Here is a 288,358-nt window from a genome sequence, read left to right on the forward strand (position 1 = left end):
AGAAGTGCCTATTTAACAATTTAAAAAAAGTAAAACACTGGGTAGATGTTCCAACATGGTTACTCATGAACACATATCAATTCCCACATTTTGTCTATATAAACCCAAGTTAGGGCCAACTCTGGGAGGAGTAGGCTCTATGGTGTTGTCGACTCGAGTTTCGAGCAACCAGAACGGTATGTACACTTTCCGTCTGGTGCACCTCATCAGGACATAAACATTACAAACAGAAGACAGTTTAAAAGAGAATTCAAGTTGGTGTGCAATTGATAGTTGTCCAATTTTCAAAGACTCGTTTCTTTCGCTTTCATCAGGTGTGAAATTGCAGTAAACCAAGTCTGTTTCCCGAAAAGCCACTTCTACCGATGGAGGAGGGCAAAGGGGAGAAAAAACCAAAGGGAGAAAGGAAAAACAGAGCTTACTATCCTTCTCTATGGTTTCATTCATATTTTCTTTTGCATTCGTATTAACTATTGTAAATCTTAACCTGCTGCCCTATCATGGCATACCCATAGTTACTCTAGGCATGTCTTAATATTGGGTTAATCTACCCGTGTTTTTATCAGGTGAGGCAGAGAGTGCTCTCCCTGAGATTTCTGGAAGGGAAATGGCATTAACTCCCATGGACATCATGCAAAGCCCCCAGCCCTCTCCCATGAGCGAAATACAGCAAGCACACTTCAATAAAAATCAAGAAAAATTGAAAATAAGATAAAAAGGTAAAACAGCAAAGTCACACAAAAAAAAAATTCAATCTGAAGAGATCAAAGAAATCCAAAAACACACAACCACCCCTCACACTCTTGACCCGACCCATTAGTGGCTCCGGAGACCAAGAGTAGTGGGTGAAGTGACCACTTTCCAATTTGACAGTTTTGAGCTACAAAACGTCACGCCATATTGAATAACCAAAAGATTGTGTTCTCTCACCCAAAAGTGCAGTGGCTTCGAATCTAATCTCCTTGTGCAGTATCAGCAGAACCGAGCTAAAAGACGGGGTTCCTTCTTGATTGCGATGTTATTGTATCTGCAAATACAGATATATATGCATCCAATCAGGGCATTGTTGTATACGTTTTTATGAAAAGTCATGGTTATAATCCCGGCAGTTATGCCTTGATACAACCATGTGTCACGGAGCCCACATTCTAAGTACACTTGCGTCATGGTTTACCTTGTGGTTGCCTCTCGTTTTTCACCAAGGTGTTATTTTTTCTTTTTCCGCCAAATGTGCTACAGTTAGTTCAGGGGATGTGGGGCCATTGACACGTGATCCCTATATTCTCCACCAACAAGACACTGGGTGTAGTCAGTGTTTTACACTCAAGGTGTCTGCAAAGACTGTGAATTGAAGAAGAGACCAAAGAGGGGAAGCCAAACAATTCAAAGAAATCGGATATTGCCAAATTCTGCTAAGTCACATAAAAAGAGCAGAAAAGCAGAGGCACACACATGTCAGTCTGTTAGGAAATGTTTAACCGTGTGGGTCCCAGCCCACTGTGAGGGAACTAACCACTGAAACATTTTTGGAACGCACCCGCCGGCCATGAGTGCCCACCGCGGGGCGCGAGGCCCCCAGGGAGACAGCAAACCGGTTGCTGTCCCCCGGGGGGACCCGTCCCCGCAACGGCCTTGGCACACAGTCTGGGCCATGCAACAAAAAAACACAGATTTACACTTCCGGGCTGCACAAAACATGGCATGTTTGCCAGTAGTGTTAACCCCGAAGCAAACAGGGACAATTCCCAAAACGAATCTACAATTTTTCAAACACAGTTGGAGACAAGGGGACCCGCCCGTCAAATCAGGGCTAGACCCATCACACATTGGAAAAAACAGCCTCGCCGGCCACGTGTGCCACCGCAAAGCACGAGGACCCCAGGGACACAGCAAAGCCGATTGCTGCCCCCCAGGGGGCTCCGCACCAAGGCGGCGGCCGCGGCACACAGCCGAGGCTGTACAAGGAAAATGTTTGTGCTCGTGGATACAGTCCACCGTCACACTCGCCAACCGTGTGGACCCCATCTGCATGCAACCCCTTGGTTGGTAGAATGACAATATCAACCCACTCTTACCTCGTACGCTTCCTTAAAAGTTTAGCAAGCCGTATGGAATTCAAAATCCTCTATGTTTCACCACTGAAAGATGCCGCGTTTGGCGTCCGGCCGCCATTTACGTATATTCGTATTGGAAGCCACGCCTCCAGACGTGATGATGTGCTGATAACACCCCCTGGGGGCGGGAAATCTTATCTAGTCACAATGTAAACAGGCGTCGCCAATACAGAGCGGACATGGTTACTCCTTCTATAGTCCATTTTATAATATGAACAGGGGGCAAACATATCGATCCACAGGAATGGAATCCAAAGACACAGAATATCGGTAAGAGAGACGCGGTGCAAATGCCCTTGTCTTAAACAAAGCTCTCAGTCCGAATGAGTAGAGACATAAAGAAATGTACCTATTTGGTTGTTAATCACCGTGTATGTAGATTGCAAACAATTGCATCTCCAACAAAACTGCTTTAAGAGCACATGGGGGCACCCCGAAGCTGCAGAAGTGGAAAGATCTAATAATGAGCGGCTAATGTGCGTATTACTGTGTGCCACCTATTACTTAAAGTAACCAAGTGGACTAAAAATGTTTAGGGAAGACTCCCATATATTTCAATGGTCAATAACTCTCGCAAAACCCAAAGGGGTACAAAAAATACTGATCCCAACCAAAGACATATAACCTTCTGCATGGAATCTGCCAACCGGCATGTCGATCTGGTTAGGTCAACAATGCAATTCAAAAAACAGCAAACAACAAACAACAACATCTAAAGCTATGAATAGCCCGGATGTTCAGTGATTGTGGGTCCCTCATGGGTGCTGAGGCACATTGCTATTAACGTTGCAGCAAAAAAAGACCATTGGATGTCATCATTGAGGCCGGTCTTGTGGGTCCTCAATCTATAAATCCAGTTTTGCTCCAGCTTGGTTAACCTATATTGCATAGAGTATTGGCTGTTGTCTGGTGCCAGCTGATCTATTATGATCCAATGTATATCGTCCTCCGTATGATTTTCTGCAATGTAGTGTTGAACCATTGGTGCAGTGCTGCATTTAGTCCGAATACGTGATCTGTGTTCACCTATTCGAATAGATGCCTTCCTTGTCGTCATTCCTACATAAAGTAATTTACATGGACATCATATAGCATAGATGACATTGCTGGATGAACAATTGGTAAATTGTCGGAGTTGCCAATTGAAGTGACCATGTTGGAACTTAGTAGTTTTTGAGGTTAGATGGCACACATTACACTTCCCACAGGGGTAGTGACCCATGATGTGTTCTTTACTGTGGCTCCAGGCAGCTCTGAGGCTGTTCTGTGTAAAGTTGGTCCCAATCGTTTGCAATCTGGATTTTACAAGATGGTCCTGAAGGTTCTTAGATCGTTTTAATGCAAATAAAGGTAAACCACTCATGCATCCCGTGCTCGTAACCAAGTTCCAATGCTTCTTGATTAACTTTTTTATCTGCACTGTTTGCGGTGAAAAGGTGATTACACATACTAACCGATCTGTATCCATTTTCTTCTCCCTGGGCCTCAAAAGATGTTCTCTCTGGGTCCAACGAGCTTGTTTGGCTGATCGCTTAATTAATCTGCGTGGGTAGCCTCTCTCCAAAAGTCTTATTCCCAAAAGGTTGGCATGTTGTTCATAGTCTGCTAGTTTAGTACAATTCCGTCGAAGATGGAGAAATTGGACGTATGGTAAATTATCCTTTTGAGAGTGGGGCTGTTGACTAGAGTATTCAAGTAAGGTATTCCGATCAGTGTCCTTTCTGTATAGTGATGTGAAAATACAGCCTTGCTTTTGGGCAATGATCAGGTCCAGAAATGGTAGTTCTGTTGGATCCCAATGACCTGTAAAGGTAAGATTGGGTTTACACTCGTTCAACCACAGTAAGAAAGCCTTTAGTTGTTCTTCAACACCTGTCCAAATGAAGAATATATCGTCGATACATCGCTTCCAATGGGAGACATACTGCCCAAATGGATTGTTGTTATGTATGAACAGATCTTCAAACAGTGCCATATATATATATTGGCCAAGCTCGGGGAAAATGCTGCCCCCATGGCGGTGCCATGTTTCTGGATGTAAATGGCATCTAGAAATTGAAAAAAGTTGTTACATAAGGCAATTTCTAGTAGATTCAAATGTGTTGGAATCCCATGGGGTGTCGGTCGTACCTGCATCCTCTTTTCAATGCTTGCCAATGCTTCATCCTAAGGGATGTTCAAAGGTGACCAATTGGTTGTGGTCCCCAACCAAAATAAGTCCTTCATAGTGATTGATCGTGGCCATGGTGTCCTTTAAAAAGGAAGGTGAGTCTTCAGCCAATGCATGGATAGCCTTTTCAATATATTTCCCTATTGGCTCCAAGATGGAGCCACACAGTGAGACAATTGGTCTTCCTGGAGGGTTGAAACTATCTTTATGCACCTTAGGCAATGCATATATAGTCGATATATGGCATTCCCTCGGGGTTAGAAAACACGCCTCCTCAGATGTAAGAAAGAGTCCTGTCGGGTGCCTGGTAATAACTTTACAAGCTATCACTGTGCGATATCTAGGCGGCATCAGAGAGCAAAACGCAATTGGCCACTAATTGCAGTGGGAACAAGGGGGAAAAATCACATTGGGACACAAAGGGAGAAAACTCTTGCAGGAGCAAAACTACAGTGGTTAATATCCGAGCAAATCCCAGCAGGTGGTATCTCAGTGGGGAACCTTAGAGTGGTATAGTATGAGGTAGAAAGTAGAATGGTGGGCAGGTTAGCGAGGGACACAAACAATAAAGTAAAATATTGCAAAGCATAACCTGGCATACCAAGGCATGATAAGACTCACTCCTGACCTTCTTCACACTCCCTCCTCCTACATTTTCACTCTGCCTACTCTACCATCATCCTCAGCCTCTATCTCCCACTTTAGTCACACTAACACTGACAAAGTCCTATCTCTTTTGGTAAAGTCTAACCCCTCTTGTGCCCCATCAGACCCTCTTGCTCCTTAGCAAGTCAAGCCTATTGCCCCGTTAGTGCCCTCTCACCACACTGAACTCTGCAGCCTGCCCTTTGATTCTCCTTGCTTTCCCTCTGTTTTCAAAACAGCCATGGTCATCCCTCACCTAAAACAGCAAGGGGCTGACCCGAAGCTACCACCTAACTTCGCCCTGTGTCTGTCCGTCCATACTACAGCGAAGAAGGAAGGTGAAGACTGGAAAAAAGGGCCCAGAAAAAGGGTTGGGAGGGGAGGAGTGAGATGGAGGACCAGATGGAGGTGGTAAATAGAAACAGCAGAAGGGAGATGTGGAAGCAGTAAATGCTTGGGGAAGCGATGAGGTGGAGAATACTGGAGAGGTGGCAGGAGGAAGAGCCTGAAAATGAAGGGAGTAGATATCAAGAGGTACAAGCAGAAACATCTTAAGCAGGTGGTTGGAGAAAACATCTGGGAAAAGGAGGTGGGTAGCATTGAGGTAAATGGAACCCAGAAGGAGGCGGAAGATAAAACAGGTTTGACGAGGGGATGCAGGAAAAAAAGGAGAAAGAGCAAAGTGGATTTTGTAGACATTGAGAAAATGGAACAGGCACACTATAAGCCTTAGCGGCTAGAGTTATGGAGGGGAGGAGGCACAAACAAATGGTGAGGTGTCTTGGAGGCACATGAGGCAGTAAAAGAGAAAGACAAGAGACTAGAGCACCAGAGTTAGAGAAGCTATAACTAACTAATTCCCCAAGTCACTGGTTCCATTGAAACAGTCTAATCTGAATAACATCCATTGTATCACACACAGTACATCTGAAAATACAATTGAAACTCCTGGGTTTCAATTGGGCATTGACTCACCCCATGTTTTACTGCTGGCCAAAAACACATAACGAAACCCCTCTGTCAAGCTCCCATGTATTCAGGAGAATACATCTGCCGCCTGCAATACTTATCAGACCATAATCCCCATTGCTGTCTCCTTCAGCTAAGCTGACCTTGAAGTTTGAATTTACTTATTTACCCACCATCTGGCCTTTAAAACACTGGTGGATTAGTTTCTCAAAAGTCAAAGTTCACTTTGCAAAACAGCCCTGACTGCCGTGGTTTGTGGTTTAATTCATTTGTAAAAATTCCACTGCATTTAGATTCACAAATTCTCTATGTATTTGTATTAGTGTGCATGCATGTTTAATAACTGTCATATTTTCTTCACAGTGGGTTCTCTATGGCCAGACCTTTTCCTTGCATGCACATTAAATACCTTCCCCGGCTCTCAGTTTACATGTACTTCAGAGCAACCCATGTGTGAATTGTGTTCATGTTTTATTTGGTGGTTTTAACATTGTATCTTTCTGTGCATGTGTAAGCTAATATGTATCAGTTTTAAACAAAAAGTAAAACTACAGTAACATATCTCATCCATAATTAACTACACTGTATACTTGTGAAGTTGCAACATCGCGCTCAATATGGCGCCTGTGACATGAACCCCCCCTTGCTCGTGGGAACTTTCCTGACCACCCAACACTCCCCCGTTTAGTTAATACTTTAACTAACAAATCATAATCATCTTCTTGGGGAACAACCTTACAACCATCTCTCACACCGGTCCCAACATGGGCATGCTCCTCCACAAAAAAAATGTGCCCCCCCCCCGCCCAGATCCACATTTTACACACTGCTCCACATATCACCCTGACTTGGTGGAGGACACAAAACAGCTTCAGTCTGAGTACCCATATGGGATGAAATAGTAGTTATTCAAGCCTTGGACAGGGTCACAACCATCATTGCAGCTGCTTTCGGTACCTGGACAGAACAAGAGCATATGACAGGAACAAAAAAGAATAAGAAAAAAGACAAAAATAGGTAACAATTGATTTTGATTAAAGTATGCATGGGGCACAGGGGAGAAAGGTGGCACAAATGTAACTTCGGGCATTGGACAGGCCAAAACTAGATGTTCCTCGGGGATAACAAGAACTGGCACATGAAGGGTAGAGAAACTGCACACACCTCACCAGGCTGGAGGCAACTGCCTGTCTGCATTTGGTCCACAGGTCCAGACGTTATCTAGAAGGGCAGCCGTACCTCCAGCCAGATCAGTGATGTGAAGCATGCGGCTGAGTTCTCATTTGTGCCAATGGGCAATGTGCCATCGCCCTTAACACACAAAGAAAAATCTGTAAGTGTCTGTATCTTAACAGGTTTATCTGCCTCCTCGAGCCACATCAGATGCTGCAAGTAATTTCTCCATACCTGTGGTCTTCAAACCTTTTTATGCTGTGGCCCCCCCCTTGAGTAAGAATATTGTTTCTGGGCCCCCCCACAAGCTATAAATGCTTATATTTTCTATAAATGCTTATACTTTCTATTAAATATAGTCACCGCAACCTAGGGGTGCACAACATACGGCCTGCTGGCCAAGTGCGGCCTGCCATGCAGCTGGATGCGGCCCAGCAGGGTTGAAGACTTTCCTAATGGAAGGCAGCCCGCAAGCAGCAATGGTCACCCTCCATTAAGAAAGTCTTTCTTTCCCTTGCCGGGCCGGGAAAAAGACTGCCCCTCATTGGCTGAGTGCACACATACTACGTGAGTCACCTAGTGCGTGTGTGTGCTGCACCAATGGGGGGCCAGCAGTGCAGCTGACGTTGCCAATAAGGCTTGATGCCGGAAGGCATTTCAGCCTTGCCAAGCCAGCCGCATTAGCAGTCATTGCCCTGCCCTGCCAGCTTGTCTGCCTCTTGTCCGTCTTCCTGCCTGCACGTCTTCCCTCTGCCCTGTGGCTCGCCCGCCCGGTAAATTCATTAAAAAAAAAAAAAAGTGTTTGTGGCCAACAGCCGGGTGGGTGGGTAGCAACATGGCAGTTGCTCCCACCCCATGATTCTTCCTGCGCTGGTCAATGGGCCGGGTCCGAGGTTCGGGATGAGATGTCTGGCTGGATCTCAGGATCCGGCTTGCCTCAGCCCTGACCAGGCTTTACCAAGCCTCCAGCTTCCCTCAGGGATCGGTGACCTAATCCGCGATGGGCTCTTTGCTCCTTTCCCCAGCATTAGTCGCATGTTTCCTGGATATATGTGCTCAGCCCGTTTTCATTCATCTGTCCTGAAGGGGCGGTGGGGACATCACTGCTGAAAGCAGGCATTCTACAATGCTGGGCACATGAATGCTGTTTGCATTGACTAGTTTTCTTTGCGTGCTCATTTCTTTGTGTTTTATCTCAGGTTATAAAGATGTTATTTGCTTATCAAACAGCTTAATCACAAATAAATGCTTCTGTTGTGCTGACAGCTCCCACATTCCCTGTCCTGCTCGACTCCCAGTGACTTCACTCCCTGCTGAAACGCCCAATCTTTGTCTGCGGATCATAGCGGCTGTGCCCCTCTCCCATTGTTATTTGATTTGAAAACCACTATGAATGTCATCTCCAGTGGTTAGAATTAGCAAGGACTTGCTAAATGTCAGTTATCCGGACCTTTCCTGTGCAAGTGTTCCCTTGAATAGGTTTGCACTGACAGGGATAGGATGTCTGCCACTGAGTATGCAAGAGCTTTTGAACATGCCATCAGGAGTGGGTGTGCGTTACTGTAAGTGTGTCAATGCAACTGGGTGTTTGGCAGAGTTTTAAGAGGGTATGGATTGCTTGAAATATGTTGGTAGGGTAAGTGTGTATGTGTATCTGGAACTTTGTCCTCGTGAGTGGGAGAGGGTTATTGGTAGTGAAGACATAACTGCAACAATGACTGCCACATAACTGCAACAATGACTGCCACAGACAGTACTGATAACTTCATGTGTGGATATATGGAAACAGAGAACCCGAAGGCTGCCCTTCAGATTAGCCACACAACGCCTACACCGTTGTCTAAATTAACCACCAATCCACCAATTCCATAGAAACCTGCTGACTGGCCTCAAAGTGTCGCAGAACGCTCCATTCACAGCCTGCTGATAGAAGTCGAACGCAGCAAGGGATTGTTGGCTTATGCAACCAGTGCAGGGAAGTGTAAAAACTTTACAGGCGGATTAACAGAAGTGACTCCCAAATGGGAGTCACTTCATTTCTGTAAGGGGATTGGCACTGAAACTGAACTTCAAACTAATAAGACTGATTAAATTGCTATTCGATGGGAAATTCCACTCCCCCAACGAGGCCCATCAATAAATAGGAAGCTTGCTTCACTGATGGCACATTTTCTTTCCTCCTGCAGGAAGTGGTCTGCATACCCCTGGCGGGGGCAGAGTACAGTGCGCCACTCCACCAGCAAGCCTAGGCCACGACGGTGGTGAGTTAATGCAGTACAAAAGGATTTAAACATAATCTATTCACACCAATCCTTCAGGCAAGACAGCATGTATGAGCACTGAGAGTAATACAAGTCAGTCGGTGAAACACGTGCATTCGGCATAAGTACACAAAATACATGTAGTTACAAACACAGAGGCAAATAACCTGCGACGCGCCAGCATCCTGTGTGTTTTTGGGTCTGTTTTTACATGTAATGCATTCATCCTTCCTCAGCCCTGACCAGGCTTTACCTAGTCCCCCGCTTCTGCGAGGGTAGCTGGGGGGTCGGGACCTAATCTGCGCTCGGCTCCTTTCCCCAGCCATCGGTCGCCTGTTTCCTGGCTATATGTGCTCGGCCCGTTTTCCTTCTTCTGTCCTGGAAGGGACACCACTGGAGTCAATTGGCCATAAATATCACTGGGGCAGGAGGCCATCGACGCCGAAAGCGGGCATTTTAGAATGCTGGGCACACTAATGTTTCCAAACTCACGAATGCTGTTTGAATGCACTAGTTCTCTTTGCATGCCCATTGCTTTGTGTTTTATCTCAGGTTATATTTATAAAGATGTTATATGCTTATGAAACTGCTTAATCACATCACAAATAAACTCTTCTGTTGTGCTTACAGCTGTTATTAGGAAATGTAATTGTGGGTTCATGGGTGCCAACGTTTGATTTTCACTACAGCGGCAGAGATACACCCCTACTCTGCCTGAATATAAGCAAGCAGCCAGCCCAAACCGTCCCTTGGCCAAACAAATTTTATAGCCCTTTCTATTCATAAGGAATTGCAAAAAGTCAGACGTTTAACAAGAACTTTTGAATATATAACATCTTAGCAACGGTCTGTCAACCTTCTGAGCAACCCTGATAGCCTTCTACTTTTGAGCAGGTCTATGTATCCCTTAATGTACTAAAAATCACTGTATTACCAACCTTACTATTATTTTGAACCTTTGCTCTGAGCAGAGCCATCTGCCAGCTCTGCCTCCTCAGAACTTCACACTCCACTCCCTCCCCGGGCCTTGTAGGATCCCCCTTTACATTTTTTCCATCTCCACCACTGGATTCTACTGGATCTTGTTGGTGGTTTATAGGTTTTTGGACATCTATTGAACAGCCATGGAGAGTGTTGTAGTTGATTTCCTTTGCGCCTTGCAGCTTGTTAAAGGTGTCTAATTATTTCTTACTGCTTTATTCTAGTATTTTAAATTTGTACAAATTCCCCTTTGGGTATAGTCCAATTTCGAATGAACAATACAATGTTTAATTTAGCCTGCCATGGCGTCTTCCTCCTCCTTCTGGCCACTGTAATAAAAGGGGTTATTTTTGCCACCGTAATGTTACTCAATTTATTGACCATGGAAGGATGAAAGGCTGAGTTGGCTAGAGCTGGGGGAACTTGTGATCCCTTGGCTAGGGCCAAGCCAGGGGCTCTGGCCTTGCAGTTAGAATCAAACGCGAGCCAAGCAAGAAAATGAACGTGCGGTACAGGAGGTCTCCATGTCAGGGGCTGGGTGGCATAGAAAAGAAGCTAAGGTTGAAGCAAAGGGATATTGATAGGGCATCAAGGGCAATACAGGAAATGGAGACCACCAGTGACTGAGTAATCAGTGTCCCTCGAGGTGTGCTTTGAAGAGCAGGGTCCACATTTCTTTCTGTATGGTTACCCAATGCAGGACGTGCAGTGATGTGGTTGAAAGCTTTGACCACTCAGTTTTCATGGGTTCCGCTTCAGGCAGGCGTTAGTCATCCAGCTTTGGATGACAGCAAGGTATGATCTCAAACAATTCCTGTCACTGACATATTTCACTTTCAGGCAGAGCTCTGTGCTATATGCATATTTGTGAATATGACAATATTCTCCATAATCCATTTCTGTGGACGCAACAACCATTGTTTTCCTCGGGTGTTGGACAGTTCACTCTCGTTCCGTCCAGCTGAAGAATACATTCCATCCTGCAAACTCCAAGCAGCAACCAGATCTCTGAAGTAGACGCTCACACTGTCTGGATAAGTTTGCATCATTAACCGGGAAGGTTGGAACTAGTGCTGCTCCACACTGTCCCCGCTAATACCCTCCCACATTGAGCACTTACTTTCCAGGGCATGTGCATCAGTTGTAATTTTGCAAAAGTGACTTTTCTCCAAAGTAGGGGCTTTCTACAATGCAGAGGAACAGGTTTCTACATTTTGTGTTCTGGGACAATGTTTGTTTCAAAGGGGACATTTGTACGGCGCAGCTCTGCCGCTGCGAAATTGCAAATGGCTACTGTAGTAGAGCCAGGCACTGCCATCATTTACAAACCTATTCTCTTACATAGCAGTTTGATATGCTATGCAGCCCACTATTGTTGAAGCAAGTATCCATCAATAAGTGCATGAAAAGGTATGACTGAGAGGCTATGTTCTTAATCTGATCTTGTCTTTTGTTGCTTCTAGGCTTGTCTAAAAAGTATATGATTTGTATGTACTCTAGACTTGGACCGCCGTAGTGGGAGCATAACAGTGCATTTCGTATCTTCCCCGAAGTACCATTGAACCTGTCCTTTACCGTTGGTACTCCATCTCAGTACACAGGCCCCAGTGCGCATTGCATCACTGTTTGTGCTCCAAAGATGTCCCTGCCAATGTCCGCTGCAGTTAAAAAAAAGGAAGATTGACCAGGAGCACCGTCAGTTTAAGGTTGAGTGGACTGAGAAGTTTTTTTTCATTGAGTCAAAACCTAATGTGTAGTGTACTCATGCCTTATTTGCCTCGAGAGAATTGCAGTCCCCAAGGAATATATCCGCTGGCATTGTGAAATGAAACATTCACAATATAAGGATTTGCAGGGAGACGCGAGAATGAAGACAGTGCAGGAGCTAAAATCACAACTGAGTAAGCAACAAGGTGTTTTTGAGCAGAAAAGAATCTGAATGTGCCACCATAGCTAGTTAAAAGGTGGCACAGCTTATTGCAAGGTCAGCACAGACTTTCACAGATGGGGATTTTGTAAAAGACTGCCTTATGGAGATTTGCGAGCCAATGTGTAAGGAAAAGGGCTTTTACAAATGTTCCCCTTTCAAGGATGAGCATTCAGTGGCGTATTGTAGATATGGCTGACAATTGTTACAGCCAACTGAAAATGGAATGTAAGGACATAACATTCTTTTCAGTGGTCCTTGATGAGAGCACAGATGCGAGTGACACAGCCCAGCTCTTAATTTTCATTAGTGGGGTCAATAACAAATTCAAAGTATTTCAAGAACTTGCTTCCCTGGTATCTTTGCATGGCAGAACTGCCGATGTTGAAATTTGTAATGCCTTTCAAAAAGTCATTGGTGATTTAAATTTGCCCTGGGATACTCTGTTAGGCATGACCGCTTATCGGGCGCCAACGTGGTTGGGGAGCAAAATGGTTTTATTGGCTGCTTGAAAAGACACTTGGGTGAGAAGGCTGTGCATTTAAAAAAATTATCACTGCATCATACATCAGGAGGCATTATGTGCAAAACATTTGAAATTCACAGAAGTCATGCACTTCATTGTGAAAACAGTTAATTTTATCCGTGCACGCGCTTTAAATCACAGATTGTTTGAGGCGTTTTTAGAAGAGGCAAAGGCGGAATATGCTGATGTCCTATATCATACTGATGTTCGATGGTTTAGTCATGGCAATGTTCTGAGGCGATTCTTTGCTTTATGACAGGAAATCAAAGCATTCCTTCATGAAAAGGCAATGGACACTTCTGTCATGCAAGATATTGACTGGGTAGCTGACTTTGCTTTCTGACTGACCTGACAGGCTATTTGAATGATTCAAATTTAAAGTTGAAAGGGAACCAAAATCTAATATCTGATCAGTTCGAGGCAGTTTGTGCCTTTGAAATAAAGTTGCACTTCTCACAGCCCAACGCGAGAAAGGGATGTTGGTACACTTCCCCGCATGTGCAGAGGTTTTCCCCCTTGACAAGTATGTAGGATGGCATCGGCATGTGAAGGTCCTGAATGAACTGCAAAATGGTTTTGAGAATCGCTTCACACAATTCAAATCACAGCGAGCCTCTTTTATTTTGCAGACTCTTTCGCTGCTGATGTTGACAATATGCAACCTGAACTTCAATTGGAAGTGATTGCACTTCAGTTCTGAAGTGTCCTAAAAAATAAGCACAGAGAGATGCCTTTGGTAGCCTTTTATCAGTCTCTGAATACTGCTCAATTCCCCCAATCTGTCACGGGAAGCATTAAAGATGATATCTATGTTTGTGAGCACGTTTTTCTGCAAAGGAAACTACATAAATCCAGTCTGTGGACAATACTCAATGACCAACATCTCCATGCTACCCTGAGAGTAGGATCAGTATCACTGGAGCCCGAGATCCAGAAACTGAAAGATGAAAAACGCTGCAATGTTACTCACTGATCAAGTATATCTGGTTCACTGTTCAGCTCACAAATACTCATGGGTCATTGCTCACGTAGAGCCGTGCCAGATGCTGTGCAAAATGGCAGAGCTTGTGCCTTGCAAATCTAAAGCAACATAACTTGTGAAATGTTTGAGCGCAGTCTTTTCATCCTGTATGATTTGCATATTTATTCTAGTGGCAATATGTCCTTTTCAAAGAGTGAAATGATAAAAGTGCAATGGAAAATGGGCCTCATTATGAATATGCCGGTTCGGTAGCACCGTTGTTACCGGACCGGCATACTCCGAGTTCTGCGTGCGGGTGCCTTCCCGCCCGCCAGGTCTGACCTGGTGGGTGGAATGGCACCCGCTCGCAGACCTTCACGGTAGCACCGGCACCATTGTCAATGGTGCCGGTGCTACCATCCTCCCCATTCCTATTGAGTCCAATGGGAGTTGAGTGGGAATGGGGAGTCATTTTTTCCGGTGCCCGGCAATGGGGAATTACCGGGTCCGCGGGGGCTTTAATGCCCTGTTAAGTCCCCATTGCCGGGCAGCAGAAAAAAAATTACTCCGGTGGCAGCCGTGCCGTTTTTAACGGTCATAATGAGGCCCAATATGTCCTACAAAATTTAAGTTTGAAATGCAAATAAAGACCGGTACACCTCCAAAAAGGTATTCTTTTTCCATATATTTAATAAAAGGTGGGGGTTGAAAAATCTCCCGCCCCTCCCACATTTACTTTTTTTCGGCCCACTATAGGCAGCATGCAAGGTACATCCGATCCTCTGGCAAAATCAGTTGTGCACCCCTGCCATAACCCCATTTTAAAGAGCTGTGCACCCCCCCATGGCACCATTTGGTCCCCACTAAGGGGGCCAGCACAACAGTTTGAAGACCATTGCTCCACACAGTCCCCACACTCTTGATTTATTCATGCCACCCTTTCTTTAGAGAATCCTCTCATTCCTCCAGCTCTGCAACTCTTCACCCCTTGCTCCCATCGATTGTTAGAAACAATAGCCCTTTCTAGACACAGTTGGACTCTCATGGTATGTTTTTCTGCACTTTGCAATCGACAACTGAACAGTCTTCATTGATAGTTATGATTGATGCCATAATTGACTGCCCTTTAAACTGTCCTTGGAACCTGCACAAGGCTAGGTGCACAAGATATAGCACATCTGCTACCTCTACCTCACTCAGGATAAACACCCTACGGATGCCAGAAGTATGGGGAATGAGAGCAGATGTAGCATTATCCTACGGATATCTCTTCCCACCTTCCTCATATGGCTATACCATATGTTATCTGCAGCGAAACCATGTGCATTTGTTGTGGGATCTGGTTCATCACTCCTATTATCCAAGAAATCACTATTAAAATGTATTTATTCTCTTCCCATTATCCCTTTGAATTCCCCAAAACTAGACTCATTTAAACTTTCTGTATTTACACTAGTTGCCATCTTCAGACATGATGACACAAAGACCATACAAACCATAAAGACATTCATTTTCACACAATTTACAAGTTTAGACATTTCCTTCCTAATGTAAGGAACTCATGGTGGCAACAGTAAAGAAAGACACAAGTGATCACAGTTCAAGGGTGTTTATTAAACTGTTTAATGGGTGAGAAAAACACCTAATCTAAACCTAAATCTAAGATGTCAGCAGGCTATGACCATCAAATAATAATAAGGCAGTCCTAGTGGCATTGTGTCAAATAAAAAGGGCCTATACTAAAATAAAAGCTATTGGCAATCCTTACAACTAAGTTACAAAATACTGTGTGGTAATCTTCACCAGAAAAGAAAGAAGTGTTCACAAAATGATAAGTCGGGATGGTTTGGCTGGGGACTCCCTTCCCCATGTTTTTAGCACAGGACAAGGCAGGACTTCTGAGCACAGTAAAGTCCTGGGCCTCGCCAGCATGAGGTTCACTATTACATTCAGCGATACCAAGCTCTTCAGAAGTCAAGTCTATTTTCTTCAAAGTCTCTTGCCTTAGAAGGCCTGCTGAACCAAAACAACAAGCAAGCAAAAGTGCCTTCTGTGATCTTGCACTTTGATCAACTGGTCACCGCACCTTGGATCTCCCTTCGCCGGGCTCGGTTCCTTCTTACAACTTGTGCCTCCCTCTGTCAGGTTCACTACGGCCTTTCAACATACAGGCCTGTAATATTAATGTATTTTTAAACAATCGTTTTACTGTGGACAACCCTCAGCCAGGTTCAGTCTTTTCGACACAATGTTCACGGGTGTATTACACTTCACCCCAACTCACAGGCATCCCTCAGCTGGGTACACGGTTGCCAAATACACAGTTTACTTTGCTTTATTATAATGCAGGATTCACACTCATTAGCTTTCCTTTTGGCATCCCTCCATCGGATTCACATAGGCATCTTTAACACAGTTCTTAATCTCGTTGGAAAGCAGGGTTTCCCTTCCCCTTGCTTTCTTTCAACATCCCTCTGTCGGGTTCACACTTGCCTTATTCCAAAATATTCACTACCTTATCAGAAAGCGGAGTTCCCTCCCGCTAGCTTTCTCTCGGCATTCCTCTGTTGGGATCAGACCTACCACAGTTCACAGAACATTCTTTTCAGAAATCGGGGATTCTCTTCCCCAAGCTTTTTCTTGGCAATGGGTCAGAGTATTTGGAGTGTACAAGGGATTTGACGTGACCCTTGTAGGACCCCTCTGATGTCTCATGCTGCCCTCTCCTAGAGTCTTCTGGTACTTGTAGTTTCAATACCAACCAAAAGTGGCCAGCCAGAGTCCTTCAAATGAGCATTCTGAGGTGCCTGACCACTCTGCAGCTGGACCTTAACTGGGCTTTCAAAAATTTCAAAAACACACACATTTTTTGTTCACAAGTTCCTTGCGTTCACATAAAGTTGCCAATTGCAACCTTGGGCTCAATACAGTTCGGTTTTCTATCAGCTTTCTCTGACTCACCGGCTGTGCTGAACCCATTGACTTGTCTTGTCTCTGGAGTCAAGGACGGTACCACGGTAGCCAACATGCTTCCCCGCCTGTGTTATCAATGCGTGAGGCCCCCGTGAACCGTTGACACTTGTCACACCACATGCCAGCTGTACTCCCTGGTCTTGTGATTCCCTTTTGAGAGGCTTTGTGGGTCTGAGTTGAAAAGGGCCAGGGCAATTCCCTCCTCGTCGTCCTTTCAGGTCTCTCTGCCTTTCTCCTCCACTTAAACTGCCAGTGCGGAATTGCTGCTTTCCAGTGCTTTCGGCATTGCTCTAGGTGTGCTCTCATGCTCTGCCTTTTAATCCTGTGGAGAAGGGAAAGAGTAGTCAGGTGTGTGTAATTATTGGTAATTGCCTGACTCTGTCTTACCCTTGGGACATGTCCGGTAAACGTTTTTGGTATTAGTCCATTGTTTGTCACAGTGTAAGAAAGTGTTTGTGTTGGAAAAGGAGGGGTTTCAAGTTTCTAGACATCCTAAGGGGTGGGATGGGTAAAAGGTGTCATAAGGAAGGGAGTTGTTGCACAACTCAGAAAGGCGAGATTAGTAGAGTTTGTGAAATGAATAGGGGGGATTGTGGGAATGGTAGTTTTTTGCCAAAGTATATCATGAGTTCGGGAAAGAATAATCAGAGGGACGTGGAGAAGAATGACTGGGAGTATCATGATAGGAAACCGGGATTCTGGGAGATGTAGTTTTTGAGTGCAACAGGGTTTGGATTCCTAGAGGATTTGTCATATACGGAGGGGTTGTTGGATCTGGGCAAGAGAGATTCGTTGAGAGGAAGGGAGGCAGATGTGGTACAGCCTACAAAGGTCTCAGGGATCTCGTCCTCCTCTCCTTCTTCCCCAGTGTAAAACTGCATCCCACCTGGGGTATTTCCCCGAGCACAACCCTGAGCTCCCCTACCCAGGTGATCCTCCCTCGCTCGTCCACCCCAGGGTTTGGATCTGAGAGAGCCAGCCCTTCCCTGGCCACCTGAATAAGGGATTCTTGAGGTCTGCTTGGGAGAATACCCTCAGGTTTCTCACGCTAAACAAAAAGATTCAAATTTCAGATCTTTGTTCACACCCCCCTTTGCACTGGAATGAACGGTGAGTACTTAAGGCATACTTAACTTTATGCCTGCTCCTGCTCATGTGCCAGAGGAGGGGTGCTGGTATCTCTTCGGGTATTACTGAGATGAATCAAATTCTTGTTGCACTCCACCTTCACAGCCATCAGAGTTGAGTAGATAACTCGGTGAGGCCCATGGGAAAGCTGTTTGTTTCTAATGACGCACAAAGGTATAAACAAAGATGGAATCTCCCAGGAGCAGCCGTGTCTTGTGTTGATCGTCAGTAGCCTCACTGTTTTTGCCTGTTGTCTGTTGGTGAGAAGACACAAGCTGTGAAGATATAATCTTAACACTTTTCGTTAAAGCCCTAAGGTACTCCATGAACTCCTCTCCTAGAACCTCTACAGTCTTTTGTGCATCTGATGCCATCCGTGCAGGTGAGAGAGGTGTGTGTAGCTTATGCCCTGTCATGATTCCGTGAAGGCTTAGGTGATTGTATTTTCCCGGCTGGTTTCTCAAGTAAAACAAGGCAAGTGGAAGGCAGTGGTGCCAGGATTTTTTCATTTCATTACACAATTTGTCTAAACTGGCCTTAAGGACTCCATTGAGCCCCTCAACAATTCCGTTGGCCTGCAGGTGGTAAGCTGAGCACAACCTGTGCTTGATTCCTAAAAGTGAAGCAATTTCTGCAAACAACTTATTAAAGAAGTGGGTTTTGCTGTCAGATTTGAGGACCTCACAAATTCCCCACCACGGAAACACCTATCTCACCAGAAATCTTGCTGCAGTTTTAGCATCAGGATGTATGCAGGGACCAACCTCAAGCTAAGGGGAGAATGGACCAGTCACCACACTCCCAATATCTGAAGTTACTGACCCTCGTTATCATGTTGACAAAGTCAATGTGGAGCTCCTTCAATGGGGGCAAGACCCCCTTACCGACCTCATGGTATTTCTGGGATTAAATTCCTTGCATACACAATTCCCTACTAATCTACTTACCTGTTCTTGTAGGTTAGGGATACACCATTCCTCCTACAGCTCTGCTGCGATTTGTCACCAAGGAGTATGCAATGCATAGTGTAGTTGCTCTAGAGCCAAAAGAAGCAGCCCTATGAGCATTACTACCTTCCCTGTTACCTCCTGTCTCCAGAGCAAATCCATGGGAGAGAGAGAGCACATCCTCTCTTCTTCCAGAGCTCCTGTTCTTTCTAGGGGCTTTCGCTTGTATTTCTATGATCCGAAGCTCCGGAACTGCAGTGTATGGGGCTGGTAACAGTACCTGCTGGGGCAGCATAGTTTACGTTTTCTGGGAATCTGTAAAGGGTAAATACACTGCTTTCTTCGCTGCATCATTCCCAACAGCTATTGGATTAGTGTAACGCTTACCTGTGAACTCTGCGGGGACGCCCTTGAAAACACTCTGGAACCTCTGACAAGAAGCAATTTCTGTAGCAATGACAAGAGAACAAATTCCCTTCTTAACTACTGCTCTATCTCTGAAAACCTCACACCATTTGGTGACTGAAGTAACAATAACGATAAAAGCTCACCTTTAGCTGATTGAGCCTTAACAGAACGTAAATACTGTAGATTTCGGTGGTCAGTGAGAATGGTAATGGTGTGTTGAGCTCCTAGTAGGTAATGTCTTCATTCCTTTAAGGCACACTTGATGGCCAATAACTCCTTGTCCGTGATAGTGTAGTTGCGTTCAGCTGGCGAGAGTTTCTTGGACCAGAATGCCACCGGGTGTAAGATCTGAGTTTCGAGATTGCGTCGAGACAAAACAGCACCCATAGCGACATTAGAGGCATCAGTTTCCACAATGAATGGTAGGTCAGGTTGAGGATGTTGTAACAACGGAGCCTCAGTGAACTTGGCCTCTCATTTTTTAAAAGCCGCACCAGCCTCTTCGGACCATTCAAACTCTTATTCTTCTTCAGCAAGGACGTGATGGGGTGTACCAGTTGCGAAATTATTTCCACAAAGCGGCGATAGAAAGTAGCAAACCCCAAAAAACTTTGGACTTCTTTTACAGACGTTGGGGCTGGCCAGGTAAGTATGGCATCCACCTTCCGCATGTCCATCTTGACTCCGTGAGAGGATAGCACAAAACCTAAAAATTCGACCTCGGGAACATGAAATGAACACTTTTCCAGCTTTACAAAAAGAGAATTTTCTCGCAGCTTCTGAAGAACTGCTGTAACATGCCTCACATGTTCAAGGGAATTCTTGGAAAAAATCAAAATGCCGTCAATATAGACTACCACGCAAACATCCAGTAGATCTCTTAACACATCATTCATAAAACATTGAAATGCTGCCGGAGCATTGCACAGTCCAAAGGGCATCACTTGATACTCAAAAAGGCCATATTTGGTACGAAAAGCGGTCTTCCATTCGTCGCCCGCCTTTATTCGAATGAGATGATATGCGCCTCTGAGATCTAATTTGGTAAAAATCTGGGCAACCTTGATTTGATCCAACAAATTAGAGATGAGAGGAATGGGATATCGGTTCTTGACAGTAATTTGATTTAGGGCACGATAATCTATACAGGTCCGGAGATCTCCTTCTTTCTTCGGTACAAAGAAGAGTGGGGAGGCAGAGGGGGATTTAGAAGGCCTAATGACTACATTAGCTAAATACTGGTCTAGATACTTCTTCAGGTACGCGTCCTCCTTTTCAGTTAATGAATATATCCGATTGCAAGTAAGTTGTCCTCCTGGAAGTAGATCGATCTGACAATCGTAAGGTCGATGGGGAGGTAAGACCTTAGCCAATTTTTCTTCAAAAACCTCCTGGAATTCTTTATACTCAGGGGGCAAACTTCCAATTAATCAAAGAGTGGAGTTAGAAACTACTCTGTTTGGGCCAGGTTTCTTCAGGTTACTTATTAAATTACAAGAATCTTCACATTCTGTGGCAAAGGTCAGAGATCTAGATCGCCAATCAATAATAGGGTTGTGTTTCTCGAGCCATGGCATACCCAAAATGATCTTGAATTGTGGAGCACTTATAAGGTCGAATGTAATCCTCTCTCTGTGTTTTTCCTGGCAAAGCATCCGTGCGTTGTGTGACTGGGCCAGAAACTAAAGGAGTACCGTCGACTGCAGATACATTTTCAGCTTCAAACTTGTCTACGAGGGGAAAATCCAACTTGTATGCCAGTTTTGAATCCATGTAGTTACCGACTGCATCACATTCAATGTAGGCTTGTAAAGCATTCATCTAAGTGGGCCGCTCTTGACTAAATAAGATAATATGAAAAACAAAGTGTGAGATCACAACTCCCTGCTTCATGCTCGACAAGCTGACCTCTACACTTGCCGGGCACTGTAGTTTTCCATAATCTGGTCTTTCTTTTCCTGGTTGACACTTCCAATGGGTTTTCGTGAAGGTTTTACAGGACAATCCTTGAGGAAATGTCCAGGTTTACCACAATAAAGACACAATTGTTGTTGCCCCTCTTGTCCCTCTCTGCCTGCGAAATGGGACCTCTGACAACCCCTAACTGCATTGGTTCCGTGTGAGTATCTGGACCAGTTCTTAATTGATTTTCTTTAGGGCGTACATAATAGGACCTATTTTCGGAACGGGAACGGTCTACTCTTCGGTCTTGCAGGCGCTGGTCTAATTGGATAGTTAGGTCAATAAAGTCGGCAATACCATCAGGAGGATTAACAACCTGAGCCAATACATCCTTTAATTCACTGCGCAACCTTTGATGGAATAATGTTGTCCTTTTTTCGTCGGGCCAATTGGACTCTGCCACTAATCTATTGAAGGTTGCAACATAAGCCAACAACTCTTGGTTTCCCTGCCGGAGTGAGAGCAACTCATTATCCAGGGCCTGACCTTGGGTATGGCGCGCAAATAATTTTTCCATTTCCTTCTGGAACTCCTGAAGATTCCTCAGAATTGGGGCATCCTATTGACTAAGGGAATGGACCAATCTGCAGCATAACAACCCCCCCCCCCCCAAGTACGATAGAATAAAGGCCACTTTAGCCTGATCTGTGGGGAAAAACTCCTGGACGACAGAGGAATGTAGCCTACACTGATTCATAAAAACCACAAACTTCTTAGGATCCCCCAAAAAACGTTCAGGAGGCGCTAAAGGAATATTTCCAGGAATTATCACTTGGACTGGAGTAGGGGGTGGGACAGGAGGAGGGACTGATGGATTAGCTGCGGGTAAAGGGACTTGTCCAGCCTGTGTCTGCAAGAGTTGGCGTGCTAACTCTTCTGTACGGTCCCTATTAACGACAAGCTCCCTACGCAGTGCACTGGTCTCTGAGCGAGCGGCATGAACCTCCGCTCTTAATTCCCCCAATAACTGGGCCAACTGGTCCACCTCAGGGGTCTCCATGGCGCCCGGGCAGAGTAATTTTCAAAAAGGCGGCTTCGCGTTCTGTAACGCTTACCTGTGAACTCTGTGGGGACGCCCTTGAAAACTCTCTGGAACTTCTGACAAGAAGCAATTTCTGTAGCAATGACAAGAGAACAAATTCCCTTCTTAACTACTGCTCTATCTCTGCAAACCTCACACCATTTGGTGACTGAAGTAACAATAATGATAAAAGCTCACCTTAATGTTTAATTGTGTGAGCTCTCCATCCTGCGTCACGCAGGGGCGCATGTCCTGAAGAGTGGAGACGAAGGAGAGAACAAACAATAGGGCACTCTATAATAATATGACTGCTGTGGAACCTAGCTGAAGGGGAAATATAACAAAATAACCAAATTGTGCCTAATATACGGAGCGGCTGGTAGCAAAGGTAATTTCTAACATGTATTAGCGATTGGAATGGAGAGTAAGGCTCTAATAATCACTATCTCACTAAATACCTAACTAAATATAGAAAAGAAAAAAGGGTTATGAAATAACTGAACAATGTGTGACAAGACCTAAGCAGAAGGAAACATTATTCAAGGCGTGCGCGAAGCAACGATAATGCGCGCACTACGGGCAATGCAAATGAAAATGTAATTATTGAATAACCAACAACCTCTGTGACAAATAGATACTACCTCACACGAGTGCCACCCAAAATCATCTAAAAACACTCAAAACAGTACTTGCATGAGGAACAGCAATTTTCAGTCAGGACCTCTGAGGAGGGACAAGGGGCGAGTGACAGGAAAAATAAAGTAACCGTAAATGGGACAGGGTGCTATACATGGGAGGGAAGAATAATAACAGATAAGGGCAAGACTTCGGAGACTGAGGAAAAGGCAAGGGACTAAAACAGCAGGGGCTAAATGCTGTGACTGGAATTCTGTGACGACCATGGTATGCGTCCGTACTGCAGGGCAGTCAGCAACGCGAAGCGCGAGTCCCCTCAGGCAACGGCTACTTATAACAGAGATCGGTCAAAGACTAGACTAGTAATGTTAGCTTTCTCAATGGCACAACCTGGCAGCCATTGAGGGAAATGAACATCCATTACTTTCAGTATAAATCTGACTTAACGGTAGGACCTATTAATACCCTTAACAAGGTTAAACCTAAGGACCCATAGACTTAATTTGGAAACTGGCTGATGATCATGACAATTAGTACGGTTAATATGCGCAGCACATTTAACTAACCCTAACTCTACAGACAAAGTTAATGTTTCAATTAGTCTGGAGAGCAATGCAGCATGCAGGACAGGAGACCTGTCAGACCACCTAACCCCTCTTCTCTGCCATCTTGATAACCCAGAATGTACAGTTGAGGTAACATATGCGGAGTAAGAATAAATAGTGACTGCTTTCGCCTTATTCATTTCTAGTGCCACTATGCGCCACTATTTCCACCGCTTGCAGGGAGTAATGTTAAGGCAATCATCTCTACAGTCTGACCTGGTGCTTCCCATCCACAAGGCCCACGACAGCTGCACCCATATGCCTTTCACCAGTGTCCTGATTCATGTTCGTTTAACTTGATTTTCGGCCCAAAGCCATAAATGTTTTGACATCACAAATGATAATCATTTCAAACACAGCCAATACGAACATCGTCACAAAACAGTATTAAAGAAAAAAGGTGTCCAAGGAACCAGGGCTGTGCTAAGCTAATACACAGATGTCTCCTTCAGGTATAGTCATGAAACCCGTTAGCAGCCAATGGTCAGGAGAAACCCACATGTCTCACCCCCAGTGGAGCAGCATTTGCCCCCATCAGGACCATTGCTATGGGCAGATTTTCACAGAGAATGTGGCCCATAACAATGGCAGTGGTTTTCAGAGGATTACGTGGCCATCCAGAGCTCAATATGTCCCTGGCCATTTTTGGAGTTCTTAGAGTTATCCTGACAGAGTCAAGAGTCATTCTCCCCAATCTTGGGTATCCTGGGGCAGTCTAGAATATGGTCCATGGTTAAGAAAAGACATCCCCTCACCGAGGGCAGCCAGTGCAGGCATTTATTTCTAAGTGCTTCCCTTGGTTGTTTTCGTTTAGAGGCCGTTTCCGGTACTCCTTGCAGGAATATTGAGCTGGAGCAATCATCATGGTGGGTTTACTTGAAGAATTAGTTGACTCTTTAGCTGACCCCCTGGCTGAGTTCGCTGTTATCTTAATTTCCCCAGGGAGTTTATCAACCTGCAGTCCTTGATTTGGCCCCTTATTGTTTCCAGCATTTACGTTTTTTGGAAATGCTCTATTTCCATCGTGACTCCCATTAGGACTCTTGTTTATCTCAGGTGGAACGAAACAGAGACCATAAACGGGCATTCCTACTTGTTTCGGTACACTGGGCCTGATACAAGTCCCATTCTCATCCCATGGTGGGGCCGGTACAGTAGCTACTTCTGCTTTCTTTCCGACCATTACCATGGGGGACACAAGCAGATTTTTCAATAGCGAGAGCTCTTCCAGCACGCGCTACACCCTGCATCACTGGGTCGAGAAGTCCACTGAAGTATGCTAAAGGTTTGTGGCTTAGCAATGTTTGCTGGGTCAGGACCACTGTCATCACCTGCCCATTTGATTGTGAAAACAAAATGGTTTCTTATAACTCGTGATCGCCAAGACTGGAGCGTTGCTGATTGCAGCCTTGAGTTCCCAATAGCAAGTCCCCATTTCCTCAGACCACTGCATCGGACCTTTCACCTACTGCACTTCTTTAAGCCCCTGCAGTAAGGGCCACACTTAACTAGAGTGATCTACAGTAGTTACAGAAACCCCAAAACTTCAGCATCTGTTTTACTGTGACTGGCTGAGGCATATTTTGAACTGCAGTGGCTCTCTCTGACATTACCTTCGTTCCCACAGGTGATATTACTTACCCCAAATATGCTACCTCTCTGTCTGGCAGTACTGCACTTTTCCTTTGCCCCCTTTTGTACCCCTTCTCCATGAGCAAGGTGAGGAGCATTATTGAATCTTCGCAACACTGCTCCTCTTAAGTACTAGAAAAGAACAGATTGTCCACGTACTGAATTACAGTACTGGACATATGTACATTCTCCAGATTCATTTGAACCACCCTGTTAAAGATACTCAGAGATTTGCAGTACCCCTCGGGCAACCTTGTGTGCTCGAAACTCTGACTATGATATGTAAACGCTGTGAGGTTACTGAGAATAGGGGTGAGAGAAAAATGCATTTTTATAAATCAATCACTGTGAAGTGGGTCGATCCAGTAGGCATATCACAGAGAATGGTGGCAGAATTCTGTACCAATGGAAATTCCACATCAACAATATTATTGAGGAGGTGCAAATCCTGGACAATCCTCCAACTGGACCCTTTCACTTTCTTCACAGTGTAGATGGCTGTGTTACATGGGGACACAGAGGATTGTATTATGCCCTGCTTCAACAATGCCACAATGGTCTCATAAATCTCTTTGTCTGCCTCTGTAGACAAGGGGTACTGCTTAACCCACGGTAATATTGCACTAGTTTTCCATTATAGTCACACTGCTCCAACACTCTTTAGCAGCCCCACATCATGAGGATTGCTGCTCCATAAATGGTTTGGCACCTTCCCCAAATCCTCCTTCTAATGTGGCAATGCATTTTTAGCATGAGCATGTTCTGTGTTACTTCCCTTTACTCTATCACTATCTTGCAAGGCACCCAAATCTAAAAGACGATCTCTCCCGTGTCTTTTGTGTCTTTGAACAATTGTTTGTTGGACACATTCCTTAGCGATAAGGTCGGATTGATGCACAGCACTGTGCGCTTCTCTCTGCCTTCCTCATCTGTGCCTGAGACAACCACCATGTTTACCTTGATCACAACTGCCTCTAAGAGAATCATAACAATGGTGCCTGGTGTTCCTTCCTGCGGCGTATCGGGCCAAAATAAAAACTCAATTAATTGCTACCCACCAAGTCTGATTTCTGTTTCCCGGGACCCAACTCAACAAAACCATCACCCAATAAAGAAACAATGCTGAATGTACAGGAACCCCTCTAATCACGATGTTGCTACAATAAGCATGCAAACGCACTCCTTACTGGATACACACCTGGGGTTGAGCATACTATACCTTCCTCGTGAAAGCAATTGACATCTGTAGCTTGCTCAGGAGGTCTCTTCCCAAAAGATTTGATGGGGTGTCTGTACAATACAATAAAGGGGGAAGTTGTCTACTAAATCCAGTGACATTAGGAAAGTAAAGGCAGGGTGTGGGGTCCTCAGTGTGGAGAAAGTCTTTAATTGTTAACATAGCGAGGACCTACAATTTACAATCTCGTCCGGGAGCCTGCTGTGCTCGGCGCTCATCTGACCCCACCTGAGTTGCACATAATCACCGGGCGAGCACAAAGTCGTGTGCTAAGGCCAGTGCAGTTCTGCAGTTTGTGGATCTCGATCTTGGTCTCAGTATGGACCTCACCAGTAGCAACTTCTGACCTTTATTGGAAGCTTCGCCCTAGACATCGGTGTGGTAGGTGATATTGTGACATTGTGGGCAGTGTGTTTTAGCAAAACTGTTTGCTACCTCTACATTCTTTTACACAGTGTTCACTTAACTACCTTTTTTTGGAATATCGAGAGCTGGTTCTCTTTCTTGTGCTGGTGTTAACGTTCATATTATATTGTTTGCACATGTACTTGCGAAGTGGTAATAAGATGGAACCATTCACGCAAAGAAAAAATGGTGCCAATAACAGACCAGGAAATGTTATTGGCTGTTAATCTCCCTTTGCCTTTATGTTATATTATTTTGCCTTTATGTTATGTTATTTTGCATTTATATAGCGCCTTATGTATGATCTCAAGGCACTGGTAGGTTGAACACCCTCAGGAACCGCAGTTCAAGTCAGTTCAGAGAGAGAGAGTCAGTCGTAAAGTGCATGTGCGCACCAGGTATGTGTGCAGCTGGAGTGGTCGTTGCATGGTAGCTGCTTCTTAGCAGTAAATGTGTTGCTGAGGAGATCAGTTGAATGTGTTCAGTCTGGGGGGTAGACAGACTGAGTTCTGGCGGCGTTAGGCCTGAGGAGATGCCTAAACTAGCCGGTATGTGCTAGCTAGCAGTGTTTTATTAGGATGATGGGTAGTTTGATGAGTCGTGTTAGTATGAGAACAGCTTTACCGAATGTGTCATAGTACTGCTGTGTTCTAGTTGAATGGTGGTGTATAGGAGAGAGTAAGCGTAATAGTGTGATATTGTGGTAATCAGTGAACAACACCAAAGGTCCTCTAATGATTCTAGTCTTGTGCCTATTATTGAGCCTACAGTTTCGAATATGGCTAATGTGATCTGTGATCTGTAGCCCTGTGCACAATTCTTTCAATGATTCTGGCAATATGGACACACTGCCCGATCTATTTCCAACTGTACCACTGAATATGGATTCAACAATCTCATATAAATCTACACCTGCCTGCGGAGGTGCCTCGAGGGTGAATTTCTATAATGCTACAGCACCTCCTCGTCCCCCTGCATTAACTACAACATAGAGAGTTCATTTGACTATGCCTATGACCATGGGGACTGTAATTCAGGATGATTCATCCTCAATAGATGATCCTGGGATAGCAGCAACGGAAGAGGTAGCAATTGATATCATTGCTAATAAAGGAGAGTTGTGTCTGGGTTGAAAGTTGACAAAAACCTGGAAAAGAAGGGGAGATAAACAGATTTGTAAAACTAAACATATGTCTATAAACCCTTTGAATAAACAGGCGACGCGAAAATGTGTTAACTCATTTTTGAAGAGACCATTAGTTAAAGTAGTATTGGGGTCTTTGGCGGTGAAGTCCCATAGTCCATCTGATGAAATTATTAATACTTGGGACTACAATCTGAAAGGGGTCAACCCCAATATTGTAAATTTGATTCCTAATCCTACTCCGTAACTAAATAGGCTGTGTCCCCATTGTCGACAGACTTGCAACCCCTTACTTTTGCAGCTGGTTTTGGGCAAGTACCACTCTCACAGTTGGCACCTATAAGAGACAATGGAACTCCTACCACCATTACGAGTATTAATCCTTTTTCTGTACTCTTCAAGTTTACCAAAGTTCCTCCAGAAGATGAGAGTTTAGTTCCTCTGGTCTTTTAAGATAATTGTCTGCAAAGCAATTGTAGATCGGATAGTAACAGATTAGGGCTGATCGGTCCAAATTGGAATGATTGGAATCAAACATACAGTATATTGAAGGGTTCAGAGGGCAGAGAGTTTTAAAATAAAACTCCTGAAAATCGTTTACTGGTAGGTCCCTTTTTGATAATAGCAAAGGGTCTTAATGATTGAAATCGGTCGATGAATGATCACGGCAGTGAAAGTGCATTCAAGATGTTATTGGAAAGTGTTCTGATGGAAAATAAACATGTGGTGTTAATCCGCACTTAGGTATTGTGGCTTCTGAATGCAATCCCAAATCTTAAAGCTATCGCTTCTTGTGATATTCACCGAATTGTTTTTATTGACCATTTTTGAACTGATTGTGTTGTCATTTACTTTCAGACTAAACTGCTATTTGACATTGTAATGAGTGAATTGTACACCGTTTATGCACTCAGCTTTGATTTGACACCCTATCCGGTTAGGGATTATAATCGGTGGAGAGGGGACTGCGGTGATAAAGAATTACTCATGCCGAATGAAATTGTGGTTGTCTGGACCCAGATGGGGGTCATGATCGCTCAACCCAGACATCAAAGATTGACTTAACTGTGGCAGATAAACAAAGTGACTGGTGCAGGATGGCTGGTGCCTTATGTGTTAGGAAGCAAGGGCCGACCACTCAATTACCCCAATGATGTATATCGACCTTTCTCATATTTGTCTAGTAACACACAAGGTCATACTCATTTACTCACTAATTTCACCGTAGGCAACATTTTGAAAATGCATCCCATAATATCTTAACAAGAAACTTGGCTAATGGAAGCACCAGTATTGGATGGCCATGCCTCCAATTTTCAGGCAGCTGAAAAGGGTGATTATGGTTTACCCTTTGGAGGCCTACTAACATTTGTGAAATCTTGTGAAGCTGTTTGTATTGTTCATTGTACAAATGTGTCCACCAGTGATTTGGCAACTCATATTAGGCTCTCTGTTGAGTGTGACATAGATGTTTTGATTCTTAATATCGAGTGCAAATAATTGGCTGGACAAGTACATGGGTGGTCAAATTCCCCTTTCCAGTGATTTAAATGCTAGTTGTACGATGGTAGAGACTACGAGCGATCTGTCTCAAAAACTGAATGGTAATGAACTCTATGGGTCAATGAGGCTAACTAGTCTGGGTGGTATGGGCCTTACAATCTTAAACGGTTTAATAGCTGCAACATCCCAAGCAATTTCACTTGGACAAACGGAATTGCTCATTCCACAGTGGGTTGCATCTTTGCAATTTAGGGACTTTTTGGTAAATTTAAATCTGTGTTTATATGTGTGTTTCAAACTTGGGCATTATTTTTGGGACAAGCACAAAATACTTTGGGAGGCAATTAACTTCTGTCTCCAAATTGTAGTGTCAGCTCTTGTTCATTAGGAAGTAAAACCAGTTTCCTTGCATCAGCTAGTCTAGAAGGTTCTCTTTTAAGGTGCAGCCATATTGTCCCTTCTAACATGGCATCATTTCCCTCACCTATGGCTAATCTTAAAATCATTGCTGTGGTTGCCGCTTGGGTGTTCATTATTACCCCATGATATTGTTAAATATTGTGATTGATGGAGTGCCTATTAACTCTAATTATCACTAACTAAAAACCTGGGAAAATCTGCACTAGCTGGACTGCATCCTATTGGCATAATCATGGCTAGTAATCTATATTTTTGTTATGGAACTTTGCTGGGCTTGACACCAGTAAAGATTTGAGGGTACGGAATGAAGGTACCCGTTCATCAATAGCTGAAACATTACCTGGTGCTGGTGCAGCTCCTAGAGCCGATATGTCCACAGCACATGCTCTGAATGTGTCACTGGCCCTCATTACAACTTTGCCGGTCTGAAAACAACGGTGTCGGTAAACTTACCGGCACTGTTGTTTTTGGACCGGCAAAGTACAAGTCTGCGGGTGGGTTGACTTTCCGCCCGCCAGGTCTGCCCTGGTGGGCAAAGCAGCACCCACAAGCAGACTTTCAGTGAAGCACCGGGACCATTAAACCGCATTCCCCCCAAAAATAAACCTTGGGAAGTAAAAGTATCATTTTATTAGAGGTTCTAGATTATTAAACGCCAAGATATTTATTCCAGGTAATGGGTGCCAATTGTCATGGCTACTGTGAGGGGTCAGAAATGTGAGGCAGATACTTTTAGATGATTTCTCAAATTGTGACATTTTATTAAATTATACGTTTCAACAAATGCCTCACTTTCCCTACCCTGGTGAGGTTTTCCCTGCCTATCCAAAACTAAAAGAAACACTCTAACAAGGGACATCTGGCACTCACACAGAAAATATACACTAAAAATATATGGCATTTCACAACAATGTCAGCAATTGTACTTCCACTATATTCACACTCTCTCTTAGTAACCTGGGCGAGATCCTCTTCCCCAGGTTTCAAATTAGTTTTAGTTATAGTTTTGAAGCTCCTTCAATGACGTGTTAAAATAAAATTCTGTAAACCAATGTTCAACTAATAGAAATGTTTCTCCTCTTCCTTGAACAATGATTTTCCACTTCGGTAAATAGCATCAGGAATGTTCCAGGTCAAGATGCTTTGCCACAATTTATAAATGTCAAAGAACAACTACAGTTTTTGAATTGTCAGATTTAATGAAACAGAATTTCTGGTAAAGGCAAAAGAACCACAGCTGTTGGCAGCACTTCCTAAGCTTCTTTATAATTGTATAAGTCACAATTTATATCTTTGTCAGGATGACTTCACAGCACTTCTGCTTTTACCTGAATAACTCTCATATCAGGTTAACCTCTGTAAAATTTACCATGTCAGTATACTCACCTGCTCAATAGTGTTCCACATTCAACCATGCTTCTGAAGTTTTTAATCTACTGACAAGGAACAAGTTACTTACCTGTAACTGTTGTTCTCCAGCATGGGTCTGGCATGGATTCACATGCTCATGAATATTCCCCGTCGTCAGGCTGGGAATCCTCGGTAAAGAAAAAAATCAGTATCAGTTTCGTTTCTGATCTGTCTTTCTTAGTAGTAACCAATCACTGATCTCTGGGTCATACTGCCCCCAGCCAATGTCTGGCCTCTCCCTAAGCCCTGCCCCTGGCAGCCATCCTCAGATTTGGTAGCACGCCAAGTGGCAGTATGACCAAGTGAAGAGCCGCAGAGGGGTAGGTGGGAGGGTTCGCATGTGCATCCATGCCAGACCCATGCTGGAGAACAACAGTTACAGGTAAGTAACTTGTTCCTTCTCCAGCATGAGGTCTGGCATGGATTTACATGCTCATGAATAAAAGAATACATAGCAGTATACACATGCACAACCACGGGAGGTGGCAACAAGCTCAACATTAAGCATCTCTTACCTCCTCACCAGGCTCACCTTAAGCGAACAGGTTGCGCAGCACTGCTTGGCCGACCCTGGACTCCTCCCTTGAGTCCCGATCGACGCAGTAGAATCTTGTGAAGGTGTGAGCTGGCCTGCATGTAGCAGCCCTGCCGATGTCCAGCAGGGGCACACCAGACAGGAACGCCGTGGTAGCAGCGATCGCTCTGGTCGAATGGGCTCTCGGACGGCCGGGCAGCAGTCGGTTTGCCAACCGGTGACAATGCATGATGCAGCCGGAGAGCCATCTGGAAATGGAAGTCTTCGAGAGAGCCTTCCCTTGATTCACATACCCAAAGTTCACAAACAGTTGTGACGTCTTCCGAAAACTCTTCGTGCGGTCCACGTAGAACTTCAGCACTCTAGATACATCCAGCGAGTGCAAAGTCCTCTCGGCCGGCGTCGAAGGCGAAGGAAAGAAAACTGGTAACACCAAGGACTCGTTGAGGTGGAAGTCCGACGGCACCTTGGGCATGAAGGAGGGGTGCATCCTCAGCACCACCCTCGTGTCATGAAAAGTCAAGTATGGAGGCTTGCAAGATAGGGCCTGAATCTCTCCCACTCGTCGTGCAGAGGTGATGGCCACGAGGAACGCTGTCTTCCATGACAGGAACTTCAAAGGTGCCGAATGCATAGGCTCGAATGGGGCCCCCATGAGCCTGGTCAGCACCACATTAAGCTCCCACGCCAGTGCAGGAGCCTTCACCCGCGGGAATGATCGGAATAGTCCCTTCATAAATTCCTTCACCAGGCGATGAGACCACAAGGACGCCCGACCCTTCGTCCTGGTATATCGGGAGATGGCAGCCAGATGTATTTTTATAGAGGCGTGAGCCAGTCCAGCCTTGGCCAGCGACAGCAGGTACGGCAGCACTTGAGGGGCCGTAATTCGCAGAGGGTTAATCTTCTGTGCACGGCACCAGACAGAGAACCTCTTCCATTTATGACAGTAACACTGGAGAGTTGAGGACGCCCTGGCCTTTGCAAGAACCTCTCTGCAATCAGCCGGGATATCGTACCCTCCAAACTCTAGTGCTGCATGAGCCAGGCCTGCAAGTTCAGCGACTTTTGAGTCATGGTGGAGAATGGCGCCTCCTTCTCTGGAGAGAAGATCCGTGTCCGCCGGCAGCCTGACTGCCAGGGTCGTTGACAAGTCCAGAAGGTCCAGAAACCAGACCTGCCTCGGCCACGCCGGTGCGACGAGGATCATCCTGCACCTGGACTTCTTGAGCTGGTTGATGAGGCGGAGCAGCAACAGCAATGGAGGGAACGCGTATAGAAACAGGCCATCCCAAGGGAACGAGAAAGCATTGCCCATGCTCCTCGGCTGTGGGAACCTGCTGGCGAACCTCTGGCACTTGGAGTTTGTCGCCGTCGCGAACAGGTCGATCTGGGGTTTGCCCCATCGTTGGAAGAGTCGATCCACTTGATCCTGGCGCAGTTCCCACTCCTGGCACAAGCACAGCTCCCTGCTGAGTGAGTCGGCGATGGTGTTTTTTATTCCTGCCAGGTGGAACGGAACCAGAAACATCCCCTGGGCGACGGCCCAGTGCCACAGATCCTGGGCCTCCTTGGATAGGGCTGGGGATCTGGTGCCTCCCTGCTTCCGTATGTAGAACATTGTGGTGGTGCTGTTGGTGAAGATCCTCACCACTTTGTCATTGAGGGACAGGTGAACGACTTGAGCGCCCAGAACACTGCTCGGAACTCCAAGATGTTGATGTGAAGAGACCTCTCCTCCGGGAGCCAAAGGCCTCTTGCGTGGAGATCTCTGGTGTGGGCCCCCCAACCCTCCAGAGAGGCATCCGTGGTCACTGTCTCCTGAAACACCGGGGTCTGAAAGTCCATGCCCGTCGTGAGGTGAGCCCGGGTACCCCACCATAGGATCGCCCGATGGAACTCCTCGTCGAGGGGGATCCTGTCCTCGAAGCAGCCCATCGCCTGAAACCAGCGGGCGTCGAGGAACCTCTGTAGCGGACGCATCCGAAGTCTGCAAAGGGGCACAAGGTAGATGCATGAGGACATCATCTCGAGAAGGGTCTTGATGGACCTCACCCTTGCCACGTCCATGGCTAACAAGCGCTGCACCTTGCCCAGGAGGGTCTTGGTCCTCTCCTCTGAAGGGGCGACCAATTGCTCCACTGTATCGAGCTTCGCCCCCAAAAACAGTGCTACTTGCGATGGAACCAGGTGGGATTTGGGGTAGTTGATGGCGAACCCCAGCTCTGTGAGCAACCGGACGGTCCTCGCCGTATGATCGACAGCGAGTTCCCTTGACATTGCCCGGATTAGCCAGTCTTCCAGGTAGGGGTAGACGTGGATCCACTGGTGCCAGGCACTTGGTGAAAACCCTGGGTGCCGACTTTAATCCGAACAGTAGGGCTCTGAATTGGTAGTGGTGTCCCTGAACCATGAACCTGAGGAACTTCCTGGGCCTTTTTAGAATGGGGATGTGGAAGTAAGCATCCTCCAGGTCCAACGACGATAGGAAGTCGCCTTCCTCCAGCTGTCCCAGCACATGCTGGAGGGTGACCATCCTGAATTTCTGCGCCTTGATGTATTTGTTTAACCGACGCAGGTCCAGGATGGGGCTCCAACCGCCTGTCTTCGTTCTGACGAGGAAGTACCTTGAGTACACTCTGGAGCCCCAGAGCCTCCTGGGGACGAGCTCGATGGCACCTTTCTTGAGCATCGCCTTTACTTCCAACAGCAGTTGAGGGACGTGATTCTCCTTCCTGGCCACGGGAGGAATGCAAGGGCACTTCTTTAGGAATTCCGGCGAGTGCCTGTTGGCCAGGGTGTCCAACACCCAACGATCGGTGGAGATGGACTCCCACACTCTGACGAACTTCGTCAGCCTGCCTCCCACTGAGGTGCTTCGGTGGGGGCCCGACAACCCGGCCGGGTCAGTCTTGCTTGGAAGCGGCCTTGCCGCCTTGGCCTCCTTGGCGACGACGGCGGGAACCCCCTTGCTTGCCGCGACCTCTGTAGGCCTCAAGGGAAGAGGAGCGGGCCGCCTGGCGGTAAGTGGAGGAGCCACCGCTGGATCCTTTGGAGTCACCCTGTCTTCCTCCGGGGCTCCGAAAGGGCCGTCGCTGCTGAAGCACCCCAAGGACCCTGGCCGTCTCCGAGTCGGTCTTGATGGCCTGTAGAGACTCATTCAACGCCTTACCAAAGAGGTTGTTGCCCTCGAACGGCATGTCCAACACTCTGGTCTGGACGTCCTGGCGAAAGTCTGTCGCCTTGAGCCATCCTCGTCGTCGGAGGCAAACTCTGTTGCCCAGTTGGCGAAATCCGGTATCAGCAATGTCCGTCGCCACCGTTATGGCGTGATCCGATGCCACCTCGCCCTCCTGCAGAATTTCTAGGGCCTCTGCCCTTTTGTCATCAGGCAGGAAATCTAGTAGAGGAGCCATCTTGAAGTAGAGCTCCCTGTTGTAGCGGGCCAAGATCGCTAAGGCATTGGCCGCCTTAATCGTCGTCGCCGCCGACGAGATGACTCGTCGTCCCATAGAGTCCTCGCTGTCCGGCGGGGAAGTGGAAGTTGAAGCCGCCGCGCCCGCTGCCTTCTTCTTAGCCACTGCCGAGACGACCGAATCCGGCATAGGCTGGGCCCTGAGGCACAAGGGGACGGCATCGGGGACGCAGTACTTCTTCTCGTACCTGTCCCTCTTGGCGGGTGCTGTGGCAGGGTTCTTGTGGACAGCGAACCCCTCGTCCCAGATGTCGTCGAGTAAAGGCACTGCGAGGACAGTCTTCCTCTTAGCCTCTTGTTGTTGGTACAGAAGCCCCTCCTTTTTCTGTTCTTCAGGGCAGAGCTGAAAGAGCTCGGATGCCCTGGTTATCATGGCGTGGAAAGAGCCAACCTCGTCGGCTGGGGACGCCCGCGGGGGGGGTGACGACCGGATGTCTGCTGTGTCATCGCCGCCATCATCGTCCCTCCCCGTCGCCATATCTGTCGCCGTATCCTCTCCCAGCGAGGGGGATGAGGGGTCCACCGGTCTAGCAGGCACGAAGGGCGGAGCGGGGTGGACTGTCCTCCGCTTGCTCGGAGAGCTTCCCGACTGGCCTAGTTCTGGCTCCTACATTGGGGTGCGTGGTAATCTCGTCCTTATCTCGGTACAAAAGGATTGGATTGCCAACAAAATGGCCGCCGAGCTATCCTGGGGCTCGAGCAATGGCTGCGATGGACGGGATGGCCGCTCCACTGGGCCCTGTTCGTCGTCGTCATCTTCGATCATGTCAGCAGGGACTGTCCCCTGGGATTGAACCTTCTCGAACCTCTCGTTGAGGTTTATGAACCTCTCGTTGAGGCCTATGGACCTTTCGTTGAGGCCCTTCTCGGTCTCCACCAGTTCCTCCTCAGAGGCCGATTCCGAGTCTGTAATGGCCACCGGCCCCCCACCTCTTTTTCAGCGGGGGCTTCACGGGGGTCTTAGCGATGGGCTGGAAAGAGGGTTCCCTCTGCGGCGGCAGGGATATTCTGGGCCCAGAGGCCGTTTCCATTGGTGTAGTCTCAGCTGGCTCTGCCAGGGTCGCAGCGACCACTTCGGTAGAGGCCTTAGCCGGGTGGATCAAAGCCCTCACCACCTTAGGTGCGTCCTGGGCCTTCGCATTGGGGGGGAGGGTCAGCGCCTCGCTCCCCCTTCGAGATCGACCGGGCCCGCTCCAGCGGCCTACCCGGGTTCTCGGACTTCTTCTTCCCAGAACCAAAGCGCTGGCTCGTGGTCGAACGTGCCGGGGAAGTAGCGCCCTGCTTGGCAACCGAAGAGCCCGACCTTTCGGTGCTCCCGGAGCCCGGTGCTTGGCCTTCTGTTGGGCCTCCGTCGCCGGGGCACCCTCAAAGGACTTAGAAGCCTGCTCAGACTTCTTCTTCGCCTTCTCACTTGCTGTGCCCTTCTCCAGCCAGGTGGCGAGGCGGGAACGACGATCTTGCTTGGTCCGTTCCGAAAGGTTCTTGCAGAACGCACAGTCTTTCTCCACGTGTGTCTTGTCCCCATGGAGGCAGTAGAGACATCGCGAAAGCTCGTCCTCCTTGAAAACGTTATATAATCCGCATCCAGGGCAGTTCCTGAACAGCTTGGATCCGGGCGTCAAGCTCCCCTTGTCCTGGGCCATGTCCGTTAAGGTAGGCCGCAGATCTTCCGGAATCCTCCAGGAAGTGTAAACTCGACAAAAACCTCACCCTTGAGGGGCGTAGAAGAATTCCAAAACGGGTCCCTGTTATCGGGCGTAGAAACGGTGGAGCTTGAGGCTCGATTAAACCGTAAAAATGAGAAATTCTCCTGAAAAAGCGTGAAAACGCAGTAACAAAAACTCGAGAGCTAAACACGAGGACTGCCAACAATTGAGCGTGCGGTAAAAATCTGAGGATGGCTGCCAGGGGCGTGCTTAGGGAGAGGGCAGTCATTGGTTGGGGGCAGTATGACCCAGAGATCAGTGATTGGTTACTACTAAGAAAGAGATCAGAAACGAAACCGATAATGATTTTTTCTTTACCCAGTATTCCCAGCCTGACGACGGGGAATATTCATGAGCATGTGAATCCATGCCAGACCCCATGCTGGAGAACACAATGTATTACCACAACATCAACAACTCGTATCTTTGTGACTTTGAACAACTTTTCAGAAAAGACAAAATTCCCTTAAGTCTACCTCAACACCTTCAAGTAAAGAAGGCACTCTTCTTCTGGCCATTCACTTCCCAGAAGGGCAGCCTCTTTGCCACTCTTGTCTTTCTGCAACAACAACAACCAAAATGCCCTTAAGCATGTAATTCTACCTTCCCTCTTCTTGGTTTTGGGAATGTGAGCTATAACAACGTTCAGAGAACAGTCCCAATCCACAAGCTTGCCTTTTCCCAATCTTGCATTAGTGTCTTTACTGCCTGCCAACTAGAGTAGTTTAACTATAGACCTTGGCCCCTAGGAGAGTAAAGGGTATTTATCATCATATCCGCACTTCCGTATGTAAAGTGGTACACCTGAAACCGTATAGGTTATCTTAGGCTAGAAAAGCGATCATCATTCAGGAAGTTAAAAACATGCTAGAAGCTAACATCATTGAACCTTCTAATCGCCCTTGGTCCTCCCCCATCAAGTTGGTGGCAAAACCCGATGGAAGCTGGAGATTCTGTATAGGTTTTCATAAAGTGAATGCCATCTCTGCCTTTGATGCATACCCAATGCCCCATATCGGTGATCTAATAGATCGGCTGGGTAATGCGGTCTACCTTTCACCGCTCAATCTCACAAAAGGGTATTGGCAAGTTCCTTTTCATGGGCCTGATAAAGAAAAACTGCTTTTGCCACTCACATGGGGTTGTTTCATTTTAAAGTCCTGCAGCAATCCAGTGACTTATGGATACAATCTTACAACCATTCTCAGAATTTTGCAGAGCCTTTATAGATGACATTGTGATACACAGCCGGACATGGGAAGATCATTTGCACAACCTCTACACAATCATGACAGTATTAAGAAAAGCAGGGCTGACCGCTAATCCTAAAAAGTGGGCAGTGATTCATCTAAAGTGATCTCTCATGTCATAGGTTTTGCCTAATAACAGACCACTGTCCTCTAGTTTGGATAAGTTAGAGGAAATAAATCCAACCCTTGGGTAATGCAGTGGTTCATGGACCTACAGCCATAGTGCTTCACAGTGGAACACCGGAAAGGCAGAGAGCAAGGTAACGTGGACTTCCTCAACCGGCTTACCTGTGAAGCACCCAGGTCCAACTCGCATTGGGGAAGGGTATGTGTTAAGATGGATTTCTAAACTCTGACCTGGTGGACAGAAGTTTAGGAAGTCACCCTAGTTTAGTGGAACAGGGGAACCTTCTGGACAAGCCAGACCAATCAAGGCAGCTTGGCAGTGGTCAAGACTCTCAGAAGGGGTGAGAGTGATTGGAAGCCCACAATGAGCACACACAGTACCTAGCCATAGATTACTCTTAGACAGGAGTATATCAAAAATACATATACATCTATTACAGGCCTTATAATGAAACATGAATAACCACAGAAATAAGAACCAATTACCACACAAGTGTATCACTAAGTTACATATATACAATTGCTTTTATCCTAATGAAAGATTGGGGAAAACACATTCACAATCTGTAAGAGAAGGGGGGTTAACACAAGTACTGCATTGGGCGATCTTCAGAATCCAAACCCTAACTTAACTAGTCCAACCCTACGAAGTGGGGAGCCTTGCACTCAAAAGTACAGTAGTGCATTTACAACGCACGGTCATGATCAAGAGAAAAAACTGTACCTCTTCAGGGGGCTGTAGCAGTCAGGAAAGGGCTTGAGGTGATGAAGAATAAGGTCCCTTTATTCGAGGAGGGTCTACCCTTGCAGGTTGAGTGAATTTCGACATTCAGGAAAAGCTAGGGAGTGCAGGCTAGCCCTGCCAAGTGAGGATCTTTTAAGGGATTCTTGTGCATAGAAATGTAGTGGCTGTTCCAGGGGCCACCGATAAGTTAAGCAAGTACTCACCACTCCTTGGCACAGGTCAGTCCAAACTATGTCAGTTTAGTGGAGGTTGCTTGTAGGTTCGAGCTCTGCAGGTTCGAGCTCTGCTGTTTCTTGGCGATCCGGCTATCAGCGGCTGCGGGACAGAACGATTGTCCTTGACGGGACAGTAGCCTTTTCTCAGTTCATGAAGAAGAGAGGAAGAAATTCCAAAGCAGCAGGCTTCATGACACAGGAGTACAGATAGGCAAAGCACCTACAGTGACCGCCACCACAACGTAGTGATATGGGAATCATCTCTTTGTTTGTGACCCAGAGGGGCTATGACTATGAAATTGGGCGGCAGAGGGCTGAGGACCACAGGTCAACGATTCCCCAAGTCTCAAGTGTCAAATCGGGATGGCAGCGCTCCTATGCAAAACCCAGGGATACAGCCGGTAAGTTCACTAGATGGCCCAGGAACACTTCAGAGAAGGCTCTTTTGTCGGGTAATCCGGAGGTGCCGAGAGTAGTTGTTCCCACTACTCGTAAGGGTCGAAGCGCCCTTGCAGGCCTTCAGGATCGATGACAAAAGCAGGGGTCTGGCAGGACAGCAGCGGACTGAGAGTGCCAAACCTTCCAGTGCATCTATGGCGGTTCCACGGTTCTGCTTCAGCATTTCAGGATACTTGGCTCCTTCTGTAGTTCAGAGTGAACTTCAGTTGATCGACCTAGAAGGGATGCAGAGCCCCTTCTCTTATCCAAGATTAGTTTCGCTCTCAAATCTGGGATAACCAATGGAAAATCTGCGGTCTTGCATGCACACCAGGCATGTGCCAATCATGGTCTACGGTGGTCTCAGTCATTCAGGCACACCAGACATCCTGGCACCAGTAATGTCGATTGGCACCAGACAGTCCCAGTCCTCTTCCTAGGCACTAGCACACGTGACATGCAGGAGCCTGCAAAAGATGCTGTTTTCATGGGAGACTACATGCACAAATAAGGACGTCCCAGATCAGCTCGACCCGGGTGAAGGGTACGTACAGGATGTCCAAAGGACAGAACAAAACACTTCATGGCATGGCCATTTTCGGCAAACGCGATGAACACGGTATGGTATAATAACAAGAAGTAAAAATACCAGTAAAGTAAACTGCTGCCACCAGTTCATCCAAGGCACACTTGTATAACCACCAAAAATCCTTAGAGGCTGCCCAATGGCAAAAAAATGAAAACAACCCTGTGCGCAATACAGTAAGGTACTTGTCGCACAGATAAAAAGTTACCAAGAAATGGCAACATAGTCAAAGACTAAGGGAAACATAGTTTACCAGGACTGACAGTCTCAAAGACGTGTCAATTTTGCCATAACAAATGAGCAAAAGCCCAGGGGAGTACAGCTGAAGGTGTGGCTCAATTGGAAAAGTCACATTAGGTCGTTCAAACAAAAGCACAATGTTTGAGGGTCCATAGTATGGACGGAAAATTGCACTTAAGGAAATCTTTCCTAACATTAGGTGAGAAACCAGAGGGTAACCTCACACCAAGACCCCCGGGATCCTCTTCACAGGTGGCCAGGGGCTTCCATATAATTTTAACGACACCCATTTTTACGACAGGTGTTTTGCAACAGGAGATTTTCCGAAAAACATCATCATTTTTTTTTTCTTTTGGGTGGTTCCCCCCTCCCCGAGAGACCCTTCATTTAACTATTTTTTTATTTCCCTCCCCCAACCCTTTATTTGCCATTTCCTATCCCCCCCAAATGTTGATGGAGTTTTTCAGAAAAACTCTAGCTGCAAAACACCCATCGTAAAAATGGATGTCGGTAAAAAGATGCTATATCCGGCAGGGAAAGGCCATCGCTCTTAGATCCTGACCCTGGGGTGGAGAAGCGAGGGAGGATCACCTGGGTGGAGGGTCCTCTGAGATTGAGAGTGGGGTGCCCACAGGAGAGACATCATATACCCTTTCCCTATTGATGACCAACCTAACCCTACCCCGACCTTTGTGGGATACTGCAAGACCTCTCCCCTCCTTACCCCACATTTAACATTTGAAAGTACTGGGACGAGGAAGAGTGGGCTGAGAGTAATGAACACTACACCTTCATTTTACCACCCTGGTACTGGGATGAGGAAGATTCCTACAGAGTATGATGAGAGTCAGGCATGTCCCCTTAATTCATAGTCAGGCAAACCTAAGTAAGGATCCCCACCTGCAACCTGTTAAGTGGTTGCAGGTGTATAAAATGAAAGCCAGAGAACAGTACAGAGAGCAACAACAAGGGAGACCTGTGTGGCAGAGACCAGCAGCGGACCCTTTTTATGTGGAGGCAGCCGTGGTGGGATCAGAGAAGGAGCCAGGATGCCAGCAGATATCCAAGAGGACTTGTGGGTCCCGAGACAAATGGACCATGCCATTGCCATGGCTGTGGAAGCCTCCACAACAGAGAGCAAGAGGCAGGAGCTGTGGGCAAACCAGGAAAAGAAAGGATGCCGTCCACGTCTGGAGAGAAGCACTTGGAATTGCTGGCATGCAGAAGAAAATACCCAACATGCAAGCAGGGCCCACAAAGGATGACCTGCCGGCTTCGCACGCAGAATGGAAGCAACAGGAGCCATCGGAAGGAGGCGCAGAGAGCCGGTGTCAGTGAGAGCACTTGGGCACCGGGGTGCTCCAAGCAGACTGCAGATAAGTAACGGTCCTTGAAAGTAAACAACAAATGCATATTGAATTCCAAACTGAAACTTGAAATTTCGCATAACGAACACATCTTAAATACCAAACTGAATGGAAACTTGAAATTAAGCATAACAAATGCATCTAAAATACCAAATTGAAGGGAAATGTGAAATTAAACATAACAGATGCATATTGAATGCCAAACTGAATGGAAACTTGAAGTCAGACATTTTAAATACTGAATGGAATAAAACTTTATAGGCATAGCAAATATCAAAGAACAGCCTAAGTGGCCATGTGAAAGCAAACTACAGGAAAAGATGCGAGTCTGAAAGAGTGCCATAGAAAGATGAGGTATGAAATAATCCCCCCGTCCCCGCGACCCCCACAAAGTGAACTTTTATGAGTGAATGCAGTGTGGCAAAGCCAAAGACTGGCAAGAGATGTGTGACATGTGATGGCAGAACCAAGAGGCTAACAGGGAGAAGCCAGAGAAGTGTAAAACTGCACATAAAGCCAAGAGGCCGACAAAGAGGAATTAAGTGAAAGAAACTTGGTAGACAGGGGCAAGTGCTGAAGAACCTGTGTGGGCTGGTGAGCATAGGGATCCAGGTTGCGTGACCTGTGAAGTATGTGTTTAAATCAAACCTTAAATCTTTCACCTAGCATAGAAACAAGGGGTCTGCGCCTGGCTCCTGAGTCCTGACACCCAAATGTACTAGGCAACTCTGTGTGTGGTCAGTGTGAGAAATCAGAATGTGCCTCGCACACTAGTTCCCAAGGATCTGTCATCCAGGTGGCCCGGACACGGCCGTCCCTTTTGTATTCAGTTCCCAGGGGTGGACCAGTGAAGGAGGATCTCCTGGGTGAGGGGTCTTCAGGGAGTGGGATATTGTATTATGAGACACAGTATCCCCTTCCCTAAAACACCTTTAACCCATCCTACCAGGTAGGATATTTAGGAACTCTACCCCCTCCCTTTACAACACAAAAGCTTTCACACGGACAGCCCCGCTATGGGAGAAAACAGACTAACATCTGAGCAATATACCTGGCGTGACTCAATAGAATGGACAGGTGAGGTCAGGCGAGGTCAGGCAATTAGTGACCGTCACACACACCTGACTTCCATTAAGCTTCCCCACACAATAAAAGGCAGAGCATGAGAGCACACCCTCAGCGAGGCAAAGCACACAAGGAAACAATAGTTTCAAGACGGCAGTTGAACGAGAGAAGAAAGGTGGCACAACAGAAGGGGATCACAAGGATGGAAATTCCCATGACCTTTTCGACAATGAACTGCTACTTTCCAGAACCCTTGAGAATAGACGGCGTAAGACCAGGAAACCAGGCTGAAGAATCCTTCATTGTGTATCAGATACCCGGGGCCCTCCTGCGTCAATAATCAAGGCGGGGAGAAGCAGCAGCTGCCGTGGTACCGTCCTTGGCTCCAAAAACAAAGCAGCATCAGTGAAATCAACACAGCTGGTGTGTTGGGGAGACCGATATGAGACCAGTCTGTGTTGAAGCCAAGCAAACCCTGGAATTAATATTGTTAAAACGCGGGTGATAAGAGATGCAAATAAAGTAGAACTACTTAACTACTAGGTTAAAATGATGCGTTATGTAGCACACTTTCTGTGGAAAACTGGTTAAACAGTCAGACAATTTTCAATTTGTTTTAATCCAAAAATCCAACAGATGCAATTCACCAACAGTGCACAGCAGCATTTCCATAATGCCTTTGCACACAATATTTGTCAGTATTAAAACATGTTCACGCTGGATGCGCCCATACATGTCTACTTTGGCAGCACCTATGTATATGCCAGTATTCCCTTATAAGAAAATAACTCATTTTTGCTTTGCACATATTGCTAATAATGATACTATAAGAAAATATATCCAGGCAGGCTCAGCCAATATATGCCAGTATACCAACAGAAGACATACTCCTGTTGGCTTCTCCATTCAAAATGCAACGCCATAATAAGAAAACTGTCTGCATAAAAATGCCAATCTACTCACGTAATAAGACTTATCAGTTAATAACCTATCATGATTGCTTAATCATGGATGGCTCTCCAATAAAAAAGTTATGCCACCATAAGAAATGGCTAGACGGCCTGCACCCAAATGCCAGTCTAGCCAGGTATTAACATATCATGCTTGAAGCTTGCTTTATCATGGATGAATGCGACAAAAATGCACAAACCCCTCGCAACCCACCAACACCTGCCCACCCGTCACCAAATCACGCCCCTCAGCCCACACCCTCCAAATTCAGCTCCTCAACGGCCGTCCCAGCAAAATCTCACTCACAGGTGCAGGGAATGGATTAGGCCAAAAGAAGATGAAGCTGTGAGTCGGTAAAAATGGTCTTATCGGAGCGCCATTCAGTGTAGACCCGAAGCTCAAACCCCCCTACTTTGAGGAAGCTCTCTGCCCCTGACTGCTGCGAGTATCCAGAACGCTGTGCATTTTGAGTCTCAATACGCGCAGCAATATCACCTTGCAAACTGCATCTGCAAGCCGTCCTTTGCTCACCAGGACAGCCCAAACTCAAACATTGAAACAGTACAAAGCTGCATATATACGTCTCATGTTTTGTGCACACTTTACTGTCATGATGACTATTCTGACAGATGAAATGAGCATCTGCAGGCCATTAAGGAGCTTAGGTTGCAAACACATTTCTTTTTTCACTGGCAGAGCCTTTCATATGCATGATGGACATTTCCAACTGAAAAACCCCGCAAAGCACCACTTACCTTGCACATCTATGATAGTTAAAGTGTGCAACACACAGCGCCCATTTAAAGATTTGTCTTGACATGCACAAAATAAAGTTGCTTTAAGCCACTAATCAAATGTTTTCAACATCATAAATAAACAATGTGACAAAATATCTGCATACCTATCTTTGTTTATCACACAACATTATTACTGTAGACCTTGAAATCCAATTATTTGAGCCTAAGCTGTGATCCTGGTCACCCCCGACCCTCCCCGTCCATTTGGGTGCCCATCCCACTACCTCCCTTTTGGATGGAACCCGAGTACTAGTTCCTTTTTTCCACTTCCATTACTGCAAGTTACACGCACGCCCAGAGCCAGCATACGCTCACTCAATCACATACATTGCATAGTTCACACATACATATATACAAAATCCATCACACACATGAAAACACCCTTGCTTCGCATACGAACAGGAACATATATTTAAAAAAAAAAAGGGTTTTCCTCTCTCAGGCAGGCATCACCACGCTGACAGGTACAAGGAAGCAGGGAAAGCCCCCTGCTTACTGGTTCCTGACAGGCGCAGAGGGGCCACCTCCATTACAATGAAGCGTTCCGGTTGGGCAGCGGAATAGTCCTTCATCCTGTGATGCAACCGGAGAGTTTCTTTCTGAAAGAAAGAATTTCTTTCAGAAGTCAAACTACGACTTCTGAAAGAAACAATTTCTTTTAGGCGATTCAGGAGGCTGGACCCTCCAGGACATGGCATGCCCCCCCCCCCCTGCTACGTCTGTGTCCTGGACACAGACTTTTAGGTTGAACTCCTTAACTCAGACTTTCCTTAGTTTTTTTCAGGTAGGTAAATCCCACCTTAGCATAGGGCAAGTTCGGACTTCTACCATCCTGACATTTGATTTAATCAAGTATCTTTTGTTTGAACATTAAGTCTGTTGTCTGTGTCTTGCTTCATGCTGCCTTCACAGGTAATATTATTGAAGCAAGCGTTAAATAAATCAGAGCCTGAAAAAATTGCCAAATGCCAATTCTAGGCTCATTGGGAGAAGCTTTCTTTTACCCAGGCGGTTATGCCTTGTGTTACACCTCTGCTTTGCTGTGCATCTTGGTCTTTGCATACAGCTTAGGCCTGCCAGTCTTCTTTCCTGCTGTCCCTGGATATTTCACCTGTTTTCATGTCTCCTGCTCCATTTTGATTCTGTGCAGTTGTTTTGCCATTTATCTTTTACCTTCAAACTCGGTCCCGCTCCCCACCCTTTGCACCTCACCCCTGTAGCATTTCCAGGGCAAGAGGTATCAGACAGGAAGGGAATCCCGTACTTTTGAGACGGGCCTCCTAAGGAAATTCCACAACCACACCCTGCAATTGACAGGTTGAGGCATCAAAGGCAGCTTGTACCAGAAATGGCACAGATCCAGGAATTGTTAGGGGCCTCACAGACCCTAATGACCGAAGTAGTGACACTAAAAGAATAGAACGCCAACCAGGGTCAAGCCCTCCCTTAGCCGAAAGCTCATGCTATGGAAAGTCAAAGAAGCAGAACAAGTGGGCTTAAATTCGATGGGGATCAAGAGAAGGTTAAGGAACGTATAGGCCTGTTTGGTTACCTTCACTGTTCGGCCATACCAGGCTACAACACGCCCGTTCTAAGGTAGGCTGTGCTATGACCATCTAACAGTTAATGCCCTAGCATGGACTACTTCTTGGGTCACCTTGGCAGATCCCGCCCTTGAAAACTATAAGGACTTTATGGCCTCCTTTAGTGAAAAGTACCAGCTGCATCTGTAATTGTGTTCTCTTCTGTCTTAAGCACGTGGCATAAGCCCACCCCTACATGCTCATCTGGACCACCCTTTATTTCTTGCTAGTCTATCCTTACTATTCGGTGCCATTCATTTATCAGATGTTTCAATCAGCTGGACCTAAAAGCGAGTCATGTTTCCTGTTTGAATATCAATGTATTTGAAAAATGTTTACATTCGAAACTGTCCTCCATCAAGTAAACACCTCCCAAGAACAATTCCTTCTCATTTTTCACTGTTATCAGCTGTCCTTGATCAGCTGGACCTAAACACAAGGTATGTGGTGTATTGTGAAGAAAGGCAAATGAACGTGTCCATCATTGCTTCGGTCCTCCCCCTGTTTCGACAGTATAAACACAAACGGTGCACTTCGCGCATAGCATCTACCCCCATTATACCGCTGATGCGAGAGGCGCTATTCCCTGAGACAACCGTACAGACCCCACCCAGATGTCGTCACTGAAGCAATAGCCCTGCAGGAAATGCAGCCACTGGATGAGCTGTAATTATGAAAGAGACAAATGACGTCACGGCGAAAGCCACCACATGTAGGCGCATTAGACATAAAGCACATACATCCAAGCACGAAGATACACGAACACTAGGTCAAACCGCACTTAAACACGAAGAACACGCTTACAAACACTAGGATAGAAAACATATATTCTCTCTCTCCCTCCTATGCTGAAAGGCAAGTCGCACAAGAACACACAAACGCTTGCTTAGCGCCGAACGCAACTGAAATGGGTAGCCATGTAAACCAAGATGGAGCACACAGTCATGTTAGGGGAATGGGAAATATTTAGACGCCATAGCACAGCAGACAGACTTTGTTTGCGGATTTGGCAGAAGGACGAAGACTGAACAGTGCAGCTGGCAAGCGCATAAGATTGCCAAGGTTAGCGGAGAAAGACAGGTTCGAGCCAGTGTTGGAAAAATACAGACGCAAGGCAGATCCCAGACAGCGGACATAACTATCTAAATCAACAAGAAAACAAATGTTGTAGTAAGGTCAGGTTCTCATCAGCCCACACTGGACACCTAGGAGAAAGGGGCTTGAACAAGTCTCGAGGGGCCAAGAAAGTAATAACACCCATAGTAGAACCAGATCAAATGTGTATACTTTACTGAACAAGATAATTCCAAAAACGGCCTTGAGGCACGTTACTTGCAGCTGGCACAAAAGACCTATTCATTAGAGTCAGAAAAGAGCAGACAGAAACCTTTGTTCCCATCCATCTCTTTTGGACGAAAGATACAATATAGTACTAAGTTGATAGCCCAATGTCCTGGCTCAAGGCCTAGGTAATCAGGGAATGGTAACTTTGGTGGGCCATGCAGAACCGTGGGACCATTCTCATCACCTTCAATTGTTGCTCATGTGCTGGTAACTGTCCAACCTGTCAATGCTGAGAAGCCATCCATAAGACTTGGCACTTTAATAAATACTAACCTAATGAGAGTCACCCTAGAACCAAGTAACCAGCTGCCCAGATTGTAACCAAGTAAAATTTAAGAATGTAAAGTATTTCTGTAACATGTAAGAATGTAAATATCCTTGTAACATGTAAGAATGTAAATATCCTTGTAACCTATGCCGTGATACCCCAGGGTTTTGGGCGTATAACCAAATACAATAAATAAATCCATGACCAATTGCTGTCCACCTTCCACGTTCACCAATCAGTGTTGCAGCAGCCACTCATAATTTGCCCTAGTGACATGTTCCCCATGTATCCTTTTCATAGGTGGTCCTAGGCAGAGTTACTCAGTATCGCCGGACAAATTAGAATACTAATCCCATATAGAAAATATACACTACCATACTACTCACCCAATCATATGCACACTAGGTTTGATCAATGTATCATTTATTTGTGACATCATAGTAAGGTAAAGCTCTGTGGCAAGCCTGTGTCCCAACGAGAAAGAATTGGAGATTTCCTGATGTCCATGACTATCCCTGTTTTATTTGGGTATTATTCATAAAACAGTATCTTTGCCACATTACTAGACTCTTCCATTTCTTTGGTGTGGGACGCTCCCTACTTGTCCGCTGCATACCCAAGAGGGGGGCATCATCTTCCCCAACCTCGACAATTGGATTAACTTTGAATTTGCAATTTATTTTCATTTCGAATTCAGATTAGAATGTCTACACGCCTTCATTGTATTTGCAGCTAATTACCATCTACTTAGTATTACGGACACTGCATGAATAAGCATTGTTCCCTTTCATGCCGTTACATTTTCAGGATTGCAAATTTTCCACATGGATTATAGAAAGGTGAGACAGGAAGGGAATCCCTTACCTTCGAGACGGGGCTCCTAAGGTAATTCCACAGTCATACCCTGTACTTGACAGGTTGAGGCATCAAAAGCAGCTTGGACCAGAAATGGCACAGATCAAGGAATTGTTAGGGGCAGTGGAGACCCTAATGGCCGAAGTAGAGTCACTAAAAGAATAGAACGCCAATCAGGGTCAAGCCCTCTCTTAGCCGGAAGCTCATGCTATGGAAAGTCACAGAAGCAGAACAAGTGGGCTTAAATTCAATGGGGATCAAGAGAAGGTTAAGGAATGTATAGGCGCCTGTCTGGTTACCTTCGCTTTTCGGCCATACCAGGCTACAACACCCCCGTTCTAAGGTAGGCTGTGCTATTGGCCATCTAGCCCTAGCATGTACTACTTCTTGGGGCACCTTGGCAGATCCCGTCCTTGAAAACTAGAAGGACTTCATGTGCTCCTTTAGGGCAATGTACCAGCTGCTTCTGTAATCTGTGTTCTCTTCTGTCTTAAACAGGTGGCATAAACCCACCCCTACATGCTCATCTGGACCACCCTTGATTTCTTGCTAGTCAATCCTTACTATTCGGTGCCATTTATTTATCAGATGTTTCAATCAGCTGGACCTAAACCTGAGGCCTGTTTCCTGTATGAATAACAATGTATTCGAAACATTTTTACATTTTAAACTGTGCTTCATCAAGGAAACACCTCCCAAGAACAATTCCTTCTCATTTTTCACTGCTATCAGATGTCCATGATCAGCTGAACCTAAACCCAAGGTGTGTGGTGCATTGTGAAGAAAGCCAAATAAACGTGTCCATCATTGCTTTGGCCCTCCCCCCATTTTGATGGTATAAACACGAGCCGTGCACTTTGTGCATAGCATCTACCCCCTCACCACCATTATAACGCCGATGTGAGAGGCACTATTCCCTTAGACAACTGTACATACCCCAGCCAGATGACGTCACTGAAGCAATAGCCCTGTAGGCCATGTAGCCCCTGGATGAGCTGTAATTTTGAAAGAGACAAATGACATCACGGCAGAGGCCACCACGCGAAGGCACATTAGACACGAAGCACATGCATCCAAGCATGAAGATACACGAACAGTAGGTCAAACTGCACTTGGACATGAAGAACACGCGTACTAACATTAGGATAGAAAACATCTACTCTCTCTCTCCCTCCTATGCTGAAAGGCAAGTCGCACAAGAACACATATAAATGCTTGCTTAGCGCCGAACGCAACTGAAATGGGTAACCATGTAAACCAAGATGGAGGACACAGTCATGTTAGGTGAATGGGAAATATTTAGATGCCATAGCACAGCAGAGAGACTTTGTTTGCAGAGTCAGCAGAAGGACGAAGCCCGAACAACGCAGCTAGCAAGCGCATAAGATTGCCAAGTTTAGCAGAGAAAGACAGGTTCGAGCCAGCATTGGAAAAATACAGACACAAGACAGATTCCAGACAGCGGACACAACTATCTAAATCAACAAGGAAACAAATGTTGTAGGAAGGTCAGGTTCTTATTAGCCCACACCTGACACTGAGGAGAAAGGGGCTCAAACAAGTCTCCAGAGGCCAAGAAAGTAATAACACCCATAGAAGAACCAGAAAATGTGTATACATTACTGAACAGGATAATTCCAAAAACGGCCTCCATGCACGTTACTTGCAGCTGGCAGAGAAGACCTATTCATTCATTAGAGTCTGACAAGAGCAGAGACCTTCGTTCCCATCCATCTCTTTGGACGAAAGATACAATATAGTTCTAAGTTGAAAGCCAAATGTCCTGGATTTGCAATTTATTTTCATTTAGAACTTCAGATTAGAATGTTTACACTCTACTTAGTATGATTGACACAGCATGAATAAGCATTTTTCCCTTTCATGCCGTTACATTTTCAGCACAGCAGATTTTCCACATGGATTATAGAAAGGTGAGAATTATTTATCTGTTAATATTTACAAAGATGTGTCTTGCAATAGAATGTAAATACACTTGTTTGCAGTGTTCAATGAATCTCTTCAACATAACAAATAGTCTTGCTATGTTTTACATCCATACGCTCTCCATTTCATAATAAAATGAGGAAAGCTTATACCCTTATGTTCTGCGCACAAGCATTTTGGCATTGAGCACAAATCAATGTTTTCACACAATGATGTGCAAGAAATACAAGATAGAAATTAACAGTTTGCATAGAAAACAATGTACTTTAAAGGTAGCAGAGCTGTCCTGGCTATATCGGCTCTTCAATGTCACTTGCGATGGACGTGGTTTTACTTCAATCAGTGCCAAATGTAATTGTAAAGGGTTTAATAATGGTTTAGTGCATGTCATGTGTGTTTGCTAGAAAAAGACGTCAAGACCAATAGGCATGAGCTCACATATGTGAATATGCACCTCTCCATGTTTTTGCTAAATCTTGTCAAAGCCTATAGGCACGATTGAACTGGGGATCCAGGCATGTGTAGCTTAACTTGGTTTGTAAGCTGCAGTTCAATTTACAGGTATATTTATGCAATATATACCTGGTGCCGACGATGGATCCCATCGATAGCTTGCCAAGTGTGGCTAATGGAATTATAAAGGCATCTTCTAATAATTGACTTCATTAGTCAAACTGGCAAGATTGTAATATTCAGGGGCAGGGTCACAGTATTACTCAGGTTTCCCAACTCAATTCACCCAACTCAATTCACAAACCTGTCTATAGCTATAGACAGGGTAGTCTGAGTCGAGCTGATCAAGAGGGGAAAAACAGATATCCAGAACTTAAGGTGGATGTTCTCTTCTCAGCTATTCGAAGGTATTGGAAAAAGGGGGCAACCCTGCCTAAACGAAGTGCTTGCCAACTGGAACACAGGGCATTACTGAGCTGTGTCCTCACACAGAAATCAAGTGAGCACACATATAGGAGTATATAGTTGTTTAGTTACATTCCAAATCACTTTCTCTGATGAGCAAGGGCAAAGAAAAAATATGTGGTACCAATATTTTTTCACATTTGGGAAGCATGGTGTACTAGAACACCATATAGAGAATATAATGAATATGTTTACTTAACTGTGTTGCTAGAAATAATTGTGTATTCAGCATTATATGTGTGTATATATATGTATATTATAGTGCAGAGGTTGCAGCTTAATAGCTGAATATCAAGTTCGATAGGAAACCCGAAAATGTAATAGCTAAGAACTTTTGACTCGCATGACGGATTTGTGGGGTAATTCATAGAATTTTGCGCACAAGTGGCGCACGCGGCAGTCGCACAGTGTGCGCGTGCGAATGTCTGCGCCAGCCGCGTGCGCTAAAATCAATTTCTGCGCACAGCGTATTCATGGATTTTAGCCTCCAAAACCAGCCGTGGCGCAGCGACCCTGCAGCAGCGCCGGTTACGCCCCCAAGAATGCCCTTGCGCAAGGAAAAGCCATCAAAATCCCCAATCCAGCACAAAGGGCTGCGCTAACCCTGGACCAGTTTACAGGGCTGCCAAACAGCAAACGCCAAGCGGGGAACGTGTATTACTGGGGTTCGCGTGAAGTTTCACACGCGAAAGGGCCTGTGCGAGTGGGGTACGTGTATAATTGGGGTTTGCGTGAAGTTTCACATGCGATTGGAGCAGGGTACGTGTATTACGGGGTTCGCAGGAAGTTTCACACGCGAAAGGGCCTGTGCGAGTGGGGTACGTGTATAACTGGGGTTCGCGGGAAGTTTCACACGCGATTGGGGCAGGCACGTGTATTACGGGGGTTCGCGGGAAGTCTCACATGCGATTGGAGCAGGGTACGTGTATTACGGGGGTTCGCGGGAAGTTTCACACGCGAAAGGGCCTGTGCGAGTGGGGCATGTGTATAACTGGGGTTCGCTGGAAATTTCACACGCGATAGGCCCTGTGCGAGCGGGGTACGTGTATAACTGGGGTTTGCGGGAAGTTTCACATGCGATTGGAGCAGGGTACGTGTATTACAGGGTTCGCAGGAAGTTTCACACGCAAAAGGGCCTGTGCGAGCGGGGTACGTGTATAACTGGGGTTTGCGGGAAGTTTCACATGCAATTGGAGCAGGGTACGAGTATTACGGGGTTCGCGGGAAGTTTCACAAGCGAAAGGGCCTGTGCGTGTGGGGTACGTGTATAACTGGGGTTCGCAGGAAGTCTCACATGAGATTTCAGCAGGGTACGTGTATTACGGGGGTGCGCAGGAAGTTTCACACGCGAAAGGGCATGTGCGAGTGGGGTACGTGTATTCCTGGGGTTCGCATGAAGTTTTACATGCGATTGGGGCAGGCACGTGTATTACGGGGGTTCGCAGGAAGTCTCACATGCGATTGGAGCAGGGTACGTGTATTACGGGGGTTCGCGGGAAGTTTCACACACGAAAGGGCCCTGTGCGAGTGGGGTACGTGTATTCCTGGGGTTCGCGTGAAGTTTTACACGCGAAAGGGCAATGCCCGTGCGCGATACGTCACAGACGCGCTTACGCGCTAAGGGCCTTTGGTCCAATGAAATCGCGTATGTGTGCTGACCGGCATACACGCTAAGGGCCTTTCCTTGAATTACACGCTGACGTGCAATTTTTTCACGTGCCAAATCACTCCGTATCAAGCTGGCCACGCTTCCACACACGGAAGACCACGCTCCTGCCCTGAAGGCCATTTTCCTGCCCCCCCAGAGCTCTGAGCACGCTCCCACCTGCCATCTGCTGCTGCCTGTCTGCTGCCCACATGCCCTGCTATTTGTTGCCTGCACATCAGCCATCTGCAGGGGTCCAGTTGCTGTGTCCACCCCTGATCAAACAGAATACTCCCGACTGGGATACCATCGCTCCACAGCCCAGCCCCAGGACCCAGTTGCCCACCCACTCCTGTCTCTGGGGTTGCCATGTCAGGCACATCTCCATCTGGCACCACTGGCAACCCCCAGCCAGAGAGGCAGAGGGCCACCAGCTTCACTGCCACCGAAGTTGGTGTCCTGGTGGAGCATGTCCTGAGGCATTATGATGCCCTCTTCGGAACATCACGCGCCAACAAGGAAGGACGGGAGAGGATCTGGGACGACGTAGTGGTTGCCATCAACACGCAGGGGGTGGCAACCTGTGACATCAAGCACGTCAAGAAGCGCTGGGAGGACTTCAGGTCCAGGACCCTCCACAAGGCCCGGCGCCTTGCGGAGGGGGGCCAGGCATGCATGAGTAACATCCAGATGAGGGTCCTGGAACGCGTAGGCCCAGCGCTCCACGCCCAGATCCTTCGGAGGCAGACCCGTCTGGATTTCAGCGGTAAGTGGCCAAGCATTGCTGTGTGAGATAGGGCATGTTGCAGTATGCTGGTAGTCTGATGCTTGCCTGTATGTGTGACATAGCCCTTGTATGGATGTGTGTGTGCAGGGATATCATGGTCATGCATGCGAGACCAGTTATGTGTGAACCACATGGTTGGTGCATGTGTTTTAATGCAAAATGGGGAGCTCTATGCGGAATGCACAAATGAAAGCATGGCTGTCTCTGTTCCTGGACATGAAGGGGGGATGAGGAATGGGTGCTGATGTCATGTACATGTATGGTGCACATGTGTGTGTGTGTGCCTGAGAAGTGTGTGTGTGTGACTTTGAAACGCCATGGATGCATGTGACTTTGAAGGCAACATCTTGGTTTACAGGGGCCCTTCTACATGGATGTATATGTTGATTGCAGGCGCCAGGACTGTTTCTGCATGTGTGTTGTGTGCATTCACCCATGTGTTGTGGAATGACAGGATGGAAGTGACATTTGACAGTGCCACTCATGTGTTATTGCTTCCTGTCTAAGGTATTTTGTACTGTACCCTGATGCTTGTGTTCTATGTCTCCCTCTACGCAGTGTCAAGTGAAGAAGAGGGCAGAGACGGTGCTGTGGAGCCAAGCGGCGGGGATGCTTCCACTGGGCGGGGACGCAAGGCCCAGCAACCCTCCCACGAATTACCATAATCCGGGAGCGAGGGGGCTGGTGCTGCGTCTGCCACAACGGCTGTGGCTGAAGGGCCGGGTGAGTCCCCACAGGGGCTTCCAATGGCGGAAGATGGTGTGGAGACATCCAGGTTGGTGGTCTCCACAGAGGAGGAGCCCGCTACTGAGCCGCACATGGGGCCTGGTGGGGGTAGTACCACTGGTGCAAGTGGTGCAGTCCAGGGCCAGGGTCAGGAGGCAGCACAGGTCACCGCGGAGGGGCCTGTGCATGTCGCTGTCCCTGTGACTGCACCACCATACACCAGCAGGGAGACCCCGTCCCAGGCCCGTCCGCAGGTAGGGGAGAGTGCCATGTCATCTGCCTCTCCACTACTTGCGGACGAGGGTTCCCACAAACGTATGGGCTCCGTCCTGTCGCGTTGCGCACGTGTGTCATTCGTGATGATGTGCGTTCTTCCTGGACGGAGAATGCACGCCATCACGGAGAGCAGCGTCGTGACATAGCACTGCTGGGAGGGGCCCTGGTTGGTGGGTTCCTACATGTGTCGCGCACTCTGGCGGACCTCTCCTCCTCTGTGGAGACTATGTGCCAGTTGTTCTCCACACCGTCTTCCGGCCCAGATTCCACCAGGGCCCCCTGTGGACCTGGCCCAACCAACACAGCCAGCTTGGTGGAGCTCACATCCCTGCCACAGTCGGGAGTCGGCGGCCCAGCCGGGGTGGACACCACAACTGTAGACCAGCTAATGGAGGATGTGCAGGCACAATCAGACACGGCACATGGACAGCAGCAGCAGGAGCAGGCTCTAGGTGGGAGCAATGATGGCTCAGGGCCATCAACATCAGAGGGGCAGGCATCGGCCAGAGGGCAGGAGGACCCAGGACTGGAAGTGTCTTCCGTGTGGCGGCGGTTAGGCCATGCTATAGATAAGGAGCGGCAGCGGGCAGAAGAGGCACGGCTCACAATGGTCAGGGCGGAGAACTCCACGCGGAGGGCCCTGAGGCAGGCTGAGTGCCTCGAGGCAATTCGCAGGGAGTTGGAGGAGAACATGTCGTCGTCCCTGCGAACCCTCAGGGCCATGGAAGAGGACCGCCTCCAGGACATTTAGCAGGAGTTCGATGATGCCCTGGCCCGGGACATCCAAAAGTGAGCCGTAGGACTAGCCCGCTACCCTTGTAAATAGTTTTTAGAGTTAGGTTTCCTTTTCGTTTTCCTTTTATTTGTGGTCAATGGACAATGCCACACAAATTTGTATATAGTTATATTTTTAGGTAGTTTGTTAGGTAGGTTTCATTTGTTTGCTTGGGATCATGGACCCTTTACATCCTTGGACAATGGATTGTATATAGTTCCATCATGTATTCATTTTTTTTTTTGCATTATTGACATGGAGCAATGGATTTATTTTTTCCGTACACACACCCCACTATAGCACTTGTCCGCTGAAATGATACAGTGGCCAAGAAGTGCAGTACATTGAGGACCTTCTCCAGGGGGCTGAGTGCTTGGGAGCACAGGGTGGGTGATGTGAGGTCATCCTCCCACTCACCCACCAAGTCGAGTATTATGTGAGGTGGAAACCTGTACCTCCCATACACCTGGTCATCAGGCAACCCAAAAAGGCTTGTTCTGGGTGTGAAAATTCTGGGCCTGACTATCCTCCTCCTCCTCCTGCGGTATCCAACGACCAAAGCTGCTAGGAACGGTATATTCATCCTGGCGTCTGAGCTCGTTTGTTGTTTGCGCGCACTTTTATGCTGCGCAGGTCCAGGTACGCCCGCTTCCTGCTGGCGTACGTGTTTCAGGATTAGCGCGTCTTTTTTGGCGCACGCGTTAGCCCCGTTCGAATCCATGAATACGTGTTTTGAACGTGCGTGTGGGCGTTCCGCGCATTTGCCTCCTGTACTTACCCCGTGACGCCCACATTTTCACGCGTTGTTCCCCATTCCGCATGTCATGCCCTCTGTTCCTCCTACTTTTGTCGTGTGCGCTGCGCTATGTGCGATTTCGCTGTGCACGTAGCGTATGCTGTTTGGGAGACGCGTGCGCCACACAGAATTGTGGCGCACATCCTGGGATTTACATGCGCACGGTCTTCCATGAATCGCTGTGCGCGGGTTTCGCTGCGATTTTCGCACCGGCACTGCGATTCGCACGCTTTTGCACGCTTGCGCTGAAAATTTCAGCGCACATTAATTCCATGAATCGACCTGTTGGTATTTTGCAACAAAAAGTTTGTCACAGGTACCTGAAGCATCAAACAACCACCCCACAACCATAACCTTCCAACCTCCACTCTCTTCCAGACTGGAAATTTCCGGAAAGATTTGTTAAAAATGGAAAGGTTATTAAGAACGCAAAAAACACTGGTTTTGGTCTACTCCCATTCATTTCCCCATAGAGAAAAAGTCAACATTTCTGTGGACGGAATTGGACCAGGTATGAAACAACTTTGACTCGATTTCAGGGAGGGGTCTGGGGTTTCTCCATCGAGCAGTTGTTCAAATATTTGACAGGGAAGGGTGCGTCACTTTCTCCTCAATTTATAGCTATAGATCACATGGTGCTGTGTAGCAGAGGGGCTTTTCAGAAATGAAAAAGCCACCTTTTTTTCTTTCAAAAGAGAGAGATAACTAAAAAGTGGAAAAAATGCCATTGGAGGAGTAAAAAGGATGAAATGGCACCAGGCTAGAAGTGGGGAGTGAGAAAGAGGACACCATATGAAATTGGGGAGATGGGGACCAATTCCAGAGCTCAAACGTTTTCTCATAAACAAGGTTATTGTCACATAAACTGGGTTATAGTAGAAAATGGAATCGGGAATAAAAGTGTGTCACATGAATAACTAGGGATATTTTACGACTAACCAGGGTTATTTGTAGTGCATTACTATTATCAGGGTTATATCAACCGCAGGTATGGGAACAATTATTTTCTTAAAAAGAGAGTTAAATAAATGTGATTAATACCAGAAAGTGGAATTTTTCAGCTACAGTGAGAGGGGGGCTAAAGGGTGTGGCTGAGGCTATGGCTAATGGGTTACTTTAAGGAACCGAATGGTACAATATGAAAAGTGAACACAGTGAAAGGCCATGGCTATTGGGCCTAAAAGAAACCTAGCAGTGTGACCATGGCCAAAGACCATGGCTAGTGGGCCCATTTAGGAAACATATTAGAATTAAGGCGCAATATAAATAAGAAATAAATACAAATACCAATATGTAGAGATAGCTATTGGGGCAAAATATACAATTTTCAAAGGAACCAGACCAAGGAGCGGACGTTCCTCCCCTCTTGGCGCAGTGCCTTTGAAATTGACGATAAAATCTCACCTGTTGCCCATAAGATCTGCATCCCTAAAGGAGAATATACAGAAGAGAAATGGGTTCATATCAATCAGTTGAAGAGCTGTCACCCCAGACAGGCGATACGACTAATTGAAGAGCCCAGTGAGGGTATAGACCAGGAACCATCTGAAGAATGAAAGGAAAGAATGGAAACCCAGATGGGGAATATTATAGATACAGGGAGCAAAGTAATTCATACTTAAGAAAGTATAAAAATCAGGATGAGAAAAATAATGTTTGGTGAAACGTTCATGTAAGGGAAATAAATGTCAATGTGTTATGTGATGTTGTGTTTTTCGAATTGTATGTCTATAATACCGAAGAAAGAAGTACTGTATAATATTCTTAACCTCTCTTTTACTCTCTGCAGACCCTATAACTTCTTACCTTCAGAGCCTGGGGGAAGGAGATTCCAAAAGGGAGGGGTTTCAGGACCAAAGCATAAATGAAGCATAGACCAGAGCGCCACTCCCTCAGGATGGGGAAAAGAGTGGACGTGCTCCAATGAGGAAATTCATGGAAATAATAAGCAAAAAGAAAACAAAAAACCCACTCTCTGTTGCTCTGTTCTATGGGTCACCCAAGTCAAAGACCCGGGGGGGGGCATGTCGGCTGAAAATACAGCCCCAGAGTGATCGCGATTGAGAGGCCATGCAAGGTCCCATTGTAATAATGAAGCTGGCTGATGTGGATACCCATTGGAATATGCAGTCCAGTCCAAAACACTCCAGCATGAGGCCTAGTGAATAAACAAAATGGGCCTCCCGCAACTGTGTCAAAATGGAAAGGCCTTCAGCTGAAGGAGAGTGTGCCTCAGAGCTATAATATTGCTAACTGTGTTCAATGGAGTGTTCATCACGCGCGCATGCGCGATAAATAAAAACACGCACTAGGTAAATGAAATTATTTTCCATATACCGTTGTTCCCCTAAGAATAAGCAGAGAGCTACACACACACTAGGATACCTATTAAGTAAGCTAGTCTATTGTGAGCTACGGAAATAAAAGTAGTTCGAGTCATCGAGAAAGACATTGCACGCATGCGCGAAAGTGATCAGTGCATAAGAACGCTAACACATACGGCGGCAGCTCCTTTCAGGCAGCCGGCACGTCTCTACAGCAGAAGCCTGTGTCAGGTAAGAATGACACCAAGAGAGACAATACGATGGGTATCTTAAGGAAAGAGATTAGACAATAAGGATAGTTGAACATAGATATTGGATATTGAACAAGAGCTGCTTAGAAGTGCTGCCTAGAAGTTTATACAGCAGAGGTGAAGATATTCTCTGGGAGTTAGAAGAACAGCAGGTCCACAAATGTATGACTAAAACGTTTACAACAGCAAATAGTGCATAACAACAATGTTCTATAATGAATCTTTATTTTTTGTATTTTTGCTTTCTTGGTATTTAGTTTTGGATTACAACTACAATCTGGTATGTGTGATTTATGTTTTAATATTTACGAATTCACTTAATGGTGGACAATTGGGAATGAATTATAATGGTGGGATTGTCACTAATTAATTAATAGTAGTGTTAACAGCCCTGATGATGGACGGAGGCCCGAAATGCATTGGCTATAATTTTGTGACACTGACTGGTCATGAATAAATAAGGAGACTTGAAAAACCACACAAGGAAATGTGGATTGATGATTTAGAAAATAGCTACATAAGAAAGAACTAATTACTCTTTATATTGATTGGAACTCGAAAAGGGGAGTGTGAGTGAGCTCATCCAGGGATGGAAGTTGTCCATTCCTTCTTTGTGGATGTTGTGGTAACCTGGTGCCTAGGCTAAAGGGTGAGCTCCCATATATAATTGTGAGATAATGAGTGATATTGTGGAATCATTATAAGGACAGAGCAGTGCCCACCCTACCTCCTAATTATGATTCTGGTTAATTGCCTGACTCTTGTGTCTGGATATGTCAGGTAAACAGCTTTCACATTAGCCCATTGTCTATCAATGTGCAAGTACATTTTTGTGTTAGAAAAAAAGGGTGGGAGGATTTTTGAGTATCCTATGGGGTAGGATGGTGAAAAGGTGTTGTATGGGATTAAAGTCCTCGCGCTAGGGGTTTGGGTAAGTTCAGAAGGGTGAGATTGGTAGGGGTTGTGGAATGAACGAAGATGACCAGAATTTCTATCATGACCTGGACAGGGGGGGCTGTGGGAATGGTAGTGTGTTGTTAATGCAGTATACTGGGGATTCGGAAGAGAACAATCAGAGGGGCGTGATAAAGAATGACCAGGAGTGTTCTGGGAGGTAACAGAAAAACACGGATTCTGGGAGAGGTGCTTTTTGAGTGTAGCAGGATTTGGATTTTATTAAGGGAGCTTCTTTGGTTGGAAGGAAGGTGGATGTAGAATAACCAAAAAAAGCTTCAGGGACTTTGTCCCTGCCAGAATCCAGCATCTCACCAGGGGTATTCCTCCTAGCACAACCCCTGGCTACCCTACCCAGGTGATCCTCCCTCGCTGGTCCAGCCTCAGGGTTGGGATCTCAGAGCACCAGCCCCCCCTCACCCTCCCTCGCCACTTGAATAAGTGATTCCAGAGGCTTACTTGGGAGAATACCCTCAGGTTTCTCACAGTATGTGTATTTAGAACTTAACGTCTGCAAAATAAGTGCTCATATGCTCCTCCTGGCTCCCTGGTTTATGACATTGTTAGGGGATATACCACACGGCCACATCTGCTTGCAGAATGCCCACTTGATTATATCTTTGACCTACAACATGCTGAAGGAGTTTGTATACCTGAGAATTTTAACAATATTAGCTATGTGCAGTGTAAAAGCTTAACAGGAAAAACTATCAAGCTTTTTGACCTCAAGCATAATATGGTGCACTTGGCGTGTAAATCCACTTGCATAGATCTGGCATTCTTTTCAGATGTCCTAACCGGTCCAGCATATATTAATGCCTTTCTTGAAAATGTCTTGTGGAAATAACTAAAAATTAGATTTGACATGGTTAGCACTTATGAGAAAGTTGGTGCATGGTTGAGAATTCTTTGAACGTAGCTGCAGAATTTGTGGCGTGAGGGGTCAGTAATCTGAGGTGTACAACTGCTTTGAATTTTATCCATATATAGCATTTTATTAAAAGTTAATATTTTCAAATAAAGCCTTGCTTGCCCTACTCTACCAAGGAATTCCATACCTAGTCTAAAGGCTAAGGGAACAATCGCCAGCATGGGTAAACTGGCCATCACTCTAAACAACAAAACATACAAGAAAATTAAACAGCAACATAAGATAATAAACAATATCTAAATGGTCTTCACCTGTCCTGGGTAAGATGCCTTCTCCAGGTCTCAAAGTCAACTTCAAAGAGTTCAAAGGAAAAGAAAAGTCTTGAACCAGTTCTTGTCAGGGACAGACAAATATTTAACATAAAAGTGAAATTGGAGAAAAAAGAAAAAAGCAAACAAGTAGGCATACATCGTTATAAATCATAAAGGTAGAGGTAGAGATGGCCAAAAGGGGGCCGAGAGAGGAAGAGGGAGAGGAAGAGGAGATGGAGGACAGGATGTCCTGAGTTTTAGCGTAGAAGTGAGATGGCAGAGCCATACAGAGGGCCTGAGAGGGAAGCGGAGATGTAAAGACCTCAACAGGATTGACCAGTTCTTTTCAGATTTTAAAGAGTTTGGCCGTGTTGTTAGAGGCCACAGAGACACAGGCTTGAATGTGTGTTCTATTCTTGATGAGTGTTATTGCTTCGACTGCCATTTTGGTACAACCAGTCTAGATATGTCTAAATGTGGCCTGGCAAGCTTTACTATATTGATATTGCATGTCGACACTGGTCTACCTTGTGCAGCCAGTTGGACATGTTTTCATTGTGGCATGGCATTTATAATAGCAAAGCTTTAATGTTCCTGTGCTCTGTTGGTGACTTGCATCTATTGGATTGGTGTTACCCTACAAAACAATTGCAAACACTCTGGCTTTTTGGCTAATTTTTCTCAGACAGTGTGCTGTATGTTATATTAAAACACATATGTATATCTTTCTCCTAGTGCAGTGTGCGGCATATCCGTTCAGCAGCACATTTGTGCGTATTGCGCAAGTGTGATAATCTAGGGTGGCCCAGAGTGTGGCGCGACCCTTGATTTGTTGCTGATGGGGGCCCTCTCAGCATGGCCCGCAGGGGGGCCCCCACATCTTGTGTTACGCCACTGTACCTCACGTGTGGGTTTAACTGATCTGGGCACAAAGGGAAAAGGCTAAACCACTGGTGCACCAAAGGGCCTGGGAACACCACACTTTTACTGAATTTGGTCTTCTGGACAACCCACAGATTTGGGACTGGGGTGTCGCAGCCACCATGGAAAAGAGGGAACCTCATGCATTTCTGAAAAGAAGACACCCCTGGGAATCCGAAGAGGTCTGACTTGCACAAATCATCCTAGAATGATTACCCACAAGGCCTGGCAAAGTTAAAAATTGCCCGGCTGTCTCCCATCTGGGTTGACCGTCCGCAAGCCCAGCAGCGGTCCCAGGGAGCCCCGGCAGGGTCCCCATCCCTCACTAGAGTGAAAAGCTGTAACGCAGCCCGGTCAGAGGTCCAGGACAGCCAGCGGTGCTGCCACTGGCCTTGGTCGCCAGTCTCCCATGTGGGTCAACTGTCCCCAAGTCCAGCAGCAGTCTCACGGAGCCCCAGCAGGGTCACCATCTCTCCCGGGAGGGGAAAGCTGTAACGCAGCACAGCCAGAGCTCCAGGATGGTCAGGTGTAATGTCCCTGCCTTTGGGTGCCTGTCTCCCATGTGGGTCGACCATCCCCAAGTCCAGCGGCTACCCAGGGAGCACCCCGGCAGGGGCCCCATCCCTCCTTTGGGGGAACTGCAACACAGCCAAGCCAGCGCTCCAGGACAGCTGGGGGTGCTGCCCCCCAGCCTTTTGCACCTGTCTCCAATGTGGGTCGAGCGTCTCCACGTCCAGCAGCAGTCCCTGGGAGCCCGAGCAGGGTCCCCATCCCTCCCCAGAGGGAAAAGCTGTAAAGCAGCCCAGCCAGAACTCTAGGACAGCCGGGTTGCTGGCCGGGCCTTGCGTGCCTGCCTTGCATGTGGGTAAACCAGGGTCCCCATCCCTCACCGCAGGAAAAAGCTGAAACGCGGCATGACCAGAGCTCCAGGACAGCCGAGGTTACTGCCCCTGGCCTTGAGCACCTGTCTCCCATGTGGGTCACCTGCCCCCAGGCCCAGTGGCATTCTAAGGGAGCCCCAGCAGGTTCTCCCTCCCTCCCCAGAGGGATAAACTGTAACGCAGCCCAGTCATAACTCTAGGATGGCCGCGGGTGCTGCCCACGGACTTGGGCATCTGTCTCGCATGTGGATCGACCACTACCCAGCCAAGCAGCGGTCATGGGACGTCCCGGCAATCAGTAGCCAGTCAGATAGCACAGCGAGTAGAGCGCTCGCTTTGACATCTGTACAGAGCCTGCTGATGAAGGTTCGAATCCTGGCAGGGCCAAACTCAGCCTTTCATCCTTCCGAGGTCGATAAATGGGCACCATAAACCCTGGGTAATAATAAGCAGCGCTCAGGTACCTGAGGGTTTGTAGCGCTATATAAATGCTAAATTATTATTATTATTAAAAGCTCTAGCATGGCCTGGCCAGCGACGGGAAATGGGCGAAACAGCCCCCGGTCTTGGGCACCTGTCTCCCATGTGGGTTGAACATCCCAAAGCCCAGCGGTGTTCCCAGGGAGCCCCAGCTCCAGCCCCAGCCCCAAAAGCTCTAACATGGCACGGTCAGAGTTCCAGGACGGCCAGGAGTACTGCGATGGGCAACAGGCGAAATAGCCCCCCCAACCCCAAAATCTTTTCCCTGGTGGCTAAGTGCCCCTTATTGCTTCCTATGCTTGGCAATATAGGACCAGACCCTTAATGTAACCCCCCAGGGAAGCAGTCTATTGGAGGATTCCTGAGGGGCTTTCCCTACAGGCATAGGGCCAGCCCCCTGATGACCTCGTGTGCCTCTGGCAAAATTGCACTATTGTTTTGCCTTTCTTGGGGGCAAATGGGTGCAAAACAGCACTAATTTGCCCCCAAAGAAGGCAAAACAACATTATGCCATCTTGTTGGCATTTTCTGGGGGTGAGGGTGGGGGCGGATTGGCCTGGGGGAACACCAGAGAGCCCCCTCCCAAGATCATGTCGCTGGTGGCCTAGTGGTCCTTGCTGCTTACCAGTGGTGGCAAAATGGGGCCAGAAACCCCAAATATGCCCCCCAGGGAAGCAGCAAGGGTCTGCCCATCCTTGGGGGGAATCCTAAGGGGGCTGGCCGCCCACAGGCACAGGGCCAGACCCCTGACACCTGCAAGCTTTCCACTATACGTGGAGTGTAATGTTGTTTAGCCTTCCTTGGGAAAAATCTGTACAAAACTGCACCAATTTCACCCAAAGAAAGCAAAACAACATTCTGCCATCTGCATGGCATTTTCTGGGGGTTAGGGGGCTGATTCGCCTGGGATCCCCCCACCCCAAAATGGCCTAGTGGTCCTTGCTGCTTCCCTGGGGTGGCAAAATGGGGTCAGACTCTCAATTCTGCCCCCCAGGGAAACAGCAAGAATCTGCCCCTCTCTGAGGTGGTTTCTGGGGGTAGGGTGGTTTCCCACAGACGCAGGGCCAGCCCCCTAATGCCCCCAAGTGTGCCTTTACAAAAAAAATGTTTTGCCTTCCTTGGGGGCAAATGGGTGCAAAACAACACCCATCTGCCCCCAAAGAAGGCAAAACATAGTGCCCCATTTTATTTGTGGTGGGGGACTGTTTGGCGGGCTGTTTGGCTTGTGGGGTGGTGGTCCAGTGGTTATTGCTGGTTGAGGATCTCCTTGGGTGAGGGCTCATTGGAAAGGGGAGAGCCTCCCCATTCCAACGAGCCCTCATTCTAGTACATCAAGCTAGAAATGCCCGAGCAGCACACAAAAGCGTGGCTGCTATATTTACATGCTGAAGCCTTTTGGCTTCAGCATGTAAATATCCCTTCCTGATGATTTCAGTGCACGTAGCATGCACCAACGTCTTCACGGCCACCCCATGACCCTCAGACATGGAAAGGGAAGTCCTCTTCTTCATTGCCTGGGGGTCTTGAGGATTGCTGGAGCAACAGGTGTGGGCGACCTGCCCCACCAAAGTAAGCACTCCTGAGGATGAGTTATTTCATCCTCAGGACTGCAAACATAAGGCATTAAGGTATATTTTCAAGTTTAAAGTTGTACATAGAATTGTATTCCTGTGTAATGTTGAAGGATGCAACTCTGACTTCGGGAAATAAAACTGGGTACACGCGACCTTCCTTTGATGTAGATTTCACTTAGTTACTTGTAACTTGTAAAATGTCAATGTTCGGTAATGTTCTGACAAGTGTTCCTCCTTCTTGAATAAGGACTCATGACCACTCAGACTGCAACACATTTCACAAGTTTAATGGGTATAAACACTTTTGTTTCTCACGCGAGTGTTAAGGCTTTCACTACGACCACGAGTGTTACAATTCCATTGTTAACCAAACTTCAAGTATATCGAACAGCTTTAGCTCGCTTTAAACATTACACAAGTCCATTAGGAGCTGGCCACAGTTACCGGCAACCCTAGTGCATCTGGATTCCGTGGTTCACTCACTGGCTTCAGCAACACTGCTTTTGCTGGTTACTCGGCTTCCCCGCCTTCCTCCAACATTGTGACTACTTCTGGCTCACTTGTGACCCACACCCTTCTCCGACACAAGAGTCTCCGGGCAGGCCACTTCAATTTGGAGTTTCCTTTTCTCCCCAGATCCATGGCTTGCCTTCTGCTGCTGACCTTGGGCTACAACACGGTCATGGCTCTGCAAACACAGCAACTCTGTGCTCATGGGGAAAACTCTGCTTTCAGCACGTCTTCCACTGCCAAGCCTCTGCAATTAGGTTTTGGGGGAACATGACCCTCTCAGAACTTGCAGGTGAAGTCTGTCATCTCCATGTTCCAGCATCCCTTCTGTACTCCCAATTCCTTGTGACTTGCCAGCCTTGTGCTTCTTCTCTGCTATTACTACTGCCAGCCTTGCAACTTCGGTTCTAGCACCTTCTACTGCTGCTTTCCTGCTGGGGTCTTTTATGCTTCACAATTTTGTCAATAGGCTTCAGCTGCATGCTCTTAGCCTTAATTGCCTGACTACTACATCTGGATACCTCTTCAGCGCTCTTCCTCGTCTCAGTATCCCTAGGATTCTGGGAAATGTAGTTCTTTTCAACCAAGTTAAGTATTTCAATTTCTATAGTTTGGCAAAAAGCCATCAAAAGAGTGGGATTACGGGGAAAGTTCAATAGGGGGTTATCCCAGTCAACCTGGTCTGTTTCCCCCCTCCCTCATGTGATCCTCCCGTATTACGCCACCCCCACAGTTGGTATCAGGAAGTGTCTGCCTTCCGCTGGCCACCTGGGAGGAGACTTTAAGCAAGGCTTCAGTGAGGGATTTGCAGGATTCTTCACAGTGGTGAGCAGGTTTGGAAAGCACAGAGCATTTACTGATTTACTAAGAAAGTTTGAGGGATGCACGCCTTATAAGGTATAGGGCTGATGACAAGCTAGAAATGAATAATTTGTACACTGGCAGCGTTTGGGACTGTTTTATGGCAGGTAATGATTTTAATATGATATATCAAATCAAATTGTGGATATATGTATGTGATGCTCTTAATGCACTAACTGATTTAAACGCCATTTATTTAATGAATTGTTGCATCTGTTATCTGTTATTGCGGATAGTATTGATTGTTACTATCTTTGGGGCTTTTATTATTGATAAGAAAAGTACTTATTTGACTATAATATCTGAAAAAATAAAAATAAGGGAACATTAGAAATTCTATAAAGATGACCAACAAGTTACTCTCTTACCTGCTAACGTTCTTTCGATGGGATGGTCCGACGACGTATTCCATATCAATGACAGTAATCACCACAGCTGTGCTGCTTCGGAAAATCTTTCGGCGTCTGCGTCTTGCGTCAATGATATCGATATGCTGTCCTCGAAGGCCTCCGTCAAACCGACGTCACCGGATGTTATAAGTAGGACGCACGACACCCGTAGCCTCAGTTGTAGTTTTTTCCCCAGAACAAGTGGCACCAATCTTCTGCCAGTATGACCACAGAAAACCTTGCAGAAATGTAAGCTGCAATCGCATAAGAAATTCTGTAGCGGGGCAGGTAGGGAGGGAGCGATAGGGAATACGTCGTCGGACCATCCCATCGAAAGAACGTTACCAGGTAAGAGAGTAACTTGTTCTTCGAGGGGATTGGGTCCTCCGACTTATTCCATATCAATGACAGACTCCCAAAGCAGTACCAACGTATGGAGGAGGGAAAAAGAATTTAGAAGATAGAAATTTAGAATGCCCAATCAAATTGCAGAGTAAAGGACCACCTTGCCAAAGGCCAGATCCTGCCCATGGATAGAATCGAGGGAGTAGTGTCGTACAAAAGTATGGACTGAAGCCCAAGTGGCTGCTTCACAGATGTTACGAATAGGAACACCCCTCTGCAGGGCAGTAGAGGCAGCCATACCCCTAGTGGAATGGGCCCGTAAACCAACCGGAGGGTCCTTAACCGCCAAGCGGTAACATTCAGCAATTGCCAAGATAATCCATCTAGACAAAGTCTGCTTATTAACAGCTTGTCCCAAACGCCTACCAGCGTAACCAATAAAGAGCTGATCGTCCAATCTGACCCGGTACATGCGAGAAATTTAGAAACTTAAAGCTCTCCTAGGATGTGGAGGAGGATAAAATGCCGGAAGAACAACCTTCTGGCTTAAATGAAATTCTGATACCATCTTCGGAAGAAAGGAAGGACGAACTCTAAGGACAACCCTGTCCTTATGAAACACAGTGAAGGGTGGCTTAACTGAAAGTGCCTGTAACTCACTCACTCTGCGAGTGGAAGTGACCGCAACTAAAAACACAGTTTTAAGGGTTAACAGCCTCAAAGGACAAGAATGTAAAGGCTCAAATGGAGCACCCATTAGGAATTTTAGAACAAGGTTCAAATCCCAACCAGGCAGCTGGAAAGGTGACGGCGGGAACACGTTAGTGAGCCCTTTGAGAAACTGAGAAATTAAAGGAATTTTGAAGTAAGAGCACTCCTCAGACGAGCGCTTAAAAATGGACAGCGCTGCCAGGTAACCTTTAACGGTACCCACTTGCAAGCCCTTGTGGGCTAACGAAAGCAAAAAAGACAGAACCACAGGAATGTCACATGAAAAGGGATCCGCATTCTTAACCCTGCACCAGTCGCAGAACTTTCTCCAACGGCAACGGTAGAGGGACTTTGTTGCCGGCCGTCTAGCCAAAAGCAACACCTCCATCACGTCTTCAGGGAGGTCCCAATCCTTATACCTCAACCTTTCAGAAGCCAAGCGTGAAGGTTGAGGGATCTGACCTCTGGATGGAGAACCTGAACCCCCTCCAGTGAGAGCAGATCGTCTCGGTAGGGAAGACGACGTGGAGGGCAGATGGACAAGTCTAGAAGGTACCACGTCCTCAGGGCCCATGTCGGAGCAATGAGGATCATCCGGGAACCGAACCTCCGCAGTACTTCCGGGATGACGGGGACTGGAGGAAACGCGTACAGCAGTGGGAAGGACCACTCCACCACAAACGCGTCTCCTAAGGCTCCTCTTGGAGGAAATTCCCGCGAGCAGAACCTTTCGCACTTCCGGTTGACACTGGAGGCGAAAAGGTCCACCTAAGGGGTCCCCCAAAGGGCGAAGATCTCCAGGAGAATCTCCCGAGCCAGCTCCCACTCATGAGAGATCGCGCTCTGCCTGCTCAGAGCGTCCGCTGTCTCATTTTCGTCTCCGGCCAGATGAACAGCCGAGATCGAAACTTCCTGCTTGATGGCTCAGAACCAGAGCTGCATCGCCTCCCTGGACAGAGGAAGTGACCCTGCCCCCCACTTTTGTTTAGGTAATGCATGGCCACTGTATTGTCCGTCAGAAACGGGACATTCTTTCCTCGCACAGTTGGCAGAAAAGCCTTCAGGGCAAGCCTGACGGCCCTCAGCTCTAACAGATTGATATGGAGTCTGGACTCCGACGGAGACCAATGACTGCTGACTGTCAACTCGTTTGCATGCGTTCCCCATCCCGTGAGGGATGCATCCGTCACGATCGTCACCTACGGCCAGGGTAGCCAAAATGGAGCTCCCCTCATCAGATTGCCTTTGACGGCCCACCACAGAAGGTCCTGGGCGACCGAGGGCGGCACCTGAACAGGGTCCGACATCCTCCCGCAGACTATGACCACTGCATCTTGAGAGCCCATTGCAGAGATCTCATCCGCAACCTGGCCTCTGGCACCAGAAGAATGCAGGATGCCATGCAACCTCAAGAATTCGAACGCCGGGAGAGTCTGGGCATGTTGAAACTTGTGCACCATCTGCTGAATGTGAAGAGCCCTCACCTGGGGAGGAAAACACTGCCCCAGGGACATGTCGAGCACTGCTCCGATGTACTGGAGCCGCCGAGTTGGCATCAAGTGGGACTTCTTTAAGTTGAGGGAGAAGCCCAGCTTGTGAAGGGAGTGGCAGGTGACGGACAGATGATCCAGGACTTGCTCGGGAGAGCGCGCCTTGATCAACCAATCGTCCAGGTAGGGGTAGACGTGAATCCCCCCTTTCCAGAGATACGCTGCCACCACCACAAGGGTGAAGACCCTCGGGGCAGAGGTCAATCCGAACGGCAGGAACCGAAACTGAAAGTGAGAGTCGCCAACCGTGAACCTCAGGTATTTCTTGTGCTTGGGATGGATCGACACATGAAAATAGACACCAACCAGTCCTGAAGTTGAAGGGTCTGGAGGACTTGAGAAAGAGTAACCATCTTGAACTTGCCCTTCCTGAGGAGCTTGTTCAAACCGCGCAAGTCCATGATAGGTCTCAATCCCCCGTCTTTCTTCGAAATCAAAATATAAGGGGAATACCATCCCTTGTTCCTCTCCGCTACAGGCACCAGTTCTATGGCGCCTTTCTCCAGCAGGGATTGAATTTCCTGCGCAAGGAGCGGATCCGGACTCTTCAAAGAGAGATTCCCTGGTGGATTGTCGGGACGCCTCTGCCGGAAAGGAAGACAGTAGCCGTGGGCTATGATCTCCAGAACCCACACATCTGAAGTAATGGCACGCCACTCTTACAAGATGCTGCGCCAGCCTTCCCCCAACCGGCGAACCATGGGATGTGGCCTCATGACTGAGCTGAATCGGCTACGGCAGTGCCTGAGGGCAAAGAGGCAACTGCCCGAGCGGCCTTGGCACCTCGAGTACCCTGTTTTCCACCTCTGGCACTCCTACGGTGGTCCCTTTGACTTGCAGCTCCTCTCGATTTACTAAAGGATGAGTAATATCGAAAGGAACCTCCCCTCCATTGCTGTCCCCTAGGACGAAAAGGCGGAGGTTGGCGAACTGCAGCGCTCAATGACTTTGCTGCAGCTTTGGAGGTCTGCAACCTCTCAAGGCTCTCGTCAGCCTTGCTGCCAAAAAGATGTTCCCCATCAAAGGGCATGTTGAGAAGTCGGGCCTGCACATCAGGTGCAAACCCCGACTTCCGCAACCACGCAAACCTGCGCATTACGGTTCTCGCCGCCATGGACCGGCTGACGCAATCTACCATGTCCAGACCCGACCGAATGGACTAACACATGGCATCCTTGCCATCCTGCACGATAGCAAGAAAACCAACCCGTTCCTCCCCTTCGGGAATATGTTCAGCCGCTAAGGAAATACAGTTCCACAGAGTGTGCGTGAAACGTGACAAGGCACATACAGAGTTGGCTGCCTGAAGAGCCATACCCCCGGAAGAAAACACCTTCTTTGCCCAGCTGTCAAAACGTATCAGGAGGGATGGTAGGGTACGACACCTGCTTTGCGGGGGCCGTAGCCGCCTGCACCACCAAACTCTCCGTAGTAGGGTGCGTGCTCAAGTAGCAGGGGTCGCCACTGGCTGGGCGATATTTCTTCGGCAAGGACTTGCTCACTGCCGGGAGACTCTCTGGAGAACTCCATGCCGCAGCCACCCTTCTCTGCAAGGCCATATGAAATGGCAGCACCGGGTCAGTTGGTGGACCTTGGTCGAGAATATCAGTCAGGTCATCCTGCTGAAAATCCCCAGGGGGGGGCAGACCACCCCAGGTAATCCGTGACCCTTGACATCAGGCGCCGGTATAAGGCCTCGGCATGTGTGCCAGGCACAGGCCTACTAAACTCCACCTCCGGAGAGGTGTCTAGAGCACTGGCATCGTGCAACGACTGACGCAGGTCCTCAAGTTGGCTATGACCAGAAAGGAGATCATCAGGAACCTCTCCTTCCTCAGACCCCTCATCCACCTCATTAATATAATCCAGAGGCCGGAAGGAGGGTACAGAAAAAGGAACAAAGACATGTTTAGCCTTGGCCACAGCCTTTCTGGGGGGTTCCACCATGCCATGGGGAACCTCTGACAAAGCCGCCTCGAAAGGCGTCGACGTCGAGCGCGGTGCCGACAGCTTCGACAGCGTCGACACAGGCCTCAAGGGCGGAGCCCCGAGCGTGTCTCTAGACAGTCTGGACGCCAATGGCGTCGACGACTTCCTCGGAGGCAGCGCCTCATGAGAGTCTGTCGACAACCTCGATGTCTTCTTCGAAGACTTCACTGGTTCTCGCGGTCTCAAGGGTGTCGAGGACCGGGACCTGGAACGGGCATGTCTAGAGCGACCATCCTTGTCCGACCGGGACCTCGAAGGCGCACGGTGGTCGCGATGACCGCTCAAGCCCAAAGGCGTACGAGTATCGTCTCTAGAACGGTCACGGCGGCATCTTTCAACGGCACGGACGGACCAGATCCCTGCGGTTGGAAAATTGCCAACATCTCCTTTCGGAAGGAATCCCATTCCTCAGGAGTGGAATGCTTGTTGGGACAAGCAACCCGCCGACGGGCGGAGTCCTCGGACGAGGAAAGCAACCTGTGACAACCTTCCTGGAGTGCCTCGAAGAGGCAGAGGAATGGCGGGACCGACTCCCAGATCGAGAACCCCCAGACTCACGACGACGATGCAGAAAGTCACCCCTCGAATCCTCTGTCGAAAGACCAGTGGAACGCGACTTCCGGGGCTTGGCCACCTTACCGACCGACAGCTTCTTCTTACTCTCCCGCAAGGCCTTCGATGTGAGAGATTGGTAGTCGACACAGTCATCCGTATCATGGTCCTCCCCGAGGCACCAGAGGCAAGTGTCTCTGCGTGTCCATCAGCAACATCTTGGACCCTCACACCCGACACTTCTTAAAACCGGACCGCAAGGTGGAAGAAGCCGAAGACATCATAAGAAACAGGTTCGAAGAATTGAAAGAACAGTATTCAGTAGAACCGAGGCACGCCGAGATCTCTGAAGCTAACACATTCGCGGAAAAAACGGAACTGAGGCTACGGGTGTCGTGCGTCCTACTTATAACATCCGGTGACGTCGGCTCGACGGAGGCCCTCGAGGACAGCGTATTGACGTCATCGACGCAGGACGCAGAAAGATTTTCCGAAGCAGCGCAGCTGTGGTGATTACTGTCATTGATATGGAATACGTCGGAGGACCCAATCCCCTCGAAGTAAACTTATGCTGTCCACAACAAGAAACTAAGACTATCCCTTTCAAGCAGTCCCTCCAATGGACTGTTGAGGATGCTGACAAAGGATGAAATGACAAGAGGGAGTGGGAGAAGGCGAGAGAGGGCGAGAAGCCGGAAAGCAGAGAGAACCAGGGGAAGCCCGCTGTGTATAGCAGAGCTGAAGGAGGCAGAGCTCTTGCTGAATACATAGCAGTGTAAGTCAGTTGAGATCTGACACAGGGCCAAAGACGCTGGAAGACCGGCATATGAGAGCGGAAGAAAACACAATGCTATGAAGAGTTTGGTGATGGCAGAACAGCGTTGATACCACTTATGGTAGAAAACCACACCTGACCCAAGATACAGAGCAAGTTTGATTGGGAAGACAAAAACAAAACACACTTGTAACAGACAGTGCGACAAGTGAGCCAAGAAGAAGCAGAAAAAGAGTGCTAGACCTTATTGGTACTGGTGACTGTACCCCTCAGAACAGAAGGTAATACGGGGAACGGGATGAACGACCAGTTACGAGGGACTCATTATAACTCAAATAAACTCGTCCCAATGCTAATGAAAAAAGTATTACAAATAAGCAGAGGAATGAGAAACATGTTCATGAAGGACAGAGCTACATGAAATACACAAAGTGGAAGAGGAGTAGAGTTGAAATCCAGTTGCCTTGGGAAAAGGGAAAAGTCAATCCACATCCCAAAGATGAGAAAGAGAATATAATAAAGACATTTGGGAAACACACACCCAGGAGAGAAGGAAGTCAAAGCTCATACATGAAACCACACTCTGGGAAGAGATGCTAGAATCCGACAAGAAAGAGAAAATAACGTATACAAAAGTTTGACATAAAAAAAGGGGAGAGGAAAACGGTCACTCCCCAACAAGAGTTCCAGAACTTAATCCAGAAGATAACAAGAGACTATTTGCTTATGGTCTATTGAGTGGAATGAAAAAACATTGAAACTCCTGTGATAAAACACAGCAACCAGGAGAAGGGAGCCACTCTCCTGTCCTTAGTAAGTTACATCAGTGGTAGGGTCAGATAGTTTAGATTTGGACAGTGGACGGACTTGTTTTTGGACATTCACCCTGATTGACGAGCACCTTAGTTGGTATAATAGGCAGGGAACACTGGATAGATATAGGGAGAGTTAGGCCTTATTTTACTTTAGAATTAAAATCATGCTTAAAATGTTTTCACAGTCTGCGTGTCTTACTGATCCTCCTCACCTTCCCCCAGTAACACTCCACTCACTCTGACAGACACCTTCCTCAATAAATCTCACTTTCACACCAACTCTCTTACTTAGTCTCACTCACTCACCTTACATGCACTCACACACAAATACTAATTTCTCTCACTCACCAATACCTCACCTTCCACACACTCTCTTTATTCCTCTCCCACACTCAGCTACCCCACCCTTCCTCTGCCTGGTCCCTCAGTCTGCCTTCTCCTCTCTTGACTTCACACTGACCCATTTGTTCTGTCCTGTTTTATCCACATCCTCCCTCTTCTATTGGCTCTCGACCTAAGCTGGTTCCCTGGGCCAATTCCTGTCTTTCACTCGCCAAGGGGCTGGGTTACCATAAATCGCCAGTTAAACCCTACCCCCTTTTTTCAAACATAGGTGCGCCTGTGTACTGCAAAGGAAGCTCGCTACAATCAAAGTCTGTTTTAAAGTTGGTATTCCCCGTGGGATGAGAATCTGGATTGCCAGTCTTCAGAGAGTTGTGTACGGCAGGCTTGAGGTTCGCTGTTGCCTCTCTCGCTGGAGGGCTGTATGTCAGGTCCTCTGCTGCAAAGAATTTGTGTCTCAGCGGTCCTGAAAGGCAAGAGAGAAAACACGGCCAGCATGTTGTATGGCAGGTACTGAGTGTTCAAAAGTGGTACTCTACAATTGTAGCCAGGCACACGAAGAGGGGACGAACACTGTGGACCCTCTGAACTGCCACAACTAGCCTCTGGGGCAGGACTGGCCGTAGCCAACTCTTTAGTAGGACTCCTGCCCGGGTTGAGAGTGGTCCCCAGCTCCCTTGACAGAATCAGGTCCCTGGCCCTATCACAATATGTGGTAGATATGTGTCAATATGAATGTTTTGGACTCAGACAGCCATAAATGTAGTTGTATAGATGGGAAATGAAAAGGCAACAAAAAACAACTCATTTTATTAGCATGTACAGCATACACCACGTGACATGGTCAGGGACCTATCCATGCCAGGAGGCCCACCAGAGTACTTGTCAGAGCCAGCCCTGCCCCAGAGGCAGGGTGAGGGAGTTGGGCCGTCCCCAGTCTCTGTCCCTTCTACATGTGCCTGCTTGCATGTACCAAGTATCATTTCTGCTTGCCCCATGCCTGCTGTGCAACACACTGTCCAGTAGGACTGCAGCTACCAGAAGCTGTTGTGGCCGAGACCCGACTCCACAGCTCACTGGAGAGGGAAGTGACGGCGTGCAGGGATGCAGCGTGGCGCCATCAAACGGACAATCCAGGCGCTCCATTCAACATATACACGAACTTTGAAATTGACTATAATTGTAGCAGGACACCATTGTCTAGAGCAGATGGACTTGTGTACAAAAATGGAGCGAGGTTTGAGGCCTATTTTATGTTCCCTGATGCCTGTAACCTGGCCCATTTGGGAAAATGAAGGCAGCAATTGGCCGGGGAACCGGATGACTCAGAGAATCAATCAAGGGGGAGGGAGAAGGATACAAGAGGGAAGGAAGAACATGTCAGTGGGTCGGATGAGGTCAAGGAAGGGGAAGGTGGACCAAGAGACCAGGCAGAGAGCGTGGCGAGTAGTGAGAGGAGAGAGTATAAAGTGGTGGAGTGGAGAGTAGTGATGAGGAAGTAGTGAAGTAGGAGTAGGAGTGGGGAGTAGTGAGAGGAGGTAGCAGTAGTAAGTAGGAGTAGAGGAGATAGAAACATTGGCGGGACAGAGGAGATAGAGAGGAGAAATATGGTGGGAGTTAGAGTAGGGAGGACATTGGGAGAAAGGGAAAAGCTGATAGCCCAATTTTTGTGTTTGAAGAGCTTAATCCCAGAGACTGAAGAAATTAAAGATCTGGATGACACTGAGCAAGCTGAAGCCGGGTTTGGGGAAAGAGACAGGGAGAAGATTAGAGTGAAGAGTATAAGAGAATGAGAGGAAGGTCCAAGTGGAACTTAACCTGGGCAGTTGGAAGGCACCTATCCCAGTTGTTGAGACCCTTCCTATTTGTGTTGGACCCTAGATAGGACCCACCTGGAAGACCACAGAGGTAGTCCACTAGATAAGGTTTTTTCCTTTAGGCCATCACAAACTAGCAAGTCAGCTAGGGGTTACTGATCTCTAGGGACCAGATGGATTTAGGGAACTCTGTGCTAGGGAGGGAAACCCCCACGGTAGACGAGAGAGAGGCGGTCGGCCCTTAATGGGGCCCTTCTCCATTATTTCAATAAAAACCCTTGAACAGCGTTCGAGAGTTGTTGTATTCTTGAGGCAATCTATGACAAGTGGTGTCATCGTGGCATCATTCAACCCCAATATAGAGGTCAACCACAGCCAAAAGAAATGTTGAGCAGAGTGCAATTGACAAAGCCTGTCCGAGTTCCCACCAGAGCAACACCCAGAACCGCAAAATGTGACCTGGGTGGAAATGAGAAGGTGATTGTTCCACCCTGTGGTGAGGCCCAATTCAAAACTGATCTGAAGGTCAAAGTACCAGAAGGGATATATGGGCAGGTGGTCCCAAAAATTAGGATTGGCCTATAAAGATAACCAACCTAAATTGGAGTAATCGAGGGGGACCAACAAGGGGACGTGAAGGTAGTCCTCTTTAACCTGGGAAATCTTGCATATGTTATAAAACCTAGTAGGATTTGGTGGTTGTTAGGCTGTGCTTGCCAGCACCTCCATATATTTGTACTTTGTCTGTTTCTTTTGTGTCCTACGGATTGGTATCGAGTGCTACTTATCACTGGGGAAGGCTAAAAACCTGGGCCTTATAGTAAAGAGTTTTTGAGACAATTCCTCCATTATCAGCACAACTCATAAATAATCAAATTCTGTTTCATTACATAATAAATTGCTGTGGGTTAGTAACTTTGTGACTTAAACATCCTGACATGTTGGTTTAGTGTGCCCCCAAATCTAATGTCCAAAACGTTTCACTCATTGGGTTTTTTCAAGGCAGTTTGTAAATAATACATCTTCTAGTCCTTCATTAGTTAGATCTAGTGTATTCTTGACGTTTCCATCCTTGTTGTCTTAAGTCTAATTAAAGTTTCCCGGCCTTGTATACTTCAGGATTTGCATGTTCTTTTAGTCTTATGTGTATCAATGTTAATATTCTGCCGCTTTGCTTCAATTCTAGATGTGTCTTAATGTCGAGGGTTAAATTCTCCGCCCCGATCTGTGCTCCGTTCTGGAAGCCGCTCCGTGTCGGTTATAAAACCCAGCCAGCCTCTAGTCTAATTTGTGTATGAGAAGATGTTAATCGCAAAGACTGAAGAAGTGAACGATCTGGACGACAATGAGTGAGCCGAAGCTTGGTTTGTGGAAATGGCAAAGGCCCAGACAGAAGATGCCCACTGCTTAGGGAGCCATGGCCCTGCATGAGTTAAGTTTGCAGAAACCTAGAGTACTGATCCTCTTCTGAAACATGCTGGTAAGACCTTAGTCTCTGAAGCTGAAAGCCAAGCTCTGAAGACCCCTCATTTCATCAACGGAAATGGGCTCCTGTACCGAGTGAATGTGAATACTAAAGGGGAAGGTATCAATTATTACCAGCACTTGGTCCCTAAGCAATTCTGGAAGGCAGTGCTACAGTTAGCTCACTCCAATCTGACAACTGGAAATTTGGGCCTAGAAAAGACTTGGAAAACATACTTAGCAGATTCTACTGGGTTGACGTGTATGCCAATGTCAAACAATTATGTGTAGCCTGCCCAATTATGTGTAGCATGCCCAGCATGCCAGAAAGCCAAATGGCTTATCTAGGGGTCCCTCCAACGCATGCATATCATTCAAATTTCATTCTACCAGAAAGGCATGGTTATCATGGGGCCCTTGAAACCATCCCAGGCAGAGAACAAATACATTCCCATAATCCTAGATCAGGATACCAGATGCCCACAGTTTTTTCCTTGTGCAGTAACTATACAAAGGCTATTCTCAAAGTGCCCACTCCATTCTGGGCTGGCTTGCAGATGGAAATACTTATTGATGAGGACAGTTTTTCTAAAGTCCAACTATGGGCTTCTTAAAACCATATCTGAGCAGTAGCAAAAACTCCACTCTTCGTATAAGGCTGTACCACCTGAGAATGTTGGTAGCATGGACAGCGCAGTCAGACTTATTTTAGGAGGGAGAGAGGGATGTAGGTCAGTACAAAGACATTGTAGTATACATATGGTTCAAAGAAACAATGATACACTAAGTATTGTAAAAATAATGATGCATTTTAAATACAGTAGGCCAAGATAAATCTTGGGGAAATAAGTACTATTCACATAAGTTATAAACATAATTATATAAACCAGCATAATATGTATGGTTTACAAACCAAGGTATAACTCTATTAAGAAAAGCATTCAGCAGTTCAAGGTGAGTCAAACCTATAGTTATACATTCAGAAAGGTAATATGCTATTAGTGGAGAATAGGACCAGGTTAGTTACGTTTAGATTACAATAAGTAAGTCAAGGGTAGTAGACCCTATTGGTCAGAATATACAGTGTTATTCAGTTGTAGATACACTTAATTAGACCAACACTTATATTAATCTCTTGCAACATATGTAACTTTCTTCTATCAAGAATGGATACAGTTATAGCTTATATATACACACAACACTCAGGTATGTTTCTGTACTCAGCTGATGCAATTTATCAGTGTTAGGTTGCCATCTGCTGTCCAAATGGCAAAGTGCACCCACTTCAACAACAGCTACCATTTCAAAAAACAGAAAGATCACAGTTCTATGGGGTCACCTTCCACTATCACAAACATTTGGAAGTTACGTCTTTCCATCCCCACTTCTTTTCACACAGGGCACAGTGATTCCAGTGTCAATGAACAGTTAATTACCGGCTCAATGTTTCAGTCTCTAAAGAGCGAAATGCTGTAGGACGAATGCCTCCTCAAGCTAAATCTGAAAGTAGGCGCTGTAATTATGTTACTATGCAATCTTATGCCATCACAGGGACACTGCAGTGGAACAAGGTTGACAATTATGCGTCTACAAAGATACATCATAGAGGCCCGTCTGACCAATGGAACTTCGATACTGTTGTTATACAGCGCATTAGGAACAAGTTACTTACCTGTAACTGTTGTTCTCCAGCATGGGTCTGGCATGGATTCACATGCTCATGAATATTCCCCGTCGTCAGGCTGGGAATCCTCGGTAAAGAAAAAATCAGTATCAGTTTCGTTTCTGATCTGTCTTTCTTAGTAGTAACCAATCACTGATCTCTGGGTCATACTGCCCCCAGCCAATGACTGCCCTCTCCCTAAGCCCTGCCTCCGGCAGCCATCCTCAGATTTGGTAGCACGCCAAGTGGCAGTATGACCAAGTGAAGAGCCGCAGAGGGGTAGGAGGGAGGGTTCGCATGTGAATCCATGCCAGACCCATGCTGGAGAACAACAGTTACAGGTAAGTAACTTGTTCCTTCTCCAGCATGGGGTCTGGCATGGATTCACATGCCCATGAATAAAAGAATACATAGCAGTATACACATGCACAACCACGGGAGGTGGCAACAGGCTCAACATTAAGCAATACAACAACTCAACATTAAGCATCTCTTACCTCCTCACCAGGCTCACCTTAAGCGAACAGGTTGCGCAGCACTGCTTGGCCGACCCTGGACTCCTCCCTGGAGTCCCGATCGACGCAGTAGAATCTTGTGAAGGTGTGCGTCGACTTCCACATAGCAGCCCTGCAGATGTCCAGCAGGGGCACACCAGACAGGAACGCTGTGGTAGCAGCGATCGCTCTGGTCGAATGGGCTCTCGGACGGCCGGGCAGCGGTTGGTTTGCCAACCGGTGACAATGCATGATGCAGCCGGAGAGCCATCTGGAAATGGAAGTCTTCGAGAGAGCCTTCCCTTGATTCACAGACCGAAAGTTCACGAATAGCTGTGACGTCTTCTGAAAACTCTTTGTGCGGTCCACGTAGAACTTCAGCGCTCTAGCTACATCCAGCGAGTGCAAAGTCCTCTCGGCCGGCGTCGAAGGCGACGGGAAGAAAACTGGTAGCACCAAGGGCTCGTTGAGGTGGAAGTCCGATGGCACCTTGGGCATGAAAGAGGGGTGCGTCCAAAGCACTACCCTTGTGTCATGAAAAGTCAAGTATGGAGGCTTGCAAGATAGGGCCTGAATCTCTCCCAATCGTCGTGCAGAGGTGATGGCCACGAGGAACGCTGTCTTCCATGACAGGAACTTCAAAGTAGCCGAATGCATAGGCTCGAATGGGGCTCCCATGAGCCTGGTCAGCACCACATTCAGTTCCCACGCCGGGGCGGGGGCCTTTACCGGCGGGAATGATTGGAATAGTCCCTTCATAAATTCCTTTACCAGGCGATGAGACCACAAGGACGCCCGTCCCGTAGTCCTGGTATATCGGGAGATGGCAGCCAGATGTATTTTTATGGAGGCGTGAGCCAGTCCAGCTTTGGCCAGCGACAGTAAGTACGGCAGCACTTGAGGGGCCGTAATTCGCAGAGGGTTAATCTTCTGTGCACGGCACCAGACAGAGAACCTCTTCCACTTATGACCATAACACTGGAGAGTTGAGGACGCCCTTGCCTTTGCAAGAACCTCTCTGCACTCAGTCGGGATATCGTACCCTCCAAACTCTAATGCTGCAGGAGCCAGGCCTGCAAGTTCAGTGACTGTGGGTCATGGTGTAGAATGGCGCCTCCTTCTCTGGAGAGAAGATCCGCGTCCGCTGGCAGCCTGACTCGCGGGGACGTTGACAAGTCCAGAAGGTCTGGGAACCAGACCTGCCTCGGCCACGCCGGTGCGACGAGGATCATCCTGCACCTGGACTTCTTGAGCTGGCTGATGAGGCGGAGCAGCAACAGCAATGGAGAGAATGCGAATAGAAACAGGCCGTCCCAAGGGAACGAGAAAGCATCGCCCATGCTCCTCGGCTGTGGGAACCTACTGGCGAACCTCTGGCACTTGGAGTTTGTCGCCGTCGCAAACAGGTCGATCTGGGGTTTGCCCCATCGTTGGAAGAGTCGATCCACTTGATCCTGGCGCAGTTCCCACTCGTGGCACGAGCGCAGCTCCCTGCTGAGTGAGTCGGCGATGGTGTTTTCACTTCCAGGTGGAAGGGAACCAGAAACATCCCCTGGGCGACGGCCCAGTGCCACAGATCCTGGGCCTCCTTGGATAGGGCTGGGGATCTGGTGCCCCCCTGCTTCCGTATGTAGAACATCGTGGTGGTGTTGTCGGTGAAGATCCTCACCACTTTGTCCTTGAGGGACGGGAGGAACGACTTGAGCGCCCAGAACACTGCACGGAGCTCCAAGATGTTGATGTGAAGAGACCTCTCCTCCGGGAGCCAAAGGCCTCTTGCGTGGAGATCTCCGGTGTGGGCCCCCCCCAACCCTCCAGAGAGGCGTCCGTAGTCACCGTCTCCTGAAACGCTGAGGTTTGAAAGTCTGTGCCCGTCGTGAGGTGAGCCCGGGTGCCCCACCATAGGATGGCCCAACGGAACTCCTCGTCGAGAGGGATCCTGTCCTCGAAGCAGCCCCCCACCTGAAACCAGTGGGCATCGAGGAACTCCTGTAGCGGACGCATCCGAAGTCTGCAAAGGGGTACGAGGTAGATGCATGAAGACATCATCCCGAGAAGGGACTTGATGGACCTCACCCTGGCCACGTCTGTGGCTAACAGTCGCCGTACCTTGCCCAGGATGGTTTTGGTCCTCTCCTCTGAAGGGGAGGCCAATTGCTCCACTGTATCGAGCTTCGCCCCCAAAAACAGTGCTACTTGCGACGGAACCAGGTGGGATTTGGGGTAGTTGATGGAGAACCCCAGCTCTGTGAGCAACCGGACGGTCCTCGCCGTGTGATTGACGGCGAGTTCCCTTGACCTTGCCCGGATTAGCCAGTCGTCCAGGTAGGGGTAGACGTGGACCCTCTGCAGGCGCAGCCGCGCCGCCACTGGTGCCAGGCACTTGGTGAAAACCCTGGGTGCCGGCTTTAATCCGAACGGTAGGGCTCTGAATTGGTAGTGGCGTCCTTGAGCCACGAACCTGAGGAACTTCCTGTGCCTTTTTAGAATGGGGATGTGGAAGTAAGCATCCTCCAGGTCCAGCGACGATAGGAAATCGCCTTCCTCCAGCTGTCCCAGTACGTGCTGGAGGGTGACCATCCTGAACTTCTGCGCCTTGATGCATTTGTTTAACCGACGCAGGTCTAGGATGGGGCACCAACCGCCTGTCTTCTTTCTGACGAGGAAGTACCTTGAGTATACTCTGGAGCCCCGGAGCCTCCTGGGGACGAGCTCGATGGCACCTTTCTTGAGCATCGCCTTTACCTCCATCAGCAGTTGAGGGACGTGATTCTCCTTCCTGGCCACGGGAGGAATGCAAGGGCACTTCTTTAGGAATTCCAGCGAGTGCCCGTTGGCCAGGGTGTCCAACACCCAACGATCGGTGGAGATGGACTCCCACACCCTGACGAACTTCGTCAGTCGGCCTCCCATTGGGGTGCTTCAGTGGGGGCCCGACCACCCGGCCGGGTCAGTCTTGCTTGGAAGCGGTCTTGCCGCCTTGGCCTCCTTGGCGACGACGGCGGGAACCACCTTACTTGCCGCGACCTCTGTAGGCCTCCTGGGAAGAGGAGTGGGCCGCCTGGCGGTAGGTGGAGGAGTCACCGCTGGATCCTTTGGAGGCACCCTGTCTGCCTGCAGAGCTCCGAAAGGGCCGTCGCTGCTGAAGCACCCCAAGGGCCCAGGCCGTCTCCAAGTCGGTCTTGATGGCCTGTAGAGCCTCATCCACCGCCTTACCAAAGAGGTTGTTGCCGTCGAACGGCATGTCCAACACTCTGGTCTGGACGTCCTGGCGAAAGTCTGTCGCCTTGAGCCATCCTCGTCGTCGGAGGCAAATTCCGTTGGCCAGTTGGCGAAATCCGGTATCGGCAATGTCCGTTGCCACCGTAATGGCGTGATCCGATGCCACCTCGCTCTCCTGCAGAATTTCTAGGGCCTCTGCCCTTTTGTCATCAGGCAGGAAATCTAGCAGGGGAGCTATCTTGAACCAGAGCTCCCTGTCGTAGCGGGCCACGATCGCTAAGGCATTGGCCGTCTTAATCGCCATCGCCGCCGACGAGATGACTCGCCGTCCCATAGAGTCCAACTTCTTACCCTCGCTGTTCGGCGGGGAAGTGGAAGCCGCCGCGCCCGCTGCCTTCTTTTTAGCCGCTGCTGAGACGACCGAGTCCGGCGTGGGCTTGGACCTGAGGCACAAGGGGGCGGCATCAGGGACTTCTTCTCGTACCTGTCCCTCTTGGCGGGTGTCGTGGCAGGGTTCTTGAGGACAGCAATCCCCTCATCCCAGATGTCGTCGAGTAAAGGCACCGCGAGGACCGTCTTCCTCTTAGCCTCTTGTCGTTGGTACAGAAACCCCTCCTTTTTCTGTTCTTCAGGGCAGAGCTGGAAGAGCTCAGATGCCCTGGTTATCATGGCGTGGAAAGAGCCAACCTCGTCGGCTGGGGACGCCCGCCGGGGGGTGACGACGGGATGTCTGCTGTGTCATCGCCGCCGTCATCGCCCGGCGAGGGGGATGAGGGGTCCACCGGTCTCCCAGGCACGAAGGGCGGAGCGGGGTGGACTCTCCTCTGCTTGTTCGGAGGGCTTCCCGACGGGCCTGGTTCTGGCTCCGCCGTCGGGGTTCGTGGTAATCTCGTCCTTATCTCGGTACATAAGGATTGGATTGCCAACAAAATGGCCGCCGAGCTATCCTGGGGCTCGGGCAATGGCTGCGACGGACGGGATGGCTGCTCCAGATCTGACGTGATCGCTATCTTCGATCACGTCAGCAGGGACCGTCCTCTGGGATCAAACTTTCTCAAACCTCTTGTTGAGGTTTATGAACCTCTTGTTGAGGCCTATGGACCTTTTGTTGAGGCCCTTCTCGGTCTCCACCAGTTCCTGCTCAGAGGCTGATTCCGAGTCTGTAACGGCCACCACCCCCCCCCCTCTTTTTCAGCCAGGGGCTTCAGGGGGGTCTTAGCGATGGGCTGGAAAGAGGATTCCCTCTGCCGTGGCAGGGATACTCTGGGCCCAGAGGCCGTTTCCATTGGCGTAGTCTCAGCCGGCTCCACCAGGGTCGCAGAGACCACTTCGGTAGAGGCTTTAGCCGGGTGGATCAAGGCCCTCACCACCTTAGGTGCGTCCTGGGCCTTCGCCTTGGGGGGAGGGTCAATGCCTCGCTCCCCCTTCGAGATCAACCGGGTCCGCTCCAGCGGCCTACCCGGGTTCTCGGACTTCCTCTTCCTCGACCCAGAGCGCTGGCTCGTGGTCGAACGTGCCGGGGAAGTAGCGCCCTGCTTGGCAACCGAAGAGGCCGACCTTTCGGCGCTCCCAGAGCCCGCGGACTCGTGGTGCTTGGCCTTCTGTTGGGCCCCCGTCGCCGGGGCGCCCTCAAAGGACTTAGAAGCCCGCTCAGACTTCTTCTTTGCCTTCTCACTTGCTGTGCCCTTCTCCAGCCAGGTGGCGAGGCGGGAACGACGATCTTGTTTGGTTCGTTCCGAAAGGTTCTTGCAGAACGCACAGTCCTTCTCCATGTGCGTCTTGTCCCCATGGAGGCAGTAGAGACATCGCAAATGCTCGTCCTCCTTGAAAACGTTATATAATCCGCATCCAGGGCAGTTCCTGAACAGCTTGGATCCGGGCGTCGAGCTCCCTTTGTCCTGGGCCATGTCCATAAGGTAGGCCGCATATCTTCCGGAATCCTCCAAGAAGTGTAAACTCAACGAAAACTTCACCCTGGAGGTGCGTAGAAGAATTCCGAAACGGGTCCTCGTTATCGGAAGTAGAAATGGTGGAGCTTGTGGCTCGATTAAACCGAAAAATTGAGAAATTCTCCTGAAAAAACGTGAAACCGCAGTAAAAAAAACTCGGGAGCTAAACACGAGGACTCCCAACACTTGGGCGTGCGGTAAAAATCTGAGGATGGCTGCCGGAGGCAGGGCTTAGGGAGAGGGCAGTCATTGGCTGGGGGCAGTATGACCCAGAGATCAGTGATTGGTTACTACTAAGAAAGACAGATCAGAAACGAAACTGATACTGATTTTTTCTTTACAGAGGATTCCCCTCCTGACGACGTGGAATATTCATAAGCATGTGAATCCATGCCAGACCCCATACTGGAGAACGCTCATTCCATCTGATACGTTTCAATGACCATTAATAAATCACAGGGACCTACACACCTTTCCTGAAAGCAATCAGTGATAATTCTGATATTTAAGAAGGAGGGACAGAAGTGACACTATGAATTACTGACCGATAGTGACCTTGAGGATATTTTAAAACGGCATATGTTACGCCGTTACCAGTATTACTTTTGAGAACATAGTTCAGAGCTAGTTAAGTATCTCATATACTTTCTGGACGGGCTACAAGCAACTGAAAGCCAAGTATTAACTCAGTAAACTATTTCATAAGTGCACTAAGCAATTCAGGGAAACCAAAACCCGATTAAAGTTTAAGAAGAGCAACAGCTTCTCCAGGTCAGTATAACCTATTGTTATGTGAACTATCTGCTACCTAATAGCTAGTTATACCAAGAATACTTTTCAGAAGTGTCATATATAGTTATAAGGTAAGTAGGAACTTTATGACTATTTTAGAAGTGCTCTTAAGCTGTTCAGGGAAAGCATAACCCAATTATACACTTCAAGAACGGCAAAGCTATTCAAGGCAAGTAACAAGCCCATTATACTTTCAATATTGGCATTCAGCAATTCATAGGTAAGTAAGAGTTCGTATAATTTTAAGAGGGGCTACAAGCAACTCAAAGACAAGTAATAATAATTTTAATAATGTGTTTTTTTATATAGCACTTTAATCTAAAGGACATATTTACATACATTACTATTATTACACAATCAAAATGGGTAGTATCAGCTCCAAGACTGTTTTGGAAATGCACTAAAGCAGATAAGGGAAAGCAAAACCCAGTAACACACATTTAGAAAGACACAATGGGGCTCATAATGGGGTTGCGGGTAAAACCCGCCGGTAGGCGGCGGGTTACTGGCAACCTCGTAGCACTATTACCTCTACCTGATATCCCGGTGCCACTGATATCACAAGCGGCGTCAGTAACAGTAAATCCGCATTTCCATGGAGTCCTATATGACTCCATGGAAATGGAGTCACTGAAGCACCGGCACCATTGCCAGTGCTTCAGTATCAACCATGCCAGTAGGGGCCTGAAAACCCGGCAGGTCACCATTAATTTCCAGACTGCCACACTTATGATGAGGGCCAATGCATTTCAAGGTGGATAAATCCTATTGGTAAGCTTTTACACTCATTCACTTTAGAAAGGATGAAACACTAACAACACAATTACTTTTTAGAAGAGTGAAACACATTTGAAGCTAGTAAAATAATCTATATACGTTTTAAATGAGCAACAAGCAACTTAAAGGTAAGTATCATCTTAAGGACACTTTGTAACCCATTCTTTACAAGAACCAAAGTTACTCAACAACTCATTTACAAGTAGGTACTTTCAACACTTGTTATAGATTTCAAGACAGGAGTCTTATCATCAAAGTCGTTCCCCAATTCTAGAGCATTCGTTTTCGGCAGAAGAGGGACCCTAGTAGTCTAGGAGCCAGCTGTAGGCAGGTTAGGATAGGGTTCAATTGCAGGAAAGTCAGTGTTCCAGAGGATATCTCTTAAAACAAGTAAGTACCAGCTTTAGAGTTAGTGAAAAGTGTTCAGGGACTTCATTGAAGGCTCCCTATGTTCGTTCCAGCATTAAGCCTGGGCGATTGGTATGGGCAAACTCCCAACCACACGAATCACCCCCTCAGCCTCAGAGGATTCACTCAAGACTTAAGGTAAGTATTACCGAAGCCAACACAGTACCTCAGAAGAAAGGAAGAGCTTCTGGGTGGATGCCTTCAGGATGTAGAAGCACAGGACCTGGCCCTTGGGTTCTTGATCTGAAGAAATGGACACTGAAGGGAAGCTGGCAGCAGTCATCAACAGGGGAGGCTTCCAGCAAAGGATTCTTCTCAGCTTCTTGCGGCATTGTGGATCTGGCGCCCTTTTACAGGTACCTGATAAAGAATGAACATCGCTGGTCGGATTCTCTTAACTCTCTCAGTCCTGCACTCCGATGAGGGGACTTCGGGGATTCAAATTGTGTCTCTGGAGGTCCAGCAGGAGTACACCAAAGTTTCTGACGATATCAGACTTCGGAAGACCATGCACCGTTCTCAGGCTTGAGGTGCCCTGGTATTGGTGTCTTGCAGCCCAGAAAAGTCACAGCACGTTGGGGGATTGCTTGTTTTGCAGGTCTTCTCACAACTAGTGGATCTCACCAGCCAGTGGGTAGGAATCTTCGTATTTGGGACCCCCAGATCGTTTGGAAGGAAGGGTTACATCAGGCTCCGGTCACACAGCAGGCTTTCCAGTTTCTGAAAAATGGTTAACAGACATAATTTCTTCGGATTTGGTTTGAGTGGTCGACATGTCAGCAGCTTCCAGGATCAGAGTACTTGTATCAGGAACTACAGCACAACTTCTGCAAACTCTCCCTGCAGTTTACAGAAAGGGGCAGTCTGGCTGTCCAATCTGGACAGCCAGCTCCCCAGTAGAAACTGGTTCCTTTCAGAAAAGGTGAAAGACAAAGGGCTGCAAAGTTTTGAACTCCTCTCTCGCTTCCTGCCTTCACAGACAAACTGGAGGGAATACAAAGGATTCCCGCCAAAGACAAAACTTTAACCAATATCTTTCCCGCCTAGGGCGGCAGAAGAGGACCTCCAAAACAACAAGCAAACGAGAAATGGCAGAAAAAGAAGGAGCCAACCATTTTAGCATAATGGTGACCATCCTGTGCATTACCGTGGCTGATTTGTCTGCCTGCGAGTAATAATTACTAAAAGTCATAAAAGTAGTTTCACTGCCACCAGCCATTCACATAAGGTGGGGTGTGCTGGCTCACTATATAAAATATAGAGGGGATGCAAATTCCACTTTACCCGTTGGGAACAGTAGTTTACCCAAGTACAGTAAAGAGAATTTAAAAAGGGAAGCCCACAGGCAACCCAGCACCACTGCATTTATATGATGTGTGCTGCCATAGTGCATTACGGTCAGCCCAAAAGTTATAGAAAACCCCAACTCCAATCACACACTATAGAGAGACATAAAAAGGTCACCCATAAAAAGAGTAAAAGACTAGGTTAGAGGGGAAAAAGATTCCCACTAACCTAGGGACAAGAAAACATAATCCCCAAGTCCAAGAAAAACATTATGGGGTTGACACAGGTCAGGAAGAGTTATCATAAATATGAACATCTTACCTAATAAAGCTTATAGCAAGATCAATACCTTGAGAAAGTCAGTGTGCCATCTTAAGACCAACAATCTGGTGGAGAGGTTTAACCACACTCTGAAGCGCATCCTGAGAAGGTTGGTTTCCGAAGATGGGAAGAAATGGAATGAGGTAATTCCATTGTCTCTTTTTGCTGTGAGAAGGATGCCCCAATCATCCACAGGTTTCTCTCTTTTTGAGTTGATGAATGGCCGGAACCCAAGAGATGTGCTGGATATCATGATAGAAGAGTGGGAAGGGCCCTGTAGTTGACAAACCAGTGATCACCTCTTGGTAAAAAACACCTGGGGGTACAAAGAAAAGGTATGAAGCATGGTACACGTGGATCTTCAAACAGCCTAGGCCTGCCAGGAAAAAGCATACAATCGAGAAGCAAGCAGAAGACAAAGTCATGGCATTACTCCACACCACTCAGAACAAGATATTGGCCAGGTGGCATGAGCCATACGTCACCACACGGGTCATTTCTCACATCAAATATAAAGTCTTGCCGGCCGAAAGAGAAACCCATCTCAGATCTATCATGTCAATAAGCCGAAAGCCTGATGAGAAAACAGCAACCCACAGCTCCTGGCTCTCTACGAGGACAATACCCGGGAGACTCCCTTACCAACCTGATGTTCCCCATATCCAGCCAAAAAGAACTGGTAGAATTGCTAGGAAGACATCTGCATGTGTTCTCTCTGAAACAAGGAAGGTTGCGAGGAGTGGTACACAGGATCAAAACACCACCTGGAAGAGTGATCAAATGGAAGCCACACCGGCTACCTGACGCCAGGAAAAAAACTGACAAGGAAGAGCAGAGGAAAATGCTGGACCTAGGCATAATTGAAAGATCTTATAGCGAGTGGTCCCCTCTGATCATTATGATACCGAAGCCTAATCGTAGCTGGGGATTTGCATTGACTTTTCAAAGATTAAATGAAATATTCAACTTTGATGCATACCACACACCCTGGATAGATTAACTGGTGAAAACCCTAGGAGATGCGAAGTTCATTGCAACGCTGAAACCTTACTAAGGGATATTGGCAAGTGCCCTTGATAAATATGCCAAACAAAAGACAGCCTTTTTGACACCTGAAGGGCTCTTTCAATTCACGGTCCTACCCTCGGGCCTACATCGGGCACCTGCTACATTCCAATAGCTGATGGATCGCATCTTGAACCCCTGTTGGACCTTTGCAGGGACATATCTGAACGACTTTGCCATATATAGCAGAACTTGAGAGGATCACCTGAGACACCAGAGAGCAATCTGCAAACAATTGAAAAAGGCCAATCCAGCAAAGTGTCACCTGGCCAAATCATATGTAAAATACCTTGGATTCCAGGTGTGTAATGTATTGGTGTTGCCCAAACACAGGAAGGTGGGGGTTTTCAGAGTGTTCCATAGCCCCTAACCAAGAAGCACATATGAGCTACTCTGTGGGGCTGGTGAAATTCTACCAAAGATTCATTCCCATATTTTCAAATCTACCAGACTCCTCAACCAAGACCCATACAAGCCTTGTACACTGTGATTGAGAGGCCTAAACAGTTTTAGAAACACTAGAAAACACCCTTTGTAAGAGTCCAGCATTGGCCATGCCGGACCTCTCTAGAGGTTTCTTGCTAAAGACCAATGCGTCTTGAGTGGGTCTGAGGGCAAACTTGTTGCAGGTCCAAGACGGGGTAAGAGAAGCCCATCTTATATTTCAGCTACAAGCTTTTCCACATGGACAAAACTGTCTGAAGGTGGAGCTGTAACGTCTGCTGGTAAAGTACGACATTCATAGGTGTTGCTGTTATCTGACGGGGCACAGATTCAAATTAAGCAACCATGCCCCCTTAGCATCGATTGTCTGAAACCCTCGGATCTTAAAATGGTTCTTGACCCTCCAGCCACACTTGTTAACTGTAGAAGAAAGGGCCGCCTCCAAGAAGTCCAACATAGATGTGATTGGGTCTGGTACCTGATGTTGTTAAGCGGGGAAGGGAACCCCTCCCAACCTGGGACAGGAGGCATAACAGGTACTTGCCAGAGCAAGTCCTACCCCAGAGGTGGGGTGAGGGAGTTCGGAGGGCTCTAGTCTCTGTTCCTATACATGTTCTTGCTTGCATGTTCTGCTGTGACACATGATGGCCTCTATCTCTTTTTGTCCGGTAGGGCTGCACATATCAAAAGGTCTTGCGGAAGAGACCATACTCCAAAGCTCAACAGAGAGAGAGGCGGCGGCAAGCAGGAATGCAGCAGAGCCCTGAAGCTCCATTGAAGTTGACTATAATTGTAGCGGCCTGCCATTGCCTAAAACCAGCAGACCAGCATAGGGAAAGGGGGTGAGGCTTAAGGCCCATTTTATGTTCTCTGCGGCCTGTAACCCGGCCCATAGGGAAACAGAAGGCAGCAATTGGCCCATGGAATCACATGGCATGGAAGATCAATCAAGGGGGAAGAGAGGAGTATACAAAGAGGCCAGAAAAAACATGGCAGTGTGGGTTGATTGGCTGAGGACAATGGAGGAGAAAGCAGACTAAGAGACCAGGGGGAGAAAAGACGGTGCAGTGGAGCATGGAGGAGAAATATAGAAGGCGTGGTCAAGGTGAGGTATTGGTTGATGAGAGAAGTGTGAGAATGCATGTAAGGGGAGTGTGTAAGTCGAAGGGAGAGTGTAGGATGTGTGAGAGAAAGTAGATGGGCAAGGTGACAGAGTGAAAGGAGGGTGATTGTGGGAGGAGTGGAAGGAGACTATAGTGTATTGGGAGGAGAGTGTAGTGCAGTGAGGAGAGGGTACTGTATTGGAAGGAGTGTAGTGTGTTGGGAGGGAGCTGAGAATAGTGAGAGGAGAGTAGTGAAGTGGAGGAGTGGGGAGTAGTGAAGAAAAGTAGTGGAGTAGTAGGAGTGGGGAGCAGTGGGAGGAGGGAGTAGTGGAAGGTTGGTGAGAGAGTGGAAGGAGGGGAATGTAGTGAAAGGTGGTAGTAGTAAGCAGGAGTAAAGGAGAGAGAGAAACATCAGAGAGACAGGAAAGAGAGAGAGAGAAGGGCATTGGGAGGATGAGCCGGTAGGACAGTAAGCAGAAGGGAAGAGAAACGGAGAGATCAGGGTGAGGAAGTGGAACCGGGACAATTGGACGGCACATATTCCAGTTGTTGTGCCCATTGCTATTGTTGCGGGACCCCTGAATAGGACCCACTTAGAAGACTTCAGAGAGAGTAAGCTAGATAAGGTGTTAGGCGTTAGGCCAGCTCAGGATTTAGGGACACCTAGGCTATGGTGGAAAAAGCCCATGTGAGACGAGAGGGAGGGACAGTCCTTAATGAGCCCTTTCTCCATTATTGCAATAAAAACCCTTGAAACATCTTCGAGAGTTGTATTATTGAGGCCATCTGTGAGAACTGTAAGTGAATTGATTCACTTTGAAAGTTTGCTTTTATTCATTTCTAAATCAGGGGATAGGGTAGAGGCTTTAAGACCTTTCCTGCCCTCAGTTACCCCATATCCCTGCACAAACACCTGCAAAAATGTTAACATTTCTGGGTCCACATGTTTTGTGGACAGATTATTTGAATGTCGACATTGTCATAGAATACCAAAAAGGTTTTTCACTCTTTACAGTGCAGCTAATATGCAGGTTCTTTACATAGGTTTGCATGGCTGGTACACATTATCCTTACCTCGATGAATCAGGTAAAGTTGTCCCATCCCTGCTCCTATGAGCGGTCTCCTTTCATATCGTCTTAGGTTTTAAAATCCACTTGGACAAGAGGGAATCACACTACTTAAATCTTCGATCCTCCTGTTACCATCTCACTTGTAATGACACTGCATTTTGCTAGGAAATGGAAATCGTTAGCAGCTATGTGAGCATCCCTGTAGAGTAACCCTTCAACGCACATATCAGAAAAAATACAACCCACTAGAGAAAAAGGCCCAGCACACCTCTTGCATAGAGAACAAGGTTCAATCTCACAAAAGTAAAAATATGTGCCAGTAAGGAACTCTGCTGCCATGGAGCGCTCTGACAAAAACAGCATACACAGTGGGTTTTAAAGATACACATCGTCACAACGGACGTACATTACATTGGTTACAAATCCGGGTAGCTGGATGGTGCGACCCTATACACATATAGTCTGCTTCATACGGGATTCCGGGCGATTGGTCACAGCATCTTCTGACCATCTTCTTTCACATGGGGATCCTCCTCCGTCTTCGGGTACACAGACTAATTGGCAATTTAGTTACACAAATCATTATGTCATATCTTTACAGTGCACCTGGTACCAAGGACATGGGCAAGGCGGATACTTTCGAGGTAATGAAAGCTTCTCAACTACGTGAACCCCTGCTCCTATCCCAGAGATGCCGGCGCCTCCACAACTTTCCCACCCGCAGTTTAAATTTGTTATCTTCTTCCCTGGCACCTCACAGCACAAATCACATGAACCGATGGTGGGGGCGACCCGTCACCACTCTCTGATCTTCCTGATTGATTAGTCAACTTATAGGTTTATGGCCAGGGGTCTTGGGCTGGTCTGTGCACTCAAATGCCTGGGACCTTGTCACAGGGGGTCCCTGACCCCTATAACTTCAAGATCTGGACTGGCAAAGGCCTAAAACCCTCGCCCCCCTTTCGTGGGATAGCTCTCCAAAGATCAATTCTGGCCTTCCCTTGGCCTTGCATGGCACATTTCTTCTGGGTTACATGCACTAATGATAAGTGTGAGAAACCTGACAGTGTCACAACCGCTAGTCCCCTGAGATCTGTTGTCCAGGTGACCAGGACACGGCCATCGCCATTGGATCCAGTTCCTGGGGGTGGACCAGTGGGCGAGGATCACCTGGGTGAGGGGTCTTCGGGGAGTGGAAGTGGGACACTGAGGGTTGAGACGCGGTATCCCCTTCCAGGCAACAGCTCAACCCTCATGCTACCCTGTAGGATACTTAGAAGCCCAACAGCCCCACCCCCCTTTTCCCACATGAACACTTTCTTACACGATAACAGACAACGGACTAACACCAGAGCCGTTTACCTGACATGTCCCAACACACAGGTCAGGCAGAGTCAGGCAATTATCAATAACCACGCACACCCAACTGCCCTTTACCTTCCCCACAGGGATAAAAGGCGGAGCACGACAGCACACTTCGAGCAAGGCCGAATGCACGAGGAGACAGCTACACCAAACCGGCAGTTCAAACAGAGGACAAAGGCATAGAGACCTGGAAGCAAAATGAAGGGGGAATTACCCTTGCCCTTTGCAACTCAGACCCGCCAAGTCTCCGAAGGGGAAATCATAAGACCGGGAGTTACAGCTGGTGTGCGGAGAAGCAGATGTCAACAGTAAACGGGGCCTCCCGCATTGATAACGCAGGCGGAGAGGCAAGCTGGCTACCGTGGTACTATCCTTGACTCCAGAGATCAGAAAAGCCAACGGGTTCAGACAACCAGTGAGTCGGAGGAAGCTGGTAGAAAACCAAACTGTGTTGAGCCCAAGGTTGCAAGTAGCAACATTCTGAACGCAAGGAATTTGAAATAGAAAGAATTTGGGTGTGTGTTTGAACTTTAAAGAAAGCCCAGTTGAGGTCCAGGGGCAGAGGGCTCCGGCGCCAAGTAGGCGCTCATTTGAAAGACTCTGACCGGAACCAGTTTTAGAACTACAAGAACCAGAACGCCCTAGGAGGGGTTGGCGTAGGCGCGAGAGTGGTCCTACAAGGGTCACATCAAATCCTTTGTACAATCGAAAGTCTATGACGACTTGCCAGAGGAAAGCTAGGGGAAGGGAACCCCGCTTTCCGATAAGATTATGAACTGTAGAATAAGGCAAGTGTGAACCCAACAGAGAGATGCCGAAAGAAAGCTAGGAGAAGGAAAACCCTGCTTTCTGATAAGAATGAGCAACACATGAACGGTGATAGAAATACATGAACTGTGTTAAAGAAAGGCCACCGTGAATCCGACAGAGGGAGGCCCAAACTGCAAGGAGGATCCGAGCCCGGCGGAGGGAGACCCTGGGGGTGAAGAGCAATTGCCCATGCTGCAAGATCACCAAGAGAACTTGTTTGTTGTTGTGAATCAGCAGGCTTTCTAAAGGCAAGAGACTTTTGCTGGAAAGAGACTTAGCCACTAAAGGTCTATGATATCATTGAACTTGAACGGTGAACCTTGTGCTGACAAGGCCAAGGAGTTTGCTATGCTCAGAAATCCCATCTTGCCCTGTGTTTAAAATGCGGGCAAGGGAGACCCAGCCATACAATTCTGACTTTTCATTTTGTTAACACTTCTTTCTTTTCTGGTCAACATTATCCCACACTCATTTTGTAATTTAGCAGTAAGGATTGGCAATAGGTTTTTTAGTATAGGCCATTTTTATTTGACAAGATGCCACTAGGACTGCCTTATTATTATTTAGTGGTCGAAGCTGGCTCCCATCTTAGATTTAGGTTAAGATTAGGCGTTTATATCACCCATTATTAAGTTCAATAAACACCCTTGAACTGTGATCACTTGTGTCTGTCTTTACTGTTGCCACCATGAGTTCCTTACATAAGACACACTGGAGAACTGTGTGCTTTCAGTGAATTAATCTTCGGCAGGCTGCCAGGGCTGTGAGCAGAAGACACACACGCACTCTTCTAACCCTGGGGACAGGATTAGGTGTACTGGCACAGCTGTGGCAATAGCCCTCAATTTCAAGATGGAGTCTAACTTCTAAAATGGAAACTCATTACGCATGTGATATTACTAACAGGATTCACTACATTTCCACTATAATCCAGCTACTATGGGTGACTCCTCCCTGCTTCAGGCTCCCAGTTCCCCCTACAACATCTCCTTCTACAATCGCCTCATTCTAAATCGCTGAGGGGTCTGGGACTTCTGCCCCCGCACTCCTCAACACCTTTCACTTCGAAATATTCTGTTCTCTACCTTGTTAATTATCCGTGGCTGTTCAGCTCCATTAAAGCTGATTTCCAGTCCTGGAAAAGTCAAACCATTTTGTGGTTTGGAAGAAATGCCTTCATTAAAATTAATATTCTGCATCGTCAGGTATATTTTTTTAGTGTTGAGAACAGTTACTAAGCATCTGCATCAAGATATGTTGTCCTTTCTTATGAAAGTCTAGGTCATAGACCCTCCAATGCCATGTTACATAGAGCTAGTGATAGGGGTGCCCTAGCATTTCCTTATCTTTTGAAATACTAGCAAGACACTAAAGTGCAAATATAAAATGACTGGGTGGAACCTCAGTCGCCTAGATATTGGAAGTTGATCGAAGACAATGTAGTTGACAAGACCCTATAACACATGATCCGATTCTCTAAAAACGATAGATCTATGGCAATGTACGAGCTTCCTCCACTGACGTCAGTAGCTCAGATTTGGGGTGGCATCTCCATTACTCTAGGATTAACATAATTTCTGGGTCCAGTTTCCCCTAAACATTACAATCCAGAGTATCCTTCAGCACGTAGGAGTGGCAGAATGGATTTTTGCAGACTTCTATCACATCTTTTCCAGGATGGGAAGATTAGGACCAACTGAAATAAAACTCTTGGAGTGATAGAACGAGAGCAATTGTGCTACTTTCAATGTGGGAATTGGACAATACATAAACCATTAAAGGAGGGAATCACACAAGCTCTGACAGACTTTGAAAAGCTTATTTTTCCAGTGTCATCTATAAAAGGTTCGAAGTATCCATTAGTGCTCAAAATGCGGGGCAAGCTTTTCACATGGTATTGAGATGGTACTTAACCCACCCCTCCAAACCCCCGCCACCTCCTGCATACTAAACACATTTTTAGAAATGAATTGGGGTTCTGTTGGTGTTTCTATGGGGGCCGGTGTTGTGGAGGACCAGGCACTTACACCCATATCTGGTAGACGTGCCCTAAACTGAAAACATACCAGAGTGACATGTTAAATATAGTTTGAGCTATTTCAGGAGTAGCGTGAGACTTACCTTCCATCATATAGAATGCTCATATTTCCTCTACGAACCATTGAGAAAGCAAACTGATAGGTAAAGCCCTTCTTATGGCAAAGAGCACGATTCCTTCTCACCGAAAAATCTTATATCCCCATGATGGATGATTAGCTTGGGAAAATTGGTAATCGCTCAATATATTTGAAAATGCCATACTTCACATGATGTTTCCACATTTCTTTTTTTTGTTCTACCAATTTCATTTTTTTTAATAATCCCTGGAAACATTTTGAAATACATCAAGTCTTCAAATAGGAACTACTATGCTTTGAGCTTCAGCCTTGATGCATTTTGGTTTGCACTTGTAACGTTCCTTTTTCAATTGACATGCTAGAGAATTTCGAAATTGTTTAAATGTGGCCATTTATATGTGAGTGACAAAAGCCTGAGCGTAATTTTCTAGTATGGGTTGAAACTGCAGAATGGGGTAAGAGGAAAGGGTAAGAATTGTTCTTTCCACGCAGTTTTTCTGACTGCATATTTGTTCTTTGTATACTAACATTTTAATTTAAGAAACATTTTGATTTAGAACACCAAAGTTAGTCACTACTAGGAGCATTTTGCAGTCTGTCATGACTTAGTGGCTGGATTATTTTAGCAATCCTCATCAGACATTGCTGTGGTTATCCTTAGTTGCCAGGATCGCAAGGTGTGACCTCAGTTTTTAGTGTCATTTAGTTTTACCAAAACGGCTGGCTTATCATTTTGTCAATGTTTGGAGCTTAGCCTTTTCTGGTTCAAGTTTACAAAACCACACAACATAAATAATAAAACCCAAATTCATAACAAACATATATATTTTATTATCAAGGCACTTATAAAATAGGAAGACACCAATCTGGTATATAGGCCACACCCATTACACACATATAAGAAAGGCATTTAATCAGATGGAAGAAGATCAGGAATGTATCTGCCACTTTGCCTGTTACCCCTAACATTCTATCCTGGGGTATCAGCAAGGTGAGGGGCAACTGGACGGAGATGATCTTTTACAATCTCAAGTTAGTATTTCACTAGTTTGGCCATAGACATCTAGGTAACAACATTGTGGAAAATGATAGGCCTGGAAACAAGATCTATGAATGATGGAAGAAGCAGCTCATTGCAGCTCGGATGCTCTTAAAACTAGGAGAGAGTGCACCAATGGTAGTATAGGCACATAGTGTCAAGGCCTGCTGCCTGCCAAAAGAGAACTGCTAGTAGACATATATGGGGTTATGTTGATGCAGATCTCTTGAAATAGGCCTTCTTACACATTTCTGTGCGTTATGTTAACCACATCCTGATGAGACAGGGGCAACTTTTATAAATGGCCTAGCTTAAAAATGTCCATCCTTCCAATGCTGGTCCAAAGGTCTGTATAAATCTGCTTCTCCCCCATATTGATGGAATTGTAGTGATGTTCTGTCAATCGTCGCAGAAAAACATTATCAATGGATCTGTGTGGTTTCATCCCCACAATTTTTAAAGTAGAATGTTTGGTCATGGCAACTTCAACATCGCCACCTAATTGTTTTCTTTTTCCTTAGGTTGGGCAATCCGATGCATATCCCACCTTCTCAACCAACCCCTTATTCACATTGTCTCATCTTTACATACCACTCCAATCTATATTATCTTGTGGCAAACAAATTGCAACAACCCACAGGATCACAATGAAAATTGTGGAGTGTAACCACAGCAGACCCCTCTGAAGCACATAGACGTGAGTAAGTGTGTCAGTAACTGACACTAGACTAAGCTCGGCCCACTGAAAGCATAGTTCCCCATCCATTGACATGGATGGCACCCGTGCCCTGTGAGCAGCCAACAAACTATACACGGAATCGCTATTGAGAGCTCTAATGTGCTTCCAATGAGCAGATGATTTTTTGGATGCTTGACCGATGCATGAACAATTAAATGCTAAGTGCCGATTCCTGCACATGGATGTGCACAATGACCCATGCTTGCAAAGGCATGTGTGCAAGTATCGACACCAGTACCAACGTCTCCTCCTGATGGATGGACACATGCATTAAGGTCTGCAATTACATTTCCACATACACCAATCCCTCCTAATAGATGTGCATATATGGGCCAATGCCTATGAGTGAACGCCTACCAGCATTAATGCCGGAATTTAAATATATGCTATTACCAATGCATATGAAACGAATTTGCGCAAGTACCGATGCATTAAAAGGATGCGCCCACCTCCTCGTTAACATTAATGGCACAGGTCGCCTGCAGAGCTTGTAGGCAGCCCCTACAGTAACCTAATACACAAACATAGAGCAGCAAGTGATGCAAGAAACTCCAAACAGACCGTGAGAGCACAGTTAGACATGTCTCAGTCCAAGGCGGACTTTGCCCATGGTTACCAAACGCTGCTGTCAGAAAGCCTACCCAGATGCGCATGCTGGCACATGCTACCTCCTACTGTTGACTGTGGCCACGTGTTGATATAATTGTGGCAGATGCAGGTCTGTTCCTTTGCTTCTGGGATTCAATGGCACACTTGCCAATCCGGATTTAAAGATGCAGAGGGTCAGCAGACATCCCTGGCCCTGCGTGGTGTACTTCCCGTACAGGGGGCTGCTGTTTGTATAGCTTGCTGCAGGAGTTCCCTGGCTTCCTCCCCTGTTTCCTGGCTTTGGCTCAGAAACGTGGTCCTCAGCAGAAACATCCACGCTGTCTCCCTTTCCTCTCCGACCAAAACAGCAACAACGCCCACCCACACTGTCAGCAGCTGGGTTGGTGTGCCAGACTGGAACAGCCTTTCCCAGGTGGGGGCATCTCAATCTCCAGGGAGAGACCTGGCTAAGCATACATCCCTTGTGGGAAAATAGAGCACAGAATCTGCCTGCTTCACATGTGAGAAGGTGGTTTTCCCCCCAAGTCTGCAATGATGTCAGAGTGCTCTACGTTTTCCCAGTGCCAGACTGAACCGTTTTTTCAGTGTAATCGCTCACCAAATGTACCCTCCTGCTGGCGCGCACCTATATCCAAGCCAAGCCATCCTCATTTGAGCACCCTCTTTGGCAGGTGATTTGCCAACGTTCTCGAGCACATGGGAGGGAGCTGTTGCCAGAGAAAGCGGGAGAAAGACATTTCCCCATAGAATTGCATTTGAGATTTTCTTATTTTAGGCAGGATTACGTATAAAAATATATATTTTAATCAAAAAATTCGGGTCTCCCCCCCTATACCCCTAAATCGGGAGGGTTGGCATGTATGGATGATAGCCCCCAAAATGTTTCCTGCAGGCATTGTGCATGTTCCTGCACCACTGCACAATTGGTACTCACCACTTGGTCGAACTTAAATTGGTTGAATTTCTTTCAACCACATTCTTTACCCTGAATCGGTAGATTGCCGGCTTGCATTAGGTATACAGAAGGGGTGGGCGGAGAGCAGAGTTGAAGGGGGCTGCAGGGTAGTCTCCCCACACATTCTGAGCTAAAACATTCACTACAATTGTTTTTTCCATTTTACTTTCGAGAAAAGCAATTCGGTGTTCCAACAAAGAACAGTAAAAGTAGCTGCACGGACACCTTGTAGCATTCTTCGTGCCCTCTCTTCTCCGATCGCCAACAGTCCTTTTAACAGTGAGCTACAGCAGCTCATAGAGGAGTGTGGAGAGGTCCCCGACCACATGGTACCTCAGAAAGGTTGTTAGGTACATGGCACAATCAGTTCAATGGTCTTCCTCCGATTTCTTTTGTAGGCAGGATTGCTTCTTGCAAAGTGTTCCCCTCTCTCTAGGTTCCCTCCATATTAAGCGATCACTCATGCCCACCTATCAATTTCACATTAAAACTGGAATGAAAAAGGAATGTCCACTCGGCTCTGCTAAGGGCCTGCGTATGGATGGTCTGGCAACTAAGCAAGGCATGGCTTTAGATATGTAAAATGCTTTTACTCTGTTCAGAGGCAAAAAAGGATCCATTCAACCGGCACACTCAACTGCCCATATGTACAAAATCTTCTTTGGTGGTGTCTGCTTATGTGAGCGAAATATCAAGGTCAAGGAGAAGGCAGCAGGATAAGTGACCAGTGAAACACTATTGAGCATTTGGTGGCAGGAAGAAGTGATCCTGGAGTCATGGGGAAAGCTGGACACGCTCCGTTTACCAATAACGGACATATATGAAGAGTGGATAGGCCTGGATGGACGTATCCTCGATGAAAATATTGGTTTACATTTGCAGTGGTTTTGAAAGGAGTAAGACTTTAAGAAACCCGCGATTTGGCACAGGTTGTGGTACTGAACAAAATCACCCAATTTCGATCGCAATTTATGGAGGGAGACAAAACATTTAGGCACATTTGAACACTACATACAGTGACCTATTTCACTTTCCTCCAGCTACAGGGCATAGAAAGTGTCCCCACAGGCAACCATCGGGGAGTCCTTTGGGAAACTGGGCAGTTTCTGAGCAGACTACTGTCCTGGAGTAGTATTGATGACTGTGGTCAGTCGTCGTATGTACAACTGCCTGGCATGTGCCGACACAAACAGGGTCTAAAAGAGACTTTTAGAGGTTCAGAGCTGTCAGTGCATTTCCCGCTTTCCAGTCAACATCCGAGCACTTGTACTCGTCCAATCGTCCAATCATCACATTTCAGATGCCCCAGGCCTACTGCCCTTAGAGAAAGGACGGCTTTGCCCTATGTCAAACTGACAGACCTTCCAACCGGACCACCACCTAATTCTTCTAATAAGCCACTACTATTTGGAGAGATTTAGCAGTGCAAACCGTGGCTCTCAGGATATGTGCCAGTGAGAACAAAGCACACAGAAGTCTCACTGCACAAACAGAAGCACTATACAACGCACTGCCAAAGAGTAAACCTGCACCTGCCTTTTTTGTCCTTTATCTTTGGTATTATGAACTCAGTGGCATTAAGAGGGCAATGGCAGACCACCACCAACTTTGCTACTTCCAATACCAGGCTGCTGCTATTCACAACCCGTACTATTTCTCAGAGCAGCAATGAAAAGGTGGATGCTAGAGGCCCGGTTACGCTGCTGGTGGTCTCTTAGGCCTGCACCTGCCTGTACGAGTAGACATCCTTTTCCGGGGGGTACTGCCAGAACAGCCAGAACCGTAGGACACTCGTCAATATTCCTGGGACGTTTGGGACCTGCAAGGAAAAGAAATACAGTCAGTGTTAGGCCAAAGCGTGAGGATATATGTCTTTGACCCTGTCAAATTGTAAGGAGACACAGGCATGTATTATACCGCACATGTGATACATTTGGGGTAAACAAATATGGTACTGTTTTGTAGTCCTAGTTTCTATGGATGGCATATTAACTGGAAAAGGCCGATTGCCTTTGGGAATGAGTGTCAAAGAAGCATCACACTAGGAAAGGCATCCAATATCTAGCGTGCGTGCGTACATGCATATAATGATCTTTACCAAGCACTAGCCTACTTCGTTCCTTTGCTTCTGACCAGAAAAAGTGTGTTCGACGACCAGAAATCACCGAAAATTATAACGATTAGTAAGTAACTGAAAAATCAGGGACATTAATCCAATTAATGCCAACATTACCAAGATATATCATATGTATAAGGGGGCACTGGCCAATATATGCATCTGAGCAATAAATACAATGTCCGACCTATCAGTGGACACAGGTTCAACTGTGTGAAATATTAGAGGGCTCAGTACAACACTTGCCCAAACTATCAGGTGTGACAATTTCATATATGTCTGTCCCATCAGTAAACAGATCTAGCAGAGATTGCAGGTAATATAGGTGTGAACAATCCCTAAATATCAGACCCATCAGGTACTGTTGCTCAATAAATATCTGAATAATCAAGTTATTTGTGATCTCAGGTGCTTAAATGTCTGCACTATTCCAGTCTTCAAATGTTATGGACTCTCACCTGTTCCAGGGTGACGGTCTGTCATGATGGACTGCCTAATATCTGGCCCCAGACTAAACTACCTAAGTGGCCTGGGCTTAGTCAGCTGAGAGCTTCTCAATAGAATCTTGCTAAGTTTGGGATTGTGTTGAGACCAGTAATGGCTGTTCTTTTTCTTGTTCCCTTTCTCAGGTCAATCCACTCATTCCCACTATCAGATTTTGCTCAAATGTAACAATACCTTGAGATCTTCGATCGCCAGCCACTTGGTCCATGCTCACATTGTTGAACACCTCTGCACCCTTTCCTTTCCTTTAAGGGTGGAAATGCCCTGTCCGTCTCCGCCATGCACACATCATTTTACAAAATGTTTTCTCCGTTTTTCTACTTAAAATAAGAAGCAATGTGCTGTCTTTTGCTTTACGACCTCTCTGCAGTGCATGATGAGCTGTATGTTTCCATTCTGGTTAACAAAATAGAGGGCCAAAGCATCAGAATGCGATATGGGAAAGTGCACCTCTTTCCTAATTGCCTTGTGCTCACAAGAACCAGGCCTGTCTCACACGGGCACTGTGGCTTCGGTGGCAACACATAGGTCATGTCTGGCTCCTCTATTATTCAATTTGTTCAACCAACCTGTCAGGGTGCATATTTCCCCAGCTATATCACGGAACAAGGGGATATTCCCGAGCTGACTGAGTACTTCATATATTTCGCAATTTATGCATCAGGCTAACATCAGGACTCAACCAATTGAGCATTCTCAATTGAATGCGTCAGAATGATCGTAAGATTACACGTTTGTTTTTTGCCCTGCAAAAGGGTTCAGAAAGCAAGTAAACAATATCCACCCTTTAAAATTATTCATCATTACATTCCTGTTTAATCGAAAAAGTGAAAACAATTGGGGTCAAATTCAAATCTCGTGCTTCCTTTGAGTCTCCCTTAAATTAAATCATTCTATTGTACTAGCATTCTCCAAGTCTCGTAAGAAGGATCAGTCCTCTTATATTTGTCATCATATGGTAACTATGAGCATTCCACTATTGATAATAAAATGATGTGTTCAGACTAATATGTAAATGGTTATTTCTCTGCTGGTTTGGCACACTAAACTAAAACGTGATTGTACACCCTCCCAAGTGGGCACTAAACCATAGAACAACTTATTTTTCCCAGGATCATTCTCAGTAAAGGGACTCTCACAATGTTGCCAAATGTTGAATTGCTTGGGGTTTCATCCTAAATTAGTATCTGTAATCTAGGTGTGAACCACTTGCTCTCTGTACCTAGAGAGACACTGCACCTCAGTTGCATCAATCTTATGAGGCCCAACCAGGCTGAAACACATGTCTGGGGTTGGTGTTGGTACTCTTGTTCAGAGCTGAATTACCTGGATTTTGAACCTGTACTGTCCCTGGGGGTTATCCAGACTGATTTTCAAATGGATATTACTCTCTGGTATGTGTGGTGGTAAGCAATGAGGAGTCTGACCAAACAGTGGCATAATGGTTCTTAGAATAAAGAAACCTATCTATCCCTACCTAGAGGTGGTTTCCCTACCTCAGACAAACTAAAACTCGGGCAGTCATGAAGTCTGTGTAGTCCAAATTATAAAATCACTGTCCTAGTCCAAACACTCTACCACTGATCTAAGAAAAATAGTTATTTCTAATACCCAGGAGACGGACTCCATTCTCCAGGGTTTGAGCCTCTCAAGGTGCAGCTTTTTCAAGCTTGGGAATTGTTCCAAAGTTCACATACAAAGGAGAGGTTCCAAAGTTTACGACAAAAAGAAAGTTCCACGATTTCCAGGTGGGGCTAAGAGAATGACTCCCTTCTCCTAGTATTCGCCCAAGTTCTTTGTAGGCCTTTTCTATGCTATCTTATCTTCAATTTCTTTAACAAATCTTGTGGTTCCCTCTAAGGGCTTCTTCCGCTCTCTACTTTCTTTAACTTGCCCCCACCGGGATGATGAAGAGGCTTCTCGAGTCCTCTTTGACAGTGTATGGTCCCGATTTGAGTGATTGGTTAATATAGGTGGGACACAGGATTAAGTGGTTTGGGGAAGATGATGAATGAGGAGGTTTGGATGGGCAATTCACCACCAGGACCCCTTTCTTTAATCAGCAGTCATCCCGCCACCCACTCCTGCACCATGCCCACCTACCACTCGCAGAAAGAGTGCCAAGAAGCTAGGGTGATCGGTGTGCAATGTGGAGTATGATAGCTTCTGATTTCAGAGATCGGTGTGCAACTTCCAGTCACAGGTTTGAATCCTTGCAGAGTTGACTTATCCCACCAGCCTTCTGTGGTAATTAAATTAAGAACCATTAGATTGGGTTATAATTGCACTGGCAAGTGGGGGGGATTACTGATGCAGACCAATGGACTCAGAAGGGCCCATGGTCAGATTGTGTAAATCTCCCACAGATATATAGTCAACAGGAGCACTGCTGCAAATCCACAAACACATTAATCACGTGTGGTCCACCTTTCCCTCCTTGTACTCTTCTTACTTTTTAACAGTGATCAGAATATTCTGATTGCCAGCTTTTGATACTGAAGATTTTAATATCGTAAGGTCCAGACTGTTATCAGTGGCCCGAGTATCTGATGAGGCACTAATTTGATTTACTGCCTTTCTGACCGACCGTGTTGAACAGGTCAAAGTCAGTTCATATCTGTCTGACCCCCTACCTGCCACTTGTGGAGTTCCCCAGGGTTCTTCTCCGTCGCCGCTGTTATTTAATTTGTAAGTTCGTCCATTGCTTGACATCTTCTCTCAATTTCATCTCTGTTGTCACTCCTATGCTGACGACACCGAGATCTACATCAGGCTAAAACATCCTCTGGAGGTGCTGGATTGAATCATGTCTTGTGCTGACAAAATCAAAAAGTGGATGTTGGAGAATAAACTCCAACTAAATCCGCTAAAAACAGAGATCATTGTTTTTGGTTCAAAAACTAAAGTGGCAAAGTTTTAAAAACTATTCCCTGCCCCTCCTTATTTGGAACTCCAACTAAATACACTCAGAAAGTCAAAAACCTAGGCTGCATTTGGCAGTTCAGTCTGAGTTGCAATTTGCAGGTTAATCAAAGTCAGTTTACTTTCAGCTTAAACTATTAAAAACACTATTGCATCTTATTTTGAAGAAAGATCGTCGGATAGTGGTGGGAACATTAGTCAATGCCAGGATAGATTACTGCAATGCCCCCTGGGCTGGCATTCCCAAATACCAACTTCAGAGACTGCAAGTAGCCCAAAATTCCGCAATCCGATTGATTTTCAATCTACCCAGAAGAACCACCATCTCTCCCTTTTGAAGGAACCTTCATTGGCTCCCGATACAACAAAGGATTGTGTTTAAGATCCTATGCATGGTCTTTAGAAGTCTTCATGATTTGGCCCCAGCTTATCTATCATCCAAGATTACTACCAATTGCCCCAACCGCTTGCTACGATCTGTTGGACAAAGTTTATTGGCGGTTCCCTCTTCTAGAACCTCTACATGGGTGACAGGCGTTTTTCCGTTATTGGCTGCTGAACATTGAACTCACTTCCAGATAGGTTACGACAAATTCAGTCATTGAGCATGTTCAGAAAATAATTGAAGACCTACTTGTTCCTGTAACCTATTCTTTAGCAAGTTCTTCCATTTTTGTATGACTTGTGCTTAACGATCATCTGTGTCCAGATGCAGGCATCTGCCGGGTCCCCACAGGGTATGCGCCTTATAAATGTACAAATCAAATCATTCAATCCTTCCAATTGTATACATAGTAATGCACCATATTATTCTATCACGTTGTTGTACATTCTTCTGTTGCTTTACAGCTAGGTTCTGACTACAAAAAAGGCAGCATGTACTATAATAATTATTACAGAGCAGGATTATTGCATTATAATACACAATGTGTTTAAAATAAACATTTCTCATTCACTCTTTGTAACACATTGTGACCTGCACACTCACTGCAGCTGTACATGCTGTATATAGAAACACTGAATCAGCTCCTCCGAATCAATGACAATTAATTTGCCCTGAAAACCCATTGACAAACACACTATGCAAGCCGACAAAATGTCACTCTACGATGAGGAGTCCATCGGCTTAGCAATTCAGATCCATCACCAAGCACAGGTATTCTAAGCACCACAAAAACCAATGAAAATACAAACTGTGTCCCTTTGATTTGTGTGCACATGCTGGTGCCCCAGAGTGAGACAAAGTTGTAAACTGAGATGTAGCATGTAGCGTTCTAGTACATTTTTGGTTTTTTACTTTGTTGAATAATTCTATGTTGTGCTCTTTGGGCTCTGATCCTCAGAGCCAGACAGTGACAATTCATGAGGTGCACACCCAGAAGCCATCAGCGTCTCTAGGCTCAGGGTTTACATTATCCATCCTTTATTCCCCAGGCGAATTTGGCCCCCTCGCAGGGTATAAGAGAGTACATGTTGTATTTGAATTTGTTTAGCCGGGCCATTTCCACAAGAATCACAGAGAATCGAACAGTAAAGAGAATATTCCCTAAACTGTCTGCTATTTAATAGCTTCAATGTTGTTTTCTAAAAGTAAATTACAATGTGGTAATTCACTTCGACAACATTACTTCAATTGACCTTAATTCTTTTTCGATTTGTTCTGCCGCTACCGCGCCTCATACCCTGTACCATTAAAATAATATATATATATATATATATACATATATATATATATATATGGATACATTACTCACTGTAATCATATTTCTGATGCTTGTATCTGCTTAGATTCACATGCTATGCATAGGCAGACAGAGTATTACATTATTTGTTTCTTAAAACTCTAAAAGGGAAGTTGACAGGGCGTGTCAGTAATACTAACCCTAGCGTGACGTCCACTGTACCCATGGTCCTTCACGCGTCGAGGTCCCTCAGATTGTTTTGTTTCTGACATGAGGTAGCATAAAGTGTAGCATGAGTACAGATGTAATAAAGCAGATAAGAAGCGATAAAGCCAGAAAAAACATCTATGCACCTTCAAATCCAAGAGGGGAGGAAGAGTGGGCGCATGTGAATCTAGGCAGATGCAAGCATCAGAAATATGATTACGGTGAGTAATGTATCCCTCCGGAGACTTGTGGATCTGTTGAGAGCACATGCTATGCATTGACGAGCAAGCAGTATATGGAGAAGGAGGTGGGTTGTGAGAAGGTACGGCAGCAAATAGATGTTTTAGCACCGCTTGTCCCACCTGTGAATCTGCTTTAGAATGTGTGTCAATGCAGTAATGCTTAGTAAAGGTATGTATTGAACTCCATGTAGCTGCTTTGTAAATGGCATTTAGAGGGACTTTGCAATAAAAACCAAAATAGCTCCTGTACCTCTGGAAGAATGAGCTCTTGGTGTGAAAGGCAGGGTTTTCTTAGATAGGGAGTAGCAGAGCTGTATGCATTTCACTATCCATCTGGAGATGGTGCTCTTTGAAATGTGATCACCCTCCCTGCCAGGTGCTATGGAAACAAACAGTTGATCTATTCTTCTTAGCTGTTTTGTTTTGTTAAACAGTACAAAACTGCCCTCCTTACATCGACTGTATGGAGGTTTTTCTCAGCTGAGTTTGATGGATTTTGAAAGAAAGCGGGTAGTTCAATGGATTGTTTAACATGGAACTTGGATATGTATTTAGGTGAAAACCTAGGGTGTGTCACTTTCTCCTTGTGGATAACAAAGAAAGGGTCTTACACTGACAATCCTTGTAGGTCACTAACCGGTCTTATTGAGGTGATGGCTACAAGGAAAGCGGTCTTGTATGTTAGGTGTTTGATGCTGGATTGGTGCATAGGCTCGAAGGGTGGACCCATGAGCTTCGAGAGTACAACATTAAGATCCCAACCTGGAGGCGGGTTGGAATTGAAGGGGGTTAAAGTCTCTTTACTTCCTCCATGCAAGCCTTAACAGGGACTTTCCACCAGTATACCTTGTTCTGTGAAGTGGTACACGTAGACAGAGCCGCTACATGAACCTTGATGGAGTTATATACTTGGCCAGAGTCTAGCTAGTGGAGCATGTAGTAAAGAATGTGTGATGGGGTACATTCAATAGGATTCAAATCTTTTGATCAGCATCATATTACAAATATGTTCCATGTATTGAAGTAGCAGTGCCTGGTGTTAGGTTTGCATGTCTCCTTGAGGATATCCATATACCTGAGGTAATTTTAAGTGTCAAAACTCTAGGACTTCAGGAGCCAGGCTGCCAAGTTCATAGATTGGTGATGTGGGTGGAGTCTTGTCCCCCCGTGCTGGGATAGCATGTTGTAGGGGAGGTTGATCGGTTTGCACATCGCCAGTCTGAGCAGATGTGTAAACCAAGGTTGTCTCGCCCACATAGGAGCAACCAGGATTAGAGTAGCTTGTTCCTTGTGAATCTAGTGCACTATCCTGCTTAGGAGTGGCATTGGTAAAAAAGCGTAAGCACATTTTCCTGACCAGCTCATCCATAGGGGGTTCCCCTTGGATCTGGGTTGCGGAAGCCTGGATGCAAAGTCTGGGCATTGTGTGTTTAGGTTTGTGGCGAACAAGTCTAAAGGAGGATATAACCTCACAGGGAGAAGACTTTGTCTAGAATTCCTCTGTTCAGTTGCCACTCGTGTTCCTCGGGTAGAGAATTTCTGCTTAGAGTGTCTGCCAGAGGATTGAGTTCCCCTGGAACATGTTGAGACACTAGGAATATGGGATGTGCCCATTTCCAAATCTTTTGGCATAGCCTGGACAGATTTGGAGAGTGTGTTCGTCCCTGCTTATTTATGTAAAACATGGCAGTGGTGCTGTCTGTGAGGACTTGCACCGTTTGACACGTAAAATGCAGCTGAAAAGCTTGTAGTTCCAAAAGGTTGACGTGGTTCTGGGCTGTGATCTGTGTCCACAGGCCATGCGCTGTGTGGTGTAGGTAATGGGCTCCCCATCTGAAGAGTGAGGCATCTGTTGTAAGAATCGCTTGGACTAGAGAATTGTGAAAGGATTTTCCTTTGACCACCAGTGAAGTGCTTGTACTAGGGTCAGCTAAACAACCACTAGATCATCCCACTGACCGCTTGCCTGAGACCATTGTTTCGCTATCCACTCCTGCATTGGGCACATGCGCACCGGGCGTGTGGAACTAGGTAAATGCATGACACCATCATCCCGAGCAGGCGCATTGCTTTGTGTACAGTTATTTGGTGACCGGCAAGATAATTAAGTATTTGCATCAGTATGGTTTGAACTCTTTTATTTGAGGGGAAGAATAGCCCCTCTCTCCTCTTTATGATAGCTCCCAAGAACTGCTTGGTTTGGCTTGGGACGAGGCTTGATTTTTTTCTCATTGATTGAAAACCCCAGTTGGAACAGAAGGTTGATTGTTCTTTGGGTATTCTGCTTGCAAATTTGAGGCAATTCCTGTTATCAGCCAGTCGTCCAGATAAGTGTACACTGGGATTGATTCTGTGCTTAAGTGCGCTGCCACTATCGGGAATACCTTGGTGAATACCATTGGAGCTGAGGCTATGCCGAAGTGTAGCACCTTGAACTGGTAGCGTTGATTTGCTATTTTGAAGCACAGGAATGTTCTGTGCGCTCAGAACATTGAAATATCAAAGTATGCATCTTTTATATCCAATGTTGCCATGTAGTCCCCTCGTTTTAGCAGTGTGATTACTTCTTGTTGCGTTGTCATACAGAACTTTTGTGGCTTGACATATGTGTTTGCAGGATGCAGGTCTAGGACAGGGCGCATTGTAAGGTCTGTCTTTGGCACAAGGAAGTACAATGAATAGATACCCTTGTTTACCTGGTTTGCCGGGACGATTTCTATATTCCAGGAGTGCTTTGACCTCTTCTAGCAGAATGCGTTATTCTTCCTGCGTTGTTTGTCTCTGTCTTGGCGGGTGGTTGGATGGTCTCTGTATGGGTTCTATACAATAGCCCTCCTCCACAGTGGATAGTACCCACTTGTCTGATGTGATCCGCTCCTATGCATGAGTAAATTGACAAATGCGATCTTGTACTGGAGCGGCATGGAAGAGGCCTGGAGCGGGTCGTCATTGCTTTGGGGGGGTGGAGACTCTGCCTCTACTCCTAGACCTTCTGTGTTCCCTTTGAAAATGTTGCTGGGAGGACTGTCCCTTTGAGGAACCCGAAGATGACGTTTGTCCACCTTGACTACAGTTAGAGGAGCAGTAAGAATTCTGTCCTCGAAATCGGCGCACAAAGAGTTTGTTAGTTAGCTGTCCCAGTGTCATACTCTTCTTAAGCACTTTTCAGGGCGTCCTCGACTGCTTTCCCAAATAAGGCATTTGGTTCAATTGGCATATTGAATAGGGTGGCTTGAGTTTCCAGCTTAAAGCCGGATTGCCTTAAGCATGCATGGCACTTAATAAGAGTACCCTTTGCTACTATATGGCCACATTTTCCGCTGCGCCCAGATTATTTTTCAGGATGCAGTTGGCCGCCTGCTTACCCTATGCCACTGTGTTCAGGAGCTGTGATTTAAAAGGCTATGGGACGGACTTTATTTGTTGTAGCATCTTGTCCCATTTATGTCAGTTGTAACTCGCCAAGATAGTGGTGTTATTAGCTATTCTTACTTCGTATGCAGTAGAGAAAGCTACTTTCCTACCAAGTGTATATATCTTTTTGCTCTCCTTATCTGGAAGGGCTTCAGCAGAGGCTTAGGGAGGGCCCGCCCCGCCCTTTTTCATGTGGTAGTTCTGACAAGAAAGCCATCCTTTAATTGACCCCCGATGTATAAGAGGATGGAGGGGGCTGACCTGAAAATGTTTTCAATATATATGAATGCGCCTATGGATAGACTGCAGGAGTGGTATAAACTGCGCTGCAGAATTTTTATCCCCAAGGATGTCTCCTACAAAGTCTTTGTCCACTTGTGCCTCTTGTGCATCGATCCTGAAATGCTCAGCAGCCTTTAGTAGGAGCTCATTATACTGCAGCTGATTATCCACAGGGGAGTCAGCCACGGGTTGGTCATGGTAGTCCGGAGATTGTATGATGTAGACGTCATCGTCGTCAACATAATACTGGTCCGTGTCATATAGGTCGCCTTGGTCTCCTATTGACCCAGGATCTTGAGGGCCTGAAGTGTCAATGTAATAGAGATTTTGGGAAGTGACCTGGGAAGTGCTTGGCTGGGCGGTGTCTAGTTGTGGTCTTTTGGCAGCAGGTTGGTCTTTAGCTGCCTCCCCTTGTGAGGGCCCTTGGAGGTTGCACAGTTGATCAGGGTGACGATCAAAGAAGTCTACAAAGCATGACATTCTTCGTATTGTTTTGTCAAGTTTTTCAGAGGTCTTTTGGGCGGGCTTGGAAAACCTGTGGGAACAGGGGTAGAGATACTCTCTGATGTAGAGGGTTGTTTATGCTGCATGGCCCCTGAAAGGGTGTCTCTAGAGAGAGGTCTCCTTAGATTTTAAAATAGGGGATTTAGAGAGTAGGGGCGTCAAAGATTTTGAATTTTTCGATGCTTTGGACTTAAGGAGATTATCTGGGACATGTTTTTTAATAAGCTCCCTCATTTTCAAGCTATTGGAAAGGGATGTTAATGTTAATGGACATTTGTACCGCGCACTATCACCACCGGAGTGGTCCCCTGGTGCTCTGGCAGCTCTGAAAGAGGAGGGGAGGTTGAGTTAGCGGAAGGAAGCAGGAAAAGTACAAGAGAGCAGTGATGTGCTATTGGCGGCCTCAGATCGGTGGGTCCGTTGGCTGGGCCTGGGGCGTTTGTGGCCGGTAGTAGTCGTGTACTGTTTTGCGAGTCTATGTTTGTTTTTTGTTTTGTTGTTGCAATGTAGTGAAGTTTGTGCGGTTTGTTGTGCTGTAGCTTTTGGTTGTGTTTGGTTTGGAGTTTGAGGGGTGTATGCAGAAGGGGAAATTGTTAGTAGGGTTGGTTAGTTTACGTCTCTATCCTGAATTGAGGCGCTCGGCTTGCGTAGTCTCCCCTGATGCGGCTCTGTCCTGATCGGGTCCGACTGGCATACAAGGTTCCTTACTCCTATGGTCCCACCTCTAACATGCTCCTCATAGCCCCCCTTATCCTCCCTTCATACTCCTGTGGCCAGTGCACCTGCCAATGTCAACATCTTAGTTAGTGAGGTGATTGCCAATATCTCGACAATTCCACAACACTGTGGTACCTGGCGGCAACTAAGCCTTTCGACGCACGCTCGCCGGTACCCAAGGGTTTGTCAGGTTTATTCGCGGTGTCGGGAACAGACTTCGACGTCTGTTTTGGGGACCTGTCATTTGGCAAACGCGATGGCCCAGAGGACATGGATTTTTTGGATATTTCCCTCGACACCGTGTGTGGCTTAATGGTCGACGAAGTGGTCCACTGTCGGCCGTGGGGGGTGTGCTTTGTGTGGCGTGCACTGTGGGTCCCTGAGCCACTGTGTGTCGGGTCCGTAGCAGAACTGCCGGCCTGCCTGACAGTGTTGGGGGCTCACACGAAGGAAACCGTCAGGTCCTGATCGCCCTCAGCATCACTTAGGGCGCCGACGCTGCCATCGCTCGACGCTCCCGCCACGTCCATAGCGGGTTCGGCCTGCATGGCGTGATAGGCTCAGCGCTTAGTCTTACGGCCCTTTAGTGTATTGGGCTGAAAAAGTTTGCAAAACTTGCAATGTTTTTTGGGGTGGTACCTGGGGAGACAGAGCACACCTTGTATGAGTCCTTCCAGGAAAATGTACTGTTACAGGAAGGGCAACATTTAAAGGGTGTGTTTACCATAATACGGAAAGGTGGCAACCGGGCCATGGAAAAGGAAGAATAGGGAAATAGGCATTCTCTAAAAGAAAGAAATTTAAGAGCTCCCCCCACTCTCCCTACTGGGAAGGGTTCAGGCCCAAGTATGCCGCAGTCAAAATTCGTTGAGACGGTCCAAGTAGTCGTCGCCGACAATGAATCTTATGGTGGTAAGGCCGTCGAAAGAATAGAAAGAAATCTAACTTTTAAAACTTGTATAATTAAAGACATTACCCAGAAAGAAGGAACTCCGCAACTTGCGTCCGATGTCCGAAAAAAAAAACAATCTGAGGGACCTCGACGCGTGAAGGACCATGGGTACAGTGTACGTCACACTAGGGATACTATTACTGACATGCCCTGTCAACGTCCCTTAATGTGATACTCTGCGACTATCACTAGATGTCGGCCTATGCATAGCATGTGATCTAAGCAGATCCACAAGCCTCAGAAATGTATATATATATATATATATATATATATACATATATATATATATCCCAATCAAAGTAATTTTGTCAAAGTAAATTATATAGTACCATATAATAGAGGTATTATTGCAGTGGGCAGGAGCCAGAGGTGTTGGATGAAGCAAGAACATATACCATGAACAGTGACTGACCATGCAGTGGACAAAGAGGAATATTTACAGTGAGTGCAAGGCTGAGTTGGGGGATGTGTTGGGATAGGACGAGTGCCCCTTCCAGGTGTAGGAGATATGTTTTGAAGGCTGCCTTCAATGCATGAATGCTGGTAAAACCTATGATAACAAGGGTAGCAAGATCAAGTGGCGGCAAGTGTTGTGAAGTGGTTTGCCACAATGAAAAGGTAAGTTCATAACTCTTTCCTTTATTCATCGAGAATATACTCAATAGCATGGGGCTTGGTGTGTTTGCCATTTCTTTTCTTTTTTCCCCAACTTCGCCCCCTTTATTCTCCTTAAAGGCTTCATATCATGAAACCATCCACACAGACGACGGTTGACCGGCCAGGTATATCCTCAGGGGCTGTCTTTTGCTTCTGTAGGCATCCTGTGTTGTCTAGCAGCCAAGACAGCGCACTCACCGGTGGCTACTGGATACTATCACTGAGTCCTGTGTTGGCAAGCACCAGCTGTTTCTCCTGGCTGGCTCGCCCCCTCATTCCGGGGTGCCTTCCTCAAACGTTTTTTTCACTCTGTCCACAATGCAGCCTCTGGACAGCTGCTTGATGCTGCTGTGGCCCATGTTGCCAGGCAACCACTGTGTCTCTAGCGGCTTGCAACCACATTTCAAGGTGCTTTCCTCGAGTGTCCCTGTGAGGAATTCGACCATCCGTATGGTGGGCATGTGCTCGCCTGGGCTTTTTGAAATGTTTAATTAAAATTGAATGATGGTAGACCAACCTCAGGAAAACGTGTGGGGCTAATCCACACACATTTTCCGATGTTCACACCATGACAAACACATAGAGATGTGTACTCTGCGTAGACAGCCTACAGGCACAATTTGCCCCGTCATATTTAGTTGGAATGTGACAGCCAGGAGTACACAATGTCATCTACAGGAAAGGGAGGGCCAGTATTCCCCATGCAATTGCCTGCTTGATTAACTAACAAAGGCCCCATGGATCCGCCCTGCTCTTTTGTTATGCCCTGCATCTGGGGGCAGCAATTAACATACCAATAGAGGGTACTTGGGGCCTGGCTGCAGAGGTTAACAAAGGCAGCAGGAAACCTAACAACCTTTCATGTGTAACTGTGTTAACCTGAAGCCAGCTCCCGCCCTTAGTATCAAGAGCAGTGAACGGTCATGTCTGGGCCTGTTTACAGTAAGCCACCCCGCTAGGGGCACCCCATTCATAAGGTACGAGAATGTGGTTCGCAGGAGCCCGAGAGTCTGGTCTCACCATAGCTTCAAGGGAGAAGTGCCACTCGAATCAGGAACCAGAGAGAGATCCATTAACCAGAGAGACCCTTTGATCAAAAACAGATAGGAAGATGGGTGGGACTTAGTATCACAAGGGAGTGTGCCCAGAGCTCTTTCTGACGAAAGAAGTATTCCACCATTTTATTTCTGGGGCACACCTTGTTTCCTGTTTTCACCCCTTTACCTTTCCTGTTGCAAAGCACTATGACCTCACACATACAGGAGATTGTTGGTAGGGACCCCAGGATTGGTTCACCAATCATTGTGGCCCACTTGGCTCTAAAAGAGGGCAGAGCCCCTCTTTTGGCAGATCATCTGAAGACTTCACTTGAAGTAACAAAGAAGAACTCAACCTTGTACCATGGCTGAAGATACAGGCTGCTCAAAATGCAGGTGTTCAACTCGCTTGCAAATTACCCAGAGTCTCCCAAATCTCCCTCGCTAGACATAGCCTTCAATGGCTTCTTATACAAAATGTTGTGTCTGGTATATAAGTGTGTCCACGGACTGGCCCATCCTACCTTATTCTTAGAATTCAACCATATCAACCCACACAACCCCTTTTCTTTTTTTATATTCACTGATTGATTGTTCCAACGAGTCGCTGCTCAACTAGAGGTGACAGATGCTTCTCAGCGAAAGACCCAAAGATGTGCAACAACATTCCTCTCTCCCTCTACACCTTGGTCTCACTAGACATTTTCCGGAAATATCCAAAACCTTTCCTCTTTTCTAACCTGTGACTATTGAGCATTGAAAATAGTACAGAATACTGACTGGAGCTTGTAAAAGCATGTTTTGTTTATCATGTTTCATCTGTGCTGGTATGTTTAACTTATGCTCATTACAAATCATGAATTCAAATTCAAAACGGCGACTGTCCACAGGAGTGAAGTCTACCTGCTACTCCTCTAAAAATACAGGCACACCATGTCAGATATTTTTTCCCACAATGGACATCTTAAGAAAAAATACTATGCGTCATTGTTAGGCTTTCTTGATGGAATCCACATATCTGTGCAAGCCAAGAAACCCTGTAGGAGAAAGGCAGTATAGTTTGATTGATTATGTCTGGCTTTGGTTGGCCAGTACCCTATGTTTTTGAATGACTCTGATTAGGGCCGGAAAGGCCCATCTCAACCCCTTTCCACTTAAGTTCTGAAGATTGTGCAATAGTCCTCTGAAGAAGTCCTGGAATCAAGCTGCCAAGTACGCAAATTACTGCAGAAGAAGTTACACAGGAACTCGACACAGAAGCTCATTACGAGTTTGCCGGTATCGTTTCCGCCGCCTGATAGATATTACAAGCGACGGAAAGGGCGGTAAATCCCCATTCCATGGATTGCCAGAATTACTGGTAATACCGGTATTTATTTGCTGGTGGGGGCCCGATTTACTGGAAGGTCAGGCTTGGTGGTAAGTCAGTGCCCCAACCAGCAAATGTGTGTTTCCTCAGTCCAAATAAATGCTGGTGCTGGAATTACTGCCAATTTTTCTGCAATTTTTTCGGGACCGGGGAACATGTAATGCCCTTAAAGACTGTGTTGCCCTCTCCTCCTTCGTTCAAGGAAAATCATTTTGAATGCTTGAACTGACCAGGATCCATCGAAAGGTTCCATGTCATAATAACAAATTAAATGATAATGAAAACCTTTTAAACTAATTATAAATAACGAAAAAATATTGATTTGTTTTCTCTTATTAAATTGGGGGGTCTCCCACCAAACTGCCCATTTCCCTAGCTTTATTACCCCACACCAGCCCCCCCACACGTTTTAATCCCTTACCCCACCCCCATATATACTTTTAACAAAACATTAAATATTTATTAATTATTTATTATTCGTTATAAAAAGGTTTTTCTTTTTATAACATATTGCGTTTTCGATAGTTTAACACATACTTTTGTACTACGCAGGTGCACATTTTATATGGATCATTCACTGCTTAAACAATCTGCCAATTCCCTAACATGTACCCCTCTTCCTGCCTAACCGAACATATAACTAGTTACTTGCGCAGTCTATTATAACTTCCCAGGTCTTGCATATGGACCACTTCTTATGTGCTCGCAGTTCTATTATTGTGTGTGGACTTATTTTGTGCCTTTCATCCTAGGCACAGCTTGCTTCTATTTGGATTCAGTTGAGAAGGGAATAGTTTCTTAACTGTAACTCCATTTCTCCAGCAGTGGTATCTTTCATGGATTCACATGCTTGGAATATTCCCCGTCGTCAGGCTGGGAATCCTCTGTAAGTTATATAGACATTTTCCATAGGAAAACTTCAGACACTTTTGTGTCCTATCTACGTCGTTTTGGGCCGCGTACGGCAGCGCCACTGGGACGTAGAGGTATAAATAGCCCCAGCCCCGCGGCTCCATCAGATTTCGGCCCCCAAAGTAGTATGGGGGGATCTCTGGTTTGCATGCATAGGGGAGGCTGGTGGGCGCATGTGAATCCATGAAATATACCAATGCTGGAGAAATGGAGTTACAGGTAAGAAACTATTCCCTTCTCCAGCATTTCATCTTTCATGGATTCACATGCTTAGAATAGATTGTTTAGCAATATCCCCCAACGTTGGAGGTGTGTATGCAAACCAATATCACAATAACCATAATGCATATTTATCATGACAAAACATCACATTATAGTATGTGAACAGTGAAAACACCACACTTAAAAGTACATTAGCCGAAGGATGTGACCCCTTAATTGGGGCTTACCTTATTGAATAGGTGCCGTAGGACTGCACGACCCATCTGTGTATCCTCAGCATGTTGCTGTTCGAGGCAATAATGCCGGGTAAACGTGTGTGGTACCGACCAGGAAGCCACCTGACAGATATCTCCCAGCGGAATTCCGGACCACAATGCCGTCGACGAAGAAGTGGATCTCGTCGAATGGGCCCTTGGACGCTTCTCCAGCGGTTTTCCGGCTTTTGAGTGACAAAAGGAAATAGTAGACGACACCCATCGGGCTAGTCCTTGTTTTGAGATCAGTTTACCTTTAGCCGAAGGGCCATAAGCCACAAATAGTTGTCTCGTGTCTCTGAAGCTTTGAGTGCGATGGAGGTAAAATTTTAAAGCTCTTTTCACGTCCAATGTATGGAGAGTCTTCTCCGCAACCGACGAAGGTGTTGGAAAAAACGTCGGCAGCACTATAGAAGAGTGCTTATGGAACATGGTAGGCACTTTAGGAATGAAATGAGGATTAGTAGCCAACACGACTTTATTATTGAAAAACCTCAAGTACAGTGGATCGATCACTAAAGCTTGTATTTCTGACAGTCGTCGAGCCGAAGTAATAGCCACCAAAAAAGCCAATTTCCACGACAAAAATTTCAATGATGACATCTGCTCAAAAGGGGCCTTCATCAGCGCTGCCAGAACCAGGTTAAGACTCCAGATTGGAGGAAACGTTTTTGTGGGAGGAAAGGTTCGGAACAATCCTTTAAGGAAATGTTTAATCAGCCGGTCACTAAATAACGGAGTTGAATGTCTCTTCCGAGTAAATCTCAAAATGGCAGCCAGATGCACTTTTATGGATGAAATAGACAAGCCTTTTTGAGCTAGGAGTAGCAAGTATGGTAGAAGCTGTTCCGGTGTGATATTAAGCGGGACCAAACCTGGTTGACCTGCGCACCATATGCAGAATCTCTTCCATTTGTATGAATGTGAAGCGTTCGTGGACGGCGCCCTCGCCGCCTGCAAAATGCGACGACAGTCCACTGGAATCTCTAACGTACCAAACTCGGAGAAATCAGGAGCCAGGCTGTCAGACTGAGGCTGTCCGGTCGTGATGCCAAACAACCCCTTTCTCTTGAGACAGAAGGTTCGGGATTTTCTGGAACCTTATTGGTTCTGCCGCTGAAAGATGGAGTAGATCGGAGAACCACACTTGTCTGGCCCAGTACGGGGCCACCAGGATCACCCGACATGGATATCTGTGGATCCATTACAGCGTCCGACGTATGAGTGGAAACGGGGGAAAGGCATACAGAAACTTGTCCGTCCACGGGAAAGAGAACGCTTCTCCTAGTGAGCCTTGCTGTGGCTACCTGCTCGCGTATTGTGGGCATTTCCTGTTGTCTCTCGTTGCAAAGAGATCGAGGGCCGGACAGCCCCATTTCTCGAAGACACGGTGTAGTTGTTGGTCGTTCAGTTCCCATTCGTGTAGTCGATTCATCTCCCTGCTGAGAGTCTGCTTGCACGTTTCTGACTCCTGGCAAGTGGAACGCCAATAGATCTATGTTCTGCTGAAGGGCCCAATGCCAGATCTCCTGGGCTTTGGTCGACAGAGTCCTGGAGCGAGTTCCTCCCTGTTTTCTTAGATAAAACATTGTTGTTGTGTTGTCTGTTATAATCCGTACAAGTGATCCCTTTATCCGTGGAAGAAAGGATTTCATTGCCCAACGCACCGCGTTTAACTCCAGCACATTGACATGAAGGCCGGACTCCTCCGATGACCAATGACCCTGAACCTGTAGGGAATCCAGATGAGCTCCCTATCCAGTTAGAGAAGCATCCGTCACCACTGTCCTCTGGAACACCGGTTCCAGCAAGGGCATTCCCTTTGTCAGATTTATGGAAACTCTCCACCATTGAAGCGCCTGCACGAGCTTGCTGTTGATGGTCAATTTGTCCGACCAGCTCCCTTGACTCTGTGCCCATCGATCCGCCAAGAATTCCTGAATCGGCCTCATGAAGAGACGACAATTGTTGATTAAGGGTATGCAGGACGACATGGTCCCCAGTAGGGACATGTACCTTCGCACTGACACTCTGGTGTCGACTTTCCAATCCGATGCTTTTTGCTGTAGTTTCAGAACCCTTTCGACGGATGGCTTTACCAGTCCTGACTGCGTCTGGAACTCCGCCCCCAGAAAGACCAAGGTCCTTGATGGCAATAAGGAGGACTTTTCGAAGTTTATTGCGAAGCCCAAACGTTGTAGGAGGCACATGGTGGCATTCAGACTTTCCTGTGTCCTTTCCGGAGACAATCCCCTCACTAGCCAATCGTCCAGATAAGGGTACACATGATGACCTTCTTTCCTTAACCAGGCTGCTACTGGAGCCAGACATTTCGTGAACGTCCTGGGGGACGATTTCAGTCCGAACGGGAGGACCTTGAACTGATAGTGGGTTAGTCCGATGACGAACCGTAGAAACCTTTTGTGTCGTTGACGCATCGGGATATGGAAGTATGCGTCCTGAAGGTCTAGCGATGACAAATAATCTCCCGGTTGTATCGAACGGATCACCTCTTGGAGTGTAAGCATCTTGAATTTTAGATTCTTGAGCAGTTTATTGAGAGCTCGTAGATCTAGAATGGGATGCCATTTTCCATTGGGTTTCTTGACGACAAAGTAACGGGAGTACACTCCCTGTCCTCTTTCTGCCACCGGGACCAATTCTATAGCCCCTTTCTGCAGCATAAGCGCCACCTCTTGCATTAGTATTTGAAGGTGGGGCTGCGTCGAGAACACCAGTGGAATGCGTGGTGGCTTGCCCTTGAACTGTAGAGAATGGCCCAGATGTATCGTGTCCAAAACCCATTGGTCTGTTATGCGCGCCCACTCGTCGACGTGACGAGACACTCTGCCCCCCAGGACGTCCTGTAAATTGTCATTGCTGGCTTTTGGTCTGTTTATCCTACGTCGACGAGAAGTAGGCACCTCGTCGTCTGGAGGTTTGGTAATCTCTGCCTTTACGAGTAGCTTGGGCTGCACGTCTGTAGCCTTGGGAAGAGTAGGAGGGTCTGCTGAAACCTCGGTCTCTAGATGATCCAAACCGGGAGTTACCTGATGCTCCTCTGAAAGGAAGAAAGGGACGAAAATTCCTACCACTCTGGAGGGCTCCAAGGGAACGAGCCGTGTCAGAATCTTCTTTCATGCCCTTCATCCACTTTCTCCCCAAACAGGTGTTCTCCTTCGCACGGCATATCCATTACCTTATATTGTACCTCTGGTCTGAACGTCGTGCACTTAAGCCAGGCTTGCCTTTGTAACACTACGCCATTGTTGATTTGCTTAAAGCCTGATTCCGCCAGGTCGACAGCAATGTTAATGGAATGATTGGAAGCCTCTTCTCCCTCACCTACGAGCAGCATGGCAGATTTCCTGTGTTCTTCCGGCAGATGGTCCAAGATAGGAGCCAGACAATGCCACATCTCCCTATCATATCTGGCCATAATAGCCAGGGAGTTGGCTGCTTTAACTGTAGTCGTTCCAACCGATAGCACTTTCTTCCCAAAAGCATCTCGTCTCCTGGCTTCGTTGTCTGGCGGGGTCGTGCATTTGTGTTGCGACCTTGCCTTTCTGGCCGCCGCGGTGGATACCACTGATTCCGGCGAAGGTTGAGACGTCAAGCACTTGGGAGTCGATTCCGGAGCCTTGAATTTCTTTTCCAATCGACCTTTTAATGCCGGCTCCGAAAAAGGATGACGCATGGTTTTCAGTCCCTCCTGCCAGACATGGTCTAAAATGGGGATAGCAAATATCGACTTTCTTCTCTTGCCCATATGATCGAAAAGAAAACAATATTTTTTCTCTTCTTCTGGGACTAGGCCAAACTCTGCACATGCCTTACCCATCATGGCATGGAAAGCACCCACGTCATCAGGTGGTGATGGCTGCGCCGGACTCTTTGGAGTTTCCATCTCCGCTTCAGAGTCCCATGTAGGGTCCCTTGAGGGGGATAACGAGATGTCTGAACCCGAACCTTCACGTTCCGACTCTGACAGTTCTCCTTCTTCCTGTGGACGAGAACGATCTTCCTCAACCGGGTAAGCGGTAGGAATTCTGGATGGAGGGCAAGGAGCCGGGCCTGGCTCGTCGACGACTGGCGAAGCCAGTAACACTGTCGGGACACTAAGCCGAGGTAACCGTGTGTCCAACCGCTCCAACAGCTTCTGTAATGTGTTCAACACCTCCAGGGACAGAACTGTCTGGGGATTCAGTAAGGAAGAGGTAACTGGAATGGCACTTCCACTCGAGAGCGACACCGAACCAGTTGGTTGTAATCCCAGATCGGTTGGATGTGCGACCGGACCACGGTCATCTTCCGCCGACGAGATGGAGAAAGCCGCTTCTGGTTGCAGCAAGGCCTCAGGCAGGATCGGATAAAAAACCTCCGGTTGCCATCCCATCGACGGGGCCACCGTCGACGATGACATCTTTTCCATAGGCGCCGTTAGACCTGACGAAATAGCCGTAGGAAGAGCCGTCGCCGAAGACAAACCATGCGTCGACGATTGGACCGTCGTCGGTGAAGTCTGTGGCACAGGGCCTTGAGGCGTTCCCCCATTTTTTAACTCGACTTGTGGGACGAGGACTCTCGACTCGAGGTAGACTTATGACGGTCTCCTGAGGAGGATTTCGATGAGTCTTTTCTCTCCTTTTTAGATGAGGAGGAAGAAGACAAAGCCTTATATGAAGAGGAGGACCTCGCAGGATGTTTCTCCAAGGGGCGTTTTTCAGATGAACGCGATTTCTTCGCCGGAGGCTCCGCCGACACTCAGTGACAAGGGGGCACAGGAGACTTAGATCTCGAGGCTGTAGAGCCTACCTCCGATGCCGGGTACACACCCACTCCGTCATTGAGCCAAGTAACCAGGCGTCTGTTGCTGTCTTTTAGGGTCTTTTGTGAGAAGCCCCGACAGATCTCACATGTGTCCGCCGTATGATGAGGGTGAAGACAGTAAATAAAGTCCATATGCCCGTCCCCTTCATACACTTACTTAAGACCGCATGTAGCACACGGACAAAATAATGCCTTTCCAGACATTCTTCGAAAAGAAACAGTCGAAGAAGAAGAAGAACAAGAATGCACAACCTAATAAAATAGTAGATACTCGAGGTAATCCCACTACTTTGGAAGACGGTTGAAATCTGAGGGAGCCGCGAGGGCGGGACTATTTATACCTCTACGTCCTAGTGGCGCTGCCGTACGCGGCCCAAAACGACGTAGATAGGACACAAAAGTGTCGGAAGTTTTCCTATGGAAAATGTCTATATAACTTACCGAGGATTCCCAGCCTGACGACGGGGAATATTCTAAGCATGTGAATCCATGAAAGATCCAATGCTGGAGAACACTGCTTGTATTAAAGCTTTCCAAAGCTCCAGGTTAGTCCCATTGTCTGGTTGTGTTCTATTGACCGCTTTCTGCCAGAGTTTTACGCCATTGACCATTTGTATAGGTCTGCCCACCAGGGTTCCACCGTCAATTTTTTCTGGGATTTCCATCCCATAGATATCCTTCTTTTTGCTAGGACATATGTCAGACCTTTCAATTTGTATATGTGTGTTGTAGTTTTTTACCTCGTGAATTTTCCCAATAAACAGGCTGCTGGGGATTGGACGTTGAGTTTTATGTCTGCTTGCAATAATGTAGCAGCTATTCGTTCCCAGTAATGTCGGATCCTGGGGCAGGACAAGAACATGCGTAGCATATCAACATTTTCTCCCATAAATTTGGGGCAGTGTTGCGTGGGTGCGCTTTTAAATGTCCATATTGTCTGGGGTGTTAGATACGCTCTGTGGGTGATAAACAGTTGTAACTGTTGCAGCCTAGCATTTCTGGATACCTGCTTGTGGTATGCTAATATCCTTGACCAGCTTGCGTCCTCACAGTCTGACTCCCACATCTTTCTTATGTGTAGCTCTTTGCCTGTGGATATGGAGCTGAGCAGGTCATATAATCTAGAGATGCTATGTACTCCTTCTGAAATCTCATATAGGGTACCTATTACACTGTTGGAGTCTATGTGGTTGTTCAGGTCATGCCACTTCTTCTTAATTGCATTCACTGGTGTATTGCACTTTACATGTTGCCCTTTGTGTATCCCTGTTTGAATTACTAAGGTAGTTAGGGCATCATCTGTGAATAGGTTGCCGACTGTTGCTATTCCCCTGGGCTCCCAGAATTTGCGTATACTCCGTCTTATTTGTTGGTTATTAGCCGCTAAAGTTACCAGTGGGATTTGGGAGGAGAATGGATTCTTTATTTTCAGCAGTCTGCAGGTTCTTCCCACATGTGACTGTCTAGCGTCAACAAATGGAGTGGAGGGTGTTCAAGGTGGTTATCTTGTAGCCACAGCACTTCCTTAAGGTAAAAGGGCTTACTGCTCTCTTGCAGCAATGTATGATCCAATGTTGGTTCGTCTGAGAGCCATCCCACTAAGAATTGTAATTGGCTGGCTAAGTACTACAGTTCGAAGTTGGGCGCTCCGATTCCTCTACTTTCGTATGGGCGGCTATGTGTAGATGGGGCCAATCTTCCGTTGTGCAACAAGAATTTCCTGCAAGTCGAGTCTAGGTCAGCAAAGAACTTTTTGGGTATATTGTAAGGGACGTTAGTGAAAAAGTGCAGCATTCTTGGGAGAACCACCATCTTTAGTAAAGCTGCCCTACCCATAGGTGACAGTGGTTGCCGTGCCCAAAAGTCCATCTACTTTTCAACTCCAAGTAGCGCTTGGTGTGTGTTTTGTGTTCCCTTGGAGGATGATGGTAGATGTCTATACCTACGTATTTAAACGTTTCCTTACACCAGTGTATCTGTAACAATGGGAAGTTAGATTCTGCTATATCTCTCAGTCCTGCTAAGGGGAACAGGCATGACTTACTTTGGCTAATCGCGATACCAGACAGTTCTGCAAATCTGACTAGGATCTCTAATATATATTACAGGTTTGTTTCTGGATTTTGTATGAAGAGGAGCCGGTCATCAGCGTACATGGAAATCAAGTGGCGTGTGCCCTGTATTGTGATGTCACCTTCTTTAAATTCCTGCCTCAGGTATGCTGCTATCGATTATAGGGCTAGGATGAAAAGCATAGGAGACAAAGGGCATCCTTGTATTGTAACTTTTTCTATTTCCCACCACTCTGAAATCTGACAGCCCATTTTTAATCTGGCCATTTGCTTGTTGTGTACTAGCATTACCCATTTCATAAAGCCTGTTCCAATACCGAATTTCTGCAATGAAGCCTCAAGCCATGACCATTTGATACAATCAAATGCTTTTACTGCGTCCAGTGTTTCTACTGCGTAGTGTTCCTTTCGGTTATTTGTACTGTGTATGATGTGGTGCAATCTGCGCAGGTTCCAGGTAGTATTTCTACCAGGTACGTCCCCTGTTTGGTCTGGGTGAATAGGATTTGCTATTACTTTCTTTAGTCGGTTAGCCAACAGAGTGGTCAGTATCTTACTTTCTTGGTTTAGGAGCAAATGCGGTCGATATGAACTGCACTCTGTGGGGGGTTTATTTGGCTCCGGGAGAGGTATTATTATGGATTCTCTGAGTGAGTTTGGTAGGGAGCCCACTTCATATGCCTCCTTAAACACGTTGAGGATCGGTGTTGCTAGTCCTGCTGCAAATTCTTTATAAAATTTGCCTGGAAGTCCATCAGCTCCCAGGGTTTTACCTGAAGGTAATTCTCTTATTGTGGACACCAGCTCCTCTCTGGTAATGGGGACTCCTAACTGTTCAAGTTGAGGCGTCAAGCCTTGGAAGGTTTATTGATGCTAGGGCTTCGGATTGTTCGGATTGCAAATCGTCAGGGGTATCCGTACAGGGGTGTACAACTCCTTATAGTACTCCAGGAAGCTGTTGTTTATATTTGTTTGTGTGGTGCATATTTCACCCACCCCATTAGTTATTGTGTATATCATTCCTTTTCTAGTATCACTTTTGTACAACCTGGCCAACAGCCGGCCCGGTTTATCTCCTTCCGCATATTGTCTCTCTATGTGTCTGGCATAGTTTAATTTGCCTAATCTGTCCCAGTGTACTATGCATTCCTGTCTCAACCTGGTTGTATTCGGGGAGCGTCTGTCTGAGTTAGTTTCCTCTTTTTCCATATTTTCCAGATTCTTCTCTGCCTCCATTAGGTCTTTAGTGATTACCGCCTGCATACCCCTCGATTTGGAGATGGCATTCCCTCTAATCACTACTTTGAAGGCTTCCCATACAGTATTCTCAGATTTTATGCTGCCCGTGTTTTGTACGAAGTAAGTTTGGATGGTCTCACGTATATGTTCTCTAAACATCTCATTGTGCAGTCTCCACATTGGAATCCTTTGCCTGGGGGGGCAACACGCCATGTTATCAGGAGGGGGGCATGGTCAGACAGCACCTGTGCTTTGTATTCAACCTTTAAGAACTTGCTACTGCTTTCGGTGTCTGCAAAAAATTAGTCGATCCTGGGGTGTATATTATGCAGAGCTGAATAGTGCGAGTAATGCCTTGAGTGTGGGTGGAGTGTTCTCCATATGTCTAGCAGTTCAAATGATTTCAGCAGGTTGGACAGTGCTTTGGCGGGGGTGGGGATTGGGGTGCGTATATTTGTTGCCTGACCTGTCTAGGAGTGGATCTAGTGTAGAGTTGAAGTCTCCTCCCCAGATAATCGCGCAGCTCCTGTATGAGCCTATCCTTTCGTACAATGATCTAAAGAAGTTTGAGGAATTGTGATTGGGGGCATAAGTGTTATAATGCATGCTTCTTTTTTCTCTAAAAACCCATGTATCATGATCATCCTGCCTTCGTCATCTGTTGTCGTTTTTAATATATGGAGTGGTACTGTTGGGGCAATCCACACTAATACACCCCTGACATATGTAGAGTATGTTGATCCTATCGTCTTTCCTGTCCATTTTGTGCAATTTTGTTTTGTTTATCTTTAGTGAGGTGCATTTCCTGGAGTAGCGCTATGTCTACTTTCTGTCTCCGTAGGTATGTCATAACCCTGTTTCTCTTGTTATAGTTATTTAATCCCCAGATATTCCAGGTTATTAATCTAAGGCATGGGTGCACAACATACGGCCCGCGGGCCAGTTGCGGCCCGCCATGCTGTTTTGTCGGCCCGCGAGGCACAAAGACTTTCCTAATGGAGGGCGGCCCGCAAGCAGCATCGGCCGCCCTCCATTAGGAAAGTCTTTGTTGTCTTTCGGGCCGGACAAAACACTGGCCCTCATTGGTTCACTGCACACGAACCACGCAGCTCCTATGAGCCACGTAGTGCGTGTGTGCTGCACCAATGGAGTGCCAGCACTACGGCTGGCGTGGCCAGTAAGGCTTGATGCCGGAAGGCATTTCAGCCTTGCTTGCCACGCCAGCCGTAGTGCCAGAAGCCTCGCCAGCATTCCAGCATGTCTTGGTAAGTACATGGTGGGGGTGGGGGGATGTATGTTTGTGTGTGTGTGTCTGTCTCGGGTCCGTCCTGACTGTGTTTTTTGTTTTTGTATGTATGTTGAGATGCGGAGGTGGGGGTGTGTGTCGGGTGTGTTTGTATTTGTATGTCTGCATTGTATGTTGAGATGCGGGGGTGGAGGTGTGTCGGGTCTGCTTGAATGTGTTTGTGTGCAAGTGCAGTGTGTGTTGAGATGCGGAGGGTGTGTGGGGGTCGGGTCTGCCTGAATGTGTTTGTGTGCAAGTTCAGTGTATGTTGAGATGTGGGGGTGGGGTGTGTGTCGGGTCTGCCTGAATGTGTTTGTGTGCAAGTGGATTGTGTGTTGAGATGTGGAGGGGGGTCGGGTCTGCCTGAATGTGTTTGTGTGCAAGTTCAGTGTATGTTGAGATGCGGGCGTGGGGTGTGTGTCGGGTCTGCTTGAATGTGTTGGTGTGCAAGTGAAGTGTATGTTTAGATGCTGGGGTGGGGTGTGTGTCGGGTCTGCCTGAATGCGTTTGTGTGCAAGTGGATTGTGTGTTGAGATGCAGAGGGGGGGGGATGTCTGCCTGAATGTGTTTGTGTGCAAGTTCAGTGTATGTTGAGATGCGTGGTGGGGTGTGTGTCGGGTCTGCTTGAATGTGTTTGTGCGCAAGTGCAGTGTGTGTTGAGATGCGGAGGGCGTGTGGGGGTCGGGTCTGCCTGAATGTGTTTGTGTGCAAGTTCAGTGTATGTTGAGATGCTGGGGTGGGGTGTGTGTCGGGTCTGCCTGAATGTGTTTGTGTGCAAGTGGATTGTGTGTTGAGATGCGGAGGGTGGTGGGGGGTCTGCCTGAATGTGTTTGTGTGCAAGTTCAGTGTATGTTGAGATGCGGGGGTGGGGTGTGTGTCGGGTCTGCTTGAATGTGTTTGTGTGCAAGTGCAGTGTGTGTTGAGATGCGGGGTGGGGTATGTGTCGGGTCTGCCTGAATGTGTTTGTGTGCAAGTGAAGTGTATGTTGAGATGCTGGGAGGGGGGGTGGTTGGAGGGGTCGTGTCTGCCTGAATGTTTGTTGTTGTTATGTGCACGTTCAGTGTATGTTGAGATGTGGGGGTGGGGGGTCCGGGTCTGTATGCGTGCATGCTTGTGAGTTTGTTTGGTGAGTTGGGGGGTGGGGGGTACAGGTCTGTATGGATGCATGGTGTATGCATGCGAGTTTGTATGGTGAGTTGGGGGTGGGGTCTGTATGGGTGCATGGTGTATGCTTGTGAGTTTGTGTGCTGGGGTGGGGGGTTTGGGTCTGTATGGGTGCACAGTATATGCTTGTGGGTTTGTGTGCTGAGTTGGGGTGGGGGTTCGGGTCTGTATGGGTACATGGTGTATGCTTGTGGGTTTGTGTGCTGAGTTGGGGTGGGGGTTTGGGTCTGTATGGGTGCATGGTGTATACTTATGAGTTTGTATGGTGAGTTGGGGGTGGGGGGTTCGGGTCTGTATGGGTGCATGGTGTATGCTTGTGGGTTTGTGTGCTGAGTTGGGGGTGGGGGTTTGGGTCTGTATGGGTGCATGGTGTATGCTTGTGGGTTTGTGTGCTGAGTTGGGGGTGGGGGGTTCGGGTCTGTATGGGTGCATGGTGTATGCTTGTGGGTTTGTGTGCTGAGTTGGGGGTGGGGGTTCGGGTCTGTATGGGTGCATGGTGTATGCTTGTTAGTTTGTATGCAGGGGTGGGGGCGTTGGGGTCTGTATGAGTATGTATGCATGGTGCATGCTTGGTGGCATGAGGCATAGTGTTTGCTTGAGGGGTGGGTGTCTTAGGGCATAGTGTTTGCATGAGGGGTGGGTGTCATGGGGCATAGTGTTTGCATGAGGGGTGGGTTTCTTGGGGCATAGTGTTTGCATGAGGGGTGGGTGTCATGGGGCATAGTGTTTGGTCGGGGAGTGGGGGCTATGGGGCATAGTGTTTGCTTGAGGGGTGGGTGTCTTGGGGCATAGTGTTTGCATGAGGGGTGGGTGTCATGGGGCATATTGTTTGGTTGGGGAGTGGGGGCCATGGGACATGGTGTTTGCATGAGGGGTGGGTGTCATGGGGCATAGTGTTTGCATGAGAGGTGGATGTCATGGGGCATAGTGTTTGCATGAGGGGTGGGTGTCTTGGCGCATAGTGTTTGCATGAGGGGTGGGTGTCATGGGGCATAGTGTTTGGTTGGGGAGTGGGGGCCATGGGGCATAGTGTTTGCTTGAGGGGTGGGGGCCTTGGGGCATGGTGTTTGCATGAGGGGTGGGAGCCATGGGGCATAGTGTTTAATAAAAATTATGGGTTGAAAAAGCCTCCTGCCACGCCACGCCAACCGCCCCACCCACATTTACCTTTCGGCCCACTATAGCCATCATGTAGGGTACTTTCGGCCGTCTGTCAAAATCAGTTGTGCACCCCTGATCTAAGGCCTTCCATTCATGCTATAACGAGGAGTGTGTTCCTCGTGGTCCGATCTCTGGGATTGCGTGCCAGGAATCACATGTCTCCAGTGCGTTTCATGAACCAACAACATGGTGGTTCTATTGTTCCTGGGTGAATACTATGGCTGTTCAAGTGAACCCCTGTAATAGCTTTCCATCCATAACCCTCCCCCAAATCCCAATAATTTCCCAGCTATACTTAGCATGCTCAGGCGAACCTTCTTTACACTCTGGTGCTGCCTCAACAATGTCTGCAGTGGCCGGAGTGCGCCGGTGTATGCACAACTGCTGGTACCCTAACAAGGTGTAGCTACCTTGGGGCACGGGCTACTCTACACTTCTGCTAGCAGGATTTCGTTGCTTTTTTCCTGCTTTTTTTTTTACCTTATATCGTATTAAAGAAAAAGACACTAGACAAGGTAGCTGATGCTTATTCCAGTCAGTGTTAATGTAATATGTCTTTTGGTTATTGATAGTACCGTGGAGCACGTTCCTAGTCTATTCTCTGTACATTTCAAATGGAGCTTTTGTACAAGGTGTAAAGTCAACACTCCTGACCTGGAGTCAGTTTCTCATTATCTAACCAGCTGTGAGTACTTTCCGGGGACTCAAAGAAAAGGGTGCAGTTCTTGTATATGACTTTTAATCTGGCTGGGTACATCAACATGTATTTAAGGTTGGCTTTGCGTAGCCTCTCCTTGGCCGAGCCAAACTGCATTTCACGCTTTTGCACTTGTATGGTGTAGTCTGGGTACGCCGTCATTGATGTTGACGCCCTTCTTATGCTGCCTCCGGTTCTGAAGAAAGACAATATTTCTATAATTCATAATTTTGGCAATTATCGGTCGGGGAGCGGCGCCTGGTGGAGGTCTTCTGCTTAATGCTCTATGTGCTTGTTCCACCGTGAAGCCTTGTGTCAAGTTGCCTGGGCCTATTTCTTGTAACAGCATATTTTCAACGTTAAGTTGTTGCATCTGTACCTGCCTCCCCCTCAATCAAACCTATTATCCTGACATTATTTTTTATGGTTCTGCCTTCTGCTTCATCCGTTCTGCTCTCTAAGTTTGCGACTTGTTGTTGTAGAGTCTTTACGTCGCTGAGTGTGGTCTTAATTGTGTCGTGTTTTCTGTGGCTTGTTTCTGCAGTGTTCCTGTCCTATCCGACAATTCTCTGACGTCCTGTTGCAGGAGACCCATGTCTATAATTATGGAGTCCACCTTGGATTCGAGGGAGGTTTTTAGGGCAGCAATGGCCTGTAGGATTTTCTGCTATTTGATTTGTCGTTGTGCTATTTGGCTGCAGGTCCATTGCTGGTCCTTGTGTCGGAAGTAAAGTTGTAGTATATGCCTTGAGTGTATTTTGTTTAGCTTTGCTTTTCCCGGCTTTGGACGGCCTATGGGGGTCGCTATCGGACAGGGGGCATATTGCGTTTCATTTAGGCTACTGCTTTTTCAGGGGCAGGTCTGCCCGTCCAGCCCACAGATTTGTTTAGGGTATGGACTTCTGTGTTTGCCTCTGGTCACTCTGGTCTTCAGGAGTGTGTTATGGCACAGTTTGAGCTGTATCTCGACTCTGCTAGTTAATACCTTGTGAGTCTGATGGAACAGCACTGAACAATTTTCTGTGTTTTACCCTTTATATTACTTGGGTAATTTGCTGTTGTTATCAGCGTTAATCTGTTTTGTTTCTGGCATTGGATCAGCTTTCTTATTGTATGTCCATAGAATGCTTAAACTGGCTCTTCTTACTGTGGGTTGAGAGCCCAACACTCACTTTTGGAGCGCAGGCAGAGATAGCCTGGTACTGCTTCTTTATTGCTCAATGTGTGTGTTTTTGCTGCGTCTCTGGGGCGCGGAGCGTAGCTTGTCTGGGTTGTCCCTAGCACTTTGTGTGCTTTCATTCGCTATATAGCAGTCTCCGGACGGTCTTTTGCGGCCCTGTTTTTGTGGTCCTCCTCCTGAAGGTGGACAGGGATGCCAGTGGAGTGCTCTTCCGCAGGGGTAGGCAATCTAATTTGTCACTTCTTCAGTTTCCCTGTGGCGTGTGTTGTCCCTCCCCCAGTGAGACTTTTATTGTTTCATTCGGTGTGTGTTGATGGGGAAGGATGCACACCTACTGGCTTTATGGTCTCAGCAGCCTCACGCTATGCTTCTTCCTCTATGTGTACCCAGCTGGCAGTTATTTCAGGCTTTCTTTGGACTTTACATGACGCACCGGTCCTGTCTTTTCCTACGTTGTTATGTCCGGGCTGCCATCTTGGGAACGCTGGCTTTTACGGAGTCCGTTAGTGAGATTTGGCGCCTAGCCTGATCACCTCTCTCACAGATTTCACACAAATCCTGCTGCTCCACAAGTGCAGTGGGTATTCGCATAATGATAATTACTGTTGGATTGTACGTGTGTGTTCTTGTTCTGTTGCGGCTCTGCACGGATAGAGCAGGAGCTTTCAGCCTTGTGCGTTTACAGCATGGTGGTAAACTACGACCCTCCTTCGTTATAGAAATTATTTGTTATTTTCATTTAGTTATAATCACTATATAACCCATCAAAACCATCCAGTTCTGGTGCCATGTTCCCATCTTTGCTGTCTAAATGTGAATGCACAAATGTGTTGGAAGAGGAGTACCATATGTGAAGGGAGTTGCTAGAGGGAGGGTTGGGTTGACTGTGCTGGCCAACAAATCAATTTCTACGAATAAGACGTAACTGCTCTACACTAGACCAATACGTTTCAAAAAGTAAAGAACTAGCCACCCGCCTGAAGGAAAGAGGCTATGCCAAACACATAGTCCGTCAAGCCAGAAAGAGTGTTAAACACACAAACCGTGAGTCCTGCCTCACACCAACAAAAAGAGAACAACTGAGTAGCAAGATGACCTGCGTCACTACCTTCACTCCATTAAGCAATTCCATCAAAAAAGTGGTCCTCAAACATTGGGACAAACTCCAGACTGATTCCTTCAAACCAGAGAAACCAAGATTTGCATTTAAACGCAGCCGCAATCTCAAAGACCACCTTGTACATACGTATACCGAAGTGGACGCACCAAGCAACCAACAAACCACACTATGGCACTTTCCGCCAGTTAAAGGTCACTTCAAATGCGGCAACTGCTCTGTCTGCACTTTAACAACTAATCTAAAAACTATCAATTTAAAAGGAAACCTTTGGACAATGAATTCCTTAACATACTCCAAAACCAAATGGTCTGTATACATAATCAAATGTCCCTGTGACCTTAACTATGTAGGTAAATCCAAAAGGGAAATAAGGCAACGCATTTGCGAACACCGTGCTTTTGTGCGCAACCAAGTTGAGGACAAACCCCTGGTGGCATATTTTAAAGCCAAAGATCATACCAACAATGATATCTTCTGGGCAATAATACAAACAGTGGGCAATCCCTTTCGCGGAGCCAATAGAGACCTTGCCCTGCGCAAACTCGAGCAGAAATTGATTTATCGTTTAGACTCTGTCAAACAGGGCCTTAACATTTCAATTGAATGGAATCTCTTTTTCAACAAATAGAGCAGCTACTGCAGCATTGTGTCAACCTGTGTTGTCTCCAGTACTTGTAACTACATCAGAATAGGTATGAGGACAAAATATGCCAACATTGAATTACTGATGATATTTGCTACATTGCTACAAAACCTTACTTTGCCTTGGTTTGTGATCACCACAACATGCACGTGCTAGATGTAAAAATGTTAAAATCAATGGACCGCTGTTTACTCATGCCACCTTGTTAACAACACAGCTAACCCCTTGTACTGTGATAATCAGCAATATGTACCATAGTTTATAAGCATGTCTGCTCATCACACTTGTGTTATCTAAACTATTCTCGACTTTTTCATTTTATCACAATTGTCCATGACATATATCCTCTGACTAATGCCTCTATGCGAGATATATGACAGAGACAACTCCTCCTTGACATTGTGATCGTACTCGTTCGGTTTCCTCCGATGAGTCAATCCACAGAGACACTACACTCCTGACACATGCGCAGTGCTGCCCGGTCGCTTTCTTAACACATAAAGCGCCCCGTAGACACGCACGCACACAACCGGCTCCCAGTTTCCAGCAGTGGCACAGCTCCTTTCGAATCCAGCAGTGGCACAGCTCCTTTCGAACCAGGTAAGGTGTTCTGCCGCCGCACAGCTCCTCACTTCCTTTCATCATCGAACAGGTTATACTCTCACGTACATTCTGTACTTGTGAATGCCGTCTCGGGCATTCTTCTACCACAGCAACAAAACCCTTCCGTGATAACTTGCCCTTCCACAAGTTCGAGGCTTTTAATTACTCTCTCAGCCACCACACGCACCAATAGTTGTCTTGGTGTACATGACGATATAATAAATGCGTTTTTTAACCGTTGCATTGTTTTGATCGCTGCCACCTTAAATAGCGCATAACCAGCTCTGACACACCTTATGTTAATAGGCATTTAGATACCTATGCCCTGTTTAAAATAAGCATGGCCATTTTGCACTATCAATCACTTAATGCACCCCAGTGGTTGACACGACCTCCTTATTTATCTCAGTCTCATAATTGTTTTACATAGCTCCTGGCATCTGACTTAGGCAGATTGCTCCCCAGCCGCATTTAGCAACTGGTAAATCAAGACCTCAGCCAAGGCGTCTACTTACCTGAACATGGTAGGTTCCCTCTTTTGCAGCTTCCTCTCTCCATTCTCTGGAATCACCTCTCTACTCTTAACACAGTCCCCTTTCAAACTTTAGGTGGGCGCCCATCCAATCTAACATCATCCCGACCATGACTAACTGTCCTGAGGACAGTTTGGTACAACCTAGCAGCGCTGCTCTACTCTATACAGCCACTGCCTTTGCCATCAATATATACCGAACCAGAAACACCAGCCTGTGTGTCGACAATGTTAACGTATTGTCATCTTAAGCAATACATTAAATAAATTGTCACTCTGCCTACTAACCCACGAATGTGCAGATTACAATGTGCTCAATAATGCATATCCCTAGTGCTACGGCACTTTCTGTAAATATGTCCTTTTTGTTAGTGTAAATAAAACCTGTTTCTTGACATTCCTATATCTCAAGGTGTTTTGTTTTTGAGCTAGCAGCCACCTAGCTCTGCTGCATTGTCTGGGTGTCCCCATGTCACGCCTATGTCTAGGGTAGCCTTTGACTCTATCTCTCTTTCTCATCAGACCATCAACACTACAATAAAAGGATTCAACACAATTAAAGAACTAAGAGCAATTCGATTAATGACCCTCCAGAACAGATATGTACTGGACATGATCACAGCAATGGATGGAGGTGTTTGTGCAAAAATCGCAGAATCATGTGGCACATTTATACCTTCCCATGATGAAGAAAACGGAACCTTGACAGAGGCCATAGAGATGTTAACAAAGTTACAGAACCAGATCGATGAAACCGACGAAGTTGATGATGACAGCTGGTTTGGAACACTTTTCTCATGGGTCCCACAATGGATGGCAGACATATTCAAGTTCCTGGGAGCCTTACTATTGATGATACTACTAAGGTTTTGTGTTATCAAGATAATCATCACACAATGCCAGAAAAGTGCGAAGAAAGCCATTGGGATGAAGATCATGATCAATGTCAAACCAGGATGGAAGCCCAGAGACCCGACTGATGAAGAAATAAGAAACTTCGTGAAGGCCAGCAAATTTGCGCCAGAAGAATTTGTGTATCCCAGGAAACAAAGGAAGTATGAAGGAAAATGGATCTATTGTAGCCCGAATGGACAATGTCAGTTTATGAACTGGAACAAAGACGAACATGAAAAAACAGCAGGAAGCCTGAAAGGAGTGATAAAAATATGGACTCCAAGGAAACACGTTCACACCATCATGTTCAAACCCAGAAGACAAAGAATTGGATGCAGAAGAACCAAGTAAGAATAATCCAAAGGAGGAAGCAGAAGTGGTCGATAAACCGACCAGACGGGGGTGTGTAGAGGAGGTCCCAGATATGGCCTGCACTCCAGCCACCCAGTTTGAAATACCAGGAACAAACGCGCCAAGATATGTGACGTAAGATGAGCAAATAAACCAGCAGAGCGCCGCGCTAGGACTCTGCCCAGTGCCCATCAGAAGAGCAATACCTGTTGAAGTGCATATAACCAGACAACCATGGGCAGCAAGGTACCCATTGAGACAGCCATATCAACAGCTGACACGAAATGAAGAGTACCTACAAACTGTCCCTGAAGTGATCCAAAGGGCCTTAATGGAAGGTGAATGGTGACGTCACGAGGGCCCGGACAGACGTACAGATGAACTAACAACCAAAAGCTAACACTCTAAAACGAAAAAACTATGGATAAAGTTATCACAGACATAGAAGAAGACACAATGTGAAAATATAAAGAAACAAAACCATAGAGCAAGATGAAAACATGCAACCAGTTAACGCCTGTGAATAGGCTTGTAACGCAAGAAGCTAAGAAAACAGTACGGCTTGCAATGCTTAGTAGAAGAATAGAGCAGCAAGCGCCAACTATATACACATAGGTCTACCTCAAGAAGCACATTATACAAGTGCAACTCCATTTTACGAAAGCAGAATTAGCCCAGGATGGTAGGGCCAAACAGGCCAGGATTCATGTACCAGCACAAAGCCAGACGAAAGAGCGGAATCGAAACTTAGCAAGAAGAAGCTCATGCCTAGGAAGGGAGGAGAGAGGCATCGTCGAAAAATTGAAACTTAAGAGCATAGAAGCCTGCCCCGTGAAGGCCGAGATAAGGAGGCCCAGGCAGGTGGCGAGGTCGAACAAAGAATCAAATACGCAAATAGATGGAAAATGAAGCAGCTTTTCAGTGTATTGACACGTGACCAGCCAAGCGCGAATAGGCACCAACGTCTGATGTCACCCAAAACCGGAGGATGCCATAACTTTCCCTGATAAGACGCTACAGCTTCGAGGCCATCCTCAGCCAACTAATTGACACATAGCCCTCAGGTACCGATTCATGGAAGGGAGGCAGGGTGAATCTTGGGGCATGCCGCATCTGGGTGTCCATTCTGCATGCTGCTAATTAAAGTGGAGATTTATGTCTAGGGGTGTAACCTACCCAATCACAATGGAACAAATAATCTAGGGTCCTACAGCTAGTAGAACCAATGAGACGTCGTACTTGTAGTGACGTCTATCACAAGGATGTAGAGGGATGGGCATAGACACCCACCCGAAAAGAGTTATCCAATCCCCACACTCTTGTTACCATATGCAGATATAGTACCTATACTTAAGTTACCTTTCCCGACCAATAGAATTGCATGTCAAACTTATAGGTTTTACACGTCAATGATGACGAGAATTTGCTATAAAAGTTATTGTGTGCATGAAGAATTTGGAAGTTGAAGCGAGAAAGGCGATCGCAGCTCTGATGATTTCCATTTGTTTCCCTGTTTTTTGTACTTGTCATTAAACGGACTTCCCTTTGCCAAACCATTGACTTGTCCTTATTGATTGGTGTTGGAGTAAGACAATCCTGCACCCCATCCTCCTCAAGGTGCAGCTATCTCGACTTAAGGTGCCGGAGGGCGAGCTCTGAATCTCATGGGCCCGTTCAGAGGTCACTCCGCCCTCCAGCGCAGAGGGGCACTCTAAGTCAGGAGAGGGATGCCTTAGGCCAGGAAGTCAGCCAATTGAAACTAAGTTAGAGGAAAGAAAGCTGGTCCTCCAGGAGCTTAGTGAATTTAAAAGCAAATATGAGAAGCTACTAGAGCACACCAGGCTGCTCTGGAAAAGAACACCCAGAACAATAATGACAAAACTCAGGAGGCGAGTCTCCTGCAGCAAAAATTGGCCCAGTATTTACAAACCAGGCAGGAAGCATAGAGAGACAATGAGGCTCTCTGTGAAAAGAATGATAGGCTCCATAAACAGATAGCCATGAAAGAGCAAATCATTGAGACCAGTAAGGCCTTATTAGGGGAGCAAAAGAGTCAGATTGCATGTCACCAGGGAATAGGAGCTGAAAGAGAAGAGGTAGGAAGGGACAGAGAAACCCCTGAGCATAACATCCGGACCCCTGCAATCAGAGACTCTAACCCCTTCAGTACCATGGACTCTGCCGCCTTCCTGACCAGTGGCTCATATGAACCAACGGCCACAGGGATGGTAGACTTCAGCAGAATTGGCAACATGGGACTGACAGACCAGCGCCTCCGAGAAATGGATGGGCGGGCATCTCTGTACAGATTCCCAAATGTTAGGGCTAGCCTCTCTGATCAGGAAGACTCCTGTGAGGGGAGAATCAGTGAATTGGATCACTCCAGGAAAGCAGGCCCACAAAGAGTATCTTAAAGACCTCTTCCCATCGAGGGCAGTGGGTGGGGGGGGGGGTACTCGGCCAATCCTGGGAGCAGGGGAGAGTGAGAAGACTCTTCTGAGCGCCACAGGCATCAAAAAACTATTCCCCCACATTCCCCCACATTCTGCCAGCCATTCTCAAGCTCGCAGAATCAGGGAGAGCCTAGAGGATCAGATAGTCACCTCTTGTAGTAGTGCCTCTGAGTCAGAGGATGAGTGGACTCGGGTGAATAAGACTAAAAAGGCCAACAAAATTAAGAGGGCTCTACTACAAGATCCCCTGAAACAGATCAAGGCCATTAGGAGTGTCATAACTCCCTATCACAAAAATGCCAAGTATTCAGTCTGGGAGCACCTTGAGTTATACGAGCAAATGATGGATACTTTCCATCTGAAAGATAGCCAGAGTTGCATCCAATATGTCAAATGGACATTTTCCCCAGAGTACTCCAGCTTCTTTGCGGGGATGGAGGATCATAACCACTCAAGATGGTCCACCTACAGGGCGGATATCTTAAAACATTTTTCTGTACATAGGAACCCCCAAGAGGCCCGCAGGGCGGCCTACAATCTGCGGTGTGGGGAAGACCAAGCCCCACAAGAATTTGTGCAAGAACTAAAATGTTCCTTTGCGCAGACCACCAGGAGGGTGCGCACAGACAGTAGGGAGTTCATTAATACCTTCTTTCATGCACTCCCTAAATACATCATGACCCAGCTGGTGAGGGACTTTCACGAGAAGAGATTGCTAGACTGGGTCATTGAACAGGTGACCCATATTTATGAAGTGCAGAAACCGGTAGAGAACAGAAATACAAATAAAAACCCCAAACCAACCAACACCCCTGCTGCTGCTAAGGTGGCAGAGGTGAAGGTTGCCCCCATTTTAGATCTGGAGATGGGAGGGGGCCTAAAAATATTCCTGTACAGAATCCATCTTCGAACCAAAGAACCAGAAGGCCCTCGGCCAATCCCAAACAAGTAAACCCACAAATGGGACCCCTAAATCCCCTGATTATATTAGCCCCTGTTACAAGGGCAACAAACCCATCCTGGGGTATGTGCGGACTCCCCCAGCTTAAGGGGGGGGCATCCAGCCAGGTAGATATCAACCCAGGAAATTTCCCTCCTAACTTTCCCCAGGAGGGCAGTAATCCCCCAAATGCCAGGTTGAGCTTCTTTCCCCGGTACCCGCCAACCTTCAACCCACAAAACAACCCTCCTTTCTTCCCCCACTTTCCTGAGCCCAGACAGCCCAATCCGGAAGAGGGGAGGCCAAGGGTGGAGGGTTACCAGAACTATCCCAACCAAGGATATTATGGGAGAAGGAACAGTTACTCTTCCCATGATCCACCTAGGATGGACCAGAGACCCCCGTACCAGCCAGAGCGGGTGTCCCAACTGGAGCGCCAGGTCCAGAACTTGTCACAGGATCTGGGTCACATGTTGAGGGCTCAGCAGAACCCTCAGATGAGCATGCCGGCTCAGAAATCCACAAATCAAGGGTCTGGTACTCCAGAGCAATGACGGGGAGAGAACCCCAATAACCCATCGGTTCGAAGGGAGGAGGCACGGGAGAAATGGCGGCGCAAAGCCTTAGAGGAAGCTTCCTTCCCCACTTGTGAAAAGCCCCTGGAAACCCAGGAACCGGAACCAAAATCTCCTGCCCCTGAAAGTCTGCAACCCAAGGAACAGAGGACGGGTAGGAGAAATAAAGGGCCTAAAAAGACCCATTTTGTGGAGGAGGTTAGCGTCTTCCGATTTGAAGGAGAGGGGTCCTCAGAGGACTCTGGGAAAAGGATCTTCTCCTTCAGGGATGGGGGAACTCCTCCCAAAGAAAAATGGATCCCGAGAGATCCTAATCCAGACTGGGTAGATGTGGGGACTGAGTTAAAACCGCCCATCATTGAACCCCAGAATGATCAGCCAGAAAGCCACCTGGCCCAAACATATTCTGGGGACTGCCTCCAAAAAGGGGAGGCAGTCCAGAGTCAGAACCAGGGGAGCCCAGAACTCCCCCAATATCCAACTGCCACATTTTTTTTTACAGATCCCCCAGCTCCCACACCGAATCCTGCCCAAAGTACCCCTGTGTCAGAATCAAGAGTAAAGAAATTAGCCCACCAATTGGCCCAAAATCCGGTCCAACTACAAGGGCAATGTACATTTTTGGCACTAGCGGACACTGGATCCCAAGCCACCCTTCTGTCAAAGAGGGCCTTTGATCAGCCGAATTCAGGAAGGGGGGAGAGATACCAGATCCCGGTCACCCCCTCTTCCTTGCCAACTTCAGAACTTGATGGGAATTAAATTCCTGTCGAGGGTACTGCAGATTTAGAAAGTAAAATTGGGCAACACAAGGTGAAACACCCGGTCATAGTTGTGACTCCAGAGGGCACACGATGTTTACTAGGGAATGATATCCTGCATTGTCTCCCCTAATAGATTGTGTAAACAAGGTCCTCTGGACCCAGATTAACCGACCAATAAAATTAAAACATAGCGTCACCCATGTTAGTTTAAATGGCACATGCCACATGGTTGAACAAAAACAGGATCACATTGAATTCCATTTTCAGAACAACAAAATCCCTGATGTGACAGTAACTGCAGTGGAACAACAAACTGATGATGGGAAGTCCTCTCCATTTCTGAAAATCAACCTTCCTTCCAGTCTCAAGCGGTATTCCACACAGGAAGGAAATACTCTGAAATTCTATACCAATTCACAATCAGAAAATCCCACTTCCATAGTCCAAAAGGATGAGAAACCAGCTCAAAGCTTGGCTGACATTCAGAAGACTGGAGAAGAGTTGTTCATCACTATCAGTTAAATGAGGGGAAGGACTCCAGAGTGTGCGTGAACAACAGTAAGAGCTTCATCAGCGAAGCCATGTTCCAAAATCTCCCAAAAGATCCAGCCATTCCCACATTTAAATTGATAGACAAATGGGAAATGGACCTGGAAACACCCAATTCAAAACATCTCCTGTCTAGCAGGTGTATGTTCAGAATTTCCAGAGGCAACAAGAGCATAGTCCATAATTGTTGGGTCGTGCGAGACGTCCCTGACGCATTTTATTTAGGCAGTGACATTCTCAATCGCTTTGCCATTAGTTTGGACCTAATACACTTCAAAGCATGGTCCCGATTAGCGGATAATCCCATGGACTTTGATGATACACAGAAAGCATTTCGTTGAGATCAACTGCTGCCATATGCAGTTGAAGTTCAGATTGGAGAGGAAGTCACCATCCTAGAACGGACCTGACAATTCCCACTTGAAGTAAAAATTAAAAGAGGACAGGAACTGCTTAATCCTGATGCATATGTTCACCTCAATGCCCATCTCCAACAGCAAGGGTTGGGGTTAAACCCAACACATCTAGTCAATACAGAAGACGACACCATTCCAATAGTGGTGGATAACAGCGACCTTAGGAGTATCACTCTGGGCGCCGGCAACATTATTGGAATGGCGGTTGATGACCGACATCTTTCCATAGATTTAGGTAATTAACTGATCGGACCCATCCCCAATAACTGTTTTAGACAGAGATAGCGACAATGACAACACCAGACAAGATCTTCACCCGGCATGGAGGGAATTTCCTGGTGTACTCTTCCTGCCCTTATGGTAAAGAAGAGGTGACCTGTGACTTCAGGGGGGATGAGGTGATCTTTAAAGTCCACCAGGACTGCCTTCCCCACCTGAAGCCATCAGTCAAAGTTAGTACTTTAACCAGGGACTCCTCCACCCAGCTGGAGGAGGCCGCTGAGATAGCCAAACCAGAAGTCTTTCTGGACTTCAGGCAAATGGTTGAAGAGAGAGCCAACCTAGCTGATGCCTGTGAGATTCTGGACCAAAAGCAAAAATTGAAACAAGTTTTCTTAGATTTTCAGGATCTCTTTGCAGTGGGCTCACATGACTGTGAAATCCATACAACCACTATTCCCACTGACCCTGGTATGACTTCAGTGTTTGTGAAGCAATACCGCTTGCCTCTCGCATCCATGGACTCCCTCACAGAAATAATTAAAAACCTCGAGTCCTGTGGGATAATTCGTCCAGTCCACAGCACCTTCAATAATCCAGTGCTGGGGATTTTGAAAGCAAATGGCCAGTGGAGACTCTGTGCTGACTAAACAAAGCAGGTCACACTTCCCGATGGCCTCTTCCCTATATTGACCAAGGGCTGGCCCAGATCGAGGGGTCGAAGGTATACATTGCTATTGACCTGACCAATGGGTACTGGACCGTACCTGTCAGTAGGGAGGACCAATACAAGCTGGCCTTTACCTTCGGGGGCAGCAGTACACTTGGACCCGGACTCCCTTTCGATACATCAACTCTGGCAATGAATTCAATATCTTCTTGCATAAGGCCATGCCCGATTTAGGTGAAAGGGGTAACATGGCCTATGTAGATGATGTTCTGATCAAAAGCTCAACTGTGGAGGAACACATAGCGGAGATCTGTTATGTTCTGACTCAGTTGAGGGCTGCCGGAGCAAAGCTATCTTTCCAAAAGGCACAGTGGTACAGGACCTGTGTCAATTTCTTGGGGCATGAGATAACTCCAGAGGGTCTCTGTCCCCAGGAAAAGAAAGTGAAAGCACTTTAGAAACTAAAAGAACCCACAACACTGCGTGAGCTAAGGAGCCTCCTTGTTTGGGAAGTTGCAGTCCTTGTCGGCTTTGTGTTCCTATTCAGGCGATATCTTTTGTGCCTGTATGATAATGGTTGTTTCCAGGGTCTGCTACCTCGGTGCTTATATTGTGACTGTTACAATATTTAGTTCAAAATTTGTTTTAGAAAAGGCACTTATGTGGTTGCACTCCTGAAATCGCAGTTTGCTCACATATTAATATGTTTTTCAAGATATTCAACATTTCATACACATTCTCAGCTCTAAATTTCCAAATAGACAATTTTCACTTGCAAGGTTTTTTTTCAAACAGTTTTCATACCATATATTCGAGTACTTCTCTTGGTTAAGTTGCATTAATAATCATGCAATTTTGCGGTAAATTTTTCCCTTATAAGAAATTGTTTCTCTCAAGGGGTCCAGAGAGTGATTACAGTATAATCACCCCCTGGACCAATTACTGTCCAGGGTTGCACTTTGTTCAGTTGTAGGTTTGTGCCTGTGCCCTTGTGTGGAAATTTTACCTCGATATTTCAGGAGGTTGATACTTACCTGTATTCCCTTGTATGTAATTCACATCTGTCCCTTGTCACTTTCGTTCTTATCGAATATTTTGTAAATAATTGAGAAATCATCTGTGAAAAAATTGGTTTGCAATAAAATTGTATGTTCAAAACCACGCAGCTGTATTTGGGATCTCCCATCCTGATTCTTTGATGTTAATACTTATCTTCTTTGCGAGCAAGACTTTATCCTCTGTGGAGGAAAAATTCAACGATTGTGAGAAGGCACTCCTGGCAACAGTGTGGGCATCGAAGAATTCCCGACCGTTTATCCAGGGGGAACAAATCATAGTGGAGACTCCACACCAGCCTCTGCAATATCTTCAAAGTGACAGAATCCGGGCCGGAAATGTGAGTAATTCCTGAATTGCTTCCTGGATTCGGTCAATGAAAGGCTTTCCCGTGGAGGTCAGTTATGGCCAAAATAAGAAGAGTCCCCTCGCACAAGGTCTGGCTGACTTGCATGATTGTGCCAGAGAAAACTGTCTCGAGGACGAAAGTCTTAAAATCAAGGACAACATCGAAGCGTACCTCAATTCCCCACAGAAAGTCTATGAAGAAGACAAGTGTGAGGGAATGCCCACTGTCTATGTGGATGGGTGCTTCTACCATGTTGACAACAATGGGGAATAGGAACTGGTGGCCGGTGTGGGGGAATGCCTGGGTGAATGATGCCCCAGAACCCTCTGCTGGGTACAAAATCGGTCCCCGAAGTAGACAAGTGGCAGAGCTGATGGCTATGCATCAAGCCATCCTCACTGCTGTCCAACACCAACTCCACAAACTGGTCATAATCACGGATTCAGATTATGTCCGGAACGGGTTTGTAGAGCACCTGATTAATTGGAAAACCAGAGGCATGCTATGTGCTAACAATAAACCACTAAATCATGGAAAATTAAAACAAAATATTGATGATCTGGTCACCTTTAGTGGGATGACCATCTACTAGAAAAAGATCAAGGGCCATTCCAAAGTAGAGGGACCAGACAAAACTGGAAATAACTTAGCTGATCAGCTGGCCAAAACCGGAGCCATCCAAGGGGATCTACTTGAGATAGAGTCTGTGTTGGGGGAAATCCAGGTCACTGCTATCACTAGGTCCCAGACAAATGCTCACAATGAATTCTCAACTGCCCAGTGGCGTAAGGAGACCCCAGATGCCGATTTAATCATGGGTCAAAAAGAGGATCCAATAATTGGTAAGTTTTATCAACACATTGAGGACCCTGAGAACTTTCCCCTGATGGATACCCATTGCATTGGGAAAGAGGACCTCAGAGTGTTGATGAATGTCCAAAAATGTTCCAAATCGGTTTGTTGGTGAGGAGATCCATATCTGGCTGTGACCAATGGGTGGTCCCTACCTGATGCTAAGTCACGCCCCTGATGACAGACCTTGATAAATGCCTCCACAACTCACGAGTATGTTGGGAATCTGAGAAAACACCTTCAACATGCTTTTGCGTATTCTCAACGGAATCTGGAAAGAGCTGCAGACAGTATGAAGACCCACTATGACCTTAAGACAACTAAAAAGGTATATCAAGTAGGAGACCAGGTCTACTTGTACAATTTCCAAAGGAACCAAGCCAAAGAGCGCAAATTTCTCCCAAGTTGGCGGGGTCCTTTTGAAATTGTGAACATAATCTCACCAGTCGCCTACAGAATCCGCATCACCAAGGGAAATTTGACAGAAGGGAAAGACAAGTGGGTCCACATAGACCAGATAAAGAGTTGCCATCCCAGGCATACTTCGCGGCAAATAGAAGAGTTTACCGGAAACCCAGAGGGGGAAAATCCGGACATATAGAAAAATTATTAAATGTTCATTGATTACATGCGAGGAAATTGGTAAATTATCATTGACTATATGCAGCGAATATTGTCAATTGTTTTTAAATGCATGCATCTGTCCCACTGCTGAAATCCCCTGGGGAAAAGTAGCGGGAAACATTTCATAACCGTGCTATGTTCTGTTTTGTAGTACTGGAACTAAAGCCACCTAATCACCTTGAAGGACCCCCTCGGGTACCGGGAGGAAAAACCCAAGAGATACGGAGTGTCGCTCCACACAGAACCAGCAAGGATAGCCTGTCGCATCAATCGCTGACGAGAGAAGCAACTGGATTTCTTCACAAAGAAGAAATCCCATGTGCCCGACTTCCCCACGACTGGAAGTCAGGCCGGAGTCAGGGGGAGGGGGAGTTTGTGGGATATTTGTACCCATGCCAATGCAGTCCACTACACCCCTGTGCCCATGGGGGAAGAATCAGCCAAAAATGAATACGCTAACCCCTGTGCGCGCCAAATCTGCAAAACTGTGCATGGTTCATAAATCACGAAAGGCTGCACACCCCTGCCACACACAAAAAAACCACAACCGGCAGGCAACTTCAGGTAGTGGGTAAAGGTCACATGGTCCTCTGTGTCGAAGTCAGGCCCATCCCAGGGCATCAAGGGGATATAGCAACCTGGAAAAGCTCACCTATCAAGGTCTACAATTCAGAATTACTTGATACCCAGAAGGGATCAGTGTGGGAGTTCCAGAGTCTGAGTCGATGCCCCATATAATCAGAAGGTCAGAGAGATTTAGAAAAACACAACCATAGATCTAGAACACGTGGTAGCCCTCAATCCTTCTTCCTCAGTTCAGTGGCCATGCAGCACATGAGGGTGGTGACAGGAACCGTTTGTAGCCAACAGTGAGGAACGAGACTAGCCCTCTGGGGCAGCACAACGCAAGGATAACATATGAGGAGAGCACCACATATTGATCCCTATTTAGGCCACTGCATACAAGCAGGGATCAGGGTTCGAAAATTGAGGGACACTGGGAGCTATTTAGCTACTGCCAATAGCCTAGAAGAGCCTGGTTAGCTAAAACAGTTACCAGGAGCTACTTGTTGCTCCCCAGGACAACCGATGCCAAGCAAACACAACTATGTGAATTTAACTCTGTTCATTTGGGACAATCTATAAATAAACATTAGGACACATCTGTATGATGTTTAAAACTTAAGCGTTTGCATTTTATGTGGAAGGACTTGCATAACGCTATGTACTGGCTCCTCGTTCCCCAGTGGTAGCCCCTGGTTACCCAGCAACTGCTTGTAGTTCCGGCTTTTCAAATCCAACTTTGGAGTCATGAGGGACTTTGACGAATCCAGCAATATCGTCACCGATTATCTGGAAGTTTCTCTCACATGGCCGGGGAAAGGAAGAAGCTACAAGACTCTGATCCTGGGAGTGAATATCTGCGGGAGGACCACGTGAGGGAAGACAAACTCCAGAAAGCAGACAACCACTGGATCAAAATACTCTTGCAGTCACAATTCTGAATGACACTCATGAGCCCCTGCAACATGGCTTATTGTGATGTAGTAAAAGAATTCCCAGGCTTTCTCAGCCAACCACCTTATGTATCCCCCACTCCCTCTTTTAGTATTGAGACGAGGAAGAGGGATAGAGCATTGAAGATGACCAGAAGCGGGAAGCCAATGCTGCATTCTAGTCTTTGGAAAATGTTAAGCAATGCAGAGAAGCTGACCAGAATGAGAGAGAGAGGCAGAGACTGAAACTGCTGGTAACTTGTTTTGATGCCGGTGAACAGACTGTGAAAAGCAGTTTGGAGGCTGACACAAATGGCTTGCAAGTAGACCGAACCGAAGGAAGCTCACCCTTGATGGCCTTAAGCAGCTGAAACTGCACGGAACAGAAGAAGGCAAAGCGAGGGCTAACTGGTTAACAGCACGCATGCTGAGTCAGGAGATCAAAACATAAGTATAAGGAAAGATGCGAGAAACACAAAAGCCGCCCGGTAAGCCTAGAGAAAGCAAATGGGTTACCGGAGCACTTGAAGGTGAATGCTGTGTCGCACTAACAGTGCGAGAGAGTTAAAGTGATACAATTAATGAAACTTATACAGATGCGAGCAATATTCAAAAGGGGTCAGCTACCCAATACTTGAGAAGAGGAATTATTGTAAATGCAAACTTTGCTGAGAAATGGCCGGTGACCCAAAATTGGAAAAGCATTATTATGTGAACGAGAGAGTCATTGGAGAACGGAAAAGTCCTGGCAAATTACTGAACCAGGCAAACAGTGAGTCTGGGACTTGCACACAAACAGGTAGATAAAGCTGTGAAACTGTATTGTGACATCGTGACAGGAGAGTAAACAAGGAGTGGAAGGAGAAGTGTACTTGAATTTGTGAAACAGTAGTATGATATCCTGGCGGGACAGTAAGCCACCAGTGGAAGGAGACTTGAACTTGAATTTGTGAAACATGAATTTGTGAAACAATAACGTGACATCCTTGCAGGAGAGTAAACCATGAGTGAGAAGGGAAGTAAACCTTAACTTGTGAAACAGAGACAAACGAATATATAAAAGGGAAGAATCATCCCCCTTTTAAGGATCAGTGAGAAAGTCGCAATTACCCTGGCAGGAGAGTACACCAGGGAGATAAAAAGGTTAATGGAAGTACAAAGTGTGAGAAACTGAACATTTAAGAGAATTGTGTATTTAAAAGGAAGCTCAAGGGAAGATTCAACCCCCCTGGACAAACTTGAACTGTGAGAAAGTGTCTTAAATTACGAGATGAAATCTAGGGGAAGAGAGACCCCTTTCCTGGTAAAACTTTATTCTTTCTTTTCTGCACCTTAAAACTTTATAGTTTGGAGCACTGAAAGAGAAGCTATAAGTTCATAGCTTACAGAAATCCCCTTGTACACATTATATTGAGTTTAGAGCGTAAGAGTCAGTTTAGGGTTTTTGGACAGAGAACTGAGGACGCTCTTTTGTTTAACATCCTGACACAGACAATCCTTTGTTTTGTTGAGGCAAGGAAACCCCTCTTAGGATTAGGGATAGATAGGATTTCCCCCTATCCTCCTATTATTTTGATAACTAAAAGTCTATAGCAAGCACCTAACATGCCACTGTGTCAGAGTCTTACTCTTGATCCCTTATAGGACCCTTGCAAATGTCTCACTGAACCCAACCTGCTTGGGGCATATTATATGTGACCAGCTCCAATGGGCTGCAGGTCTTGTATGCCAGAGGATTGTGTTCCTCCCCCGGAGACAGAAGCTGTAATCCAGCCCTCAATGTGTGGTCATATATGGCAGCTGGGCCCTGTTTTTAGAGAGTCCAGACCAAGGGGGAGTTCATAGCAGAGAAATCCATGTGAGTGTGTGACATAGCCTAGCAATCAACCACCGCGACGCAGCACAGAAAGAGACAGAGAAAAAGAGAAAAGCGGGAGAGAGAGAGAGAGAGAGAGAGAGGGATAGGGGAGAGAGAGAGGGAGAGAAAAAGAGAGAGAGAGAGAGAGAGAGAGAGAGAGAGAGAGAGGGATGGGGAGAGGGAGAGAGAGAGAGAGAGAGAACTTTGATCTACTATCCGAATGGGAAGCAGAATTTGTGAAGCCTCAGGATAAGCCTCACAGGAGTAGGGAAAGAGATTGAGCCAATGAGGAGGACTAAACATATTGAAAGGTATAACTTGATACACCAATAGCAGCACAGTGAAGAGAAACAAGGAGAGGCGGAGGCCTAGAAAACGTTTCATGGAAACAGCTATGGGGCAGCGTATACGTATGACAGTTAGCTTAATAAAATAGCTTTTGCCATATTATGCATGCTGAATAACATAGCCTTTACTGAAATATATATGTAGACTCATAAATACTACATAACATGTGTTATGTTCATTGGCATTTGCGCGATGCACACTTGACATTGATATGGACTTGTAGCACTGTAGGTTTGTGCGGGGAAGGCTCTTCAGTGTGCATTTCATCCTGGCTTGAGTGGAAACCACATTGGTGGGTTAAGAAATGAGGTGACAGCGAAAGGCTCACCATGATGTAGAGATCATTCATCTGCATTCCATACAGGACCCAGGAGGTGGAGGTCAGGAACGTGGCTACCGTCAGGGAAAAGGACAGGCACTTGGTTGACTTGGTCTTGATGATCTTTGCCTGCACAGAAGAAAATACAAGCTTTAGTCTGAGCTCTCCAGCACCAATGGGCTGGTGTGGACAACTCTCCCCGAAGATAGTCTGCTCTTTGAGTAATGCTTAGTAAGGACCACATATCGGAAAACATAGTCATTCCATCGACAGCCAAGGCATCTAATGCCATACTATCTTTAAAAAAAGCATTAAAAAAAGCATCTAATGCCATATATAGACTTAATACCAGCACTACAGGAGCTCAGAGATCTGAAAATGGCCATCAAATTAAAAATACCATAAGTATAGGGCCTCGTTTGTGTGAAAGGTAACAGGCCCTCCCAATAGAAGCACTATGGAAACAGTACGACACCTCGCTCGTCATTGCAATACGTGAAATAGCTGAATATTATCATCTTAATTCCAGAACACTAACGTTATTCTGTTTTGTATAGAATAACGCTAAGCCGAGGTTGCCTACAAGCACTGTGTGTATCTACATTTTGTTTTAATATAGGGTTTCTATAATAAAAGTAATTACTAAGGGTGTGGTGCAGAGATGCAATCATTTTCACAGTAAGCAAATACATAAACAAGTTTGCAGTGCGGCTAGGCATACCTAATTGGTATGTTCGATTTAGGGTATAAGCCTGCGTAACTCGCTATTTACTACGTATGGCCTTTGGTACACGCATTCCACTATACCTTCGGACTGGTGCTTTACGAAAGATTTACACTCGATTTAACGAAGAGGTAGGGTCAGTGGCCAAACGAGAGATAGCAGTTAGTGGAGGTGCAGGAGTCTGAATAGGAGACTATGGTTGGGCACAATTCTGTGAGGAAGGAGAAGTGAGTGGGGGGCAGGATTTATTTATCTTAAGTTATACATCAAACAGCGGTAAAGTTATGGTGGGTTTAAAAGGGCTTGGAAAAACCCCTTTCACCTCAAATGTGAAAGTACATTATTCCATTTGAGTCAGACATGCCACAATGCCACCTAGAAACCATAGCTGGAAGTTCACCTCCAGCTCAGAGCCGCAGCAGCAAGGCATTGTGAGTATGCAAATTAGCTCAAATGCAAACCTTTTGCTCCAGAAAATTGTGCAGTGGTGGGGTTATTCTGTAGAGAAATTGAATTGCAAAGTCCAGAACTTTGTTAGGGGGAAAAAGAATGAGTGGTGGACAGGAGTCAGTGGTGTGGAAGAAGTCCGCAGGGAGACATGGTCTGTGAGAGGGCAGTGGTTAGTTAAGGACAGTAGGAAGGAGTCAGAGGGGGCAGGGGTTAGAAGTTCATGAGGGGATTCAGAAAGTGGAGGGGCATGTGTCAGTCAGCAGTGGTCAGAAGGCAGAAGTTAGTGAGGGACAAGGGTCACTGAGGGCAGCAGCCTTGGAGAGAGCAAGAGCAAGTGGGCCAAGTACCAGGGGGAGAAAGAACCACTACTGAGAAAGAGGGCATAATTTAGTGGGGGGCAGGAGTAAGCAATCCTGGTCAGAGTAGGACATCTACTGTGGCCCTGGGGTGGAATAAGCTCAGAATGGGAGCAAGAGGGTAGAATATTTGCAACTGTATTTATAGTCCAAGTTCATGGTGGAGTCTTCAGCAGCAGCAAAATAACTGCTGCCACCGCTGTACTAGGTATAGGCTTGGGGTCGTAGGCAAGAGTAGTTCCCTTATCCCGCCCTGACACATCCTACAGCAGGGCGCTGCTGCAAGATTTCAGGGGAGTTCAGTGTAAAACCGCTGGAGGGAACCGAGAGAACCGTTTTTTTTCCTTAAAGGAGTGAGGCGGTAAAGTCCCCCTGCTGCTCGATCCATTCCTTTGCCCCAGAGACGGGGCAACATTTGTCAGATCTCCCTCCTTTAAGTCTGGAGGTGCCAAGGTCAGAAAATAAATGAAGTGAAAGGTTGAACAGAATACTCAGCCTCCCACCTAAAAAATGATGGCAGCACCAGCACATGTCCCCAATGTCAAAATCCAGCAACTTCTCCATTGTCCTGTAGTGTCTGGCAGGTGATAGGACACGGGTAACAAAAGGGGTCTCTCTTTTAGGGGCTCAGTTCAAACAATCCCAGGGCCCACTAATAATACATAACTTTGCTGTCTGTCCATTGGCTCGAATGTGACACTAGAAATTAAATCTAAAAACGTCACATAGATATTATTTGGATAGGGCTATAGAATTTAAAGTTACAAGATGGCTCCTACTGTTTTAGAGACCTGGAAATACGGGACAGGTGGTTCCTAAACAAGCCATTTCTTTTTGTATTATTTTATTTTAGATTTTACATTTTTAACAACAAGAACAATTATTAACAGTTCACATTACAATAACGATAAAAACATAAATATTTCATTTTTATTTAGCATATCCCAGATAGTTAACAGAATAAGATTTTTTTTTTTAAAAAAAGCTATTTCTCAAAGAATTGTTTCCACTACGCCAGCAGAAAGCTAATGGAGACAAAGAGGCTATCCCAAAGCTCATTCTGCACGAGCTACTGTAGCCTTAGAACGCGTTTTGACTCATATGCCTTTGGAAGAGCTATGTAAGGAAGCCATTTAACAGACGGCCCTCCCCCTATAGCTTTCCCAGGCACTTCTGCTGGGAAAAGCAACATGCAAACCTCACATGTCTCTTTCCATGATGTCCTCCACTTTCCTCTGGTAGGGGCATTGTTTTCGCGTTTATAAATCTGGGAAAGGTCCCGTGCTGGTGAAGTAAAGGTACCTCTCTGTTGCATTACTTCTCCAGCGTGGGTAACCTCCCCAGATTCAAAAGCAACCTTGGCTGCGCATTCAGAAGTGTGGGTTGCATATATAAACTGGAAAGCAAACTAAAACGACTTCCATCATGCGGTGCTTTCTTGGATTGCAGGCCATTTGCCCAAGCGGCAGAGACCTATTTTCTACGGATGTCAACATGTAAATGTTCCCTTATTAAGAAAGAAAAATGTTTTCACTTTTTTTTTAACGATAAATGAATAGGCTCCAATTTGTCGGAAAGGATCTATTCAAAGCTTAGTAGTGGAGGATACCCTCGCTGGAGGGTACTGCCACAGGCCTGTACCCACTACTTAGAGGGAAGCACAAGTGATTCTATTTAGTTTATATATAAGGTTTTCCTTTTTCGCACATGTCATTGCCGTTCAGCCACATTGTTTCTCACTGCTCCGATGTATCTAGTAAAGGCTGCCATCATGTGACATACAGTAGAAATCTACATGCCATGAACTGTTGTTCATCATTGCAATATTTCGCCTTGGTGCATGTGTTTCCAGCACAGGTGGATGCGTGTACACCAGAGTAGACAGCAGTGGTGATCCTGGTACACTCTTTTACATGGACTTTGAACATTCCAACCAAAGTACATTAATTTGGGACGAACATAATACATCCTCCCCCCATAAAGGACTGTTTGATGGAGAAACTGGATTAATAGCGGACAGGGTTCGATATTGCAAAATGGCACGTGCCCTATAGGGCTATGGCGATATGTCTGCGTGAGCTTGCCGTACATGTGAACGAATGTTTCTTAGCCATTGTGGGCTTTCAGAAGCAGACGAGCCAGTCCCATTTTTTGTGGGGGGGACAGGCTTTCTTGCTAATTAACTATTTCCGTGGAGGCCAGTTTGCCACTGAAATTCTCGCTAAATTTGCTGCTCAGCCAAAATCCAAGTTGTGCTACCTTTTATAGGACAAACTGGAAATATTATAGAAAGATGGTACAATGCATTAGCATTCGAAGACCTGCAAGTACCTCCTACTGTTTCACTCTGTGACTGGCGTCTGATAAAAAAGATTTATGGGCCTTCGAAACCCAATACATAATTCCATCTCGGCATAATATTTTCAATTTAATCCAACAAAAGGAAACACATCTTGGATTACATGTTATTTTGAACCTGGACGAACATGGTTTCCACCCTTTCGTTGCACATACGTTTGCTGAAAAACACTTTATAACTGAGGAACTGAACTACAGGGAGACATTTGTGTACCCGAAATTACGCAGCATGTTCTGCAGGAAACTTTAACTCTTATTCCCAAATAAGGAATCCCACCGACGTATGTTAATTATAAGGACAGCACGTACCACAGAATTGACTGTGCAGAATCTATATCGAGACTACTGCATCAAAATGCAAGCGCTCAGAATATGAGGGCCTGGAAATTTAAGAGTAAAATCACAGCATTGGACAACAAGGCTTATTTTTTCTCAACCGAAGACTACAACTGGAGAGCTGGGGAGACATAGGTGTTTGGGTTCAGGCTGACCCTTACACAAGAAGATTGGGCTGCTTGCACGCAAGGAAGAGGAGAACACCGTTTGGCACATGCAGGTGCCTGGGCACGAGGCCTACCTACTCCTATATTAAAGAGCCCAAAAGACAGGTCAAACCAGAAACAGTTTACTGTGCATAAGGTCACCCACGACCGCCAAAAGCTCCCCGCGTCATCCTGACCATGGTTAACTGAAAACTGACAATTTTCAGCCCCTACAAAGGTGACATTTCTCAAATTCCACAACCTACAGGTTGGTCTTTGGATGTGTAAACAGTCCTCTCCCATTACTGTCTTGGACAATGCGAGCATGCTAGGTGTTTATTTTGTTGCATACCAAGAAAAGCAGGTGACGTGGCCGGCAGTGGAGGACAGCCGAGCCATTAGACCAGCATGTCAGTCAATCTGTGACTTACCAGGTCGGTTAGTGGGGACATGTACATTCCGATGGTGAAGATACTGAAGAACAACCCCAGCCGGTCCAAGCGCTTGGCCACGTCGGGGATCTGCAGGTAGAAATAACAATAACCCACAACCAGTACCGCCAGAGACGCCAGGCATTTCAGCAGAACCGGGCCCTGGAAAACAGCAGAAATAGAACAACAAAAAAATCAATCAAAAGGAGCTCTAATGAGCACAGAGAGAATAAAAAAAAAAAAATCACAAAACCATTGCAAGATACAGTTGCATGCATGTAGATGTTGGGTGAAATGGGTGTGAGGAATTCAACTATCTGCATGGTGGTTGTGCGCTCGCCTGGGCTTTTTTGAAATGTTAAATTAAATTGAATGATGGTGGAGCAATCTCTGGAAAATGTGTGGGGCTAATCTGCACACATTTTCCTATGCTCAATGCACGACATACACATAGACCTATGTACTCTGGGCAGACACAGCACACAGATGCAGTTCGCCCTGTCGTATTAAGTTGGGACCTGACAGGTGGAGTACACAATGCATCTCCAGAAGGTGGAGGGGGGTGGGGGGGTGCAAACCTTCCCCCTGCCATGGCCAGCCTAATTTACTAACAAAGGCTCAATGGATCTGCCCTGTGCTTTTGTTGAGCACTGTAGCTGGTGGCAGCATTCACATACTAATCAGAGTTTCATTGAAGCAGGCCCCCATAGGGCCTGGTTGCAGAGGCTAACAAAGGAGTCAGGAAACCCCAACAACCTTTCATATGCAACTGTGTCAACCTGATGTCAGCTCTCACCCTCTGTATCGATTGACAGTGAAATGTCACATTTGGGACTGCGTGTTTACAGTAGTCATTCCTGCAGGGAGACCCCATTCAGAAGCTACGAGTATGTGGTTTGACGGAGCCAGAAAGTATGGTCTCGCCGCAGCTTCAAGGGAGACCTGCCGCTTTAATCAGGAACCACAGAGAGTTCCATTAACCAGAGAGAAACTTTGATCCACAACAGACAGGAAGATGGGTGGGACTTAGTAGTACATGTTTCACCCCTTTACCTTTTCTGTTGCAAAGCACTCTGGTTATGACCACACACATACAGGAGATTGTTGGTGGGTACCCATTATTGGCTCATTATGTTAGGCTTAGCCTACACCAATTCCTGTGATCCATTTGGCTTTAAAAGAGGGCCTAGCCCTTCTTTTGACAGATCAACTGAAGGCTTCACCAGAAGCAGAAGGAAGAACTCATCATTGGAGCCTGGCTGAAGGTACAGTCTGCCTTAAATCTTCCGCTAATGAAGGAAGGCCAAGACCTCCAAGAGAGAGAAGAAAAATCCCTCCCCAAAACATCTCCCAGGGAACAGTGGGAGATACCGAATTCAGAGGACCCTCCAGCTGCTACAGAACCAGTACCCAGCCAGAACACAGCGTGCCCTGCTATGTTCTACAGCAAGCTTCCTAGGTTAGAAGTGCCAGAGAGTCTCTGAACCAAACCAAGCACAAGGCAGCTGCATTCAACACTCTCCTCAGCACTGGACCATCCGCTTCAAAAGACGACACAAGTCCAGCGAAGAAACTAGAAGTGTATCGACAAACATCTACCAACGTCTGCCTTAAAGGACATTTTCGAGCCAGTCGAGCCCCTCGAGTTGCAACCAACTGCACTACTGACTGTTAAGCCGCAATCACTAAAGCCATCCGAGACACCTCGAAAAGTGCTGCAGAACGGCTGACCAGCAATGAGACAATTCCTGACCCCAAGCCGCCGTCTAGGCCAGCTTGCAACTGTCCATCCAGCTTCGCTCACCATAGTGCCTGCAGCCTGATACCCTCAGCTGTCTCTGTCTTGAACTTTGTTGCAGAAGCTGCAAAGCACTCTGAAACCAACCCGACTCTGTCGAGCACTCCTACAGCACAAGATTCTGGCCCCCTGGTCCTCCTTCAAAGGCCATTTGTGACATTTTCTCACCCACTGCTCCCTTTGTGCTGAAACCAAGTATCTTGAACTATTGTGATTAACTACCATATGGACTACCCTCCAGTCAGTATCCAGAGTGCATCCCTGTTCCTTCTTTGACACTGTCTGTCCTCTGCATTGCTTTACAGGGTGAGTTGTATTTTTTAGTGTGCTAGAACGGTCTGTTGTGATAATAATAAAGGAGATATTTGTTTACAACCTTGACTAGACAGTCCTTTTTATCGTTGGGGAATAATTGGATTTTCGCAGTGTGACAACTAACCAACGATCAATGACCTATCGGAGATAAGCCTGCTGTTGCGTCCACGTTACTAAAACTGGACATGGAGGTTTATAATTTGCTTGTGTTTCCAATCTGTTCGGATCCCTTCTAGTGTAATGGAGGCGTGGGGGTGATTGATGATTCAGAAACCAATATTAATCCCAAGGTCACTGGTGCCCCAGAAGTTGATTTGTCACAATGGGCTAATTAAGCTTAGAACTTGCGGTGACCCTCACAGCACGCCAATAAATTGGACGGAGTGGACACATGGTCTGAGCCCTAGCATGTGCGTGCTGAGGTTCGGAGTATATCCCGCTGGATGAGGGAAGCACTCTTTCCTCAGCCATATGCGTCTGAGTTCATTAATGTGTTTGTAGTTTTTATCATGATGGGCATTGGGCAGCTCTGGGTGTGGATGGTAGCTCATCCTGCCCTGGGGAGGTAATGTTGTACCCCTCACCATGCTGCCCAAAGTCTGGCATAGTGGGACTGCCAGCTCTAAACATTTTAATAAAAAGTGCAGGTTGGGGGTCCACTAAGCTTGCGTGAGTGACCTGTAGCATTATGGAGGTGGGTCTTGGGGCATGGCTTGCAATACAAGAACACCTCAGCTATGAACATTTTGAAAGATAAGCATGCATATAGGAGGGATGATGTAAACTGCAGACCCCTTTATCCTAGCTAGTCACTAAAATGAAATAATCCCAAAAAGTGCACAGATGCATTTTGCCTACTTGAAAGTACCTTTCGAGATGTACCAGTACTATCTACAATTATTCCCGCATAAAAGTACCTGTACTATCTTGATGACTGTATTGCTGTTAGTAAAGTACCTGTACTGTTCTACTACTCTTTAATAAGCACGTTCATTAGAAGTAACTATATTTTTGTTTTAAATGTATCTGCCTAGAAAAACATGTGCCATTAAAACCGTGTCCCTATCCGTATACAAGTTTCTCCCCTATCCTTTTACAAGTCCCCCACATCCTTATACAAGTTCCTCCAGACAAATGACCTTTTCTGTCCACTAACATTCCGTGCAGAGAACAACTTAAACTGGGGATTCAACACTGGCGGGCATTTGGATAGGCAGGCGGGTGCCTTTAAGTAGTGGGGCAAAGATGGTCACATGTTAGGCAGAAGCCGGTCATGTGACCGACTCAGCAAAGCTGTTTTCAGAGGCAATTGGCCGGCACGAAATCTGAAGATGTTCCCAGAGGACAGGCGGTATGTGGCAGCATCCTTGCCACTTCACATTTAACACGAATTGCAGGATAAACTCCACTTTCTGGATTTCTATGTATAATCCTCTGACTAGTAGGGGCCCAAGTACAGATAGGACAAGTGAATGCTCGTAATGTTTCATGGTTCAAGCAGCTTCCTAGCTGTAGCATATCTACAAAAAGCACACCGCAATAGGGTGTATGAGTGTCTCAATTAAAGAAACCAACCGATTCTGAAATTTGCACTCCAATGAGGTTAAATAGTGTCAAAGAAATGGAACCAACGTGTAATCTGCAGAGTCCCCCGCTATCCAACGTTAATGACCCACACACAATGCAACTCAAGCCTGACCTGTAGCACTTCCCGTTACTTCAATTGTAGTACACACACAAACTTATGCAAGCAACAGAACCATCCATTCAAGAATCACTTGCAAGCAGCCGCAACAGTGCAAGCTCTGCCCTTGTACACTCACAGCAAGTACAGGTAGTAGTAGCGTAAGGATCCATCACACCCAGAACTGGTACTGTACAGGCAGAAACAACACAAACACCTACCCCACCAATGCAACAGACGTGCAGGTTTCCCACATAAACACAAACAGGTACAGTATGTTAATGTTAAAGGATATTTGTACCATGCACTATCACCACCGAAGTGGTCCCCTGGCGCTTGGCGGCTCTGAAAAAGGGAAGAACGGGGGGTGAATTAGTAGGAATAAGCTGGAAAAGTGCAAGAGAGCAGTGATGTGCTGTTGGCGGTCTAAGCCGGTGGGTCCGTTGGCTGGGCTTGGGGTGCTTTCCGTTCGGTAGCCGTTGTGTACTGTTGTGTGCGTCTATGTGTGTTTGTTTTGTTGTTGCAGTGTAGTGAAGTTTGTTGTGTTATAGAGTTGTGGTTGTGTTTTAGAGTTTGAGAGGTGTATGCAGAGGGGTGAAATTGTTAGTGAGTCAGTAATTGATTCATGATTGCACGCTTGGTCGGCGAATCGTTTGTCAATCACTGAATCACATTTCTATCTGGCTGCGACGCAGGCTAAACCTTCCATCCGAGTGTGGCATATGCTAACATTTACAATTCTATCTAGATGCGACGCAGGCTAGGTTGAGGATTCTAAGTGTGGCCCATGCTAGCATTCACAATTCTAGCTAGATGCGACGCAGTCTAAACCTAAGAATTTCCATATGAGTGTGGTATCCGCTAACATTTACAATTCTATCTAAATGCGACGCAGGCTAGGTTGAGGATTCTAAGTGTGGCACATGCTAACATTTACAATTCTATCTAGATGCGACGCAGGCTAGCTTGAGGATTCTAAGTGTGGCACATGCTAAAATTCACAATTCTATCTAGCTGCGACGCAGGCTGATCTTCATAGTTCTCTCTGGGTATGGTACTAGGTAACATTGTAATGCAGGCAATATTTGCTTTCCAGCCATGAATAGGTTTAGGCTGGTGGTCACTATCTCTCTAAGAGTGCATGGTGTAAGTCTGTGGCTGTCTAGGTTATGGCAAGGTAAGAGAGTGACAGGAGCTTTCTGGAGTAGAGTAATTGCTCTACACCTCACCCATGCCAACACTTACAGTTTTTGTCGGTGTCTGGTGACCGCTGGCTTTGTTGGCTTCCCCTGCGGACACATCTTGGGGCCGCCTCTGTAGGAGCCACCCTTTGTCTTGGGCCCTTAGTTGCAGGACTGCACGGGCAGAGGGCTGCCCTGGGAAGGCTGGTAATGGCTTGGCTAACATTGCCCACGGACCAATGGGTGCGGGGTAGGCGGGTCGGGGGGCGGGAGGAACGGTGACCACGAAGAGGGCGCGGGGAGGGAAACAGGCAGCAGAAGGGCTGATTAGGGCCTGGGGGCCCGGACAAATTTACTATTTGGGCACACAAAAGCCCAGCAAACACTCACCACGGTCATGGATGAAAAGGAGCAGGTGGAGTAGCATGAGTCGATAGACTCAAGCACACGGTCCCACGGACCAATGAGAGTGGGGTAGGCGGGTCGGGAGGTACAGTGACCACAAAGAGGGTGCGGGGAGGGAAAACGGGCAGCAGAGAGGCTGATTAAGGCTTCGGGGCCCGGACAACATTACTATTTGGGCATACAAAAGCCCAGCAAAACACTCACCTCGCGCACAGCAGCTAAACCGCCCCTTCACTCAGAAGAACATGCATAGAAACAATGCACACGTCTCATTCTCCCTCGCTCTCTCACACACATACACACCTGTACTCCGGGCTTTAAGTCGGCCAGGGCCAAGCCCAGGCAGTCAAAATGCATCCCGACTAGCCCCAGTCATGCCGACACCTCTGGCAGCCGTGTAGCTAAAGCACTGCACAGTTACATGGACTGCCTGCAGGTGTCAGAACTTCGGGAGTAGTGACATCTGCAGACAGTCAGCGTAACCGTGGCTTCGGCTGCACAGCTGGCAGATGACTCTGAACTCCAAAACAAGAGGAGGGCCCAGTCTCTCCTTTTGTTTCCAAGTAAAGAGTCATCATGCAGAACAAAGCCTTTTAAACGAGGGTTCAGGATGACTCTTTACTCTGAAGTAAAAGGAGAGACTGGGCCCTCCAGCCCTTCTCCTGTTTCGGAGTAGAGTCATCATGCAGCAGACAGCCCTTTCATTCAAAGAGTCAGCGGTTTTTAACCATGCCGTGCCTTGCATGAAAGGGCTGCCTGCTGCATCTGAGAGCTGGGGTACACTGTGTCACACATTTGGTGCGCCCAGCACCAACAACCTGGGCGCAATAAAGGTAATAATGCCAGTGTGGCCCAGCTCCCCTGCTTTTACCAGCCCCCCTACCTCCATTGGCAAGGGGAGGCTCTCGTTAGGGGCGTGGCCTAAGTACACACATACTAAGGCCAGGCCCCCCAATGAGAGCCCACCTCGATTTAGCATCCCACTTAATCCACTGCTTGTACCGCACAAAGTACCACTATATGGCCGACCATAGTGCAATCTTCCCCTCAGAGATGAAGAGTTACGGCAAAAAGGATCCACACTTCCTAGTCTAGAATCATTTTATTCTCGTTCTCTCCTCTTTTGTTTTTCCTTTCTCCCTCGCCCTCTTGGTCATTTGTAATGTACCAATACTCTGTGAGAAGTCCTGTCTCGCTCTCCTTTTCTCCATCATCTCATGTAGTCTCACAGTGGCATAGTGTCTCCAGGAGGTGGCAAAGAGAAGCAATTGACACGCCCTAATTGCCCTCCCCCCGAATTGGTGGCCTAGCCACACACGCTCCCCTCACCCACCCACAAAGAACACTTTCAGGAGTCTTAAATGTGCTAGAATTCAATCGCTCCTTTGTGAGCTTTCCTTTCTTCTGACCTTAAACTGACATCATAGGCCATGAATATTATTAAGGTGGGGCATCTATGTTAAAAGCAGGCTTCCCACGTGCTGGACACACATCTTGTATAAATGCTCCACTTACATGAGACAGCAAAGAAGGCATTTTTAAGTGAGAAATGCTTCTTAAAATTAAATCCAGAAGTTTACTATAAACAGAGTTTAGCTTTCTGATGGGCTTGCTTGCAAATACCTTAAATTTGGTGTGCCCCTTCGAGTTTTATTTGCAGGCTGTACTTCTAAAGATGTTATTTGCTTGTCAAACTGCTCAATCAAAAGCAAATGCTTCTACTAGGCTGACAACATTTTCTAGGAAGCTGAGCTATGGGAGCCAACTTTTGATTTTAACTGTGGGGGCAGAAAAGTGAGGTTCCTGCCCCCCCATCTCCCTCATTGCTAAGGGAGCATTTCCCCCATTTCCCCCTGTACTCAACCCCTATGGGTGATCTCATTTGTTAAACAGATTGGCCAGATTCTTTTTTTTGGCACAAGTGAGGAGACGCACTAGCGCATCTCTTCACATGCGCCAAAAAAAGAAGCAGCCCAATTCACAAAGGACATATGAATAAGCGCAACTCAGATGCGCTCATTCTGAGGCATTTTTTTGCGTATCTGCGCAATAACAGGATGTTTCTGGGCATTTAAACGCGCATCCCGAATTCACAAACGTGATGCCCCTTTAAATGCCAAGAAATGAGGGTCCTTTCTGACCCTGCCATGATTTATTTTAAGTGTAACAGCAACAGTTAAAACCGTGGGTGTCACACTTGCATTTGAGAATTTCAGTGAGACAGGCCATTTTTAACAGCCGGTCTCAGTGAAATGCGTTCCCAGCCGAGCCTGTCATACATCAGTGTTGGTAATGTATGCAAGGGTCGGGACAGTGTATCTTTGTGCTATTTTCCAGCCCCTCCTTAAATGCTTAGATCACCTTTGAGAATAAGGTTACTAGACATTTCAGCAAATAGCGTATATGAAAAAGCACATTCTCTTCCAAGATGTAAGCAGATTATTGGCAAGTTGTTGATTATAGCTGGGTGGTAATTGCTTCTCGCTGGAGAAAGCAATATGTCCCAAAAACAACAGACTAGCTTACACAGCCTTCTGTAGCGTTGATATGTGAAAAACTAAGCTTTAATCTACAGGATGGACTCTCACGCTCTTTCTTAACCTGAAGCTCTTTCTTGGAATATATAGGGCTTTACGTGTCTGTCGCGACTACTAGCTCTAGGCTTGATGGACTTTTCATCACTGTAATGTATTACACCTTACCGATGACTACTGCCTTTATATGCCTAGCAGGTGCTGTTGATACCAAGGGGGTGAACTGAAGGGCGGAGGTTATGTAATGGATTTGTATTATTAGTTTGATCATGCAACATATTTTGTAACCTTCTTATAGTGTTAAGCCAGAACTGTCATCGCATTAGTTTGTACATTCAGTGGCACTCCAGGAGGCAATATCTGCTTAATGTAGCAAATTTAATAAACACATTTCGACCCTACAATTCGAGGATGTTAAGTGCCAAACACAGGTGTTCGACAATTTGTGAGTTTAAGTCCTTCCCTCTGCTGTCGAAGACGGACGGGGGTGAGGTTACTTTTGAACATGCAGGGCTACTGCAATATAAATGTCAAAAATCACAGCTAGAAACATGCAATATAACAGCACGTGCTACCGCTGGAAAACCGCCTGTCGATAATGGACCTTATGTAAAAAGTGTTTTGCTTGTCACGCTCGAGGTCTGTCCTATTTGAACAGACCTTTCCCAAGGCATTAATTATTTGCGGGTATTCCCTTTTGGTGGCTTTCCGCCAGAACCAGAATTTTTCGTGTATCTGCCTTGCTTTGGGGCAACGCAGCTCGAGTTTTTTCTTTAATTTGTCAAGATATAGGCTAACATTGGTAGTATTTAACCTTTTCTTCTGCATATTCAATGTGGATAACCAGAAAAGCTGAGTAGACTTTACTATTACGTGGGTGGATAAGCTAAGCCCTAACTGGAAGTCAGCACAGAGCTTGTCAAGCTGGAAAGGGCTGGATCAATTGGGTGGTCAAACGTACAGTAACCCTACTAAAATGTAAGCTGTTATGTATGCAGGTGTCCTCTGGCTGCCCTACCACTGAGTAACCCCAAGAGCAGCAGAAGACTTCAAACCCCGAAACAGAAGCTGTTGCCAAATTGGCGCATTCAGATTTCAGACAGACAACCTCTCACACATGGTTTATCTGGGGCCCTAGAGGAGTAAGTAGAAGGGTTTGCTGCCTCTGTTTTCTTGGGAATGGCTTCAGCATGCCTCAGCTCACCATGCAGTGAGTACATTCCAGACATACCCCCTGGCGCAGTGAACACCTCTTCTCAAGCCATCTCTCGTTTCAGTGCTGTGTAAGTTAGACGATAAATTTGGTCCAATTGAACACATAGATCTTCCACCTTTTCCTTCTCATGTTTTCCTGAGCACCTTATCTATCCCTCGCTCTCATCCCATCTACCTGACTTTGCTCATCCCTACCACTACTGAATGTCCTATTATACTGCTACTTCGTCTCTGTGACAGACAAAATAACTTTGACGCCATGGCAGTAGGCGCTATACAAATAACATAACACGTCTCAGAGCACTATAAACCAAATGTTACTACAAGAAAGAAGCAGCCTTCAAAGTGTACTTTTGTATGTGGAAAACAAAGGCAACGAGGGGTCAGATAAACAGACAAATCCTCTATGAAGAAAGAGCCCTGAGCAAGAGTTGAAAGTCCTCTAGGAAGCACCGGGGGTTGCCATTGAAGGGGCCATCTTCTGTACCTTTTCTGGGGTAAACCTCAGGTAAACCATGATGTAGAGCGTCTGGAGCGTTATCCCGATACTGTTCACCGTCATTAAGGTCCAGTCCTCTTTCAGGTAGCCGTAGTAGAACCAGCCCAGGTTACTGTGGAGACAGAGTGTGCAGGCAGAAGATTGTGAAAACTGTCCCTCTAGTAGTCTTCGGTTACCACCCCCTCCCAATAAACAGTTTACAACGCACACAATCCTTTCAGCGTCATTAGCAACACAATACCGATCTGCTCTCTGCAGCCAAATGCACGATTTCTTGACCTGTAAAACATTTTGTGAGCCCACTAATAGACTTTTTACAATAATGAACCCCAGGCTGCGGCTTCTCAGCGAACAAACACATCTGGTTAGAAGAGGAACATATCCGGTTCCCACTCAAGCAGCACGAAATCAAATGCCCTCTGCGACACTAACGCTTGCTTTTACGGCAGTGGGTTGGTTCAGGGGTGGACTGGGAAACAAAAATGGCCCTGGTAATGTTTTGCAAAGTGGCCCCATGTTACAAGATGCGAGCAAGTTCAACCGCTCTAAGATGTGTTTTTGGGGCCCTCCCACAAGACACATTCAAATAAATGCGACTAAATAGAATATTTGTAGGCACGTGTTCCTACAACGGGATTAAAAAGTAGTTGAACATAAACAAAAACTGATTTAGAAAATTTGTTAACATATGGAAGCATTACAACGAATTATTGGAAGCATTACAACGAATTATTTACCTCAATGGGCCCTAAGAGATAAAAGGAAGTGGTGTGGTGTATGGGAGAGAGGTTAAGAGGAGCAGAAAAACAGGTTCTCCACACAAGGAGGCCCATGGTGCAGAGACCCAAGGAAATCTCCAGAGTTCCCTGCAGGCCAGGCCACCACTGGGATGGTTGTGTTCATGATGGAAAGCCCTTTGCCTGTCCAGTATGAGACAAATGGCTAGAGTTGCAATGCAGGATTCAAAAATGAGGAGAACTGGGAGCTATTTAGCTCCTGCTTGTTGCCTAGGAGAGCCTCGGTAGCTTGACACCCACAGCTACTAGGAGCTACTTTTGGCTCACCAGGTTAACTGATTGCGAACAAGCATGCCAATGTGAATTAAACTCTATGCATTTGGGACAGTATATAAACATTACGACACATCTATATGACATTTAAAGCATAAGGAGTCACACAGTGAGAAAAATGACAAGTTTGAATTTTATGTGAAAGTTAGACTTGCACAAAAACTGTGTACAAGCTTTTCGTTCCCCAAGGGCAGCATCTGGTCACTGGTTAGTACTGAATACCCAGGAGATGCTTTTAGCTCTTGCTTATCCAATCTTTATTTCGATCCCCACAATGTACACTTTCACAAGTGATGTCCTGGCTGGTATTTGCTCTTTAAAATGTATGGACTCACCTGGAATCACGCTGATGCAGAGAAAACCTGCATTAAACATGTTTAAAAAGATTTACAACATTCTAGTTCCTAGCATGGAGTAAGTCTCAGGTGTGTGTATGTGTCACCATGTGCGGGGTTCACACACTTGTGAAGAAACACTCCATGCCACAAGGCATGGGTATTTGGTTTTCCTTTGGTTTCCCTCAGAAAAAGATAGTGTTGATGGGATTGTGCTTGGTTTACCTGCGCCTATAAACAAACGATGGACAATCTGTCAAAAGCAATGCAAATGGCGGCTGACACTGTTGCAAAAATGAGCACCACCCTTGATGATCCCTGACACATGCACATGGGGAGGCTTCAGGAAAGATTTCTCTTTACAGCACCTTTCCCTCCATTTTTATGGAGTCCCGAGTTTTGCTTTTTATTTTTGAATCTGACCTAATTTTTTTACAGTGCAGTGAAGCCTTCAGCTTCACTACATTGGCTTTTGCTCATTTGACATGGGGAAACTGACACGTCCTTGAGGCGGTCAGTACCGGGAAGAATTGTTTCCCTTAGTCTTGTTACAGTGTTGCCACTTTTGGTAACTTTTTATCATTGTATAATGCATCCTACCATGCAGTAGAGTGGGGTACACTTTTTGTTTTGCACTAGACTGACCCTCAGGATTTTTGGTTACTTTAGGTGTGCCAAAGGAACAAGCTGGTGGCAGCAGTTATTTTTTGTTATTTTTTAGTGTAATTTGGTTTAGCCTTACCGCGTTTGGCTACCTACTGTGGCTAGTGTCCAAACATGGTCGTGCCACAAGGTTTTTCGTTCATCCCTTGGCTATCTTGTCACTAATCCTTCTTCCTGACCTTTGAGGACAGGCAAATCTTTATTTGGACTTACAGTGCCGAGGAAAGCTGAGGTTTTTCGTGGGCTACTGCAGGGTCATGTGTGTTTGCTGGCAGGAAGTGGGTTGGGACTGTCTGGTCCCAATCCACAAACTGGTTTCAGAGTGAATGGTATGCATGCGGTGTGCCACCAGTGGTCCTAAAGGTGTGTGTATTTGTGGGCCAGATCTTTGATTGGCCAATGGGAGTTTCGGCTCTTACCTGGTTTTTGGATAAGAAGAGGACGACTGCACCCGTTCCAGAGAGATCCTGGAAGAAACCTGTAGGAGCAAAGTACCCTGTCAAGCTGCAAGACGTGTAAGGAGACCGTGGAGCCGTCCGAACAAGGCCTGGCAACCAAATTATGCTGCTGTCCTGGAAGAGCCCTATCTTGTAGATGATCTCCAGAAGTCCTGCGAAGGAGCTCCGACCCTTGGAGTGGTGGGAACATCCATTCTCAACATCAGCTTGGAGTCCGGCAAAGAAGAGCCCTCGGACGCATCCCTGCATCACCCACTAGCTACCTAGCTCAGAGTTTGGGATAACTCGCAGCAGAAGGCGCTGTACAGCGTTGAGGCCCGGAACGTTGGCGATCGGCAGCTTGTGCTACAGGACCCATCTCTGCCAAAACTTCGTGGTTCCAGCATCGAGGCGACCCGAGGGAAGCGGCGGAGCCCAGTCACTGTGCATCAGTGGCCATCATCCAAGACAGCTTTCTTACAACCAGTCCCGTGGTGAGAGGGATTCTGTAACGAGTACTTCTGCATTCTCCATCCTGAATTTGCACCAGCATTTGTCGCTGACCGAAGAAGTGTACAAACTTGCAACCCCTGGGCATCAGGTCCCATGGCGGATAGTGGGAAAAGCAACCTTGGACCCTCTTCTGAAGACCTGCCAAGTCCTATGAAGAATCGGAGTACGGGGGGTGAGTTATAACAGTACTTACCTGAACCTCTAACTAGTTTGTTAACTTTTGAAACGTTTTATAACAGTTTGGCTTTGCGATTGCTTGCTCGCGCAAGCATTCTGAAAGTGGGAGACACTCTTATTCACTAGAACAACCTGTCCTCTACCCCTTGGAACTCTTCATTGGACCCCAGAAGCCTTTCACTAGCTTTTCCCATATCACAAAACTGTGGAACTTTGGTGAACTATTGGGCATTGTGTTACATGGTCATAAATAAATACATATTTTTATAACTGTTTGTCTAAGTGTATTCCTTGACTTTTCATTGCGTTTTCTCATTGAGGGCCCCTTACCAGGCTCACCCTTCCTGAGACTTCGCCTTGACCTCTAGCCTAGCTACCTTGAACTGGTTTGGACACAGCTCCCAGAGTTGTCCCCGTCACTAAACTAGGTTGGCCTCCTATACATCTGTCCACCAGGCCAGAGTATAGAAATCCAGTCCTAACAGGAGGTCACCCCAGAAAGGCCTGCTCGACCGCATGCTTGACTGCCAGATGAGCAGGACTTTCTGGAACACTGAATCCCAAAGCAATTTGAATGCCACTGGAAGCAATCTACTAGTCAGAAAGATCTTCCTACTGCAGTGGTTCCGAATCAGGAAAACTGTATCCAAAGAATGAAGCTAGGTCTGTACTCAGCAAGCACCAGCCCAGTCCTTTAAAGAGATCATGTAATTGCAGCTGGAGCTTCTTTAAACAGCATGCATACGATTACAGAAACAAGGATGTGCCATGAAGGGGTGATTACATATCAGAGAGTGTTGAAGCAGAGTCTTGGGAGTCTGCAGTGACAGTGTGAGAAGCGATTGCCAGTGCGAGAAACTGACTGCCTGGAGTGTTTCCTCTGTGTCCATTAGCAGAGGCGGAGCGTTCTATTCTAATACCCAAACTCTCCGCGGAGCAGACACAGAGTCAAAGCAGAGTCTTGCGAGTCTTTGGAGCTCTCCGTTGACTCGTCGTCCCTATTGAGCCACCAGCGTGGACATGGATTCCAGCAATAAATCAACAGCGTCTGCATCTACAAGATTGAAGGTTAAGCTCTCTCAACCTTTAACAAAATCACAGCTGCGGCACGGAATCTCAGAGATAGACCAGACATGCCAAGTAAGTCCACATTCAGACACATAATGTTTAGCACTAACAATGCTAAGTGAAACAAATAGCAAAGACGCTGAGGTGTATCGAAACAATAGTGAGCCTGCGCTGCGCCTTCCGGTACAATGCATTGGCGGGTGCACAAGCACCGAGTTTCAAATTGCAGCGAAAATGTGTGGCCCTGGACCCTGTCGAGGGGTGCTCAAGGGTGCCACAGGACAAGAGCAATGCGTGTGCCTTGGTGCCAATAGCAGGAATTACATTTATTTAGACCCCACGCAGAATAAAAGCGTCAAACCTCTGCAACTACAAGTGTTGGCTTGGAGGACGAGTCAGTCTCTCCGCCAAGTTCATAACAGAGAACTGGAACTGACACTGGCTGATCTCCCGAAGGAAGAAAACAGACACTTAGGTGTAGCCTCTTGCCGGAACTTACCGTCGCCGATGATCACACACGCGACTATTGAAGTAAGACAATTACAAGAGCCTAATCATGAGGAGCCGGCTGACTCATCCGTCACGACTCGGATCTTGAATGCCTTAGATGCAACTAGAAAGTCAGCCACCAGCGATTCAAAGGATTGCAGCGGCAGTATTAACACTGGTCACAACGGCGAAAAAGACACTTTTCAAGCTATTAATACCCGGCGAAAAAGACACTTTTCAAGCTATTAATACCCAACACAGCACTCAAAGCAGCAATCTAAAAATGATCCTTGGTGGTGAATTGACACCAAACGTTCATAGCCCTGAACGAACCCTGCACCCTGGCTTGCTCGAGTAAAATGAGGTTTTTCAAACATCAGAGAGTGGGTTACATCTCATTAAATATCATCAAAAGGAAATAGAGTGTGCGAGTCAAGGAGGACCTGAAAGAAGAAACTTAATAGGACGTAGTCAACAAATGACTACACGACCTAACAAAAACTCTGATATTAGTAGCAAAAACAAGGAAGAGCCACTAGAAATTAAGAATATAGAGGCCCAAAGATGTCCCTTCGAACCATTGACACTGACAAGCCCCCCAGTGAACCAGTGGAAAAGTGGGGCGCAAAAAAAAAGACGGATCGATGAGAGTTCATCACCTATGTTAATTTGGTCTCAGCAGAGACTTAAAAAACATCAAAAACAAATGAATGAAATAGGACACGGTGTACGGCAGGTTCCAAACACAGCTGTTGCTGATTCAGTTAATATTGCAACAAGTCGTGTTGAACCAAGGTTCAGTGCGCCCTCATCTGAGGACTCATCCTCAGACTCATCTTTTATGGAACGTGCTTTCCCCAAAGTAAGGCATACTAATTCTAAAGCCAATACGAGATCTGCGGAGTCTAGCGCTGGAGTTCAAGAAATGGTTAAAAAAGTACTTCAAGAACTACAGCCAAATTTGATGTTGGCATGGTCAATAATTGCACCATTTCTAAAAATGTACGAACAAATGAACGAAAATGTCAAAGACTTGACTACTCTGATAGCGCTAATGAACTCCAAATTAGTACACATGGAATGCGAAAACACTCTCCTTAAACAAAAGTCACAGGAGGAAACTAAAAGAAAAGAGTACTCCCTTAACGCTTTGGTTGAACAAAAGCGTAATAATAGTGAAGACAAAAAATGACTTGCAGAAGTTGCCAGAGAAGTGCTGGGGCTGCTTAAATATAACCAGTACATCCAGGTTCGGGACATGGTGAAATGCACCAAGGACGACAGAATTCTAGGAAATTAGTGCAATCAAGTCATAAACATGGACAGGAGCAATAAGGAAGCGAAAAGAGCTGGAGAAGTTAATATGGGTATTCTTCCAGCTTTAACACTTATAGATTTGAATGACTCAGTAGAAAATCAAACAGTGGGTAACATGGGAGAACCTTCGCAGCCAAAAACACTCCTGGACACCACATGAAGCAAAAGCCCTGTGACATCCGAATCCCCAAAACCTTCTACATCGGCAGATGGTGAAGGGGTCATTGGGAATCCTGATCTAAATACCTCTGACATTACCAAAAGCACAAGGAACATTGATGGCATATACTCTATATTTAACGCTGCAAACATGAACGTCAAAAAGAAAACAATAATCAAACCCCTGCAAATAAAAAAGAAAGAATCAAACAAAAAGAAGGAACTGGATCACCAATAACTCAATTTCTACATAATATAAAAACCGTGAACGTTACAATGGCGAAAAACGGGGTGGCTCAATGAAAAAATAAAAAAAAGAAAAAGAAAAATCGAAAAAAACTGTCTTGGTTGACAAAACAAACTTGGAGGAAATCACAGCTGTTGACAAACCGAGTGACCATGAAATCATGAAGGAGTTGCTGAACTTATCCACGTACGACAATGAGGAAGTAATGGAGGACAAGCAATCCCAGCCAGTAGATCTGGAGCAAAGTGGCTTCTGCAAGTCATCAGAAGTAGTACAATCCAGCCGCGCTGGGATCGCAACGCAGAGTGAACCAAGCCCGCTGAGAACATGCAGGTTGGTTCTACCAAATGACACACAACAGGCCCCTACATCCAAAACATTGAATCCAACCTTCCTTACGTTGGAGGAAAAATGGGGAAAACGTGCAGGTCAGCTGGCAAGTAAGTCGAGTGAAGCGTGGGTTGACTCAAAATTGGCAAACAGAAACAACAAAGCCAAAGAATTGGGGGCAAAGGTACTTCTGCCCTAGCAAATCTCCTAACTCAGGATGGCATACAAGTCGCGCAACCCCAAGAAGGTAGGGGTAAGAGGTATAGGCCCAAGTTTGTTAAAGGTGCCCCCAAGTCTCCACACAGAAAATACACGCAAAATGATGAACCACAGAATGATTTAGACATAGAATCAAGACTAATATGCAACCTATTGCTAGAGGCAGTGCCGGTCCTACTATGCTGGGCTTTGACATCTTTGAAATAAAAGGTAATCATAACAATGGGAGTGGAGCTGAACACAATAGCATTAAAATACCTTGTGCTTTACCACAAAAAACACAAGGCCAAGGAAATACACATAGATTTAAAATCACAATATGTGGGCGACACCTTGAATACAAATGAGAAAATACATTCTAAACTTAATGAAGCCGATAACCCTCTACAAGTGGCCCAAGTAGGAGAGCGCATACAAATTACCAGTGAGTGTCAAAATACACGATGAAAGTTCAAACTTCAAAAATGTTGGCAGCAAATCAACAGAATCAAATAACTGGAATTGGTTAGCCAAAGCATTGGGAGGCTATAATGACAGTTAATGCCAAAAAACAAAAGAAAAAGAAACACACACATCGTTGGCACCTGGAACACCAGAGGCTTTTTTTACAACTATTTCATTCAACAGATAATTGGTTGGATGGCATGGATGTACTGTTTTTGCAGGAAACATGGTTGGAAGTCTGTCCAATTGCTGAAAAAAAGGCAGACCTATAACTGGACTACAGACTTTTGCAAGGAAAAGCTTGGTTTATAGAATAATTAAATCTACCAATCTACCAACATTTCCACATATATCCAGGTAACCGTAATTGAAATGAGAGGGAAACCAAAGATGGAAAAGCTTCAGATCTACATTATCAATTTATACTGGCAACATAAAGCTGCTGGTACGACTGCATTTATTGACAGGGTGTCAGAGTTAATGGACTCTCACCAAATATAATACTTTGCAGAGACTTGAACACCAACAACTCCAAACAAGGAGGTTCACATGGGATTTGCAGTACACACCATGTGGCAGTCCAATGGTGTGATGAAATGTATTTATTTGTATTGATTTATAATATACTTATAGCCTTTCGGCTTTGTATATAAACCATAAACAGTCATAAAACACAAATTACATTTACAAAATTCCATAATTATAATAAAATATACAATCCAACTACACATTATTAGCACAATGCTCAAGTTAAAATAAACACTCATCATACAACTATGTAATCATCATGCCAAAGATTTTAAGATCTCTAAAATTTTCCAATAAAATTTCACCATATAAAAAATGAGATGAATATCTTCTCCATTCATTACATTTCTCCATAGATATGGGACATTATTAAAATCAATCATATTATCATAGGACTTTAAATAAGTATTGCGCAGTACCGAAAGACTTTCACATGTTATCATAAGGTGTACAAGTGATTCGCAAACTTGGCATCCACATAAGCGGCACTTTGTCTCAGTATCACATATCTAGACAGATTCTTTTAATCTCATATGTCTCACAGTAATTTAACTTTATCATTAAAAAGTGTCTAAGTATATGTGGGCTAGGAAATGCCATAATATACTTGGGGCTAGCCAAACGCTCCATCCTATATCTACAAAACGCCCCACAATGTGTTTTTGTGGCCAACTCAACTAGGTTACATTCATAGCTATATATTGCTAGCTTCTTTTTAATCCACCTTTTAAACTGATGATGGTGTTGTTAGCTATATATAGCTAGCTTCTTTTTTATCCACCTTTTAAACTGATGATGGTGTTGTGCGAGCGACCCTATTGTGTACCCTACTGCCCATTTATGAGATAATAATTACACCCAAGGACCCCATATCTAGCAATTCTTAGAAACGCTTGCATAAAACTTTCAATAATAATGGTATTCTCTACAGACGTTAGGTTCACATAGCTCATTACAGTGCAACTGGTATAATCATGAATGATACTTTTTATGTCAAACTCGAGATAGAGATACTCTACAGTGATGCGATTTGGTAGGCGAAGTAGTTTTCTAAGCAGCATGGCTTTGAACTTTTTGAGCATCACCTGGTATTTGTGTCCCCATATTTCAATACCATATAGTAATATTGAGCATATATTTGCTGTATATAACATTAGTACTGCATGTAGTGAGAATCCAGCATTTTTGCCAATTAAACTGCTAACTGTGTTAGTTGACATAAGACATTTTGCTTTAGTTTGCTCCCAATGTTTTTCCTATTTAAATCTGTTGTCAACTAGGACTCAGTTATTTATATTCTTGTACTTGTTCTAGAATGATGTTATTTAGTTTCCACACACTTTTTTAAAAAACTTTTTCTACCAGAAAAAAAACAATCTGCTCTTTTAAATATTCATCTCTGGACCATTCAATTTAGAGTATGCTGCCAACGCATCAAGCATATTCTGCAGGCCTATAGGTGTCAGGTCCATCAGCAGCAGGTCATCTGCACATGCGAACCATCCCACTGATATTGACCCCACCTTCACTGGAAATGATGTTAGACTAGCAAAGCACTGCTGCCTATCAGTCAGATATAGATTAAAGAGAGTTACTGCCACCATACAGCCCTGTTTGACCACATGACAGGTAATAATGGAGGCAGATAACTTCCCTCTAGCATCCAGTCGTATGAGTACTTGGTTTCAGAATATAATAACATGAGCATTTCTAATAGCCCTTTTGGGATGTTCCACTGGCGTAAGTTATTCCATAGCCTATTTCTAAGTACGGAGTCAAACGCTGCAGAGAAATCCATGAACGCACAGTATACATTTATTCCCCTGCAGTGCCAGCCCTAGTAATTCAATCACCACAAACAATTTGTGCAGTACCAATGCCCATAATGGTGGTTATAGTTTCAATAAGTTGTTACATACACCGTCAGGTTGGCAGCTCTAGATTTATTCAGTTTCTCAATGATTAAGGTAATATCAAGTTATGAAGCACTGCATATCCATGTAACATTAGGCATGGGTGACACGGACTCATCATCACAGGTAGTACCTAGAGTCGATGTGATATATTCTCTCCATCGCTCTTCAGATATAGTTCATTGATAGCCCCCATGTTTTGAATTGTCGGATAACCTCCGATATAGCGGTGGAGTTGTTGGACAAGGCGAGGTTAGCAATTTGTTGCCACCTTATCTTTTCACAATTGGCTCTATGGTGTTTAAACCAACTACAGCAATGCTTCTTTATTGTTTTAACGAATACAGAGACCTTACCTTAATGGGAATACCCAGACCATGTCTCAATAGCAATAGAGATTTCTTTGCGCATCTGCTTTTTAGCTGCATGTATCGCACTATCATGATGGTGTCTCTTAGTCATGTTCTTATTTGAGCGTTCTTGAACCGATATATATTTACAGTTGCCACTCATATTATTAGCAATGGAAGTCATCATCTCGGCAAACCGCAATATTATTTAACTATGCTCTGATCCGACTGATTACATTGCTTAAGAAATGTTGGTATTATTTCTGTTGCCACTTTTATTTGCTACCTCAAGGTTCGTTCATATATAATTGTCCATTACAAGCGACCTGATATTATCTTCTTGGTTCTACTGGTAGATCCAATAGCGAACAGAGGGGAAGATGATCACTTTCATCTCTTGGGACGATTGTCATGTCCTTTATGTAGCTAAAACCTTCATTATTACAAAATATGTAGTCGATCGTCGATGCAGAGCACCCATCGATACGTGTGAAGGCCATCTTTGGATCACTAGTGGTATTACAATTAATTCGAATAAGCCCATACAAGGATAACATCTTTGACCATTGCAGCCCTTGACGTACCTGTTCTTTTAACTGGAGATTATTTCTGGGTGGGTTGTATAAACCCATTCACAGGATTAAGCTCAATTCTAGTATTAAAGTCACCCATTATCCAGACCGTATAACGGTGACTATAATTACTTAGAATTGCTTTGACAGTTAGTATGTTTCCTGGGGTCGCTACTGCGTTGGGAGGATCATAAATGTTCACAATTATCAATACAAACTGCTTATCTGTTAGTGTAACTGTTTGAGCAGTTAATGAAGATTCTTTCAATACCACAATAGTCCAAGGGAGCTTTACTAATACTAATAGTCCACCTTTCGGTCTACCTTTTTGGCCCTTAGTTGCCAATTGCTGAGCCGTTATACGACCATCAAAGTGGACTATGTTAGCCATATCTCCTGTAAAACAATGATCAAGAACATTTCCAGCATCGCAGCCAACCCATCTTCTCTAAATAAATGCGCGTGTCCACAGGTGTTCCATACATAAATAAGATCGACATCATAGATGCTCTGAGGAGAAGTGTTGATTGAAGGCTGCTGGTAACCACTGCCATTATCCTTCACAGGATGTCAAATTTGTGTGGTCTACATTAACGTTGCTAGTGGTTACTATGTCTAAAACTCCTCTTTGCTACCCCATTTCCCATAATTATATTACTGTGTGGCTTCGATGACACTACCCTAGGTTTAGTTACTGCCATTTGTTCTATTTTGCATAAGTTCCCCAACCTGAAAAACTCTTCTTCATAGCACATTACATAAGCCAAAGTGGTTTCAGTTTTAAACCATACATTAGTTACAAACGTTGCTACTATTTCTGCTTGGTCCACAATTCTGATATCATCCGATGTTATTACTCTAAGCGGAACAATATTATGAAATACTTGTAATACACAAGTGCGATTCAATGAAGGTTGCTTACAATCATAGGTGATCTGTGTTAATTGCAGCACTCTAACCTTCTCACTATTATACAAATTCCCATGCTCTATAGGTTGGAGTAAGGTATTATTTGTCTTAGTATGCCATATTTTTGTAAGTGTACACTGTAGCTTTACATCTGTGTTTAGACACGTTTTACCACCAGCCTGTATCTGGGTAAGATTACATGTCTTATAGTTAGTATTTCCCCAATAATAGACTAGGGGCCTCATTATAACATTGGCGGAATAGGTTAACGGGTGCCGCTAATGGATGCAGACCCGTTAAACCCATTCCGCCTCATTACGAGGCCCCTCGCGGGACCCGATGTGGACGTCTGGTTTTACCAGACGTCCTTACCGGGTCCAGCGAGGGGACCAGGGAGCTAACAACGGGCCGGTCATAATCGGCCCGTTGTTAGCTCCCTGCATCCATTCCCATTGAGCCCTATGGGGGCTCAAGTGGGAATGGGGAAGGTCCGGGCCCGGGTTCCCTGTAGGGGGAATTACTGGGCCCTCCAAACTCGGATTGGCCCGGTAATTCCCCATTCAGGGAACCCGGACCAGGTTTTGGTGGCAGCCATCCCCTTATTAAGGGAATGGCTACCGCCAAAGCCGTAATGAGGCCAAAGGTGTCTTATTTTTATTCTCATACTGATGTTTCACTGATTACCGTCAGGTATTATTTCTTTCTCTACAGGTATGTTATCTATCTCAAATGACAAGTCTGTATTGCTTATCTCTATGATTTTGTTACTATTCTGTTGCTTTCTCTCACTTTTTTTCGTGTGTTTCATATTTTTCTGTAGTTTTATTTGTCTATTATACATAAATGCCTATTGTATAGGTTTTAGCTTCATTTTCCTTAATCTCACAATTTTTTCTCCTTATTGATCTGATCTGCTACACAGGTGCTTACTCCATCTTTAATTGGAGTCATACCTGTACTTTGTTCCCTAATCGACCTTCTACTACGATTGATGCTTTTATAGTTTAGTTTAGTTTAGTTTATTATTTGATAATGCGCTCCAAAACCCAAGGGTAGCCGGGCGCAGCAGTTATAAGAATACTTAGGCTTAATGGTTTCATACATACAAAGGATACATACAGAATATGCGTTATGTGAGTTATTAACATATATACAATACTAATATACAAATATATAAGAAATGCGGGGATGTGGGTCCCTCTCATAGGTCTGGTGTCGGGAGAGTCAAAGGTGGTTATGCGCATAGATAGGGCCAGGTTCAGTAGGTTAGTTGTCGTTACTCCAGAGCCAACTTTTCACCTTACTCCTGAAGCTAGAGTAGGGTAGATTAGCTCTCAATGCCATAGGGAGTGCATTCCAGGCACAGGCCGCTCTAACAGGGAAGCTAGCTCCGCCTGCTTTAGTTAGTCTAAATCAGGGAATTTCAAGTAGTGAGTTGTTAGAGGCTCTGGTGTGGTGAATAGAGGACTTTCTGGTCAGTCTAGCCGAAATGTACGGGGGCGCAGTGTTGTTCAGTCCTTTATGTGTGAGAGATAGCGTTTTAAGGAGAACTCTGTCATTAATTTTTAACCAGTGGTTGTCTTTCCTAATGTTAGATATATGTGCTCTGCGGGGTATGTCAAGGGCTGCTCTAAGAGCATTATTCTGCAATATTTGCAATTTGTTTCTGACAGTTTTATTGGCGCCCGCATATAGAGTGATAGGGATTGCATATCTAACTTTTTTCTAGATTTTCACATTTCCCAATTAGTATTGTAAGTAGATTCTCAAATGCGTTAAACATGTCACTTGATTACATGCTTACCGAACTAGACTCATTCATACTCAGATTTGTTTCCTCACTTGGATCTCCAATGACCTTATATTTCTCTTCATGTATCTCTTCATAGTGGCTAGTCTTGTCTTCATCACTACCTAAATATTATTTCCTTCCTGTATAGATTGAACATCTAAGTCACCAGAAAGTTCCTCTTTTACAGCTTGTAATGGAGGTAGCTCATCCGGTAATGTAAAGGGTAACATCTCTCGTTCTAGAATCGGTGTGGAATAGATTTCATTAAAGGAGCCCTCCATTAGGTTTCCCAAAAACTCCACATCTTGTTCCTCCATGTCATCTTTGTTCAGATCTATTTCCAGTGGTTCAGCAAAGAGGCTTCTATGTACCATAGCCACTACACTCTGTTGTTTTAGTGACGGGTCAGATATGTGATCATTTTTTTCAGTATCATGGAGGTCTATTTTTTTGGGAGGGTTTTCCAAAATGAGTGTGTCGGGTACACTACTACTAGTTTCTTTGTGCGAGTTTGCTTTATTACTTTCATTCCCTTCATTTCCTCTTTTACTGTCAACAGCAACTGGGGCATCATCAGTTCCACACATCATATCATCAAGCAGTTTCAAACTGACGCAGCCCAGTGCTACATTCAATTCGTTCGCAATTTCATTCGCTACAGAGCTGGAATCAACATTTCCAGTATTTCCACACTTAGCCATTTTTGGGAAAAATTCTGTTAGTTGTTTACAGGCAGTACTATCTTTTATGTTATCCTGGGTTTTGATATCACCGTGGGTATGCAAATTCAACATCCACGTAGAGTCTTAAGTAGACTTTTCTCATCTAACAATTCATCCATTAGTGGTAATATGCCTCACAACACTTACTCACAAATGAGATTAAGTTGATAAAGTAGAAACAGCTGCAGTAACACACAATAGCAATACACAGCGGTACACTGTACGGCATACTATGCATACACCTTTCTTTTTAGCTTGCAGCCTCCTCACGTTATTTCACGTGATTGTGACTACGAATTTAGTCCGTGTTAACCGCGTCTACAGGACATTAATGATATATTACAATATTATAATGCAACATATAACAATTCACAATTCACAGGTTTGGATAGTAATGGTGTGTGTTGTTTACACTTTCAGTAATCAGATTGTGGATCAGAGCAGTTGAACAATTTCCACAGATAGCTTTTTAGCAACTCGCTCTTACCTCACAGCGATCAACACACCACATCACCGCTCTCTGCCCCAACTTTCAGTGCAATGCGGATGATACCCAGCTCATTTTCAGGCTACCCTCGGCCTCCTTCCCTCATCTCTGACTGTCTGTCTGCTATCCAGGAATGGTGTGCCGCCAATGACCTCTGCCTTAATGCCAGTAAGACTGAGATTCTACTCAACGGTACACCCACTCCCTTCTTCCCTGCAACTCTCTAGCCGGCCTCTCTTGGCCCTCCTCCTGCTCCTACCTGCAAGGCAAAAAACCTCGGGGTCATCTCTGACTCCACACTTCTCTTCTCTCCTCACATATCTGACGTCTCTAAGCAGTCCAAATACCAGCTGCACCTCCTCAGAGGTATTCTTCCTTTCCTCTCCTTCCCCCAGAAGCTCACTGTCTCACGAGCCCTGGTTCTCTCGAAGCTGGACTACTGTAACAAATCTGCCTGCCTCTATCCAGAACAGGACTGCGAGACTTGTCCTTGGCCTCAAGCCCAGGGATCGTATCTCTCCAGGACTGAATTCTCTACACTGGCTCCCAGTGGCTGCGAGGATTAAGTTCAAAACCCTCTGCATTGTCCACACGTCCTTCTGGGGCCTGGGGCCTAAATATCTTCAACTCTCTCTTCCTAAATATCTTCCTTCTCAAGCTCTTCGCTCATCCGTCTCCAACTTCCTCTGGGTCAGCCGCTTCTCCAAGCAACGAGTTGGGGGTAGATCTCTCTCCGCGGCAGGGGCCTCCCTCTGGAACAGCCTTCATGCCTCCCTGAAACTTGAGGAGAACCATCTCCGGTTCCGGAAGCACCTCAAAACCTTCCTCTTTGCTGCTGCCTTCTCCCCCCCTCTCCCCTGCTAAATTCTTGACTGAAAATGCACTCTACCTGCAACTGGGCCACTCTCCACTTGCACTGCCTCCCTGGAAACCTCTGCACTACGGGACTGTCTCTGTATCCCGACAGCCCCCCTTTCCCAGCACTTGTCTGCACTTACCTTGCACTTGCCACCAGTTTGGCCCTATTATTTATCTGTTTGTTCCACTACCCTGTACTGCAATTTCCCCCCTCCCTTTCCCCTTGCACTTTCCCTTCCCTCCACCCATGCACTTGCACGATCTGAATGACACCTGGCCTAGTAGGATCGTTGTCTGTCTTCCCTCTGTTTCCCCCCTCCCTGCCTCGTTGCGCCTTGAAACACTTGTGTATAGGCGCTTTACAAATGCCATATCCTATCATATCATAACAGATGTCAAATCAGCCTGAATCACACTATACCGGAGCTGCGCGTTGTTTCCAATTATCACACCGTGCCAGGTTCCTTTGTTGTCACTGCATTAGCCACGGATGAAAAGATATTCTATTATGTGAATGTGTATCTAGTACTAAGGACTAGGGAATAGGGATACTCGCCCTTCCATCTCACCGAGCAGCGAACAGCAAACGGGAGCTACTTGGGAGCTACTTGCCCGAGCGCTAGCGCAGGAGCGTGCAGCCTCTGGGTAATGTAGTCTTCTTGGTATAGGGGGTGGATCCTCTATCAAATTAGTCTAAAATACAAGAAGAAGGGATTTATTTTACTGTTTGTAGATAGTATCCTATACCAATCCAAACAGTACAAGTCCAATGCAGCATACCATTTTGCCAATGTCCAAATAGTTTTCCAGCCGTATTAAGAAGAACGTGGAATCCTGCCAGCAGACAGTCGCTACTTGGAAGATACTTGCCAGAGTGCGCGCGCAGGAGTGCGCAGCCTCTGGTTAATGTAGTCTTCTTGGTATAGGGGGCGGATCCTCTATCAAATTAGTCACTTTGCCAATGTCCAAATAGTTTTCCAGCCCCATTAAGAAGAGTGTGGAATCCTGCCAGCAAACAGTCGCTACTTGGGAGCTACTTGTCGGAGCGCGTGTGATGAAATGGAGTCAAGAAACATGTCAATGATGAATGGAAACACAATAGGAGACATACCCCCACAGCCGACGTGGAGAAGAAACTGCCAGAACTCTATACTGGACTATATCTTTGTTTCTGGTAAGGTGGCACAACGAGTAGTATCCTTACAAGTGATCAGTAAACCGCAAAGTGATCATAATCTAGTAAAATTAACATTTTCTGCGCCTGCTAAGGAACAGATGCCTACTTGGAATCATGAAGCGGTAGTGGAATCAAGCAGGATCCGCCTCCAGCTGAAAGGCAATGAAATGAAGACCCTTACAGATGCATATTGTAAGGAACATGATGACATTGAATACAAGCAACTTTTAAAACAATATGTGGAAAAAAAACAAGGTCTTCAAAATTGCGCATTCAAACCCAAGCATTTGTTTGACATCCAAATTGCAAGGAGGAAACGTCAAATGCGAACAGAAATTAGACAATGCACAAAATCAAATAAAGATGCATACATAGTCGAAAAAAGAGCAAAAAGGGCAAAAATATAAAAATTGGCTGATTTCATACAAAGCCATTGTGGAACAACAAGATGCTGGGGATATGATGACCAAATTAGCAATATAAAAGACTCACAAGAATTCTGGAAGATCATAAACGAAGAAAGCGGTTTGCAAGGTGCAATACAAAATAATATGGTGACTGAATCAGAATGGGTCCTATTCTATAGACCGCTATATAAAAAGAAGGAGCAAAGCAAATGAACCGGTGCTTCCAACATTAGACCGATGAGACATCAACTTCGACAAAGACAACATTTTGAAAACCATCAAAACATCAACTTCATCAAGGGCTCTACGTCCCGATGGTTTTACCAACTATATCCTTGAAAAAATTCGGAAGAATGGGCTGAATTCTGCTTACTCCTATTCTCGGAAATTACAATTGCACATTCAACCCCGAAATCCTGGAAGAATGCGATTATAGTACCGATTTTTAAAAAAGGGAACAGAACCAATCCTAAAGACTATCACCCAATCGCACTATTAGACATGCTGGGAAAAATCTATGCCACTCAACTTCAACAACAGCTTCAAGAGGGGATTTGTTAAGGGTGTGGAGTGTGGTCTGAATCTTTTTTTAATAAACCTGATGAAAATGGAAGCTATGAGAACTGGAAGTAAAGTCTTTCTTGCTTTCACAGATCTATCCCACGCATTTGACAGCATAGATAGAGAAATCTTCTGGACTAAGATGGAAAAGTGGAACTGTCCACCAAGCTTGTTACTGGCTATAAAAGAGCTGCACACCAACACTGAAGTTAAAATCCGCCTGGATCAAAATGGAACTCTTTCAGCACCAATAAAAACATTCTGTGGAGTGAAGCAGGGGTGTCCACTGGCCTCAATTATCTTCAACTTGTTCTTATCAGACATTGGTGATACTATTGAAAGCATTCCATCATTTCCTCCAAAAATCCATGGGAATCATATAAGTTGGATCCTTTATTCAGACAATCTAGTTCTGCTCGATGCAACACTGATAGGGCTTCAAAGAAAACTTTGCGCCCTCGAAGAATATGTTATCATCAACGGGTTGTGTATCAACATTAACAAATCTGAAATCTTGACTCTTCAAGGCCCGATCAAACGCAACATTTCAGTGGCATCTGGGAAAAGAGGTTCTGAAGAGCGTATTGCAAGTAAGATATCTTGGCATGGTAATCAGCTCAAGTTTGAACAATCACCGTGGGTCGAAAAAACTAAAGCCAAATGTAGGCAATTGCCGATACAAGCAGCGCTGATACACAAGAAATACAGCAAGTTTTCACTGAAACCGGCGATTAACTTTTACAAACAAAACGAAGTTCCTGCCTTGACTCATGGGGCAGAGTGTGCCTTAGACTGTTCATCCACACTTTGGGCCTCGCTAGAAAATAAATTCTGGTCGAAGGCCCTATGGCTCCCAAAAAGAACTCTGACAGCATGCATTAGATACAAACTAAATCTGTTATCAATAAATGCAAGAATATGTTGGAATATGCTTACACTGTATCGCAAAATGACCATGGAAAATGCCCTTCCACAATTAAAAATTGTACAAGATCCAGAAAGTGGACACAATAGAGATATCTTATCTCTGTGGGCTGATCGATGTGAGGCGATAATGAAAGATATTGGCATTGACATTAACACTCTTCAAACCAATCAAAATCTAGCCAAAAAGAAAATTTGGTTGCAAGAATGGATCGACACAGGAGCTCAGAGAATGAAACATAAGGTAATGCAGCATGCACCGCGCGAAGCTAAAGCTCTGAACAAGACCCAGAAATATCTGGAGAAATTTCCCAACAGGCATCACAGACAAATTCATGAAATTTTTGCCTAAATCTCTTCAAGACTAAAGAGACACTAAGTCAAATGGGCAAAGTATGCTGACTTGAAAAGCAACTGTAGGCTCTGTTATCACCAAGATGAGACATTGAAACATCTGACATTCTGTTCAGCCTTAAGATCAGAAAGAACAAAACACTTGGGTGATATCATTGCAAAGGATCAAACGTCAAGTGCTGAAGATTGGTGGCAAGTGTGTTTTCACGAGTCTAAAGAAAATTAACAATCGTTTTGACTTTTTTTTAAGAGGAAATAACACGCTTGCAAGGAGAGAACGACAGTAAGCAGAATTAAGCAGTGAAACGTCAGAAAATCTGCTGCATATCCCCCTCGTTTTTACACTTAAATGTAAAACGCAGTGTCAACTTACTAATGTAAAAGTGGTAAACAATTTACATTTTGAAAGTTTGTAATAAACCGTAAAAAGTTAATTAATAAAAAAAGATAACAATCAGAAAAATCCAGCCTAAAGTTGCTAATTCACGTATACTTACAATAGGAGGCACTGGGAGGAAGTGATTGAACACACAACAAATCCTTGACATAATATGGAATTTATAACGCGTATATACACAAGTGTTTCAAAGCGCAACGAGGCAAGGGAGGGTGGAACAGAGGGAAGACAGATACAACAATCTTACTAGGCCAGATGACATTGAGATTGCTCAAGTGCAGAAGAGGGGGAAAAGGGAAAGTGCGGGTAGGGGGAGGGGGCAGTGCAATACATAGGATCAACAATACAAAAAGAAATAGAATAAATAGAAACCATAGGTAAAAGTGCGGCCAGCGAGTGGCAAGTGCAGGGGTAAGTGCAGACATCAAGTCTCAAGAGCTGGTGGGGACTGTAGGGATACAGAAACGGCCCCCAAGTGCAGGGGTTGCCCGGGAGGCAGTGCAGGTGTGCAGCTGGTGGGGGAGGGGACCTTGGCCCGAAATAAGAGGGTAGCCAGGTGACCAGTGCAGTTTCAGTCAGGAGTTCAGCAGGGGAGCAGAGGAGAGAAAGAAGAAGGAAAGAGGATGATCTTGAGGTGCTTTCGGAACCGGAGATGGTTCTCGTCAAGTTTCAGGGAGGCTGTTCCAGAGGGAGGCCCCAGCCGAAGAAAGAGATCTACCACCAACTCGTCGCTTGGGGAAGAAACTGACCGTGATGGAGTTGGAGGCGATGAGCGAAGAGCTCGAGTGGGAAGATATTTAGGAACAGAGAGATGGAGGTATTGAGGCCCTAGGCCCCAGAAGGCCTTGTGGACAATTCAGGGGGTTTTGAACTTAATCCTCGCAGCCACTGGGATCCAGTGCAGAGATTTCAGTCCTGGAGAGATACGATCCCTGGGCTTGAGGTGAAGGACAAGTCTTGCAGTCCTGTTCTGGATGAGTTGCATAGGGTGGAGAGTAGATGCAGGCAGATTTAGAAAGAGGCTGTTGCAGTAGTCCAGCCTAGAGAGAACCAGAGCTCTGGATACGGTGAGTTTCTGGGGGAAGGAGAGGAAAGGAAGAATACCCCTGAGAATACCCCTGAGGAGGTGCAGCTAGTAGTGTGATTTCTTAGAGACATCAGAGATGTGAGGAGAGAAGGAGAGAGCGGATTCAAAGATGACCAAGAGGTTTTTAGCCTCACAGGTGGGAGAAGGAAAAGGGCCAAGAGAGGCAGGCAAGAGAGCGACAGGAAAGGAGGGAGCAGTGGGCCGATGAGGAGAATCTCAGTCTTACTGGCATTAAGGCAGAGATCATTGGCTGCACACCACTCCTGGATAGCGGACAGACAGTCAGAGATGAGAGACGGAGAAGAGGTGGCGGAAGGGAGCCTGAAAGTGAGCCGAGTGTCGTCAGCATAGCACTGAAAGTTGGGGCCGAGAGCGGTAATGCGGTGGGCAAGAAGTGCCAGGTATTGGTTGAACAGCCAGTGAGAGAGGTTAGACCCCTGGGGAACACCACAAGTAGAGATGAGATAGAGGTGAGGAAGGACCCAAGTTGCACCTGGGAGGGTCGATCAGAGAGGAAAGAGGTCAGCCAAGCCAGGGTCTGATCAGTTGGTGGGTCGAAGGTGGGATTAGAATTCAGCTCCCCAGGTACGTAGGCACATGACCACTTCATCTCGATTAGTTGCCTATATAGTGTTAATGCGTTTATGTTGAAGGTAAGTAAAAGTTATTCACCCTAGTGACTACTGTACAGCAAGTCCATAGCTCCCCTTCCTTCATGCTTGTGGGAGTTCTCGCTTGCTGGGTATTAGAATGAATTTCTAAACTCTGCCCTGGTGGACAGATATTTGGGAGGCCACCCTTGTAAAATGAACAGGGGAACACTTCTAGGACCAGAGCCAGACCCATTCCCGGTAGCTTGGACAGCAGTCAAGGCTAAATCTCAGGAGAAGTGAGGGTGATCAAGAGTCTCCAAAGAGAACACACAGTGAAACACCAAGAATTACAATTAGACAGTAGTATAATATCCGATTTACTATAGGCCCAATAAAGTTCGATTGCATTTAAGCATCTTTTCCATTCAGTTCCGGGATGCTGGTGAGAAACAAGGTAATTGTGTATTGATTGTAAAATATTGTGTAAAATATTGTATGTATTTGTTGTTTTTGCCGCTGAGGATAGCGGCCCATCAATTTGTTGAGTTGAGAGATTGAAGTAGGTTCCAAATTGTTTGCGTTGTTGTGTGAGGACCTGACATTCCATAACCAGGTGGAATATGGTTTCCAGTATGGTTTCGTTTTTGCAGAATCGGCAGTAGTTTTCTGTTCTGACAATTTGCCTTGCTGTTGCAAGGTAGGATTTTGTTGGTAGAATATTCATGCGAATTCTTAAAATTCTTGACCTGATGGTTTGGTCCGGGAATAGTAGAAGATACGGTGAAGGTTGATGTATTTTACTGTTGTCTATGTTACATTGAAGCGTCTGTTTGTAGGTATTTTTCAGTTGGATAGTGTTGATCCAGTCATTCTGTAAAAGTTTAGTTTTGGCATGTTGTGGCCGCATGATTAGAAGTGCTTCAGTTATTTCTTCGGTTTCCATTTCTTTGGTGATGGATTTTTTCCATGTTTCTAGCACCGTGTTGTTGAAGGCGTTCGGTTGTGATTTCAGAATTTGGATTGCAGGAGTTTTTCCATCACATAGGATTTTTCGATAAATGTCCAATCTTTTCCATCGTACAATAGATCCTATAGATTGGATTGCCAGTTCATGTCGTATCCTCGGCATTGGAAAAGACTGAGGGAGATGGAGAATCTTTCGCCAAAAGCTTGACTCGAATTTCATCCAGTTTACTTTTTCGGTGTTCATCATTGCTTCTGTTCCATAGGTTATTGTTGGGATGTATTTCGGTCTGTAATAAGCGATGATAGGTCTGAATGAAAATTTTCCATATTTTCTGTGGAGTATGCAACCTTGGCGTGCCAGTGTTTGTGCCTATCAAATGTGTCCAACCATTGTTCTTCAGTCTTTCATTGATTGATTGTTATGCCGAGGTATTTGAACTTTGTGACGCTTTCTAAACATGTTCCACTGATGTTGAGTACTGGATGGTGTGTCTTTTTCGATTGTGGTTTGCTTAGAGTCATTGTCTTTGTTTTTGAGATGTTGATTGTTAATTCGTTATTGGACATGTAATTGCTCAGTGATGTTAAGGCGACTTGAAGACCAGAGGCAGTTTTATCAAGCAAGACAATGTCGTCGGCATATGCCATGACAGGGACAGGAGTGGAATTTAGTTTTGGCGGATTCGTTTGAGTACTGATTAAGTGCTGGTCAATATCCGATGTAAACAGATTATAAAGGGTTGCTGCTAAGGGGCACCCTTGCTTTATGCCATTCCATGTGGTGATCGGTTTGGTGGTTGTGCCTTGCTTAGTAAGTCTTACTTTTATCGAGGTTTCTGAATATAGTAAGATAATTGGTTCCAGAATGTTTGAGGGGCAGTTCCATGTTTTAAGTTTCGCCCATAACTTGTGCCGTGATATAGCGTTGAAGGCCATCTTCAGGTCAATAAACGCAGAATATAATGTGGTCTTGTTGTTGATAGCTTCGTATTTGATGAGATGTAGGAGCAGCAGATTGATATTGGTTCCTATGTTGGCAGTGAAACCCGTTTGTCGTGTTGAAATCTGGCCGTTTTGTGTGGCCCATGTGTTTAGTTGTCTTAGTAGTGTTGTCGCAAAGAGTTTTTCAAGTGGGTCCAGAAGGGCGATTGGCCGAAAGTTTTGTGGTTGATCGCGGGGTCCTTGTCTGTGGATGGGAACGATGATGGCTGATCTCCAAGAATTTGGTTGAGTCTGTTTATGATGGATATTATCTGGCACATGAAGTTTGCCCATGCTGGAGGGTCTTGCTTGAGTACAGCGTTTGAAAGTCCGTCAGGGCCAGGTGCTCTTGATGTATTTAGAGTTTTAATCATGCAAATCAGGTCGTCGTAGTCAAATCTTAATGTCCATGTCGGTATGTTGTTATTTGTTTCTTCTTTAGGTTGAGATGGTCGGGTTGCATAGATTGATGAGAAGTGTGCAATCCAGGTTTGTTCTGATACGTTGGCCGTTAGCTTGTGTTGCTTTTGTGAGTTGTCATTAAGGAGGTTCCAGAGTTCTCTGGAATTGTTTGAATTATTGTTTCTGCATCTGTTTGCAAGAGGATCTTTTGGTGCGATTTTTTCCAGTTGTTGTATCTTTGTTTCAGTTTTGTAATTTGTATGATGTTTTCTACCGTTTTTCCTTCTTCAGCTGCCTTAGTGATTTCGCTAGGCATTTTTTCTTTTCAACTATTTCATGGTTGTATGTATGGAGATGGATTTTTTGAGGTCAGTTTCTGACAGTTTGTTGGAAAGGTAGTAGGATCCAATCGTAGTTCAGTTTTTCTGTGTCTGTTTTCTTTGAGGCAAGGAGTTTGATCGGTAGGTCAGGTATTGCTGCTTGAGGAATGCGGAGCCTTGAGGATGTTCCATCGAGTTCTACTGGGCACGATATCGGAGTTGCAATTAGATTAACGAAGGAATGTGAGTGAACTGTTCGTTGACTATGATCGCTTTTGTCAGAGACTATTGTTTGGGCTGACTTGACCGATTCGTGCAGAGTTTAAGAGAGAAATATGTAGTCAATGGTTGCAATTGAAGCTCCTCTAGCCCAAGTTGGGACAAAGTGTTGAGTTGTTCTTCGCGTGGTTTAAGTTAATGAGATCCCGAGCAGAGATCTCGTTCATCCATCTAATTGCTTTTGGCGAGAGTTGAGTTTGAGTTCGAGGAGTGCCATTCTGAGTAAATAAGTGAATGTTGAGGTCTCCGCAGAGTATTAATTCAAGTTGATAGTGAGTTCCTGCTAGTTTATCGATTGTGATAAATACTCCATCGATGAATGTTTCGGTTGTTATTGCTGCAGGATTCCAATGTAGGTTTAGTATTGCAATTCTTGTTTCTTTGTATTTGTGAGTCTGGTGATTGTCAATCATCTTTATTACTGTTAGTTGTGTCCACGGGTTGATGTTTTCACTGGTCAGTACTGTCCATTCAGGATGTATTTTGATGAGTGCGAGTAGTCCCGATGCTGGTCTTCCTTGTTTTTTAACTATTGCGGGGTTGAGATAAGTGAGAAATCCATCACATGCTGGCGTTTCGCTGATCCAGGTCTCTTGTAGACATATGATTTGATCATTTTCTAGATCGGTTGAAGGATGGGTGAACAAGTGGAGGTTCCCTCTAGTGTTCCATGAGCAGAGTGACCATGTGACATCTGGTCTCAGTGGTTGTTATGATTGAGAGTTGAAAGAAGTTCTTGAAGATACGGTTTCTATAGTAGAAGTTTCGCAGTCGTATATTCTTTTCAAGGCTTGTTCTGATTTGTTCCGATCTTCCGGTTGTTGAGCGTGAGTATTGGAGGTTAGGGGTTCTGTGTGATCAGCGCTTTACTTGCTCATGTGGGTTCTTGGTTGGTATTTTCTTGTTGTTGTAGAGGCCCAGCATTTAAAGCCAAGATTGAGGAGTTGGCAGCGGTTTGATAGGATCAACTCTTGGTCTCTTGGGTCAGAAAGTTCTGCAGTTATCTTATCTAGATGATTGTCGTCTTTGAATGTTATGAGATCAATTTTTTTGTTGTTATTTTTCAGAATTGCACCGAAGAGGCGCAAGATGTTGGTTCTGTTCAATATTAGTTGTTCAGATCTGTTTGTGTCATTTTCAATATGAATTTCATAGATTTGATTTTGCTGTAACGGATTGACGAATGAAGGCAGCGAGCAATCGTTGGTGCATGAAGCTCGTGATCTGATGTCATCTGAGATTTGGTCGTAGGATTCTGCTACTATTGAGGTTAAAGTGTCAGTTTTGGAGGATAGAGTTGAGATTTCTTGTGTAAAGAGTTTTCAGATATTTCTTCGTAAAGGTCCAATAGTTGCGGTTCGTAGCCAGTAGTGTATTCGTCTATTATAATGAAGCTTGAGGGCTCTGCAAGGTGTCTAGGCAGTGGTGTATCCTCTATTAACTGATCTTAGTGCGTTGAGATGTTAAGTAGTTCTTCATCGTTGTTGGAGGGATCGATCAGTGGTTCTAGGGTTCCGCAGATTGTAGGGGCCCTACTAGCCCGCTTCTGTTTTGTTGTGTTGTTGTCCAGTTTGGAAGGACAGCAAGTCGTCTCTGTTGATGGTGGATGTATTTGATCCGTCGTCTTCGCTGTCAGTATTGGGGGTAAGGTTTCTTTCATCTTCACTGTTCTCAGGAAGGCTCTTGAGCCCGTTTGCCTTTTTTTGTTAGGTTTTTGTTGTGTTGGTTTCGTGGCCTGTGCTTATTTTTCCTTGGAAAAAATCTGGTATTGCTCTGTAGAGTTCTTATTTGAGGAATTGGGATCTTGCCGCTCTAGTTGTGGGTTTATGACGTCTGCAGCCTTCCCTTGTAGAGGGTATTCGTCAATGGTTCGAGCTCCGCGAGTTGGCAGTTGGAGAGTGTTGTTATCAGGAGGAGCCGATGTTACTTGCTTTATCATTGAGTTCACCGGATGCACTGTTTGATGTTGATGGTGTGCTGTAAGGAAGGCTAGCACTTCTGAGGTTAGTTTGGTTTTTTCTTGACGGTCGCTTCTTGCTATTTCTGACAGGCGCTGTTGCCATTGGTTGGATTGTTCGGCTTCAAAATTCAGACGGGATTCGATAGAGTTGACAACATTTTCAATTTAGATCTGTTTTGAATGTAAGAGAGCCAGAAGGGTTGCTTGATCTTTGATGTTGTCGTTCATAGTTTCGTGTAACTTCGTGAAGGGGATCATCGATTGGGACAGCACTGCAATGAGCAGGTTTTGTAAGTCTAGCATAGTGGTTGGAATTCTGGGGTTGCTGGAATCCTCATGATCGTATTTTTTGGGTGTGGTATTGGTAGTTTTACTTTCACGTGCACTCGGTTGAGGGGTAGGCTGTTGGTTTTTGGTCGTAAGATCAGGTGTGTAATAGGATCCATCTGTGCCATAGTTGAAGCGGGTGGGAATGTTTTGGATTCCTTTTGAGTTTGTTTCAGATTCTTTTCATTGGTCGTTGACCAATTTCTTGTATCGTACACAGAGTCGAGGTTAGATGCGATTGATGGTTTCCTGCGATCTTACCAAATATTTCTTTTCGTTTGTCTAGGTTTACCATGATTGATTCTATTTCTGTAATGTCCATCGAAAGTCTTCTTGCCTTGGTGATTGTTTGGGTTGCAGCATATTCTGGAGGTTGAATGAGTTTGATGGAGTTGTGAGTGTGAAGCCACGCCAATTTGGCTAATCTTGCTTTTTCTTTCTTTGTTTGCCGAGTGATACTGTTTGGCGTTTTTTGTAAAGTAGAGGGAAATCCTGGTTCATCAGATAGTGATTTTCCTGGGTCGTTGACGTTACGGTCTTTCGAAGTCAGGGATGAAACTTCTTGGGTGGCAAGCTGGGAAGTCTTGTGAGATGAAGTGGGTATTATATCATGTGGTTCAGGAGCAGAGATGGGAGGTGGTTGTACTCCTAGATGCGATTTAAATCCTTCCTGTAGGACAGAGGCATTGCTATTAGAGGTCGTTCGTGAAGAGTGAATGTTTGCAGTATCCTTGGTGGTAGTTGCTAGTTGATCCCTATCTGCACTTGTAGGGTTATGTTGATTCTGAGTGGGTAGTTGATTGCAAGATGGCAATGTCGGTATTTCTTCCTTTTCAGTATAGGTTCGTAATTAAGCTTCTATTGGAGTGAGGTTATTAGTTGGTTGGGTGGTAGAGGATATTGGTTGTAATGAAACCGGTTCTGTATGGTTCTGTTGATTCTGAGTGGATAGTTGGTTGCAAGGTGTCGATGTCGGTATTTCTTCCTTTTCAGTATAGGTTCGTAAGTTAGCTTCCGTTTGAGTGAAGTTATTAGTTGGTTGGGTGGTAAGGGATGTTGGCTGTAAGGAAACTGGTTCCGGATGGTTCTGGGTTTCGGAGACTTGGAGTTCATGGTGTTCAATTGTGGTGTCATTGGTATGAATTTGTGCTAGGGTGTTTTGCGGGTTTGGTCGATTTGTCTGCATGTTCTGTCGAACGAGCTCGGGATTCACTCGGGCAGTCTTCGCTGTTAGGGGGACTTCCGGGTTGGGTGCATGATCGTTGTCCAAGTCTATCTGCTCTTTCGGCTTGATCGAGTCCGTGTGTGGGCTCTCGAAAGGGATTGTTCTAGGGTTAATTGCGAGGAATCTAAGGCAGACAAGGCAGCGGTGGTGAGTTTTGTTCTTTGTCTTGTTTTTGGGCGCACGATTGGTTGCTGTTTGGGTCGGATGATTGACATTTCTCCTTTGTTTGTTACAAGGAATTCGTTGAGGTCCAAAGTGTGGGCCTTGTGAGGTGTGGAGAGAGCAGGATCCAAGGGACGTGCCCTTTCGGTCTCCTGGGTAGGGGTTAAAATTCCTTTTGGCCTTCTGGCCTGACGTAAGGAGCGGCAGCGTTGCTTTAATACAGGATCGGATTGTTACGTCCTTTCGGTCTTCTTGGTAGGATTGTGGCACAAGGTGTGTTGAGAACTTGTTAAGTGGTTGTTAGGATCCAAGGGCCGAACCCTTTCGGTCTCCTAACAGGATTGCCGGTATGATGATGTGCCTGTGATCTGCAGGATCCAATGGACAAGCCCTTTCGGTTTCCTGAGCGAAAAGGGGCTATGCTTTCTCTGTCAAGATCCAAGGGACAAGCCCTTTCGGTCTCCTGGCAGAGAAGATCAATGTGTTGCAGTCCCTTTGATGTGAGTTGACCTTTCAGACAGTTGGTCCAGGGGGCGAGCCTTGCCGGTTTCGTGGACAGGAAGTATGTAGAATGCTCTGTCAAGATCCAAGGGACGAGCCCTTTTGGTCTCTTGGCAGAGGAAATCGATGTGTAACAGTCCCTTCAGTTCGTTCCGACCTTTTAGTGTATTGGTACAAAGGGTACAGCTTTGGTAGTTCTTTGTTCTGCAAAGGTTGGCAGCTCGTATAAAAGGGTGACAAATTGGGTAATATCTTTGGGCGAGTATTTCGTTTTCTGCGGCGTAGGTGGAAAAGCTGGTACAGATAAGTGTTGGATAACAGAGTAGAGGGGTTTTGCTGTTTTGGTCTCCTGGATGAATTGTTCGAGTTAATTTCTTTATAGCTTTTGGCATAGCATTAGAGGGGTGCTTCGTTGGGTGTACAGCGGATTTGAGAGTTGAGGAAGCTAGTCAGAGGTAAGCTTCTTTTGAGATCCCGCTGTATGATGTGGTATAGCTTTTGGAATGGCAGTAGAGGGGTCCTCCGTTGGGTGTACAGCGGATTTGAGAGTTGAGGAAGCTAGTCAGAGGTGAGCTTCTTTTGAGATCCCACTGTATGGTGTGGTATGGAGGGTGTTAAGACGGATTTCTGAACTCTGTCCTGGCGGCGCAGAGGTTCAGAAGGCCAACCTAATTACTTGGAACAGGGTAACCTCTGGACAAGCCAGACCAATCAGGGTAGCGATCGCGGCGGTCAAGACTAGGTCTCAAGAGGGGTGAGGGTGACTGAGAGCCCGCAATGAGCACACAAAGCAAGGACACTTACAAATTACTCCAAACAGGTGTTATATTAAAAATATATACACATTTACTCCAAGGCCTTTGCAACAATGACCGTAGCGAGAAATCATGATAAAACTCTAGTAAACCAAAACATACCAAACCAATACAATATATATACAACTACAAACGAGTCTAAAGAGTTAGACGCACGAAATGCGTAGTCCACCTAGAAGTGGAGGAAAACAGGCAGTGCGAAATAATGATTAGACTCAGTCCGCCTTCAGAGGCACCTAACTAAAAGGAAGTCCAAGCCCTACGAAGAGTGGAGCCTTGTGCTCAAAAGTACCTGCACACGCTGGTGCCAACGGGCAAAAAGGGGAGTCTCTTCGAGGGAATCAGGCAGTTCAGTTTGGTGCACAAATGAAGAAGAACAGAGGTCCACGACTCAAGTGCAGCCTCCACTGTGGGCAGAAGCAGAGCGCGAGTACGGAAAGGAGTGTTGTTTGACACAGCGGGGAAAAGCTATGGGCTCCTGCAGGAGGGCGACCAGTTCCTAGCTATGCTACTCACCGGTCCCCGATGCAAGCAGACCCAGGCTTCTCCGCGTTAGTTTCAGTGCTGGCAGGTTCAGGGGAGCAGGGGACGTCTCATCGTCATGTAGATTCGGCAGCAGCAGAGTTGAGTTAAAGATGTCCCAAACGAAGTGAACCCGCACAGTTTGTTACCACAGCAGGGCAACGGAGCGGCTGTGTGTATCTCAGCCAAATGTACACTACTCACTTCAGACCTGGGAATGCCAAGTGTACGAATCGTGTGAGAGTGACAAGGACTCGAAATACAACACAACCTGGCGGCGGTTACAGAGCAAGTCTCCTGGGTAGGCTGGTCAGTATGCTGGATGGCCCAGAGACACTTTCGAAGGCTTACGTGCAGGAGATGGTGAAGATGCCGAGAATAGCTGTCCCCGCTATTCTAAGGGTCGAAGTACCAGTACAGGCCTTCTGGTTCGATCAGAGGTAGAAAGGGTTTCACAAAGCGACAGCAGTGCAGAGGAGCAGTCCTTCAGCGGGTCACCAGCGATTCCTCGGTTCAGCCTTGTGGTTGCAGGATACTTGGCTCCTGTATTCCTTTGTTCGTGAGAACTCAGGAGATCGACATGGTAGTGGCGTTTCCAGCCCCCTCTTATCCACGGTTCCCTTCGCGCCAAAACGGAGGGGACCCAATGGGAGATTCGCTCATCAAACACTCACACCATACGTGGACCTATCACGGACCACGGTGGTCCCAGGCATTCACACCACCCTAGACTCTTTGGCACCCAGGATGTGTATTGGGACCAGACATCCCAGCCCACATCCTGGAGGCACACACAAGGCCTGTAGAAGCCCGCGAAAGCATCTGTGTTTCGCGGGAAAGTACATGCCCAAATAAGGAAGGCCCCGGGTCGGCTCGACCTGGGGAAGGTGAAGTGGGCAAGACGGTCAGCGGACAGGACAAAGGAGCCTCGTGGTCTGGCCACTTTGGGAGCCAGGCCACCATTTTGGGCTAAGCAGGAGAAACGCGCTTAAAATGCCAAAAGGAGCTCAAAAACACAAGAAACGATCGCTGCCACCATTCCCGTCCGTGATTCACTTGCACCGATCATTTACAATCCAAACAGAGTATCTAGGGCCTGTAGAAGACTAGAGACCCAAAAGAGCAGTAACTTAGCTCACAGTGCCCTCTTGTGTCATGTTGCACGAAAGCTGCAACATGATAAAGAAACTACGGAAAACAGCGTTTCCCGGTACTGACTGTCTTTAGGGCATGACAGTTTCCCTGTAAGAATGGAGCGTAAGCCCAGAGGAGTGCGGCAGAAGGCTGTACTTCTCTGGCAAAGTCTAGATCATGGTGAAAACAACAGCAAAAAGTTCAGGGGTTGCCACATGGAAGGAAAATTACCCACAATTTAGAAATCTTTCCTAACAGAGGGCGTTGTCAGAGGCTTTGCTGTGGTTGGTAGCGGGGGGGGGGCCCTTCCGTATGCGCCAGCGGTGGTGATATTCACATCAATGAGGTGGTGCGGGTGGAGGTGGAATTTTGCTCGTAATCAGGCTGCGAGGATCAGGGGCTCTCAGGAGAGTTCAGTTGCAATTCAGTTTCAATAGCAGTTTCAGTGCTGAAAGTGGCCACTAAGTGGAGGGAGGCGGTAGCGAGCTGTGTAATTGCTTTGTTTGCTTCGTAGTAGAGTGTAGAGTCTGATGACACGGCACCGAGTGTCGCAGCCAGGAGAGGAGCTCCGGGGGGCTGGGAGCGGCCGCGGACCGCGAGTGGCCATCGAAGGTGTGCTCGCTTTGCTGTTCTCGCCTGTCTGCGACAAGTAGTAGCCAAGCTGTCTCTGCGCGTGCTCCGGCACTGAAAGCAGTAGGAGGGGCACCGAGGCCCATCAAGACGCGTGCTCTCTCACTTCAGCACGGGTGGTCTGCAGGGTTCACCGGGCCGGCAGGGCGGGCAAACTCGCCTGGGGGAGAGTGCAAGAGGAAAGAATTTTTTTTTTTTTTTTACATTTTTTTTTTATTTAAAAGATGGAGAGTTTGATGCGTTTCTAATACGTTGGTACTACTTGGTCCTCTGTTGTTGTGTAGACTCTACGCGCCGCCGTGTCGGCCGAGCAGGACGCTATATATGGGATTTGCAGGCGTGCATAAATTTACTCGAGGCAGGATCGGCACTGGTAGTTCGTCGAGCTGCGAGTTCTTCTGTAGACAGGAGGCCTGGCGTGCGGGTTGAAAGTGGAGTTGAAAGTGATGGTCGCTGGGGTCTTAATGTGCCCTGGGTAGGGTCAGGATCCTGATAGCTGAGCGCACTCCGATGGGATCAATGAGATCAGTAAGATCAAAGAGTCAGCGAACAGTTGCCGTGAGAACGGGCGGGGGCCGCGGAGTCTGCAGAGCCCACAGAGCACAAAGACAAAAAGACTCTGCAGCAGACTGCGCAGCCGCTCCGCGGTGTTCTGGGTATTTTAAGCTGGTAAAAGGCAACAATAGAAAGTGGACTGGGACAGCCCAAAAGAAGTTGAAGTCAGCAGCAGGACCAATAACAACACAATGAATAATCAAATGCAATAGGAAAACACTACACAAGCACCACACTATTTAATACATATACAGTCACTGGAGCCAGTGCGAGAAAATTAGTAACTCCACCAATACCGTTAAAGGAAAAGGGTGATTAGCCTTTATAGCACCAACAGTCCTCAGAGATGTCAACCCTAAATGCATAAATCCAGCCCTAAAATGTGTGGAGCCTTGTGCTCAATGTTTAATGCGTGCATAAAAGCACACTGTCATGCATATAGTTCACATAGTGCTTCTTAGAGGGCAGGAAAAAGTTAGGGGTGAAACAGTGTCCAAAATGCAATGATGAACAAAGCTGTTTGTAATGATCTGTGTTTTGTTTATTAAGCTTGCTTTCCAGTTTCACGAGCCACGTTGCTAAGTTCTGTGGGGCTTGTGAGACTGGAACGCAGCATTCAAGTGTTTACGGTTGGGCGGACATTTTGATGGTGGGCCCGCTTTAATAAAGCTCACTTAAAAATTCCCCTGACTTGCAGCTTTCTTCACATTGACAATGAGATGTTTTGCGGGCCCGCCACACATTGAACTGCTGCTCCGGTCGCAGAGCCCACGTCGGCAGGGGGCCGGCAAGAAGATCACGGAGCAGAGGGTGCTGCGTTTGCACCTGGGGTTGAGGAAAGCAGCCTTGCCATGAATGAACCCTGTGAGGTGCAGGCAGAGACACCGCTGACCACAAGCAAGCCACTCTGCCCTTCTCCTGGGCGTCGCAGCGGCCAACAGAGCACGGCAACACTGCTGTCAGCCCCTGTCCTTCATTACGAGCATCAAATTTCATCCCTGCTCACTTTATTTTTTTTTGGACCCAGACTGCCTTCTCCTACGGTATAGCCTGGTAGTGAGGGGCAAGAGCTTTTGTTGGGCTCCTCCTACTGTAAAGGCTGTTAGTGAGGAGCAAAGACCTTTTGATAAGCCTTCCTGCTCTGGCTGCGAGCTTGCAAGAGAGCACTGTATCTTTCCAGGAACAAATCCTGGCCAGGGAGCCCTAAACCAGCTTGTTGCAGCTGGGGGGCACGCAAAATTTCTGATCGCATCCACATTGGAGGAAATAAGCTCAAACTAAGGGGCATTCAACATGGGAGCACTCAATACAAAGAGAGTACACAAGAGAAAATCTAAGTGAAGACAGGCAGAGTGCACCTTTGCAGCAGTAAACTGAGCTACCACAGACTAAATATAATAGTTCAAGTTCCAAGTTTATGTTCCAAGAGCAAGAAAAATGGCGGCTGCCAGCATGTCTCCCCCTCCGCCCTTTTTGTCAGAACCTGGTACACCACTCATCAGATGGGACAGATGGAAGAAGTTATTTGACACTAACTTGATTGCTATAGGGGGGATAAATTTGCTCCAGCCAGGAAGGAGGCTGTATTATTATACAATTTGGGAACTGAAGGACGCAGTGGGCCTCATTACGAGGTGGGCGGTAAGGGATTACCGGCACCGGTAAGTGCACCAGTGCGGTAATCCCTTACCGCCCTACGAGTTCCCTTTGCGGGTCCTTCCTTAACGGCTGGTTTTACTAGGCGTTAAGGAGGGACCCAAAAAGGGATACCGGGGTCAATAACGGTACCGCAATTTGCGGTACCGTTATTTCCGCCTTCCCCCTTCCCATTGAGCCCTATGGGGGGTGGTCCAATAGGAATGGGGAATGGCTCTGGTGAATGGGGAATTACCGGTCCCGCCGACCTCGGAATAGACCGGTAATTCTTCCATCCACCAGACTGGAGTCGGAACAATTTTGGAGGCAGCCATGGCGCCAATAGCGCCATGGCTACCTCCAACCTCGTAATGAGGCCCAGTGTCTTTGATGGCTTGTCAGAACCTACGGAGGTAAGACAAGGGAATGAAGATCAATTCTCAGTAGCAATCAGGAAGCTACAACTACATTTTGAGTCAAGGAAGAACGCCACCTTTAAGAGGCATACGTTCTTTTCAAGGGGCCAAGAACTCCAAGGAAACAGTCGAAACATTTATTGCCACACTTCGGACCCTGTGCCACTCGCGTGAATTTGTACCTTTGGCATATTCACTCAACCGTGATCAGCTGCTACGCTGCACAAACAACAGCAGGGTGCAAGAAAAGCTGCTATCAAAGGACTTATCTCTTGAACAAGCAGTAGAAGTAGCAAGAGGTATGGAGGAGACGTCCAAATACATGGCCAGCATGAAGCCAGCCAAAAAAGTCAATGAAATTGCAGCAGTCAGAAGTGGCAAGAGGTTTAACACTGGAAGAAGTTTAAAGTGCTTTAAGTGTGGCAGTAATCGACATGTTTCTTCTAGTTTGTTCTGTCCTGCCCAGAATGCAAATTGTCTTAAGTGTAAAAAGAAGGGGCTTTTTGCCAGAGTTTGCAGAGAAAATTTTTCAGTAGAGAATATAGAGGCAAATGCTAAATGTCCTGAACAGGAAGAAAATGTGGGAGAGTTTCAACAAGTTAAACATGTCCTGGAAATTTGAGACGTGTCAAATGGAGAAATGCAGAGTAGCCTCCATGAAAGTGGACAGTTGTTCCCCACGGACAATAATGTCTAGACAGACCTTCGAGAACTGTGTAAATGGCAAGATGGATCGACTGAAGCAACCTGACATTGAACCCTATGCGTACAGCAACATCAAGAGACCTACTAGGAAAGTGTCCTGCTACTATTAAGTTTAAGGGAAGAAGCTGCGAAGCTGAAATATTCGTTACCAGAGAAGGATCGTCGCTGTTAGGATGGAGCGAGCAGAAGAAGCTGGGGATACGGATACAAGCAAATGCTGAGTTTCCGGTCACGATTGCAGAAGTGAGAGATCAGTGGGAAAAGGAGTTCCTGAATGTGTTTACAGACGACCTAGGGAGATTGAGAGGCTATGAGCATGAAATCAGGTTAAAAAAAAAAAGAGTGCTATTCCAAAAGTACATAAAGTCAGACTAGTTCCACAGAAACTCAAGGACAAAGTAAAAGAGGAGATTGAAGCTCTTCTCCAGAGGGGCATCATAGAGAGGGTGGAAGGATCAGAGTGGTTGTCACCAGTTGTCGTAGCTACAAAATCCAGTGGGGACATAAGACTATGGGCCTCATTACACGGTAGGCGGTAACCATGGCGCTATTAGCGCCATGGTTGCTGCCGGTATTTTACTGTGTCCGCCTTGGTGGATGGCGGAATTACCGCCCTACTCCAAGGTGAGCGGGGGCGGTAATTCCCCATTCACCAAAGCACTTCCTCATTCCCATTTTTGCCCCCATAGGGCTCAATGGGAATGGGGAAGGCGCTAATTACGGTACCGCAAATTGCGGTAAAGTAATTAGCACCAAGGTCCCTTTGCGGCACCCTAATTTAACGGCTGGTAAAGGTCGGGTCCCGCAAAGGGAACTCGTAGTAAGGCGGTAAGGGTTTACCGGTACCGGTGCCCTTACCGCCTACCATGTAATGAGGCTCTATGTGTGGACTTGAGGGATCTTAATAAGAACATTTTGGTGGACCGTTACCCCCTACCCATAATCAGTGAAAAGCTGGCTACGTTGAGCAAGGCGAACAACTTTTTAGTAATCGATTTATCACAAGCATATCATCAAGTTCCACTCTCAGAGGGCTGTCAACACCTGACTGCTTTCATCACCACTGAAGGCACATTCAAATATTGCAGGATGCCGCTCGGCTTTGCATCAGTGGCTGCCGTTTTTCAGAGAGTGATGAGATGGTGATGGTGTTCCGAATGTGATCATTTTCCAAGATGATATCTTGATATATGCAGAGTCTAGTGAGGAACATGACAAGCTGTTGAGAGTTGTACTGTCAAAGTTGGGTGAGGCTAGGCTAACAGTAAGGAGGAGTAAATGTAAACTATCAGTACATAATGTTGAGTACCTAGGTCATGTGGTGTCGAGTCAAGGTATCAAACCCAAATTGAGTCTTGTGGAGGTCATTGAGAAAGCTCCATGTCCCTCTGATAAGGACCAAGTTAGGTCCTTCCTTGGATTAGCAGAGTATTACCACAAGTTTGTGAAAGATTTTGCTAGCATTTCCACTCCTATAAGAAACTTATTAAAAAAAGGAGTGACGTTTCAGTGGTCCATGCAATGTGAGGAAGCATTTAAAAAGATTAAACAAGGAATTGTACGAGCTCCCTCCATAGGGAAATTTGATGTTGACCGCACTGTACTAGTGGTTGATGCCAGTACGTTAGGTTTGGGAGCTACGTTAATACAGTATGATTTCAATAAGGTTGAGAGAGTCATAGCATTTGCCTCCAGACCCCTCAGAGGAGCCGAGGAGAATTATTCAGTAATAGAGCGTGAGGCGGTGGCCATGTTCTGGGCAGTCAATCATTTTAAATACTTTCTTTGGGGAAGAAGGTTTATAGTGCGGTCAGACCACAAACCTTTGGTACAGTTGTTTGATAGTGGCAGATCGGCTGTAGGATCTCCAAGGATAAGCAGGTGGGGTCTTGGTCTTCAGTTGTACAATTTTGATGTCAGCCATTTGCCAGGAAAAAGAAATTTGGTGGCAGATTGTCTGTCAAGATTGCCAGTGGAACAAGGTCAACCAGTACAAACTCAGGATTGTGAAGAGTGTGTAGTTGCCGAGTTAGTAAGTGTGGACCGTGAGGAGTGAGAACAGGAAGAGCTTGTGGATCAAGATTTTAAAATTATTAAGCAGTGGACTGTAGATGGGTGGCCTGACAAGGAAGTTCTTGAAAAGAAGTTTGAGACCTGGTGGGAAATAAGAGAAGAGTTGAGTTTGGTGGGGAACAGGTTGAGGAGGGGGAGCTGCATTGTTCCACCAGAAGGAGTGAGAAGTTTGTTGGAATTAGCACACCAAGGTCATCTGGGTGAGGGAGCTACCAGGAGGAGAGTGAGACATAGTTACTAGTGGCCTAGGATGGATAGAATGACTGACGAATTTGTAAAACAGTATATGCATGTCAACTGAGTGATAACGATAAGGTTGTGCAGGAGGTACCTTTGATACCTAATTCTGTACCAGTTCAACCGTGGCAGAAACTGGCTGTGGATATTTTGGGACCCATGGCGGGTTTAGGAGGCAGATTCAACTACATTTTTGTTCTTGTGGATTTTCATTACAAATGGGTGGAGTGGGGGGCAACCAGGGAAGTGACGGCTACAGAATTGGTTTATTTCTGAGAAAAAGTTTTTCTCAGGGAGGGTTCTCCTTTTGAATTAGGTTCGTACAATGGTGTGCAATTTGTTTGCCAGTTTATGAGGAAATTCTTAGAGGGATATGGCATTAAACACATCAGAACAGCACTTTATCACCCAAGAGCAAATGGATTGGTCGAGAGGGTCAAAAGATATATATCAAGGGAGGCATTCAACTTGCAATGCGTACAGGTTAGTCTTGGAGAGATGCATTAAATCACATGATGTGGGGTTATCCAACTAATCCTCACGCCACTATTAATGTGTCTCCGTTTGTGCCACTTAAGGGTAGGGAGCCTGGAACTAAGCTTTGTCCCGGATGGTTGGGATTAACAGGAGCAGTTGTAGTGGATAGAAACACTATTATGAGATTTATAGAGAAGGGCCAGAGAATGAACAAAGAGTCATTTAACAGGAGAGAATGTGTGAAGAGTAGAGAGTGGGAGGTTGGAGATTGGGCGTTAGTGAAAAACCCCAGGTCTGCACAAAAGTGTGTGGATAGTAAATTCATTGGACCGAAAAAAATTGCTGCGGTGCGTCGAAGTGTTGTCATCTTGGAAGGAGGAGAAGTGTGGTCTCAGGGCAGGTTGGCAAGAGCTCAGATTGTAAGGGGTGAAGAGAGTGAGGAAGCTCAGAGGGATAGTGATGAGCAAATTACATGTGAGGAGGGGGAAAGTGATGCCTCAAGTGATCAACACTAATGTTGCAAAGAGAATTACACGTAAACCGAGTTGGACGAAGGATATTGTTCAGTGAAAACTTTATCATTTATAATTTCTTTATTCTGGTAAGTTGGTAATTGTTTAATAGTTGTTATCTTGATTTTGTTGGGTTTTACTGTCTGTTATAAGGGAGGGAGATATGTAATGATCTGTGTTTTGTTTATTAAGCTTGCGTTCCAGTTTCACCAGCCACGTTGCTAAGTTCTCTGGGGCTCGTGAGACAGGAACGCAGCATTCAAGTGTTTTCGGTTGGGCGGACATTTTGATAGTGGGCCCACTTTAATAAAGTTCACTTAAAAATAACTCTGACTTGCAGCTTTCTTCACACTGTTCCCTACTTTCGGAGGGCCTTAGGAATCGAATACTAGCCAAGCCAGTCCCAAAAGATCCTTCAATGTGTAAAAGCATTTGGTTGAACAAAGGGCCACCGGTAGGTGACTTCACTACTCACTACCCTTATCTCGGTTTTGGTCCAGACTTGGCAGGTCTAGAGGTGGTCATCGGAGGTACGATTGTACGCTCTCAGTTCGGTTTCCAGATGTACAGGCGATATGGGTGCAGATACAGGTCCGGTATGGGCCTCACGCTGTAACTCTCAATTCGGATGAAGAATGAAGAAAACACTGATGCAGCTGGCCTAAGATCACTGGAATGAACGCAGGAAAATGCCTTAAGCGACCGTCACTGTCGTACAGTGATGCAGGGGGACCCAACTCTCGCAGTATGATGCAGCCTCCTATCTCCTGGCCCAAAAATGCTGGCATGAAATTCGGCAGAAGGTTGCTTTATTGGATAACCTGGGATTCCCCAAAGTCTCAGGTCGACACTCGAAATGGCGACGCTCCTGCACGGCAACCAAGGATTGAACTGGACTTCCTGAATAGGATGACCTGCAGGGTTACCAGAAGACAGAGTGATAGGTCACACTGCTTCAAGGGTTTGAAGCACCTTTGGGGGTCTTCTGAAATCAGGTGCAAAACAGGGCTTGACTGGAACAACAGCGGGATTCGGGGGGCCAGCCCTCTTCATGTGCGTCTCGGGATCGTCCTTTGTTCTGCTCGACTCCTCAGGATACTTGGCTCCTTCCTCTGATCTGTTGCTGATCGGCTGGAATCAATGAAGGACCCCTCGTCTCATCAACAGTCAGGTGAGTGCTCGCATCCAGCCCACCAATGGCAAGCTCTGCTCCATGCATGCACACCAGTAGTGGTCCAATTGGGGACCACTGGTCTTCTCCTACTCTGACTGGCTACTTCCCTGACGCCCTCCCTGGGAACCTCTCACAGCGCACTGCCTGTCCTGCCTCGGTGAGCGAATTGACAAGGTCTGACTGTCTCCTACTATGACCTGGCACCTGCTGGAGGGACTACGATGCAGCCTTGCACGGAGAACTTGCGCCCGTGGAGGGGACCCGTGGACCTTCCTCCCCCATCTACTCAGCAACGGAGGGGGCACTCTCGGTCCTCCGCAGTGCACATACCAACAACACTCCCCCCTGCATACACAAGTCCACTGGTGCTGGTGTACTGAGGGACAGGAACTGCTCTACGGGTTCCCGACTCAGGTGCAGTATTCAGTGAGTCGCCCCTTGATGTGCAACTACCCTCGCGCCCACTACCTGCTGTGCGTCCCGGCTGGGCTCACTCTACACTGCGCCAAATGGAGAACATCACCACCGGTCATCAACTATACCTCCGGCGGTCCACCCCGCCGCTCACTATCCTTGCAGTGACACCATGAGCTGCCCGCCATTGAGCCGCTCCCAACGGGGGCTACCACAGCCGGCTGACCCTTACCGAGTCTCCTCCTGTTCTCCCCCCTCGCTCTGCGGCCTGCTGGCGGAGGCCTGCTGCACTGGTGGCTCCAACTGAACACCTGGCTCCACTGACTCTGTAGCATCAACGGAGCCCCTTCTTTGGTACGCCTGGCCTCTGCCGCTCCAAGCGGTTACTCAAGTGCAAGCACACACGAGCAGCGTATCTGCCCCTGTCTGGGAAAACCAGGCTCCTCGGCTAACACAGTACCTCAGTGGCTTCTCCCCTGTGTGGAAATCCGTGAGTGGTGCACTGGTGAGGCCTCCACATCAGTTCTTGCAGCCTTGACCCACGCACTCACTTCATGGGCCCTCCCCGTCCCGGATTCATCCTGATACCATGCCCCTCTGCTGGCACCCATCCGACTACGGCATAAACCCTGGATCATCCTCAACACCCTGCAGCTCTAAAGACAAAATCCTTCCCCTGGTCATGACCGCAGCACAATAACAGAGATTGCCGTGACATCTATTGCCAACCGCAAGAAAGGCCCACTACACCCGGGCAGATATCCCTTGGCTCCCACTTGGCAGTCTCGCACAGACAGGCCTTAGTGACTGCTAACACGCCTATCTGATCATACGATTTGCATAGGGCCGATATCAAAACTCCTCTTCACTTCGGATCTGACCCCCTAGAGGCCCCGTCCTGACTGGAACCCATGGGGCTCTGCTACTCTCAACTCTATCCTTCCTCAGTGGGTTGACATTGCAGCCACGGCGAGACCCCTCTTCACTGCAGGCGGCTTGTTGCGACTGTAGGTATACTCATAAACAACAGCACGGAACGGTATATCCTACCACTTGCTACCAGATACCCATGTGCGCTGGTGCCCAAACCCAGCCTCTCACCACTACGCAAGAGACCCATCTCGCCGACCCATCAGTTACTGTAACTTGTATACCCTGAGGTCCCACTGAGGGAATTGTCTGCTACACCATCCATTCGACCACGGTGGCAGACACTATGATGAAAGGATCCTGGGAAAATAGAGCTCAATCAATATGTTCGCTAGGATGCCCCTAAAACCCCCCCCTCTGCTCTCTCCTGAGGACAATATTGAGGCCGGCGAACCATCAGGCACGGCCCCTGCGCATCAGGAGTCTAACGTGTTGCATCGCATGATGGGATACATGCGTGAGGGATTCAATGCCCTCCATGCTAAACGAGCTGAACAATCAGTTCAATTAAATCACACATGGACAGATCTGATGCTCGTATCACTGAAGTTGAAACTAAAGTGGGAAATACGGAGGATGAGGTCAGCACGTTGAGGGCAGATGTTGCCGCCCTATAGAAACAGGTGCAGTCCAGTCTATCAGGGAAAAGAATGATGATCTTGAATCCAGATCCCGGCGTAACAATTTACGAATCATTGGGGTCACCGAAGACAACATCACAGGGCTGATAGAGGAGTATGTGGAACATACCCTAATGACATTACTCGACAATCCCAAACTGTGTCTGCACTTTACAACTGAGCGGGCCCACCCCACCCCGCCCAATTATAGCTTGAGTGCTTAACTACCAAGACTGAGATCCCTTGCTCCGAGCATCGAGAGCCAAGGGTTCGCTGCTCTTAGGTTCCAATAAGATTCACTTGTGCCCCAATTTCACAGCGAGTGTACAGCAGGAGCTGAAATCTTTCCTGGCGACCAAAAAAAGGCTCAGAGATCATAATGTAAAGTGTGCAATGCTTTTTCCAGCAAAACTGAGAATTGAACACTGCAACAAGGTATACTTCTTCACTATGCCAAAAGAGGCAATGAGATTTATAGACAAGCACGCCCCGAGATGACCCCAACCACTGTGCTCTCTTCGCTTAACTCAAACAAGCAGATTCTCGCTACTACATTGACGTGGTTGACATCTTAGTGTGCTATGTTTTTCAATTACCTTAGCTATCAATTCTCTTTAGCCAAGACAGTGTCTGAACAAATGGAAATTGCACCCAATACTATGTTGTGTATGTTATTTAAATTGAGTTGATGGCAGGCTAGCCCACAGGCCCCCCATATTCAATGTTTCAAATGTTGTTGGATGTACTAACGGGTGGGTTCACACCTCTGATTGGAAGAGGGGTAGGGATGGGGGGTGGACGTATAGTTATAGTTAAGGAAAATGTGCTCGACATATGTGCAAAGGTTGACGATAAACAGCAGTTTCGGATACCTGGTCCATTGAAAAGTCTAAGGCCCGGTCCGATGACTTATATCCTCTGCATAGTAGCCTCGGCCGATGGCAATTGAGCCCATACACATAATGAGCTGGAATGTACAAGGGCTAGGCAACCCAATAAAGATGCGCCGACTCCAGCTATACGCTGAACGGCATACGGTTCACATATTATCACTGCAAAAAACTCATGCATGAATGATGATAGATTTGCCAACAGTTGGGGCACTCAGGGCTACTATACCACATACTTTTCCCAAAGCAGGGGGGTCATGACTATCGTACTTCAATTCACCCATATTAAGTTACATCTAGATCCCCTGGATCGGAACGTCCTCGTCCGAGCGACCACTGCAACCAAAAAGTCCTGCTGCTTAATGTATACGGTCCAAATGTGGATGATCCCGACTTCTATGTAGAACTAGTAGGTTTGCTTATGCTTTACCCCTAGTCCCTGTGCTGGGAGGTGGCGATTTCAAACCATTATGAATGTCGATCTACACAGAACTGGGTCAAATACCCTGGCTCATCAGTTCTGCAGCGCGCCTCTGGGTGATACGGTAATAGTGGATGCCTGGAGGACACTCAACCCTACACAACGCAAATACTCCTTTTACTCCACTGTCTACAATTCACACTCCCGGATAGACCTATGGTGGGTATCTGTAACGCTCACCTGGTATCCACGGGGATGTCACTCAGCCTGTTCTGACCTCTTATGACCTCGAACCCTTCCCTGGAGGCTATTCGACTGGAGGCTGGGCCTGAAACACAGGCTTGGTAGAGTTTAACTCCCTATTGTCTCTGTGTGCTTGAACCCCTTCTTCCCCGGGGTACAGCCCTTCCCTTTGATCCACAGCTCACCTTGTTTTCTTGGATAGTGTGCTCTCCGGACTGCTTTCAGAGCAGGGGCGCGTTGATTGATGCGGGCTCGTTGCTGCCTAGTTACTTCACTGGCAAGAGTCCTACAGGTAAGTATGAGTCTTTTGAACAGTTCTCTAATTTCGTTCCTTTCCTTCCTTAGATGATGGCCGGCGTCCGGGGATGGCGGCGTGCTGCTGAGATTAGTAGCGCTGAAGGTGAGCGAGAGCGCGATGCACCCCTTTCATATTTGCATTGAACTGAGTTTTTTTTCTGTGTCTTTTAGGTGCCGCAACGTTTTCAGCGTGGATGCCGGTTATGAAGATCAAATGGGGTGGGTAAGCGCGGTATGCAGCGCCTCTAGATGTTTCCACGCTAACCTGGAGTGTCTTTTCCCTCTTGCAGATGGATGAGAAGTTCCGGAGACAGAGTTCCCCCAGAGCGGCTGGGATTCAGGTAAGCGTTTGAAGCTCGTACAGTATTTAAAAATAAGCGAAGATTTGCATAATGCTCACTAATACCTTTTTTCTGTTCTTTTCCCTTTTCCTTAGGAAGCGGCGTGCTGGGATGGGAATGACATCGCCGAAGTTGCCCACAGAACAGAAGGAGCGATGAATGATGGGCAGAAGCGCCGCAAGGTAAGTCTGTTCCTAACAGTGTTCTTGTTCTTGCAGGAGCTGAGCGCAGTAGAAAGATGCAGGCCTACTGGAGACCGATTCCGAACACGGTGAGTGTCACGCTGCAGGTGCAGAAAACGCAAAGCATGTTTCTCAGCCTGGGTGTGGCTTAAATAGTCTCTGGATATCCCAGGTGTCTCTGGGCTGAACCACACCCAAAAGACTAGTCCTCACATGCAGTTCTGGGAACCGAAATATGTGGGGGCATCCATCTTGTCCCCATCAATAAACTACAAGTCCAATCCCCAATGTTATCCTATGGGAGTGAGTGGTTCTGGTGCCACAAGCGCCAAGTCTGACTCCAAGTGGGTCTTTGGAGGGATGGAGAGGCCCTTGAGGACCATGTAGGTGATTGTGGCCTGGCTCCAGCCTGGCATCTTGGAGGGCTGGGGACATGAGGGGCAGGAATCATGACAGTATCAAACACATTACTCAGTTCTCTTACTGGGACTGACATTTTACCCAGGACGCTTTCAGATCATTCCCCCATTACAATTAAGCTGACTCAGAGTGAGGCTCTGGGGAGACACAGACAATGGCGACTTAAGCCGCCAAAGTAATTACTTTCGGACCTGTATGTCGCCAGGGCACATTGGGGCTGAACTGCTGTTTGACCAAGACCTGCCTCTCTGCCAGCTGCAATGCTACCAAAGTCCCACACTGGAGGCAAAGGACTTCTACAGGTGCTAGATAACGTCCCGAGAGTGGGAGTGAAGAGAACAAGGGCCGATCTTGTTCCTGAGCGCCTGGATTGGGACACAAACCATCAGAAGAAGTAAATAAACTGGTTTCCTGCATTCCACAGTGTTGAACCTTCCCCTCCCACTCTTTTAGCCCCTCGTGCGCCCCTCCCTAAGAAGCTGTTTGCCGATCCATCCTCTCCGGCAAACTATCGTTCTCCATCACTCCCTTCCTGGGCAAACTCCTGGAAAAGCTGGCCATCTCCCAGCTTAATCTATATACTGAATCTGTTGGTTGTCCCCATGACCACCAGTCTGGCTTCGGAGCAACCAGAAGCACGGAAACTGCTCTTCTGAACACCTGTGAAGACTTTCTCTCTAAGCAAGACTCTAACCTTCCTTCTGTCCTCATTCTCCTTGATCTATCCTCTGCTTTTGACAAAGTCAACCATGCCATCCTGCTCAATCGTCTCTGTGACAACCTGGCCATCTCTGGTCAGGCCCTAGCCTGGTTGACCTCCTTTCTCTCAGATCGACCTTACCAGATCCAACATGGGTCTTTTCTCTCTTGTATCTCTACATGTGGTGTTCCCCCTGGGTGTAACCTTGCTCCCTGGCTCTTCAACCACTACCAGGCACCTCTGGACCACTGCATTTCTACCTTCTGTTCTAAGTTTCAGTGTTATTCGGATGGAACCCAACTCTCCTTCAGGCTCCCCTCCGCATCTTCTGCTCCTTCTCTCATACCTGACGGTCTGTGTCTGCAATTCAGGAATGGTGTGTCTTCAACAATCTCTGCCTTAATGCTGGGAAGACTGACATCCTCCTCATTGGGACACCTGCTCCCGTCTTCCCTCTCACTCTGGCCGCCCACCCTGGGCCCTCTACCTGCACCTTCCTGTGAGTCTAAGAACCTTGGTGTCATCTTCGACTCTACACTCTCCTTCTCTCCTCACATCTCTGATGTCTCTAAGATGTCACACTATCAGCTGCACCTCCTCTGAGATATTCTTACTTTTCTCACTTTCCCCCAGAAGCTCACTTTCTCCAGAGCCCGGGTCTTCTCTACTACTGCAACAGCCTCTTTCTAAATCTGCCTGCCTCTACTCTTTGCCCTTTAGAACGAATTCAGAACAGAACAGCACTGTGAGACTTGTCCTTGGCCTCAAGCCCAGGGATTGTATCTCTCCAGCCCTGAAATCTCTCCACTAGCTCCCTGTGGCTGCAAGGATCAAGTTCAAGACCCTCTGCATCGTCCACAAGGCTTTCTGGGGCAGGGGACCACACTACATTCAACTTTCTCTTCCTAAGCTTCTTCCTTCTTGAGCCCTCCGCTCATCCACCTCCAACTCTCTGAGGGTCAGACATTTCTCCAGGCAGAGAGTGGGGGATAGATCTCTGTTCTTGGCTGGGGCCTCCTTCTAGAACAGCCTCCCCGTCTCTCTCAAACCTGAGCAGGACCACCTAAGGTTCCGGAAGCAACTCAAGACCTTCCTTTTCGCTTCTGCTTTCTCTATCCCTCTCCCTTGCTGTCCCTTTCTGCTGCACATACTGGTTACCTGACCACCCTCTGAATTTACAGGACCAGGCTCCTGCACAACCAGTTACCCTTGTACTGCCTCCGGTCCTGCCAACCACTTAGGGACTTTACCTGCAACCCTACAGTCCCCTGATCTGCACTTATGAGCCACCTCCCTGGCAGCACTTACAAGTTCTTTTTTACTCTCCACTCCCCCCTGGCACTTCTTCCTTTGATCCCCCCGCACTTGAGCGATCTGAATGACACAAGGCCTAATAATATCGTTGTTTTGTCCTCCTTCTGTCTTCCTTTCCTTGTCTTGTCACGCCTAGAAACACTTGTGTACAGGCGCGTTATAAATTATTTCTATCATATCGAACCAGAGTCAACCGCATTGGAAGACCTTCTTGAAACCGCATGAAGCTACTGCTTTGAGCGGTTTTAATGCCAGTTCGCCATTTGAACCAGCACGACTCCACACATTCAAACCTGGCTCCACCCGCAAAGACAGCATCCGGAAGCCTGCTTTGGTGTCGAACCACCAAGAACTGAGAAAGGTATTGTTGAGGGGCTCCATCCTCCTTTGCTCACTTTTGGGACAATAGTGACTGCTAAGCCATCCACTTGCACCTTTTTCAACTAAGACCTATTCTATTTGTGACATTGTTTCTGATGTATTACCTTTCTACCACTATATCACCTCAGAGTGGTTGCATCATTCATATTGTGATGTTGGAAATGCCTTATTGAGGGACAGGGCCTCCTGTCCTTGTCCTACCACTTCTCTGTGTAAATGTTCTCTATGTTTTCTGCCACTGAGGTGCCGCCTCTTAATTCTTGTATTTTGATTAAAAGCACCCATGGGATACCCGTATGACAGCCATGGGTGGGGGTACACCCCTGTAGCCCTTATGTGTGTTTTTGGGCATCTGAGTGTGGCCCACAGAGCACAGTATGAGCTGTGGCAGCTACATGCTGACTTAACAGTGGCCCACAGTATCCTCCATTTTGGGATACCCAAGCCCTGCCTTAGGAAACAGTGGATTCCTGACAAAAGGCAAGATGGCCAATGTGGCCTCTTGGTTTCTATTGCCTTTTACCTGGTCCTGGGAAGCCCTGACTCTGTACCTAAGTCCTGAATGGCTGTTGGGTAGAAACACCATATATAGCTCTGGGGCTGCCTCCTGTCAGACTGGCCTGAGCCTTCCCAGGTGTTGCGTGTTGTGGGTACACCCTAGGGGTGGGACCTATGTGGATGGAGCCTGAAGTGAACTTACATTCTCTATAATGGGTGTCTGGTTTTTGTGTGTGTGACACGATGAGTGAAACAACCCTGCCTGAAACCGACATGTTATGTTATGTTATTTTGCTTATAAAGCCCTAGGGCAGCCTAGTCTTTAGTGATTATCTATGAATGCAGTGTAGTGTGCTGAAAGGCTGGGTACTTGCCCCAATCCACATCTTTTGTTATGGGTGTCTAGGTGGAGTGAATGGCCTGAATGCCTGATTGGATGCCTGCCTGCATGAATGCCCCACTGTGCAATTGGCTGACTGAGCCTTGCTCAGGCAGAGTGAATGAGGGACAGATGTGTATATCTCGGAACCTCTCACTTGCCAATGTGTTCAGTAGTTGAAGTCGAAGCTAAGCAAGAAGGAGCTGCTCCTTGAAGCGCAGCTAGAAGAGAAGTCTGCTGCTGCATTTCTTCAACAATCCAAAAGCTGTTATGTCTACCAACGACTGATGCAGAGAGGACCTGCAAAGGAGACCTCTCCCCAGGCTACGAGGCATCATCGGGCAAAGCTGCTACTCTTCATCAAAGTATCTTGGAAGCCAGTCCTGCGTCTGAAGAAGGGGTCTTCGAGGTCCAGAGGAGGAGTGCCAGACATCTGAAAACAGAGAAATCCATTGATGTCGGCCAGGAAACAGAGGTGCATTTCCTGAACACTGGAAGCCTTTGTAGTCTACCGCTCAGAGGTGCTGCTGGACACCCAGAGCAAAAGTTTCAAACTGCCTAAGAACATTTGAAAGGACATCCTTGCGGTCACCGCTGACCACTTTTTCCCACCGGAGAGAGACCAGAGTCGTGGAGTGGAGTGCCAGGGAAGGTCCGCCGGTGGGTTTCCCGTCACCAGAAACTATTGAAGTCGTCCCGAGGGACCAGACTTGGTAAGGATCCGAGGTACACTCCAGTGGTCGAGTCCAGAACACCAGAAACCATCCAGCGGTCCATGCTGCAGCTGCAGCACCGAAGAACCAAAAGGCGGAAAACCGCAATATTCCAAAACCCGACACCAAAAGTGACCTATGCAGCAGTAGCAGCCAGAAGTCATCAAAGGGTGCTAGGTGTCTTATCTTCATCCATCAATCCTTTAAGGAGACCACAGCAAGTTTCTTCTTCACAGCACTTCTACAATCGTCGACCAAAGGAGAGCACTGCGAAGAGCCAAACTGCTGCCATTTCGAAAGACTTTGGTACCTTTTTATTCTTGGACTCAGCATCCCAGTGGCTCCTTCTTTCAAAGAGGGTCCATTCTGGGAGGGAATCATTGAGTAAAGCCGAGAAACTCTGCGACTTCGCCTTCCAATGCACCAAAGGTACTGTGATGAGGAAGAGCATCATCTAGCCTCAGGAGTCGTCCAGGGCTCCCAGCTTCGTATTGGATCATGTTCTCCTGTGGCCTCTCAGATACTTTGGGGTGGTAAAAGCTTTTAAAAGAAAGCACAACGTTATTGACCAATATTGGACTGGGCTGTAGTTGACAACATAAGGTACCCCCTACCTTTTCTATTACAGGTTACCCAGGTGGGTGGTTCCTCACTCAGAATTACTTGTCTAGTCTAAAAAAAGCATTCTGCCACTGTTCATAACTAAGCTGCATTTCTTTCCTATTCTATGCTGGTTACTCCTTATTTAAGAATTCACCTGCCATTTAAAACTGTCTGCAGTTAGTGCAGTTCTTACTAAATTTGGTGGTACCACATACAGTGTATATATTTACCATTCTTTGAATATGTATTCCATGTACAAAGTGTTATTTGGTAAACCTAGCCAACCATATTTTATGTAACTAAGCTGTGTTATCACCTAATGTATTGTGTGGACATTCCTTTGTGGGTGCTTTGGAGAAACACTGTACTTAAGAACCTGCCTGCATCACCTCCTGAAAGCTTAAACCTGGCTGCTCGCCACGTATACCAAATTCAGAGCCTTGCTGAGGTGGTTCTGTGCCTTTACCCTACCATATAGGGGGTACAAGTACAGATACCCCCCTCCAGTATTTACACATACTCTGCATTTTCTGTGTTTTTTTCCACAGTGGTGGGTTTTCGTTAGTGTTTTACAGTACAAGTGTTGTATATCGGCCCTGGGGGCATTACCTGGGGCGGTATTGGCCCGCTGTCTCGTGGCTTATTGCCGCAATATGCACAAGCCGCCACTGGAGAGCTCTGCATCTCAAGAGGGGAAATTTGGGGAAAAGTAGTGTACAGGAATGATTCCCAGAAGAACATAGCATTGGCTTAGGAGAGGCCTGTCCTCCTAATATCCGTGAAACCCAAACGATACAGTGGCAATTTATGATGCAAGCAAAGGGTCGGGAGCTAGCCTAAATACTACACTAACAGGTCTTGGGTGCCACATATTGCACCAGCTTCCATCTCGTGCAAGATGCTCTCTCACTCCCATTGTTCTCAGCACTCACACCTTCTTCCCCTACCTCATCATGTTTTACAGTTTCTTCTTCTGACTCGAGGTTGGTAGCTCATGACATATCCCATTGGCATCCTGTAGCCCTCAGATGTTGACACACAGGACGGATGGCACAGCACAATCAACAGAAATACTTGAAATTGTTTTTACGGTTAAATAGTTATGCATACAAGTGTACAACTAATTTACTTTAATGCAGAGATCACAAATGTAAGCTGTTGTCCGGGGATAGCTAGATGCATTTCTGGAAATGGTAACATTATACTCTCGTTACCCGCCCTGTGAGCGAGGGGGGTGGCCCGAGTGATGAGGGCAGGGCAAGGATGAAGTAATAGCAGGTAAGAGATAGATTTGTAGGAAATGTAAATAAAATACATCTAAAACTTAAACACTCTTTTATAGGAACTTCCACAAATCGCATATGTAACCAACTGAACAATAAATAAATCGTGAAAGAAACATTTTGAGCAAAATAAAAAGTATGGATTAAGCTTTATATTCTCAATCCTGAATCGAGGTCTGCCAAGTAATCCGAGTCTAATACAAACCTCCTCTGGGTTTGGAAGTGTACTATCAAGACTGAAAGAAACACAGAAAAAGCAATGTTTGATACAACCACCTTCTTGTAGTCATTGTTTCACGCAGCACGCACCTTTATGCAATCCCTCCCATTTCTAATCATCGAACATTTACACCTATTAACCCCTTAAGTGCCAGGCTATTATGCAAGTCTATGCAGAAAGGAAGAGCATACTCGTCCTTTGAACTTAGGACATACCATCTACCATAGTCTCTTCCAATTATCCACTCACTGCTATGTTTGTAGGCATAAAATGTTATGTTATGTAACTGCAAAGCAAAAAAAGAAACTGAAGCAGATCACTGCGTGTCCACTGTTGGGTAGCTGCACCGCCATGGGCTTCTGATTCTGGATCCAGAGGGGCCATTTTTGCAGGATTCAACATCCAGAGAAATTCTACCCAATTCATGCAATGGCTAGATGTGATATCTAAGTTCACTGCAATTCCTCATGTATCCAATTCAGCAAGTGACCTCACGTAAAAGCTTACTTGGTTGAATGGTAAGATGAAAGTGTTCCTCTTTTCAGCCTTTGTAATTCTATTCTTTCATGAAAATGTAATGTATATAGTGTGTAATACATTGTCAGATTACACACTGTATCGGATAGCTCATAGCTGTTGCAGGAATGCACATGCAGTCATCCATCAGCCCTTTAATGCCAAACCAATGGCAGTTAATGCGCTCTACAAATGCCATGTAACATGCAAGTACATTATTTTTCAATAGCTTAATTTAACTGCTCACCAAAACAACCCTCGATTACACCCGGGTAAACCATTATAGCAGCTCCTGGTCTTTCAATGCCTGTAGATTTGCAAAATGTTTACCCCAAATAATTGCTGATACACTTACTTCAGATCTGTGGTGAGGAAGGGCAGAAACTGTATGTTTTCCACGCTTCTTGTAGAAAACATCTTGCGGAGGTCCGACCTTGGAGGAAAGAAAAGAAATGCCAGTGAAAATTCTTCAATAATCAGATTCTGGGAACTCACTGACCAATCCTTATATTGGTGTGTTCAAAAATAAAATAAATCATCAAAGATCGTTTTTGTGTGCATTTCTTTCTGGTATACCCACTGATTTTGCTAAACATGAATATAATGAAAATACCCACGAGGAATAACATTTTATTTCACAAACAGCATTATCTTACAGAATTAAAACAAACTTCTTTGATACACAAAATTCAGAAGAAAATACAGAATTGTCAATGTATTCATTATAATTGATCAAGTAAATGTAATCGTTATTGCAAGAAAGCGCATCCATCGGAATTCATTTAAAGCACATTCGCAGACTTCTGTGGAATTTTGTATACTAAGTGTCCCTGCAGTACAAATACAATGCAGTTCATGCCTGTGTTGCCAGCCACCTGATTGGCGGAGCACCCTTCCTCGGGTGATTATTGAATGCTTTGCAAGTATTCGGATCGGTTTAGAGGAGATCATAATGACTTACATCTAATTAAACCTTATTGACTAAGTGAGGAGTAATTATCAATTAGGATAATTGCCTTGCCCCAACGTATGGCCACCAGCTTTGCCATAACTTGGGTGTGGGCATTTTCTCATTGTAATGGCATCTTACTTGCTCCTTATGGCTTAATTAACTCTAAGACACAGTATTAATTGAAAAATGTTTGTGACAAAATAATGTTAGGTGTCAAAATTCCCCATTAGCCGGGTCCAGGAATCCCATATATTGGGTATAACACATGAATATTTTCTGATTGAAAGGAAGGGTTGTATTTACCACACTTAACAGCTAGGATCCATGCCACGCTTTGCGGCATCCTAGGTCTAGAATCCAGCAAGTTCATTATCACTTTAGTAATTAGCCAACAATCTCTGTGGCACAGATAGGTTATGCTACTAGGCTTTTGTACTGAATCGAATCACCATAGTAGTTTCAAAGCGCTGATCTTTAGCTGTCCTGTATTGTCTGTCTGAGAAAGCCAGATCTTAATCTGCAGAGAAGGAGTACAAGGGCAAGAGTGAAGCAAGAAGGAGGTAAAGTGGAGAAAGAGGTTGCAGGCCCAGGGAGGGAGCCAAGAAGAGGGATGCTTAGCATTGGTGTGGACGTTAAATGCTCCAACCACAAGGCTGTCAGGACTATACTGCACCAATGATCCCTAATAAGGGTGAAACCAGGTATGTAGTTGTCCTGGCAGCCTTGCAAATGTCTGTCTTAAATTGATTAAGCTATGTATAAAGTAGCACTGCCCTCTTAGACAAAGACAATTTCCTATAGAAAAAGGATTGCTCATTTGCACACCCACGCCTTGCTGTTGTGGCTCAGAACTGCAGGTGAACTTTCAGCGTTGGCCTAGGTGGCTTTGTGGAATGTGTGACTTGGCTTAGAGATACAGAAAAATATGCATTGAGTTAATAAATACACATTAGGGCCCTTATTCATAGAGCGTTTTCCAATGAGGTTTTGCAATTATAAAACGCTTCTGTGAATTAGCCGTTGGATTCAAAGTCAGTTTTTAAAGGTATAGGTCAAGTAGTTTTGGGCGTGTGAGGGGGATTTGAGACAATGCTGGGCAATACTTGTAGATATGAAGGCTTAAAAGATCAGCAGTGTCTATTTATGGTATTGAAGAACTTAAATTCCAGAATAGTAACTATGGGATTGCTAGGCCGACTCCAGGCGGTGACCAAGTCCCATTTAAGGATGTGTGAGAAGCTGAATGTTGCTGGTAACAAAAAGGCAAGGCAGTGATGTAGACAGAATAAAGTAAATGTGGTTATCCCTAACCTCTAGATGTAAAGGTAAATGATTCACATGTTCCTAGTTTTTCTCAGATGACTTATGAGGTAATGCCTTTATGAGATGGCCAAATATTGGTGGGGTACGGAAAAGTGTGTAGGGGTCTGTAATACTTATGACCCAGTTATTTGGCTATATAATAACAAAACTTAATGAGAACCACCTCCAAGGGTATCTAATGATAACGGTGTTCCTTCGTTACATAATTATCTGGTTGTTCATTAACTAGAAGAACAGGGTGATCTTCCAGTGGTTGGTGGCAAAGGGAACATTATTTTACAAAGTGTTCCTTGATCTAATTCTATAAATGGAGCAAAGCCTCACAATGCTGTTCCGATTTTCTAGCTGTTGTGTTGTCAGATGTGAGAATCAGACATTATGGTAGGGGGCACACTGAAAGGAAGGTCTAAATTCAGAGAGTGTCAACTCAGTCTAAAATGTAGCCCATATCAATCGCTTAGAGAGATTAGACCTGCAATGAGGGGGTTCAGTTTCGAAGGACAATAGGTAGTTAATAACACTATTATATAATATTGTGGGAGCCCCTCTACTGAAAACTAACACGGTTCAAATAAACTATTCGATGGGAGGTTTCGATGGGAGGTTTCCCACCACGTTTTAGCTCACTGCACCTTTCAAAGAGGAGACATTTCATTTGATTATCAGTCTGGTCCCACCCACCAGGGCAGTCCAGCAGAAAAATACCAGGCAATTCTCCTCTGAAGAAGAGCAACAACAGCAACCCCAGAAACGTGTTTCGGCCTTGTTGGGCCTCCTCAGTGAGTGGAGACTGTGCCTCTCTAAGCACACTCTTGTTTAGTTAAGAACACTTAGTATTTGGCTGAGTAATGGGAACGAGATGTACTTCAGTTACGCACCCGGTTTAGTTGTATTGGCTTATTGGCCCGGGAAGAAATTATTCCACAGGCCAAAATCTTGAAATGCAATTTAGGAACAGCAAACCAGAAGGCCAGATGGGGTCAATTCCTGCATAGACTGTGTGGAAGATGAATGTAGTTGGAGTACCAAAAGGGTAGGAAAGGCTGTTAGGGATCTGCGGACACATTCTTGGATATGTTGCAAACCTGGCCCTCAGAAAGGGTGGGGATCATTTGATATTCTATTGATATTTTGTCTGAGAAGAGTGCCCCTCACTACACAGCTCAGAGGTCCTGTGCAGGGTGCTACTTTTTTTTTTTTACATGTTTGCTATCCTAAGGCTATGATGCGCTTTGTTGCATGCACAGCATGTTATGCCATAGTAATGGCCACCTCACAGGGCCAGGAGGGAAACGTTCAGGCTGCAAGCCAACAATGTGAACACCAGTGTGGCCAAGGATCAGCAGTGAAGAAGCCACGAGCCAGCCAGCCAACATCGAGAGAGTGGGAGAGAATAATCACTCAGGATTAAGTGGTCCAAATGCAAAGGCATAGCCATGATTCTCTAAAAAGTCGGGCCTGAAGCTAAGGTAGTCAGGAGAACAGCAGTAACATTAACACCTGTAAATGCCCACACGGTTCTGCTGAGTGGGCATTTCCAGATTTAGGGTGGGCCTTGCCCACTCAGGCACTACCCTGTCTACGCCTCTGTCCCAGTGCCAGCTTACCTCAGAAACACTCAAATCTGATAACTTTCTGGCACAAGAACCCATCTCTATACCGTTATTTCATATCTCGTTTTCCTAAATATAGCCTGTTGCAGGTCGTACTTCTTAGAATGTCCCTGACAGAAAAGGTTGATTTCTTTTTCTCATATTAGCAATGATCAACCACACTGACCATAGCCATGACCTGAAGGTTGTTTTCTTTTGCTCATTTTGAGTAGAGGTCAACCATAATTGCCATTACGCAGAGTAGATGTAGCAAAGGCAGCCAGTGCCCCCTTTCTTCTTAGGCATTATGGACAGTAACCTTAATTCTCTTTAAACCTCTCCTCTCATTTCTATTATTTGATTTTTTGGTTTTTCCCATCACCTTTATATGCTTATGATTCACAAATCTTATCTTTCCCTTCCTTTACTGATTCGTTCATTCCTCTTTGTCTGCTTGTCTTCTTGCTATCCCATTCTGGATGTCTTCTCACTATCTTCATCTTAATGCCTCTAAAACAGAGGTTCTGTTTTTCCCTGCTTCAACTATTCCTGCTCTTCTCTCTCCCCCTTTCCTTTCTTTGCCTCCTTCTCTTATTTCTCCTTCTGCCCATAATTTCGTCGTTCTTGACTCTTCATTATCTTTTTCTACTTATATCTCTTCTATTTCTCACTCCTGTGGATTTTCACTTCTAAAATTTCAAAAAGCTTATCAGTTTCTTACCTTTCCTTCTACTAAACCTATTTCCTGTATAGTTTTCTCTCGCCTGTTTTATTGCTCTTCTCTTCTTTTTGGTCTTCCTGCTTCTCACCTTGCCCCACTTCATTCTATTTACCAGTCTTCAATTCGAGTTCTTTGTACCCTTTTCCCTTGGGATACTATCACTTCTGTTCTACACGTTTTGCTATGGCTTTCCTTTGTAAATCGTATACTCTTTAATGTGCTCTCTATTGTTTTTAGGTGTCTCTATGGTCTTGCTCCTCCTTACCTCTTTCTGAATTGCTCTTTCTTCCAACTGCTCCTCATGGCCTTTCACGTTTCTGTTCTTTTGGCACCTAAGACTTGGAACTCCCTTCCTCTTTCCTTGCACTCCATTTCTTCCTTTTCTCTCTTTAAGACCCATCTAAAACATACCTTCTTACTCATTGATCTGTTGGTTCCTGATTATTTGCTCATGTGATTTGAACTGCTGGCTGCATTTGTTAAGCGCTTAGGCGTCAAGCGCTATAGAAATTCAATACAAATACAAATAATTTAACCCATAGAGATGTTTCTGCAGTTTTCAGTTTCTGAATGCATATCCTAAATATGACTGTAGGTATTGTCGATGTTGCTGAATATGAAACACCATTTGCTTTTAAGCCAGTTACAGAAACTACAATATTGGTAACACAGTGATATTGACCACTATATCAGGGATCCACCTTTGATGTTGAACTCTTTGGAAGTTTGAAGGATGTGTCCCAAGGCACAAAGCTGGGAAGGCAGCTCAGCAGGATGTGTGACTGTTGCTGAATTCGATGTTTTCAGAACTACCTCTAGATTCTGTTGCTTTTTTCCATTTTCTTTTGAATAATGTGCGTTAAAATGCACCGTCTTTACCCATTCTTTAAAAAAAAAAAAAAATCGTGTGGACCTCCTATCAAACCTTACGAGAAGTTGTGATCTCTCGCCTTGTTCTGTGGGTTGGGGACATTTTCGGCCCTGTAATAAAAATCACTAGTTGCCAACACCATTGTTTATTTTTTTAACCACCTCTGCCTCCTTATTACAGTTTGTTCTGTAAACATACTCCAGTATGTAGCTCCTACTGTACCGCTCTCTCTGTCATGACACACTGAGCAAAAAGCTTTCGCTACGCTCTGTGGTATCATCACGCTCTGTGGGGAAGGAATGTGCCACAGTGTAGCTGTTGGTGCTGAGATGGGCAATCGGATCACATGCTGGTTCAGACGCGGAAGACTAATGCCTGCAGTTCACCGGAGCTCTTGCGTCACAACCGTTCTGTAAGTTGCAGTGGCGGTGTTCATACTTGCCTTCTTGACCTGTCTCCGTTCCAGCTGGCCTATCTACCCTGCAGAATTTTCCCTCTGGATTTCGGATATACCTTGGAGGGGGCCTGAATGAGAACCTAGTGAACTTGGCCGTCAGTCTGGCCACCTCCAGAGATAGACCTTACCTCCTCAAAACCAAGAGGCACAGGAAGCAAGAGGTAAGAAGGGTTACTGCTTCAGATTCAGACAGTGATCCTGCCACACTCCATACATGCTCCCGATTAGTGATTATGCTACAATGCCCTTTTACATTTCTTTTTAATATATTTAGGAGTTGTAAGTCCACTGAGAAAAGATAGCAAAGTTCCTAAAATTAATTCAAAAAATGTTTTCTGTCTGCATGCCCCTCCATCACACATTTCTTTTTTTACACTGTTGCAAATAAGCTGTTTCTATATTTAATTCAAAGTTGTCTCGTTCTCAGATTTCAATATTACCTCTAGTGAATCGTTGACCTTTGCAGTAAAAATACATGGCAAGATTAATTTTTTAACTAAACGATCTTCAAAGGCTGTCATTTAAAGCGCGACCTTAGAAAAATGACATGTGGATGGGGACCAGTTTGAAAATCACTGGGCACTTCTGACTGTTTGCAAATTGTGCGCAGTTGCTTGAAGCATAACTCCAATATGTCAATCCCTTAACTTATTATCTAGTTCTTTTAATTGGCTCTTAGCATATATCTATTCTGTCAGAAAAAACACCAGATAACCTCTCGTGGTAGCTTTGCTTTATAAAGCCAGCTTATTACAGGTGCACCTCACTGAATACCCTGCAATCATAATTCATGCTGCATAACTGGCCTTGAAGCATTATAATTAATTCCCCAATTCCTTCCACCAGAATTTATCTTGGAGTTGATCAACTACTAGGGTGTTAGGGCATCCACAATGTCATGCTTGATACATCTAAAGGTGTAGAAGGATGTGCAATGAGCTCTAAAGGGCTCCACAAGGATCCTGTGGTTGGGATGGTGCTAACAGGCTTAAATATTTTGTGTGTGTTATATTCCTTGTGTGTAGTTTAAAGATGCTAGTAGATTGTAGTTGGGGAAGGGGAGGTGATTTGGGGCTACTACGCAGTCATATTAGAATGTTAGGGTTATACTGAATTAGTAGGGTTCAAGCTTTCTTAGCCATCAGGATTAGGTGTTACAATTCTTGGTTCTGTTTTATGATGCCTGTGAGGAGGTTTCAATGTCTTATGTGTGATGGGGAAAAATGTTGGGGAGACGTATCCGGATTCAGATCTCCAAGGTGTTCTAGTTTTAAGCATTGTGTGTAGGACTACGGCACATGTCAGCGAGGCTGACAGTAATAGTTTGGTCTCTTTTTTCTCCTTTTTGTAAGGGTAGTGTTCAGATTTGTGCTTGCTTTTATGTTGTTAAAATCTGAGTGACCATCCCTTGGGAGTTGCAGAACAATGCTGGTTCATCTGCGTGGTTCTTGTGAGTCTTACAGTTGCAACCTGGCAAGGATGGAGGTTGAGAATTGTGCCCATCAGGTATGTAGAGGGTGTCATTCTAGTTTGTCTGTGATCTACTGAACAACCAGGTTTTGAGAGATTTTATGAAGACTAGGTGATTGTCATCTGTGCGGAGTTGCCTGAGCATTGAGTACCGCAGGTTGCTTGACAGGAAAGAGAAGGTGGATCTTGAAGTTACCCAATTTATCAACTTCTGACGGGCGAAGGACCAAGCCACATGCGCCAGAAATCAAATTGTACACGGAGGCAAATGCTAACATTGTCGGAAATCATGCTGCCAGATAGCTTTGTTTGTTATTACTAATATCAGTGCTCCAGGTAAGATTTTGAGGGGGGAGTATTTTACTCCCTATTTTTAAACTTTGAGAGTAAATGTGATTTCGAGAGAGTAAAAATTACTTTTCTCCTTTGCAAGAGAAAAATATATGTGACATCCAGCCGACGTGTGCAAAAACTGTGTGGAAATCACTACCATGCGGCAGCTTTCTTCACTGTGACAGAATAAACCAATAATTATATCTCTAAGGACTGGCCATTTGATCTCGCCTGTATATATTTAAATGTTGAAAACACAAAAACCCAGCCAATTACATAGTAAAGCAAACATGAATTGTATTGTGTATTTTGAGGTTCGATAGCAGAATTGTCTTTTGGTATTTCATGAAAGTCCTCATTTCCTGGACCTAGTACTAGCTAATGGTATGCCAATGTTATGATAGAACAGTGCAGACAGGCAAGGACTCCATGCTAAATTCTATACCTAATACCATGGTCAAATTGTTATTTATATAGCGCTTTTGCAAAGCACGGTACATAGAACATATTTATCACAATTATCACCAAACTGAAGTTGGTACTCCTTTATCTACCTAGAAAGGATGAAAGGCTGCGTTGGCCTTGCCGGGATTCCAACCTGCAACCTACAGGTCACGCACAGATTGCAGCAACGAGTGATCAACCGGGACAGCTATCTTATTGGCTAAGATCCGTCAGAGGTTGGTAAACTGATTATCGACTGAGGTATAATATTCACAGCGCCTAGATATTGGATGAACCTTGTATGAAGCACTACATAAAGTTAAATACCTAGCTGGATTATCACAGGGACAGGTTTTGCTAAGTTTCTATTTCAATTACAAATATAACTTTCATTTGTTTGTTTGTGAACAGATCTTGCACTTCCTGGAGAGTCAGGTTTTGGATTTTGTAATTGTAGTCTTGAGAATTTGAGAGGCTATAACACCTGTGATTGGTGTAATGACAAACACTCTTGAGCAAAGACTCTGCTGCCATTGACCATTTATAGTAATGTGCCCTACTGACTGCAAGGTTGAATGGATGTAAACTAGACCTTGAAAACTCATAATTTCATATAAACTATAATTATAAAAACAGTGTGTAAAATGATACGTGTAACAATTATCTGCCTCTGCATGATTCTACATACAACACAGAAACTCTGAATAATACAATTGTGCAATAACTGTTTGCTTTCACTGGCAAAAAAAGCATACTTTGTTACAAAAGATTAATTCTCAAATGCAACTTAGTTTTCCATCTTAATTATACAATCCTAAAAGGCTAGGAAAATAAATGTGCACAGTGCTTCGGTTTACTTCATGAGCATCTACACAAAACACAGCAGAAACTGAACGGAATGAAATAATTCCTTTTATCTAAGTGTGCAGTTTCTTTTTTTGAAAGGCTTCAGAGAAATACATTCTGTTTCAGAGGCTTTTCTCCATGGCTTGAAATTACATCCATGTAGATAAAAATCAAAAGAAGGTTCTGGTTTCTGTCAAGTAACTGGACCTTTGCACTGTCCTCTGCTCTACACCGTAAATGTAGGCAACAAAATAATAAAGCTGTTGTACTTACAAGATTTTCATGTGTAAAAAGGCCTGGTACGACCCTTTTCTGGGGGCCTGACAACTATTATTAGTGGGGAGTACAAGGCGAGGGAAGCAGTTCCCAATGGAACAATACAAGGAAGTGGGACGCTAACAAGAAAGTGGGCAATTTAGCAGCAAGGGATCTACAAGAAACCAAGGAACTAAACAGAGGGGAGCAATTGCCCAGTCTAAGATTAGGTAGGCAGTGGAGGGTGTGTGGACCTAAGTGGCAGGGAGGAGCCAGTCCTTGAAGAGGAGAGTCTAAAGCTCCTTTCTAGTTTGAAAAATCTTCCCAGACTACCTGTGCACTACAGTGATTATACAGGTCCCGAAAAACACTGAAGGGTCAGCTTTAAAATTTTGGGGTTGACTTACAGGGAATACTGAGGTGCACCTTGGGAGAAAAAAATTACTGAGGCATAATTCAAGCATAAACAGTTACGAGGCTAAGCCTTAGGTCCAGGTGGGTTAGCTGCGTGGAAAAAAGTTGCCAAATATTGGGTGAGTGAGGTGATTGAGGTCAGCAGGAGTAAAGAGGTAGGGAAGGAGAGAGGTACAGTATAGCTTTAGGCGTAGCTTGCAGTTTCTGTACCACCTCTGCATGAGAGAAGCTTTAATGTCTACTGCTGATGCACTCATTCGCACTGTGCTGCACTAAACCCAATTTTTCTGTTGCCGGTAGGACTTGCAATAATCCTGTCTGGGAAGCAATGAATATTCTCTTGTTAGCCAGGCCTCTCTTCCCCAACACTATCCACCCTTAAAGGTTTGTAGTTGTGTGTCAGTGGGGGTGCGTGGGGAGGGAGTGCCGTCGACTAGAGTGACAACATAACTACATGTCACTAACACATCTTTTTCCATCCCTTTTTTAGTCCTGGAAATAACCCAACTGTCTGTAGGAATGGCTTAGGCGGTTAAGGGGGGGGCAGGACTAACCCACTGCTGCTTCTTTACACAATCTTCATGCAAAAAGAAAACTCCTGAGTTGTTTTCTTAAGGGCTCAGATGTTCAAGTCTTTGCTTCATTTGAGATTCTTGACCAGCAATTGTAGTTTTCGGTTTAGATTACAAAGCCAGGTTTATAAGTACCATAACGCAATCAGATGATGGGAACAGGTTTAGCATCCCACACCTGTCAGGTACTAATTTGAGATGTTTTTAATCTTCCCGCTGATTTATAGTTCTGATAGTCACCTGCTCTAAGTTGCTGTTTGACGAAGGCATGCAGCTTGTTATGCGTTATGTGCATACAAGCAAGACACAGTCTTTAATGAAAAGACATCACTCATGATTCAATCACCTAATAGTGTGCATTCAGCAAAAGACAGAGAGCTTTTAATTCAAACAGGGATCACTCTCAGCTTCAGATAATATATTGTTATAGATGGTGTTTTGCAGTATAGACAGCACTACCACCTCAGTATAAATAATTTACAGTCAAAAACTGTCTGTTGAACAGAACAGAATTCACTCATAGCTCAGTTTCAACTGATAGGTAGTTAAAGGCAGCCTGTTCAAAAGATGAGATATCACCCACATGTGCGAAGAAATTGGGCAATTTCCCCCTTGGTTCTTTAGCAATGGAGCAAGAAACTCACTTTTCCCCATCAGAAATGTTTACAGTTTTCAGTTCCTGGGTATATATCCTAAATGAGACTGTGCATAATGTCAGCGTGGCTCGAGGTGAAACACTATTGGCTTTAAATTCACGTGCATGAACTGCACTGCTGGCAGTGTAGAGATTTCCAATACAATCAGGTATCCAAATCTAATGTTGAATTCTTTGAAGGCAGTGGGTCACATCCTAAAGTAGAAAGCTACCAGGGTAGCTCAGCAGGTTGAAGGGCTGTTCTTTAGATGTTATATGTTTAAAGCAGACTGTAAATCTTATGGTGTTTTGCAATTCATTATAATAGGTGCTGTAAAATGCACCGTTGGACCAGATGATGGTTTGGGCTTCACGTGTGCTCATATTGAAGACAATGGTGGGTGAATGTCTGCCCCCATAGTGAAAATCAAATGCTGGCACTCATAAAACACTATTCAGTTTGTGAAGCAAATAACATCTTTAGAAGTGCATACTCTGATAAAACTCAAAGGGTAGTCCAAAAAACAACGTAAACACATTGTAAACAGAGAAAACAGGTGGATTTGAGTTTAAGAAGCATGTTTCACTTTTGGACATGTCTTTTGCGTTGTTTCTATGACTTTGCAAGCTGCACATTTACAAAACAATAGTATGTCCAGCATGCTTGAAGTTTGCGTTTAACATAGATGACTCCCCCCATTGAGATTTAGGGCCCATCTATTCCTGTGTTTCGGGCCAGAAGAAAGGACAGGCTCAGCAATCAAAGGAACTGCAAACACGTGAATGTCTGGCTGGTCAGAGTTCAATGAGCACATTAAGACTCCTGAAAGTGTTTGGGGAAAGTGTTTGGGGTGACTCGAGGGGGGGTGAAAAGACTTGAGGGATAGGGTACCAATTAGGGGGGGTGAAGCAGTAATTAGGGGGAGGAAGTAATTAGGAGGGGGCTTTTGCCCCTCTTTGCCACCCCTTAGAGACGCCTATGACTGCTTCCAACGGTCCCTGTCCAAAAGCCAAGTCATTTTTAACTGGGGAAATCTGGAAATAGGGTCCTGTCATGGAGGGTGGTAACATAAACCGAAGAGGGACATGGAGGTCCGAGGTAGCGTAGTAGTTCGGCTCCAAAAACAGTTGGCAATAGTATGGGCCAATAGAAACACCACATTCTGTCATTATACATTCTTTAGCTTCAAAATATTACCATTTGGGTATGGCTTGCCCAGTGGAGTAACTTTGCTGAAAATGTTGGGGGGGGGGGGATGACAGCTGAAGAAAAGGTGCCCCAGCCAAATGAATGGGGACAAAATGGTGTGTCATGAAAGTTGGGGGGGGGGGAACAAACAACCCTTCCCCCTAAAATTACGCCCATGGGCTTGCCACTATAATTACGCTATTCCTCAAATGTAGCTTAACTTCCATGTTCCATGGCATTCGAAAGAATTGTTAACATACTATTTCCCCCTAAACTATCTTTCTAATGTATTTTAATCGGTTTCATTGTAATTGTACTTTTCTTCAATAATTCTCTCTTGTCCTTTACATTTCCCGTTTCTATTGTTAATGCATTAAAAAAAACAATCAGCGTCATTCTTAACTTAATAATTACATTCCCCCTAACTCAAACACAAAACGGTTAAATAAGCGATGGAAAAGACCCCCGCCCCAAATGCAAGATAACTCTCAACACCCTTCTACCGGACAGGGGGTGCAAGTTAAACTAGCGGTCTCGGGAGGAGGCTCTCCTCAGAAACAGACCACTGGTGTGGGCACCGCACAGAGGACAACTGGTGGAACGCCAGCTTTCTATCTCCCTGTTCGGGTGCTTTCTCTACTCGAGCGCGGTGCTTGCTGGGGGCGGTGCAGGCCCTGACACGTCAGCACAGTAGGCGGACTCCGAACGAGGGCCTCGAACAGAGTAGGGGGTGGAGAAACACTCACAGGCCCGTGGAAAACATGCCGACTGTGAAGATGATGCAAAGACCGGAGAGGATCGCCATGGTGTCCGGCATCTTCACTGGAGCGGGCGGGGAAACACCTTCACCGGCAGTACGTCTCAAAAGTCCAACGAAAGAACCAGCGCTGTTACAACTTGGGGCCGGCCCTCTCCGCCCCGCCTACTGGACTAGGATGTGCCGCTCCCGAGACCTGGAGGCTGGAGGAGGCAGGCGGAAGAAAAGAGCCAAAATCATAAAAAGTAGCGGTGATTGCCACAAGACTGAAAATTATTGGAGGGAAGGTCAAGAAAAATAACTTAACCGGACAAAAAAGCTAAACTAAAATGCAAATAATCCGAATCAGCCAACCTTCCCACCAGCATTTCGAAATCCAATTACATAACGAAGGTTGCACAGCAAAAAAAAACAGGACCAGATACAACGAGCCTTAAAGTGTAAAAAAGCCAAACAAAATTTGATTAAGTGCGACACAACTGAGAGGAAATCGACCATCTGCACGGAGGGTGCAGACATGCCAACATTCTGCAGCCCCTTAGAGGTAGATTGCATCACAGACTTCGGGAGAATGCATTTTCCCCATAGGATTATGAGGGATATACTCATTTTAGGCTTGAGACAGTAAAAAATAGCACAATTTTAAATGAATAAAGCGGGAGGCTTGGCATGTATGTGGGTGTGCTCTTTTTGGAAATGTTGTATTAAATGGAATGATGGTAGACAAACCTCAGGAAAATGTGCAGGGCTAATCCACACATTTTCCTATTCTCACAGCAGACAAACGCATAGACCCGTGTCCTCTGGGTGGACACAGCCTTCACCCTACAGGCACAGTCCGCGCTGTCATATTTAGTTGGGATATGACAGCAGCAGTACACAGTGCATCTCCAGAAGGGGGAGGACCAAACCTTCCCCTTGCCATGGCCAGCCTGATTAACAAAGGCTTCATGGAACCGACCACTCTTTTGTTGGGCCCTGCAACTGATGGCAACAATTAGCATACCAATTAAAGGGTACTTTAAACAGGCCTGGTTGCAGAGGTTAGCAAAGGAGATGGGGACACCTGAACAACTTTTCATATGCAACTGTGTCAACCTGAAGCCAGCGATCGCCCTCCATATCAAGAGTGAACTGTCATGTCTGGGCCTGTTGTTTTTTAGTTGGCCACCCTGCTAGGGGGGGCCCCAATCATAAGGTACGCAAATGTGGTTTGCAGGAGCCAGAGAGTTGTGTCTCGCCACAGCTTCAAGGTAGACCTGTCGCTTTAATCAGGAGCCACAGAGAGCTCCATTAACCAGTTAGACCCTTTGATCCACTACAGACAGGAAGATGGGTGGGACTTAGGATCACATGTTTTCACAACTTTACCTTTTCTTTTGCAAAGCACTCTGGTTATGACCTCATGCATACAGGAGATTGTTGGTCAGAACCCCAGGATTGGTTCATTAAGGTAAGCTTAGCCTACACCAATCACTATGGCTCATTTGGCTTTAAAAGAGGGACAAGCCAGGCTAGGACCTCCAAAGAGGGAAGCAAGATCACTCCTCTAAACATCTCCTAGTGAGCAGAGGGTGATACCAAATCCAGAGGACCCTCTAGCCACTCCAGAACCTAGCCAGCACACAGCGTGCCCTGCTAGGCTCTCCAGCAAGCTTCCTAGGTAGAAAGTGCAAGAAGGCCTCTTAACCTACAACAAAGGACAAGGCAGCTGCCTGCAACACACCCCTCAGCTTTGGGCCATCTGCCGTAAAGGACGACACAAGCCCACTGAAGAAGCTGGGAGAAGTGCCTCGACAAGCATCTACCGACGTCTGCCTTAAAGGAGGTTTTCGAGCCAGTCGAGTTCCTTGAGCTGCAACTGACTGCAACGCTGACCGCTGTTACGCCACAGTCACTTAATGACATCCTAGCCATTTCAACCAGTGCTTCAGAACTGCCTGAAGACGGAGTCATGAGAACGCCCCTCTGCCCTCCAAAGTACACGACGAGACAAAAGACCAGAAGTGCTTGCAGCCACCCATCTTATTTTAGACAGATCTTGAGTGCACCAATGATTGACAAGTGCACTGAAAGGTATCCTCTCAGCCAGTCATACTGACTGAATACAATGCAAACCTTTCCACGTATGGGAGAAGAGCCCGTGGTCGAGGACAGAGACGCCTATATGGACAGCCTCGACTAAGCACCACTGACGTCATTTGGGACACCACGACGTAGCAACGTTAGACATGAAGCACACTCACAGTCCTGCACTGTACAACATAAACACACACTTGTATACATGAAAAACATAAATGCACAGTTGTATAGCTAGAGGACAGATACATATACATACTGTCAATTGTTTTAGCATTCTTACACTAACCAAATGCAATAATGCAGAACCGCAAAGCACAAGAGATCCCGAGCAAGCTTGCTGATGCCTAAAGCCAATAGTCGCGTGGACATGCAGGAGTGCATATGGAGCCTGATCGAGCCACATATAGCTAACCTATAGGGAACATAGTATGATATGGACAATGTAGAAACCACATTGTATGGTTTTCGGAAAATTACAGCGGCCTCAAGCTACTGAGCATGAGATGAGAAGCTGATTCAGGCTGCACAGAGAGCAAGATGTGCAAAGGCAGGCTCACAACCAAGGTCAGAGATACGAGGAAACATTCCAAGCTCCAGATGACAAGGGGACCAGCTGGAGAAAAACTGAATGAATCCCCGTAATAATGAGCTGCAAAGCTCCATTTTGTGATCTCTAAACACGTGGTGGAGTCGAACGAGACAATGGGCAGTCATCCGTGGTGGGAAAGAGGAGCCAATCCCAGCAGGTCAGACCCAGACTGCAACAAGTGTAGCAACGTAAGGAGCATATTCTCATAGGCAAATGTGGCACACACAAGTTACAATACAGACACATAATCGTTCACATCACCTTAAAGAGGTGCACAGCTGAGAACGCGATCGAGTCCCAGGCCTGGGAGCATCAGTTCTAACCAATCACAGTGTAGAGTCTCAAGGGTGGATGGCGAGGGGCAAGAACCAATGGTAAACCCACTACTCTGCAACAATGTAATAGATAGTTCCTTGGGGATGGGACAGGCCAGCCACCTGACATGCAAAGGCCAGTAGAATGGCATCTATAGGTGACCGTATAGGTTATTAAACTGTCAAGCCCCAATCCCTCATGCTGATAGTTTTTTTGGAGAAGGTCCCAATTGATGACGCCAGAGTCAGACAAATCTGGCTTTGCACGCCATGGAACAACGAGATGTACCTGAAATCTCCTGTTTTCCTGTATTTATCCCTCTTAGGTTTGTTTGCAATAAACCACAGTTTGTACTTGCTGTCTGACTAAGTCCTCCATTATTCTGGGGAGGGTGTTTGGCCCTCCGAGTCCGTGGACCTCAGGCCTTTCTCTGGGATACCTGGGAGTGCCACCCAACAAGTTGGTAGCAGAGCTGATGGTTGGCTGCGCCAGACCGACACAAAGCTGTCTCCTCTGCCGCAGAAACTAAGAGGCTGACAGACCCATGCATATTTCGAGAAAGACTGGGAACGCGTACCTGTGAAAATGCAGTCAGGAGCCAGCTTGGGGAATATCCTGCCGGAAGTCAGCAAGGTGTCCAGGCAGACCAGGAGGGGGAACTGTCAGGGGGACACGGCAGCCGAGCAGCGCCAGAAGACCACAGAGTGTAAGTATTGACCCAGTCACACGACAACTGTGGGTGTGAAGGAGGGTATTGAGTAGTGTGGAGTATTGTTTAGTATTATCGAATATTGTTAAGGTATTGTTTAGCATTGTTAAACTTAGCAGGGACCTGGAGCAGAGGTAGACGTCGGTATGTGTGGTTAGGACAAATTCGACTTTAGAGGTAAACGGTTCTGGTGAACAACCTAGACTATTGACTTGAGGGCTCAGATGACAGAAGTATATAAATGGTGGTTTCCTGTGGGTTGGGCGTTTTAGCTCGGGTCATAGATGACGGTATCCCTGTAATGTTTAGTGAGGTAGCTGACCAAGATTGCAGAATGTGATTCGACTAGTTAAGTCGTGAGAGGAGGCGTATTGTTTGCTAGGCGATGCAGCAGGTACAGTTCGAACACGCAAGGATATTGGTATACTCTGCGTGGAGGCAGGAAGACATCTTTGGGGTTTGAATTGGGGTTTTGTGTACTGTGCGGTAACATGTCATAACATTGTGTTCATGATGTTGGATTTCTCAGCGCTATGTGGTTAGTGAATTGGTGACATCACCCCCAGGTTTGCACATAGGACACAGAGAGTTTGAGACAGTGAGGAGCTAGCATTGGAAGCATGGGATTGGCACACGAGGTGAACAAGTGGCGGTGTGCGGAAGGCATATGCGCAAGAGTGTGGGTGTGCCTGAGGAGGCAGCGAGAGTGAAGGGGGTAGCCCACGGAGCAAGCCTGACAGGTTGAGGAGCCGGAGAGGATCATAGTGATTTATCAAAGTATTCTGATTACTTAACAGCAGACTATCGAAACCCTCAATTTGAGGTCAGGTAAAGGCAAGCACGATGCATCAAGGGAAGTGTGGGGGGTGACACGCCCCTACAGCACCTGTGTAAAACGCTCCCACCTTATAAGGATAAAATGTGCAAGTATAGCATAAAATGGTCTAAAAGCACCAAGCTGAAGCTAACTAAACCATGGTCACCTTGCAGAAGTTTATCCAAACATGTGCAGCAATCACTACTGATGCATATACAGGATACCTATAAGGGGAAGAAGCGAGCAAGCCGCATGGCTATATTCGAGCTCCGGAGAATGTTTCAAGAAGGTTAGAGGGACACAGCGAGCTGTCAGTGGATGGTGAGCCAGCATGAGAGGCATGTGCCCACTGCCTCGCCTTCCGCTCACCCACATGTCCTTCAGAGCGTGGTCTCTGATGACAAAGACGATGAGCATGGGATGTACCCATTACAAGAATTAAGACCAGCAGAAGGGTATTCAAATTGGACATATAAACCACCGCCATTCACTAGGGAAGAGGGACAGAGAGGCACAGGGGCGCTAACCACTGGGCGAGGAGCAAGCAGCGAAGCGCAGCAGGACACACAGGAGGGGCTAGGGAGCATAGCAATGAACAAATAGATAGGGGGACAGATTCTCTTGAAGCTGGAAGGGAGAGCAGAAGGGGAGACAGAGGGAGCAGCAACTAAGGCAATGGAAGATTTGACGGGGACAGAGAAGCAAGTGGTTGGGCAGAGATAATAGAGGAAACGGACAGAAAGGAGAAGGAAAGAGAAGAGGGACTAGAAAGAGGACAAGGAAAGGTGGAGAGAGGAAGAGAAGGAGCAGGTGTAGAAGGAAAGAGAAGAAAGGATAGAAAGGGACCTCAGAGAGGAAGAGAGAGGAGCGGGAACAGTGGGACAGGAGGATAAGGGCGCTAGAGGAGATCGAGAGGCAGAGTGAAGCAGTGGCGCAGGAAAATTGCAAGTTGATAGAGCGGAAACAAAGAAAGTTGCAGGTGGGCAGGTTGGCAAGAGAGTGCACGTGCAGAGAGGAGGATGAACACACGATAAGGGCAGTAATGACACAATGGACAACGGGACGGGAGATGACAAGACAGGAGGGGGCGGACGAACAAAGCCAGATAGCACAACAGTACAGAGCAGGGGTGACATGGAACCAAACAGGACAGGCCTAGGTGCCTGGGGATGGGGAAGCAGGTACGACCTCTGTGACATCGACATTAACATGAAACCCATCATGGACACAACCACGAGAAGACTGAGCTTTATAGATGACTTTTGCAGCAACATGGGCTTGTGGTCCTACAACGAAGGAAGAAACAGTAGGGATTAGAGGGGGTAGCCATACAGGCCCCGATCAACAGGGACAAGCACGGGCAAGCGGGTGACATGGGAGAAAGGGACTGGTACAGGGGGCACACCACGGTCAGTTGACGAGCATGTATCATAACTATGTAACATCGATGGTCTAGCAGCATACGTAACAAGACTCAGAGACCTCCCAGGACAAAGGCAGAGGGGAGATAGCTATAGTATGTTCCATGGAGAGGATCCCGGAAGGACCCAGCAACGACATTCGGATACCCATCAAAGAACGGATAGACGTGTACATTGATATTAGGAATGAGGACAGACAGATCCGATTGGCTAGAAGCTTGTGTGAGGAGGTAGGGTTCACACAGATACCCCTGCTAGAAAAGGGAGGGGGCAACCCCAATATATACCATGGAAGCACATTTACAAGGAAAACGTGAGGTGTAGGTTACCATCATTGTCAGCTGGTGCTGGTAAATGGATATACGAGATGGAAAGGATGACAGCGGGCCAGAGATTAGCAGTGGGGGACGTGAACAGACTGTTAATAGCGTTCCCAAGGGACTCTGCTGATGACGTATGCAAAACGGGGTTCCCCAGAGTGACCACCCAGAACACAGTGCACACTGCTTCGCCATTCGAACATTGCAGGGCCGCGGTATGTCAAGCCTTAAGGACACAATACGCGGACACGTCAGACATTGGAGCAAAATGGAACCAGACGAAGACCCCTTACACTACATTCACGCAATCCAAGAGCTTTGGCGCCTTGAAACTCGAGGACCGTGGGACAAGACAGTACCAGTATTGTACCACATATTATGCTTGGGATTACCAGAACCAGTACAGAAGCAGCTAAGGAAGTTAATAGGTATGGAAGCTGTCATGACCCATAGAACACACCCCTTCTGGACTTCCTGGTCCTTATCGCGGCGGGGCTTGTATTCATTACTACTCCCAACATGGCCGTGTCACATGACTCGCCTCACACCGGCCTTATGTCGAACACAGCACGTTCCATAAATAGGCCACACCCCCGCGGGCCGGCGCGTCTCAACGCTATCAACAGGTAGTGAATAGACGTGTGTTTGCTGCTCGACGAATTCTCTATTTCTTAGTTCCTGGTCCCTAATTCTTCTCCTTCCCCCCTTCCCTTCCAAATTGCTCCTGGAATCCTCGCATATTAGCGACCGTTACCTCCTTCCTGGACATACTGTACCCGCGAGTATCCTGGAACTCTGAATGCACGCTGGAGTCGGACAAGACTCGTGCGAGCCTATACAAGACCCGATCCGCCCGCAAGAAAAATCTTCCCGCGGAACTGAGCAAGAAGCGATCTCAGGTGAGACGGGGGAGATTTATGACAGTTTGAGACGCCAGACGACTGACACTGATACCGTTATGGATAAAGCAGTCCAGGATCTCACGCGTGGCATGCAACAACTAGCAACTGAGGTGCAAAACTTAAAAGTGGAGAATGCCGCATTAAAGCAACTTGTCTTATCTCGCGACTCCGCTAACAAGGAGAGTGTTTTACTGGGTGGAGTGGTAGACAAGTTATGGCTTTGCAAAATCCCTACGTGGATTCCTGGACTCCTGCTTGGTGCATTTTACCTTTAAGCCCTACTATTTTTCAACTTCCAGGGCAAAGGTGTGCTTCATAATTTCACACCTCACAGGGAATGCTTTGACCTGGGCTACTCCCCTAGTCAACTCAGGAAATGCCCTACTGGATGGTTATGATGGAGTTATACAGGCACTCAAAACCATGTTCGACCGCCCAGAACAGGTTTATAGTGCCCAGGAACGGTTACTTGATTTCCGGAAAGGATCCCAGGATATGCTAATGTATGTTACTAGATTCAAACAATTGGCCAAGGAAGCAGATTGGTCCTCGGAAGCAAGTTTTACTCTCTTCCGTAGGGGTCTAAACGAGGATATAAAGGATGAATTAGCCAGAGTGGCTTGTCCTAGCTCATTCCAGGCTCTTATGGATCTAGCCATGCAAATAGTCTTCCGAATCCAGGAAAGAAAGGCTGAAAGAAGAAAGACCAAGATGCCTTTCCAAAGGAGTTCCCTTGAGGCTTCAGTAAAAACTGATCCTGTTCCAAACCCTGACATTGACCCGGAACCCATGCAAATAGGAGCCTTCCGTGGACCTATTTCCCCACAAGAAAGGATGAGAAGGATCCACACAGGCTTGTGCATGTATTGTGCCTCGGATAAACATCTGGTTAGAGACTGCCCTCTAGCCCCTCCACTGCGTTCGGGAAACGACAGCTCCCAATCCTAGATGGAGCGAGGTGTTGAGAGAGAGATGTTTGCTCCACATCTATTCCATCCTTGAACTCTCCTGGACAGAACAGTCTAGTGATTCTCCAAGTCTTCTTATCGTTATCAAAGAAGGAGACTTACCCCATTCTGGCCCTGGTGGATTGTGGGGCTATGGGAGTATTCATCGATCAAGATTGGGTCTTTAAGTACCGTAGTCCATATGAAGCCTGGAGCATAATGCAACCTGTGGAGGCGATTGATGGTAGACCCCTCAGTTCTGGACCCATACCCTTATAGACCAAGGAAATACAACTTTCAATAAACCATCACCAAGAACTGATCAAGTTTGATATCCTCAAATCAGCCCACTACCCATGGTACTGGGCATGCCCTGGCTGCAGAAGCACAATCCATATATCAATTGGACAGCAGGATCCTTATTTCTGGGTTCAGAGTATTGTCTATCTCATTGTTTGTCCCCGAGTCCTTCCTTGATGTCATCCGATACTACTCCAACAGATCAACGAGAGACACTCATGGTTTCCAACATCATTCAGGTCCCAAAGGCCTATCAGGATTATGCTGATGTGTTTTCAAACGCCATAGTACAGGCTCTACCCCCTCACAGACCCGAAGACTGCGCCATAGACACACAGCCTTCAGCAGTGATTCCCTTTGGGAGGATGTTCATCCTATCCGAACCGGAAAAAAAAGCCCTCCGATTATACTTGGATACCAACCTTGAAAACGGCACCGTAAAACCATCGAAATCCCCAGCCGGAGCCTCGCTGTTCTTTGTTCCCAAGAAGGACACCAAGGAACTGAGACCTTGTTTCGATTACTGTGGATTAAATCAATGTACCCTCAAGGACCGTTACCCCTTACACTTGATCTCCGATATCCTGGAAGCAGTAAGAGGAACTGTAATCTTCACGAAACTGGATCTCAGAGGTGCCTATCATCTGATAAGTATTAAGGAAGGAGACAAATGGAAGACAGCCTTAAGAACACCCTTTGGACATTATGAATACCTGGTCATGCCGTTTGGACTTGCCAATGCCCCCACAGTCTTCTAACGCTTCATGTATAGGGTGTTCTCTGACATGTTGTTTCTCTTCGTCATCGTCTACCTGGACGATATCTTAATTTATTCCAAAGACACTTTAAAGCATGAAGAACACGTGAAGGCAGTCTTACAACGACTACGAGAACACAGGCTCCTGGCAAAACCTGAGAAATGCCTGTTTCACGTTACTTCTGTTCATTACTTGGGATTTGTCCTTAGTCCAGAAGGAATTGGTATGGATCAGTCGAAAGTAAAGGCCATATTGTCTTGGCCGACTCCCACTTACGTGAAACAAGTTCAATCCTTCCTGGGGCTTGCCAATTTTTACTGGAAATGTATACCCACCTTTTCTGAGATTGTTCAACCGATCATCGTTCTCTTGAAGAAAGACACTCCCTTCTTCTGGTCTGCACCTCAAGACAAAGCGTTCCAACGTCTAAAAACAGAATTTACTCAAGCCCCCATCCTAGCTCAGCCCGACATTAATCGGCCGTTCCTAGTAGAGACGGATGCCTCTAACTACGCCATAGGAGCAGTCTCAAAACAAGAATTCGAAGACAAATTGGAACACCCCATCGCATATCTTTCACAAACTCTGACCCCCAGTGAGACACATTATTCCGTCTTGGAAAAGGAACTATTAGCCATCCGCCAAGCCTTCACAGAGTGGCGACATCTTCTTCTGGGAGATAGACATCCGGTCCAGGTTCGTACGGACCATCGAAACCTTCAAGTTCTACAATCCCTGGAGTGTAGGAATAGTCATCAAGCCCGTTGGGCCTTCTTCTTTGCCCAGTACCAGTTCCATATCAGTCATGTTCCTGGAACACAAAATATAATCGCTGACGCCTTATCTCGGCGTTCGGACTATGAAACTACTGAAGATCGGGCCTATCCCAAGATGTTTCCCCACACAATTTTTGTAGCCCAAGCAGTCAGTGTTTTGGAAGAAGTACAGATGCAAACCCAATCCTCGGAGCTCTGGAAGGACATTACCAAGAAAAATCTGTGGAATCTGAAATCCAAGGATGGATATTTGTTCAAAGATAACACCCTGGTCATACCCACACAGAAATTACAACAAAGGATAATAAACCTCTGCCATGATACCTTCCACTCCGGACATCGTGGTTTCACCAATACCCTCCGTCTTATACAAAGACAATTTTGGTGGCCTAAAATGAAGACCGACATACGATTGCACGTCCAAGCCTGCTCTATATGCAGTCAAAACAGGCACGATAACAAGAGACCGGCGGGCCTCCTATTGCAACCTCAAGTACCGTCAAGACCATGGGAAGTCATCGCTACAGACTTTATTGTGGAATTACCACCTTCCAGGGGCTATACAACGATCATGATCACCATTGACTTGTTCACCCACATGGTTCATTTTACACCTCTGTATAAACTACCATCCTCATCAGAACTTCCTGGAATCTTCCTGGAACACATTTGCCGTCTTCATGGACTTCCTTCCAAGATCATATCGGACCGAGGACCTCAATACGTCTCACAGTTCTGGAAACATCTCTGTCACATTCTGGGGATCCAACGTGCTCTCTCATCAGGTTATCACCCACAAACCAACGGAGCCATGTGATGTGTAAATCAGACCCTAGAACAGTACCTTCGTTGTTTCGCCACCAAGGTTCAGGGTGATTGGTCACTTCTTATACCCGTGGCTGAGTATGCCTACAACAATTCCGATCACTCAGCAGCTAAGACCAGCCCTTTCTATTGCAGTCAAGGATTTCACCCATCCGTTTTACCTTCTATACTTCCACATCCCACACCAGTACCTACTGTTGACTCCTGGATAGAAACGCTCATCAACATACACAAGGAAGCCAAGGAACATTTGGAAAAGGCCCAGACATGCACTAAGCGTTATGCAGACTCCAAAAGAAGACCAGAGCCTTCTTATTCCGTTGGTGATCAAGTCTGGTTATCCTCAAAACTACTACCAAGAAATCTACGGCCAAACAAATTAGCCCCCCGGTACTATGGGCCATTTTTCATGAAGGAAATCATCAATCCAGTCTTGTTCCGTCTCAAGCTACCAGACTCCTGGAAGAAAATTCACCCAGTTTTTCACACTTCTCTATTAAAATCCTACATCTAATCCACCCGGAAATCCTGCAGACCCAGTCCTGTGATTGTGGACAATCAACTGGAATATGAAGTATCCGGAATATGCGATTCCAGGTATAAACGGGGTCAACTTCAATACCTGGTTGAGTGGAAAGGATACCCTCTTAGCGAAAGAACCTGGGAACCTGTTTCTAACCTGAATACCCCTCGATTGCTTCGAAGATTCCATCTCATACAACCGGGCAAACCTGGTGGAACGGGTTTTCGGAGGAGGCATGCTGTCATGACCCATAGAACACACCCCTTCTGGGGTTCCTGGTCCTTATCGCGGCGGGGCTTGTATTCATTACTACTCCCAACATGGCCGTGTCACATGACTCGCCTCACACCGGCCTTATGTCGAACACAGCATGTTCCATAAAAATGCCACGCCCCCGCGGGCCAGCGCGTCTCAACACTATCAACAGGTAGTAACTAGACGTGTGTTTGCTGCTCGACGAATTCTCTATTTCCTAGTTCCTGGTCCCTAATTCTTCTCCTTCCACCCTTCCCTTCCAAATTGCTCCTGGAATCCTCGCATATTAGCGACCGTTACCTCCTTCCGGGACATACTGTACCCGCAAGTATCCTGGAACTCTGAACGCACACTGGAGTCGGACGAGACTCGTCCGAGCCTATAAAAGACCCGATCCGCCCGCAAGAAGAATCTTCCCGCGGAACTGAGCAAGAAGCAATCTCAGGTGAGACGGGGGGAGATTTATGACAGAAGCAAAATCTTGGCCAGAAATACAACTTATGCTCATCATTGTAGGCTATTGCAGGAGAAGCTACAAAAGAAAGCAGACGAGAGAAAGTTAAACGAAGCAAAATTAGTACAGAAAAAACTATTGAAGTATGCCATGGAAGGGCCGGTACTAACCAGCGCGAACACACAGGTGGCACAGTAGCAGCAGTTCACCACTGCCCATGGGGGGAGGGTTGATGGGGTGGGGGAACATGCAGCAAGGATTTCGAGGAAGAGGGGGCCATCGAGAGGATGCAGGTTCGGGCCACTGATACATAACCAAGCAGGATTTCCAGGAGTGTTTGGGGGGTATCGGCCACAGGTGCAGCAGGGCCCATGGGAGTTGACAGGGGGTTTCCGAGGGCAAGGGAGAGAGCTGCCACAGTGTTGGATGTGCATGCAGATAGGACAGATTTCGAGAGCTTGCAGAAGCAGGAGGATGCAGCAGAATTGGGGAGCACAATACCAGCAGGTATATCAGGGTGGCCAGCACGACTATTACACGCAAGACCAGCACCAACAGCAGACACCACAGATGAAGAGCACACAACAGCAGACACCACAGATGCAAGTACCTGTACCACAGTATTTGCAAGCACCAGAGATTTAAGGAAACACACAGCAGTTGCCACAGATACAGGACCGCACGCAGCAAAGCGACTGCACAGTGTCACACATGGACTCCATGGCAACGATCCCCATTAGAAAACTGGGATGGGTCACCATGGTGGGGAATAGCCTCTTTTTTGGGGGAATGAAATGTTCTTATACCCTCAATAGGACAGCCCACAGACGGACTTGATGTGTATCATCCTGTCGATCACACCCAGCCCTGTGGAGGAACCTCGCATAGGGGTGGCGATAGGTGACAAAAATGTTTCCTTTCTCATAGATACAGGGGCAACTAGGTCCTGCATTCGTGAGGGAACATTAAGATTGTTCGGCTATGCCATGAATACTCAAGGATTCTCTGGGGCACGGGAAGTGGTTCCTTTCACAGACGATATCTCCCTTTCCATAGGAGAGCACAATCTATCTCTGCCTTTATTTTATTCTTGACAGTCACCTTTAAATATACTGGGACGAGACATTATGAGCAGACTAAACATGACAAAATTATTCACAGACAAAGGGCTAGTGTGCGCCACACCAGGACTACACATGCTCAACGTACGAGAGATCATCCAAGCCTATTGTGGGCGGATAGTACAGAGGGGGCTGCCAGTAAACGTGGAGCTGTTCCAGTTCGGGACTGACATTGCTATTGCATGTCTCCCAGGGATTGCAGGAAAGAAGTGGCGTGTTCCAAACGTGTATCTAATCAGACCTGAGATACCATTGGATGAGGTGGCAGAAGGGATGATAGTGCCAATATAAATTGAGGTAGTGGTTGTGAGAGACGAGTGGATAGCAGTAAATGGGATGCACGACCATGGAGAGCAGTGATCGCAGTGGCAGAAGAGTGCAGGCTAACCACAGTGACAAATAACTATTCAGGGATGAAAGGTCAGAGGGTGAGATGGTGTTTGAAATGAGTGTGACATATTGGCTGAAAATATTTTACAGAGAGGTACCACGGGGGGATGGTAATGGTGCTGAAAGCACCACCATACTTTTGCAAGGAGGATTTGGCAAAGGTACCCAGAACCCTATGGACCACAAGTCCATATGATGTGAGGCTTCTGAAATGAATAGGGGGAGTGAAGATGAAGCTGAAACCAGCTGCAATCTTACCCACAGTCAAACAGTATCCCTTGTCAAAGGAAGCAGATGAGGGAATTTATGAAACGATTGCAGCACTAGTGGAACAAGGAACTTTAGTGGCAACAGAATCCCCATGCAACACAGCAGTGTATCGAGTCAGAAAATCAAAAGGTTGGTTGTAGCATTTCATCTAGGATTTGCGCCCCCTAAGTTCCATTGTAGAAGCAGAATATGCTTTGGTTTCAAATCCAGCAACAATTTTGTGCAACTTTCCCGCAGAAGCCACATGCTTCATTGTCGTAGACTTGAAAAATCATTTTTTCTCAGTACCATTACACTTAGACTCACAACACTTGATTGACTTCCTTTATGTATAGAAACCGGAAGTGGAAACATACAAGACTTCCTTAAGGGTACTGCGAGTCACCATCTATATTTAACATGGTCATGCAGATGGACATTTGCAATATACAGATGGAGAGCCCGGTCCTACAGTACGTAGATGACATTCTGATTTGCAGCATGACAGAAGACCAGTGTAAAATGGACTCAGTACACATGTTGACAGTGTTAGTTGACAAAGGATACAAGGTGGATAAACCCAATCTACAGTTCTGTCAGAAGGAAGTACTGTACATTGGACTGACGATCTCCCAAAATGGCTGACAGATGACACCAGAAAGGGCGGAGACATTATGCAAGACAGCCAGACCCACGACAGTGAGAGAAATGCAGCAGTTCCTGGGGCTGTGTATGTGATGCTGGAAATGCATTGGAATCCTTGTCCTTTATTGCTTTATCATGTATGTTCTGTCTTGTTTTCCGCGCAGGAGTTCATGTGGGACTCCTGGCGGTGCGTCTCTTCCTGTATTTGGTTTGGTGAACAGACCTTTGGGATACCCTTATGGCACCAATGGGTGGGAGTACGACCCTGTGCTCCTAGTGTATGTTTTTGGGCACCTGTGTGTGGCCCACAGAGCAGGGTATGGGATGGTGGCAGCTCTGTGCTGAATTGACAGGTGCCCTGCACATCCTCCAATTTGAGATGCGCAGGCCCTTTCATTGGAATCAATGGATTCCTGATAGGAAACAAGATCGCCTGTGTGGCCTTGTGCTTTCTATCACCTGTAACCATACTTTTCCCGAAGTCCCGGGAAGCCCTGACTCTGTCCCTTCCCCCTGACTGGCTGTTGGGTGGAAGTTCCATATATGGTGCTGTGGGGAAGTCCAGGCCAGACTGGCTGGAGCCTTTCCAATGACTGTATGTTGTGGGTAAACCCGTGGAGTGGGACCTGGGTGAATGGAGTGTGTGATAAATACGCATTCTGTGTTATGGGTGTCTAGTATCTTGTGTTTGACACAAAGACTGAGATAGCCCTGCTCGAAACTGATTTGAATGTAGTGTGTAGTGCTGAATGGCAGAGTGCTTGTCCGAATCCACATTCTGTGTAGTGATTGTCTGGATGGAGAAGAATGGCCTGAATGCACTGTGAGCCGATTGGCTGCCTGACTGCCTGAATGGCCTTCTGACTGATTGGTTGCCTGAGTGTGACCCAGCAGAGTGAATGGTAGATCAACAGTATATCTGGGGTCCTCTCACTGCTAGAAATCGTTCAGAAGCTGAAGTTGAAACTGATGCTTAACTTTGAAGCCCACTGGACGAAGAAGAAATGCTGCTGCTGTCCTTCGCTAATCTGAAAGTTGCTGTGCCTTCAAGGAACTGATCCAAGAGAGGGCCTGGCTAGGAAACCTCTCACCGAGCTACGAGGGACCATCGTGCATCAGCTGATCTTTGCTAAAGCTCCCTGGTAGATAGACCTACGAAAGGCTGCCGACCAACAGTTTTATGCGGATGATGCATAAAACTGCCACTGGCTCGTCCCACAAGGGCAGTGAAGGATGCAGAAAGTAGTACAGATTTGTTAGGTCAGGAAATGGATGATTACATTACTTCTATGATTGTTAGTGCCTCTTTTATCTCTCGCCAGATAAAACACCAGGGAGGCCCAGAAGATAGCGGAGAGAGCAACAGTGACAACGAACCAAAAGACACTGAGATTTTAGACAGGTTAACGTTGGAGACTTGGTTTTGCTGAGGAACTTGATTAGACAGAGGGACGTACCTAGGTTTATGAGTCCCCACACCGTGGAGAAAGTAGCAGACAGAGTTGTCAAACTCAAAGGGAAAACAGTGTGGAATCACCTCTCAGATGTCAAGCCCTAACAAGCTACGGCCTTGCATGTCAACGAGTTCAGCAGGGCCAACTATCAGCAGCAAGAAGAGCAAACCAACGATTTTTTACTTACGCGGCCAAGTGGAGGACACCCAATGGTTACTTGCTGAAGGGCAGCAGAGGTAGGGGACTAACTACTCATACATCTAGAGTGAGGATACACTGTTTGTTATTTTATTCTCTACATACATTTTTCGAGAAATCTGACTGTAGTAATTGATGATTGCTTATGTTACCCGCTGACTATCACCCTGATACTTTCTCGAACCAATTTGTCCACAATGTGAGGAGGCCCATCAGATTTTGGGCCAGTTCACCCAGAGTATACTATCTTGCCTTTATAGAATATTTGGCCCAAGTGTACCCACAACTCGGACAAGGAAATCCTTCTGTTCTTTCCATACTGAGGGAACCCGGAATTAGATGCCTGTGGGAACAGTTGTTTATATTTGTTGTTAACGACTACTTAGTACACAGGGCTTAAACTTTAACTAAATACTAACAATAACGCTCAGCTCTGTGCATTTCAGGTGGGCAACTATATCTTCAGGCTGCACAAGAATCAAGCAGCACAGGTAAAGATGGGTGAAACAATAAAGAATGTGATCATATTGTTGTGTCTTTATTCCAAGTGGGGTATTGGCATTTATATTTTGGAGAATTTTGCTAGTTGCTAGCGCTACTGCTGCAGCCTCTACTAACATTACTCCAACCCCAGCAGGTGAAACAAGCATGTCAGGTGGAAAGGAGAGCACTGGAAGCACAATAAAGAGAGGTAAGCACAGTGCTGACACAGACATGAAAAGGTTAAACCTCTATCTCACTGACACTGCTCGATTGTCTAACAACATGTGGTACAAGTACATGACCAAAGTATGTAAAGAAACCATCAGGGAGAGCTGTTATGTCTTCTCATTAATCCCCTATGGCATGAGTGCCTTCAGAAGGTTCATAGCAACTGAAATACTGGCAGCAAACGCTCAATGCCTCGTGTACCTGTCCATGGCAACAACTCGAGGAAGATTTCGAGGGAAAACAGCAACATTGAGATGGATGTATCGAGCAACATTCCCGTACAAAGACAATAACATAAAGACATTAGACATGATGAACAATTACTGGCAATTAGATGAAGCAATACAATATATAACCGATAGGCCTGAGAAAAGAGAGACAAAGACTATGATGCTGAAGGGATTACCATGTCCATGGACAAGAGTGAAAGAAATAGGAGAAGAACCTGGGTGCTAGGAGAGACCACAGATGCTCATGTATGGTCAAGTCTACATGGAAGACGGATGGAAGGATGAAGTGGTGTTAAACAAGTCGCTCACCCTAGCACAATCACCAGTAAACAAGTACAAGAAGAAAATGACAGGTCCCTGAAGGAGTGGGACGCAAGTGCATAGTTGCTCACGTCGGTGGAGAATGAAGCTGGACCAATGCCCATAACACTACCAAAATGACAGTGAAGTGGAAGTTGGGGAAAACACAGGATGCCGAAGCACAGAAAAGCATGCGGCAATGAAGATAGGCACTGCAGTTCTAATGGATCACTACTGGGCATGCAGATCCAAGGCATACGAGAAACTGCCACCCAACTGGGGAGGATTTTGCTCATTAGTACACATCAATATGCCGTTATTGCTTGTGCCACAAAAAGACATAAAGCTTGATTATTTTCCAAAAGCGGACACCAACAAAAGGAAGAAAAGATCTGTGGAAGGAGAACAGGCACGCAAGAGCGAAGGGGTGGCAGGATTAAGTAGAGTGAAGAGAGGAAGTAATTACTTCTCAGAAACATCAGAAATGGCGCTGGATGAAGTACCAGCGGAACGCAGGCTGTTCAGCAGAACGCAGATGTTCTTCGCATCATTTATCCCATATGTACAGACATGTACAAATGCGAAACAGCTGCAGATTACCCGTTGGGAGCTGATGGTGAAGATAATCTCCAGAGTGAATGGGTTCAACGCAATAAGGAAGATCTCTGAGCAGTAAGGTTGGTGGCACTCCAGAATAGATATGTTTTGGATCTGCTCACAGCAATGGAAGGAGGAGTTTGCACAAACATTAGGAGTTCCTGTTGCACATTTGTACCTGCCAACAACAAAGATAACTGTACACTGACAGAAGCAGTAACTCAGCTATCTCAGGTGCATGTCAAGATGGTGGAAGAAGCAAAGAGGACTGAAAAGAACCAGAGTTGGATAGCATACATATGGTCATGGATACCGTCATGGCTATCAGATGGGCTGAAGGTGATATTGGGAGCACTGATATTGGCGGGAGTTACACTATGCGTGGTGAAGATATGTATTGTCCAGTGCTAAAAGTCAGCAGTAGAGACAATTGGGATGAAGGTCCTGATGGATGTGAAAGTAGGAGGAGCAAAGGATAAGATAGTGGAGGAAAGAGACAAGCTGAGAGAGAGAATAGCAAACTGTCCACTATTCCCACTTGAAGCAATTAAATTAGATCATCTGTTTGATGCTAAGTACTACGAAGGAAAATGGGTGTGATGCAACCCGGAAGGAGTGTGCAGTTATATGGAGTGGACCTTTGACGATCATGTGAATTACTATGGACACCTCAGAGGCATTATGAAAAAATGGCAACCAAGAGCCAAAGCATTAACTTATCGTGATGTGGTCGACAGGTCGACCAGATGGGGTGTGAATGTTTTTATTATTTTTACACTATCCAAATGCAGTAAGGCAGAACTGCTAAGCACAAAAGATCCTGAGCAAGCTTGCTGATGCCTAAAGCCAATAGCCATGTGGACACGCAGGCATGCATTTGGAACCTGAATGAACCATGTATAGCTAACCTATAGGGAACATAGTATGACATGGACAATGTAGAAACCACATTGAATGGTTTTTGGAAAATGACAGCAGGCCTCGAGCCACCGAGCATGAGATGAGGAGAAGCTGATTTAGGCTTCTCAGAGAGCAAGACGTGCAAAGGCAGGCTCACAGCCAAGGTCAGAGATATGAGGAAACATTCCAAGCTCCATACAACAAGGGTACCAGCTGCAGAAAAACAGAATAATTTCTCGTAATTGTGAGCTTTTGTAGTCTCTAAACACGTGGTACATCCGAACGAGACAATCCGTGGTGGAAAAGAGGAGCCGATCCCAGCAAGTCAGACCCAGACTGCAACAAGTGTTGCAATGTAAGGAGCATACTCTCATAGGTAAAAGTGGTACACAAGTTACAATGCAGACACATAATCGGTCACATCACCTTGAAGAGGTGCACAGCGAGCTGAGAACTCGATTGAGTCCCAGGCATGGGGGCATCAGCTCTAACCAATCACAGTGTAGAATCCCAGGGGTGGACGTTGAGGGGCAAGAACAATGGTAAGCCCACTACTCTGCAACAATGTAATAGATAATTCCTTGGGGATGGGACAGGCCAGCCACTTGACATGCAAGAACCAGTAGACTAACATCTATAGGTGACCGTATAGGTTATTGAACTGTCAAGCCCCAATCCCTCATGCTGATAGATTTTTTGGAGAAGGGCACAAGTGATGATGCCAGAGTCATACAAAACTGACTTCCACTCCATGGAACGACGAGATGTACCTGAAACCTCCTGTTTTCCTGTATTGATCCCTATTGCAATAAACTGCAGTTTGTACTTGCTGTCTGACTGAGTCCTCTGTTTATTCTGGGGAGGGTGATGGGCCCTCTGAGTCTGCATACCTGGGAGGTCCACCCAACAAGTCTACCAGCACTTAGGCAACGATTCCTGACCCAGAGCCGCCATATAGGCCAGCCTGCATCCATTCGGTCAGCATCCCTTGCAAAAACCTCTTGCTGCCTGATACCTGTAGCTGTCTCCTGTCTTTAACTCTATCACAGAAGCCTGCAAAGCTAACTGAAGCCGACTCAACCCTGTCCAGAACCAAGAACACCCAGAGCACAAGGTACATAGAGACATTTTAAGACCCATTGCTCCCTTTGTGCCTATGCCAAGTAACCTTGAAATGTTGCGATAATTTACCCTACCAAGTACCCTCCTGTAAGTATCCAGAGTGCATCTTTTTTCCTTCTATGAAACTGTCTGTCAGCTGCATTCCTTTACAGGGTGTGTTATATTTCGTAGTTTTACTAGAACTGTCTGTTGTGATAATAATAGAGTAGATAGTTTTATACACACTTGACTTGACAGTCCCTTTTATCATTGGGTAACAATTCTATTTTCGCTGTGTTGTAACTAACCAATGATCCAAGATCTTTCGGAGATAAGCATGCCGGTCGGTCCATGTTACCAAAACTGGACAAGGAGTTTTATAATTTGCTTGTGTTTCCAATCTGTTCGGATCCGTTCTGGTGCCCCGGAAGTTGATTCGTCACAGCAAATGAGGTGTAGGCTCTAGTTTTTTCTTTTATGCTATGGGTGCACGCCATCGCTAATGATGGTTACACTGCATTGTCCTAATTCTCAACCTATTGATTCCAAGACAGGAGAAATCAGATGTGCTTTGCGGGTGGTCCCAAAGTGAAGTCAATGGGAAGTAATAACAATTTGCAAGGGCATACATCATGCAATTTGCCACTTCTGCGAGGGAGATTTTTTAACATAAATCGGGAGAAGTGAATTTCCCCATAGGATTAAATTGCGGTTAGACATATTTTAGGAGGGAGAAAGTAATAGTACTATTTTTTATGAAAAATCATGAGTCACCCGTCCAAATCGGGAGGGTTGGCCTGTATGGTTGAACGGTGCCAAGTTTTCCCTGGTGGTAAGCATATTGAAGCTGTGGAAGGCAGTGCCATGTTGGGAGGGTAAACAAGTTCAGATTGGATAACACCCTCCAAATGTGGGTGAGATGGGAGATATACACATAACTCTCAACCTTCTGGGCATGTGACAGCCCATTAAAGTGATCAATATGCATGTAGGGGGATTAACGGGTGATTAACATAACCTTCAGTTATGTTCCATTGGACTCCTTGGAGATCATTAATTACCGTATGTGGTAATGGTTTTGTTTGGAGGGCATTTCCCCCACACACAACTAGAAGGGTGGGAATGAGTTTGGGTACTTAAACTCGAAATATGGCAAAGCAGCAAATGTGGCGGTAATCTTAGTACCACTTCACCAAACTCTTACTAAGGTCCTAAACTTTTATTTTTCTATCTGTGTGTAGCTCCCAGTGATTAAAGTGGGCAGGAACTAAAGTTTCAGTGTTTCTTTGTGTTTCTGAGTCATCACCTATCGATCCCTTACTTTTCTGTCCAGAGCACCATTCCTGCTCACTGGAGAAGGTCACTCCTATCTGGATTGAAGTATGTACCCTCTGGGTCATTCTCTGGTGTCATAGCTGGCTGAGAAACCCTTGTTTCATTTTATTTCATTGCCTGCTTGGGACAAAAAGTCAATTTCCGACCCACCACCAAAAAAACTGCAGCCGCAGTGATCAACGTTTGTCCTCTGCAGTTAAGCAAGTTTAATTTGAGATTGCAGCAGATGCTGCTGTGTTTGGTTAATGGGGGGTGCTGTTAGCATGGTGCTTAAGAGGTGCGATGTGGGCCATGAGCAACTAGAGGGCACCATAAAGCTTCATGCTGTGGCGAACAATGGCTGGAAGTAACTGATCTCGGGCTACATTTTTTTGGATCTCTGTGATTACTGAGGAAAAAAAATGTTGATTGCAAAAATGCCGAATTCTTTTTTCCCCCGAACGTTTCCCCGCAATTATATGCGGTGGGTTCGGGGGGTGGGGGGGTCCCTCCAAATCCATTTACATTGATAGTGGCTTTGTATTGTGGGAGAGTGGACAGAGAGGAGGGTATATGGGTGGAGGGTGGTGGAAGCGGGCACGTAGTTCTTCTAGTTTTATTTTTACACCTTGACCACTGATAGCAGTTCCCCTTCTGCTGCAGTGCCCATGAGAGTAGTACTTGCCCATAATTCCTCTTGTTTTGTTTCTTGTCCTAGACAGGAAGTATGGTTCTAGGACTTCTGCTGGGCTTGGCTTCAAACCGAAGATGTTCACTACCATATTCACATCCTGGGGTGCTTGATGAGAACAGGGCAAGTGAGGCAAAAGGATTGGCTTCCATGGGCCCTGCCGGGCTTGACCTCTGTTTGAGTAACTTACATCGGGTTGCAGTCTGCGTACAAGGCCTGGTGTCGTTTCCACACAAGTCCCAACAGATGTGGACAAGGTGAGCATGCAGCTGGAATCATTATCTATTTTTCAGAGTCTTCGAGTCAGGTTGGACAGTAATCGCACAATGTGTGGAGACTGGCGTTCTAGCCATTGCCCTCTGTAGACATTGTGTTTAGTATGGGCAGGAGAAGTGGGATTGCACAGACACAGTAAGCCCTCTCATGTCGAAGTAGTTCCCAGGATGTCTTTTTTAAAGCTGATTTTTGGAGGGCCCTTAAGTCCCTAATGTTGGTCATGGGGACTTGTTAAAGCAATACCTGCTCCGACAAGGCCTTCATGCGGGTGAACAACTATAGTTGCTGGTGGGGGCCAGAGTCCTGCCCGGGTGCTCCATGAATATTGATGTTGTCTCTTAAACGGATTTTAGTGCAATTATTGCTTATTAAAGAGGCAGATAGAATCTGCACCTGCTTTTCTAACGGGCACTGCAATGCATTTCTCAGAAATTCAACTGTCTGACACCAGAAGGTACCAATTACACAGTGGGAACGATTTCAAGTTCTAAGCTACTCGCCACCCCAGTTCTACACATAAACAGAACACACCATTTCTTACTAGCCAAGAGTCAATTTTCACTAACCAATGGCTAGTGGTGAATTATTGAGCCCTGAGTTGCAGTTACCTTATCCTGCATTAGGTTACTTATCCACCCACTATAAGCCTGCCTGGTATCCCTTATGGTCTGGTGATGCACTTCAAGCAAATAGTAAATGGATCCACACACTCTGGACGCAATCGTCTGCAGAGAAGTAGTATGCTCCTCAGTGCCACTTACACCACTGGTATGGAGAAACCACTACCTGATACCATTCGACATCCAACTCCAAACCCACTTACTGGCCGGATAGGAAATAATCCATGCCACCAACAAAAGAAATTGGAAGAGCCTACACCTGGAGTCCTAAACAAACTAGCTAGACTCGACTATACCTAACACCACAGAGCCAACCGAAACAACCAAAGACGTAGCGGAAAACACACTCAGTATTTGGATTACCAAGGCCCTACACCAAAGTGCACCAGCAAAACCTTTCAAAGCAAATATCAAACAAACTTTGCGCAAAATGGTTCATGGAAGAGCTGAAATACCTAAAAAAAAACAACCACAAAATTGGAGTGAACAGTACAACCAACAGGACAAAGTAAAATACCAAACACAGCTCAGACTATACAAATCAACAGTATTCAAAGCAAAAAATAAATATTACACTACAAGAAGGAATCAGCAAACAATCCACAGAAAGAACACTTCAAAATCATCAAAGATTTCAAAAAAGCCCTTCATCCTGCAAGAAAGCTGTCATCCCGACACAAGCACTATGTGACAGCATCACCAACCACCTAAGGTCAAAAATAGAAACAATTGAACAGACCATCAACCCAACCCTCGATAATTTAACCACAACTGCTGAACGCCAGACTATGGGAGAAACACTGACTACAGCAAGATTCACCTGCCTAGAACCAATTACTGAAGAAATATTCTCCACACTGATCAAGGACACCAACCTTGCAGGATCTCAATGGGACCCTTGCCCCTGAACATCTTCAGAGAAATCCTCAACCACAAAACCCCAGCGACACATTTCCGGAACATAATGAACCTGTCACTTAAATCAGGAATCACACCAACCGCCTTCAAATCAGCATACATCAAAACACTGAAAAAATTGAATAAATACATTTTCTTTATTTCGACCAGGGTGGATCATAAAAGTCACATACAAAAACAATATCATCAGTGCAACACAGGTATAATTTGTTCATACACAGCGGGTACTATTCAATTTGAAATGTAGAGACATTAAAATGGAATCGGAAAGTGGAGAACACCTAAACAACTATAGACCGATATCCAACTGGCCCTAGCCATCGAAGATCCTGGAGAACTTTGTATACAAGATCATACTTAAATGCTTTGAAACAAACTGAATGCTCAACCACTCACAAGTTGGCTTCAGACACATGAGAGGAACAGAATCAGCACCCCTATCGATATGGGACGACCTGAAAATAAATGCAGACAACATCCCCCAATCTGCTCTTGTACTATTGAACATATCTGCAGCATTCGACCGAATTAGCCACGCAGCACTAATAAAAAGACTGTTGTAATGTGGTATACAGGAATCCGCACTAAGATGGCTTACCTCATTCCTCACAAATCGAACCGAAAAAACCTACTTACCACCTTACATCTCAAACACCAAAAACATCTCCTGCAGAGTTCCACAGGGATCCGGCCCTCTCCTCTGCTTTTCAACATCTGCCCCTGATGAAAATCATTCGAACCCACAGACTAACTGCTTGCAACTACACAGACGACACACAACTGATTGTGAAGATGAACACGATCCAGGAACCAAACAAATGCCTCACAGTTATCTACAACTGGATGACAACAAACAACCTCAAAGTGAACCTGGCAAAAAATGGAAATAATGTTCTCACCCACAGAAAACAGCACAACCAACCCACATCTGGACTGGCCGGCTGGCATGGGGACATAAAACAAAGACTTCCAATGTGGTAAATAACCAAGGAATACTCATGGACAATGGACTATCCTTGAAACCGAAAGTCGACGCAATCACTAAAAAGTGCTTCTACCTCCTAAAACTGCTCAGGGGATTGCTCCCATACCTCTCCTTTCCACACAGAACACTTACAATCATATCCCTGATACTACCAGGAAATGACTACGCAAACAGCATCTACCTAGGAATGCCAGAAAGACTCACCAAGAAACTCCAACAGGTCCAGAACACTGCAGCCAGGATTATACTAAGATTAAACAGAAGAGAAAATATCACTCCAGCTTTGAGAAGTCTTTATTGGCTCCAGGTAAAACATGCATCAAATTCAAAGCCCTCTGAATTGTCCACAAATCCTTACACAGACAAGGAGCCAAATTACTCCAGGCCAATAAAAGCCGCTACCAGCCAAGAAGGGACTTCAGATCAATCGACAACCTACAAATAGAGATAAAACAGTACGAAAACAGGAAATTCAGAGGTACCACATTCTCACGCCTAATTGCTAACCTATGGAACATCATACCCAAAGAAATTAGAACCTCAGAAGACCACATCACCTTCAGGAAATGGCATATTCAACAGACAATGGGCCTCATTACGACTCAGGCGGTAAGGAGTTTACGGCGGCGTAAACAGCGCCGACCCTTACCGCCTGATTCCGAGGTCCCTTAGCGCCATGGAGGTTTTAACACCTGCTTTTAGCAGGTGTTAAAATCCATGGCGCTAAGGGACCTTGATGTTAATTACGCCCCCGTAATTTACGGTGGCGTAATTAACGCCTTCCCCACTCCCATTATGCCCTATGGGGCAAAAATGGGAATGGGGAAGGGTAAATGGGGATTGGGGACTTACCGCCCCGCCAACCTCGGAATGGGGCGGTAAGTCCGCCAACCACCATGGCGTAAACGTAGTTTACGCCATGGTGGTAAAGGTACGACCCAGGCGGTAACTTACCGCCTGGGTCGTAATGAGGCCCAATGACTGTAAAGCTCCATAGCCTCAACTTATTATACTACCAGCTGTGCATCCATTCAGCAGCCAACTGCACAAAAGGTGCAATCCCAACTGCTAACACTAAATCCCTGCCAAATAACCAGGAACACACTAGGTACAACCAACCATCTGCCCTCAAACCCATAGGGGAAGTCAGACTCCATGCTTGGAGAGGAGGCGGGATAGGCCGACGGACCACAGAATGTTGGAAGGTACCATTGAGTCGCATCCAAACACGCGTGTCAGAGGCATTGTCAAACTAATAATAATAATAATAATAATTTACCATTTATATAGCGCTACGAACCCTCGGGTATCTGAGCACTGCTTATTATCACCCACGGTGTGTGGTGCTCATTTAACGACCTCGGAAGGATGAAATGTTGAGTTTGGTCCTGCCGATTAGTAACCGATTTACTAAACAATTTTCCCCCTTTCCTGCTCCTCCAACATAACCAACGCCACTATACACGACCAGGGGATAGCCACCCTGCACATAGACACACTGCAAACTAATCCAATGCTCGCACCCAACCAACTCTTGGAGACTCTGGAAATAACATTAGAGGGAACACCCTTGCACATAGTCCATAAATCCATCGATACTGCATACATTTGCACCAACACAATACAATCAAACACCAAACAGTCACCTGTGACTCTGGATCCCTTATGGTTACAACTAACCAGTGTGCATGACCGCAAACCCCATCCTAACCTCATATAGCACACCCACCCAACACAAACACTAGCACACATGAGTCCTACCCATGCGGTTACAACATGCAGGGCCTCTTGAACCACCTCCCACATGCAAGACAACGCTCAAAGTCGCCATTTCCTCCTGGTTCTGAACCTATCCTATCATCCTATCCTCACTAAGACACCATGCCCTTTTCTCTTGCAGAGTCACATGTGCGCCTGGAGACTGCCCGTGGGTGCTAGCAGTGCATGATATAAATCAACGTAACATAACATAACATGACATGGAGGATCTCAATCAGGACAAACTGGTCTGTCACCATTGGAACTAAAAGTACTCCAGTAGAATTAGCTGACTCTCATCAGGCACTTTGTGCAAGCCATTAGGTGGCATACAAGTGTACTTCTGGCAGACCAATATGGATTGGTCAATGCAGGTTGGGATTCAAGACATATTGGCGCTTGTTGATCCCTTTCAAGTTAAGATGGGCATGTGTCAGTTCTGAACTAGTAGTATGGTTAGGTCATGGGATGAGGTGCTCAACTCGCACATTTGCACATGAAGCCTACCTGCATGTGGCAACTTAGTTTTATACAGCAGTATCTTAAAACGGTGTAGTATGGTGTGAGGTGCTATCCAACCTTAGCACTGTTATGTCTGCCCAGGAGGCACCATTTTCAAACGGAAAATGGACAAGATATTTTCCCTAGGGAAGCACAGTGCTGGTGGATATCCCCCACGTGTCATGCTCCGTAGGATTCAGTTGTTCGATGTCTGGGTACCTCATCACCAAAACGTGGGTGGGAAAAGGGTTATCTGCAGGTCCCAAAGGGAATCCTCATTGCGTTCTATTTCATTGAGCATATCGCACCCTTGTCTGTGCTCTCCTTATGTGCACTAATCTGGGAGAGTCTATTGTATGGATGCAAGTAATCTAATCGGTGCAATCTATTTAATGAAAGTTGGTAATTCACTCCTTTATTTTGGGGAAGGGTCACAGGTGTGCTCATTCTGAGGCTAATAGACTTTGTTCTTCTCAACATTACTGTGACAAATCAACTTCTGGGGAGTCCAGTGATGGAAATCGGTTTCTAAACCATCAATCAGCCCCACACCTCTAGTACACCAGAAGGGATCCGAACAGATTGGAAACACAAGCAAATTATAAACCTCCTTGTCCAATTTTGGTAACATGGACGGAACGGCAGGCTTATCTTCAGAAGGTCATGGATCAATGGTTAGTTGCAGCACAGCGAAAATACAATTGTTTCCCAATGATAAAAGAGACTGTCTAGTCAAGTGTGCATAAAAATATATATCTACTTTATTATTATCATAACAGACATTTCTAGCACACTACAAAATACAACACAACCTGTAACTGAATGCAGAGGACAGACAGTTTCAAAGAAGGAAAAGGGATTCACTCTGGATACTGACAGGAGGGTAATCGGTATAGTAAATAATCACAATAGTTCAAGGATACTTGATTTCAACGCAAAGGCAGCAATTTGTCATAAAATGTCACTAGGGACTAGGTACAATGTACCTTGTGCTGTAGAGTTCTTGGTGCTCGACAGGGTCGAGTCAGTATCAGGGCGCTTTGCAACTTCTGCGACAGAGTTCAAGACCGGAGACAGATACGGGTATCAGGCAGTACCCAGTTTATTGGAGTGATCTTGCTTCCCTCTTGGAGGTCCTGGCCTTCCTACACTGGCGGAAGATGTAAGGCAGACTGTACCTTCAGCCAGGGTCCAATGCTGAGTTCTTCTTGTTACTCCTTGCGATGTCTTCAGATCTTCCAAAAGAGGGTTCGGCCCTCTTTTAAAGCCAAATGGACCACAGGGATTGGTGTGGGCTAAGCCTACCTTAATTAAGCAATCCTGGGGTCCCCACCAACAATCTCCTGTATGCGTGGGGTTATAACCAGAGTGCTTTGCAACAGAAAAGGTAAAAGTGTGAAAACATGTAATACTAAGTCCCACCCATCTTCCTAGCTGTTGTGGATCAAAGGGTCCCTCTGGTTAATGGAGTTCTATGTGGTTCCTGATTAAAGCGACAGGTCTCCCTGTAAGCTGTGACGAGACCAGAATTTCTGGATCCGTAAAATCACATACTCGTAGCTTCGGAATGGAGTCTCCCTGCGGGGATAACTACTGTAAACACGCAGTCCCAGACATGACATTTCACTGTCAATCGATACTGAGGTCGGGAGCTGGCATCTGGCGAGGCATCATATACACCAACAGGGGGGGGGGCTGCACCTGTAGTCTGTGTCCACCCAGAGTACACAGGTCTATGCGTATGTTGTGCAGTGAGCATAGGAAAATGTGTGCGGATTGGCCCCACAAATTTTCCAGGGGTTCATCTACCATCATTCAATTTCATTTAAAAGTTCAAAAAAGCCCAAGTGATCGCACACTCACCATGCGGATGGTCGAATTCCTCACAATTACATCTTCAGAATGTGGATGCTCTGCATTACAATCTCCATAATGGCAAATTAACTGTTTAAGCATCTTCAAACATGTTGGATTGCTTATCGACGCATTCCCCATCAATCAGGGCCCAGCATTTCTGGTGAGGTCTCCACTGGTTAGATCCCTTCAAGAGGAGTCAATTCCATGTTCCTTTGCTTCAGAAATTGGGTGGGATAGTGTTTATGGAGATGTGCAATGTCTCAACAACCACATTTGGTGGTTTGTGAAATGATCACCCTGCTCAGGTTTCTCTAACCAAGACCTAATCAGCAGTCTGTACAGGCTATGGGGCTGACATTCATCTTGGATTGATACTGCACAGTTTGGGAGTTAGAGTTCAGCTCTTCTGCTTCAGAGATTTGTTAGGGGCTGATCTGTATTAGTGTTAGAATGTGGTTGCACTACCTTTACTACTACCTTTCTGCCTCCCATTATTTTTCAACCTTTAGAGTTAATCTGCCCGGCCATCTCTGGTGTATAGGACATTCTGTATTGCTCTGCCTCCAGCAGACGGTTGACCTACATGTATCCGATATATGTGGCCCTTCTGGTTGGAGCAGAGATGAGCCACATCATTCAACTGTGGGTCTAGGGATTCTGCACCTTGATTCTACTGTACGGATCAAGCTACCATCCAGCATGTTGGTTTGATCTTGGCCTTTTGCTGAACCCTAGACTGGATTCCACGACCATCCCTTAGCTGACATGTAGAGGCCACTGTCAAAAAACCAAGTAAGAAGAACACAAGACTAAAAAGGTTCTGTTTAACGAAAGGTTTATTAGTGTTATTTACAGGGGTTGACCAAAGTAAGAAAATGCAAGAGAAAACTTTAGTAACAACAGGATGGCTTCTCCTAGGGTTTAACAAACAATGGCTTTATGGTTCATAGATCGCAATCTGGATTGCAACTCTTGCGTTGGATAATCAAGACAGTCCTAGGGTTTTTAAGTGTCCTCCACACTTTTTTCTTGTCTTCTCGGTTCGCAAACACAGATCATCTGCTTCCCTTCCTTCCTTCCAGGGGGTGAGGGTGACATCCTCTCGGCTCTCCAAGCCCCACATGCACCTGCATGCCAAGCCTGTGATGGGTGGAAAACTGGGAATGAATACTGGAAGGCAATGCCACTGATTTTCCACCAGTAAGCCGTCAGTCTGAGGTTTACTGGAGGCGTCTCTTTAGCTACTTCATCCCCTTTCTCTCTAAGGGTCCATGCTCTTTCCCCCAAAGCACAGTTTTCACTTTCTCCTTTACTGGTCGCAACAATCCCATACCTGGCTGTTGCGCAGCGAGCGGATGAGGATGTGAGCCTCTGATACTCTGTTGGGGCCGCTGATATCCTGCCTTAAAATCCTGTTTCCTGTGAAAAAATAAAGATTTGTTTGGTTGCAGGGGATCGCCGAACTCTCTGGCTCCATACCGCTGCAATCCCCATCAAAATCGGGGCAGAGGGACCCCTGCAAAGCCAATCCGACAGCAGTAGACCCGGCTTGGTGCCATTTCAAGGCCAGGAGTGGTGAGCTGTTAGCCTGAGGCAACCGGGAGGTTGCAGCGACAGTAACCCGACACCTGTGGCCAGATCATTGGGTGTGCCGGGGGCTGCTGGTGAGTGATCCGGCAGACGTCTTGGTGGCGGAGGGTCTCCCGGGTGAGGGGCAGGTTGGGCCGGTGAGCCTGCAGCAGCAGGCACCAGTTCGAGGAGTGGAGGACAGCACCTCTGTAAAATAGCCATCCGATGCCAAGGCAGTGGCGGAGTTAATAGAGGAGGGCCGGAGCAGGCCCTGTCAGTGATACTACGTGGAGCTGCAGCTGTCAAGCAAGGGCACTCGCCAGTGACCAGCGTACATAGCAGGCATAAGGTCGCTGGGCAGGCGGCCATAGTATATTGGCAACAATCAACAGTGGAATCCACTGCATGGCTCTGGAACCATCTTAAGGGTTGGGCAAGCAGTAATAACCAGACCCCCACATCCCAGGCAGGAAGAGCAGCAAGATGGCCTGGCAGGCGAGAGTGGTGGGAATCCCTGCATAGGGCAGACCGGCCTGTGAATGTGGTGAGGACAGGCAGGAATAACAGCAGCAAAGGTGCGCATTCCCTGTGGACACATTCACCAAGCCCCTCACATTACTACCTCCACAGAAGCCGCTGTTCATCACCAGGATTGCCCCTTGTGTTAATTTCTTTGATTGCTTTGATGCCTCCTTGCAAACCTATCACCCAAACACTCAAGGGTAGTGCCCAAATCTGTGTCGCTTTCTCTCTTGCAGCCTTCAGCAACCTTTTAAAAAAAAAACAAAAAGAGAAATCCTGCAAACTGCTGTCCACCCATGCGGACATAGCACAGAGAGACTTGAATTGGCTAACAGGCCCATTCACAGGGGTGCACTGTGGCAGCTGTGCACACGAACAGGTCACCCAAGGGGCCACAATTGCTGGTGGGCCAAGACTGCACAGGCATAGGAGGAGGAGACGAAGCACGTGGGGTGGAAAACCTGCCAAGGACCCCCAAAGCCATCGCAAGGCAGGCTGGACACACAAAAGGGTTGGCAGACTGCAGATTATTCTGGTGAGTAGTGTGAGAAACCTGAAGGTGTCTCACCTGCTAGTTCTTGGGGATCTGTCATCCAGGTGGCCAGGACACAGCCATCGCTTTTGGATCCAGTTCCTGGGGGTGGACCAGTGTGGGAGGATCACCTGGATGAGAGGTCTTCGGGGAGTGAAAGTGGGACACGAGAAGGTGAGACGCGGTATCCCCTTCCCTATAACACCTTTTCCTAGGAAACCTAGGAACTCAACCCCCCCCGGATTTCCTGACACAAACACTTTCTCACCGACAGCCCACCACGAGTGACAATGGACTAACACCGGCGCAGTATACCTGACATGTCCCAACACCATGGTCAGGCAAGGTCAGGGAATTATGGATTATTGCACACACCTGACTTCCATCACACTTCCTCACACGGATAAAAGGTGGAGAACGAAAGCACACTCTGAGCGAGGCAAAACACACGAGGAGACAGCAGTTCCAAAATGGCAGTTTAATACAAGGAGAAAAATGGCGAGACCATGGAGGGTCGCAAGGATGGAAGTACCCTTGACCTCTAAAGACCGTTACTTTCGTGAGCCTTGGAAAGTCAGAAACCGAAGACCAGAGCAAAGGCTGATCAAACCTGCACAGTGTACCAGAGGCACCCGGGATTCTCCTGTGTCGATAACCCAGGCGGGGAGGAGCGATTGCCACCGTGGTACTGTCCTTGGCTCCTACAACAAAGCGGTGTCAGAAAAGACAACACCGGCGGTGAGTCGGAGAAACTGATACCAAACCAGCTTGTGTTTTGAACCAAAGTTACACATGGCAACATTGTATAAAGAGAACCGTGTGTGAGGCATTGGCGAGAATCGATGCAAACATAATTGAACTTTACATTTGAACTTTGGGAGGCCAACTAAAGATACCATACACAGAGTGGTCCAGCACCATGTGGGCACTCATTTGAAAGTCTCTGTCAGGTATCCAACTGGTGCAGAGTGTGAGAGAAAGGAATATTGAAATTGAAGTGGTCATGCAACGGGTCAAGATAAACTCTGTGCACATTTGAAAGTCTCTGATAGTTTAAAGTACATCGCAATTTGTCCGAACCCGGCTGAGGGAGAGTAATTGAGCGAGATCTGAGCCTGGGTGAGGGGGATCCAGGGTGAACCGTGAGTCACCTGAGAGAGAATTCTCTGACATTGGTGTGAAAGGTATCTGAGTCCGGGAGAGGGGGATCCAACCCCAGCACATATGTAACATTGTTGCTACAGCAAGGCACGGAATTGGTCTCCCTGGGATTTAATCAGAAGGGGAGGCTGCTCCCGGCGGAAAAATTAACAGAACAAAATAGCAGACAATGTGAAGATCCGGTGATGCACCGACAGCACTGGAGACAGTCCCCTGGGAAAGCCAGTTTGGGAATGATCATCTGTTCCGGGCCAGGTGGTGGTGGAATCCCGAAGCTCCGGCGCGGCTGCAGGCAAGCGCTGAGGGAGGGTGAGTTGACAACTGGGTACTGATGTCTGGATCACAGACATCATGGTCAAGGACAAGGTTAAGAAAATGGGAATGCAGCACAGGATCGATCAGTACACAGTGGGGGGCTCTCTGCCCACAGCGACTCCGATCCCTGCAATGCTCACCACAGGACAAGAAATGCAAACGTCCCAGATTTCCCTCACAGACATTATGAGTGCTATTGGGGAGTCTAGATCATCTGTCGAGGAGAAGATCGATGGCCTCTCAACCGAGGTATCCTTTCTCCGGCAGGACCTGCAGAAGCACGCATCCCGAGTGGGAGATGCAGAACTCTGCATCTCGGATTCTGAGGATGCGCTTAAGCCGATGGAGAAGCAACTCACCGCAATCTCCCAGAAACATGCTCATCTGGAAATGTGAGAAACCAGAAGGTGCCTCACCCACTAGTCCCCGGAGATCTGTCATCCAGGTGTCCAGGACATGGCCATTGCTTTTGGATCCAGCTCCTGGGGGTGGACCAGTGCGGGTGGATCACCTGCGTGAAGGGTCTTTTGGGGAGTGGGACACCAGCTGGTGAGATGTGGTATCCCCTTCTATATAACATCTTTACCCCATCCTACCAAGCTGGATATTTAGGCACTCTACCCCTGCCCCTTTACAACACAAACACTTTCTACCGGACAGCCCGCTATGAGAGATAACAGACTAACATCTGAGCCGCATACCTCACGTGTCTCAATGCAATGGTCAGGCAATTACTGACCATCACACACACCTGACTTCCATTATACTTCCCCACACAGATAAAAGGCGGAGCACGAGAGCACACTCTGAGTTAGGCAAAACACACGAGGAAACAGCAGTTCCAGGACGGCAGTTTAAAGAAACAAAAAGACGTCAAAACAGAAGGGGATCGCAAGGATGGAAGTTCCCTTGACCTTTTTGACAAAGAACCAATGCTTTCATGAGCCCTCGAGATTGGAAAGCGTAAGACCAGCAAAACAGGCTGACAAATACTACATTGTGTGTCGGAGATAATCGGGGCCTTCTGGCGTTGATAATCAAGGTGGGGAGAATCGCCAGCAGCTGTGGTACTGTTCTTGGCTCCAAGAACAAAGCAGCATCAGTGAAATCAACACAGCCGGTGAGTTGGGGAAACCGATACCAGACTGGTCTGTTTTGAAGTCATGGTTGCAAGCAGCAACATTGTATGGCGAGAGCTGGAACGAAGATTGTTCGAAATACATATGATAAAAGATGCAAGAAAAGTTGAACTCCTGATGAGTGATTTAACTTTGAAACCAAGATTCAATACCTTTGACAGAGTGGTCTGGCACTGCGTGTGTGCTCAATCGAAGGTCTCTGTAAGGTATTCAGCCGAGAAGTAAAAGTTGTAGAGAATTGGAAATTTAAGTGGTCCTGCGACGGATCAAGCTAAATCCTGCGCACAGTCGAAAGTCTTCGATGTTGATACCGTAAAGAAAATTTGTGGCAAAGTAGATAAAGTTGGTCCGAGCCCGGTAGAGGGAGATCAATTGAAAAGCCTTATGTTACAGTGGGTCTGAGCCCGGCGGAGGGGGACCTGGTGTGAACACAAAATCACCCAAGAATTGGTACATCTGAAATCTTAACAAGAAAGGAACTTTGATGTTTGTCGTGTTGAATCGGGCCCTCTGAAAAAGAGAATTTGAATGGCAAAGAGACTTTGGCACACAAGGCCATGATGTTGCAGTTTTGAACTACATCCTCATGCTAGAGAAGACAGAGACTGTGCTAAGCTCGAGTGTGCGCCTTGATCCGTGCTGAAAACATGGGGAAGGGAAGCCAACGGCTTGAATATCCTGAAATATACTTTGTTGAAGTCTTTTCTTTTGGATAACCTTGTTTTGCACACTGTTTGTATTTAGAAGTAAGGACTGGCAATAGGTTTATTAATATACACCCTTTTATTTTGACAAGACACCACTAGGACTGCGTTATTAGTATTTGATGGTCATAGCTTGCTCCATCTTTAGATTTAGGTTTACATAGGCATTTTCCAAACCCAATTGAAGTTCAATAAACACCCTTGAACTGTGATCACTTGTGTCTGTCTTCCTGTTTGATAGTGAGGGGAGATCAAAGCGTAACCACCTGCACATCCTGGGGGTGCTGGAAACAGAGGAGGGGCCCAGCATGCAGCTCTTCCTAGAACGATGGCTAGCAGAGCTCTTCGCCCTCAAGAAGTTCTCCAATTTTTTCTCCATCGAAAGGGCCCACAGGATTTCAAACCAGTCGGCCGTTGCCCAGTGCCCCTCCCTGTACCAAAATTGGCAGATTCCTAAACCCGCGAATGGGATGCTTTGCTGCAGATGGCAAGGGCATCGGGCCCCATAACCTACAACGGATATCTTCACAGATTATACCACAGAGGTCCAGAAGGCTCGCCAATCCTTTGACTCTGTCAAAAAAAGAAAGATTTAACTGGGTAGTAAATATGCCCTTTTCTTCCCCTCAAAGCTAAAGGTATACCATGGGGGCAAGGTGCATGTCTTCAACAATCCCAAGGAGGCGTGGACCTGGGTAGAAACTCAAATATTGTCTGCACCGAGACCCCAGCACCCGGGAGGAATGCTGAGGCCTGAGCCTGGGTCATCTCCGGCTCTCTTTGAGAGTCCACCTATGGAACCTATGACAGGCAGCGCAGAGGCTTCGGAATCGATGGACAAAGGCTGACTCCTAATTTAGCGGGTAAGGAACAAGCCTACCAGATCCTTCCAGCGGCTTCATGCTATGGGGCAGTCCCATGCATGGTACGGAGGACAGCCTGAGCTGCTCTAACAAATGGTTGCAATGTTTTTCCCCACATCTGTTTTACATGGTGTTCGGTCGACCACTGCTTCTGTTTGCGGGTTCGGGGGGAGTAAGGGGTGGGAGGTATGGGGAGGTTTCTGTTGTGGTTTTGTTTGGTTTGCTGTCTAGCTTGGGACATCCAGAAGGGGTGCAGCGGGACATGGCAAATCTAGGTTTTGGACACAGACAGACTTTTAAGTTGAACTATCCCTATTTTATTTAGGTAGGGAAATCCCACCTTAGTATAGGGCAAATTAGGCTTTACACCATCCTGACATTTGAGTTAATAAAGACCTTTTGTTTGAACTTTGAATCTGTTGTCTGTGTCTTGCTTCATGACGCCTTCACAACTGTTACTGCAACAGGCTTCTTTAGCTATTAGCAATTACTCCTGTTTAGTTACAGCATGCATACATCTCCTGGGCCTTTGGCTTTTTCATTCCCTGAAAGGTTACCATCATTTTGGGGTCTCTTGCATCTTGAAGGTCTTGCACCACTTGGTGTGACTAAGCATACAGTGTTTCTTTGACATTTGTAGGTTGGTGATGGACTGGAAAAACCTGGGGATACTCTATTTACCTTCTCTAGGGCCTTGTTCACAGAACGAGTGGTTACACTAGACTCCATGGTCTACTCAATCCCATCCATCAGCCTCCACCATGGCACATTGTCGTAGTGTCCTGCTCAGTGGGTGGGCCCCTTATTAAGTTGCGTGGCTTCAGGTGCAGTGCCTCCAGTTTGGTAAAAAAGAATATGGCTGCAGTGGTGGAATCCTGCACCAGCCATACATTGAAGTTGCCATCGATGGTCTGGTTCTCGTGATCCACTGTTAAGTTAACAGTCGCATCAATGAATTTGTCTGCAAAGGAAGAGTAGTAGTAAGAAATGCAGTAGACCAATACGGTTGCAAAGGTTGCTGACTTGGGTTGTCGGTGGACAAGGAGGGATTTACAGTCTGGGAAAGATGTGGATTGTGTTCCAGAGGTAATCCATGCATTTGAGGGCAGTGTCTCCTACCACTTTATCAGCACACTTGGCAAATTCCAACTTGAAATGTGGCAAGGCTTCTGTAGTCCGTGTATGTCAGCAAGGTCCTCTCGTGGTGTCTTGAGTGTAGGTGGCTGGAGAATTCCGACAGTGCATTGTAGAGTTTTGAATCTCCCATTCTCATTCCGATAATGTGCTCTTTGATCTCACAATTTGTACCTATATTTGTCTGTTTCTGATATTTGAAATGTTAGCATGAAAACGACCTCTTGGGTGCCCTCGGTGAGAAGAGTGGCCTGCTTGGATGTTTCCCCTCGCACCAAATGGTTTGGCCTCTCCGTCCTCATAGTTCAGGAACATACGCTTCAGGTGCCTTGCTACAACAGACATCATGCGGCACCGTGGGCTTTGGTCTTTCAGAAAAAGTAAAACCCTCCACTGCAATTAATTTCCACACGCACTGTACATTCTAATCTTTTCCTTCTGCTGGATTTCCATGCCGCCATGGTTTCCAACCTGAACCTGCACACGTTGCGTGATGCTTTCCTTTGCCAACGTCCATCCACCTGGCGTCATCATTTCACCTTCAGATGCCTCTCACAGTGCATCTATGCCGAGAACAACATCAGCCTCACCTGGCCAATGGTCAGCTTCCCTCTGGATGACATGCAGATCAGACATCATCATTTTCTCCTGTCTGTCGGACGGGACGGAACTCGCTAGCTCCAACCACTGTCCCTCTGCACAACGCAGCTACTCCTGTTCACTGGTCCCGCGGAGCTCCCTCACTAAGCTCTTTCCTCTATGGAGCTTGATCCCTAGAAGCTCTAGCAAAGCACACCCCGATAAGACACAGTTGAAACTATTCCTTCCCCTGCGACCCACCAGGCTATGTAGGGTGCCCAGGGTCTTTCCGAGCCTCTCTTATCCGGTGATGTGCCCTTTTTCTTTCACCTTGGACCTTCCAAGACTTTCCTCTCCCTGCAGGGTGCTCTGGGACCCTTTTCATTCCGCCCTGGGTGGTGGGGTGTGACCTTGGAAGCAGCGGGTCCTTTTCCTAGACCCCCTGCAGCAGCTTACGCATTCACTGTACTTGTTTCAGCTGGTTATGAACACGTGAGTCCAAGAAGAAGACCAGCTCATCCGCATTGTTATAACAGACACCTCGTAGACACTTCAGGTAAGTTGCTCTTAAGTTCCTTTATTGAAGTTACATCAAGTTGTATCAAGTAGCTGCATAGGACCCTGACGTGAATCCCCTGGCTCCCACCAACCAGGCTTACATCTCTCCAGCTATATGGGCTGGACATTCACTCATATCCAAACATTTTAAGTCATCTCACAGCATTCTCATTAACTTCACACATTCCATAGATTCTTGCAAGCACTATATAACCAATATTCCCTTTTCCTTCAGGCGTCGTGGTTGATCCAACATTGCCTGGATCCAAACAAAAGGAAGGCACAGTATTAATTACTGGAAGCAGTCCCATATATGCAGGTAAGGTGGGTTGCATAGGGGTTTCCTTGTGGGAATGAGAGTTGTCCCCTAAGGGGGAGCCGCTCCCAATGAGCTCCCACTTGCCCAGACCTATAGAATTGGTCTTGCGGAGCAGTCTCACCTCCCTAGCTTCAAAGGGGGTGGCTCCCCTCTGTGGAGAAGGATGAATCCTCTTGATTCGTCACAACAACCATATTTGACCGTACTGGAATCCCAGGTAATTGGTGACTGATATCAGAGGCTAATTCAGGACTGCAAAGGTGCAGGTTTTATTATTATTATTATTTTTGTTGTAAGGATAACGCATATTTGTACCTCCCTGTATCATCTCTTAGCAAGTGTCCTACTTTGGAGTATAAACTGATGTCTAAAAAACTTCATACAACTAGCACTAGCAAGCTGATTAGACTGGAAAGAGGTACTCTAGCAGATATTGAGTGCATACAGGCTCACCGCCCACTCGAGCAGAAGTGTGGAACTGTTGGTGATGATGAGAGGATGGACGGTTGGCAGCAGGCTGGTTATGAAGGCATGAAGAGGTGAATGAAGGTACTGATGCTGTTCTGGAGCATGCAAGGATGAAAACAGCTAAGTTTCCACAACTTATGAACACTCCCGTCCCATGCACACCTATAGATACTGAAGAAACTCTTCAGTCAAAATGTAATGTTACTTATGAGATTTGATTTTTCAATCAATGCACAGTTTGCTTTAAGAATAGTTTCAACAATTTTTCAAAATTAGTTTTTCAAATAATGCAATTTGAGTATATTCAATTTGTAAATTTCGTGTTACATTTTACTCAATACAAACATTTCGTGTTTTCAATTACAATACAAAATTAGTGCAACACAATAGAAAATGACAATCTTAAAGTTGTCAATAGAAATTTCAAAAAAGGTTTTCAAAATGAAATTTTTAACAAAAATGGGGGGGGGGGGGCTCGACGCATTTCGAGAAACAATCTCTTGTTCAGGAGCCAAAACAGATCCTCTTCTGCTTTCAACAAATGTTCTATTCTTCTTTCATGCAATTATGCTGAGTAGGTCATTAGTTCATTGAACGTCCTAATAGGTTTCATCAGCTTAACGTGCTCCTTGGGCGATATTTCCTTCTGACGTGTTATTGGAATACACAGGTTTTGTTTGTCTTGCAGTTATTTGACCTTTTTCTCATCTGCCGCATTTTTGTCCAGGATTGCGGAGCTGTATGTAAATGTGCACCTGTGTCGCTTGTCTGCAGTGCTCAGTCTCCCCTGAGCATCTTGCTCATATGTTGTTTTCATCTGTGTACAGTAGGTTTTGTGAGTTTAGTTCTTTACATATACGGAATCACTACTTCTGCTTTAACTGAGTGAGTTGAGTGTTTTCGTTCTGTCCTACTAGGCCTTGTGGCATTTGGGCGTACAAGTGCATTAAAGAGAAGTGCAGGGGATGGAATGGAAGCAGGAGCAGAGGTGAACCCACGGAGGGGGCCTTTAAATCAGTAACACATCATACAAGGATGGGGATGCAGAATAAGTCTGACACCAAATAATAAGACCGACTCAGGAAGTTGGCAAAATGTCTCTACCGACTGTTTTATTTTCAACTGTCTGAAACAGGGAGTTACAACGGACATCAACGGAGGTCGCACAACATAAGTCTCAATGCATTTCCTAAAAAAAATCACATTTATATAGTATACATTTGTCATACGTGACGTTATACTACGTGGCAAACTAAGACAACCTACGGGATGTTGTGGTTTGATTAAGGGGAACATGTAAGTATACTTTCTATATAGGGACAGGTTGTGACTGGGTCTCTGCAGTCAGGTGGACAACTTACGCCCAGCCCTAGTGCAAGTCATCTTCAACATTTATTTACTACACTGTACATCATTGGCTCTCAAACTATAAGGCCCTTCATTATGTGGCCTTCTACAATTGGTTGGCATGCTTGTACCCTTCTGGAACATTCGGCTCACTAGCAGCACCTAAGCTGGTACCCCAGGTGTCAGTGGGTGGACTTCACCATGTCTCCCAACCCAATTAGCCGATCATCTCTCATCACTCATGCTGTCTGCCATTCAGACTGTCTTTGAACTTGGCCTTGTAAAGTATCATTCCTCCTGAGAATAGAAGGGAGCATAGGCACATCGTTATTGTAGCTCAGGTATGTCCATCCACTCCTATTTCCTGATTCAGCTTCTCACGTCCACTGTTCTTCAAGGGTAGATAACTGGTTCTTGGCTGCTCCATCCTTTGACACCAGGCCAGACAGCTATTTCAGGCCTCTTCTCGATCTTCAGCTGTTTTCTTACTGTGACACACATCCCTCCGATCCTTCTTGCTCCGTGGGTCTGAGCTTACTAAATATGTGACACCGATGTCCATACTTCTATGTAATGGCATCTATATAATGGCGGCACCGGCTGCAGTCTTTTCACTACGTATAGCCAGCCTTTACGATTACTTAGTCTACTTGTGTTACAGCAGCTGTACAGTTATAAAATGGCTTGTATTTTCTGCAGTTCTCTTCACACGTGCAATCTTCTTTTTGCATTTGAAAGTCTTCTCGATTCTTTACTTCATCATCAGATTCTATAAAGTCTATGCATTCTCTTCTTCAGCCACTCTTCTCAGTGCGTCATGCTTGCTTCTTGTGACATCACCAGCCTCTCTTTCTCTCATCTTTATATTCCTTTGGGGATCTCCTCCAGGAGACTGTAATCTCTACAGGGATACATCTGTGATGCTGGAAATGCATCAGAGGGACAGGGCCTCCATATCCTTGTCCTTTACTGCCTTTTATCATGTGTTCTGTCATGTCTTCCGTGCAGGAGTTCATGTGGGACTCCTAGCGGTGCAGCTCTCTCTTTTGGTTTGGTGTACAGACCCATGGGATACCCTTATGGCACCCATGGGCGGGGGTACAACTCTGTGCCCCTAGTGTATGTTTTTGGGCACCTGTGTGTGGCCCACAGAGAAAGGTATGGGCTGGTGGCAGCTCTATGCTGAATTTGACAGGTCCTCTGAGTATCCTCCATTTTGGGATACCCAGGCCCTGCCATTGGAATCAATTGATTCCTGATAGGAAACAAGATGGCCTCTGTGGCCTCTTGCTTTCTATTGCCTGTTACCTTGTTTTCCCAAAGTCCTGGGAAGCCCTGACTCTGTCCCTTCCCCCTGACTGGCTGTTGGGTGGAAGTTCCATATATGGTGTTGTAGTGAAGTCCAGGCCAGACTGGCTGGAGCCTTCCCAGTGACTGTATGTTGTGGGTGGAACCTGGGTGAATGGAGTGTATGACGAATACGCATTCTGTGTTGTGAATGTCTAGTATCTGGTGTTTGACACAATGACTGAGACAGCCCTGCCCGAAACTGGTATGAATGCAATGTGGAGTGTTGAATGGCTGGGTACTTGTCCCAATACACATACATTGTTGTGAGTGTCTGGAGAGAAGTGAATGGCCTGAGTGCACTATGCACCTGATTGGATGCCTGCCTGCATGAATGCCCTTCTGACCGATTGGTTGCCTGACTGTGACACAGCAGAATGAATGGGAGATCAACTAGTATATCTGGGGGCCTCTCACTGCTAGAATTTGTGTTCAGAAGCTGAAGAGAAACTGGAGTTGAAACTGAAGCTTAACCTTGAAGGCCTGCTGGAAGAGAAGTCTTGCTGTTGCTCTACTTCATCAATATGAAAACTGCTGTGTCTCCAAGGACTGACCCAGAGAGGACCTGGTAAGGCGCCCTCTTCCCGAGCTACGAGGGACCATCGTGCATCAGCTGATCTTTGCCAAAGCTCCCTGGTAGACAGACCGACGACAGGCTGCTGACCGGAGACGGGGACTGCCGCGGAATCCCAAAGAGAAGCGCCTGGAATGTTGTCCGCCACCGTCGATGACCACCATCGCCGACGAGGGCCGCCGTGCTCCCGTTACCTAAGAACTTTCGATTCACGGACACGCTCGTCCGCACCGCGGCCCGCCTTATCCCGCCGGAGAAGGCCTGGCTGTCGACGCACCGAGGAGCATCCGTCGGTGGGTTTCCTGCCACCCAAAGACCACAGAGACGCCGACGACTCAACGCCCTTGCTGGGCCACAGTTCTTCAAACTCTTTGCAGTCCTAACTATCGACATGGAGGTGCCCCGCACGCCTCTTCCTTGCAGGACGTTTACGCTTCCCCGTCGACGAGCACCACTAGGAACGAAGCTGCCACTTCACCGTCGTAGTTCACCTTGTTCATCGCCTGACGTTCGACGACCCATGGCTCCTGCCTTAAAGGGATTGCACTCAAGAAGGGCCGTCGATTTCCCGACGAGGAACTCTGCAACACCAGGTACTTTGGGGTTGCTGAACTATTGGAAAGATTCTTGTGAACATTATATGGACTGGGCTTGTGATATATCTTTATTCTACAGGTTGCCCAGGTGGGGGATCTCCAAACAGAACTGTGTCTAATGGTAGAGGCCAGTATTCTGCCTATTGTTCTCATCATCTTGCTTTCCTCCTATATCTATTGTTGGTTTCCTTTACAAACTGATTTGTGTGACATTTAACCGTACAGTTGATGCACTTTAATGAGATCTAATAGTAATAGTGGTACCACGTAGAACTGTATATTTGCCATTGTAGATAACTGAGCACAGAGTGAGTTATCATGTTATTGTACAACACCTTGAACATTAATTATATAAAGACTGTGTTTTAACTAATACAGTGTGTGGACATTCCTTTATGGGTGCTTGGGGACTACACTGTACTTAAGAACCAGCCTGCATCACCTCCTGAGAAGTTAGGTCTTGATTGCTCATCCATTGCTACCAACAATAGAGAATCATGGCTGGGGTCCTCTGTGCCTCTCCTCTACCATATAGAGCAGGGGTGCACAACTGATTTTGACAGAGGGCCGAAAGTACCTTACATGAGGGCTATAGTGGGCCGAAAAGTAAATGTGGGCGGGGCGGTAGGCGGGGCGTGGCAAGAGGCTTTTTAAACCCCCAATTTGTACTAAACACATGGAAAAAGAATGTTTTTGAGGGGTAACGATTTTTATTTGCATTTCAAACTTACATTTTGTACTACACATTTTCCATTGTTATAATTTATTTCTATTTAGTTATTGTATCTCGCCTGTTTAATTAACTTATATATATTTTATTGACTCTAGATACACTATGCCCCATGGCCCCCTCACCCCAACCAAACACTATGCCCCATGTCCCTCACCCCCAACCAAACACTATGCCCCATGGCCCCCTCACCCCAACCAAACACTATGCCCCATGTCCCTCACCCCCAACCAAACACTATGCCCCATGGCCCCCTCACCCCAACCAAACACTATGCCCCATGGCCCCCTCACCCCAACCAAACACTATGCCCCATGTCCCTCACCCCCAACCAAACACTATGCCCCATGTCCCTCACCCCCAACCAAACACTATGCCCCATGGCCCCCTCACCCCAACCAAACACTATGCCCCATGGCCCCCTCACCCCCAACCAAACACTATGCCCCATGTCCCTCACCCCCAACCAAACACTATGCCCCATGGCCCCCTCACCTCCAACCAAACACTATGCCCCATGGCCCTCTCACCCCCAACCAAACACTATGCCCCATGTCCCTCACCCCCAACCAAACACTATGCCCCATGGCCCCCTCACCCCCAACCAAACCCCCCAACTCAGCACACACACAAACATGCACCAATACAGACCCGAACCCCCACCCCCCAACTCAGCACACACACACAAACATGCACCCATACAGACCCGAACCCCCCACCCCAGCACACACACACAAACATGCACCCATACAGACCCGAACCCCCCATCCCCCAACTCGGCACACACACAAACATGCACCCATACAGATCCGAACCCCCCACCCCCCAACTCAGCACACACACAAACATGCACCCATACAGACCCGAACCCCCCACCCCCCAACTCAGCACACACACAAACATGCACCCATACAGACCCGAACCCCCCACCCCCCAAATCAGCACACACACAAACATGCACCCATACAAACTCGAACCCCCCACCCCCCAAATCAGCACACACACAAACATGCACCCATACAGACCCGAACCCCCCACCCCCCCAACTCCAAACCCCCACCCCCAACTCAGCACACACACACTCAAGCATGCACCCATACAAACCCGAACCCCCCACCCCCAACTCAGCACACACACAAACATCCACCCATACAGACCCGAACCCCCCACCCCCCCAAATCAGCACACACACAAACATGCACCCATACAGACCCGAACCCCCACCCCCCAAATCAGCACACACACAAACATGCACCGATACAGACCCGAACCCCCCACCCCCCCAACTCCAAACCCCCACCCCCAACTCAGCACACACACACTCAAGAATGCACCCATACAGACCCGAACCCCCCACCCCCGCATCTCAACATACACACAAAATACATTCAAACACAAACATTCATACACATCCGACACACCCCCCCACCCCCGCATCTCAACATACACACAAAATACATTCAAACACAAACATTCATACACATCCGACACCCCCCCACCCCCGCATCTCAACATACACACAAAATACATTCAAACACAAACATTCATACACATCCGACACCCCCCCACCCCCGCATCTCAACATACACACAAAATACATTCAAATACAAACATTCATACACATCCGACACCCCCCCACCCCCGCATCTCAACACACACACAAAATACATTCAAACACAAACATTCACACACATCCGACACACCCCTCCACCCCCGCATCTCAACATACACACAAAATACATTCAAATACAAACATTCCTACAAATCCGACACCCCCCCACCCCCGCATCTCAACATACACACAAAATACATTCAAACACAAACATTCACACACATCCGACACACCCCCCCACCCCCGCATCTCAACATACACACAAAATACATTCAAATACAAACATTCCTACAAATCCGACACCCCCCCACCCCCGCATCTCAACATACACACAAAATACATTCAAACACAAACATTCACACACATCCGACACCCCCCCACCCCCGCATCTCAACATACACACAAAATACATTCAAACACAAACATTCATACACATCCGACACACCCCCCCACCCCCGCATCTCAACATACACACAAAATACATTCAAACACAAACATTCATACACATCCGACACCCCCCTCACCCCCGCATCTCAACATACACACAAAATACATTCAAACACAAACATTCATACACATCCGACACCCCCCACCCCCGCATCTCAACTTACACACAAAATACATTCAAATACAAACATTCATACACATCCGACACCCCCCCACCCCCGCATCTCAACATACACCCCCCCGCAACATACACACACAAACATAAAGCAAAACAAACCCGACACACAAACACAAACAGACCACTTACCGGAGACGTGCTGGAAGGCAGGCAGGTAAGCGGCAGGTAAGCTGGAACACTGGAATCGCACTACGACTGGCGTAGTCCAAGGCTGAAATGCCTTCCGGCATCAAGCCTTATGGACCATGCCAGCCGTAATGCTGGCCCTCCATTGGTGCAGCACACACGCATTACGTGCTCGTAGGAGCGACGTGATGCGTGTGTGTGCTGAGCCAATGAGGGCCAGTGTTTTCACCCGCCCGGAAGACAACAAAGACTTTCCTAATGGAGGGCGGCCGCGGGCCGCCCTCCATTAGGAAAGTCTTTGTGCCTCGCGGGCCGGTCAAAAGGGCATGGCGGGCCGCAACTGGCCCGCGGGCCGTATGTTGTGCACCCATGATATAGAGAGTAGAAGTACAGACCCCCATCCAGTCTTTACACTGGTGCCACTGGTCGGATGCTTATGGTTTTAAGAATCAGTGTATAACCGTTCCACTTACAAAATATCTGCACTTTTTTAAATTGAGGTTTAGTTGTGTACAAGATAATGGCATTACAAGCAATGGAGTCTATTGCACATGGTAAATGGACTAGGATGAGCTTAGAAGCTCTCCAGAGTGCTTGTGGAGCCAGGGAGTTAGACTTTGTGGATAAGTCTAGGGCTGAGCTTATAGCTGCCCTGGTGGACTACCAGACTGATGGTGAAACTCTTGAAGGTGGGGAACAACCAATGAGGACTCTGCCCCTGGGGTTTTTGCTGAATCTGATTCTGGGAATGCCACCATTCCTGCTGCCTCTGTTACAAACCCCAGCACTGCTCTTCAGGGTAAGCCCTGAAGATTGAACTTTTAAAATTGGAGCTGCAACGGGAACAGTTAGTCTTTCAATACAAAAAGTTGGCAACAGAAGCTGAGTTGAAGAAAGAGGAGTTGGCACAGCAAGTGATACTCAAAGATAGGGACACTGAGCACCAAAGAATCCAGCTAGAGAAAGCTAGAGTGGAGACTTCAGCTAAACCAGTTGAGAGTGGCAGGTCCCCAGCCACCAAGTTTATGAAAGATTTGGTTGGTGTGTTTGTGGAGGGTTCTGATATCCTCCAGTGGATTAAAGCATTTGAGATGGCTTGTGCAATTCATGATGTTGATAAGCGAGGTTGGGCTAAGTGTTTGTTAAGCAGAGTGCCTCAGACTGGATATGACTGTATTCTGTAACTGGGTGTGGAAGAAAGGGGTCAGTATGAATGCATGAAGTCTGCTTTGATTGCCAAGTTTGGCAAGAAACCTACCCAATACCTTAAAAGGTTCAGGGATTTTAAGAAACGAGAGAATGTGTCTTGGGTTGACTGGGTGAGTGCTGCGCACATGACAATGATGGGGTGGATTAATGGTTACAAAGTGAAAACGTTTGTTGAATTGTCCCACCTTTTGTTTTTTGAGCATTTTTCGGAAGCCTGTTCACCAGAGCTGCATCAGTGTGTTACTGACCAGAACATTTTGGATCCCTTTAAGCTGGCTAGGTTGGCACCAAGTAGGTCTCTCACTGGGTGTCCCCTAAGGACTCCAGTGGGAAGGACAAGGACAAAGAAAAGGGGACCTCTCAGAAAGCTGAGGAGTCCCAGAAGCAATCACAGTCGAGTAAACCAAAACCTTCCTCTCCTAAAACCCACAAATCTAGTGGGGATAAGTCATCTGTGGGTGGGAATAAGAGTAGTAGTCCACCTGCTGCAAAGCAGGCTGCCAGTGGTTCCAGTACCGTACCCTGCATTTCTGGCACTTGTTGGGACTGTGGGGCTCTGGATCACAAGAGGGGTGACCCCAAGTGTAAAGGTAAGGCACTTGGAGTCCAGGCTGTCAGTATGACCTGCCCTTACCCCATGTCTGGGGTGGAGGCCACTATCCTCCCCTTCTTTACAGGAATCCCCTTTGGAGCTGCTGTAGAGATTTCCTTAGTGTCCCTTGGGGTCTGGGACCAGTACGCGGAAGTACTGGTGACTATCCCACAGAACACCCATAAGTTTTTGAGAAGTGTCCTCTTGAATGGCCAGCCTTCTACTGGCTTGAGAGACACTGGGGCAAGCATGACAGTGGTGGACAGGACCGTGCTCAAGCCAGAGGACTATGTAGGTGTTCCTCTGAGAACCACCATGTTAGCTGGTTGGCCTTCTAAATTATCGCCTGTAGCCTTAGTCACACTCATGATTGGAGACAAGACAGCAAAGCTTCCTGTCTTGGTTCAGGACAATGTCCCTGCTAACATTTTGTTAGGTAATGATCTAGTAGAGATGGGGTTGATCTCTGATGGTCTCACCATGACTGCTGCTGTAGTCATTAGGTCACAGGTGACACAGGGTCTGGCTGTGAGTCAGGTACCCGAGCCAAAGGCGAGGCCTAAGGCAAGAAGACTGAAGAACAAGAAAGCCATCTCTGTGAAGGGGGAGACTTCTCTCCCTGCTGTTCCTATAGCACCCATTGGGATCCATGATGCTCCAGACGGGCTGGGTCCAGTGGAAAACCCAAACTCAACTCCTGAGGGAGAAGAGACAGAATACTCTCCTATGGAAGAGGTTCTGAATCCGGAGGACCACCCCGACCTTCAATGCCTGTTGGCTGAAGGGGGACCCTCCCAGGCGGACTTCTGTAAGGGACAGAGAGAGTGCCACTCTCTTGAGGGCCTGAGGAAACAGGCCCTGTCCCAGGCACAGGGAGAAGTGCCTAAGACATTCCGGATCTATTGGGAGAGTGAGCTCCTTGTTAGTGAGCCCACTAAACCTGAACCTGGTGCCCTCAAGAGATTGCTGGTAGCCCAGGTTTACAAGCTCTTCCTGCTGCAGTTGGCACATGAGGTGCCCTTAGCTGGTCATCTGTAACGCTCACCTGATTCCCGTAGAGGCGCCGGTCTTGACTGGGCGTATACCGTATCTTCAAAGGTGATGTGTAACACACGGCTGGCTCTTTGGGCTGGACCTCTGTGCACTGTATGTCTGACTCGAAGGGTAAGATGTCTGCAGATAGAAAATATGGGATTAAGGAACTGGGTTATTGAATGTCTCTCTCTTCTTCCCTTTCTCTTCTCCTGTAGAACCCCAAAGGTTAACGCTCTCACCTTAGGTAAGTGAACGCTGTGCTCTCCATCTGCCTCGGGGCAGGGTGCTGTAACCAGTTTCTTCACTGGATAAGGGGAGCAGGCCTCTTGACTTCAGAGGACTGCTGTCCATCGTTTACTGCACGAACGGTAAGTTTCGAGTAATTCTAATGTCTTTAAAGTCTTTAGTAATGATGTCTCTTGTTTTGCAGGGTTCCGGCGATGGCGGATGACGGGCTGAAGTGAGTTGAAGATGGAGCCCGTGTGATGAATAGAAGCGCCTGGAAGCACGTAAGTAAGCGCTTGTTGCCTGCTTCACGATGCGCTCTAACTGTCTTTTTATTTTGCAGGTACAAGTTCGGAGCGGCTGCAGGGTGCCGGAATACCCACTGGGTTAGATGTGGAAAGGAGTAATGGCACGTGAGTATTAAAGTTCCCCAATGTCTTTAAACGCACCTTGTTTTGTCTTTCAGATGCGGGATGCAGCGGCGAAGGCCTCCGGAGCGTGCGAAGAGTTGGTAAGCTTTTGTCTTTCAGATGCCGGAATGCAGAGTGAAGACCTCCGGAGCGCACGAAGATTAGGTAAGCCTTTGTCTTTCAGATGCCGGAATGCAGCGCAAGGCGTTGGTGACAGCCGATGGACCAGGTAAGTGAAGAGCTGTCACTGAAGACCGTAATGCTAACCTGTTCTTTCTTGTCTTTATAGGTGTTGCTGAAGACTGGATTCAGGATGGTAAGCCTTTTTCCTTAGGCCCAGGATCAGATGCAGAAGACACGATGAGCGTTCTGCTGCAGAGGATGCAGAATAACGCAAAGCAAGATTCATCCATCGGGTGTGGTTTAAATAGCCTCCTGTAGTGCTTAGGTGTCTCCTTCCACAGCCACGCCTAGGTAAGAAAAGGGTTCCTGCTTTCCAGAAGAGTTCCAGTGTTCTGAATCTAGGGAGTGGCTCCTGCCCCACCCAACAGGAAAAGTAGTTCCAAACAGAAGAGGATCAGAGGCTCAACTGGCAGGCAAGTAAGCAGCATGGTCTGCTGCAGGTAAGTCCACCCAAGCATTATGAGCCCGGCGCTTCCAGCGCTGGGACTGGGCATATTTATGAGCCTGGTGCCACTGGCGCCAGGACTGGGTCCAAAAGGTCCCAATTGGGACTGGTTGGCACTCGGAACCTGGGTTATGGATCTGCTTCCAAGGGAGTTGGGAAAACCCTGACCTTTTGGAAGCAGAGATCATGACATCATCATGGTACCAAGAAGACTAGGCTGAGGCTCTCTGCCCATTTCTACTGGCCTCGGATGGGAGTAGAAGTGGAGTTCCAATGCAGGACTTGCCAAGTTGTCAGTTGTCGGGCAAGACTGGAGGCAGTGTCATTGCCCCACTGCAGCCATTACCAGTGGTTGGCTCACCGTTTGAGAGGGTTCATTGTTGGTCCCCTTGACCCTCCTGTGGTGGCTTGTAGAATGTGGAATGAAGAGAGAATAGAACTAGAATGGGTATGCCAGGAAAAGGATTGAAGAGCAGTCAGTTAAGAAATGGAATAAAAGGAGTTGAGACATGAAGGTTGCCTCCTGGCATTATTTAATAGAAACATGGTGACTGTAATGATATAATCAGATACATAACATTTGGCGACGAGGTAGTGACTGACTCATGCTGTAAAATGTAAATGGAGAGGAGGATGGTGACATTGAAAGGGAAGTAGTAAAGTGGGACAGAGTTTGGACAACTGGTAAGAGGAAAGTTGAGGAACATGAGGAACATTTGATGGATGGGGATGAGAGCATGCGATGGGGTCAAAGGCAGCGAAGGAAGATGGTCAAGAAGATAGACCTTAATGATGAGTCAGAGCCTCTCTTTGTGACCGAGTGCAAAGGGCCCGTGATCATTGCAAGGAGAGATGAAGTGTCTGGGGATCCGTTCTTTCATGCATTGTTTCAAGATGATTCAGGTGGGGAAGAAGCATATGAGGAGAGAAGAAATGAAGAGGTGCATGCGGAACGGGGAAATGAAGAACCTGTTGATGTCATGTCACTTAAAGACTGTGGACATTCTCCACCATGTGTAGCTGGTGAGGGAAGTCAGGGGACAGTCAATATTCGGCCCCAAAGAAATACTGGTAAGCCTGCACGTCTGATTGAGCAGATGTAGAGGTGATCTTGCTGGACAGATGGGGAATAAACCTATATGATAAGCAAGGGGGGATGTTGTGGCTTGAAGAATGTGGAATGAAGAGAGAATAGAACTAGAATGGGTATGCCAGGAAAAGGATTGAAGAGCAGTCAGTTAAGAAATGGAATAAAAGGAGTTGAGACATGAAGGTTGTCCCCTGGCATTATTTAATAGAAACATGGTGACTGTAATGATATAATCAGATACATAACACCTCCCACTTCAGGTGAACATCGGTTCATTTTGGTCTTGGGCCATCATGCCACCAAGTGCCCTGAGGCTATACCCCTTTGGACTGTTACTGCCAAGGTGGTTGCCAGGGCTCTCCTGGGCATTTTTACCAGGGTTGGATTCCCTAAGGAGGTTGTCTCTGACAGAGGATCCAATTTCATGTCTAGTTACATGAAAACCATGTAGAAAAAGTGTGTGGTAACCCTCAAGTTCTCCACCTCTTACCACCCCCAGACCAATGGTCTGGTTGAGAGATTTAACAAAACTCTCAAGGGCATGCTAGACGCTTTGGAAGAGCCCGTAAAGAGGAAATGGGATCTCCTCCTACATGCCTGCTGTTCGCTTACAGAGAGGTACTTCAAGAGGATGTTGGTTTCAGCCCCTTTGAGTTACTCTTTGGACATCATGTGAGGGGGGCCCCTTGACTTGATCAGAGAAGGTTACGAGGCCCCCCTCCAGGTCCCGTCAAGCAAGTGGGGGACTATGTGTTAGGCCTCAGACGGAGGATGACACATTTGATGGGTCAGGCAACAGCAAATCTCAAGGCCAGCCAGGAATTGAATAAGTACTGGCATGACCTTAAAGCCTCGCAAGTGGATTGGACTCTGGGACAGGAAATCCTTGTGATGGAGCCTACCAAGCCTAGAGCCTTGGCAGACAAGTGGACTGGAACCTTCAGGATCATCTCCAAGATGGTGAAGTTATCTGGTTGACATGGGAGTCCCGGGGGTAGCCCCTCAGATATTCCATGTTAATAGGCTCAAGCCTTTCCACAGGCGAGCAGAAGTATCATGTCTCTTGCTAGCTTCAGAGCAAGAAGAGGATGAGAGCAAGCCCCTTCCTGATTTGCTGCATAGCAACCCTCAGAATGGCTCAGTAGAGGGAGTACATCTCTCTCCAGATCTGACGACAGAGCAGCAGAAGGCCTGCAGGGCTTTGCTCCGGCAGTATGCCTCTCTGTTTTCACTGACACCAGGCCTTACACCGTGGTGTAGGCACAAAATTGACACGGCGGGCACGAAATTGACACTGATGACAGTGTGCCTGTCAAAAGCAGGTGCTACCGTATGTCAGATACCGTTAAGAACCACATCCAGGCTGAGGTCGCCAAGATGTTGGATCTGGGTGTTATTGAACCCTCAACCAGTCCCTGGTCCAGACCCATGGTCCTTGTCCCCAAGGCAAGTTCCCAGGCAGGTACCAAGGATTGGAGGTTCCGTTTGGACTACCGAGGATTCAATGCCGTCACCAAAACTGACGCACACCCATTGCCCAGGGCTGATGAGCTTGTGGACACCATAGATGCTGCCAAATTTGTGAGCACCTTTGACCTTACCTTAGGCTATTGGCACTGGCGTAACAGGGGCCCCCACTTGTAGTAAAAAAAAATGTTTTTTTTTTTCAAATTTCTTTTTACTTTTTTACATTTTCTTTTTTGAATCCACGCTGCATTTCTAAAGAAATTATTACTGTAACGGAAATCATTTCTTCATGAAGGCAGAGTGAATACAAAAATTCTGGTGGCTACCCCCACCCTATGACATGAAGACCCTAGGCTGGAGGCCTCCATGTCATGGGGTGGGGGAAGCCCTACGACTTCAAAAATAAATATTTTATTTTTGAAGTCACTCTGCCTTCATAAAGACATTATTTCCGTTATGGTTCAGTCCTTAACGGAAATAAATTCTTTAGGAAGTCAGAGTGACTTCAAAAAGAAACAATGGGCCTCATTACGAGCATGGTGGTAGCTGTGCCTGTATGGCAGGCACGGCTACTGCCATGCTTGCTACCGGCACCGCCTCCCGCGATTGGGAACTATGCCTCATACACAAGTACTGGGATAAGGTAGAGGTACATGAAGGTAATGCCTGACTTAGCTACCTATAATCTTCATTACTCCTAGTCCCACTCTTCCTCCAGTACTTACCAGTGAGGCAAGGAGCCTCATACGTAAGCACTGGGACAAGGAAGAGGGACAGAGGTAATTCTGGGCCAATGAGCTGATATTGGAGGTTGGGGTAGGGGATGGGAGGGAGAAGGGATGTGTGGGGGGTGTTGGGGTTGTACAATAAATCATTATGGTCGTCCATGTCCATGCTAAGCAGGCATGATATGTGGTATTAGTGGCTAGAGAGGCATTTTGGTGCAGCCAGTCTAGTCATTCCTCAGTTTGGTATGACTTTTTTTAACTGGGCATTTCTGATAAAGCAGTCCTGCTAAGTGTAATTACCTGGCTAGACTGGCATTTGGGTTCTGCCAGTATAGCCATTTCTTACTGCGGCACTGTATATTTTTCTGGGCATCTGTGATAAAATGATGTTATTATATGATAAGTCATATATAACGCACCTGTACACAAGTGTTTTTAGGCACAACAAGACAAGAGAAGGAAAACTGAGGGAGGACAAGACAAATTATCTTACTAAGCCTTGTGTCATTCAGATCATGCAAGTGCGAGAACGAGAAGTGCAAGGGGAAAGGGAGGGGGGGAAGTGCAAGGGAGAGGGGAGGGGAAAACAGGGCAGCAATGCTCTGTGTAAGTGCCGCCAGGGCAGCGCCGCTCTGGGTAGTGCAAGGAGAACAAGGGACTGTAGGGTTAGAGTTAGAGCCCCTAACTGCGTGATAGGCCTGGAGGCAGTGCAAGGGTGACTGATCAAGAAAGAGCCTGGACTCATTGAGACAGAGGGCAGACAAGCAACCAGTTGGTACAGCGTACAGGTAGGTCAGGTAGTTCAGCAGGGGAGGGAGAGAGAGAAAGCAGAGGAGAAGAGGACCGTTTTGTGCTGCCTCCGGAACTTCAGGTGGTCTGGCTCACGTTTTGGAGGGTCAGGGAGGCCATTTAAGAGGGAGGCACCTGCACGGGAGAAGGATCTACCCACCCGCTCTCTGCCTGGAGAAGCATATAACCTTTAGGGCTCTATAAGGAAGGTATTTTGGAAGATAGTGTTGGATGTAGTGCGGATCCCAGCCCCAGAAAGCCTTGTGGACAATGAAAAGGGTCTTGAACTTGATCCTTGCAGCCACCGTGAGTCAGTGGAGAGATTTCATGGCTGGAGAGATACAGTCCCTGGGCTTGAGGCCAAGGATAAGTCTTGCAGTCCTGTTCTGGATTAGTTGCAGAGGGTGGAGAGTAGAGGAAGGCAGATTGAGAAAGTGGCTGTTGCAGTAGTCCAGCCTAGAGAGAGAACCAAAGCTCCGGAGACAGTGAGCTTCTGGGGGAAAGTGAGAAATGGAAGAGTCCATTTGAGGAGGTGCAGCTGGTAGTGGGACTTCTTGGCGACGTCCGAGATGTGAGGAGAGAAAGAGAGAGTAGAGTTGAAGATGACACCAGGAATGAGCGAGAGAGGAGAGTAGGCTGAGGGGAGCCTGAAGGAAAGCTGAGTGTCATCCGCATAACACTGTAAGTTAGAGGCGAAGGTAGAGATCAGGTGGGTCAAAGGGGCCAAGTAGAGGTTGAAAAACCAGGGTGAGAGGATAGAGCCCTGGAGAACGGCACATGTGGAGAGAGGTGGCGGAGTGAAAGGGACAAAGTTGGACCTGAGAGGGGCTGTCCAAGATGAAGGAGGTCAGCCACTCCAGGGCCTCATCCATGATGCCCAGGTTCTCACAGAGTAAATTGATCAGGATGGTGTGGTTGACCGTGTCGAAAGCAGAGGAAAGTTCCAGAATGATGAGGACAGAAGGAATAATGGAATCAGGGTTAGAGATAATATCTTCACAGGTATTCAGGAGAGCAGTTTCCATGCCTCTGGCAGCTCTTAAGCCAGACTGATGGTCATGGAGACAACCAACAAATTCAGTGTGGAGAGTAAGCTGGCAGTTGGCCAGATTTTCCAAGAATTTGTGAGAGAGGAAAGTTCCAGTGGCCAAAGAATGATTACAGAAATCGGCCAAGGCTGGATCAAGAGTGTCAATGCGGTCCTGAATGGTTCTGGAGGAGCAGGTGAGCATCTGTTTCAATGACACTTCCATAGATGGGACTTGTCTAGAAACCTTGTCAGGTGTTAGAGAGAAAGAGGAAAAAGGAGGAGGAGAGGGAGAGATGGTCAAAGGGGCCGAGAGAGGAAGAGGGAGAGGAAGAGGAGATAGTGGACAGGATGTCCTGAGTTTTAGCAGAGAAGAGAGAGGCCAAAGCCGTACAGAGGGCTTGTTGAGGGAACAGGAGAGGTAGAAACCGTAACAGGATTGGCCAGTTCCTTGCAGATTTTAAAGAGTTTGACTGTGTTGTTAGAGGCCACAGAGACTCAGGCTTGAATGTGTGCTCGCTTCTTGATGAGTCGTATTACTTCGACTGACATTTTGGTGCAACCAGTCTAGGTATGTCTTAATGTGGCCTGGCATGCTTTACTGTAATATTATTATGTGTCTACACTGGTCTACATTGTGCAGCCAGTTGGACATGTTTTCATTGTGGCATTGCATTTGTAATAGTAAAGCATTAATGTTCATGTGCACTGTTGGTGACTTACATGTTTTGGATTGCTGTTAACCTACACAACAATAGCAAGCACTGTGGCTTTTTAGTAAAATTTTCTCAGAAAGTGTGCTGTATATTGCATTAAAACACATATTTATATCTTTCTCCTAGTACAGTGTGTGGCATACCCCTTAAGCAACACGTCTTTGCGTATTGCGCAAGCATGGTAATCTAGGGCGGCCCAGAGTGTGGTGCGACTCGTGATTTGTTGCAGAGTTGCGGGGGTGGAGGGCCCTCAGCATGGCTTGCAGGGGACCCCCAGAGCTTGTGTTACGCCATTGGCTATTGGCAAATAGCTCTAACAAACCATGCCAAGGATAAGACAGCATTCTCAACATCAGAGGGACTCTATCAGTTTAGGGTCATGCCTTTTGGGTTGAGGAATGCCACTGCCACCTTCCAGAGATTGGTCAATCATGCCTTTTGTGTGGCCTACTTAGACGACATTGCCATCTACAGTTCTGCCTGAGAAGAGCATTTGATACATCTGGATAAGGTGTTTCAGGCCTCACTATCAAGGCCACCAAGTGCCAGAGAGCTATGGGGAAAGTCACATATCTTGGTCATGAGGTAGGAGGGGGTCAAATCCAACCTCTCCCCAGTAAAGTACAGGATGTACAGGACTGGGAGACTCCCACTACTCAAACCCAGGTGAGAGCCTTTTTGGGCCTCAATGGGTATTATCGCAATTTCATGGCAGACTATGGAACCATAGCTGCACCCCTGACAGCTCTGACTTACTTCACCCACACAGTTTAGGAAGGTGAGCTGGACTGAAGACTCTCAGAGGTCTTTGATGGCTTGAAAGAAAGTCTGTGTAGGGCACCTGTGTTGTGTGCGCCGATTACACCAAGCCCTTTATTGTTCAAACTGACGCCTGTGACACTGGAATTGGAGCTGTCTTGTCCCAATTAGATGACAAAGGGAGGGAACATCCTATCATATTCATCAGTAGACAACTCAAGGGCAGAGAACTTAGGTGGGCTACTGTTGAAAAGGAATGTTTTAGCATAGTTTGGAGCCTTAGGCGTTTTAGGCCCTACCTTACAGGGTCTACCTTCAAGGTCCAAGCAGCTCATAAGTGGGTTTTGCAGAGGAAGGGTGAGAACCCGAAACTGCTCTGGTGGTCCATTAGCCTGCAAGGGCTAGACTTCACCATAGAGCATAGACCAGGGAAGAGTCACGATAATGCAGATGGCCTTTCCAGAAGGTATGTTGACCGTCTGGATGAGGGTGTCTATCTCGTGGGAGATTAGGCACCCTAACCTCAGTCTAGGGAGGGGGGGTGAATGTGATGCTGGAAATGCATCAGAGGGACAGGGCCTCCGTATCCTTGTCCTTTACTGCCTTTTATTGTGTTTTCTGTCATGTTTTCCGTGCAGGAGTTCATGTGGGACTCCTGGCGGTGCAGCTCTCTCTTTTGGTTTGGTGTACAGACCCATGGGATACCCTTATGGCAACCATGGGTGGGGGTACAACCCTGTGCCCCAGTGTATGTTTTTGGGGACCTGTGTGTGGCCCACAGAGCAGGGTGTGGACTGGTGGAAGCTCCATGCTGAATTTGACAGGTGCTCTGAGTAGCCTCCATTTTGGGATACCCAGGCCCTGCCATTGGAATCAATGGATTGCTGATATGAAACAAGATGGCCCCTGTGGCCTCTTGCTTTCTATTGCCTGTTACCTTGTTTTCCCAAAGTCCTGGGAAGCCCTGACTCTGTCCCTTCCCCCTGACTGGCTATTGGGTGGAAGTTCCATATATGGTGTTGTTGTGAAGTCCAGGCCAGACTGGCTGGAGCCTTCCCAGTGACTGTATGTTGTGGGTACACCCTGTGGGTGGGACCTGGGTGAATGGAGTGTGTGATGAATATGCATTCTGTGTTGTGAATGTCTAGTATCTGGTGTTTGACACAATGACTGAGACAGCCCTGCCCGAAACTGTTATGAATGCAGTGTGGAGAGGACTGACCTAGAGAGGACCTGGTAAGGCGCCCTCTTCCCGAGCTAAGAGGGACCATCGTGCACCAGCTGATCTTTGCTAAAGCTCCCTGGTAGACAGACCTATGACAGGCTGCCGACCGGAGACAGGGACTACCGCGGAATCCCAAAAAGAAGCGCCCGGACTGTGTTCGCCATCGTCGACGACCACCATTGCCAACCGGAGCTGCTTCAAACTCTTTGCGGTCCAGAACCATCGAAATCAAGGTGTCCCGCACGCCTCGTCCTTGCAGGACGTTTACGCTTCCCCGTCGACGAGCACCGCTAGGGGCAAAGCTGCCACTTCACCACCGTAGTTCACCGTGTTCATCGCTGGACGTTCGACGACCCATGGCTCCTGTCTTAAAGGGAGTGCACTCAAGAAGGGCTGTTGATTTCCCGACGAGGAACTCTACAACACCAGGTACTTTGGGGTTGCTGAACTATTTGAAAGATTCTTCTGAACAATATATGGACTGAGCTTGTGATATATCTTTATTCTACAGGTGGCCCAGGTGGGGGGATCTCCACACGGAACTGTGTCTAATGGTAGTGGCCAGTATTCTGCCTATTGTTCTCATCATCTTGCTTTCCTCCTATATCTATTGTTGGTTTCCTTTACGAGCTGATTTGTGTGACATTTAACCGTACAGTTGATGCACTTTAATGAGATTTAATAGTAATAGTGGTGCCAGGTAGAACTGTATATTTGCCATTGCAGATAACCAAGCACAAATTGAGTTATCATGATATTGTACATAACCTTGAACATTAATTATATAAAGACTGTGTTTTAACTAATACAGTGTGTGGACATTCCTTTGTGGGTGCTTGGGGAATACACTGTACTTAAGAACCAGCCTGCATCACCTCCTGAGAAGCTAGGCCTTGATTGCTTGTCCATTGCTGCCAACAATAGAGAATCTTGGCTGGGGTCCTCTGTGCCTCTCCTCTACCATATAGAGAGCAGAAGTTCAGACCCCCCGCACCCCCAGTCTTTACAACATCATATAGGGTCTCCTCAACGGATACCTTGTCTCAAAGGCTCTTCGTGGAAAAGGTACCATCTCTGGCTTTAGGCATGTCGCAATTTCCAGTTTCCAGCATATAGGCAAAACGGGAGCGGAACTTCCCGCAGAGGCATTCAGCTGATACTCTATAGAGGAGAGGACAAATGCTGGAGGAGGGCCCAGGAGGGAAGTGCTAAGGGGAGCCAAGGAGGAGAACCTCAGGCTAAGTGCTAGTAGAGGCGACTCTCAAGGGTGGGATGTGGAGCCACCAAGCAGTGGCCAGAAGGGCAGTGTAGTGGGGGCGGTGGGTGCTGGTATTAACTGGGAGGAAGGGTGTAGGATCCTGCGAGATTCATGAGGATCAGGCCACCAGTCACAGCGGCAGTGGGGTGATTAGCAGGGAAGAAGGAAAGACATAGAGAAGAGCAGAGGTTTGAGTTATAACTAATAGTATCTCCCACCCAATCCTCCCTATCAGTGCCAATTCCATGTCCACCAATGTGTCCCTTCCTTTCTGATACACCCATCGGTTTGTGACGAACAGTTGTGGCATCCAGTAATGCTGGCTTATATTCGGGAGGTCCAGCCCCACCCCGTAGACTCCCACTCAGAGTTGTACAAGGTCTCCAGCCTAATTCTCTGAGTTTTCCGCTCCCACTGGAATTCCCTCTATTCTTTACTCTAGTCACTATACACAAATCTATACCCCTTTGACTCATAAATTACCCCTGCTTAACCACATTACTAGCATCTTGCTTAATCCATTACTAGTTTTTGACTAAAGTATACGTTTTGTTGAATAGGTTTTCTTTATTGAAAATCATATTTGAGCCATCTTTTATAAACGTTTCCTCAACAAATAAACTGACTTGGTTCTCTGGGCATGACCAATACATCTCCATCAGACATCAGGAGCACTAGTATCCAGCTTGAAGCACACTTTGGATCACTGTGAGAGATATACCCTCTGGAAAGAATGGGCAAACCTGTCGCACACAGTCCTCTGCGGGGTCAGTGGGGGGGGGGCGCGCAGTAGGGCAATGTTGTTCAGAGGGGACTGGGTGATAGGCTCAGCTGCAACCAAATCACTGTGGATAATCTAGAACTAGATAACCAGAGAAATGCACATTAGGGAGTCAGGTCGCTCCATTCTCTTTTCCTCCTTTTCTCTCTCTGCAATTCCTATGCAACTTTTTCCCCTTTCCTTTCAAATAGCTGGAGCCCCTCAGTTGGGGACTGGGTGGGCTAGTTTCTCTCCCTCTTAACTATTCTTCAGTCCAGTCATTAGTCCTACCTGGGTGCCACATACACTCCAGAAGATCGTGTCAGGGCTACACCCCAACCACCGCTCTCTTGGGGGGCTCCCTGGAGCAGGATGACTGCACTCTTCAGTGGGAAAGCATAGTGGGAGATCCCCTCTCTGCCTCGCTGAGAGGGGGCAGGTGTGCTCTCAGTGTCAGAGACTGTTGCTTGAAGGTTGTACATGGCCTAGTCAATGTGTCACTCCCTACTCACTATCTTTTTTATTCTCCCTTTGATTTAAATACTGCCTCTCTTCTACATAGATCTCCCACCCCCCTCTTTTCACACACTGCAGACCCTTCTAGCCTGCCTACTACCAGAGAACAAGTATTCACTTAGAGGTTGAAGAGCAGGAAGCCCGTCGGAATAAAAGAAGCTTGTGCACCTTTCACACTTCCACTGACCCTCAGTCATTTCTGCCCCAAACCAGCGAAGCACTCCATCTACCACGTTCTTTAATGCCAAATTATATCTCCCATTGGGATGGTTAGGCGTGGCTGCAACGGGCTCAAAAAGTATGTCTGCCGGTGAAGGAGGTGCGTGTGTGAGACAATGAATGTGTACAGAGGACTCCTGTCCCAGGGTCCAGGGACACTGCTGCGCGTGTCCTAAGAGAGTGCATACATGCGCACTAGTCGCCAGACTGGCCATCCCTCTTAGTTGCAGGTGTGGAGAACAGTACACTTGGCATAACATGGATAGAATTTCACAGAAGGTAACTACAAAAGTCTCGTCACAACTGCTAATAACGTTCAGGGTGACAGACCAAAAACATGAAGCACTTTCAAAATACCCCAAAGTACGACGATAACCGCTAAGAGCAGCTACAAACCTCTTCCGTTCCAAATGTTAAATTAAATGTCAAACATTCACTAGAAAATATGGCGCCCCCAAAATAGGTGAGTAGAATGAAGAACCTAGTAGCAAGTCCCAAAACAGAATCACTGACAGAAAAAATAATGATCGGTTGTTATGTTGCTGGGTCTTGCTGTAGAGCAGCTTTTGCCAAGTGCATGGCCTCTTGGTTCTATTGGCTCTGAAAGTAAAAAGGTGAAGGTATAGGTGGGTTTCTGGGAGCAGGGCAGAGGTTTCTAAAAGATATGTGTGAGGCAGGCCATGCTTTATTGGTGCCTGTGTTATGGTACACTTGTGCTTTCTGTGACATATAGGTTTGTGTTTTGGTGGATGTCGGTGTTCCGTAAGCCGAACCCATTCCCTGTGTGCGGGGTAATCTAGGGTAGGGTGGGGTCCTGAGAGTGGGTGGCGTAGTTTGGGAGTATAACAAGTGCTTGACATGTGGGATTATTGGTCTTTGGAGACAAGGAGGCAGGTGGAGGACGAAGTTGTAGTTTGGTGGATGTATGGTTTAAATGTCGTGACATAGCAATTAGCAACCAAATAGAATTGCAAATACTACATGATATAGCGAAGGTTATGGACACTGCAGCAATCACCAGGCATGTGGGCCTACTGATCCGGTCATTGCAGCTTAGTCTGGTATCCGGGCATTGTTTCGAATATATAGTTTCGAATGCCAAAGTTTTTCGAAATAAAAAGCATCGAAAAAATGAATTTTTTTGTAGGTAAAGGTTTTCTTTTTACTAAAATGGATGTTAAGGGGTAAAAAAACTTGGTTGGGGGACCCTCCCATTAAATAAACTAAAAAAATGCACTTTTTCGATGCATTTTTTTCGAACCTTTGCTATTCGAAACCTTGGCATTCGAAACTATCACTAGGAACCCTTAGTCTAGCATGGTGTTTCACTGTGCAACGTGAAAGCCCCTGGATTAAATCATGGCATGCGCAAGTGTATGAAATAGCATTATACGGTATATTGTTATAAAGTGTGTCATAAAGATCCTTGCAGATCTTGACACACCCTTGTGCAAAGGGAAGCAGGACAGAATCACAGATCTAAATACAAACATGTTCTTCTTATTGGATTGTTGTGGGCACCCTTCTGGTTAGGAGTCCTTGCATTGTCATTGGTCACAGCATACCCACTCTGGTTTTGCAAGATTCGCTGCGATTGGCCTT

The 288,358-nt window shown here is 46.5% G+C and overlaps 1 protein-coding gene across 1 annotated transcript; it reads right to left on the reverse strand.

The window, feature by feature from the left end:
- Positions 1-96,953: 96,953 nt before the first annotated feature.
- SLC50A1 (solute carrier family 50 member 1) lies at positions 96,954-226,703 on the reverse strand. Its single transcript, XM_069650148.1, has 6 exons — positions 226,464-226,703; positions 214,000-214,077; positions 163,161-163,284; positions 153,542-153,703; positions 148,750-148,869; positions 96,954-101,307 (listed from the first exon to the last, which is right to left on the reverse strand). The coding sequence occupies exons 1-6, from the start codon at positions 226,532-226,534 to the stop codon at positions 101,203-101,205; spliced, it is 660 nt and encodes a 219-aa protein (XP_069506249.1). The 5' UTR covers positions 226,535-226,703; the 3' UTR covers positions 96,954-101,202.
- Positions 226,704-288,358: the final 61,655 nt, after the last annotated feature.

The sequence above is a fragment of the Ambystoma mexicanum genome, chromosome 1p, assembly GCF_040938575.1.
Source record: "Ambystoma mexicanum isolate Mex_15411 chromosome 1p, UKY_AmexF1_1, whole genome shotgun sequence".
NCBI classification, from domain to species: domain Eukaryota; kingdom Metazoa; phylum Chordata; class Amphibia; order Caudata; family Ambystomatidae; genus Ambystoma; species Ambystoma mexicanum.

Bases quoted from the DNA above. Each gene is read 5' to 3' on its own strand.
- SLC50A1 (XM_069650148.1), bottom strand. From the start codon at position 226,534: ATGCCGGACACCATGGCGATCCTCTCCGGTCTTTGCATCATCTTCACA. The intron at 148,870-153,541 runs GTAAGTCACAGA...TCTTCTGTGCAG, and splicing joins TGTCCCCACTAACCGACCTG to GCAAAGATCATCAAGACCAA. The intron at 101,308-148,749 runs GTGAGCCTTTCG...TTTTCCTTGCAG, and splicing joins TGAATGATCTCTACATCATG to GTCCCAAACGTCCCAGGAAT.